The sequence below is a fragment of the Leopardus geoffroyi genome, chromosome A3 (genome assembly GCF_018350155.1).
Source record: "Leopardus geoffroyi isolate Oge1 chromosome A3, O.geoffroyi_Oge1_pat1.0, whole genome shotgun sequence".
Classification (NCBI taxonomy): Eukaryota; Metazoa; Chordata; class Mammalia; order Carnivora; family Felidae; genus Leopardus; species Leopardus geoffroyi.
The window spans coordinates 14998614-15274688 of NC_059336.1; the positions used below are offsets into that span (position 1 = coordinate 14998614).

At 48.0% G+C, this 276075-nt stretch overlaps 20 protein-coding genes and 3 long non-coding RNA genes across 46 annotated transcripts in view; 13 read left to right on the forward strand and 10 right to left on the reverse strand.

The window, feature by feature from the left end:
- The first annotated feature begins 2416 nt into the window (after positions 1-2416).
- On the forward strand, positions 2417-21839 carry ZNF335 (zinc finger protein 335). Of its 5 annotated transcripts, none has more exons than XM_045444406.1 (28): positions 2417-2719; positions 3397-3647; positions 4941-5181; positions 6021-6098; positions 6350-6649; positions 6729-6887; positions 7728-7874; positions 9461-9713; positions 9797-9974; positions 11215-11327; positions 12157-12175; positions 12305-12421; positions 12505-12581; positions 12660-12820; positions 13541-13770; positions 14683-14776; positions 14898-14992; positions 17535-17794; positions 18606-18717; positions 18827-19201; positions 20001-20143; positions 20223-20377; positions 20468-20571; positions 20662-20739; positions 20938-21021; positions 21104-21169; positions 21253-21334; positions 21421-21839. In XM_045444406.1, exons 2-28 carry the CDS (start codon positions 3447-3449, stop codon positions 21546-21548), a joined length of 4050 nt encoding a protein of 1349 aa, XP_045300362.1. In that variant the 5' UTR covers positions 2417-2719; positions 3397-3446; the 3' UTR covers positions 21549-21839. The 5 variants fall into 5 exon arrangements, with proteins under 5 accessions (XP_045300362.1, XP_045300365.1, XP_045300364.1 ...); XM_045444409.1 differs by having other exon boundaries at positions 6747-6887; XM_045444408.1 differs by having other exon boundaries at positions 2418-2719; positions 6350-6648; positions 6743-6887.
- Positions 21840-22567: 728 nt separating this feature from the next.
- On the reverse strand, positions 22568-35550 carry PCIF1 (phosphorylated CTD interacting factor 1). 4 transcript variants are annotated; one of them, XM_045444412.1, is made up of 18 exons: positions 33907-35550; positions 31730-31902; positions 31316-31429; positions 30212-30354; positions 29997-30121; positions 28684-28821; positions 28362-28492; positions 28070-28224; positions 27341-27488; positions 27171-27254; positions 26858-26957; positions 25623-25785; positions 24780-24952; positions 24548-24634; positions 24277-24461; positions 23481-23574; positions 23203-23378; positions 22568-23117 (listed from the first exon to the last, which is right to left on the reverse strand). In XM_045444412.1, exons 3-18 carry the CDS (start codon positions 31336-31338, stop codon positions 22889-22891), a joined length of 2154 nt encoding a protein of 717 aa, XP_045300368.1. In that variant the 5' UTR covers positions 31339-31429; positions 31730-31902; positions 33907-35550; the 3' UTR covers positions 22568-22888. The 4 variants fall into 4 exon arrangements, with proteins under 4 accessions (XP_045300368.1, XP_045300367.1, XP_045300369.1 ...); XM_045444411.1 differs by having other exon boundaries at positions 31628-31902; XM_045444413.1 differs by lacking the exon at positions 31316-31429.
- LOC123579811 (putative uncharacterized protein FLJ40606) lies at positions 33773-34117 on the forward strand. Its single transcript, XM_045443821.1, has one exon. The coding sequence runs from the start codon at positions 33773-33775 to the stop codon at positions 34115-34117; it is 345 nt and encodes a 114-aa protein (XP_045299777.1).
- Positions 35551-47704: 12154 nt separating the features above from the next.
- On the forward strand, positions 47705-58192 carry LOC123580107 (phospholipid transfer protein). Its single transcript, XM_045444423.1, has 16 exons — positions 47705-47922; positions 48541-48651; positions 48739-48838; positions 49510-49638; positions 49918-50073; positions 51746-51809; positions 51889-51952; positions 52658-52749; positions 54124-54300; positions 54391-54450; positions 55690-55854; positions 55952-56019; positions 57014-57056; positions 57161-57224; positions 57309-57385; positions 57799-58192. Exons 2-16 carry the CDS (start codon positions 48552-48554, stop codon positions 57928-57930), a joined length of 1491 nt encoding a protein of 496 aa, XP_045300379.1. The 5' UTR covers positions 47705-47922; positions 48541-48551; the 3' UTR covers positions 57931-58192.
- CTSA (cathepsin A) lies at positions 58035-64108 on the reverse strand. Of its 3 annotated transcripts, none has more exons than XM_045444416.1 (15): positions 63941-64108; positions 63556-63749; positions 63294-63405; positions 62984-63034; positions 62801-62887; positions 62415-62570; positions 62010-62101; positions 61578-61662; positions 60893-60984; positions 60733-60811; positions 60499-60638; positions 59755-59830; positions 59015-59104; positions 58723-58860; positions 58035-58469 (listed from the first exon to the last, which is right to left on the reverse strand). In XM_045444416.1, the coding sequence occupies exons 1-15, from the start codon at positions 63992-63994 to the stop codon at positions 58386-58388; spliced, it is 1530 nt and encodes a 509-aa protein (XP_045300372.1). In that variant the 5' UTR covers positions 63995-64108; the 3' UTR covers positions 58035-58385. The 3 variants fall into 3 exon arrangements, with proteins under 3 accessions (XP_045300372.1, XP_045300373.1, XP_045300374.1); XM_045444417.1 differs by having other exon boundaries at positions 58723-58827; positions 63941-64056; XM_045444418.1 differs by lacking the exons at positions 58035-58469; positions 58723-58860; positions 59015-59104 and adding an exon at positions 59132-59565.
- Positions 64109-64370: 262 nt separating this feature from the next.
- NEURL2 (neuralized E3 ubiquitin protein ligase 2) lies at positions 64371-66112 on the forward strand. The gene is made up of 2 exons (XM_045444425.1): positions 64371-65112; positions 65871-66112. The coding sequence occupies exons 1-2, from the start codon at positions 64371-64373 to the stop codon at positions 65984-65986; spliced, it is 858 nt and encodes a 285-aa protein (XP_045300381.1). The 3' UTR covers positions 65987-66112.
- An 864-nt stretch (positions 66113-66976) lies between these two features.
- On the forward strand, positions 66977-69484 carry SPATA25 (spermatogenesis associated 25). The gene is made up of 2 exons (XM_045444426.1): positions 66977-67565; positions 67939-69484. Exons 1-2 carry the CDS (start codon positions 67445-67447, stop codon positions 68568-68570), a joined length of 753 nt encoding a protein of 250 aa, XP_045300382.1. The 5' UTR covers positions 66977-67444; the 3' UTR covers positions 68571-69484.
- ZSWIM1 (zinc finger SWIM-type containing 1) lies at positions 69215-72305 on the reverse strand. 4 transcript variants are annotated; one of them, XM_045444422.1, is made up of 2 exons: positions 72230-72305; positions 69215-71226 (listed from the first exon to the last, which is right to left on the reverse strand). In XM_045444422.1, exon 2 carries the CDS (start codon positions 71079-71081, stop codon positions 69711-69713), a length of 1371 nt encoding a protein of 456 aa, XP_045300378.1. In that variant the 5' UTR covers positions 71082-71226; positions 72230-72305; the 3' UTR covers positions 69215-69710. The 4 variants fall into 4 exon arrangements, with proteins under 4 accessions (XP_045300378.1, XP_045300377.1, XP_045300376.1 ...); XM_045444421.1 differs by lacking the exon at positions 72230-72305 and adding an exon at positions 72072-72183; XM_045444420.1 differs by lacking the exon at positions 72230-72305 and adding an exon at positions 72026-72139.
- On the forward strand, positions 70779-72604 carry LOC123580112. The gene is made up of 2 exons (XR_006703134.1): positions 70779-70887; positions 72023-72604. It is a non-coding gene; the product is annotated as an uncharacterized LOC123580112 (long non-coding RNA).
- Positions 72605-73591: 987 nt separating this feature from the next.
- On the reverse strand, positions 73592-83821 carry ZSWIM3 (zinc finger SWIM-type containing 3). Its single transcript, XM_045444415.1, has 2 exons — positions 83223-83821; positions 73592-76030 (listed from the first exon to the last, which is right to left on the reverse strand). The coding sequence occupies exons 1-2, from the start codon at positions 83375-83377 to the stop codon at positions 74095-74097; spliced, it is 2091 nt and encodes a 696-aa protein (XP_045300371.1). The 5' UTR covers positions 83378-83821; the 3' UTR covers positions 73592-74094.
- Positions 83822-83880: 59 nt separating this feature from the next.
- ACOT8 (acyl-CoA thioesterase 8) lies at positions 83881-95709 on the forward strand. The gene is made up of 6 exons (XM_045444424.1): positions 83881-83999; positions 85289-85425; positions 91020-91245; positions 93135-93292; positions 93852-94046; positions 95479-95709. The coding sequence occupies exons 1-6, from the start codon at positions 83881-83883 to the stop codon at positions 95595-95597; spliced, it is 954 nt and encodes a 317-aa protein (XP_045300380.1). The 3' UTR covers positions 95598-95709.
- Positions 95706-105027, reverse strand: SNX21 (sorting nexin family member 21). Its single transcript, XM_045443823.1, has 5 exons — positions 105024-105027; positions 101092-101384; positions 100490-100757; positions 99904-100061; positions 95706-96763 (listed from the first exon to the last, which is right to left on the reverse strand). The coding sequence occupies exons 1-5, from the start codon at positions 105025-105027 to the stop codon at positions 96089-96091; spliced, it is 1398 nt and encodes a 465-aa protein (XP_045299779.1). The 3' UTR covers positions 95706-96088.
- A 233-nt stretch (positions 105028-105260) lies between these two features.
- TNNC2 (troponin C2, fast skeletal type) lies at positions 105261-108013 on the forward strand. Its single transcript, XM_045444431.1, has 6 exons — positions 105261-105390; positions 106827-106878; positions 107014-107157; positions 107250-107364; positions 107532-107668; positions 107839-108013. The coding sequence occupies exons 1-6, from the start codon at positions 105388-105390 to the stop codon at positions 107868-107870; spliced, it is 483 nt and encodes a 160-aa protein (XP_045300387.1). The 5' UTR covers positions 105261-105387; the 3' UTR covers positions 107871-108013.
- A 60-nt stretch (positions 108014-108073) lies between these two features.
- Positions 108074-115459, forward strand: LOC123580115. Its single transcript, XR_006703135.1, has 2 exons — positions 108074-108266; positions 115048-115459. It is a non-coding gene; the product is annotated as an uncharacterized LOC123580115 (long non-coding RNA).
- On the reverse strand, positions 112916-117064 carry UBE2C (ubiquitin conjugating enzyme E2 C). 4 transcript variants are annotated; one of them, XM_045444428.1, is made up of 6 exons: positions 116693-116848; positions 116108-116135; positions 115253-115339; positions 113801-114005; positions 113626-113685; positions 112916-113161 (listed from the first exon to the last, which is right to left on the reverse strand). In XM_045444428.1, exons 1-6 carry the CDS (start codon positions 116791-116793, stop codon positions 113103-113105), a joined length of 540 nt encoding a protein of 179 aa, XP_045300384.1. In that variant the 5' UTR covers positions 116794-116848; the 3' UTR covers positions 112916-113102. The 4 variants fall into 4 exon arrangements, with proteins under 4 accessions (XP_045300384.1, XP_045300385.1, XP_045300386.1 ...); XM_045444429.1 differs by lacking the exon at positions 116693-116848 and adding an exon at positions 116493-116635; XM_045444430.1 differs by lacking the exon at positions 116693-116848 and adding an exon at positions 116321-116416.
- Positions 117065-117747: 683 nt separating this feature from the next.
- On the reverse strand, positions 117748-144928 carry DNTTIP1 (deoxynucleotidyltransferase terminal interacting protein 1). 3 transcript variants are annotated; one of them, XM_045444432.1, is made up of 13 exons: positions 144743-144928; positions 144118-144188; positions 141577-141673; positions 134474-134572; positions 127719-127787; positions 127401-127457; positions 127092-127150; positions 126179-126224; positions 123889-123947; positions 123726-123786; positions 120254-120325; positions 118217-118272; positions 117748-118105 (listed from the first exon to the last, which is right to left on the reverse strand). In XM_045444432.1, the coding sequence occupies exons 1-13, from the start codon at positions 144845-144847 to the stop codon at positions 117967-117969; spliced, it is 990 nt and encodes a 329-aa protein (XP_045300388.1). In that variant the 5' UTR covers positions 144848-144928; the 3' UTR covers positions 117748-117966. The 3 variants fall into 3 exon arrangements, with proteins under 3 accessions (XP_045300388.1, XP_045300390.1, XP_045300389.1); XM_045444434.1 differs by lacking the exon at positions 144743-144928 and adding an exon at positions 144564-144584; XM_045444433.1 differs by lacking the exons at positions 117748-118105; positions 118217-118272 and adding an exon at positions 119606-119950 and having other exon boundaries at positions 144743-144918.
- A 1552-nt stretch (positions 144929-146480) lies between these two features.
- Positions 146481-159685, forward strand: WFDC3 (WAP four-disulfide core domain 3). Of its 2 annotated transcripts, XM_045444435.1 has the most exons (6): positions 146484-147037; positions 147499-147630; positions 149207-149353; positions 157194-157325; positions 158663-158848; positions 159472-159685. In XM_045444435.1, exons 1-6 carry the CDS (start codon positions 146959-146961, stop codon positions 159486-159488), a joined length of 693 nt encoding a protein of 230 aa, XP_045300391.1. In that variant the 5' UTR covers positions 146484-146958; the 3' UTR covers positions 159489-159685. The 2 variants fall into 2 exon arrangements, with proteins under 2 accessions (XP_045300392.1, XP_045300391.1); XM_045444436.1 differs by lacking the exon at positions 157194-157325 and having other exon boundaries at positions 146481-147037.
- Positions 159686-161946: 2261 nt separating this feature from the next.
- Positions 161947-240598, forward strand: WFDC11 (WAP four-disulfide core domain 11). 6 transcript variants are annotated; one of them, XM_045444439.1, is made up of 7 exons: positions 225555-225717; positions 226957-227058; positions 230283-230405; positions 235668-235747; positions 238734-238879; positions 239840-239982; positions 240486-240598. In XM_045444439.1, exons 3-7 carry the CDS (start codon positions 230346-230348, stop codon positions 240513-240515), a joined length of 459 nt encoding a protein of 152 aa, XP_045300395.1. In that variant the 5' UTR covers positions 225555-225717; positions 226957-227058; positions 230283-230345; the 3' UTR covers positions 240516-240598. The 6 variants fall into 6 exon arrangements, with proteins under 6 accessions (XP_045300397.1, XP_045300395.1, XP_045300398.1 ...); XM_045444442.1 differs by having other exon boundaries at positions 238737-238879; XM_045444441.1 differs by lacking the exons at positions 225555-225717; positions 226957-227058 and adding an exon at positions 161947-162973.
- LOC123580123 lies at positions 171606-177288 on the reverse strand. Its single transcript, XR_006703136.1, has 4 exons — positions 176633-177288; positions 176037-176045; positions 175055-175223; positions 171606-174579 (listed from the first exon to the last, which is right to left on the reverse strand). It is a non-coding gene; the product is annotated as an uncharacterized LOC123580123 (long non-coding RNA).
- Positions 194803-198872, reverse strand: SPINT4 (serine peptidase inhibitor, Kunitz type 4). The gene is made up of 3 exons (XM_045444444.1): positions 198658-198872; positions 197769-197946; positions 194803-196872 (listed from the first exon to the last, which is right to left on the reverse strand). Exons 1-3 carry the CDS (start codon positions 198770-198772, stop codon positions 196860-196862), a joined length of 306 nt encoding a protein of 101 aa, XP_045300400.1. The 5' UTR covers positions 198773-198872; the 3' UTR covers positions 194803-196859.
- WFDC13 (WAP four-disulfide core domain 13) lies at positions 210897-218684 on the reverse strand. The gene is made up of 4 exons (XM_045444443.1): positions 218041-218684; positions 215120-215270; positions 213603-213667; positions 210897-211560 (listed from the first exon to the last, which is right to left on the reverse strand). Exons 1-3 carry the CDS (start codon positions 218234-218236, stop codon positions 213625-213627), a joined length of 390 nt encoding a protein of 129 aa, XP_045300399.1. The 5' UTR covers positions 218237-218684; the 3' UTR covers positions 210897-211560; positions 213603-213624.
- Positions 223829-225428, forward strand: LOC123580122 (protein WFDC10B-like). The gene is made up of 2 exons (XM_045444445.1): positions 223829-224223; positions 225134-225428. Exons 1-2 carry the CDS (start codon positions 224133-224135, stop codon positions 225265-225267), a joined length of 225 nt encoding a protein of 74 aa, XP_045300401.1. The 5' UTR covers positions 223829-224132; the 3' UTR covers positions 225268-225428.
- Positions 240599-275661: 35063 nt separating the features above from the next.
- Positions 275662-276075, forward strand: part of LOC123579630 (WAP four-disulfide core domain protein 10A-like) — a 2030-nt gene continuing 1616 nt past the window's right edge. The window contains exon 1 of the mRNA XM_045443760.1: positions 275662-276075. This exon is cut by the window's right edge and continues 234 nt beyond it. The gene's annotated coding sequence lies outside the window, so the exon portion shown is untranslated.

A 276075-nucleotide genomic window follows, 5' to 3' on the forward strand; every position in this document is an offset into this window, starting at 1 on the left:
TTTAAATAAAAAATAAAAAATGCATACGAAGCACCTACTGCATCATACGGTATTTGGTAAGTGCTCAGTAAACATTTACTAGTATGATTAATCCTCCTCAATCCTATTAGAAATTCACTGTGTGATCTTGAGCAAGTCTCTTTCTCTGGGCTTCAGTTTCCTCATCTGTAAAATGGGAAAATAGTAACCACCCTAGCTCAGGAAAGAACAGTTAAAGTATCACCTATTACTACTATTACTACATGAGCAAAGGTACAACAATCTAAAAGTGTGGAGTCGGGGCGCCTGGGTGGCGCAGTCGGTTAAGCGTCCGACTTCAGCCAGGTCACGATCTCGCGGTCCGTGAGTTCGAGCCCCGCGTCAGGCTCTGGGCTGATGGCTCAGAGCCTGGAGCCTGTTTCCGATTCTGTGTCTCCCTCTCTCTCTGACCCTCCCCTGTTCATGCTCTGTCTCTCTCTGTCCCAAAAATAAATAAACGTTGAAAAAAAATTAAAAAAAAATAAAATAAAATAAAAGTGTGGAGTCTGGGGCCACATTGCCTGGTTTCCAATCCCAGCTCTACCCCCTACTTAGATTCCTTTACTGCTCTGTGCCTGTTTCCTCATACCTAAAATGGAGACAATGATGGCAACTACCTCACAGGGTGGTTGTGAGGATTAAATAAATTAATGCAGGTAAAGTGCTTAGAACAGTGACTGGCACAGAGTATTTTAAGTGTTGCAATTACTAAGCATACAGCACTTGGCACCTCAAGTGCTTGGGGCTTTGAAATCAGATAGACCTGCGTCTACATCCCACCCTCCCGGTGGTGTGACTTTGGACAAATCACCACCCTTCCCTGAACCTCAGCTTCCTCTTCTCTACAATGTAAGATGAGAACGACCCCTGCTTCCTTAAGGCACCATGATGCAGCAAAGTGCATGTGCAGCCTGGCACATGGTAGGTACTCATTCAAAGTGTTTCCCTCCTCTCTCCCTCTTGGTTCCTCTCAGCACTTCTCTCAATGGTGTGCTCTGTCCTTCTGACCCAGACCCACTTTGCTGCTTCTAAGAAATCCCATCGGGGCTAAGGCCACAACTACAAACTGCATGTTTTGGTGGGAAGAACCGTGGGTTGGCAGTCGGAAAACCAGGGTTGGCTTGCTTCTTTTTCTAACGGAAGGACTCTGACATGCTGTTTCCTACGTGACCTTGGGCCGTGAGCTTTCTGTCTTTGGGCCTTGGGCTCCTCAGTTCTGTTCCATGATGAGGTTGTTGCCTTTTATTTACATCATGACATTCTGCAATCTTGTGATTTGGTGCCAAAGACCAAGGTTAGGGTTGAGCCTTAGTTGGGCTGGGGATGGAATGGTGCTGTGGGACTAGTCCTGAGTACCCACAACATCCTTGGCAGAGGTGACTTGTCAGAGGCAGGATATACCCTAGTGGCAAGTGGTGGGGGTTGGGGGTGGCTCTACAGAGCTGAGAAATCAGGTCCTCATGGGAAACCTGCTCAGGGAGTGCAGAACCAACCTGTCATCATCCATGTCGGCCCAGCTTTCCAGGGCTGCTCTGGGGGCCTGGTCCTGCCGGATGGGAGGTAGGGGGTGACGAGGGGACCTAGGCCATCCAGAGGCCTCATGCTTTATTACCCCTGGCAAAGCCTGCTCCTAGTAAAGGACCAGGGAAACCCCCTCATACTCAAGTACACACAAATTTTAACAACTCAAAGCACCTTTGCCCTTTTAAAGTTTTTTGTTTTTTTTTTAATAGGAGTTTTTTGAGATTCTTCCTCTCCCACCCCATTTGTGTTTTTCAATTGAGGAAAGTAACTAGCGCAACGCAGAATTAGGGACAAAGGAGAGCACCCGGCTTAAACAAAAAGTAGGGCCAAAGGTGGCATTTGCAGTATCAGGAGAAAGGGGCTGTAGACCTTTAAATACACCTACACAGGTCTACACTGAGCAGACGAGGGTTGTGGAGGAGGTCTCGACCTCCATCTCTATTAATGCAACAAATACGTAAACAAAGTTCACTAAGGGCCGCGCTTTGATTCCCTCCATTTTCCCGCATGCAGCCATCCGGGCTTGCCTCCCGAGTGCCTTGTTGTGATCTTGGACCAGCCACTTACAATCTCCCGACCCGTACAGTTTCCCCATCTGGACAAGGATTATATGCTCCCCTCCTCCCAGGACATATCAAACCTAATCGGGAAGGATTCGATTAGGCTCGATAAGAGCGTTAAGTCATCGGTCACGAGCCAAGCGAAATGACTAATGATGTCTACTCCTCTCCCGCCAAGTTAAAACCTCCCGGTGGCCCACACTCTCAGGATTGGTTCCGGGAGGGGCGTGGCCAGGTCACTGAAAGCCACGCCCCCAGACGTGGGGCAGCCTTCGCCGCGCCCAACCCTGCGGCCCAGGGAAGGGACCCAGCAATGACGTCTCATAACCACTCCCAGTGTAACCCTCCGCCAAGCGAGAAAGTAGTCCCCAACCCATAGCGGACTCCGTCACCCATACTTGGCGACATATAAAATCCTAGACTCTCTCCGGACTGGACTATGGTTCTGAGGCCTCAGAGCGACCTTCCGACACACCGGAAAGAGGTCTTTCTCTGGGTCGGCGTAGGAAGTAGTTCCGACCTACGGTGGGCCGATGGGTCCCTCCGCAGCGGGGGAAAGAGGATGGCGACCTCGTCGATGCCGGAGTCGGAAAGAAGCACGGCTACGAAAGCGTCAGGTGAGCGTCTGGTAGAGTCAGGTCGCCCCACTGCACCCTGCCGCGAAGTGGGGCCAGAATACGGGGATAGCCGGCGGCGAGCTCCCGGGCCGGCGGGGCTGTCCGAACAGGGCCCCGGGGTCCCAGGCCCTTTAGTCGCTCTCGCACTTGCCTGAGCGGAAACCCGGCGCCGCCACAAGATGGCGTCGGGCCTGGAGCGCAGGCAGCGCCGGGGACAGCCCCGAGTCGCCAGGCCCCGGGACCGTCGCTGTCAGCCCCCTCCGCATGGGAACCAGGGGAGGGGGGGAGCGAGCCACTGACCCAGGGGGCCTGCGGGCTGTACCACCGACCCTGCACCCGGGGGGACTCGGGGGGCCGAAGGGCTGAACCACTGAGCCCGGACAGGGCTCTTAGAGCGAACCACGCTGCGGGAATCATGGAGGGGAGACGAGGAGGGTCAAGATTACCGGCCACTGACCATCCTCCTGGGGCTGGGGAAAGGCTCTAGACTGGGAGGCCAGGCTTCTCGGTCCTGTTTTCCCAAAGCTCCTGTCTCTGTACACGAGAAAGCCCCTCCCCGTCGGGGACTCCGTCATTGCACCTGCGAAATGGGCACACGGGTGCAGCAGGGTGGGCCGTGGTTGCCGGGGCCGGGAAGGAGGCCCACCTGTTCCAGCCCAGGTCACCTCTTCTGGCAGAGTGAAGGATCCAGACCCTGCGAGTCCCTGTCAGGCGGCCCCCCGAGCCGATGGAGGAGAACGAAGTGGAGAGCAGTAGCGACGCGGCCCCTGGGCCTGGCCGGCCCGAGGAGCCCTCTGAGAGCGGCTTGGGCGTGGGCACCTCTGAAGCCGTGTCGGCCGACAGCAGCGACGCCGCGGCCGCCCCGGGGCCGGCTGAGGCCGACGACTCTGGCGTGGGGCAGAGCTCCGACCGCGGCAGCAGCTCTCTGGTATGGACCGTGCTGGCTGGCGTGGGTGGAGGCAGGGACCGCAGGCAGCATGCCTGGCAGCCAAGGGCAGCAGTCAGAAAGGCTGGCTTGTAACTAATATTTGGTTTTGGTTTACTGTGTGTCAGGCACCATGCCAAGCCCTTAACATGGATTTTCTCATTTAAGCCTCATACCTTGTAAGGCATATCACTGTTTTCCACATCTCACAGGGCACAGAGAGCAAGCCGACAGAGCCAAGGTTCAAATCTAAGCAGTGGCCTTACCCACTCCACTCTCTTCCTTCTTTGAGACGCAGGTGTCCTGGTTCAAGTCTTACCTCTACCTCCGATTCACTGGGAGACCTCTTTGAGCCTCATTCTTCTGTCTGTAAAATGGAGCAGGAATGCCTGCCTCATAGAGAATACTCTTGGAAATGCTTTGTAAAACTGTCTCCTTCTGGCTCTGCCATTCCTGGCTTTGTGATCTTGGACATGCTACCCCACTTATAGCTCTCAGTTTTCTCATCTGTAGAGTGGGAATGATAAATACATATGCCTCAATAGGGCTTTTGTGAGGATTAAATGAATTAGCATATACAGAGCAATAGAAACAGTGCACAGCACATAGTAAGCACTCAGTAAATATTAGCCATTACCATTGTCATTATCTGCAAGATAATGATTTCCAGGACATCACATTGTGGAGCTGCACGATGATGGACCCCATTTTGGGGTCCAGGATTTCATTAATTCAGCAGAGATGGGCCTACCATGTGCCCAGCTTGTGCTGGCCCCGGGGGATACAGGAGGACACAAGACAGATGTGAGCCCGGCCTTAATGGAAAGTACCGTCTGACTTAGGACATATTACTCTAGAGTGAACCATAAAGGAGGGGACACAGACATCTGCGGCACTGAGGACAGAGGGGTCCTACTTTGGCCTTGGGGGTCAGGGTTAACTTCCTAGAAGAGGTACCAAGTAAATGGTGGTGAGAAGGCTGGGCAGGAATTAGCCATGGTGCAACGCTGGGAAGCATTTCAGACAGAGGAAATAGCTAATTCAAAGGCCCAGTGAAAATAGCTCTGCCTGGTTGTTGTGTGGGTGTGGGAATTATGGGGCCTCTTACCTGACTAGAGCCAGGGACCCTGAGACTTGTTCTCGTGTGGCTCTGTGACTGGAGAGCTTCTGCTGGTCCTTTGTGGGGCTGACAGCGTGGATGCCTCTACTCACCGTGGCCAAGGAGCTCTATCCAGTGGGTGGCAACTGGCCCTGCTCCATCCGTGGCTCCTAAAACTCCTGTTTCCAATCACCCAGGAGGAAGTATCTGAGAGCAGCTCCAGCACAGACCCCCTGCCCCACGGCTACCTCCCTGATTCCTCTTCTGTGTCCCGTGGGCCAGCGGAGGGAGTGACAGGCGGCCCCCCAGCACTGGTGCACTCCAGCGCTCTCCCAGACGCCAACATGCTGGTGTCTGACTGCACGGCTTCTTCCTCGGACCTGGGCTCAGCCATTGACAAGATCATCGAGTCCACCATCGGGCCAGACCTAATCCCAAGTGAGTCAGGCAGAGGGCAGTAAGAGCTGACCCACAGGGGTCTTCCTGTGGGGTCCAGCAGAACCAACCATGCAAACTTGGACACATAACCCTGCCACTCTAAGCGTATGATGGGGGAACGGCAGCCTCTGTCTCGTAGTGGTAAGTGAGGTGAGGATTTAATAAGACAGTTCAGTGTAGTGCCTGGCATGGGCATGTGATAAACACTCAATAAATATAGAAATAATAATACCTAATTTGTACTGGAGTTCGTTCCAAGCACTTTACATATGGTAGCTCATTAATCCTCCCAGTGACCCCAAAAAAGTTGGATGCTATTATCATCCTCACAGTCGAGATGAGAATTTGGAGGTACAGAGGACCCACTGCAACCAGCAGGTGTTGGGCCATGGGCTCAGACGGTCTGACTCCAGATTCTGTACTCGTGATTGACCACACTGTACCTTCTGTTGTTAATGGTGTAAAGGCCACAGTCTTCAAATGGTCCTGGGGTGGTGTGGAAAGCCAACCCTGATAAAGTGGTGCAGGGGCTAGGCCTTGACCTTGGAGAAGTTTGGAGACAGGAAGGGAGACTCTCCAGGTTTAGTGGTCAGAGGTGGGGCAGCTGGGGTAGCCATGGCATCTGTGTGACCGTAGGCCAGCTCCTGGGCCAGCGTGTCATGCACACTAGACCTCCCAACAGTCCTGTTCTGGGTGGGGGCGTGGACAGGGGCAGGGCACAGATGAGGCTCAGGGGGGCAATACAGCTGGTTCATAGTTGCATGGGTGAGCCAGAATGAATATGGGCGGTGACAGTTGTCATTGTCAGCTGGGAATCCCCTCCCCCCATCTCTGCCCAGGCTGCATCACCGTAACCAGTGCTGAGGCTGGCGGAACCGAGACTGCCCGGTACCTGATCCTGCAGGGCCCGGACGATGGTGAGACCCCAGGCAGCAGACCCAGGGCGCCCTGCAGTGGGCGAGGGAGTTGGAGAGGGGGGCTCCGCCACAAACTCACTGTGTGATCCTAGCAGGTCGTCCTCTGCTCTGGGCCCTCGTTTCCCCACTGCCACTCTGGTGGGGGGGGTTGGGTTCTAGGATCCCTGGGCCTGCCTGGGAGGGACAGCTGTTGCTCACGGCCAACCTTCCCCTCCACCCCCCTGCCCTCCGACTCCCTCACCCACCCACAGGTGCCCCCATGGCTTCGCCGATGTCCAGTTCCACCTTGGCCCACAGCCTGGCAGCCATCGAGGCCCTGGCTGACGGCCCCACCTCCACATGCCTAGAGCCCCCCGAGGAGGCACGGGGGAGGCCCAGCTCCCCAGCACAGCCGCCCCCAAGCTCTGGTACCGAGGAGCCAGACCTGCAGAGCCTGGAGGCCATGATGGAAGTGGTGGTGGTACAGCAGTTCAAGTGCAAGATGTGCCAGTACCGGAGCAGCACCAAGGCCACGCTGCTTCGCCACATGCGGGAGCGGCACTTCCGACCAGGTGCGTTGACGGCGGCCTGCCTGGCTGGGGCTGTGCGGGTGGCGGGGGGTGGGGGGAGCCGCCAGCCAGACGTGGCAAGCTTCTCTTCTCTTCGCAGCAGCAGCAGCAGCCGCAGCGGGTAAGAAGGGGCGTCTGGTAAGGAAGTGGGGTACCTCTGCCAAGACCCCAGACGAAGAGGGGCCAGAGGAGGAAGATGATGATGACATTGTCGACGCTGGTGCCATTGACGACCTAGAGGGTAGGCCACCTTAGCTCCCAGGAGTGCCATCCCCATCCCCATCTACAAATACCGAATTCCCTCTGGCCCACATGGAGGACTGGGAAAGAGGAATTGGTACACATGCGTGCCTCCGGTATAAAACAGAGGAGTTGGGGCTCTGGGGTCAGGACCTCTGTGTGCGGTTGTGGAGACTGCACACTGAAAAAGAGCACCACCTTTAAGAGGGCCACGTTCACATTTGTCCAACAGAAATAGAATAAGCTGCATATGAACTTCTTACGTAGCTTTGTAGCTATGTTTTAAAAAGTTAAACAAAAAAGATAAAATTAAGCTTTATCAGAATTATCAGCGGGTTGTTTTACTTTGCGTTTTTATACTAGTCTTCTGAAAGCCAGTATGTATTTTACACTTAATTATCTGTTACTGAAAAAAAAAAATACGTGTTAGTGTAGACAAGGCACAAGTTCTCGGTCGTTGCATATGGCCCGTGGCTCCTGCACTGGATAGCATAGTCGTCACAGTTTGTGGACTTCATTGTTTATTTCAATTATCTTCTAACAATGGCTATGAAGTGTCTTGAGAAACGGGCACCTTTTTCTAATTTTCATAGTGGAGCTGCCTGAGTTGGCGGTAGGAGTCAGGAAAGATGCAGAGAAAGGGGCTTGGAGAGAGGCACTCATAGTCAGCTAGTGGGAGGCCAGGAGGGCTTTTTGGAGGGAGGCATCACTGGTTGATAGGCTTGAAGTAGGAGTAGGCAGGGATGGGAAGTGGGCCTCTTCCTAGGGAAGCTGGGCCGGGCATTAGGGCTGAAAGGGCGGGTCCGGCACTGATGCCCACCTTTGCTTGCGGCCCCCACAGAGGACAGTGACTACAATCCGGCTGAGGATGAGCCCCGGGGCCGGCAGCTACGGCCCCAGCGCCCTACTCCCAGTACCCCAAGACCCCGAAGGAGACCTGGCCGGCCTCGGAAGCTGCCTCGCCTGGAGACCGCGGACCTCTCAGATGGTGAGAGTTGGTCATGTGGGGCCGTGTGGGGGACTGAGGGATGGCCTCCTTCCCTGCTTGCTTCTGTGGAGCCCTGGGAACTGAGGGTGCCACTCAGGGCAGCACATACCAAGTCAGGGTGACCTGAAGGCCGCCTCATAAAGGGACGGCCCCCCGAGACCAAGCTTGAGAAACCCCGATAAGCAATATATCAGCTTTGTGACAGGGCCTCTCGGTGGTAAGATGTTGGAGCGCGGGAGAAGTTTGAATCTTTATAATTGAACTAAGAAGATAAGTTATAAGTGTGATTACTGAAATGAGAACAAGTCTGAGGGCTGAAACTGTGTCCAAGAAACACTGGCTTGGAGCATTACAGGCTGGGGACTAGAAAGCACGATGATGGCCATGAATGGCTCCACCACCTACTGGCTGTGTGACTCAGAGTGTGTTATTTTGCCTCTCGAATCCCCTGTTCCCTTGTTCGGAATGGAGGTGATAGCATCTGGCTTTTCGGGATCGCTTTAAGGGGTAAACATACACACACAAAAACACATGATAACTGTTTTTGTGTGTGCTGTATAGGGGAGATTGTTACACATTTTCAGTGTCTTTTTTAAGAATAGCGTTTTTTTTTTTTTTTTTTTTTTTTTTTTTTTTTTTAATTTTTTTTTTCAACGTTTATTTATTTTTGGGACAGAGAGAGACAGAGCATGAACGGGGGAGGGGCAGAGAGAGAGGGAGACACAGAATCGGAAACAGGCTCCAGGCTCTGAGCCATCAGCCCAGAGCCCGACGCGGGGCTCGAACTCACGGACCGCGAGATCGTGACCTGGCTAAAGTCGGACGCCTAACCGACTGCGCCACCCAGGCGCCCCAAGAATAGCGTTTTATTAAGGTCTGTATGGGAAGGCACACACATCCTAAGTGCAAGGCTTAGGGAATTTTCACAAGATGAATGCGCCTGTGTAGCTGAGCATCCCAATCAAGAAGCAGGATGTTGCCGGCATTGTCTATGTCACTTTTAATTTTTAAAACATTGCATTGGAATACAATGGATGTTTTTGAATAGGTAGCACATTCAGACTGTTCAGACTTCAAAAGGTTAGGAGTGCGTGCAGTGATGCTCTGTCTTCTCTCTTCCTCCCATCTGCCCTCCAGCCACCCGGCCTCCCTAAAGAAAGCCAATATTAAAGTACTGCTGTCGTTCCCAGACTCTAGAATGTTCCCATGAGGTCACTAGAGCAGCACTTATCGTCTCCATCTGACAGATGGGAAAATGAGACTCAGAGAGGCGCGAGGAGGCACCGAAGTCTGGTGTCAGAGCTGAGCTGGCACGCGGGTCTCTTGACGGGGAGGTCGCCAGCTCTCTTGCTGCTGCCGCAGACCGTCCTGTTTAAGTTGTGCCATCTAGCAGCATGTCAGTTGCAGGAGGGGCCTGTGTCCACCCTGCCCTCTGACGCGGGCTGCCTGCGTCTGTCCCACAGCCTGACATGCCCATCAGTGGTCTGTGACAGTGGTTGAAGGAAGTATTTTGGCTGGCCTCTGGCACACCTGTCCACGTCTGTCCTGGTGCGTCCGTGGCTGATTTGCCACCATGTGCATGACAGGTGTGGAAGGAGAGCCTCTAGTGAGTTCCCAGAGCGGACAGAGCCCACCAGAGCCTCAGGACCCCGAGGCACCCAGCTCCTCCGGCCCGGGATGCCTGGTGGCCCTGGGCAAGGCCGATAGGGGCTCTGTGGAACCTGGCGTGAGCCAGTCGGATGCAGAGAACGCAGCCCCCTCTTGCCAGGAAGAGCCCGATGCCCCACCCCGCCGCCGGGGCCGACCCTCCAGGCGCTTCCTCGGCAAGAAATACCGCAAGTATGTGGAGCAGAGATGAGGGTAGGGGAAGACAGCCCGGCGGCCCGGCCCAGCCACACCTCTTCCCAACACCCTCCTGGCAGGTATTATTACAAGTCACCCAAACCGCTCCTGAGGCCCTTCCTGTGCCGCATCTGCGGCTCCCGCTTCCTGTCCCATGAGGACCTGCGCTTCCACGTCAACTCCCATGAGGCCGGGGACCCCCAGCTCTTCAAGTGCCTGCAGTGCAGCTATCGCTCCCGCCGCTGGTCCTCGCTCAAGGTGCGCGGCGGGGAAGGGCAGGCGCGGCGCGGGACCAACGTGAAGGTGCCAGGAGGGAGTGGAGTTGACGGGTCATTCGCTGGCACCTTCTGCCCCTTCGCAGGGCACGTGCCTGGGCCGCTGCCGTGCCGAAGGAGCTGAGGGGGGAGCCGCGGGCACTTCCGCAGGCTGCACGCGGCATAGTGGCGTCGCATCTTCAGGGGGGCTGTTCACGCCGCAGCCAGCACAGACGTGCCTGTTCACCACCTGCACTGGCAAATGGCAGGGAAACGGGCTCTCCCTAATTCTGTGTGTTAGAAAGTTTTCCGGTAGGTGGCCGTCAGGTGTCTCCAGAAAGGGGCTCTTTTTTTTTTTTTTTTTTTATAATACTATTGTGACTTTTTTTTTTTTTAATTTTTTTTTTTCAACGTTTATTTATTTTTGGGACAGAGAGAGACAGAGCATGAACGGGGGAGGGCAGAGAGAGAGGGAGACACAGAATCGGAAACAGGCTCCAGGCTCTGAGCCATCAGCCCAGAGCCTGATGCGGGGCTCGAACTCACGGACCGCGAGATCGTGACCTGGCTGAAGTCGGACGCTTAACCGACTGCGCCACCCAGGCGCCCCAAGGGGCTCTTTTTTTATCATTTACCCAAAGGCGCCAGTGGGCTTGCTGTGACCCTGAGCCGTTTTTATCCAGTACCTGGGCCTGGCAGGCAGGCACGCTCGGGTTCCAGGCTTGCGCAGCCTGGAGAGACTGTAGGTGTCGATAGTGCCATTTTACTGACCCAGGAAACCGTGGCTTGGCCAAAGTGAGGCAGAGAATTGGCCGCTGTGGGGAGTGGGGGCCACCTGAAGCACAGCTGGTCAAAGCCCCCGTGCTTTCTGCACGCGGTAGTTCCTCCCCAGACAGGGCCCCGTGACCTGGAAGTTGTTCTCCGGAGCCCTACCGGGGCTGGGTTGTGCCAGAGTATGCTGGGGCCGTGCCACTTGGGTTTGGCTCCAAGCTCTACTGTTCACAGGGTCACTGTGGGACCCCAGCACGTCCCTTCCCTGTGAGCCTCAGTTTCTGCCTCTGTCAGATGGTGAGCTGGCACAGGGCCTGGTGCCAAGTAGGTGCCCGGGTTGGAGAGAGTCCCCAGCCCTCACAGGCTCCGGCCCTTCCTGCACTCGTTCTGGGAGCAGCTCTGAGGCTGTGGGCACAGGTTAGGGGGGAGGGGGAGGCCAGCCCCAGCCCACTGTCCTCTTGCCTCTGTCCTAGGAGCACATGTTCAATCACGTGGGCAGTAAGCCCTACAAGTGTGGCGAATGCAGCTATGCCAGCGTCTACCGGAAGGACGTGGCCCGGCACGCAGCCGTGCACAGCCGAGACCGGTCAGTGTGCGTGGGTGGGGTGGGCCAGGGCAGGAAGCAGAGGCCTGGCGTGACCACATTCCCCCTTTACTGAGCACCTGCTCTGGGCCACACTATTCACAGCACGTCACAGACCTGCGAAAGATAAGGCCGTTCATCCCAGCTCATGTGGCTCAGAGCAGTAGCAGGGCCTGAAGGGTTCTTGTTCCGTCTCTTCCCTGCTATGAGCTTTGTAAGATGGGGACAGTCATTGTTGAGGGGATTAAAGGAGCTCAGTAAATGATCTAAAGATCTTGCAGACTCCCAACTCTCAGCACTGACAGAGCAGACATGGGACAGATGGGTGGAGGAAAATCCTTAGGGGCCCTGTGATTGCTCACTACGTTGTCGTTAGATCTACAGCTTTGGGAAGGAGTTCACTCTGCTTAGGATGGTACGTGAGCAGAGGTCGGATACAGGATTTCAGGAGAAGAGTGACTTTCAAATTGTGCTTTTGGGAAAGGCTGTTCTCCGTGATGCTAACGGGTTTTCTTAAGAAAAGGGGAGAGCGGAAGTAAGATTAGGGACACCAGGTTGAACACCTGCTTCGCCAGCTCTTTTCTACAGGACTTCTCGGGGCCTTTAAAATGCACGTGTATTTTGTGACAGGAAGAAGGCACCATTCTAGAATTTGTTTACAGCGTGCCTCTTAGCATTTCCTAGCAAACTCCACTTGGGGAAGCCCTATTCTGAGAGAAGGGCTTGGCTGGGCAGAAGGGACACTCAGGGCTGAGACGGTCCGGTCGATGTGAGAGAGTTTGTGGTGGGGTTGGGGAAGCAGTGGTCTAACCTCTATGCCTTTCTCCCTCAGGAAGAAGAGGCCAGATCCGGTGAGTCTGGGGCCTGGCCCGGGAAGGGAGCCTGCCTGAGGGCTGCTTATCAGGTGGGGGCAGGAGGTGAGGTCTCCCCCTCTCTCCTCCCCTTCTCTCTTCATCTGGTCCCGTCTTGTCCCTTCCCAGACTCCGAAGCTGAGCTCCTTCCCGTGCCCTGTGTGTGGCCGTGTGTACCCCATGCAGAAGAGACTCACACAGCACATGAAGACACACAGCACTGAGAAGCCCCACATGTGTGACAAGGTGGGTGGGGCCAAGGGCTGGGGGCAGGGGCTCAGGGTCTCCCTGGGCAATCTCCCATCTCTAACTCACCCTACCCCTCACAGTGTGGAAAGTCCTTTAAGAAGCGCTACACCTTTAAGATGCACCTGCTCACACATATCCAGGCTGTCGCCAACCGCAGGTATATCCCTAAGGAGGCCCCTGGGGCTGGAGCACCCCACCCGACCCCACCACTGAGCTTTCCTCCAACCACCTCCAGGTTCAAGTGCGAGTTCTGTGAATTTGTTTGTGAGGACAAGAAGGCACTGCTGAACCACCAGCTGTCCCACGTCAGTGACAAGCCATTCAAATGCAGCTTTTGCCCCTACCGCACCTTCCGAGAAGACTTCCTCCTCTCCCATGTGGCTGTCAAGCACACAGGTCAGGCCAGCCCCACCCTGGCCGGAGGGCAAGTTGGTGAGCCCTCCACTTGCCATGCCCCTAGGCGGCAGGCTCGGCTCTGTCCTCTTCCTCCCCCTCCGCAGCCAGCCGGGCTTCTCAGGTATCAGGACATCCCCTCTGGGGTGTCACCCGCTCTCCTGGGCTAAGCCAGCTCTTCTCTGTGTGGCCAAGGGCTAACTTGCTATGAGAGGGAGTCAGAGCACCTACCATGTGGTGGTTGCAAAAGTGAGTTCTGTTTGTGTCTGGAGCCCTGTCTGTACTGGGCGCTGGGTGCTGGGTGCTGGGGAAGAGGTGTTTCTGGAGGCCCCAGTCTCACACGTGAAGTAGGAGAAGCAGCGTCACATGCTTGGCCCGCAGAAGGTGGACAGAACAGTTGGTTCTTTCTCCTCCTCGGTGCGCAGCCCTCTGATGGGCACACTAGAGATGAGACACCGTAGTGGGCCAGATCCCTGTCTACCCGGGAGGGATGGTTCGTAAGAGAAGTGTGTGGTCACCTGACATGAAAATAAGACGCTCCTGGGAAGGCTGGGAGTGCCGGAGGTGGGCCTGGTTCCTCTCTGTCCTGGCCCACCAGATCGGACAGCGGCATGTGTTGGGAGCGAAGCCCCAGGAGTGAATCCCTCAGAGGGGTCCTTGGGACCACGGAAGGCTTCCGGAGAGGGTAGGGAAGCCTAAGCGTCCCTTCCCGTGTGCCTGCAGGGGCCAAGCCCTTCGCCTGTGAGTACTGCCATTTCAGCACCCGGCACAAGAAGAACCTCCGCCTGCATGTACGGTGTCGGCACGCAAGCAGCTTCGAGGAGTGGGGGCGGCGCCACCCTGAGGAGCCCCCTTCCCGCCGTCGCCCCTTCTTCTCTCTGCAGCAGATTGAGGAGCTGAAGCAGCAGCACAGCGCGGCCCCCGGACCACCCGCCAGCTCAGGGCCTCCTGAGGTAAGCTCCGCCAAGCAGGCAGTAGACAGAAGGGGCTGGGGAGCATGGGCCAGGATGACCGTGTCCTGTCACCCCTCCAGTCCCTGGCATCCTCATTTACACACTGAGGCAACAAAATGGCCCCAGCTTCTCCAGTTGAGCAGATGGGGTCACACACGTCAGCCCTAAGCTCAGAGTGGGCGTGGCTTTCCAGTGCTAGTAATAGAGCATGGAAATATGAGTTTAATTGTGGCAATAGTTCATTTTTCTCTTGCATAAAAGAAGTCCAAAGGTTAGCAGTTTAGAGCTAGTTTGGCAGCTCTGTGGTCAGTCATCAGGGACCGAGTTCTCTCAATATTTTTTCCCAGCCATCCTAGGCATACGACTTTCATCTTTGTGGTTGCCTCATGGTCCAGTATAGCTGCAGGAGCTCCAGCCTTCTAGCCACATCCCAGGCAAGAAGCAGGAGGAAGGGATGGGAGAAGGGCAGAAAGGAAGCCTGCCATCTCTCCCATGTGTCTTCCTCGTGAACTTAACCGGAAGGTCCTGCTTAGCCACAGGGCCACACTTTACCTAGCTGCAAGGCAGGCCGAGAAGTGTAGTCTCATAGCTGCGTGTACCACCTACTCTTTTTGTGCCCCAGAAGATGGACCACTGCGATGTGCTGGTAGAACACAGCCCCTAGTGTCAGTCTTGTGTTCAGACCCCAGTTCTGCTACTTACTCGCTGTGGGATCTTAAGCAGTCGTTTCATTTCTCTGAGCCTCGGTCAGTGCATCTGTGACACCGAGCTGATAAATACCTGGCATTGTAGTTGTGTGAAGATGAGACAAGCCGGCAGATGTGAAGTGCCTGACACACAGGAGGTGCTTGTTAACCAGTGCTCGAATCTGAGCTGCCCCCTCTCAGGTTTGGCCACATCCCCACCCCGCAGATTCCCCCAGAGGCAGCACCTTTCCAGGCACCTGAGACCCCCCCACTGCTCTGTTCCGACACCCTTGGTGGTGCCACCATCATCTACCAGCAAGGTGAGCCCTGGGGGAGCGGGGGAGCCTGGGGAGCGGGACGGGGGTGGGGCACGTGCCCGGGCTAGAGGAGGGAGAGAGGGGGCCCCGGCCCATCCTAAGGCTCAGGTCTCACCCGACCCAGGAGCTGAGGAGTCAACGGCAATGGCCACGCAGACAGCCTTGGATCTGCTGCTGAACATGAGTGCTCAGCGGGAGCTGGGGGGCACAGCCCTGCAGGTGAGCTGCCCGGGGCCGCCACCGCCTCCCCCGTGCCGCCACCTTAGGCGCCCGCTGTGCACTGGACACTGGGAGGGGAGGAGGGTGGTGAGGCAGACATGCCCTGCCCTCGGGGCGCGCCCAGTTAACCGGGAGACAGTCCACTGAAACCCTGTGGGCAAACACAGAGGAGGGGGACCCACTGTGCCAGGGAGGTCAGAGGGGCTTCCGCTCAGCTCCAGTCACCAGCAGCCTCTGCCAGGCTGAGCGGTAAGCGCTGCTCTCGTGGCTTCTGGGGTCCTGCTGGTTCAGGTCTCCTAGCTCTGCGGCCGCCCTGTACTGCAGGTCCTGGCCAGCTTCTAATCCAGCCTAGCACCCTTGTTCCGTGACACCCCCTCCCACAGCCCGGAGGCTCCCAAGGCTCCCTCCCCTCTAGCCTGTCTTAGCCCTGAACCTCATGCCCAGCAGACCCCCTGCCCCCAGCTCATCATCTTCACTTCTGCCGCCTTCTGGCCGCCTGGGGTCACCCTTCCACTACCCCCGCCCTGCCCGCACTGCACAGCCCACAGTCCTCTAAGGTAGGGAGAGGTTTGTTATCGGTCTCCCAGCCTCCCGAAAAGATGTAGAATGTGTGTTGAGATGATAAATTCCAGGAACTGGGAGCAATGATGTGCTTCCAGGGGCTGGAGGGCAGACAGAACCCTGTGGAGGGGGGAGCCTGGTGTTGGGCCTGGGGACCTCCGTAGGGTTTCATTATGCCTTTGGGGGTGTTTGGAAGTTCTACGTTTTTAGTTAGTTAAATCAGTCTTTCATGGTTTTTGCCTTTGATATCATCCCTAGAAAGGCCTGTAATCACCCCAAGATTATATAAACATTTGTATATTCTTCTTAGGGTTTCTTTCTGCTTAGGGTTTCGTTTTTTTACACTTAAATCTTTACTCCACCTGGAATTTATTTTTGGTGTATACAGAAAGGTAGGGGACTCGCTTTTGTTTTCCCCAAAAGTTGTACAGTGTAGTATATCAAATCTTCCCCTGTGGTTGGAAATGTCTGCTTTATCACGTTCTAGATTCCCATATTTATAGGAGCCCATTTCTATACAAGTTGTTTTATTGCTGTCTGTTGTTCTCATGCCAGTTTTTTTTTTTTTTTAATCTGATTACAAAAACATATGTTAAACCAAAATGATCATTAGGAAATGTTCTATACAGAAAGTGAAAGCCCTTAACACCCCCCCCCCCCCCCCCCCCCCCCCGTCACCAGCGGCAAATAGGCATTTCTCCAGTTTTGACCATGTACACGCTAACATGGAGACATTGTTTCTAAAAAAGATGGGATCACACAATTCATGCTCATCAACACCTCCACTTTTGCTTGCTCGGGAGTGTGTGAGGCGTGGCCTGGCCGGCACGCAGAGTCCTCTCTGTTACTGTTCCCATTTCACATCCCCAGGCCACTACACCGTAGAGATGCTGTGAGCACGTGAGCGCGTTCGGTCCTGTATTGCTTGGGTTTCCAACTTTTTGTCAATCAGGGCAGTGCTTTAGTGCACACTTCAGGTGGTCCTAAAACATTCTTTAGTTGTAAAACAAGCCTCCTAGAAGTAGAATTGGTGGGTCTGAAGATGTGAAGCCTCATAAAAAGACAGTTTATGTGACCACCTCTAGAATTGCGCTCCCTTGCACCCTTGCCAACACTTGGGTATCCCGAGCTTTAGAAATGTCTTCCGCGTGGCAGAAGTATGTTTCATGGTTTTGGTTTTTTTTATATATAATTTTATAACTGTAAATGAGTTTGAACTATGTTCGTAGACCATTTTATTTTCTGACTTGTGTCCTGTATCTGTTTTTCTATTGTTGGTGTTTTTAGTGTCACTTTGCAGGAGCTCTTTGCAGATGAGGGAGACTCCCCTTTTCTCGTATTTATTGTTAAATACCCCGTCCCCCCATTTCTTCGTTTTCTAATTGCAGTTTATGGTTTTGTTTTGCTGTAGGCTTTAGCATCTTTTTCTGTCATGATTATAGAAAAATCTTCCCACCCCAGATCATAAAATATCCATCCACATTTTCTTTTCATATACTTAGAGTTTTATTACATTTCGGTCTTTAATCTATTTGAAGCAGGCTCTGGAGCAAGATGTGAGGTCAAGCTTTTTTCTTCTTAAATGGTTTGCTAGCTGTCCCTTTACCAGGATTTCTCAATCTTGGCCTTTTGTGCCAGATAGTTCTTCGTTGTGGGGGCTATCCTGTGCGTTGTGGGGTTGTCAGCTGCATCCCTGCAGATAACTCCTAGGTGCCAGGACCACCCCTCTTCCGATTGTGACCACCAAAGAATGTCTCCAGATGTTGCCCGACACCCAGGGAGGGCAGGGTTGCTCTCCCCGGGTCTTGTTTCTTTGCAGGTGCCAGGCAGGGCTGGGAGAGGCAGGGTGTGTTTTAGATCACACAGTGGGGTTTGTACAAATGAGTGGTGGTAGCACGGGCCCTGGCCAGTGTGGGTGAGCTGTGAGGCCCTGCGTGCCAGCCTCTGTACCTGCTTGTAACACCCTCCGGTTCCCTCACAGGTGGCCGTGGTGAAGTCGGAGGACGTGGAAGCAGAGTTAGCCTCCCCTGGCGAGCAGCCTTCCCCGGCAGGTGCCGCTCCCCAAGTGGTCACCCTCCACGTGGCAGAGCCGGGGAGCAGCCTGGCAGCGGAGAATCAGCTGGGTGCCCCCGACCTGCCCCAGATCACCCTGGCACCCGGTCCATTTGGTGGGACTGGCTACAGTGTCATCACAGCACCCCCTATGGAGGAGGGGACATCGGCTCCTGGCACACCTTACAGGTGAGACCTGCTGCCCGCAAGACCCCCTTCAGCCATTTATAAGGTGTGCTGGGAGGTGCCAGAGAAGGGCTCTGCCTACTCGAGCTTAGTTGGCAGGAGGCAAAAATCCTAATACATATGTGATTAGCCATCGGAGTCTCTCTTGTTAGGAGGTTGGAAGCTACTATTTCTTGGTCTCTTAGGTGTTCCAGGCACTAGACCTAAGCACCTAAACATTTGGCGCACTCACCAAAACCATTCTCGTGAGATCCAGGTGTCCCTCATCTCGCAGGTGAGGAAATAGGCCAGGGACATTGAATAACTTACCTAAGGTCAGATATGTAGTGAGGAGTCGAACTTTGGGTTCCGAAACCATGTGCTCTTTGTTCTGGGTGATTCCAGTTCTGACTCCAGAGCCAGCTCAGGCTCCTTGCCGCCATTGGAGGCCTGACAGCTGCCCTGTGTCCTCCACACCCAGCAAGTTCAGGGCAGAAAGACCGTGTGCTCGCTGCACTCCTGGGCAGCCTAAGAAAGCCCTTAATCCAAGCACCAAAGTACCACAGTGTGTGGCTGGGGTGGAAAGCAGGACCCCTGGGCTGGGGGCAGGCAGCCCAGTCTCCACATCTGCCCTCCACTCTCGGCCCCTGCTTGCCTCCCGCGCTGGCCCGCCCGCTGCCTCACTCGGCCAGCCCCGGGCTGGAGTGCTGGGCTTCACTGCCTCACCGCCATCACCCCTCAGTTGATGACTTTCTCGGGGAAGAGGACTCCTGTGGCCTTCCGTCCCCTCCTAGAACCCCACCTCACTCCTCTCCCCCACCCTCGGTGCCCACAGCGAGGAGCCCCCAGGGGAGGCAGCCCAGGCCGTGGTCGTGAGCGACACCCTGAAAGAAGCTGGCACCCACTACATCATGGCAGCCGATGGCACGCAGCTGCACCACATTGAGGTGAGGCTTGGGGTGGCTGACCCCGCCCCCACTCCCCGTCAGGCCCCCCCCCCCCCCCCCCCCCGCCCCAGTCCTCCCCAGTCCATCACACTCCCCCATCTGTCTACAGCTGACTGCAGATGGTTCCATCTCCTTCCCGAGTCCGGATTCGCTGGCCCCTGGAGCCAAGTGGCCGCTGCTGCAGTGTGGGGGGCTGCCCAGAGATGGCCCTGAGCCCCCATCTCCAGCCAGGACCCACCGGGTGGGAGACCCCCAGGGCTCTGCCTCCCCACCTCCTGCAGCCAGCAAAGCCCCGGGCCTGGTAGTACCCCCCTCGCCGCCACCTGCAGGCACGGCATCATCAAAGAAGTTTTCCTGCAAGATCTGTGCCGAGGCCTTCCCTGGCCGAGCAGAGATGGAGAGTCACAAACGAGCCCACGCCGGGCCTAGTGCCTTCAAGTGCCCCGACTGCCCCTTCAGTGCCCGCCAGTGGCCCGAGGTCCGGGTAGGTGCTGCCCCCTGGTGCTCATTTGGCCACTTGTTTGTGTAACAGACTTTAACTGAACACCGCAAGCCGGGCCCGCTGTCCCTCTCTGGGGTCGGAGAGGACTCTGTGAGGCCTCAGCATTGAGGGAGCTCTGTCTGGTGGGGAAGCAAACCAGATGGTGTGACTAATGCCCCACGGTGTCCCCAGTGTGAACAGAATGCATATGGCGGAGCAGAGACAAACCGGGAACAGGTCGTGTGGACTCGGGGTGCTGGCAACAACCAGGCTGGGCCCGTAGGGGCAAAGGCACAGGCATGGCAGCACCAGGCACGTTTAGGGAAACACGAGGCATCTACAATAGGGAACGCGCACGGTACGAGGAAGGTGGTGGAGACAACATGGAGAATGCGAGGAGGGAGTAGTTCTGGGTAGGAGGCGGGGGTCCCTTTTGAGGACCACCAGTTTTCACTGCCACCATGCACCAGATCCTCACAGCAGCTCAGTGAGGGGAGCAGGGCCTAGAACCCTAGAACATCAGGGCTGGAGGAGACCTCCAGGGAGGGGTTCCTTCATCTGAACCTATACCTTATGTGACATGGCGGTAACCTGAATCTAAGCAGGGACAGGACTTCCTAAGTGACCTAATGGTGGGGCCTGTGGCTTTGCCCTCTCTTGGCACACAGCAGCGCCAGGTCTTGGTCTGGTTTGTACTTGTCACCCAGTTCTTCCATCTGAGGACAGACTCCCCAACAGTTGTCTCAGTGGGAGGCTGCTTGTCCTCACCTGGCCAGTGCCCCTGACTCTGCTCCTGCTCCAGGCCCACATGGCACAGCACTCGAGCCTGCGGCCCCACCAGTGCAGCCAGTGCAGCTTTGCCTCCAAGAACAAGAAGGACCTGCGGCGACACATGCTGACCCACACCAACGAGAAGCCTTTTGCGTGCCATCTCTGCGGGCAGCGGTGAGGCTGGGGACAGGTGGGTAGGGGCTGCTGGGCACGCGTGACGGGACTGCCCTGAGCCTTCTTCCCTCCCCGCCAGTTTCAACCGGAATGGGCATCTCAAGTTCCACATCCAGCGGCTGCACAGTCCTGATGGGAGAAAGGCGGGGACACCTACTGCCCGGACCCCAGGCCGGACCCCCACCCAGACCATCATCCTGAACAGTGATGACGACACGCTGGCCACGCTGCACAGTGAGCCGCCCCTGGGAGACCAGGGTGGGTGCTGGGGCACCTCAGGTTTCCCTGGATCCGCTGTGTGAGCACCCTCTCTTCTCTGCCCAGCTGCACTCCAGTCCGGTCATGGGGTCCTGGGGCCAGAGCGGCTACAGCAGGCACTGGGCCAGGAACACATCATTGTCGCCCAAGAGCAGACAGTGACCAATCAGGTGAGAGCCTGGGTTGGGGCCCTGCTGGCAAGTCACAGGCTGGGGTGGGGGCACACAGAGCTGAGGCTAGAGCTGACTTGGTCCTGGCAGGAAGAAGCCACCTATATCCAAGAGATCACCACAGCTGATGGCCAGACAGTACAGCATCTGGTTACCTCTGACAACCAGGTGAGCACCTGCTCAGCCAGGAGAGCCCGCCCTGCCCCTCCCCCAGACTCCACTCTGGGGAGGACCAGTACTTCCCCAACCACTCCTCCCAGGGTCTGTGCGGCTGCCATCGTTGATGGTGGGTGTCCCTGGCCCCCTGCTCGATCTTCCTGGTTCAGCAGGGCCCCCAGCACCTGCCTCTTCTCCACCCTTCTCCAGGTACAATACATCATCTCCCAGGACGGAGTCCAGCACCTGCTCCCCCAGGAATATGTCGTGGTTCCAGAGGGCCATCACATCCAGGTGGGCCAGGCCTGGGCAGGGATGGGAATGAGGGGAGGGGTGGACAGCCTCCTCAATCACCAGATCGGCTTCCTCTCTCCAGGTACAGGAAGGCCAGATCACACACATCCAGTATGAACAGGGGGCCCCGTTCCTCCAGGAGTCCCAGGTAGGACCTCTGGGGAATCGTGCGGAGTTGGGGCACAGGCAGTACTCCTCCAAGGCCACATCTCACTGGCTTCTCCCCTCTAGATCCAGTATGTGCCCGTGTCCCCAGGCCAGCAGCTTGTCACACAGGCCCAACTGGAGGCGGCAGCACACTCAGCAGTCACAGGTATGGGGTGGGACCCTGAAAACCATGGGGACCCAGGCCCAGCTTCTGGGGCCTCAGGCTCACCGTCCTTTCCCCTCCCCTGGCAGCGGTGGCCGATGCTGCTATGGCCCAAGCCCAGGGCCTGTTTGGCACCGAAGAGGCAGTGCCTGAACACATCCAACAGCTGCAGCACCAGGGCATCGAGTACGACGTCATCACCCTGACCGATGACTGAGCCCCAAGGGCCCAACGCAGACCGTGGATATTGGGGCCAGCCATGTTAGGGGTGGGGGGACCCAGTGGGACTCACCTCCCTGTTCCACCTAGGGTCTCCAGACACTGGGCAGCCAGCATCCTGTCACTCTAACAGAGCCAGACCTGTGCTGCTGGCTTTAGGGGACAGCCATGGGCCCCAGCCAGGACATGCTGGGTGCCCTAGCCTGCAGGCAGGCTTTGGGGAGAAAAATTTATTTTTATTTGGATGGACCCACTGGCCCCTCAGTCTCAATAAAGGGACCAGAGTCCAGTCCTGACCATCTTACTTTGTCCGCAAGGACTTGGGAAACAGAGAGGAAGAGCCTGTCACAGCTCCCAGGAGCTGCCAAGCCCCACAGTGCGGCCTGCCCGGCCTGTCAAAGTGCAGTGGCCCGACAGCAGGGCAGGCCCTTGGGGCAGAGGCCTGATACTGGGACAGATGGCTGAGCTGGTAAGAGCCCCCTCACCCCCCCCACCCCCCAGCAACTTCAGACCCTCTTCCTCCCCTGGGCTCCAGGGGAACATCTGCTCCATGCCTAGAGGTCCTCAGGACAGCTCAGCCGGGTGCCTGTCTGTACAGAGGCCATACCCTGAAGCCCATGGTGGCTCAGAGCTGCTCTTCCTCCTGACCCTTGACTGTGAAGCATACCTGGCTGCTCACTCACTGTGGTGGCTGCAGGTCAAGCAGGAGTCTAGCTCGCTACCTGGGCACAGCCTCCCGTCCTCTGCTCCCTAGAGGTACGAGGGCAGGCCTGGCTGTGGGGAGTCTGGGACTTACAGAGGATGGTGCTGGGCTCTGGACTCTTCAGACCCGATGGACACAGGCAGAGGCCACCAGGGACCCAACTGTGGGGTCAGCAGGGTGAGAAGTTAGACACTGGATCCCGGGGCTGGGGCGTGGAGGCCCAGGGGTCCAGAAGGTGAGCCTGAATGTAGAGGGTGTGGTCCCAGGACTAGCTCCAGACTCTCCGCCTTCTCTGCCCTCAAGACCCTCACGCGTTCTTAGGGAGGCTTCTGTATTTCCTTTTACAAATGAAACGAGGTGGCAATAAGATGGTATGGATGAGGGGGTGGGGGGTGGGTAGGAAGGGAAGGGATGGGGCCTATTTACACGGGAGCTGGAGCAAGTTTGAGGTGAGGAGTCAGGGGATCGGGCAGGGAGGGGGAGCCCTGGCAGAGCCATAATCTTCCTATGTCACTGGCAGCCTGAGCCCTGCTGCCACCTCAGGGGGAGGGTCCTGGGGTCTGCTCAGCCCCAAGAGGCCCAAGTCCCAGCAGTCCGTACCAGCACCCTGGGGCTCCTCCTCCCCGCAGGATGTGTTAAGTGGGGTGAGGCTCGCGGCTGGAGCCCTGCTCGCGGCCGGAGTCCCGGTCCTTGTTCTCAGAGGAAGACGACGAGGAACTGGAGCCGTGGCTGCGGCCTGACTGCCGGTAGGCGGTGCTCAGCTCCTGCAGCCGCTCGGGCGTCGGCCCCCACTTGGCAAAGCCAGGGTCGTTCTGTAGGAAGAGCACGGCCGTGTTGTGGACGGCCTTGTAGTGCATTTCCTCCCTGTGGGCAAAGGAGCAGCTCAGGGTGGGGCTTGGCCCGGCCCAATCGGCCGGCCCTCCTGCCCCTGCCCTCCCCAGGCACCCACTTCTTGCAGACGTGCTGGGAGCCACTGCGGTACTCGTGCTCAAAGGCAGGCAGGACCAGCTGGTGGCGTTTGAAGCGGCTCTGCTCCATGCGGGTGAGCGCCGGTGTGGGGGGTTCTCGCCACTCCGGGATAAACACGATGAAGGACAGGGGCTCCGGGGAGCTCTCGAGCAGTTTCTGTGGGAGGGGGTACGGGGTGGACGTCAGAGGCTGCCCTCCGGGCGGCTGGCGATCCCGCTTGCCAACCTACCCCACCCCCACCGCCAGCAGCACACCCACCTCAAAGTGAGAGACCATGGCATCCATGAGTTCCTCGCAGAACGGAGGGTTGGCCTCAAAGGAGCCACTCAGCGGGGAAAAATCCAGGCAGGGCCTGGGGATGGAGGTGAGCACTCTAAGTCCTGCCAGAATCCCAGCCCTCAACCGGAAACAGGTGCCCCCCCAACCTCGTTGAAAGGACGGCCCTGGTCAGGCCACAGGCCAACATTCACCCTTAATTCATGCTGGGACAAGGTGTGGCCGACTCCACTGGAGTGCTGAGGATGGAGAGGCTCGGGCTGGGCAGCCAAGTCCACCAGGCTGCTTAGTGGAATGGCTGGAGCTCAGATCCAGTTCGAGCCCCGCTGCCACCACAGCACAAGCCACAGCCAGGAGTTCCCCCAGCTGCTGTGCTTTCCCTCTTGCGGGCCCAGGCTGGTCTTCCTACTGGAAGCTGTGTCCCCTTTCACCCATGCTCACCCCCCTCCAACACCCCACATGAGTCTGTAAGGTCCCCAAGGTCTGAATGATCTCTGAGCTCTGAATTACCACTTCCCATGCCTCTCCGTGCCGGGAACCACATGCTCCTATCCCAGCCTGGGCTTATTCACAGAGAAACCCACAAGATGAGTTAGGGACTATCGCAGGCTCCCGAAGTTCAGCGATAAGTCCAAGGTCACACAGCTAGCAAGGGGTGAAGGCAGGGACTACACCCAACACTGCCCAATCCCAAGTAGCTGGCCCAGGTGCAATCTATGCTCTAGAGGACCCCTTCCGGGGCCTGGGCAGAAGGGCCCCAGCAGCCCCTGGCTCTCACCCGCGGGAGCCGAAGTAGCCATCTGTGTCTGGGAAGGCAGAGCAGTACTGGCGGAAGTAGCAGTTGAGGGGCGAGGCGAAGCACTCAAAGCTGACACTGAAGAGCCGGTGGAGGGCCTCAAAGACGTGCACGGGCAGCGATCCCTGCAGGCCTGTCCCCTCGTAGAGGCCCACGCCAAACATCATCTACACAGAGGCCACGGTCAGCCTCCAGGGCTCAGCCTTCCCCCTGCGTCTAGAAGAGCCCACCCCCAGCTGCCCCAGGCCCATACCTGGTACCGTCGGAGAAGACACCAGACTCGGGGCAGGAACCGCTCAAAGGCAGAGTCGTCAATGCAGCTGTAGCGGTAAAGCAGCCACTGTGGGACAGAGAGCAAGGCCCTTACACAGCGGCCCCTCACTCCCTCGTAACTGGCCTCTTGCTGAGGACGCTGGGTCAAGGAGGAGGCAGCCCTCACTTCTTGCACCTGTGGGGACCTGCCTCCCCTTCACCCTAGCTCTTACCAGCTTGCTGAAGTAGTTGCGGCTGACCTTGACCATCTCCCCCTTATACCGGATGCAGACCACGTTATTCTCCATATGCATCTCCACGCTGGGCATGGGGGGCGCAGACACGGCCAGCCGGACCGGGTAACAGTACACCAGGCGGGGCTCCACTTCTGGGGCCTCCACCTCCTCTGTGGGCAGGGAGAGCAATGAGGGGCCTCCCTGCAGCGGCTCTGCTAATCCTCACCCCGGACGGACGGCCTCTGCCCCCCGTGTGCTCACACACGTACCCCAGTAACCAAGGGAGGTAAGTCTAATCCCACGGAGGAGCAGAATGCAGCTCAGATGGTTTGAGAACAAAGTTCTTGGCAGGGGCAAGAACTGGTGGCCTGTGTCGCCATGCTGCATACCGACACAAACTCCCGGTTGGCCACGTGGAAGTAGAACTGTGGCACGTCCGTGACTACGGTACCCTACTCAGGCATCTTTTTGGGTCAAGCGCTTCGAATTACCACTGAGTTCTCGTATGATCCTAAGGCTGGGTATTAGCCTGCAGGGTGGGGGAACCGGGGCTTGCAGAAAGCAGCTGTAAATGCAAGTCGTCCACCTAACTGCTTACCCCCGGCCTGTCGTGTCCACCACCTTCCAGCTCCCCCTTTCCCAACCCTTCTCCAGTTCCTGGAGGAGTGCTGGGAACCCTGCACCAAAAGACAGCAGGGCCTGCCTCAGACACTGCTGGGAGAAACGGGCTTGCCCAAACCAGCCGTGGCCTAGAGGCTCAGCCTTGCTTGTCCCTTCACTCAGGGCCTGGGGTACACCGTTGACGGCATCACAGCTGGCTCCCTGCCACTGGCCCCTCACCTGGGATGTTGTTTTCCTTGAGGATGGCCAGGTGCTTCTCTCGGATCCGTTTGACATACTCCAGGGAGATGTGGTAGATCTTACTGCAGATGCCCTCCACGGAGTCCTTGGCCGCGGCCGAGACATGGGGGCCACACTGCCTCCGCAGATGCTCCAGGCGGTCCTGGAGGAGACACTCTTGATCAGGGCTCTAGGTGGCTGTTGAGGAGGGCTGGTGGATTCTAACAGTCCTCGCTTTGAAATCGGCTGTTTTACTTACTAGCTGTGTCACTTGGACAAGTCCCTTGGCATCTCTGAATCTTAATTCCTCTACTGTTAAGGGAACACACAGTACTCACCTGATAAGGCAGTTTAAGTATTAAATGTGACCATTCCCATTAAGGGCTTACCAAGCCCCTGGCATACAGCAAGTGTCCGATAAATGCCAGCACCTATGGTTGGGGTTACACTGTGCCAGATCCCATGACAATTGCTGGGGAAACACACAAACCAGGCACAGTCCCCGCTTATAAAGCATTTGCCAACTATCAGGGAGAGACACCATTACAAAACGGGGTCCTTGGTCACTGCAGATTTGAAATTTGAGCTTTTAGCAACTTGCAAGGATTTAACTAGGCATTTGTAATTTTGCCGAATCACACGTGTGAAAGTGATGAGTGAAAATGAGTCACTCTGGCTAGTGAGCACACCTACCTTTGTCACTCTACGTGTCAAGTACAGTTACTATCGTGAAGTGCGAAACCTTGTCTCTTGTGAAAAATGGTCCTGAAAAGAAAGCCCATTGCTAGTGCTGGTGGACAGTTAGAGAAGTGACGGGTCTGGGCCAGAAAACAGAACTGTTGTGGACTACACAGTAAAGTAGGGAAATGAGTCTGGTGCCAGCTCGTAACTGTGATGAGCGCACACACCCCAGAAAAGGCAGTCTGTCAATCTGTGTCCAAAAATCTATTCAAGGGAGATGCTGAGCATTAAGTTGAAAAAGCTACTTATGGTGTGTGGCTGAGCACAGGATTCTGTTAAGAACCTTAATGAAGAGAGTCTTTTAGGAGAGAGCCAGGAACCTGGACAAACCTCTACATGCAGGAGTTTAGGGACCAATGAGCATCAAAGGTTTACTGAAGTGCACAGGAACAGGATGCTGTGGGGCTCCGCCCGGCCTGGGCAGGCAGAGTGGGCTTCTTGGAGGAAGCAACCCCAGAGCCTTTCCACGGGTCTCCTTACCCGGGGCCACTCACCATGTAGTCCTCCTTAGAGGCAGAGTGGTCCTTCCGCAGCCAGCTGAAGGTGTCCTCCACGTTCCATTTGACCACCTTCCTGCTGTCGGGGGACGCACTCCTGCCGGTGGAGGGAGCTATCAGGCATCTGTCCACACTCCTTACTCCTCCCACCCCACCTGCACTGACATTCGGGCTCTTGTTCTGCCTTTGGGAGCCAGCCCTCCTCCTGCCACCAAGCGCAATGACTGCACTCCATTAGACGGGCCACATGGCCCAGGACCTCCCCACTCTGATCACACACCCAGCTTGCTGGGGGCAGGAGAGAGCAAACCTGGATTCGATGAGCCGCCTAGCAGCCTCTGCATATTTAAAGAGCAGGCGCTTGGCTTCCTCCCGGAACTTGATTCGGGATAACCTGGGATAGAGAACGGATAGAGTTAGGAGCCTTCGATGCAGATCTGGCTACACAACCCTTAGCTGGCCCCAGCTGCGCAGGTGTACCTGATGGGAATGTCATTCATGATTTCGCGAAACATGGAGGGCGACACGACCGGTTCACAGTTGCTCGGCAACAGGGGGTCAGAGCCTTTGTCCACGACCTTGCGCTCCAGCATCCAGCGGTTGAAGGATTCTCGAGGGGGCTCGATGCCTGCAGGACAGAAGACCTGGTGAAGGTCTGGCTTTAGACAGGAGGCATCGTGTGGGCACTGGAGGTGCAACAGTGAAGGACAGCCTGTTAAGTCAGGAGCTCATGTTCCAGGCAACACCTCCCAAAGTATATTCTAAGAATCGCTAGTTTTATAAAGGGTGTTGTTAGATGATCCTTAGGGTAAAAGGGGAAAAGAGAAACACTATATTCCAGCAAAGTTAAGCAGGCTTATTTACTAATTAATAAAAGCTGCAGTTTACTGAGGACTTTCCATTCCTCTTACTCCTAGTGGTAGCAAGGCCATCAGGACAGATACTTCTGTTTTTGTATCACAGATACATAAAAAGGCTTCAAATGATACCTGGCAAACGAAGCACTCTGGAAGTGTTAACGATTCCTTTTGTAGTTACTGATGCCAGCCACCCTTTCTGGAAGCGGTTAGAGGAGCTGGGGCTCCAAGCAGGCCCGTCCCCATCCACTGCCTATGCTCTGGGCCACTAGGCTCCCCTGCACCATTCCCCAAGCCCGGTTCTTGCTCGCAGCAGGTGGAAACAGGGCTCTGAGGCCCCGGAGGCAGTTACCCTCTCGCTGCTGGCACAGCTCCCGATAGTGCTGCCGAAGCTTGAGGATGAGCTGGGAGCGCAGCAGCTCCACCTCGGGGTGCGGGGGCAGCACCTCTGAAGGCCCCCGGTGCTTGATGACCGCGTTGGTCTGGATGTCCAGATCCCAGTACACCCTTGGGGCACAGAAAAGAGCAACGAGGACAGTAGAGGAAAGGGAAGGAGGGGTGCCCTGGCTGCCACCACACCCCAGTCTCCCAGGCACGCAGGCTGCATCAGTGTGTGCCCCCAAGGGACTATAGCAGGGACTCACTCGGTGGGCCGGAGGAGAGCCGCCTGCTGTTTATCTTCAGGGGATGCCCCCCACATCTTCAGTGTTGGGGTTCCTGGGATACTGGGGGAGCTAGGCACCGATGGGCCCGTGGGTGTCACAGGGATTTCAATCTGGAGCAAAAAAGGAGAAGGCATCAGGGTCAGGAGAGTCAGCCTATGGTTCCAGCACCAAACCCAGTGAGCTGTGCCCAGGCCCCGCTCCTGACCGACCTGCCACTGCCCGGCCTTTGCAGGGAAGCTGCTGGCTGCCCGCCTGGCTTGGCCACTTGCCAGCCAGGTCCTCAGAGCCCGCCAGCACTCACCTTGGGCTTCTTCACACCATTGCCGCTTGGCTGCTCTTCCGAGAGCTGCCGCTTTCGGGGCTTGTTCTCAGCCGGGGGGGTTTCCACCAAACTGGAGTCTTGGGGCAGTGGGGTCGCATTCAGCCCCAAAGGGTCCGACTGGTGGAGGGAGACCAGCAGAATTGCAACCGGGGCCAGTGGGTTAGGAGTCCCGGTAATACGGAATCCTGATGCCCTCCTGACCCCTGCTCCTACTGCTCAGAGACTGGGATGCAGAAAGAACGCTGGGCTCCAGTCCCACTGGCTACTTGCAACCATGTGACCTTAGCGGAGTTCCATCCTGTCCTAATTCCCTCACATTCAAAATGGCCCTCCTGCTAAACAGGCCCAACCTCCCACTGGGAAGACGATTAAATGAGTCAGTGAATATGACCAGCTTAACATGACCTCTGGCATGAGATAAACACACTGTACACATTGATTTCTTAAATACCAGAGAGTCAGGAATAAAGGAAAGAGTCAAGAAATGCTTGTTTTTGAAAAAGCAAGGCCCTGTGGGTAGAATGCCTTTGGCAACACCAAAAAGAAGCATGATAGTAGGCAGGGTGGCCCTGAGATCCTAAGAGGTTTGAGTCCAGCTCTGCCTCTTACTGGCTTGAGGTCTCAGGCCAATCATTTCCCATCTCTGAGCCTCAGTGTCTTCATCTGCAAAATGGGAGTGCCAACTGGCTTGATTATGCCCAGAAAAAAAAGTTCACCCCAACTGACAGGGATCCAAAAGCCCACGTTTCTGGCAGACGGCCCGTGTTGCTACTTCCCTATCACATTGCCCTTTCCACTTCTAGAACGTGCTTCTCCCCTCTTAACAACTTTTCTCTTTGCTAACTCTGTCACCTTAAATGCTAATTCAAAGAGACGCTTTCCTGTCCCGTCCTGTCCACTCCCCTCCCCCAAACTGGACCATGGTCCCTGCTGTACTCTAACACTATTCTTCATACACAAGCCAAATGTAATTGTACTGGCCCCTCAGTAGACTGTGGGCCCCCCGAGAGTACAAGGGAACGACCATGTCTGTCTTGGCTCACAACTGCATTACAGGCACAGTAACAGGTAGTTCAATATCACATGCTATTTACAATCGTCTCTTTACAGGTCAGTCTCCCCTATTTGAGTACAGGTTCCTTGCTAGCAGGGAATATGTCTTCTCTTGTGTATCACTATATCCCCAGGTCCCAACACAGGACTAGGCTCATAATAGCTGCTCAAGATACGTTTGGGGGAAGGCCCAGATGCCAGAAGCTGCTTTGAGACCCCTGCCCTAGGCTGGCACTCACAATCACGTCATGTTGGCCCAGCACAGGCATCTCCCACAGGGACTGGTTGGTAAATCGGTTGAAGTAGTAGGGACGGTTCTCCCTCCTGCTCCAGCACTTCTCCCAGCCCGCGTGCACCAGCTCCTCTGCAAACAAGCATGGAACCCAGCCAGGGTCAGGGCTGCTCCCGGGGCATCTTTCCTACCCCACCACCCTACCCTGCCCCTCGCCAGTACCTGGGAGGTCCTGCACCAGGCGGATGGGCTTTGGAGAACAGGGCTGGCTCTGATTGGAGGTGCCCGGGGAGTGACTCAGCAGGGACGCTTCCTCCCGGGGGCTGCCGTGATTCTCATTGGCCATCTCCGCACCCACACCGGACCTGCCACACAGAGGACCGAAGGGTGTTAGGCCAGCAGGGTGTGGAGGTCAGCTCCACCCCCAGCCCCCACCCACCAATTACAACCCACTGAGGGCCCCCCTGACCACTTGTAGATCTGAAAAAAGTCACTCTGGTCCTGTCCTGGAGGGCCAGTGTGGTACCACGGGAGCCCTGGGACCAAAGTTGCAGTTCTCTCAACTGTAAAATGGGTGCACTCCTGTTGTTCCTTCTGCCTGAAATGCTCTCCCCAGTCCTCTGCCTGGCTTGTCACTATGTTCACATGCTCCAGGAAGCCTTCCTAGACTCTCCCTTCCCAAAGCTAGGTGGTCAGAGCCCATCCGCAGGGCCATGAACACCTCCACTGTAGCACTCAGTCTGGTCTATGAACTGGATTTGTCTCCCCATCAGACTGTCAGAACTCCCAGGGCCAGGAACTGGGTCCAGTTCTCTCCAGCGCTCAGCATGGTACCTGGACCCAACAGGAACTCCATTCATTCTGCAAATATTTACAAAGCACAGAGTGCCACAGAAGACAGAACAGGGTCTGCCCTTGGGAAGCAACTCCCACAAAAAAGAACAGTAAATCCTCCTCTCCCCTGTTCCTATCCAATAAAATCTAACTGGAACAAAGTGCAGCCCAGAGTGGGCCATGGCATCTAACTGGCTGCTTCATTCTACACTTCAGGGCAGGAAACAATCTGTTGCTAAAGAAACCAGTGGGACTGAGAAGAAACATCTAATTCAGTCCTTCCTAATCCCCAGGTGAAAATTTACCAGGAAGCAGGTCAGCTCCTTCAGATTTGTATTCTCCACTACCTTCGCCCAAAGCACACCCAGCACGAGCCTCAATGGCCAAAGTGATTCCCCATCTGGCTGTTAGACTTCTAGGGGCCCAACTGAGATTGAACTGGTGATCCCAAAGTTGTTTTCAATATGCCACAGCACCCAAAGAAACATTTACCCACAAAAAGAGCACGAAGCCATGTTTAACCATCAGTTATCTTTGCTTGCTGACATTTTATCAACTCCTTGTGGTCACACTGATTATCTCATGCTGATCAGAAGCTCTGATTGGCTGTTGACGACATCATAGGAATCACTGGGACATTAATTTTATTGTACACTCAGTCATAGATGTCTTTGTTAATTTGGAAAGAGAAAAGTGAATGGTTACTTTGTCAGTACAGTTTGGCAGATAAAAAATGCACGGAGCAAGAGGACATACATACAACCAAAGGGGGCCATGATAACAAAAAGGTTCGGAACCACTAACCAAGGGGAGAAAAAGCTTGATTCTCTGGGTAGGAGGGATTCCCGATGCCTTGGGGCTGAGCCCACAGGTCTCAAGGCTGGACAAGGTCCCTCTTTTTCTCACCCTCTGGGGTCTGCAATGCTAGCATGAGAGGGTTTTCTTCTCCAACCAGGTGGACCCCCACGTCACAGGGTCCAACAGAGGCAGGGGGAGGCCTGCAGGAAGGCTCAGCGCAGGTGGGTGGCCGGGTCAGCAGTGGAGTGAACGGGGGCCCAGGGACCTCCTCGCATCAGCAACTGCAGAGCAAATAGAAGAGAGAGTCACAGACCTGTGAAATGCTGCACAGCAGGGACAAAATAAGAGGGGCAATGACACAGCAAGTTGGGAGCCCCCAGGACAAGGCAGGAGACACTGTGGGAGATCTGGGGATTCAAGGGATGAAATGGTACTTCTCAAGGTTCCCAAACCAAAACATTTCACGGACTTGCCGCCTGAAGTCACATGGGCTCCGGGATGAGGAGGGCCCTAAGCCTGGTTTAATGCTCCACTGTTACTATCTCTGAAATTTTTAATAAATTTTTAACAGAGGGGACCCACATTTTCATTTTGCACACGGGACCCCACAAATTGTGTAGCTGCTCCTATCAACCAAAATATCCCTAAGATAAAAGTGAACATATAGTTGTCCCTTAACAGCATGGGTCCAAACCACATGGGTCCACTTACACATGGCTTTTTTTCAACATGATACAGCGCTATAAGTGTATTTACTTGTCCTTATGATTTTCTTAACATTTTCTTTCCTCTAGCTCATTTTAAAAATACAGTATATAATTCATATAACATACAAAACATGTGTTCACCGACTGCTTATGTTGCCAGAAAGGCTTCTGGTTAACTGCAGGCTATTAGTGAAGTTTTGGGGAGTCCAAAGTTATACTGGGATTTTCCACTGCACTGGAGATCAGTGCCCCTAACTCTTGTGTTGCTCAAGGGTCAACTGTACCTATCACAGATCAGAGGCCACAAAAAACACGTTTCTTGGAATCAATCTTTTAACACGTTACATGCAAATGCATTACATAACTCGGCATGTTCAACTTTATTGAAAAATATTTTTGCCAATAAATATCGTGTGACGTTGAGACACCACGTAGCTGAACCATGCACAGGCAGCACATGCAGCCCAGCTCGGTGAGGCCAAACAGGGACACTGCAGTGTTTCCAAAACCCGTATCACAGCCATCAGAGGGCCTGTAATAGAAATCCAGATTCCCGCCCGTCCCTCCCCTCACATCGTAGGAGTCAGAAATGGAGAAGGGAGACACACAAGAATTTGTATTTTTTTAAACGCACTCCAGAGGTGGGACTGGGAAACAGGATGACAAATTTTACACCAGTTCAAACCTTTACCAATTTTTTACGATTAAAACTTTTTTCTGAATTTCCCAGGTGATTTGGAAGCAGCGGGTTGGTGGCCAAAGAACCTGCTCTGGGTGTGGACAGACCCGGGGTCCAGATCCTTCTGCCGCGCGTTCCGACTTACAAACAGGAATGACTCGATCTCTATGGTCTCTACACGTATTGTCTAGTATATTGTACACTTTAAGTAAGAATTAACTCTATTATTAAGATAACGTTTTTATTTATCCTGAGGTTTCCCGGCCCCTCGCATACCACAGTTAGTGCCGATCAGCTTAATAAACAACTGTATCTGCGCAACCGGAGGAACCCACCAGAAGGAAAAGAACCCGGTTACGAGATTGGAAGACGGGGCGGGACCATCTCAGTAATGTGCCAATCAGAACCCTCCAAACCAATAGGGCGGAGTCAAAGGACTTGCAAAATGCGCAGGCGCGGGGGCCACAAGCGACGGGGACTACACCCCCCCACCGCCAGCGCGCGCACCCTTTCCCTTCCCCTCCCCCCAAACCCCAGCGGGGGCGGGCTGTTTGGCGCGCGCGCGCCGGCCCATCTCCCGGGCTCCGCCCCCCGCCCCACCGCGCGCTCCCGCCCCCGGGCTGAGGCGACTCAGAGTCGGAGCCCGACACAAAGGCGGTGGCGGCGGCAGCGGCGGAGGGGCCCTAGAGGCCGCTCCGCCCGCGCTCTCCGGGCCCACCTCCCTCACCCAAGCTACCGGCCCGGCCGCCCACCCGCGGGCCTAAGATGGCGGCGGCGGCAGAGACAGGGCAAGCGGTGGCCCCGAGCGGAAAGCGCCGGAGGGGCCACCGCAGCCCGGCTTCGGATCCCCGGAACCCGGAGCGGCTCGCGGCGGGACCATGGCTTCCTGGGGCTCTTACCTGCCCGGAGCGGACTGGAGGGGACGCGGCTACACGTTCTGCTCGACCTCCCGTTTTGCCGCCTCCGCCTCGCCCTCCCCAGCGCCGCTGCCGCCATCTTGTGTCCCGGGCCGGGACTCCGCGCTGCGCATGCGCCGGTACCGCCTCTGAGGGACCTCGCCGCTGCCGCGCCGCCATCTTGAGTGTGGCAGAACCGGCCGACTCCTCATAGCCTGCTTGCTTTCGGCCCCTTCCCTTCCTCCCGTCCTTCCCTGCTATTCCATGCGGGTCTCAGGAGGGCAGGGCAGCTTTGCGGGCCGTGGGGTGTGAACTGAGGAAGGAACGAACTCACAAGCACGCTCCCTGCCTCTGTTTCCCCCGCGAGCACACCCGCTGGGGCTGGAGGACCTAGGTGGGAGGTGCACCAACCGGGCCGGACTGAGTGTGCGCACCGGGGGGCGCGGGGCGGGCTGGGAACCTGCGGGCGCTCGGCAAAGACGCCGGCCCGGGGGCGGGGTTGTGGTGACGCAGCTCTGGGCGTAGCGGGGGCCTGGGTCCTAGTTCCGGCGCGGCTGTGTCATTGATGTCCAGTCGCTTACCCTCTCTGAGCATCTGTCAAGAATGTTTTCCAGCCATTTTCTATGTCGAGGCTGCATGCAAATCGAATCTTCTCCCAGGATGAGGCTTCACAAGTTACAAGTGTTCCTGAGTAGAAGAAACTTAAAACAGCCGTGGGAGCCATCATAAAGGTGGCTTTGGCGAAGTTAGGAATGCAACTAAAATGCATCAGTGGGGCTCTTCCAACACTGACCTATCTATGGCTACTAGTTGCGGTGCAAAGCCTCACTGAGACCTCAGACCAGCCATAAATGCCCAGCAGGAGATACAGTTGCTAGGTTCCCCCACGCGCGGCTCCCTACAGGATTCTTGGGCAGAGGCTGCCAGACGACTCAATAGCCCCACCTCCGTCGGGCCTCCTTAGTAAACTGACCTCAACAGTGGCTTGAGACGAACACAAGGTTGCCATCTGCCGTTCGCCTTGCATTTCCCAAGTGGAGCCAGAGACTGCAGGTACCCGGGCTGGGCTGCGCGCAGCCTCCGGTGTGCATGATGCCTGGCCCCGTGCAGCTGGGTGGGGGTGGGGGAGTGTCAACAAAACGCGAGGCAAATAGTATGAACTAGGGTGTTCATGAGTATGGCTGGTTCAGACCTGTATCCTCCGCCCTGGACGTGTGGCCTTGAAGGAGTTGTTCGACATCTTTAAGCTGTAGTTTCCTGTAATGGAAGAGAAGTCCACCTGGCGAGAACTGAGATGGCGTCTGTAAAGTACTCAGCACATGTGGGACCTGGCATTTAATAAATGTTAGCTGTTACGTCTCACGGGGTTGTGAGGGTTTCTCCAAGTAGATTTGAGCCTTCCCCAAATACACCTGCTCCGGATAGGCCCAGTAAGTGCAGCCAAATCGTGCCCTTACAGAGAGTCCAGTTCACTTGGGAAGCTTGATGGGAAATCAGATGCCTGGTGCCCACCTTAGACCTACATAGGGGGAACCAGATGTCCTGCTCTCCCTGGGACAGTCTTGGTTTATATCTGTTGTCCTGGCATAATTATTAATATTGCATCCTTTCTCAAAAGCGCCCTGGTTTGGACAATAAATTATACGGTCACTCTAGATTTACAGAATACCTAGTTTTTGTTCTTAAGATTTTTTTTTTTTTAAAGTAATCTCCACACCCAATGTGGAGCTTGAAATCACAACCCCGAGATCAAGAGTCTCAAGCTCCGCTGACTGAGCCAGCCAGGCGTCCCCAAAAGGCCTAGTTTTGCAAGCTCCCCAGCTAGTACTTATTAACACAGGAGTGTAAAAACCATGTACTGATTGCTATCTGTTCCTGTTTTTTTGCTTTCAAAGTACGTTAATTTGTTTCTCAGAGTCTCTTAATTGGTAACTAAAGCACTGAGCATCCCAAGTGCCTATCCCTGTTTTACCATGTAACCCTTTCCAAGAACTATGAGAGTAGAAATGATGATCTCAAGTCCACACGTGAGGAAACTGAGGCTGGGGGAAGGGGCAGGGGTCAAGTAATTATATGAAGTATCAACACTTTTTTTTGTTTGTTTTTTTAATGTTTACTTATTGAGAGGGAGAGAGATTCTCAAGCAGGCTCTGCACTATCGGCTCAGGGCCCAATGCGGGGCTCGATCCCACATACTGTGAGATCATGACCTGAGCTGAAATCAAGAGTCCGACACTTAACTAACTGAGCCACTCAGGTGCCTCCAGAACTGCGTTTTTTTTTTTTTTTTTAATTTTTTTTTTCAACGTTTATTTTTGGGACAGAGAGAGAGCATGAACGGGGGAGGGGCAGAGAGAGAGGGAGACACAGAATCGGAAACAGGCTCCAGGCTCTGAGCCATCCGCCCAGAGCCCGACGCGGGGCTCGAACTCACGGACCGCGAGATCGTGACCTGGCTGAAGTCGGACGCTTAACCGACTGCGCCACCCAGGCGCCCCCAGAACTGCGGTTTTAAAGACGAAGGTTCCCAGCGTTAAAACCCAAAGCTGATTCCCTGAAGCCACACTGCTTCCCTCTCTTGTGGAGAAGGGACTCTGAACTTGAGAAAGTGACTTTCCTGAGCTCACACAATGGTCCTGGGCATTTCCACGTCAGTATCTCCCAGGTCTCAAACTCAGTGTTAAACACTGCTCTTTGCTTTCACCTCCCTCCCCAGACTGGTTCCTCCCAAAGGATTCCTCACCTTCCTGTTCTCACTTTCTGCACAACAGTCAAAATCAGCCTCTTCTCTCCAACCTCATTCCTGCTACCTTAGAGCAAGCCCCATTATTTTTGAAACACTTTTTATTGTTAAGAGTAGAACACATACAGAAAAGTGCACAAAACAGAAACGTAAAGGCCACCTGGGTGGCTGAGTCGGTTAAGCGTCTGGCTCAGGTCTTGATCTTAGGGTGGTGAGTTTGGCCCTGCATCAGGCCTGCGTTGGGCTCTGCGCTGCGCGTGAAACTTCCTTAAAAGGAGAGAGAGAGAGAAATGTAAAACTTAGTGATTTGTCACAGAGTGAACACCCAGGTGAACATCACTCAGGTCAAGGTATCATCGAGCCCAGGGGCACCTGGATGGCTCAGTCGGTTGAGTGTCCAACTTCAGCTCAGGTCATGATCTCACAGTTTGTGAGTTCGAGCCCCGTGTCGGGCTCTGTGCTGACAGCTCGGAGCCCGGAGCCTGCTTCACATTCTGTGTCTCCCCGTCTCTTGGCCCCTCTCCTGCTCATGCTCTGTCTCTCTCTCTGTCTCTCAATAATAAATAAATGTTAAAACATTTTTTAAAAAAAGGGTGTCATCAATCACTGTTAACTTTGTGATAATCACTTCTTTCTTTGATAGTTTGACCACTGGGTGTCTCTAAACACTATAGTTTCACTTTGCCTGTTCCTTGAACTTCTTTTAAATGGAATTACGCAGTTCTATATTGTGTTGGCTTTCTTTTGCTCGACATTGCACTTGTGAGACTCATTTATGTTGTTGCATGTAGCTATAGTTCATTCTCATTGCTGTATTCTGTCTTCCAATGTATATTTATCTATTCTACTGTTGGGATATTTGAAACTGCTCCCCCAACCCTGTATCTCCTTTCTGAATTATTACAGATGCTTAATAATAATAACAAAACAATTATATTTAAATAAATAACAAGTTAATAATCCACTGATTCTTTACATGTTTGAGTGAATGAATGAATGAGTGAATGAGTAATAAGACTAGTCTCCATACTGGTCTTTTGGTCCTCTAGCCTTGCTTCTCTCCTACTCCATAATCCACCCTGTAGTCACAGAGATCTCCTTAAGTCTGGTCATATGGCACATCTGATCAAGTCACCCTGGGCTTAAAACCCCTGAATGTCTCCCCACTGACTGCAGGATAAAGTCCCAAACCCTTAGCTTGGTTTCCAACACCATAATGATAATGACAGCTGCCATGGCAGAGTATTTGCTGTGGGCTGTGCCAAGCACTTTAAATACATTCATGTTATTCACGATCCGGATCTTCAAACCACCTCTCCTCATCAGGCCCCAGCCATCTTGAACGACGCATAACTTCCCCCAAAGTGCCAGGTTCTCTCTTGACCCCGGGCCTTTGCATATGCTGTTTGCTCTTCTCTCCCCCCGCCCCCCACCGCCCCCCGCCTTTGACTAATTCAGGCTTCAAGTCTTTATTTTTTTTAATTTTTGTCTTTTTCGAGAGAGACAGCAAGGGAGGGACAGAGAGAGAGGGAGACCCAGAATCCCAAACGAGCTCCAAGCTCCAAGCTGTCAGCACAGAGCCTGACACAGAGCTCCAACTCGCAAACCGTGAGATCATGACCTGAGCTGAAGTCAGATGCTTAACCGACTGAGCCCTGCTCCAAGTCTTACTTTAGATGGCACCTCCACCAGGCAGGCTTCCCTGAACTTGCCTTCACCCAGGCTAGGTCAGGCCCCCTCTTCTGTATTCCTATTCCTGCGCTCAGTGGACTGCTTGAGGGCAGGGCTGGGGCTTGTTCACATCTGGAGACCCCATGCCCAGTGCTGTGCTTAATTAACCCTCTGTAAATATTTGTTGACCACGAACAGACCACATTGGGTTGAAATCTGGGTGACTTTTTCAGGTATCCCTGCTTCTATTCCAGGCTCTGGTTTCTGCGGTGGGCACACCAAGGCTGTGCCCTTTAGGATGCCAAGAAAAGCATGAGCTGCCTGCCGTGGCAGAGTCCCTGCCAGCAGTCTAGAGTCCTCTACTCCGAAGATAGGGATGGGCAGGTCGAGCAAAGATCCTGGGGCTTTCAAGCACTCCATCAAGTTTCCTGAAGTAAGATGCCTGGTGAGTTGGGAGAGATGGTTGAGATAAGCGGGGCTCCTCCAGCTTTAGCCAGCTCTGGCTGGGAGCCTGCTGGCAGGGCTTCTGAGGACCTCAGCCTCAACTCAGGACAAAGCCCAGTCTCCATATTAAAGCAGAAACATAAACATACAGGCTCAGGTTGCCACATACCTTAACCCCCTTGTTCTTTTCCATGACAGCAAGAGGCAGGCTGCGAAGACAGAACCACACATCTCAACCCCTGAGGTCCTGACGGTCGGGGGAGGGAGGCTCCAACATAATCCTGATCCAGGCCGCCCCCACCCGGGTCTGGTCAGAGCTGCCCATAGACTCTGTTCTGCAGTTTAAATAACACTAAGGCAGTTTCCAAGGCCAGTGGGCCTGGCCCCAGGGAAACTGCAGAAGAAATTCTTCCAACCCAAACTGTGGTTTCCACTGGGAGTGGCTCTCCGGCCATTCTGGGGCCAGATGAGAGAAACCATGTAGGCCAAGAATAGATGAGGGGAGTGGGGCGTCTCCTCTGGTCTTCCTGGTCCCGTAAGTGTCTGATGTGGTGTCATGGCCCCCTCCGTTTCTTCATCTGACCGGACCCAACGTGTGTTGGGGCCTGCCCTAGGACCGTGAGCACCAGAGATACATAAGACAGATGTTTTGTCCTCAGGGAGCCCACAGAGGAGGCAGGGGGCAGACACATGAATAAGCCCTCTGCTATGGGGAGATAAGGGTTCTGTTGGGATGGCCAGGAGGGTGGGCCCTGCAAAAGAGAAGGCTTCAGAAGAGCTGGCAATGAGCTGAATCTTGCTGGAAGGGTAGGATTTTGCAGGTGGGCAAGGACACAGCCTGTGCCGAGGCCTGGAGGGGTGGAAAGGGGTGGCATGTTTGGGGAACTAGTCAGCCGGAGCACCACCAGGCACGGGGGACCTGCAGGTCGTGCCGGGGCCCTCGACCCCAAATTCAGTGTCTGTTCTGCGCCCAGCATCTCCAGGTGGCATCTGAGTCATCTCAGGATGGGGGCGGGGGGCACCTCCGCCCTCCCCACCCATTCCTTCTGATGCCCGTTTTTCTACTTTGGGCAGAGTGGCCACGAACCAGGATGTTTATACTCATATAAGCTGAGTCTGCAGAATGAAATTCCAGACTTCTCCAAAAAAGAAGCCAGGGTGACAGCTGGCAGCTTCCTGAACGTCTGCGATCGGAGGAAACTTTGACCTAAAGAAGGGGGTGGGGGAGGACACCAACTGAGCCTGGGTCCCAGCTGAGGGGTTCCTGGGACACTTGGCTTCCAACCCGGATGTCTCAACCCCGGTGGGAAAAACCTGGGGTATAATTTATGTGCCACAAGATTCACCTGTTTCACATGTACAATTTCAGTGATTTTGAGTAAATGTACACAGTTGTGCAAACATCACCACAACTGAGTTTTAAGACCTTTCCATTTCCCCCAAAATGAGCTCCTGTGACTGTTTGCTGTCACCCCTTCTTCCCACGCCCCAGGCCCAGGTGACCACTACTCTGCTTTCTATCCCCTTAGACTTGCCTTCTCTGGGCTTGTCATACAGATGGAATCATACAGAATGCAGTCTTCGCCCTGGTCCCTTCACTTTGCGTCACGTTTTTCTTTTCTTTTTTTTTTTTTTTAACGTGTTTTTTTTTGTTTGTTTGTTTTTTTTGTTTTGTTTTGTTTTGTTTTGTTTTGTTTTGAGACAGAGAGAGACAGAGCATGAACAGGGGAGGGGCAGAGAGAGAGGGAGACACAGAATCTGAAACAGTCTCCAGGCTCCGAGCGGTCAGCACAGAGCCCGACGTGGGGCTCGAACTCACGGACCGTGAGATCATGACCTGAGCCGAAGTCAGATGCTTAACCGACTGAGCCACCCAGGTGCCCCACATCATGTTTTTCTTTAAAAAATTTTTTTTGGTGAGGGGAGGAGTGCCTGGGTGGCTCAGTCAGTTGAGTGTCTGACTTCAGATCAGGTCATGATCTCATGGTTCTTGAGTTCAAGCCCCACACTGGGCTCCCTGCTGACAGCGTGGAGCCTGCTTGAGATTCTCTCTCTATCCCTCTTTTTCTGCCCCTCTCCCACTCATGCTCGCTCTCTCTCTCAAAATAAATAAACTATAAAAAATACTTAAAAATGTTTTAATGTTTATTTTTGAGACAGAGAGAGTGGGAGCAGGAGAGGGACAGAGAGAGAAGGAGACATAGAATCTGAAGCAGGCTCCAGGCCCTGAGCTGTCAGCACAGAGCCTGACTTGGGGCTTGAACCCACAAACCGTAAGATCATGACCTGAGCTGAAGTCAGATGCTTAACCGACTGAGCCACCCAGGTGCCCATGAGAAAGTTTAAAAAAAAAAAAAAAAAAAAAAAAAAAAAAAAACACCCACTGATGCCCAGGCTTCATCCCAGACCAAATAAACCAGAGTCTTGTGGGGCGCCTGGCTGGCTTAGTCCATACAGCATGTGACTCTTGAGCTCAGGGTCATGAGTTCAAACCCCACACTAGGTATGGAGCCTACTTTTTAAAAAATCAGTCTCAGCATTTGGGGCCCAGACATAGGTATTCAAAACATAACAAAACAAAGCAAAACCCTTTCTACTTTAAAAGCTACTGACGTGCAGAAGGGTTGAGAACCAGCGATCTAGCTCTAGGCCTGCAGTTCTGGCCTATGGGTCACCGAGAGGGGCCTCAGGCTGGCCGGCAGCCTCTCCCAGGCCAGGAAACATATGTGCTTGGGGTTAGGAAACAAGCTGCCTGCCAAGAAGTCACATGAAGTCCTGGGACAGATGAGACTTTTGGGAGGCGAGGTGAATGGGGCCTGGTGGTGGGTTGGGTCAGGGAGTCCTGATTTCTGCACGGACAGCTGAGATCCTGAGGGAGTACCCTCCCCCCCGCCCACCGACTTCAAGGACTGTTCAGGCCTCTGAAGAGATTAGGAAAGTATGGCATTCCTGGCTGCAGACCAGCTCCAGAGAACCCCAGAGAGATGGAAGGGGATGCGTGGTGCCAGCGGGGAGCGGAGGGAGCTTAGAGGCTCAGGAGGGAATTAGGCTGGGGCTGCTCAGTCTGTGATAAAATATCCTCCTTTTGAAGGGTCTGCAGATGGTGATAACCACCCACACTCCATGTACCAGACTCTGTGACGGGCCCTGGGGACACAGCCATGAGTAAGTGTCAGGCGTCTACCCCACTGGGGCCTTCAGTCTGCTGGAAGAAACAGACAATGAGGAATTAAACAGAACAACAGGCAGCGATGGGGAGGGGGCCTTCCAGGGCAGGTGACGCTTGAGTAGAGACTCGAGGGCATGAAGGAAGCCAACCAGGCAAGGTCTGTGGAGGGAAGAAGCGTAACTGGCCAAGTTTGAGGCTGAGTGAGTGGGTGTCCCAACAGTGGTAGCAGACAGGTGGAGAGGAAGGTAGGCAGGAGCTAGACCACCTAGAGTCCTTCTGGGCTCATGGCCAGAGTCCAGATCTTATTTTTTGTGTGATGGGGAGTGACCGGAGGCTTTTGGACAGGGTAGTAAGATACTACGGTTTCTACTTTTTAAAGATCACTGTGGTTGGTGCAGGAAGGCTAGACCTTTAGGGGCAATCATGAGGCAGGGAGAGGAGACTAGTGGTCCAGGTAAAAGAAGAAAACAGCCTGGCCCAGTGGTGGTGCAAAGGGAGAGGTGTGCACGGATGCGGGGCACCTTTTAGAGTTAGGGACACCAGGATTTGCCGCAAAGGAAACAAGAGAGTCGAGGACGAGTCCTGTGCTTCTGGTTGGAGCATCTGAGTGAGTGTGGTGCCATGATCTGAGACGGGAAGCCTGGGAGAGCAGGAGAATTTGGCACCCGCGTGGGGACAGTGCTGACACATGGCTCTAGCTGGGTGACAACGAGGAGGGAGGCCGGAGGGCTGTGATGTCCTCATGACTCCCGGCCGTGTGCATGTTGGGCCCTCACAGACCGTGGTGGCAGAGCATCTCGGAAAAAGCCAAGATGCTGGAATGTGCTGGGTGCTTCCTGCAACCTTCGCAAAGGCCGGCAGAGCGGTGAGCGTTGGCTGAAGACGGTGGCCCATCCTCATCGTCAAAAGGAAAAGTCCCTACCGCTTGCTGCCCGCTCCCGTCAGTTACTTTGAAATTGTATTTCTGGCTCGTGAACTCCAGACATCTAGCCGGCACCGTACAGATATTCCGCCCCCTTCCTCAAAGCAGTGAGCAGCTGGGAAGCCCGTGCCCAGTGCTAATGAAAGCGGGGACAGGAGGTTTAGAGGGCCATCAGCAAAGAGGCCCCCTAGAGTCAGAGTCAGCTAGGCTGCAAGAGACATAGAAACTGGAAACGAGGGTGAAGGCACGAAGGAAACAAAGGAGAGAAATCAGAAGGCGAGTAAGTGGCTCAAGGCCACATGGAGCCGGAGAGGTACCAGGACAGGCATTCACAAGACCCGGGATCCAGAAGATCCTTTGGGGGCCAGGTGGCTGGCTCCATCTACAGAAAAAGGAGGAGAAAACTAAAGAAAAGGAGAAACCAAAAGACCAACATCCAGGCTTTAGAAGCCACAGAAAGGCAGTCAGCGGCTCTTCCCTGGCCAAACGCAGAGAGCCCCAGTCCTGTCTTCTCCCCATTTGGTAAATGTCTGGCCCCCACGCGGGGTCATTCCGCCTGCTTGGGGAGATGTAATCGGAGGCTGTCGCTCTGACATCTGTCCCCCCACACATACCTCTCCCCCGTTCCAACACCATCCCCTGTCACACATTCCCAGGCACACCCACGCTGACCAACCCAGGCACGTACAGCCACAGGCTCCAGCGGACTGAGAGGGAGGGGGCTCATTTCCTGAGGGGCAGCTTGGATGGGCGTCGGGGGCGGGAGAATGGTCAGGAGGGGAGATGGGCTGACGCAGCTTCTCCAAGCCATGTGAGGATCCAAAGAAAACACAGCTGGAGACAGGGAGAGGGCGGGGGAAGCCGGGCTACACATGTTGACATCTTGGGCAGAAATCCAACTTGGTATCTTGTGGTCAGTGGAGACTGTGTTTACTCACTCGGACCAGTTACTTCCTCCCGCTGTACCTCAGTTTGCCAGTCTGCAAAACAGGGGCAATAACAGCATGTCTCGGGGCACCTGGGCGGTTCAGGCAGTTAAGCACCCGACTCTTGATTTCGGCTCAGGTCCATGAACTCACAGTTCTTGGTTTTGAGCCCCGCGTTGGGCTTTGTGCTGACAGCTCGGAGTCTGCTTGGGATTCTTTCTCTCCCCCTCTCTCTGCCCCTCCCCTGCTTGTGCTCTCTCTGTCTCTCCAAATAAGTAAATAAACTTAAAAAAAAAAAAAACTATCTCAAGGAATTGTGGTGAGGACTAAATGGGGTCATTTAAAAAGAGACACAGTTGAGTAGGTTGGTTAAGGGCATGGGTTCTGGAGCCAGATTGGCTTGAGCTAGTTATGTAACCTCTCTGGGTCTCAGTTTCCTCATCTGTAAAATGGGATGATGACACCTGTCTTACAGGATGTTATGAATTTTCAAGTGAGTTGATATTTGTTTAAAAGAATTTTTTTTAATGTTTTATTTATTATTGAGAGAGAGAGAGTACGAGCTGGGGAGCGGCAGAGAGAGGGAGACACAGAATCCGAAGCAGGCTCCAGGCTCTGAGCTGTCAGCACAGCCCAATGCGGGGCTCGAACTCGTGAACTGCGAGATCATGACCTGAGCCGAAGTCGGATGCTTACCCTACTGAGCCACCCAGGTGCCCCAGTGAGTTAATATTTTGTAAAGCACTTCTCGTTTGTTAAACAACTAGCTAATGCTAATGACCAGAGACATTTATTGAACCTTTAGCATGCCAAGTACTAGGCTCATCACTTTATATACTTTATTACTTTAAAATCTCACTGCCACCCAGAGAGGTGGGCAGGTACTAGATTGTCTCCATTTGACAGATGTGGAAACTGAGGCTCTTAAAGAGATTTACTTTTTCATTTACTCTTGAACGGGGTTGGCCAACCGTGGCCCACGGGCCACATCCAGGGAGCCTTGTTTATAGCTGCGTCCAGGCTGCAGTGGCAGAGTTTGAACAGCTGTGACAGAGACCACAGGGCCAGCAGAGCCTGAAATATGTACTACCTGACCTTTCACGGGAACACCTCTCTGACCTCTGCTCTGGAAAATGACAGACGCAAGGTTCGAACCAAGTCTGTCTGATTCCAAAGCTCTTAACTGCTTGGCTCCTCTCATGTTTTACAATATCACTGTCCCGGGTGCGTAGCAGGGGCTAGAAAAGCATTGCTTTCCTGTCCCTTCGAGTGCTGGGAAGTCCCTCCTTCCCTCTTCAAAGCCGGGAGTGAAAGTGCAAAGGGATTTGGGTATTCTGATCTCTTCATCCCTCAAGCCAAGTGTTGAGGAGCTTGGCAAAGTCCCTCCTGGGCTTCACATCTGCCAGTATCACTGAAATGTGAGGGTTGCGGGCACAAGCTTTGGGAGAAAGGGGAAACCAGTGTGTTGGAGAGGGCTGGGATGACCGGGCAAGTCCCTGGAATCAAGGCCATTGGGTACATCTTTTCATCCCCCAGCCCAGGGCTGTATTTAGAGTCAGTTGGGCTGAGACAAACAGTGAGGTGCAGAAGTTGCGGAAGAATCCAGGGTGGCATAGGTATCACCTGCTCCCCGGGCACATTTGAAGGCTCCGAACCTGTCCAGTCAGTCCGCAAATGGGCACTGCCTACACTTAGTGCCAGGCACCGTTCTAGGTACTGGGAATGAGTGGTGAGCCCGAGCCCAGCTCTCATGGAGAGAGGCCATGTCTCTGACAACTTGGTAAACCATTAAATAGTCACAAGATCAATAAAAGCAAACAAACCAGGCTGATGTGATTGAGAGTAACTGCTGCGTAGGCAGGAAAGTCCTCTCTGAGCAAGTGCCATCGAAGCTGAGACCGAAATGACAAGGAGCTAGCTGTGAGAAGATCAGGTGGAAAGGCATTTTGAGCAGAGGGAACAGCAAGTGCCAAGGTCAGTGTGGCCAGAGCAGGACGTGAGTTCGACTCAGATGGTGAACTCACGGTTCGTGGGTTTGAGCCCAGCTTCGGATCCTCTGTCCCCCTCTCTCTCTGCCCTGCTCTCCTCTCTCTGGCTCTTTCTCTCTCTCTCTCAGAATAAATACATAAACATTAAAAAAGAAATGCCAGGTGCTTATCAAGCCCTTTAAATGCATTAACTCTTTTAATCCTCAGGAGAGCAATCCAGATGAGGAAACACAGGCCCAGAAGGTTAAACCACTGGCCCAAGATCACGTAGCTGTGTTTAAAGCTCACTGGGGCTGCTGTGGGGACAGGGAAGTTCAGGGGATAAGAATCCCCTTCATCTCCCAGGAGATAACAGTGATAAAAGACGAAGCTTGCATTTCGGTGAGGAAAATGAGAGGAAAGAAAACTAACATCCACCGGGTTTTCTGCTTGAGCCAGGCTCCGGGAAGAGCGGGGTTACTAGAGTTCAAAGGCATTAAGGCACTTCCTCCTCTGGATATCCTTAGCACTCTCTTTGTTCCTGTCCTACATGCTTTCTGTCTCGTGTGCTTGTGGTTTGTGCCCCTAATCTTAACAGCCAGCATTTATTTGGCACCAAATGGTGTACCATGTACCATGTCTAAAACATGCACTATGCTCACTTTTTAATTTTTTAAGTCTATTTATTTTGAGAGAGAGAGAGAGAGAGAGAGAGCACGAGGGAAGGTCAAAAAGAGAATCCCAAGTAGGCTGTGCACTGTCAGTGCAGGACCTGATGGGGGGCTTGAACCCACGAACCATGAAATCATGACCTGAGCCGAATTCAAGAGTCGGACGCTTAACCACCTGAGCCACCCAGGCGCCCCCATTTAATTTACTCTTGCAATAACTTTATTGTTTCTGTTCTAGGAAGAGGAAACTAAGGCTCAGAGCTGCCTCAGCAAGGGGTCCTGAGAACTGACAGCCTAGGATTTGAATCCTGGCTGTGCGATAACTACTAGGCTGTAAACACCACCTCCCACCCTTTCACAAAACAGTTCATGGCTTCTCTGATAGTAACGGCCTGATGGTCTCTTCTCCTGCTAAAGCCGGTCCATACTAGAGCCAGCCTCATAGGTTAAGAAGATTAAATAAGTTAATCTAGATCTAGTATGACTAGCCATCCTGGTTTGCCTGGGGACCCTGGAACCATCCTGGAAGGGAGACGTTCAGTTTCAAAGCCGGGAAAGTCCTAGGCAAATCAGGACACGTTGGTATTCCTACCTGGATGAGTGCTTGGTGCTAAATACACGTTCAGTGGACACTAATCTTTATTGCTTCTCCTTTCCTCTTTCATCCATTTGATAACAAAAAGGTAGCAAGCACTTACTGGGTGCCTGTCCCAAGAGCTGGGAACAGTGTAGGTAGCATATGGAGATACTGTGCAGAGAACCTAGCTTCAGAGGTTCACCAAAAAACCCCACAGAAAACAAACAAGGTTCACAGTCCCTGAGAAACACCAAACCTCCCTCTGGGGTGATTCCAGCAGCCTGGGCACTGTCCTCCTGAGTGGGCAGCACTTGCTTGGATCCCAGTGGGAGACGTCTCTGGGCCTGTTAGGACCCTAGTCAGTGACCCAGAGACATTTAGGAGGGTCCCATAGTGAAGCCTGGCAAGGAGAGGTCTTCAGATGATTGTGGCTGGAAGGGAAGGAAAAAAAAAATGTGCCTCCGGCATTGATTTTGTGGGTGGTTCCAATTACCATGCACATTTTGCTGGATGAGGAAACTGAGGCTCAGTGACCCAAGTGAAGTGACTTGTCCAGGATCATGCAGAAAGACATGGGCGTTTGGCATCTGAACCAAGGTCCCAGAGAAGCAAGGACTGTTGGGACTGGGCGGGTCAACTCCTGCACTTCCCTCCCTCCTTCCCGGCTTGGGTCCCCCACTTGTCTTGACAGCGGCCGGGCCTGTCACGGGGCTCCGTACAGCCCTCTCCACCCTCCCGGCTGCCAGCGTTCCGCCCCATCCCCTCCCAACCCCCGAGGGAGGAGGGGAGAGCGGGAGAGAGGAGGGGGGTCGGAGAGGCTCGGCATTATAAAGGCTGCTGGAACAGCACAGCCCGCCAGACCCCGCCGCCCGGATCCCCTGCGCAGCCCGCCGCACCACGTGACCCGCCGACCACCCAGCTCCGCCGCCGTGAGTCGGGGCGCGTCCCCATCCACCCCCAGACCCTCGCCGAGCCGCCTGGTCTACTGAGCCCGGGGAGGGGAAGAGATCCCATGAAGGAGGGTGCTGATATGGGGGGTACCAGGCCGAATCTCGATGGCAGGAATTTAGGACCCAGCAGAGCCGGGAGACCCGGGAGCCCGAGTTTGGGCAGGCAGCCCCCTTTTCTCCCCCGGCGCGGGGCCTGGGAGACCGCAAGCCACCCCCCAGGAATGCGCGTGCAACCGTTCCCATGGTAACATTCAAGCCGCGCCCGCCCTCTGCTAAAGGAAAGGGGAGGTGGGGGGGGGGGGGCACGCTGGTCACTGGGAGGTCCAAACTCGTCACGCGGCGGGTGCACGGGGGGACTGAGGATGTCCGCTCCCCTTCCCCCCCGTGCCCCAAATCCTCTGGGAGCCAGAGCGCGAGTCGCATCGCCCTTCTGAGCCTCAGTTTCTGCATCTGCCAAATGGAGGCAATGTAATTGGTTCCGAGTTCCCCGAAGAGCTATTTCGAGGGTAACCACCTCGCCAGCCCCTCTTCTGGCTGGACAACCGGGGAGTGGGTTTTAGCGGCCCTGATGACTCCAGCGACCCCACCCCACCCCAGGCCCGCTCGCCATGGCCCTCTTCGGGGCCCTCTTCCTAGCGCTTCTGGCAGGCGCTCAGGCCGAGCTCCCCGGCTGCAAGATCCGCATCACCTCCAAGGCGTTGGAGCTGGGTAAGGCGCGGGGCCGGATGAGGGCGGGTGAGGGAGGGGTCGCTCCAGCAGTGGGCGCAAGACCTAAGGGCCTCGCTGCTACTTCAGTGAAGCAGGAGGGCCTGCGCTTTTTGGAACAAGAGCTGGAGACCATCACCATTCCGGACCTGCGGGGCAAGGAGGGCTACTTCTACTACAACATCTCGGAGTAAGTAGGAGACCCGGAGGGCGGGGCCTCGGACTCCGGGGTGGAGCCTCTGCGTTGGGGGCGGGACCTACGGGCGGGGAAATTGGCTGGGTCTGTGGGGCGGGTGGGGGCGTGGCCAAACCGGGGAGGCGGGACTCAAGAAACTGGATGGGGCATTGAAAATAAAGGTCAAGCCCTCCGACGTAGGCCGGACTAAGCACCGCGAAGCAGAAGGCTTGGGATTGAGGTGTAGCCAAAGAGCACCGAAGAGGCGGAGTCACGAAACTTGCCCAGGGATGAGAGTGGGGTCTAGGGTACCCGGGAGAGGTGGGAGAGGTCAGGGGAACAAGAGATAAGAGCCTTGCTTGGGATGGTGGGGATAGGAGAATTGGGATATGGAGCGGAGCTCAGCCGATGGAGACAAAATCAAAGGACTCTGTTAAAAGACCAGGTCTAGCAACCATGGGGTGTGAGAGGGAAGGGAATGGAAGCAACAGGCTTCTAAGAGAAGGGGGGAAGCTCCTCTCTGAGCTGTCCAAGTCCAGGCTGGGCACTCGAGGGGCAACGGAAGAATTCGTTCCACCCGCCCCGGTTTCCCCAGGCCTGGACTGGAAGGGAAGGGAATGAATTTCCTGTAGTTGGGCGGGGCCCCCTCTTCGCGGTCCTGAATATGACCCCGAGGCCTCCTGCAGGGTGAAGGTCACAGAGCTGCAGCTGACATCCTCTGAGCTCCATTTTCAGCCAGAGCAGGAGCTGATGCTACAAATCAGCAACGCCTCCTTGGGGCTGCGCTTCCGGAGACAGCTTCTCTACTGGTTCTTGTGAGGATCTGGCACCCCTAGGGGAGTGGAGGGGGGATCTGGAGGGCTGGGATGCTGTGGGGCTGTGGGCGGCCCTTTCGCCTGAGTCAGTTTCTTCATCTGTACAATAGGGAAAAGCATACCCACTACATAAGGGTTGATAGGGCTTGGTAAAATGGTAAACTGCTGAAGTGAAGCCTTATTAAGAGGTATCATGATATATATGGGGTGGGTAGCGGGGTAGAGAAGCCGCGGTTAAGCTCCAAACTGGACATTAAATGCCCCGCACCCCCTTGGCAGCTATGATGGGGGCTACATCAATGCCTCTGCCGAAGGTGTGTCCATCCGCACAGCTCTGCAGCTCTCCAGGGACCCCACTGGCCGTATCAAAGTGTCCAACGTCTCCTGCCAGGCCTTGGTCTCCAGAATGCACGCAGCCTTTGGGGGAACCTTCAAGTAAGCCCTGTCTCCAACCCCGGTTGCACCCAGGGCACCTTCTTTGAGCCTTACTGGCCATCTGCCTAGTGCAATGCAAAGTGCACAGGCTTGGGAATCAAGCCAACTGGGTCCAAATCTCAGTACTCTCATTTCCTGGCTGTGTGACCTTGGGTAAGTCATCGAAGCTCTGTGCCTCAGTTTCCCCATTGGTAAGATGGGGATGATAATAGAAGCTATTTTATATGATGTTAGGAGGACTATTTGTTAATATATGTAAAAATATTTAGAACGGGACCTGGCATATTAGTGGCTAGCTTCCTAGATAGAAGTCATTGTGAGGATCGGTAGGCAGTTGGGCGTGAACTTGGTTCTCAATAATTGGTAGCTCTTGGGGCACCTGGGTGGCTCAGTCAGTTAAGCGTCCCAGTTCAGCTCAGGTTTGAGTCCTGTGTCAGGCTCTGTGCTGACAGCCCAGAGCCTGGAGCCTGCTTTGGATTCTGTGTCTCTCTCCCTCTCTGTCCCTCCCCTGCTCACGCTCTGTCTCTCTCAAATGTAAAATAAAACAACAAACATAACTGGCATTTCTTACTACTACTTAACAAAAAAAAAAAAAAAAAAATAGCATACTTCCAGGTTTGGGGCTGAGAAATGGACTTTGTGATAGTTCTCAAAGAGAGTGGGAGATGGGGGCGCCTGGGTGGCGCAGTCGGTTAAGCGTCCGACTTCAGCCAGGTCACGATCTCGCGGTCCGTGAGTTCGAGCCCCGCGTCGGGCTCTGGGCTGATGGCTCAGAGCCTGGAGCCTGTTTCCGATTCTGTGTCTCCCTCTCTCTCTGCCCCTCCTCCGTTCATGCTCTGTCTCTCTCTGTCCCAAAAATAAATAAATGTTAAAAAAAAAAAAAAAAAAATTAAAAAAAAAAAAAAAAGAGAGTGGGAGAGAAAAGATGGTGGATTTATCATCTGGTGTTGGTACAGTGCAAGTTTTTTGTTGTTGTTGTTGTTTATTTTTTTTTGGAGAGAGAGGGTGCGCACAAGTGGGGGAGGGGCAGAAAGAGAGAGAGAATCCCTAGCAGGCTTCACACTGTCAGTGCAGAGCCCGATGCGGGGTTCAAACTCATGAACTGTGAGATTATGACCTGAGCCGAAATCAAGAGTCAGATGCTAAACCGACTGAGCCACCCAGGTCCCCCTCAAGTTTTTATTTATTTAACAAATAAAGTGTATGCCAGTCCCTGAGGATTCATAAAGGAGCTCAGAGCCTAGTTGAAGGGACAAAACATTTGCCATCAGGGCTTTAAGGGAGGAACGAAGAGAGTACTCCAGGGGTTCAGAAGAGGGTAGTCTGGGAAGACTGCCTGGAAGAGGAAGCATCTGGGCCCAGACTGGGGGAAAATACAGGACAGGAACATTGAGGGTGGAAGGGAGGGCATGAGTAAGCCTCTGGAGGTGGGGATGCTCGCAGCGGGGCTGAGGAACTGGGGGTAAATTCAGTTTGGCTGGTGGGAGCAGGGGTCAGGAGAGGTCTTTAGAATCAGGCTGGAGAGGGGATTTGGAAAAGCTTCATTAAAGAGCTGGTGCTTCGGGTCAAAGTTGAGCCACCTCCTCCCCATGTCTCTGGCCACTGATTTCTCCTGGACCTGGGTCGGGGTAGGGCAGTGTCTGGGCTCACACGGTCTCTCCCCTCCTTGCAGGAAGGTGTATGAGTTCCTCTCCACATTCATCACCTCGGGGATGCGCTTCCTCCTCAACCAGCAGGTCCGCAGTGGTGGTGGTGGTGGCGGGGGGGGGGGTGCCCTCCATTTTGAAGGCCCTGACTCTAGACCCCACCCTGCAGATCTGTCCCGTGCTCTACCATGCAGGGACGGTGCTGCTCAATTCCCTCCTGGACACCGTGCCCGGTGAGTTGGCGCTGGCTGGGCGGGGAGCTCTGGGCCACGCCTGGGGCTGGAACGGGGGGGGGGGGGGGGGGTAGGGAGGAGGCTGGGTATACAGCTGCCAGGCCATGGCTCAGAGCAGGCAAGGCCCCTGCCACACCCTGGGTTCCCATATGGCCTCTGCTGCGGACTTGCCCTGTGTGACCCCAGGTCAGTACTCACTTCTCTCTGGGCCTTGCCATCTTCGCCTGGCTGGGGTGCCTCCCCGTGGGGTTGCTGTGAGCATTAGCTGCGTGACGATTGTCAAGGTCCTCTGTCTTTATGTGCTCGCCGATCATTGGGACCCCGTGTGTGTTCATCCCCTGCACTTAATAGGTGCTCAACTAACGTGGATTCCCTTTTCCTAAGCTTTGACCTCTGTCTGCTGTGGGGTAGAGATCACCGTGCCCCCTACACGGGGCACAGGGAGGGAGGGAGGAGGCAGGGAAAACTCATGAGGGCAGGGAATCCCTTGCCATGTTGTTCTGTGATCTGATAAAAGCCCTGTAGTAGTGGTGGTGGTAGGAGGAGGAGTAATAGCAGCTTCTTCCCAACTAAGCTAATTTGATCCCCGCAACAACCCTATGAGGGAAGATTGATGACCATCATTTATGGGTGAGAAACAGGCCCCAAAGGGTGAACACCTCGCCCAGCATGACACAGCGTGAGTGACTGAGCTCCTTCCCACAGTACGCAGCAATGTGGATGAGCTTGTTGGCATCGACTACTCCCTCCTGAAGGATCCTGCAGCTTCTGCCAGCAACCTGGACATGGACTTCCGGGTGAGCTGCCTGGCTGGTGTGGCATCTCTGACCTGTCCCCTGCGTCGCTGCCTTTGTCTTCCTGAACCACAGCTCTGATGAGGCCACTCCGTTGCTGAGCCTGCCATGGCTCCCCATTGCCTACAGAATCAGGGTCAACTCCTGGGGCCGGCCCCACCTTTCTAACTTCACCCTGTTTCTCTGCAGTCATTCTTTCCCAAATATGCACCCTCGTTTCCTACCTCAGGGCCTTTGCTCATGCACTGCCCTTCCCCATCTTCCCTGAAGGAGCTGGACATACGGCTCTATGCACATAATCTCATTTCACTCTCACGACTGTGTGAGTCAGGCACTTCTGTTTTATTTATTTTGGGGATGTGGACACTTGCTCGAAGAGGTGATGCCACTTGCCCAAGGCCACACAGCTACTACGTGGCCATTTCCTTTGCTCCCCACAGTGGATGGAGTGTAGCGGTTTCGGAGCAAGGATTAGAGCTGGCATGTCTGAAGTTCAGGTCCTGGCTCTGCCACTTACTTGCTGCGTGATCTTAAGCAAGTGGCTTAGGGGCACCTGGGTGGCTCAGTCGGCTAAGCATCCGACTTCAGCTCAGGTCACGATCTCACGGTTCGTGAGTTCGAGCCTCACGTCGGGCTCTGTGCTCCCCTCACGTGGGGGAGGGGCAGAGAGAGAGGGAGACGCAGAATCCGAAGCAGGTTCCAGGCTCCGAGCTGTCAGCACAGAGCCCGACGTGGGGCTCGAACTCACAAACCGTAAGATCGTGACCTGAGCTGAAGTTGGACAGTTAACCGACTGAGCTACCCAAGCATGCCCCCCCCCCCAAATTTTTTTAAGCAAGTGGCTTAACCTTTCTGTGCCTATTTCCTACTAATATGTAAATGGCTATAATACAGTAAGAAAACATCTCTCACGGAGGATTATGTGGATTAAAGGAGTTGGTGTATGTCAAGGGCATGGAAGAATGACTATGTAAGATGTAAGCAGCAGCTATTATTGCTGCCATATATCGTTCAAGGCCCACTGAAATGCCACCTCCTCCTGAACCCTTTCCTGAGCTTTCGTTCTCCAGTCTGACGGGAGTGCTCCCTTGAAGCTGCCCTCCTCTGCATGCCTTTTTAAGAATTGTGCTAATGAGGGTGCCTGGCTGGCCCAGGTGGGAGGAACATGCGACTCTTGATCTTGGGGTCGTGAGCCCAAGCCCCACGTTGGGTGTGGAGATTAAATAAATAAAAGTTAAAAATTGTGCTGAGGAGTCCCCTAAGGACAGCAGCTGGGTCTGACCCCCACCATCCCTCACAGTGCCTGCCACAGGGTGTGGGAGCATCTGGGTGCTGGGCCAGTCTGCCTTGGCCTTGACCCTGATCCCCCAACTGCAGGGGGCCTTCTTTCCCCTGGCGGAGGGTAACTGGAGCTTGCCCAACCGGGCGGTTGAGCCCCAGCTGCGGGAGGAGGAGCGGATGGTGTATGTGGCCTTCTCCGAGTTCTTCTTTGACTCCGCCATGGAAAGCTACTTCCGAGCGGGTGCCCTGAAGCTGTCACTGGTGGGGGACAAGGTATGCCAGGGCCTGTTTGTGGGATGGGCAAGAGGGGCCCTGTCACGGAGCTCCTGATGACCCTGCTTCACCCCCAATCTCCCTACCCAGGTGCCCCACGATCTGGACATGCTGCTGAGGGCCACCTACTTTGGGAGCATCGTCCTGCTGGTGAGTGCGGGCAGGAGGTAGGCACCTGGCCAGGGTGGGAGGGCATAGCACCTGCGTACCAGTGAGGGAACGGTGGAGGTGTGCGGGTGGAGTCCCCCCGAGGCCACTGTGGAATAGACAGAAGGCCTGGCCTCCTGCCTGTGACCCGGTCCTCTTATTTGTCAAACTCATTTCCAAGTCCTTGAAGGGCCCTTGTTATTTCCTGCTCTTCATGAAGCTATGAGGACAGGCTGAGACCCAAGCTCTGTAAGTGTAGGGGCGCTTTAACAATGACTGATGTAGTCTTTTTTCTTTTTAAGTTAGTTAATGAGATTGTTAAATAATCTCTATGCCCTTTGTGGGGCTTCAACGCACGACCCCAAGATTAAGAGTCACGTGTTCTACTGACTGAGCTAGCCAGGTACCCTGAGGTGGGTTTTTTTTTTTCCCCCTTGCTTATTTTCCCTTGTTTAATGGAGGAGTTCCCACCTACTCTTTCAAAATGTAAAAAGCATCTTAGTGACCATTAAAGGACTTGCCCTTAATTTCCTTTACACTATACAACCTCACAGAACTGTCATGAGTTATTAGCTGAATCGATTCATGCAAAGGGACTGGAACAGCACCGGGTGCAGAGTAAACGCTCAGGAAACACTCACTGGCTGCTGTTCTTATCATCGCTGTTAGCACCATCGTCTCCATCAACCTGATGGCCAAGCGTCAGTAAGAGTGTGGACTCTCTTGCCAGACTGCCTGGGTCTGAATCCCAGGTTCTGCAACTCGAAGACCACATAACCTTGGACAAGTACTTAACCTCTCTGTGCCTCAATTTTCCCATCTCAAAAATGAGTGGAATACCTGCCTCACATGGTCATTGAGAGGTTTCAATGAGCTAACACAAGTGAAGTAGGAGTGCCTATAGGACAAAGGACACGGCAGGTTAGAGAGAGGAAATACGGCAGACAGAGGGGATATTTGATGCAAACACAGTCTCAGGAGTCTGGTTGAAGATGGATCCCCACGCCCAAGAGCTCAGGAAGGCAGGAAAAGAGGAGACATTTCTAGAATGAGACATTCCCTTGTGTGAGCAAAGGCACGGAGGCTGGACACAATTTTGAAGGGTCTGGGAAGCCACACCAGCCTTCATATTTGTGTGCCTGGGCTCCCAGCGGGCAGAACCTGAGCCAGCCCTCCTCCCCTCCTGGTGCTCATCAGGGAACAGATCTGGGTTTTGACCCACCCTCGCTCCTCTGTCCCCAGAGCCCGGCGGTGATCGACTCCCCGCTGAAGTTGGAGCTAAGGGTCCTGGCCCCACCTCGCTGCACCATCAAGCCCTCGGGTACCACCGTCTCTGTCACCGCAAGTGTCACCATCGCCCTGGTCCCGTCCGACCAGCCTGAGGTCCAACTGTCCAGCATGATTATGGTGCGGGCACCAGATTAGGAGCTACTGAGGGTCAGGGAGATGCGGGCTGTTGATCCTTTGGGTCAGTAACACCCCCCTCCCAACTCCTTGCCTGCAGGACACCCGTCTCAGCGCCAAGGTGGCACTCCGGGGAAAGGCGCTGCGCGTCCAGCTGGACCTGCGCCGGTAAGCAGATGGCCAAGATCTCGGGCAAGCCCTTAACCTCCCTGAGCCTCCGTGTCTTCAGGTTAATTGCACCTGCCCAACAAGTGGGGAGCTGAAATTCACTCACATCTACAGCCACTGGAGACATAAGGTCTTTGCTAATGCATAACAAATGCATCTTATTCAAGGGTAACTTCTCTGCCTTGTCTTACACCCGAGAGAGAGGCAGAACAGATATCATGAGATGTCCAAATTGGCCCAGCAAGGTTAAAGGACGTGCCCTCAGTCACACAGCAAAGAGCCAAACAACATGGGTTCGGGCAGAAACCTCAGCACAAATTTTGTATCTTGAGAAGAGTCACTTTATCTTTCTAAGCTTCATTTTCTTCATGGGCTAAACGTAGGGAAAAGTAGCATCCATTTTGTAAGGTTGTGCTGTTTGTGATGCTAGCCACAGGTGCTAGGGGTTAAAGGAGATACTGCAGGGCAGTAGTTAAGAGCCTAGATTCTAGAGGCAGATTCTGCCATTTACCAGCTGTTGAGACCTCAGACAAATTACTTAACCTCTCTAGGCTTGATCTGCCCCATCTAAAAAGTGCGAGTTGTTTAACAGTGCCTACTTCTTAGGGTTGTTATGAGGATTAAGTCAGCTGGCGTTTTAAAATATCTTAATGATAGTTAACTTTTTGTAACACGCTTAGTATCTGGTAGGGAGGAAGCTCTGTACGTTCTGTTAGATAAACACAAACAACACAGGCAAAGCTGCCAGCACGAGTCTGGCGTAGAGGAAGCGCTCAACAAATTAAAAGTAGTAGCCTTGCAAAAAAAAGGAACCCAAAGAGGGAGAAATGACTCACCCAAGGATGCACACCTGGAAAGCGGCAGAACCCCTGGACAGGTGTGTAGGTGGGAGCATTGCAGGCTGAAAGTCAGGGGCTTCTGTCGGGTAGGCCTGGGTGGCCTGAGGAAGGGGAACTTCCAGGGTTCGTGCCCACTAGACACTTGTCTCCCATAGGTTCCGAATCTACTCGAACCAGTCTGCACTGGAGTCGCTGGCAGTGAGTTGGGAGTGGCGAGGGGGCCAGGGCTGGGTTGGGGCCGGGCAGCTAAGGCAAGTCCGCTTCCTGCTGGCTGCCCTGACTTCCTGCCTCCTCCCTCCCAGCTGATCCCACTGCAGACCCCTCTGAAGACCATGCTGCAGATTGGGGTGATGCCCATGCTCAATGGTAGGGCTGGGGACGGGAGGGAGGAGAGGGAAAGGAGAGGGGAGCTGGGTGGACCCAGGTTGAGCCCGCTGCTCCCACCCACAGAGCGGATGTGGCGGGGGGTGCAGATCCCACTACCCGAGGGCATCAACTTCGTGCGCGAGGTGGTGACCAACCATGCGGTGAGTGGGGGTGGGGAGCGAGTGATGGAGAAAGAGGGCAGAGTCTTCCCCCCACTTCACGACCCTGACCTCCCTCTGCTGTCAGATCCCAGCCCCTCCCTTATCAAGTGTCGCTCCCATTTTAATCTTCCATCAGACCTCAGCCCTCTGCACAGGCTGTGCCCTCACCTTGCAACACTCTTCCTGGATCCCACTTTAACACCTGAGCTAAGAGGCCATCTCAGAAGCCCTCCTTGACCCCCACAGGCCATGCTCCTGCAGCCTCTTTCACACCCTTCACAGGAGTTAGAACTTCTTTGAGGCTCCTCTCCCACTAGATTGAGAGCCCTTCAAGGCCAAGGGCCTGTCTCGGTCTTTAGATTTTGGTCTCTGTAATGGAATGAAGAGGCTCCCCTCTCTGCCCCACTGCACAGGGCTTCCTCACCATCGGGGCCGACCTCCACTTTGCCAAAGGGCTGCGAGAGGTGATTGAGAAGAACCGGCCTGCCAGCACCAGCGACACCTCGGCATCCAGTGCCCCACCACCTGCCACGACGGCTGCCTGAGCCCTCAACCCCACGCTGGCAGGGACATCCAGGACTTCGACCCTCTTGGCCCCTCCCAGCCTATAGCATCCTGTGTAAACCCCAGTGCCACAGAGAAGACAGGGTTTTAAGCTGTACCCGATTTAATTCCATAATCACACTCAATCCATCAATTAGTCCGTCCACCCTCCCCGTGGGCTGTCCTGAGCTCTGCTGTGTTCCAGTGCATTAAGGGAGGGGGCCAGGCTGCACCCCAGTCAGGAATAAAGTGCTAACTCCCCCAGGCCGTCTACGTGAGGCACTGGGGCCCGGTCTGGGAGGCAGAGGGCTGTGGGGGAGGCAGGGGCGGGGGAGCAGTTCTGGAGGCAGGGACCTGCCCCACAGGGGCATTTTGCATACAGGTGGACCTCCCTTCTAGCAGGAGGGGCCAGGAAGAGGGGCTGGATCAGGCAGAAGGGGACCGGTCTCTGTGGTCATCAGTATGGCTGCTTATTCAGGAAGCGAGAGAACATGGTGAGGGCAGCCTGGGGCTTGTCGGTGGGGACCATGTGTCCAGCGCCCTAGGAGCAAAGCTCTGTGAGATTCCCCTTCTTGTGTAACCCCTGCCCCTGGGCGCCCCTCCATCCTACTGGATCCCCTCAGCCAGCGACCTTCCTCTTCTCCCAAGCCCTGCATTCTCCCCACCCTGCCCAGAACGCTTGCCCTTATGGGGCCAGATGGCAAATGGGTGTAAAAGGGAGTCGGAAGGAGAGGACGGGTGGGTTCTGCCCCATCCCCTCCAGCCAGGTAGCCCGTGCCAGGCCCAAGCCCTACCTTGATGGTGAGAAAGGCGATGTGGGAGAACTCCTTCACGAAGCCTGCGATCTGCTCCCCGCTGTCCCCGTAGTCCACTAACCAGGGCCGGCGCTGGACCTCCATCTGCCCCACCAGGGAAGCCTTAGCAGCCTGTGGCTGTCCTCAAATCTCTCTCACATCTGCCAGCAGGACCTCAGGGGCCTGAACTCCCCCCAGGTTTGTCCTCTCTGTCTGCCAGAGCCAAGCTGCCAGGCACAGCTGCCCTATCCCTGCACCCAGCCTCACCCCAGAGCCGGGATCCTTGCCTTACCTTCTGGTTCAGGGAATCCACAAACCACTCGTCCCCCATGAAATTGCAGGCCATGTCCACATCTCCGTTGTAGAGCAGGATCCGGTATTTCTGGAGCAGAGCAGGGGGGAAGTGGGAGGGTCTGGAATGAGCCCAGGCCCCAGCCCTTCCCGGGTTCAAGCCTTACCCCCTCAGGGAATTCGAGGGGCCTTGCTAAATAGCACAAAGCAGGACACACTCAGGTTTTCTGACTGTTTCCTACATGACTGGTGTTTTACTAAATGCTTTACCTATGCAAGTAGATACCATTAACCCCATTTTATAGGTGGAGAAACCAAGTCTCAAGATGGGAAAAACTTGCCCAGGGGCGCATGGCTAATGAAGGGACGTACACACAGACGATCTGACCCCTAGAGGTTATGCTCTAACCACTGGTCCTAGCCTGGCTCTGTCAGGATTTCCTAGATGACCTTGGACAAGGCCCTCTCCCACCCTGAACCTCCATTTGCTCGTTTGTAACACATCCTCGCCAGCTCTTCTCAACCCAAAAGCTCCTTGGCTGATGCAGCCTCCTACGACAGAGCAGCATGGGGTGGGGACAAAGCAAGGTTCAAATCATGACCCTGCCAGTCACTGGACTTCATTTCTTGGAGTTTCAGTTCCCCGTGTCCGGAGTGGCACGCTAAAGGGGGCCCCGCCTTGTCATGCCGCTCCAGGGTCCTGAGGCTGCTGGTGGACCCAGCTGTGCCGCTCCCACTCACCTGTGTGGTGAGCAGCTTAAGGTACTGGGACTGCATGCTTTGGTAGAGACGGCGGTACTGTATATTCACCAGGAAGCTGCGGGAGCACGTGGGCGGGTCCCAGGAAGACCAGGTAGAGGGAGAAAAAGAGATCAGATCTCCTCTCCCGTCCCCTCCTACCTCCAAGCTCCAGCCTGGGAGGCAGAGTTGGGATTCAGTCCCCTCCTCAGGCATATCATCTCTCTAGGACTTACGTGGATGGGGGGCTGGAATTCAGCCCACCCCCGTGCAGAAATGCATATGGGAACATTTAGTGATTGGTTTGCAACTGGCATTTAGTGTGCAGGAGCCCACTGGTGGGAGAACCACAGCCTGTAACAGCAGTAGGGCAGGGGCACTGGCCAATCAGCACAGACCTGAGTGGCCCCTATTCTGCCAGGCGGCATCCTTTTACTCATACGGGTCATAGGAGATCTCTGCAGCTGGGGACTATATTGGAGTGGGGATGGGGGACAGTGTCTATTTACTAAATGCCAGGGGAGTAAATCGCTCTTTTACCAGCCCAGGTGGCCATTTAAGAATGAACTGGCTAAATATCCATCAATTTAGGGGCTAAACACCTGCACGGGACCCTGTGTCACACCCTGGGTGCCTGAAGCGCCCCCACAAGAAACCCTAGCCAAGGGATCCTGGGAAACCTTTCTGACACCCACGAGCCCCAAGTGCCTGCCACCCCTGGGGCCACGGCTGGCCGCAAAGCCTCACTTGCACATGTCCCAGTGGGGCAGCTGCTCGGGGATGTGGAGGGCCTTCCGCACATAGGGGTTGTTGAGGTACGTGGAGGCGGCTGTGGTGTTGGTGCAGGGGGGGTCCATGCGCAGCCTATCCCCAGAACGTAGCAGTGCCTGGGGGGCACAGACGGCAGGTCAGGGTCTTCGTTTCCCTGCCCCCCCCCCCACCCCCCCCCCCCAGGAGAAAGTCCATGCTCTTCCTGCACACCTGATGCCATGTTCGCTTCAGCGGCAGGCGAGTGAAGATGTTGCCCAAGTCATGGAGCACAATGGCGTCCTTCTCGTACCTGCAAGCGAAGCGGGGGACGTGTGCCTCAGCCTCCAGATGGGGGCTGGGACTGGCCCCCAGGGCACACGGCAGGGCCTACCTTAAACGGCCAGGCACGCCCCCAGCACATGGGGCATAGAGGTTGTAAATGTTGAGGCCGGAGTTGCCCACGATGCGGGACACTTCCTGCAGCTGCAATGATACATGGGAGCCACCGTGCTTCACAGAACCCTGGCCTCCCCGTGATCTCACCAACTCGTCCCAAGATTGACGGCTCTCCTACTCCACTTCTTGTCATTACCCTTCCCCCACTTTTTTTCCACAGGCAGGGAAACTGAGGCTCAGTGGAAGGAATCTGCCAGACCTGGGTCCAGAGCCTACTGCCGCTACATCCTAGCACTGTGACTTCAGGCGAGTGACTTTAACGTTCTTGGCCTCGGTTTCCTCTTCTGGAAAACGTGGATAATACGATCTCCCTTAAAGGAATCTTGAAGATTAAATAATCTATGTTGATATAGTTCGGCCCAGTGCCTGGCACAGAGTAGATGCTCGACAAGAGGGAGATCCTTTCCCTCACAGGGGTTATGGGATTTGCCTAGAAAGTCCCAGGAAGTAGTGGTGGGAACACATCCCTAGACGTGTCCCAGAGGACATCAAATTGCTGGAGGAGGCAGGATAGGAAAGCGATAGGGGATGGGGTCAGGGAGGCCCGAAGGAGGAGATGTGGTCCTATTCTGAGGGCCGGGGGTGTCAGGGGTGACACAGGTTGGGCGGCAGAACCTCACATTGGTCACACATTCTGGGTCGGTGTTGTCATAGAAGTTACACTTGTTCTGAGAGCAGCAGTGGGTCTGGAGAGAAGACCAGAGCCTGTAGGAGACGCATGAAAGTGTTCAGGCCCAAGGTGGGCCTCCCACCTTCCACATCCAACCTCCCGCCACCATCTGACCCCAGCCAATGAGGAAACAGATCACAGGGGATGGTATGCAAGTTCCAAACCTAGCTGCTCTGGGGCCACACAGCCAGCCCTCCTGAGTCCATTTAAGTTCTGGTCTCCATTCTTTGGCCTTTCAGCCCCAAACATGTCTAGCAATCCCAGCCCCCACCCCCTGCTCAGAAACTAGGGTAGGGCCTGGGGTATCATGTGCCTGAAGGGCAGACCTGAGACCTCAAGACCTGCCCCACCCTAGAGATTGCCCAACTGCCCCCTCCCATACCTGTTCCCAAGGAGGCCGTGGTAGTAGGCAAAATAGACCAGGGAGTTGTCATTCTGCTCGTAGGAGGAGAGTCCGTTGCCCACAGCCAGCCCCTGTGAAACACCCAGGGCATTCAGGTCATCTGGAGGGAGAGGGGGAGCCTCCCCTGACTACACCCAGACCTTCAGCAATCTGGAAGCTGAAATCCAAGGTGGTTTGTGGGGAGGCCACTTGAAGCTAAGAACAGAGCTGGCTGGCTGACAGGTGAGCTTCCTGTTGTGGGAGGCACGTGAGCAGAGACAGGCCACCCAGTGGCAAGCATGTTATAAAGGGGACCACGTTGGACAGAGAAAATGGCCTCTTTCACGCTGCTAACCACAAGGCCAGGACAAGTTGCCTCTCTTCCCTCCTGCAGCGGCCCTGTACCTGAAGGTTCATGCTGGGATCCTGCATGACCAACACTGCCAGGGTGGGGATGTAAATGCCGGCATAGCTCTCTCCTGTCAGGAAGAGCTCATTGTCCTTGTACTCCGGGAAGAGGCGGAAAAAATCCTTAAGGGCCTCAAAATTACTCTGGGCGACCTAGGGCAAAGAGGAGGAGAGAATCAAAACGCTTTGGTATTTGAGCTGGAAAGAATCTGAGATAACGACATCCACTCGCTCTGAGCAAGAGGAAGTGGCTTGGCCAAGACCACACATAGCATGTGACAGAGCCAAAGTCCAGACTCCAAGGCCACGTTCTTTCCCTCCTGGGTCTCGCTGCCTTTAGAGAACCAGGGAGGCTGGGGCACAAGGGCAGGCACTGGACTCACCTCCGTGTCATTGGTTGCATAAGACTTGTCATCAGAGTAGGAGAAGCCCACCCCAGCTGGGGACTCAAGATACAATACGTTGGCAATCTGGAGGGGAGGAGGAAATGAACTGAAGAGGAACCCCCAACCCATCCAAGTGTTCAGACACCCCCACAGGACCCCCCCCCCCCACTCCGGCTATACCAGGTTCCAGGAATAGGGGTTGTACTCCAGGGTGGCACCATCTGGCTGCACCTGAAGAGGAAAGAGATGGCTAAGTCCCAAGGACTAACTGGATGGAAGGAAAGGGCTACCGTGCTGGGCAGTTCACATTTGGGCAAAACCCTTGAAAGGTACAGACAGTGAAACGAATGGTACAGATGAGGAAACCCAGGCTCAGGAGAAGGGCGCGCTTGGGAAAAACCTCCGAGTCCTGTTCTCCCTCCTCCCGGGCCCTTTCCTTCAGGAATGCTTCCCCTCCTGGTTAGGGGGCAGATAGTGGCTTTCCACTCACCAGGAAGGGGCCGTGCTCCGTGAGGAAGCCATCTAAGGAGCTGCAGCCCGGCCCTCCGTTGAGCCAAAGCACCACAGGGCTGCTCTTGGGATCCTTCTGGGACTCCACAAACCTGGGAGGGGAGGCAGAGCAGGGTGGATGCAGGCAGAGGGGCCCCTTCCAGCGCTCCCTGCTCTTAGGCTCCCTCAGGGGTCTTCAGACCCTCCCCCACCCCGCGCCCCGTCACCTCCCCGCCCGGGACGGGGTGGGGGGTGGCGCAGACCAGTAGTGGAGGTGCTTGGAGCCGGAGCCGCGGAGGTAGCCTGAGTACTGGCGGAAAGCTGGCTGCTTGGCCAGCCCGGGCAGGCACTGGATCTCGTCCAGGTCCGGCGCTGCCCGGCCCGGGGGCGCCCAGGCCAGGAGCAGCAGCAGCAGCAGCAGTAGCAACCACCGCGGCGACAGCGCAGCTCCGACCATCTGCGGGAGGAAGTGGGGCCGACTGTTTCCGCGCTCCCTTGCCCCTCCAACGCTTCGGTGCGATCGCCCCGCGGAGGAGCTGACGGCGCGGCGGCTATAGGAGCCCCCCAACCCGTCCCGGCCCCAGCGTCCGCCCGCCCGCCGCGCCGCCCAGGACTGCGGGTCCCCCCCAGCCTCCAGAGCGACCTCACCTCGGCTCCCCAGCGTCGTTGCTCTCCCGGAGGGGCTCGGCCACGGGAAGTCATGTGGAGTCCGAGTCACGTGGGCGCCGGCGCCACGTGACAGTCTTCCTCCGGCGCCTCTCAGGTCTCCGGGGACCCAGGGGACGCAGGCGGCGGCGGCCGGCGCTGGGTCAGAGTCCGCGGGCTTCTCAGGTTATCTCGCGGGCGCCAGCCATCGGATGACCCAGATGTGGGCGGCCAGGATCCCCCGGCCTCCCGGGGGTCCCGGTCCAGGCAGGATGGCTGAGCGAGCGGCGCTAGGACCCCCGGGCAGAGCCTCGGGGAAGGGGGTGGGGGGTGAAGTGGGAGGGATACCTTACATGGTGCCCCCGCGGTCACCCTCAGAGCACGCCGCCCAAAATAGCCCCCGGCGCCCGCTGGCCTATCTCACGGCTGGGAGATGGCTGCTGTCTCCGAGCCCGTGGACTTGGGTGCGCCTTGGAGAGCCGCGCGCCCCGAGCCCCCTCCCACCCGCTTCCACAGGGTGCATGGTGCCAACATCCGCGTGGACCCCTCCGGGACGCGGGCCACACGCGTGGAGAGTTTCGCTCACGGCCTGTGCTTCAGTCGCGAGCCGCTGGCCCCGGGCCAGGTATTCTTGGTCGAGATCGAGGAGAAAGAGCTGGGCTGGTGCGGGCACCTGCGCCTCGGCCTGACTGCGCTAGACCCTGCCACTCTGGCCGCGGTGCCCGAGTTTTCGCTGCCCGACCTGGTCAGCCTCGGCCACACCTGGGTCTTTGCCATCACGCGCCATCACAACCGCGTGCCCCGGGAGGACGGCCCGGAGGCAGAGGCAGCGGTCCCCAGCCGCCCCCCAGCCCTCCTGGTGGAACCCTATCTGTGCATTGAGCAGTTTCGCATTCCCCGAGACCGCCTGGTGGGCCGCAGCCGGCCCGGGCTCTACAGCCACCTCCTGGATCAGCTGTATGAGCTGAACGTGCTGCCTCCGACCGCGCGCCGCAGCCGCCTGGGCGTTCTTTTCTGCCCGCGCCCTGACGGCACGGCGGACATGCACATCGTCATCAACGGCGAGGACATGGGTCCCAGCGCCCGGGGGCTGCCAGCCGCCCAGCCCCTCTACGCAGTGGTGGACGTCTTTGCCTCCACCAAGAGTGTGCGCCTTGTCCAGCTCGAGTATGGCTGTAGGTATTCCACCCCCTGGGCAGCGACCCCTCCTGGCCCAGTGTGGGACAGGAGCTTGCGAGGACTCCCAAGCCAGCTAGCAAGGCCTTGGTCTGTCCAGCATTTGTTTAGAAGTTGGGGAATCGAATTTCCAATTATGCCTCTGCTTGTGATCTTGGACAAGTGGCTCTCTGGCTCTGGGTCTCAGTTTAGCCGTCTCAGCTGTGATGGATTAGGATGCTGGCTTTGCCAGTATTTTCTGTATTAACCTAGAATCCCTAGGGCGGGGATTCTAGACTGATTTTACATCCAGGCTGCTTTGAAAATCGTGTGCCCTTTTATTCGACAAATGCTCCTAGATTTAGGCATACCAGTTCAAAGGCACTGTAGGCCCCGGATTGAGAGCGTCTTAATCCTGAGGTCTGGTTCTTTATAGCTAAGCTCTTTATTTATTCCTGTGATCATTTTATGGATTCACTGAACTAGAACCCACTCTGTCAGGCCTGTGCCGGAAGCTGGGTGAGCATAGGTGAATCAAGCACTACCTATATCCCCGGAAGCTGCTGAGGAGGGGTTAAAATAGAAATAGGGCTGCAGCAATGTCAAAGTTTGGAAAAGAGGTGCTTATCTTGACCACATGAACAGCCCCATTGACTCAGGCTGGGCCTGGAGAGCAGAAGGAACTTGCCCAAGTTAATGACAAAGGGAGAACCGAGACCTAGATCTTTTGGGTCTCAGCCTCAAGTTCAGTTTGCCTTTGACAGCCTTCTTTCCACAGTGCCGTCCCTGCAGACTCTGTGCCGCCTAGTCATCCAGAGGAGTGTGGTGCACCGGTTGGCCATCGATGGGCTCCACCTGCCGAAAGGACTTAAGGATTTCTGCAAGTATGAGTAAGGGCTTGCGGCCACCCTGGAACAGGGACACCGGAGCGTGTCCTGGCCCTGGAGCTGTGGCTGGTCCGAAGCTGGCCATACTGCTGCCGGCCAGGCCTGGAAATAAACACAGCGATGCTGACACTGATCACTGGAGGGTCTCCTTGCCCTGGAAGCCTGTGAGGGGCACTTTTTAGAATTGTTGTGGGTCAGCAGGTCAGAGCAAGAGAGAGCATTTTATTTTTTTAAGTTTATTTTTGAGAGAGACAGAGAGAGAGAGAGAATGAGTGGGGAAGGGGCAGAGAGAGAGGGAGAGAATCCCGAGCAGGCTCCACACTGTCAGCACGGAGCCCGACGCTGGGCTTGAACTCATGAACCATGAGATCATGACCTGAGCTGAAACCAAGAGTCGGGCGCTAAACAGACTGAGCCACCCAGGCACCCCAAGAGAGAACATTTTAGACATTACCTAGACCAGTGGTACCCAGCCTGTCTACTCGTTAGGGTTATCTGGGATACCTAGAAAGCTGATGCCCCAAACCCCATCTCCAGAGATTCTCATTCCATTTGTCAAAGGATTAGGCCTAGACATCGTTGCTTTGTAAAAACAGCCTGGAGGTTCTAACATAGAGTCAGGATTGAGAAGCACTCCTTTAGAATAGAGGTCTTGACTTTGGCATATATTATAACCACTTAAAGACCTTTGAAAAATACTGACAACTGGGTCTGACCCTGGGATTCTGATTTAATTGGTCTGGGATGAGACTGGACCTCAGTATTTTTTTTTTTAATTTTTTTTTTCAACGTTTATTTATTTTTGGGACAGAGAGAGACAGAGCATGAACGGGGGAGGGGCAGAGAGAGAGGGAGACACAGAATCGGAAACAGGCTCCAGGCTCTGAGCCATCAGCCCAGAGCCTGACGCGGGGCTCGAACTCCCGGACCGCGAGATCGTGACCTGGCTGAAGTCGGACGCTTAACCGACTGCGCCACCCAGGTGCCCCAAGGACCTCAGTATTTTTAAAAAGCTCCCAAGATAACTTAATGTGCACCCCAGTGTGCGACCCAGGTCCCAGACCAACGATTTCATTTTGCAGTCAGGAAACTGAAGCCTAGAGATGGGAACGTATTCCAGAGGCACACAGCAAACTCCCTCTCTCATACTGCAGAGCACAAAGCACTCGCCTCCTTTATTTCTATCTCTGATCATTTGCTTCCATACAAATAATCACATTTAATCCTCACAACGCTGGAGAGGTGGTGGGCGGCCATTACTCCCACTTTAGAGAAGACTGTCCAGGAACAAAACTGTCAAAGTGACTCGCCCAAGGTAGAGGTAAGAACCTAGAATGTCCGGTCCCTGGTCCAATGCTCTTTTAACCCCATCCCATTGTCATAAACGGGTTCTAGAATGAACAGGTCAGTGCTGTGAGGTGGGTTCCAGGTGTACAAGGGAGGGACTATGAAGTGACATTCTAGAATGGTGGAAAGGGTAGGAGAGGAGGCAGGTGACTGTTCCCTCACAAACGGGGGCTTTGGGGCAGACATGTCCTATTTCATGTCTCCACAAGCTCATCAAGGTCTTCTGCCTTCCAGTCAAGGTGAGAGAGGGTCTTCTGGAACTGGAGGGGGCACCACAACTTCCCCTGAGAACTTGTTTCCTGCCTCCTGGGAGGTGGAGGTTCTGCGGGGGATTTGGGGGCTGGCCCTGGAGTCAATTCTCTGAAGAACGCCATTCCAAAAGTCCTTGCCGGTAGCTACCTGCCTGCTCACTCATTCATTCAACAAACACTTCTCCGTTACTTATTTGATGTTGGGGCCTGGGGATGTGGGTATGAGTAAAACACCTAGTTCCTGACCACTAGACAGCCCTGCTGGGGCTCCTGTTTCCAGTGCTCTGCTCCTATGCCCTGCCCCTCAGGGCCTCCTCAAAGAGACCAAGAATAACATTCCATCTCCTTCCTGTCTCTACAGGTGGGGCTGCTTCTCCGGGCGCATCCCTTGGCCTCTATAGTGCTGTAGAGCCAGTAGTGGTGGCCCCTGGTGGACTAGGCCCACTGAGCCAGAAACCTGAGCAGGTGGTGCCTGCTGCCCAGGCCCGGGGCCCGGCCCTGGCAGTGCCGGAAGCCAGGGGCTGCCCTGGGGGGGCTAACTGGGAGACCCTGCGGCGGAAGGAGTACAGCCGATACCACCACAAGTCCCCCCACGCGAGGCAGCCGGAGAGCTTGGGCTGGGAGGACGGCTGCTCCAGAAACAGAGCTCCCCACCTGGGTGGCCCCAGCAGGCCTGGGCCCCTGCTGCTGTGTGGGCTGTCACCAGGGATTTTACCCATGTCCTCTGAGGCAGGGGGGAAGGAGGCCGGCTCCCAGCCTGACATCTGCATCCTTACCCTGGCCATGATGATCGCTGGCATCCCCACCGTGCCTGTCCCCGGCCTGCGGGAAGAGGACCTGATCCGGGCAGCTCAAGCTTTCATGATGGCCCATCCAGAGCCAGAGGGGGCTGTGGAGGGGGCGCGGTGGGAGCAGGCACGCGCCCACGCAGCCTCTGGGCAAATGCCCCTAAAGAGATCCAGGAGAGGCCAGCCTCCTGGCTCCTGCTTGTAGCTGGATGAAATAGCACCAGACACACAGGGTGGCTTCTCCGTATGGTTTTTGGGCAGACAGGATTGGGGGTGCCTGTGGCAAGGATGGGGACAGGGCAGTCGTTGGAGCTGCTCTGACGAACGCAAGTCTTTCATCAGGGTCCAGACCCCAGGAAGTTTCTCCAGATAGCACTAAAAATAGATCTTATCAGAGTAGTTATGATGAAAATTACCTGAGGTAGGGGGCCCGGCTTGGAGTGGAGGTCGCTTTTATATTGTTTTGGGATCCGATCAAGATTTCTTGTACAACGTCCTAGGCAATGAGTTTTCCTCTTGCCTTACATTTCCCGGCCAGCTGAGGGCAGGTGATGGGAGCAGAGGCAAGGAAGGAAAATGAACAGTTATTTGAGCACCCACTGGGCACTGGGCCCATTACATGCAGGCTCTCCTTTAGTCTTGCCAATGCTGTGAGATCTCCATTTTTACAGATGAACAGATTGAGCCTTTTTAAGGGCGGCTTGCCTGAAGTCTCAGAGCTAGTAACAGGCACAACTAGGCCTCAGAAATCAGGCAAGGAACCAGGATTTGCATGTAGTGTCAGACTCCAAAGTCTTTCTGCGATATTTGCTCTGCTGCCTTCTAGAAGACAAAAAACTAGATAAGTGCTGGAATAGGCAACATTTGACTTTAATGACCTCTGGGTGGGGGATAGGGGACAAAGGCTGGGATCCACCTTCTCTGTGGGTCAGGTGAATCATCTAATGACTGGGGAAGCTGTTACCAGGCCCCTGCCCTTGATCTCCACTGTCTTATCCTAGAGCAGGGGGTCACCTGTTTTTGCAAGGCCCTTGAGCTAAGAATGGTTTTTAACCTTCTGAAAAGGCTGTCAACGCAAAACCAAGCCAAGAATATACAACAGAGACTGTGGCCAGCAAAGTCTAGAGTATTCACTGCTAGGCCCTTTACAGAAAAAGTTTGCTGACTCCTGTCTTAGGGAACTAGACGCATTTTAGGTAGCAGTCTGCAGCAGAATAGAAGAGCCTTGTCCTTTCCTGGAGGGAGGGCCCATGGAAGTGCAACAGTGTGAGTGCATGTTGGTGTGTGTGTGTCGGGGTGGATGTGAGTGTGTACGTGTGTGTGAGCCTCTCTGGGCACAGGGTAATCAGAGCTGGACCTGCTCATAAGGGCCGATCCAGCTGTCGGCCAGTTCCCGCAAGGTGCTGTACCTCCGTTCAAACTCCTCCTGGCTGCAGTGCTGCAAAAGCTGACTCACCTCCTCAGTGAGGAGCGCCACGGCCAAGTGCTTGTCCAGTGTCTCACTCCACTTGCTGCCCAGGATGTTGTCTAGACTGGCAGCACAGCCTGCTGTCCACTGGGCTGGCAGCATGTCGGGCTGGAGCACCTGGTGGCGGGCACTGAGCAGGGCTAGGATGTGGCGGCAGGGCAGGTGGAAGGCCTGGTTAAAGTAGCAGCTGCAGCTGGCAGGGGGCCGAGGCTGTACCCTATGGGTGTCCTCCAGGATCTGGATGTTCACCTTTTCTGAGCCGGAGCCAATGAGGTGCACCGATTTCTGGACCACAGCAAGCTCACCCAGGCAGAGCTGGGCCGCTGGCCCCGTGCAGATGGCGTTGAGGGAGTGCTGGATGCGGGCTTCTACTAACTGCTCCACTCTGGGGCTTGCGGGGCTGACGTCTAAGGGGGCGTGATTGTTCTGGGGACTCAGGCCCAGGCTGGAGCTTGCCTTGTCTCCAGAGTTCTGCTGCATGTATCGGAGCAGCAAGGTCATGCCTTGTTCCACGCACGGGGTGGTGCCAAAGAACTGGCTGAGGACGCGGGTGGTGACCTCCAGGCCCTGGAAGTAGCGGCTGCTCTCAGCCCGGCTTCTCCAGCGGTGGGCCAGCCAGATGCGGTCATTGAGCAGCCAGTGTGAGTGGAGCTCGGGCAGCTGGGCCGGAGGGATGCAGCTGCTCAGGAGCGTATACAACTTCCTCAGGTTGCCAGCTGTGGCCGAGCACATCGTGCTCTGCAGGGAAGTGAGGAGCACCCTCTCCACAGGCTGTTCAAGGGACAGCTGATAGAACTTGCCCTGGAGGAACTTACAGATGTGGAAGGCTGAGAGCAGGACCTCAGCTGCGGGGAACTCCATCGTGAGGGTGGGCAGGGGGAGGAAGTGGGGATCCACCAGGATGGTACAGACTCTCTCCCATGCTGGGTTAAACTTCTTAAACACCTGGAACATCTGGGCCAGGCCTTCAGCATCCTCCTTGGCGGGAATGGCAAAGTAGACTGCCCGGGCAAGATGACCCTCCAGTTGCACCCGAGGTCCATCTACCAGGAAGGTATACAGCACCTTGCCCACTGGGTTATAGGTCCGGTGGATAAATAAGATCTCAGGGAAATGGGCAAAGACACGTTGCATAAAGCAGCTCTGGTAGTTGAGGGTATCTAACTCAGCAGTCTTGCTAATCTGATACAGCAGCATAGGTGGGTTTGGGTCCTCAATCAGGAGCTCATTCAGCATTGTCAGGGCCATGGGGAGATGGGAGATGTCTGGATGCCGAGGTCAAAGTACTTTCTCTGCAAGGCTGCTGTCCAGGAGACTCTCAGGATCTCAAGCTCCAACTAAGTTGAAGCCTGAGGCTGGACTGTAGTTCCCAGATCTTGTTCCGAAGATGGGCCTAGAGAGAGGAACACAAGTTTAAGGCAATAGTAGGGGCTCAGCTCTTCAATTATGTATCCAGACAATATGCTTACTATGTAAGTATTGCTTATTACTGTGACAGTATTGCTTACTGTTCTGGGGGAGATATACAATAAACAGGTAAACAGATAAAGATATAACAAATAAGGAAGGTTACAAAGACCACAAAACTGGGTAAGAGGTAGAGAGTAAGGTGGGGGAGGAAGGGATACTTTAGCTAAGGTGGCCAGGGAAGCTCTCTCTGGGTGGGGAGAGAGGATGACATTGGAGCTGAGACCAATTGGTAAGCTGGCCATAGGAAAATTCAGTTCCAAGAGATTGAAATGGGCATGAAGGCTGGAGGTGCATGTGGCCTTTTTTTTTTTTTTTTTTTTCTTAATAGCATTTTAAATATCTGTTTAGTGCTTTATATTTGCAAATTACTGCTGGCATCCATTCTTCCGTTTGTTCCTGGTATATACAAGCGAACTGATTGCCCCCAAAATTGTATGATTCTGGGCAAGTCAGTGACACTCCCTCTGAGCCTCAACCCCTTCAACCACGAACAGGGGCTATCAAATGTGCTTGGCTTCTCCTGCCTCTCCATTAATCCCTCTATTAACTGCAATACTCTGTTCAAATGTTTCCTCTATTTGGCCCCAAATCGGGTTACTGTCCCCATTCTACAGATAAGAAACTGAGGTTCAAAGAGGTTAAGTGACTTGCCCACCATTACTCTGTAAGTAGCCGGAAGCTGAGTCTTTGACTTCGGATCCTGACTGCTTTCCACACAGTACCTGAGGTCCAAACACCAGAGAGGGGCCGCAGCCTCTGACCTCTCACCTCTAACCCGGGTGGGAGGATGTAGATGTCAGACGTTCCCATTCGGAGTCCGGCCGGAGCCGGAAGAGAAGTTAACCTCCCACCCCTTTGGGGGCTGTGTCACGGCTGACCGCGGTCATCAACTGCCTCACACCTCCACGCCTTCAGAAATCACTCACCCACTGCCTGGCTCCGTCGCCATGTCTCCCTATTTGACCCTGCCTGACTCTGACTGACCTCTAGGCTCACCAACCGCGGCGCCAGCTTCGCCGTGACTCGGACCAATGGCCTGAAGAGTGCGCGGTCGATCTTTGGGGCATAGACCAATCGTAGCCTGGCGATTTGTGGGCGGGTGCTGTTCCTAGGGTTACGAGGGGCTCGGCTGGCGGTGACCAATGAAAGCCCGAAGATACTAGCATCCTGGCAAGCCTAAGCTCTGAGGCTGGAACTCCGGAGCCCCGCGTCTGGGGAGAAGACTCTGAAAGAGCCTGTTACTATGGAAACTCCTCAGAGGCCGAAAATGAAAAGGAAAATAAATTGCAGTGCTTTATGGATTTTTTTTTTTTTCTTTTCTGGCCAAATTCCAAAGCCCCGGGGGATAGATAAAGGTGCCTATGCAGTTGTACTGTATCTTCTGCCTAATGGGGAGATGGAGGCTCAGGTCTCAAATTCTGCCCTCTCCACCAGGGGTCAGGGGCCCAACCCTTAGAGTAGAGGAAATCCAGATCTCCTTGAGAGAGCTGAACCTTGGTGTTCGCAGCCCCACCCCTTCCAGTGGTTTACAGAAGAAAGAGATCCAGATCGGCGCTGTGATCCCGGTGCAAGCAAGAAGCAAGACCGACTGCTAACTTTGACCTCGGTTCCCCTGAAGGTGGTATCTTGGACAGCTGGGTAGCTCCTCAGCTTTAGGTGGTTAAGATTACCAACCAGCAACAACAACAAAAGTCCATGCTGGTGCTTAAAACTGAAACGGGGGCGTCCGGGTGGCTCAGTCAGTTAAGCCTCTGACTTTTGATTTCGGCTGGGGTCATAATCTCACGGTTTGTAAAATCAAGACCTGCCTGGGACTCTGCGCTTGACAGCGGGAAGACTGCTGAGGATTCTCTCTCTCCCCCCTCTCTCTGCCCATCCCCTGCTCTCTCTCAAAATAAGTAACTACACTTTAAAAAAAAAAAAAAAAAAAAAGGAAGGAAATGTTCTGTTTGTATAAATCTAGAGGGTAAATTGGGATTCGAACAGGCCAACATTTATTTTTACAGGTGAGAAACCTGGGGTCAAAGAAATTAGAAACTTGCCCACAGTCTGCCAGCAAGTTCAGGCTGTGGAGTCTAGCCCCCACCCCCCTCGTCTATTTGGCCTCCTCCTGCTAGAATTCTAGGCAGCCTGAAATCAGTGTTGATGGCTTGGTTGGTAGCAAGAAGATGAAGTCAGTGGTGGACTCCTAAGTCTTTGAATTTAAGGCATCAGATTCTGTTTGGCTCTACGACCCCCATTAGGTTCCTTCCTTGTTCAAGCAGCACACATTTTCCCTGCTTATTTGATTTTATTAAAAAAAAAAAACAAAAAAAAACCACCAAAACTTTATTTAATATGAATAAAAATAAGTACAAATAACAGATTCTTTGTAAAGAGCAGCAACAGCTAAGGATCACCCTCCATCCCTTTGTCCCTGGAAACAGGTCCTTTTACCAGGTATATTTCATCTCACCCTATCCTGGGGCAGGAATTCATCCCTCTGACAGGAGGAAGATCTCATCTCAGGAGTCAGGGCAGAAAGAGGGGTGGGTGACCTTTCAGCATGGAGATAACTTTGGCCTTGACAATGAACGAGGTTCCCGAGGAATGACAAAGGTAGGGCAGAAACGGGGTGGATTCAGAGGACTGTCACATAGTGGGGTTCCTCTTCTCCCTGTTGTAACAATCTTCCTAGCCCTACCTAGGAAGACATTGGTTAAAATGCTGACCCCTGGCATGGCCTGCCCACTTTGAGTTCTCAGACTTCCAAGGAGAGGGGCCTGTGGTCCAATGCACCAGTGCAAGTGCCTTAATCATGAATCGTGGCTCCAGCAAGAGGGAGTCCCTCTCCTTCCTCTTGCTTTCCCCAGAGGAAAGGGAGGCGGCCCACATCCTTGAAGTCCTGCGGCTGCTGACTGGGCTCAGGCGGCTGGCAGGGGTCAGCCCAGATGTCCACAATCTTGCGCAGGGTGGAACAGCGCTCCTCTAGCTCTGGCCCCTCACTCTGCATGAGCAGGTTTGCCAGCTCCCTGCTGAGGTCCTGAATCACGTCACTCCTTCCTTGCTTCCCAGGCTGGCCTATGTTTGGGACCACAACAGGGTCCCGGAGCTCCCCATTGGGCCCAAGGAGGTGCTGGTACCTCTTCTGCCACCGGCGGCACACCATGGCTTCACCCACAGGCTTCTGGCTGGTGTGCAGCAGGGCCAAAATGTGCCGGCATGGCAGGTGGTACCACTGTTGAAAGGAACAGCTGCAGCTACAGCCATCCTTGCTCACCTGGTGAGAATCCTCTAGTAGCTGAATGTCCACAGAGGAGCCAGCCACGTCCACCAGGTGGGTGGAGTTCTGCACCACCTCCCACTCATTGTGGCACAGCTTATAGGCCAGTTCAGAGCCACTCCCGTGCAAGGTGGCTAGCATGCCCTCCTGGGAGGGCTGCACCTGTGGCTGCTGCTGCAACGGCGCCCGCTGTGGCTCTGGCTTTGTCTTTTCCACAGGGAGCCTGGTGAGGCTCCCCCCACAGACTCCAAACGTCTTCTTGGACTTTGGCGGCATGCTGGCTGGTCGGGCTCTTTTTAACTTGGGAGGAGCTGTGGGCAAGTTTTTCAAGCCTTTGGTATTAAAGAAGTCTATATAATCCACAAAGCGGAGGATGCAGTCCAGCAGAGACTGCTGTTCCCGAAAGAGGCTGGACACCTTGCTGGTGACAACGTCCAGGCTGTCCATGTACGTGTTACACGCGTGCAGGCCTTTCCTCACGTGCATGTACCACAGCAGCTCACAGGAGAACCAGTGGGCCTGCAGGAAGCTGAAGAGCTCCTCATCCAGTAGGGCTCGGGACATCTGACAGAGATTTTGCAGGCTGGCGTCAGAAGTGACGAACACAGCCTCCCGCAGGGCTTCCTTCATGAGCCTTTTAAAGGATGGATTTGCTGAACTACGATGCAACTTCTTCTCCAAGAGCCGGGTGGTGTGGTAGATGGACAGGAGGATGCGGGCAGCAGGGAAGATCTCCTGCAGGATGGCTCGATGGGGGAAGGACGGGTCCACAAAGACCACCTTGACCTTGGGCCAGTCTGTGTTGAACTCTGTGAAGATACTCAGCATCTTGGCCACGGAGGTAGCTGTCTCAGCCTTGAGCACGGCAAAGTGTACCACTCGGCCCTCTCGCTCCTTGTTCTCCACCAAGAAAGCATAGAGGATGTGGCCCTGGGTGTTCTCCACGCGGTGTAGCAGGAGATTCTCTGGGAAGCGGATAAACAGATCGGTCATCTTGCTGCTCTGGAAGCTGAGCCGGTCCAGGTCTTGGCTGTTGCCCACGCTGAGAGAGGCCATGGAACCCTCATCCACCTTAAGAAAGTTTTTCATCACTTTTGCTATCTTGGCCAGGTCAGAAGGAGTGATGCCCTCCTGCTCTGGCTTGGAGGGTGCTTGGACCTTGTCTAAGCAAAATGATGGTTCAACGGGGGACTTCTTGGCTAGGTCAAGGTCTTTCTTGGTTGCAGGCTGCTCAGGCTGGGGTTTCTGCAGGTACATGGTCTTTTGAGGTTTGCCAGTGGTGTCTCCTCTGGGTCCTGCAGTTTTGGAATCAACATGGACATGCTGGGTGTTGAGTTCACTAATAAATAGTCGATCCAGTTTCTCATTGTACCGCAGGAGCAAGTATGCTGGGCACATGTCTGCCTCTGATGTTCTCTTCCTGTTTGACTGGGTCCGAATACAGACAAATTTCACCTGCATGTATCTAGGGAAGGTAGATGTGACAGTGAGAAAGGTACTGCCCACCCCTTTCCCTTATGAGACAAGACCCTGGAGGGATTTACAGTGACTGATGGGTTTTCCAGAGACCACGAGGCAGTGTAGGATGTAGGGAAGGAAGACTGACATTCATACTCCAATCCCAATTCGGTGTCTTTTGTCAGGACCCTGTCCAGCTAACACTGCATCCATTCTCATGTATAGTAGTTTAAAGCCCCACTCCTTCCATTCACTCTCTGTGGCCCAGCTGAAGCTCCCAGGGATTCACTGTGAGACCAGACGGGAGAGAAAACAGACAAGAGGCAGCAGCAGCAGCAGGCCAGCTGATTATGCACTGTTTAAAATGTTGCCTCTGGGGCCCCTGGGTGGCTCAGTCAGTTAAGCATCTGACTCTTGATTTTGGCTCAGGTCATGATCTTGTAGGTTCATGAGTTTGAGCACAGCGTTGGGCTCTGTGTTGACAGTGAGGAGCCTGCTTGGGATTCTCTCTCTCTCTCCCTCTCTCTCTGCCCCTCCCCTGTTCTCACTCTCCCCCACCCCTCTCGCTCACTCTCTCAAAATAAATAAACTTAAAAAATATATATCCCCTTCATTCCTGCCTTTTGGGAACTATTACCTTTGCCTCCTACTCCTCCAGACAGCAAAGATACAAGTGGCCCTCTCTCAGAGGAAAGATCTCTATTCATCTTTCATCTAAGGAAAAATGTCCAAATCCTAGGAGAGTTTGAGAACCCCTGGGCTAGATGATCTTCAGGTCCCTACCAGCTTTGCCATTCTAGGCTGAGAGTGAGGATTCAAAGGAGAAGGGTAAATAAATTGAATCTCTGCTCTTTTCCTCTTCCTATCCCCATTCAACCCAAGCTTCAAGGCCAAATCAGCTCCCACCTTCTCCAGGAAGCCTTTGTGGATGTTTTCAACCCATAGTAACTGCTCCTTTCTCTGAATTCGTAGCATTTACTTAACATAAAAGGCTCAAAATCTTCTCTGGGGGGCAGTATACCTAGTAGTTACATAGTGGAGATGCTGGAGGCTGACTGCCTGGATATTAATCAGGGCTCTAGCACTCAGAAGCTCCTTGACCTTGGGCAAATCACTTTAAAATGAGACTGTTTTATTAAGAAAATCACACATAAAACGAGACTCTTTTATTAAGATTGTTATGAAGGTTAAATAAGCCACAGACACAATATTTAGCCCAGAGCCTGGCTGCTGTTATTATAGTTCCTATGCCTTGTGACACTCTATTGGGTGTTTATAAAGTACCTTTACAATTGGATGGGGCTAGGGGGTGCCTGGGTGGTTCAGTCGGTTAAGCGTCCAACTTTGGCTCAGGTCATGATCTCAAGATTCATGGGTTTGAGTCCCATGTCGGGCTCTGCACTGACAGCTCAGAGCCTGGAGCCTGCTTTGGATTCTTTGTCTCCCTCTCTCCCTGCCCCTCCCCCCTTGTGTGCTCTCTCTTGCTCTCTCTCTCTTTCAAAAATAAATAAACTAAAAAAAGAAAACAAAAAACAATTGGATGGGGCTGTCATGAAGCGGCAGGACTAAGTTATTTCTCAGTGTATTCCAAGCACCTAACAATGTTATTCCTTCAGCAGATGCTTATCAAAGATGTACTAGATGAATGACGCATAGATCATGGGTGGGACAGGTTACAACCCTGCCTCTTCAGGGAGTGTCCCGGCCCAAAGACCAGGAGAGAGGGGGAAAAACTCTCAGCCCCTGGCATGCAATGACACAGCCTGGGCACCTCACTAACTCTTTTCCAAACACTCTAATCCGGCTGGTCCTGTCTGCCCACCCTGTGGGGTAAGCCTAGAAAAACAGGATACGCCAGGCCTGCAATAATAGGGCGGAGTGGGCTGAAAATGCCTGCACCTGTTGTGTGCACAGTGCTGGGGCTACAACACCATCCCTAGCTCAGGGCTGGAGCAGTCCAATAGTATGGCAAGGCCAGTCAGTGGTGGCCGCAGTGTGGCTTCTGCCTACATTTCCAGTCTCCTTTTCCACCCCCTCACCATCTTATTTTTTTGTGCCCTAGAAAGACAAAGTGTCTACAGCTTCCTGCATTCATTATGCTAGGTCTCACTTCTCTGCCTTTGCTCGTGTTTGTCTCTCTCTGGAACACCCTTCCCACCTGCCTTCACCTCAAAGCTTACTCACCCTTCAGGACTACGTGGAACGGTCATCTCTTCTAGAAAGCCTTCCCCAAGCCCGTAGATTGGGCCCTGCCCTTTTGCTGGCTCCACATCTTAGCATGGCCCTAGTTCATCAAATTAGATGGACTCTGCATGCTCTTAGTGCATGTTAGGCTTGTCCAAAAAAAAAAAAAAAAAAAAAAAAAAAAGAAAGATACTGGAGAACGTTAGCCATAAAGCTTTTTCAAACCTTTCCTGGTTCCATTAATGACTGACTATGCCTCCAGGGGGGTAAACCCTGGCCTTGTTCTTAATTCCTCCTTCTCTGTGTCTATATCCAATATGTTAACAAGTGTTTTACATTCTTTCCTACCAGTACTACATGTACTAAGGTATTATATGCCAGGCTATATTAAGCCCCTAACATGCATCACTTTATACTAGGAAAAGGGTTCTATTATCCTCATTTTACAGATGGGGAAACAGGCTTTAAAATGTTCTCAAGGATGGGGATCTGGGATTTGAACTAAGCCTGCTTGGCTACAGTCTGTGTAGTTAACCCTTATGCTGCCTGTCCACTTTCAAAATATTTCTCCTTTTTCAGAATACTCGACCCTCAACACACTGTTCAGGTTCAATAACTTGCTTAAAGATCTGTAAACATAATGTCTTTGTTGGCATCGTATGTTTCAAACATAATGGGTACTAGGCTGAAGTCTGTTATTTTTTTCCCCACTTTGTTCAATCTTTTTTACTGAGATAGAACTTACATACAGTGAAATACACAAATCTCTTGTTAAGAATTCGTTGAGCACTGCGGTTATTTTCATCTGTACTTAGTTGTCTAAGTTAAAGCATTGACTCCCTTCAAGACAGGAACATGGTTTCACACCTTTCTGAATCCCCCTGACTGCTTATACCTAAGGGTGCCCAGCCAGGATCTGGAGGGAGGGAGTCGGCCAGCCTTGCTTCCCATCTACTTTGCAGGTGTCTGTATTCCCTACTGGACAGCGCCACCAGGGTGCTCCCAGTGCCTGCTCCCGCGCGTGGAGCACACCCGGCGCTCTAAGCACGCGTACCGAATGAGAAATGATGGACTATGGCACAGAAGGTTCTCCTTATAAAACATGAAAAGTATACTAGGAAGACCACTGAGAGGGTTCTGTCCAACAACTTGGCTTCTAGTCCCAGCACAACTACTTTTACTAACTAGGGACAAGTCCTTTGTTTAATTTCAAACATTTACCAAGTCCTGCTATGTACCGAACACTATACTAATTGCTACACAGACTAATTAGCCAGTCTCTACTCTCTAAGTCTAGAGAGCAGAGAGAGAATTACATAGGTAGCCAGTAAAGTCAAAATTAAGTGAATGGTTAAAGAGTGGTACAAGCAGTATATTTATAACTGACCGAACAGTGATTCACTCTATAGGGATTGGTACAGATTAACTAAGCCTTTTAATTTTACATAAGATTTGTGTCCTTGTATGTAGATCGCACCTTGAGCAATACTAGGATCTTTATAGGTGCGGTAAAGCCATTTTAGAAAATATAACTTGAGTTAGGAACAAGACTCACAGTCAGAAGATCTGAGTTTAAATTCTAGCTCTACCACTTATTAGCTGTGTGAACTTGGACAAGTCATTTCACTTCCTCTGAGTCTTCAACTCCTAATCTGTAAATTAGAAATAACAAGAAGTGGGGCGCTGGGTGGCGCAGTCGGTTAAGCGTCCGACTTCAGCCAGGTCACGATCTCGCGGTCCGTGAGTTCGAGCCCCGCGTCGGGCTCTGGGCTGATGGCTCGGAGCCTGGAGCCTGTTTCCGATTCTGTGTCTCCCTCTCTCTCTGCCCCTCCCCCGTTCATGCTCTGTCTCTCTCTGTCCCAAAAATAAATAAACGTTGAAAAAAAAAATTAAAAAAAAAAAAAAAGAAATAAGAAGTTAGAAATAGCAAGAGTACTGACTGGTCTGTAAAAGTCGGTACCTGATCCAAAACCAATCAGAACCACTACAAACCTCATTCAAAAGGTTGTGACTGGATCTGTGGGTTGCCCTTAGCCCCCTTCTTCCTTCCCAACAGAAAGCCAACTTAATTTGGGTTGCCATTACTCCCCCACAAAGCTAAGTACTTCAGGGCTAGTCTAAGCCAATTGAGCTCATCTCATTGGGAATGGGCATGGATACTGGCCCAATTCTGGAGAAAGAAACAGGATAGGAAATCTGCAGGAAACTGAGGAAGGCTTTTCCATTTGGATGTGACCCCTGCATCTGTACCAAGCTGAGACCTGAGATGGCAGAGCAGTAAGAAACAAAAAGCCAGGGCCATGGAAACAATCACCTTCACAGACCCACCTCTACGCTTCTAAGAAAGAAGCCATTTTGAGTCAGAGTTTTCAGTTAATTGCAGCCAAAACTATCCCTCAGAAACAACATACGATAGTAAATAGAGGGGGAAAAAGATTTGAGAGGAACTTTTATCTTGCAATAGGAGCCTAAAATTATGAAGTTAATATTATATTTAACAAAACATAGGTTATAATGGCAGCTATATACCAATTCTTAAAATAATCCAAGAATAACTTACGGTGTCAACTGTTGTTTTTTTTTTTTTTTTTTTTTTTTTTTTCCTGATGCATTTCCCCTCAAACACTAAGATATTTTATTTCCTGTCTCACTTTTACAACACGGAAAGGTCAGTTTTTTTTTTTTTTTTTTTAATTTTTTTTTTTTTTCAACGTTTATTTATTTTTTTGGGGACAGAGAGAGACAGAGCATGAACGGGGGAGGGCCAGAGAGAGAGGGAGACACAGAATCAGAAGCAGGCTCCAGGCTCTGAGCCATCAGCCCAGAGCCCGACGCGGGGCTCGAACTCACGGACCGCGAGATCGTGACCTGGCTGAAGTCGGACACTTAACCGACTGCGCCACCCAGGCGCCCCCGGAAAGGTCAGTTTTACTGAAACATTCCTGGGCTTTATCAGGTTTCCCAAAGGCCTAATTTTATTCTTTGCTATGCAAATCCTTCGTTTGTCAAATTCCTATCACATCATCATCTTTGCTCATTTTTCTTCTCCTCCTGTTCACTGGTGTCAGGCTGAGGGTGATGTAAGTAAGGAGTTCTCATTACTTTCAGAGATTTCACGAAGTCTTGCTCTTGGGAGAGGTGTAATTTTTGTTTGCAGTTAGTTTCATTTCCATTGTATTATCCTGATGTTTACCACACTTATTGATTAGCCAGAAACTGACTGCCAAAGATATTAATGGGACTGGTAGGGATAAGCAGGAAATTATTAAGTAGTGACTAATTTTATAAGTGGCTGGCTTATTAGCAAGACTTTTGTAGGACATTGCTTTCCTACTCGGCCTTGTGACTATGGATACATAGAAAATGAAAAATCGGGTAACAAGGGCCTAGTTCACAGGGTGTAATGAGGATTAAATAAAACAATGCCTGTAAAGTTCTTAGCACAATCTCTGGAATGCGGCCCCCCAAAATGTTCCAAAAAAGGTAGCTATTAAACCGAACAGCAATGGAGAGAGACATGAGAATACTTCCTGGACTGTTTGAAGAATTATCAATCCCCCCCCCGCCCCCAAAGACATAACAAAAGCAAAAACCCAACAGCCATATATAAAAATATGAGAGGGAAAACCGGGCATAAAAGCATAGAATCTCCCAGTTGAGTGGGACTTTTGGTGGTCTAGTGATAATTCCCGCAGCACATGTGATTCTCAAAGTACTGAGTCAAAGTACCGCTTTCTACCATGTACTGATTGCAACTGAGCACTGAGAAACTGAGCACTACCCTTCCGCTCCTACACGCGTTCGGTTATTTAATCTTTACCATATCCACTTCAGTTTAGAGGATTAAACCGTCACAGAAATTAAGTCTTGCCCAAACTCAAGCGTAAAGCCTGTCTTTCTGACTCCAGAGCTCTCTTTTAACTCCTTGATGGGGTTTAGGGCAGGCTGCCCCAGAATTTGCTACTTGGACGTGTGGATTATTTTGAGCTGAAAACAATCCAGGTCCAACAGACTCAAGATGAGCTCGTCACCTCTCCCTTAACTGCCTGGAATAATTTAGATAGACACTCTGCCCATACAGCTTTGACTTGGCCCACGTGGACTGTGTTCGAATTGGACCCGATTTTCAATTTTTAAAAAGTGGAGAAACTGACCTAAAGCCTGGATTTCTGACTTCCCTTGCCCCAAAGCCTGGCCACAGGGGATCTTCATTTTCACACGGCGGCCATTAGCTAATGGCAGTTGATTAGATAGGGCCTGCTCTCCATTTTGCCCAAGTCCCACTTCTGTGGTCCCTGCTGCAGAGACCTGGTGTCTGTGGTTATTTCATCATTCTTTCTCTTATGGTGAAATTAAAAGTTAAACTTTCTTACCCGGGGCTGTTTCACCTGAACCCTGAAGACAACTGAGTTGTCAACCCTTTTCTTAGCCTCTCGGCCTCTCCGCTGCCAGATGAGAAAAAATAGCTTTTGTCTATAATTCTCAATTCAGCCCTGCGGGGTAAATAAAGCACGCACACAACGGAGAAGGATGCCTGGGGCATGGGGAACGTTTGGAAAACGGCTGTGAATCGCAGAAGCTCACGGACCATTTACAAAACGAATGAATGAATGAACAAACTAATCCACAACTGACCGCGTTAATTGCCTGGTAAAGAGAACACTGGTGAAGGGAATCACCGCGAAGGCGTTTTTTTTGTTTTTTTGTTTTTTTAATCCATTTGTGAAAACAGTGTACTTTGAACTAGGGATACCGCAGGTGCTCAAAAAATGGGACAAATCACAGTTATTCCGGGAAAGCTGTAATGGAGTGAATGAGTGGAGGGGAAGTGGGTGGTCAAAAAGCGATGCCTGTGAAGCTTTGGCTCTTTTCACCAGGCACAGGGCAGGTGCTCAGCGCCCTGTTGAATGCTAAGACACCAGGGCCCAACTGCACTCCCTCCACGTCCAGGCCTCCCACCAGGGGACAGTCCGGCCTCCTCCCCACCCCCGTGCCCCGCCCCGCCCCGCCCTTACAGGATGTCCTCGCGGATTGACGTGCCGTGGTTGAGGTTGTGGAAGCGGACGGAGACGCAGTCCCTGAGAATGAAGGAGCACCTGTTCTCCTTTTTGTAGGCGCTGAAGCACTCCTTGAAGTCCTCGTAGGTTTTGAAGCAGCTGCCCAGCTCCATGGCCGCCCCGCAGCCCGCACCAGGGGCTGGTCCCAAGACCAACACCAGGGGTCAGAGGTCACACTAGGGGGGCCCGTAGGCTGGCGTGTGTCCGGGATGCCTTAAGAGTGGGCCCCGGCGGAATGGCCTGTTATGGAGCTCAGGAGGATCCCTAGGACCGAGAGGGCTACCAGGGGCCGGGGGCGTCTTTGCTATCTGACAGAGGGGAAATGACACTCAGCCCTTATTATCCAGTCCCGGGTTCCGCCCCCTCACGGCCACGCCCAATCACACACGGGATTCCCGGACTGGCACTCCTTTTCTCCAGTCGCTAGAGGAAAAATCGACGCCCTCCCACGAAGACTGACAGGAACATTGGCCAATCATAACTTGGATCCCGCTTTCTCAGGGCCCGCAGGGGGCTTCCGGTTGCTGGAAGAAGCTGCCGGAAGAAGCTGCTTGTTCAATGCGGATCTCCGCTTGTCTGCCCAGCGCTGCGTCCTGGTCGGCAGCGAGTGAACCCCATGTCGTCCTCGCAGGCTCCAGAGGACCAGCAGGGCGGCGGCGATCCCCCCGGGGACCTCCGCAGCGTCCTGGTTACCAGCGTGCTCAACCTCGAGCCGCTAGACGAGGATCTGTTCAGGTAGCCGGCCGCATCTGGCCTGCACTCCCCCCCCCCCCCCATTGGGACAGAGGCTTCTGATCTCGACTGCCGCCACCACGTTGCCCCCTCCTCATAGTCTCCCGGACGAGGATGGGCTCTGCGCGGGATGCAGGCTCTGCATCCTGCGGTTGGGAGAGAACTTATCCCTGAGAGATCTGCCTTCGCTGCCCTAGCTTCCTCCTTCTCCGCACCAGGTCTGCGCAGCCCCATCCCTAGGAGGTCCTAGCAATCCGGGCAAATAAAGTGGTGGCCTGAGATAGCCTTCTCAGCAGCCTCCCTTGAGGAGTCATGCCCCTGGGGGAGCCAGCCCCCAAAGGGCGGGGACTTGTCCAAGTGCACGCAGCTGATCAGGTTTAAAACTTAGAAGCAGCTGCTTGCGTATTCATTGTCCTTTTCCTCTTACACACCTTATCCCCTCCACCACTAGGTGGAGTCTAGTAGCTCATTACTCATTCTGAGGCCTGAGCCAGTTTCCTTCCCAATGCTATTTAAATTCTCTCTGTAGCTAGGGATTTAATAATTTTGGTCTTCAAGGCTTTTCAGAAGCCATCTTCGGGTGTTAGCTTCCCTTCCCGTTACTGAAGAATTACAAAAAACTTCCTGGAGAGCTACTTAGAATGCGTGATATTAAAAAAAGTCTAACCTTGGGCTGGGCTGGGCTGGGTGATGGGAAACTGGAATTTCACCTCTGGGGCCTCAGTTTCCTCCCCTGTGCATTGAAGGGCTTCGATTTGAAGTCTGAGGGCCCTTTGAGCTCTAGATCTAGTTCTTGGAAGAACTGGGCTGTCCCAAGTTGAGAGATGTAAGTGGCAGGTCTCAGTGCAGTTTACCCCCAGCTCTTGGGGTTCATCTTCGCCCTCACACGACCTTGAGGGGGCTTCTGCCTTACCCTGGAATCAGCAGTGGAAGAAACACTGGACTTGGGGGGAAAAGACGCAGATAGTGCACAGGAATGGTAATGTTTAAGTTGTGTGACCTTGCTCAAGTCACTTTCCCTCTCTGATCCCTGTTCTCTGTGTAAAATAAGGGCATTGGTTCCTTGTCCTTAACCGAAGCCCGGAAGGGTTGAGCAGTCTTGAAGACCCTGAAGTTGTACGCTGTGTGCAGATAAGGGAATTTGCTTGGGAGAAGGGTCCATGGCTCTCACTAGATTCTCAAAAGGATCCCAGACCCCAGTAAGGCTGAGAGATCCTGCCCTATAGGCTCAGTGATGGTCGCAGGATTTGGTCTGGTCCCCAAGTATTTCCTGCTTTCCCCTCTCCCCACAGAGGAAGGCATTACTGGGTACCCACAACCCAGCGGCTGTTTGGGGGTCAGATCGTGGGCCAGGCCTTGGTGGCTGCAGCCAAGTCTGTGAGTGAAGACGTCCATGTGCACTCTTTGCATTGCTACTTTGTACGGACAGGTAAACTACCCCCCTCCTTATCCCCAAGCCAACCCTGATGGTCCATTAGCCACTTCTTCCTGGACTTGGGGGCTGACCTAGGAGAAAGAGGGAAGGAGGGGGAGGGGGAGAGAGAGACTGTTAGTTGATTCCTCTCAGGGGAGCCTAGAGAGGAGCAAAGCAGGGGGCCAAGAAGAATGTTGGACCTCACATCTGCTGAGATCACGGTGTACCTGTTTTCTGGGGCAGAATGACTTTGTTGCTTAACTGCTCCCTACAGGTCTTTTGTTCTTCACTCTTTACACACCTTCTGGTGCCAAGTAGTGTCCTGGATCCCCAGAGGGGTGCTGTCACCTCTGCTAGTTCAGCAGGAGGCAGCTTGGCTTGGAGAAGAGAGCACCAGCCTGCAAATCAGGAGACCTTGGGTCTGGTTTCAGCTTTGCCACTAATGTGCTCATCCATCCTGAGTGAGGTTACCACCGCCACCCTCACACCCCCACTCCCACCCCTCCTCTCTGCCAGGCTTGGTTCTTCCCACCTGAAAAATGGAGAAGGGGAGGGGCCTAGTATGAGATCCCTACAGCCGCTTACCGCTCTGGAATCAAAGGAAGGAGGGAGGGAGTAACCCTTTAAAACCCACGCTTTCTTTTGGGAAGCATAACCATCTCACCTTCCCTCCCTTTCCCTCACTCCTAAGGCAGATGCCTGAAATTTTGAGTCCCTGTCTTCTGCACAGTCTCATCAGCTGTGACGAATTTATGGAACTTTATAATATATGATTTATGTTAAAACAGTAGTGAGGTTTCCCCCTTCATGTTACAGATATAGTTATAACTTTTTAAAAGTTTATTCATTTTTGAGAAAGAGAGTGCCAAGTGGGGTAGGGGCAGGGGGGGGGGAAGAGAGAGAATCCCAAGCAGGCTCCACGCAGTCAGCGCAGAGCCCCATATGGGGCTCGAACTCAAGAACTGTGAGATCATGACCTGAGTCAAAATCAAGAATCGGGCGCTTAACTGCCTGAGCCACCCAAGCACGCCTGCAGATATAGTTATAATAGTAAGTATCCCTTTTTTTCATACTACGTTCCCCTGCTGCCTGTCCCTCCCTGACAGTCATTTCTGTAGAGTATTTGAATACTTACTGTGGGGTCAGCCCTGTTCTCACCTTCACGCCAGCTGGGAGCAGATGTGCTCTTACTTCTTCAGTGTAATCGTAAGCTCCAGAAGTGCTACGCTTACGCTTTCGATCTTGTAACCCTTCTAGCCCAGTGCGACAGTTTTATTTTGTTTTGTGGCAGTGGGAGCATTACCTGATCCCTCTGAATGGGCCTCTTTCTCTTGTTTCTAAAGAATTTTTGGTCTTTGTGAGTAAGTAAAGTATCCAGTGCAGGGCCTGAACTGTTGCTGGTTCTTTTTTGATGAGGAACTCATGGGAATAACTAAAATTTGCATGATACAGTGCATAGCTGTGTCCATTACCTTGTTTAGTCCTTAAAAGTAAACACGAGGGGTGGGCATTCCTGCCACCATTCCACCTGTAAGGAAACGGGGACCAGAAGAGGTTATGTAACCAGCCCCCACAGTGCTCAGGGAGGCAGAGCTGGGATTTAAATCCAAGCTCCACACTCTTTCCTCCTCCTTTGCTTTTCTCTTTCACTCTTGGGAGATCATTCCAAACCATGAGAGAGCTACCAGGTTCTGGGGAAAGGATCCTTTTCCTTGGAAAGTCTCCATCCAGGGAAAGCATGAAATGAGACATGCCCATGCTACTGTTTTAAAATAATCATCAATTTTTTGTGTCCCTACCTGCTTCTTGAGAGGCTGCAAAACAGCTTAAAATAATTGGTAGTGGGGTGCCTGGGTGGCTCAGTCACTTAAGTGACCATCAATGCACAGCCTGCTTGGGATTCTCTTTCCCTCTCTCTCTGCTCCTACCCTGCTCTCTGTCTCTCTCTCTGTCTCTGTCTCTCTCAAATAAATAAATAAACATTTTAAAAGAAAAAAAATGGGGGCGCCTGGGTGGCTCAGTCGGTTAAGTGTCTGACTTCGGCTCAGGTCATGATCTCGCGGTCTGTGAGTTCGAGCCCCACTCGGGCTCTGTGCTGACAACTCGGAGCCTGGAGCCTGCTTCAGATTCTGCGTCTCCCACTCTCTGCCTCTCCCCCATTCGCACTCTGTCTCTCTCTCAAAAAAAATAAACATTAAAAAAAATTAAAAAAAAAAGAAATAATCGGCAGCTATTACAGGACTATTGAAATAGAAGTCAAGGGACAGGAGGCTAGTAACAGGATTTGGAAGAAATGATTGTGTTAAAAAAAACTAAGCTTGGGGCGCCTGGGTGGCGCAGTCGGTTAAGCGTCCGACTTCAGCCAGGTCACGATCTCGCGGTCCGGGAGTTCGAGCCCCGCGTCGGGCTCTGGGCTGATGGCTCAGAGCCTGGAGCCTGTTTCCGATTCTGTGTCTCCCTCTCTCTCTGCCCCTCCCCCGTTCATGCTGTGTCTCTCTCTGTCCCAAAAATAAATAAACGTTGAAAAAAATTAAAAAAAAAAAAAAAAAAAAAAAAACTAAGCTAAGGCATACTGTGGTTCGTTCTGAGCTTCCTGGCAGCAAGGAAAAATGGGAAGCTCTTTTACTAGTTTGTGATGTGACCTCTTACTGGTTCCAGTAATGATGGTTCCATATTTTTAACTTCTTTCTTTTTTTTTTTTTTTTTTAAGTGAGCTTCACGCCCAGCACAGAGCTCAGTGGGGGGCTTGAACTCATGATCCTGAGATCAAGGACTGAGCTGAGATCAAGAGTCAGACACTTAAAACGACTGAGCCACCCAGGTGCCCCTCAATATTTTTAAATAAAAGATGCTGGGGTGGGGGTATTGTCCTTGGCTATTTATCATATCAATTCTTTGTCTGAAAAACCAGGAAAGGGGCACCTGGGTGGCTCTGTTAAGCGGCTGACTCAGGTCACATCTCAGGGCTTCAAGCCTCACATCAGGCTCTGTGCTTGACAACTCAAAACCTGGAGCCTGCCTCAGATTCTGTGTCCCCCCCCATCTCTCTCTCCCTGCCCCTCCCCCGCTCACTCGCTCTCTCAAAAGTAAACATTAAAAATATTTTTTAAAAACCCAGGAAAGAATGACAGTTTAATTTTTTGTTTGATTTATTTTTTTAAGGATGCTCTAGAGAGGTATAAGAATGTAGTATAGGAGTCATCTGACTTGGTATAGGTTTAGAGCTTGGTGAATCTAGAGTCCTCACACAGTAATCTGTAAAGGACCAGATAAAAAATATTTTAGGTTTTGGGGCCCCTGGCTGGCTCAGTCTGCAGAGCATAGAACTCTGGATCTCAGGGTCTTGAGTTCAACAACCCATGTTGGGCGTGGAGCCTACTTGAAAAAAACATTTTAGGTTTTGTGGGCAAAAGCAACAACAGACAATATGTAAACAAATGGGCTTGTCTGTATTCAAACAAATGTTAATGGCATCAGTTTCCTCATCTATTCAGTGGGGATAGAACTTTGCATAGTTATTGTGAGACCCACCTGACAAAACCCGCCTTAATTACTAAGCACCCACCAGTCACTCCTGCAGCCAACAACCTGTTGACTCCCTTCCTTCAACACATTCCAGGGCCTACCTGCTCTGTTCCAGTAAAAATGTCCAAGAACTCATTGACACCGAAAGGTAAATCACTAGTAACTGAAAGTAGTTACTTTTAGTAGTTACTAAAACTGAAAGTTTTAGCTGCAGCCTAAGGATAGGGTTAGGGCTTTTTTTTTTTTTTTTTTTTTTCTTTTTTTAAGTTTGTTGGTAGGGAAACGGGAAAGGAGGGTTCCTTTCCAGCACCTGAAATCAGACTGCACATGTAGCTGTTTCCAGGATCTGGACTCTTGGGAGGCCCTTCCTAAAGGCCTTTGACCTTGAGGAGCCCCCACCCTTTGGCAATGCCCGACAGCAGCCTGCTGAGCAGACCGGCCAGCTTCAGACGGTGGTGTCTACTGCTGTTGGTTGAATGAGCCTCCGGTGCCCCGTTGGCTCCCCGTTTGGATGACGGTGGAGGAAGCGACACTTCCTGAGACCTGCTCCTTTCATCTGAAAATTGAAAATCATCCCCAGGACGTCTCACTGCCAAGGTGTCAGAGTTCTCCAACATCGGCCTGACTCAGGCACTGAAGAACTTCAGGGACACCAAGGAGATGCTCCTAAAAATCCTCCAGACTAGCTTGTTGAGGGCTAATAGGCCTCGGGGCAGGGCCAGTGGCTTCCGTCCTACACTGGGGATGCAGACATCCAGAAGAGAAGGGCCAAGGGACTGCTATTTCCATCTAAGATGAAGTGACTGGCCGACAGTAGGCTTCTGAGGGACGAATAGTCAAACAGACAATGGCCAGACCATCTATAAAAATAGGATTCTGGGGGCGCCTGGGTGGCGCAGTCGGTTAAGCGTCCGACTTCAGCCAGGTCACGATCTCGCGGTCCGTGAGTTCGAGCCCCGCGTCGGGCTCTGAGCTGATGGCTCAGAGCCTGGAGCCTGTTTCCGATTCTGTGTCTCCCTCTCTCTCTGCCCCTCCCCCGTTCATGCTCTGTCTCTCTCTGTCCCAAAAAAAATAAATGTTGAAAAAAAAAATAGGATTCTGATCCCCAGTTGGCAGCAAGCAGCACAGGAAGCCAACCTACTGTCCACACATCAGACCTGTAGGAAGTCAGACCACCATCTCTAGCAACCGGCACAGGAAGCCAGACCATAGCCCCTAGAATGATCAGCCCCAAACAGCCAAGACTTTATTAACAGAGATAACTTCCCTAATTTTTTCCCCACTTCCAACTTAGGACCAACCAGAGAAAGCCAAATATGCCCTGTTTCTAGTTAGCTCCCTACGGACTTCCTGTGCCAACAGCTTCCGGTCGTGGCTTATGGTGTATCTTTTTTCACTATAATGCTTTCCCACTTCTCTGCCTGCCTTTGAGTTTCTGCCACACACAAGTGATGGTGGCTGACTCCCTTGCTATACTAAACTCTCAATAAGTAGCTTCAGCTTGTTCTTAGAAAACAAAAAAGGCGGCAGGCCAGAGTTACTGACCTCTGATCTAGAAGAATAGTATTGGACTCATGACAAGATCCCAGTCACAGATGAAGCAAGACAAAAGCGGAGATTATTTAGTTTCTTTAACAAACACTTCTAGAGCACTTACTCTGTGCTGGATGTTCTAAACACTTTACAACTGTGGCTAATCTAATTATCATTAAAATACTGAGAGGGATAAGCACTGATGATCCCTATGTAGAGAAGGGTAAAATGCTCAGAGAGGTTGAATGATTTTCTCAAGGCCACACACAGTGAGTGGCAGGGCCAGGATTTGAATGCAGGGAATCTGGCCATGCCCCTCTGTTCTGTGCTGTTGAGAGAGGGGAGCTCCACTTGTCCCAGAGCATCTGGATGACAGGGTCTGGTATTGTCCCTGTATCCCCAGTACCTAGGCCGTAGCGGACCTCAGTCAGTTGCTGCAGAACAGAAAAGGAATAAAGAACGAGTAGCAGAGGTGCCTGTCCAGCCACTGTGATGATGACTTGTCCCGTGGGGCTTACTTGGGCTCACTGTATCCCTTGTGCCCACTGCAGGGGACCCAAAGGTGCCGGTACTGTACCAGGTGGAGCGGACGCGAACAGGGACGAGCTTCTCTGTGCGCTCCGTGAAGGCCGTGCAGCATGGCAAGCCCATCTTTATCTGCCAGGCCTCCTTCCAGCAGGCACAGCCCAGCCCCCTGCAGCACCAGTTCTCCATGCCCGCTGTGCCCCCACCGGAAGAGCTGCTTGACCATGAGGCCCTCATTGACCAGTATTTAAGGTGAGAGACCTTGAGGCTCCAGGGCAACTGCTGCTGTCACCTGTCAGTGGGTCGTAGAGTCCATTTTAAAACTCTAGGGGAAAAAAACCCATGTATGTGTATGTATGTGTATATGTGTATATATATATATATGTATATGTATATGTACAACGCATGTATACATACATAGAGAGAGGGAGGGAGAGAGAAGGACCAGGAAAGAAGATATTGGAGCATATCGCATAGGGAGGGTAAGAACCCTTTTGTGAAGCTTTAGTTTCAGTTGTGTGTGTTGTGGAGTGTGCGAGTAGGTGTGCATGGGCAAGTGTGTTGGGTCACGATATAAACACAGAGCTTAGTGATTCAGCCAGTTCAGGTACTGTTGCAGCTTTACTGGTTGCGCAAATACTGAAATACTTTCGTAATTACTTGGTGCGTCCCTTCCTGGTCTCTGAGTGATCCCTCTCCTCCTCTGGGGTCACTCGTGATCCAGCAGCCCAGGAGCTCATGCCGGGCAGGGGCGACGGTCCCTGCTGCGTTTGCCTTCGTGGGTGCTAAATATTTTCAGTATCGCCTGGTAAAATATATTTCTTACTTGGATCGTAGCTAATACAATTGGAAAAGTGCTGGGGCAGGGGAGAGAGCTCTGGGTCCTGACACAGGACAGACACAACGGATTCTGGCCGGGTCTGTGCCTTTGATAGCGCTCGCCTGCTGTGCGACTTTGCGTGACTCCCCAGCCTCTCAGAGCCCTGCTTCTTCATGTGGAAAATGGGAATGGTCATGTTTGTCCTGCCTACTTCACAGCTGTCTCATAAGGAGAGCTCCCGTGTCTTGTGCTGCACGCTGGGGACGTAGCACGGTATTGATGGGATGGGTGTGGGTTTTATCTTTTGGTAAAGGCCTGGGTTCAAATTTAGACTCTTTCTGCTAGCTCTGTGAGTTTGCGCAAGTTGCTTTCCCACGCTGAGCCGGTGCCCACAGTTAGGAAATGTGCTAATCATAATTCCTCCCTCATAAAGCTGCTGTGAGGATTAAGTGAGGTAAGAGACAATAAGGTACTCAGTGAATGCTCCATAAATTGTAGTCACACCACTACCGACAGAGAGGGATAAGCAGAGAGCCTGGTCTGCCGTCAGAGCTCAAAAACGTTTGCTGAAATAAAAGGAGGACGTTGTTCTTAAGGGTCCGTAAATGTAGAGCTGTGCAGTCCAACAAGGAAGCCACCAGCCACATGTGGCTGGCGGCTTCTGTGGCGGAGAGTGCAGGTACAGAACATGCCATCGTCACAGGAGATCTGTGGGAGGGTGCCCTCGAGGGTGGGGTGAAAGTGGAAATACCGGGGAAGAGCACCAGGGCTGGTTGTTACTGTCCCTAGAAATGGGCTCCTCCCCTGTGGGGACACAGTGTTCCCACTTGCTTAGGGTAACTCAGTCCAAGTTGTACAGCCTGTTTCTGAAAGTTGAGAATAGTGAAGTAGTTAAGAGCATGTGCCACACTGCCTGGGTCTGGACCCTGCCTCCTCCACTTGCTGAGCAAGCTACTTGGACCGTCGGGGGCCTAATGCATTTATCGGATCGGGGTGATAATAGCATTGTCTCACGGGGTCGTTGTGAAAAGTGAGCGTGCGCAAAATGCTTGCAACAGTGCCTGTTATGGGGTACACCTTGGTACTCCGGTAGCTACTGTCATTATCTACATTTTGCAGATGGGAAGATAGGCCCAGAGAGGTTACTAACTTGCCAAGGTCACGTGGCTCATAAGTGGCAAAGAAAGGATTCACACACTCTCCTTTTCTGCCTGCCAGAGAGGAGGTGAGCTGTGGGGGAAAAGTCAGGAGTCCCTGTGGAGGACCGAGGGGGGTCACAGAGGCAGCTCAGAGAGGCTCTCCCCTCCCCCTTTACTTTCAGGGACCCCAATCTCCAAGAGATATACCGGGTGGGACTGAACCGAATTGCTGCCAAGGAGGTGCCCATTGAGATCAAGCTGGTAAACCCACCAATCCTGAGCCAGCTGCAGAGCAAGGAGCCCAAACAGATGTTCTGGGTGCGAGCCCGGGGCCATATTGGTAAGAGGACCCCAAGGACTCGAAGAAAACACTCTCCAGGGGTCTCGGCCTTTACCTCATATGCCCTGTGTGGTGCTGGGCATGTTACTTCCCCTCTCTGGACCTGTTTCCTTGTCTGCATGGTGGGGAGTTGGCTTAGCTTCTCACCGGGACCCTCTCGGCCGCTTGTGTGGGGAAAAAGGGGAGGGGACTATAATCATCCTGATGTCCGCCCTTTCTGGGGAAGGCAAGGTACCTTGCTGGTTCTTCTCCAGGACCTCTGCTAACCATACGGTGCCTCTGTGCAGGCTGGAAGAAGATACCCCTTAAAGGACCCAGTGAGGGAGACCTACGGAGTGAAGACTGGATTTCAGTCTTCACTCACCCCTGTCCTCTGCCCATCCCTGCTGCCTTTGTCACCTGCCACACACACACACACATCCCGTAGGCCAGGTGCCCTGATACAGTGAGTAGTCTACACATCTGTGTGTGGCAGCCCCTCTCTGCCCCCCGCCTCCCTGCAGGTCCTGAGCTGTAAAGCCCAGGAGCCCAGGGCTGATGGGGCTGGAACGTGTTGCAGGGGAGGGCGACATGAAGATGCATTGCTGTGTGGCTGCCTACATCTCGGACTATGCCTTCCTGGGCACAGCACTGCTGCCCCACCAGTGGCAGTGTAACGTGAACTTCATGGTCTCTTTGGACCACTCCATGTGGTTCCACAACCCCTTCCGAGCTGACCACTGGATGCTCTATGAATGCGAGAGCCCCTGGGCTGGTGAGTATGGGGCCACCAGGACAAGGGTGCTGACGTTGGGGGGCAGGAAGCCTGCTTTCTGGGGTGATGCTGCCCTCCGCCCCCAGCCTGTGGGGCACTGCACATGTCACTTCCTCTCCTGCCTCCTCTAGACTCTGGCATTCTTCTCTTCAAAAGGACAGGGTGAGGCTTGAAACGGGACACCTGCTCAGCTTAATATCTGTAACAGGCAGAAGGTACTAAAGACCCGGTTCTAGTCCAGAACCACTTCAGATTCTCTGTGTGATCCTGGGCAAGTCCCAGCGCCTCTATGAGCCTCAGTTTCCCCATCTGAACAAATAGGGTCCCACGAGCAGTGGTATCTGAACCTGGTGGCCCATCAGACTGCCACTTGGGGGAGCTTTTTCAAAATAGGTTCTCAGATTTTACCCTCAAGATTCTGACTCAGCACGTCTTGGATAAAATCCAGGAAACTATTTTTGAGAGGCTCCCTGAGCAATAGTGCTGATTAGCCAACCTGGTTGGGGTCAGGGCCTTCGGTCGTCTCTGAGGGCTCCACAACTTGGACACTGTTAGTGTGCAGAGAAGCCCAGACTCGTTCATCAGTGCCTGGTCTCAGAACCCTGGGCTCCTTTCTAGGGAACTACTTTTCAAAGGAAGAAAAGCCTCGCTTTGTAAAACAGGGACAAAACTTAAGGGATTCTATATTCAGGGAAGGGGGTAGTCTCCAGTACCAACAGTATCACAATCCAGGATCAACAGCCTTGCAGTTAGGACGCTTGGGTTCGGGTTTGGCTGGCTCCTTATGGCCGAGTTCCTGAGCCTCCTGGGACTTTGCTGTCTTCATCTGGAAAATGGGTGAGGCCTGTTTCACTTGGCTACTATGAGAACTAAGTGAGCTCTACTCTGTGTAGGGGAGACCAGCAGCTCCCTTCAGAACCTTCCAACTCGGGCCCAGGGTTAGCAGGGGAATCTCTAAGCAGGGAAGGAGGGGTGGCCAGCCCTGATGGCCCCAGGCCCTCCCAACACCCCCTTCTTCCTGCTAGTGGGGTGGGGGCAGTGTGGGAGTCTTTTTCATGAACCACCCTGGAGGACCGGTTTCATTTATTAGAAAGGGAAGTGACAGGTTCGCTACAAGTGGCCAGGGTGGGTGGCTCGACCTGGCCAAGCTACTGACCAAGACTGTCCTTAGAACTCCTCCCCTGTGATCTTTTTGAGGAAGCCAGTGAATATGTGAAAGTGCTTTCAAACTGTCAAGTGGGGTTCCCACAGGAGTTACCCCCAGGGACCATCCATAATAGGCTCATAAAGGGGCACCTAGAGATTGGAAGAGGCCACAACACTCAGTGTGCCCTTGTATGGGGCTGTCAGACCAGTTGCACCCTTTTCAAGCAGCACATTATGCTGGGCTGTGAAGGAGCGAGGTCATTCTCACCCTTCTCCTCACCCGCAGGTGGCTCCCGGGGGCTGGTCCAAGGGCGGCTGTGGCGTCGGGACGGCATCCTGGCTGTGTCCTGTGCTCAAGAGGGCGTGATCCGAGTGAAGTCCCGGGTCTCAGAGAGCAAGCTGTAGCCAGAGGTACCAGCTTGGCCTGGGGCTTCTCCCCCAATTCCTGAGGCAGGAATTACAGTCAAGGGCTGGGCCTTCTGTCCCCAAACCCAATAAAGAGACTAATACCACTGGAGCTGCTGGCCTTTAATTCCCCTGGGCCAGGCTGCAGCTCTGCTCCAGCCCTCAGCTCCAGGACTCCAGAGGCAGAGTCCCTGGCCCTCTGGCCAAGGAAGAGGTGACACTGACCTACCCTGGGGCATCGTCCCCAGACATTCATGAGCTGGAGAGGCTGTATCCGGCTTCCTCCCTGCACCATCCCAGGGCAAGCCCAGCCGGAGCTTGTCCTGAGCCCAGCTCGACAGAAAGAACGTATTTCCTTGGTTTGCTACAAATTCTTTGTAGGACTTACAGGGGTTCCCAGCACCCCCTACCACTTCCCAACTGCTGTGTCCTTACTGCCCATCCCCATCCCCCATCCTGGGGCAGTGCCTCTCCCCACAGCAGCAGTAAGTCTAGTCCAGTACCTCCTTGATGAGCAATTCTTTGAGACTGGGGGGTGGCGTGGGGGTCAGACCTGCTTCCTGCAGGGCCTGGAGGCGGGCCTCTGATTGGCGTTTGTCCAGGCCCAGGCGCCAGGAGAGCCGCACGTGGGCCTCCAGAAAGGGTGCCAGCAGAGGGTGGGGGTTCTTATCCCCCAGAAGTTGCAAGGCTCTCTCACAGCACGCCCGGGCCTCCCCAGGGTCCTCCAGCTCCTGGTGACACACAGCCAGCCCAGCCAGGGTCAGCAGAGGGCGGTCTGGGCCCGAGGGGGTGCCTAGCTGGGTCTGCAGCTGCCAGGCATTGGCCCAGAGTGCCAGAGCCTCACGATAGAGGCCAGTGCAGGTGAGGCTCTGTGCCCGTCGCAGCTCAGGCAGCACGAAGAAGTCCTGCAGGTCCGGGGCATGGCGCAGCTCGGGCACTGCCTGCAGGTGGCTCAAAAACTGCTCGAAGGCCCGGCTGCGGCGGGCGATGGTCTCCGCGGTAAAATTCCGGCGCAGGCGCTTCCGGGGGAAGGAGATGGCAGCCATGGGGCCCCGGAACTGTCGCTGCAGGTTTCGGTGCAACCGTTCAAAGTCCGAGTAGCGGCGAGAGATCTGGGCTGGCTGGCGATCAGGTGGCCCTGGACCCATCACGGCGAGGGTGTAGAGCTGCGGGGAGGGTGGGGTCAGGGCAGGTGTGAATTGTCCACGTACCCCTCCCCTCCTCACACCCGCACTTCAAGCTCTGTTCCCCCACCTCTCCCCTTAGTCCCTGAGACTGGGCCCAGGAGGGTGGGAGCTGCTGGGGCAGCAGCTAGGGAGCCCAGTCCCATCTTACCTGAGGCTCGTCTGAAATGACCCAGGCCCAAGGCAGCACAGGGAGAGAAAGACAGAGATGAGCTTCAGTGCCTAGAGCTGCCACCCCTTTTGTCCCTTCCAGGGAGCACTCCCTTCCCATAGGGTAGTTAGCTCTTCTGATAGCCTCTCTGGAAAACCAGCGGTGAACTGAAACCCAGGCGACTTTCTTAGGCCTCTGAACCAACCTTCAGGACCAGCCTGGGGCTTTGCTCCACTCTGGACACAGAACCCCCACCTCCTTAGCTAGGTTATTCCAAACTGGCGGAGAGGTCTTCAGACAGCCCTGGTAGCGGTCATTGTGAAAAGGCCATTGGGCACTGCACGAACTCCTGGGCAGCTACTCCCCTGGAGGTGTGTATCCTCAGGCAAGGCAGTGCTCCCCCTTGGGTCCGCCCTCCTCTCTAGTGAACAAAGCACTGGCCTAGGTCATGTCTACTCAAGTGGAATGTGTATAAATACATGTTGGTCCTGAGATTTTAGGTGCTATGTGCTGGAGTAAATAACACTGAAATCAGAGACAAGAGGTGACTCCCCCTAATTTGAATCCTGACTACAGATTAAGAGGCTCTCAGTCTGATTTTTAAAGTGCACTTCTCCAACACTTCTCATCTCCACCTTGAGAAAAGTGCTAGAAAGCAAATCTCCGGGCAGAGCCTTCGGGCAATAGCATTCGCACAGGGTTTAATGACACGGTGTCATTTTTCACGGATTTTATTGTATTAATTTTTATGGTTCTCTTTATGGCAAACTAGGCTCTCCCCATACAGTAGACCTTTAAAATCTTTTGAACTTGTTTAAGACGAAAAATGTTAAGCAAGGAGTGGTACAACTAGCATTTAGCCAGGACAAGAATTGTGAAGGTGGTACTGGAAGGACCAGTGTCTGAGAAACACGGGGCAGGATGACCGTGAAGCTGAGAACCTGAACACGGATTAATCTAGCATAATGCTGAGCCACCAGACTTAAAAAGGGGGATTAGTGAGCATCAGGTGTTGAAGGCACACCAACACCAAACCCAGACTTTTCTCGAATCTGCTCTGCGAAACTGCCCACATTACAGCCACCTCTGGTCAATTAGGCTTGCTTATTCTATACTTCTCTGGAAGATTCAGTGTACGGTAATATTTTAAAGGATTAAGAAGTTTAACCTTGGGGTGCCTGGGTGGCTCAGTCAGTTGAGCATCTGACTTTGGCTCAGGTCATAATCTCACAGTTCGTGGGTTCAAGCCCCATGTCAGGCTCTGTGCTGGCAGCTCAGAGCCTGGAGCCGGCCTCAGATTCTGTGTCTCCTCTCTCTATCTGCCCCCCAACCCCCGCCCCGCTTGTGCTCTGTCTCTCGCTCTAAGAAATAAATGAACATTACAAAATAAATAAATAAATAAAAAGTTTAACCTTAAAGAAATTTTATTCTTCGATTCTGCTTTCCCAAAACATATCGACTGCAAATCTTTTTTTTTTTTTTTTAATTTCTTTTCTTTTTCAAAGGAACAATTGTTAACATTCCCGGAAAACAATTTCCTGCAGAATACACTTCAAGAAGCATTGGTCTAAAATGACCCCCTTATATTTATCTAGCTTTTACTTTTAGTTTTTTGGCAAAAAGAAAACATTTTAGAGCCATTATCTCATCTGACTCATCAAACACGTCCCCCCAAGTCTCACAGCTGGCAAATGGCCCCGCTGGGATTGAAACCCAGGCCAACCTAATTCCACAGCCTGTGCTCTTAACCCCAGAAGTTAAGTCAGGATGTAGGGTCCCCACTGGACAGAGAAGGGGATTTGTCTCCCCCAAACACGGGTCAGGACCTATCTGGCCATCCTGCTCTGTCTTATCATTCTCTTTCCAGAGTCCCACCCCCACCATGCTGCCCAGCTGCTCCTCGGGGTCCCTCTCCTGTGCATGACGCCTGGCTGGGACTTTTGCCACTTAAGACTAGATCATCAGAGGCATCCCTGCTCAAATTGGAGCAGGCACCCCATGGGCGTGGCCCCTGTTTACTAACAGCAGCGGAGAGGAATGGAGAGAGGCCCAGATGTGGGACAGTGCTACAGGCCCCTTTCCTGCTGAGTCAGAAATGGAGGAGGGTGGAGAAGATGAGGGATGTCGGAGGCAGGGAGCTGCCACTGCCCAGACTGGCCAGGTCGGGCTGGGGCTCAGGACCTGGCGACCTCATTCTCCATGTCAGTTTCTCCTTTCCACAGCAAGGAAAACAGACTCCAAGGCCTTCCCCCACACTGCTTTTCATCCTAACCCCACCTACCCCCTAAATCCAGCCCTCAGAACAACATCATGGGGTACAGTGTGGGTGCCTGGGAACTGGGTTGTAAGGATGCCACAACAGGCCCTACCGGGATGCCAGACATTTCCAAGCCAAGGTTAAGTCATAATAATAGAGGTGCCATTTTATCAAGCACTTCATAATGCCAGGCACAATGCTAAGGGCTTGCTTTCTGTGCACTGTCTCATTTAACTTCTGCAACCGCTCAGATGAGAAAATAGCATTATCAAGGTTACACAACGCACCGAAGGTCAAACAGCTGGTAGTAAGTGGGATCTGAATCAAGATCTGGATCCAAAACCCTTTTTTTTTTTTTTAACCACTAACCAATGCAACTTGGGTTTCAGGTCTGACCCAGATAATATTTTTTCCTATATATCTTGTATTTTGCTACAGTCTGCAAAACCTAGGGTTGGGGGGCACACACACCAGTTCTCTTTAGTCTCAAAACCAGGATGGGGGGCAGGTCCATAATCCCTCAGAGAAGCTAAATCATTTGCCTGAGGACTTGCTCAAGTTATATCTGCTTTCTGGCCTCAGTTTCCCCATCCCTAAAATGAAGTGATCCTTTAGAACTACACAGCCAGACTGCCCCCCTCAGGAAGTTGGAGTCTCCCCTACTTAGCCAGAGTTCTAAACTCACAGCCCAGGGGTTCCTGGACCCTCACTCACCACGTACTTGGAGGGCGGGTCCTTGACCACGTTGGCGCTGGTCACCTCGAAGAGCAAACGCTGGGGAACCAGGGTGTTCCGGGACTTCTTCCAGAAATCCTGCAACTGCCTTGTGAGGGGCTGACTGCCCCGCTGCCCATCAGGTGGGGGGCTTCGTTCTGCATGAGCACATGACCAGTTACACCAATGGGCCTGGGGCTAAGGTCGACATAAACCACATGCAGTGACCTCACTCATCCTCCCAACAGGTGAGACAGGCTTTATCTCCATTTGACATAAATGTAAACCGAAAGCCAGGGAGAGGTCTGGGGCCAAACACCGCGCCTAGCAGAGCAGACGGCCGACTCTAAATAAATATTTCCACCCCCCAAACATCGCGAGCACATTGTTCGGATTTGTACATCCCGGATCCTGTACATTTAATGCCCGCAGCAACCTCGAGATGGGAGTGACTTCCCCCATTTGACACGAGGGAAAACTTGGCTCAGAGAGGTGTTGTGATTCTCTCAAGGTCACACAGCCAAGAGGTGGCTGGGGTGGAGGCCTAATGGAGCCCCAGGTCCCGCCTCTGTCCTCGGGAACTCGCCTGCATCTTCCCCCGACGCCCCGTCCCCGGCGGGCAGCGGGTCGGGGCCAATCTCTCCGTCGTCCTCGTCGTCCTCCTCCTCTTCGTCCTCGGCGCTGGTGAAGCTGAGGGTGCCGCTGAGGCGGGAGGACAGGCCCTCGGCGTCGTCGTCCTCTAGCTCCGAGCTCTCCGGGAACTGCTCGGCCTCCGGGCCGGCCGCCGCCTCCCCCGGGCTGTCGCCGGCCAGGGCGTGCCGCAGCCGGTGCAGGAGCCGTGAGGCCATGGCACCCTGGGGGGAGCGCGCGACGCTGGGGCTGGGGCCGGGGAGGGAGGGAGACCGCCCCCCCCCCCAGCCGCGCGAGAAGGGGCGGGCCCAGTCAGGGGAGGGAGGGAGGGGCGCCGCGGAGGCCCCGCCCCTGCCCGTTGGGGGTCCTGCGAGCCCCGGGCGTCGCCTGGCGTCGTTTCCCTCCCACCCACGCAGCCTAGGGCCGAGCTCTGCCCGGGAGCGGCTGGGACCCTCCCCTCGTCTCTTTCGCCCCTTGGCGCGTCTCTCCCTCCCGCGCCCGCGGTGCACGGAGCGGCGCGCGGTCCCCCGGGGTCCGAGTGCAGTCCCGGCAGCTTACCGAGGCCGGCCGGGCTTCCCCGGGCTCAGGCCGCTCCGAGCGCCGCTCCGGCCGCTTCCTGCCGCCGCCCCGCCCCCGGCCCCGCCCGCTCCCCGGAGCCTCCCGGGAATCCCGGGCCTTTCGCTCCGGGAGGGACTTGGGAATCCTGGGTAGGCCTGGGCGAACCCGAGCCTCCTGCGGGATCCTACCCAATCTAAGGGGGCTCACGCCCTCAGTGAAACCTCCCGCTCGTCCCGAAGATCCCGTCAGTCCCGGTTGGCCCCAATCTGTCCCACAATCTCCACCCAAGCACTCTTAACTTTCCAAAGTCATTATGCCACCGTTGGAAGCCCATCTCTCTGGTGAAAAATTTGAGGCCAGGAGAAGACACGTGATCTGAGTTGGCATCTGGCCTCGATGAGCCTAGGTTTTCTCCTATGTAAAACAGGAATAATTAAAACTAGTACTAATTTTTCAGCCTTTGAAAGGGCACTGACTGGTTCAGTGCCTGGCACAGAGCAGAGGCTGACAGATTGATCAGCTACATAGTGATTATTGTTTCCATAGTGTTCTCAGGTTCTTACAACTTCATAATTTCATTTGAGCCTCACACATAGGAAGTAGCAAACGGGGAAGTGAGATCCAGAAAGGCAGAGTTACTTGCCCAGAGTCACACAGCTTGCCAGAGGTGTCTGAATGTGGGGCCTTGCAGCCTAGGTCTCCTGAGTTCCTAATTCTGGTTTTGTTTTGTTTTCTCCCCCCACACACGGGAGGCGTGGTAATCTCAGCAGCTCTTCTAAAGGGCTGGCTGTGTTTCATCTTTTACCAGGAGGTCAGCAGGAGGAATAATTTATTGTCACTTCTTGTCAAAAGCCCAAACTATCAGTCCCTAGCAGGGCAGATATTGTTGGTTATACAATTAAACAAATAAAATCTCTCTGACAATCGTTCCTAACCCTTTTTGAATGGCACCAGAGAGAGGTGGAGGGAAATCGCTTTGAATGGAAAACATACTCCCTGCCCCCCTATGTGCAGAAAAGGCAGGGCTTTCATTTGAGGCTCCACTGTGTCCTACATCCTGTTCTAGGCACTTTATATGGGGTCACATGTCACACTCAACCTCTTGGGGGAGGGGCTGTTATTGGACAATAATGGTCCATTTTCAGGATGAAGAGGCAAATTGACTTCCCCAAAATCCAGAGCTAGGAAATAGGGGAGCTGGGATTTAGGGCCAAGTCTGTGTAATTTCAAGGCTCTAACTACTCTTCATTCAGCTTAGCAGTAGGGTGTTGGGGCAAAAAAGGCCCCCTTCATTCATTGATTGATTCAACACTCACTTATTCACCAAACACCAAACAAGAATATTAAGTTGTATTTTGGCATGTTTCACAAGTCTGGGTACAAGGCAGGGGTTCAAAAAAACCATAGGTTGTCAGAAATCTGGTTTGGCACTTCTATTTTACAGATGGGAGGTCTGAAGGTCAGTGAGGGGAAGGGACCTACCTTGGGTCATACAAACAGGACCAGAACTAGATCTCCTGATGTCTTGTATCCTCCCCTATCCTTGGATTCTGTGTAATATCTCCCTATAGCCTCCCTGAGAGATGGTCATTGAATTCCTGATTGCATACATTCAGTAACAGGAAGCTCATTATCTCCTGAGGCTTCCCGTTCCTGTTATTATTCAACCACGACAGTTAGGAAGTTCCTTCTCATAACCAGATGTCACCCAGTTCAGTTAGTCTTATAAAGAACAAGATATTTATTGAGCACTTGCTAAGTGCCACGTGCTGAGGTGCTGGGGAATGCAGTGATGAACAGGTAAGTGTCTCTGGTCCACGGAACTCAGAACAGGTCATGTCATGTGGCACGCTCAGGGATATGATTGAAGAAACTACCAGAAAACCACCCTTGACTGCTTTGGCCCGGGTAGAGGAGGAGGGATCCTGAAGGAAGTGATGTTATTTTTGATTTGTATTTTTTTTTGCAACTAATCTCTACACCGAACATGGGGCTCGAACTCAAGATCCCAAGACCAAGAGTCGCATGCTCCACCGACTGAGCCAGCCAAACACCACAAGGAAATGATGGTAAAGCTGAGAAAGACGGGGATGTCTGGGTGGCTCAGTTGGGTAAGTGTCCGACTTCGGCTTAGGTCATGGTCTCACGGTTTGTGAGCTTGAGCCCCGCATCAGGTTCTCTGTCAGCACAGATCCTCTATCCGCCGCCCCCCCTGCCCCTCCTCTGCTTGTTCTCTCTCTCTCTCTCTCTCTCAAAATCAATAAATAAACTTAAAAAAATTTGAGAAAGATGACAGGGAAGTAGGCAGGTGTAGAGAAAGAAGACAGAATTACTGGCAAGAAAAAAACCCAGCATGTACAAAGACCTGAAGGCTAGAAAAGGTGATGTTTGGAGCCGCATTTTAGTCTGACCAGAGCAGCAGGCAAGATGTGGAGGAAAGGGGATTGGGATTGGAAGGGTCAAGGGGAATAGATAAATTCGGACCTTCTGTATTTCCCTGAATAAATGAAAGAACAAATCAGGGAACAAATGATTGCTGAGGGTTCCACATGCTGTTCCAAAGGAATCCTGCAGTTCCAGGGCTCACATCCAAATTGGAATCCCCTGGTGTTGCTGCCCCTTGGCCCTCTGCCTGGACAGGGGAGGCCTTCTGTAGCCTGGCCTAGCTCCACTGAGCTTTTCTTGGGAATGTCTATAAATAGAGGAAGATGGGCTGGGCTGCCACTGTCCGTCTGCCTTCCTTGGAATCCAGCCTCCTTTCACTGGCCCCGGGCTCTGTGCTTAGTTGTCTTAGTGCTCTTTCTGTTGACTTAGCCACTGTCCACAGCATCACCTACCCCTCCAACATCCACCCTAGGCTCTGTGGATTCTCAGGGTGGACCCCCTCTGGACTGGACTCACTCTGCACATCCCTTTGCTCTCCGGACGGCCAGCTGAGCTGCTCCAGACTTCCTCACCGAGCTCTAGGAATGGGCCAGCTGCCCCTTTACCCACGTGGAGAACCTGCCCCTCGTCCTCTAGTCTCCCTCTCCCTCAAAAAAGTGAATCCCACACATCTTTTCCCTGGAGAAGGTGTATTTGAGAGATGGATCTGCTTTATTTCTTTTCTTTTTTCTTTTTGTTAAATTTTTAGGTTTATTTATTTTGAGAGAGAGCAACAGAGCACGTGAGTGAGGGAGGGGCAGAGAGAGAGGCAGACAGAGAGAATCTCAAGCAGGCTCCTTGATATCAGCACAGAGCCCGATGTGGAGCTCGAACTCACAAACTCTGAGATCATGACCTGAGCTGAAGTCAAGAGCCCCATACTTAACCAACTGAGTCATCCAGGAGCCCCTTGGGAACTGCTTTCAAAGTTTATTTCTCCTCCAACTACATACCCATTTCCCGGACCCCTCCATAGATTTCTTATTTGGATAGGACTTCCCTTGAGGATTAATAAGAATCACCCAACATGACTATAGGCCTTTACGATTTACAAAGGTCCCCCGGGAAAAGGGAGTAATAATAGCTTCTATCTGAGAGGATGAGCACCAGATGAGATCACGTGGTTAAAATGCTTAGCACAGAGTGTGGCACGTCGTAGAGGTTCACAAACCGTGGCTGTCACTTCCTCCTCGCCCCCTCCCCTGCCTTCCACCATGGTTCAAAGACAGGACATTCCACTTGCCAAGCATCAACCCTCTGGAGCTGGCACAAGCTAGGTGCCTGTACCTGGGCCCCCGTTTACCGTGGTCTCTCTGTGAGGGAGGTTATGACCGTCCCCATCTCCGTCTCGCAGAGAAGGAAACTGAAGCTCAGAGTGGCATCGTCACTTGCCTAAGAGTGCATAGCTTGCAGAGACAGGATTTGGATCTTGGGTTTTAGACTTCAAGTTTTGTTCTCTTCCCAGTCTACCTTGTTGCCTCACTTGTCTGCCTTCTGATTGTCCTTACCCATCTTGGAGCAAACATGATTCTTGAGCAGGGGCTTGCTAAGGCGGTGAGCGGGGCGGGTTCTCCTCCCAAGAATCTAGGACATCAAGGCCTGCCACCTGCTCAGAGGCTTAAATTTCTCTGCAAGGGCCCTTGGCTAAATTAGGTAATGGGCTAGGACTCTGGGATGGGGCGGGGGTTGGGGGGGAGGCACTCACTGACCCCAGGATCTGATTGGCTGGGGCAGCCAGTCCTGGGGAGCAGGGAGGTGGGAGGGGAGGGAGCCCCTACAAATCCTAGGGGCTGGAGCAGGCCAGGGCAACTTTGGGTGGTGGAGTGTCTGAGGCGGTGACCTACAGCAGAGGAGGCCCTGTGACTAGCAACCATGGTAAGGACAAGAAAGGACTTCAGCCCTTTGCTTGCTGGAGCACCTCTGGACCTCTTCCAGGCCAGATCTGGGTGCTCTGTAGTCCAGTAATTGGATGTTTGAAGATGGACCGTGAAGGTTCCTGGAGCCTGGGTGTCTAGAAGGAAGCCTGGGGAAGAAGCCCTTGGACTTCTCTAGAAAGGGGAGGGCTGGGATGTTCCGGGTATTGCCAACTCCCTGCAGACCTGAGGCTTTGGCAGTGTTGGTCATGGAAGTGTGAGGGGGTCCTAGCTTGTCTCTCTCATGGTAGAGGTGGGGACTCCGAGGGCCAGAGTGAGTCACCCAGTGAGCCAGTGGCAGGGGTGGGCTAGAAGCCTTGCCAAACCTTCCTACTGCCAGTGAGAGAAGACTCTTCTGGAAGAGGGGAGGTCTGCAGGGTCTCAAGTCCAAGAGCTTCAAGGGTGAGGAGAAGGGGCAGAAGAGGACAGACCCCAGCTTCTCAGAGAGGGGTTCTAATCTGGGGCTGTCATGTCTGCTGAGGTCCCCCACCCCACTTCACTTCAAGGGGTAACTAGACCCTGGAGGACAGCTGCTGTGGCCCACGCCAGACTAAAAATAGCCGACTCTCCTGCATGGACAAGGAGGAGGGAGGAGGGGAGGGGGGGCAAGGAGGAAGGCATCAGCCAGCCGGCCAAAGAACACCTTGGCCACCTCAGCCCCTCCTCCTCACCAGCCTCAGTCCAAAGCCCCATAGCCAGTTGGCTTGGCTTGCATGTGGCCAGATCCCCTCTCTCCAAATCTTACTTTCACCCCCACAAGGCCCCCATTATATTCGGCCCAGCATGAGTGGTATTTACTCCGATGACTGAATGATAAGAAGGAAGCTTAAAATCTCCATCTCCGCAAGTTCTTGGAGGGGAGGGATGCTGTGTCTGAATCTTCTTGGTTTCAGTGCCTAGTCTTTGGCCTGATGGGCATTTAGTAGGCGCTTAGCGACTTTGCGTTGCATTATTGTTTATCTGAGGACATACGTTTATTGAGCACCTATTCCAGTGCCAGGCTCTGTCAGGAGCTAGGGAAAAGTGGGAAATCGTGCTGGAATAGTGCTGCCACTTTACAAAACCCTTTCACACCCCCGATGCTATCTCATCTCTGAGAAGCTGCTGAGAAGAGATAAAGTTACACTAAGTGACTTGCCCAAGGTTAGTGGGTTAGGAATTCCTGACTTGGCATCTGACTGGCAAGTTTGAAGACCTTGGGCGTAATCCGTTTTCTCCCTAGTCCTTCATAACTGGGGCCAGGTGCTGTGAGAACATGCAGAAGGTGTTGCTAGTTTGGCATTGTTCTTCTGGAAGACCAAAGGGCACTGACAGAAGGGGGTTGAAGAGAATGGGGTTGAGACAGGAATGAGCTCGGGGGTCTGCCCCTTCTTCTCTCTGACTCTGCGTCTTCTGCAGACGGACCAGCAGGCAGAGGCCCGGTCCTACCTCAGCGAGGAGATGATCGCTGGTGAGTGCAGGTGGGCGGGCGGGCTGCTGGGGGGATGTGTGCTGGGCAACGGTGTTTGAACAGGGTGGGAGACAAGGTGTGAGGCTGACAGTCCAGGCAGCCCCACTTCGGTCTTCTGCCTCCTTCCTCCGGCAGAGTTCAAGGCCGCCTTCGACATGTTTGACGCTGACGGTGGCGGGGACATCAGCGTCAAGGAGTTGGGCACGGTGATGAGGATGCTGGGCCAGACACCCACCAAAGAGGAGCTGGATGCCATCATCGAGGAGGTGGACGAGGACGGTGAGCTGGTGGCCCTCCAAGGCAGGGCTGGGACGGTGGCGGGAGAGGTGGGCATCCAGGGCTCAGGCTCACTCACCACCTGCTCCCCACAGGCAGCGGCACCATCGACTTCGAGGAGTTCTTGGTCATGATGGTGCGCCAGATGAAAGAGGATGCGAAGGGGAAGAGCGAGGAGGAGCTGGCGGAGTGTTTCCGCATCTTCGACAGGTGCACTGGGGGCCTGAGAGCCGAGAATGCGCTGGGCTGGGCGAGTCTGGCCGGCAGGGCACTTACATTCTCGGCGTGGGGTGGCGGTGAGGGAGGGGAGGCGTCGACGTGGCAGGGCAGCTCGCTCCTGCCTGCCCTGAGCCCTATGCTGTCCCTTCGCTCCAAAGGAACGCAGACGGCTACATCGATGCGGAAGAGCTGGCTGAGATTTTCAGGGCCTCCGGGGAGCACGTGACCGACGAGGAGATCGAATCCCTGATGAAAGACGGTGACAAGAACAACGACGGCCGCATTGACTTCGACGGTGAGGGCCGCGAGAGCTTGGTGGCGGTGGGCCGGGGGCCGGGGGGGGGGGCGCGCCACGCGGGAACGTCCGGGGCGTGGCACCCACATGAACGTCCTTGGCTTCGTGGGCAGGGTGGGGAGCTCCCGGCGGTTTTGTGCAAGATTTCCTCCCCCTCTCCTTCCCCGCAGAGTTCCTGAAGATGATGGAAGGCGTGCAGTAAGAAGTCGGCTTCTCCTCTGCCCCGACCGCGCGTCCCTCGGGCCAGGGCGGTGCCACCCCGCCCCGTCCCACTCTCCGCCCCGGGAGGGAGGCGCGGCCCCTGCTGGCTCTGTGTCCAGAAAGAATAAAAACAGACGCTGAGAAGCACGTAGCCTGAGTGAGGGGAGGAGCAGGGGAGTGGGTGTCATGGCCCGCCGGGCTGGGCCGTGGTCCAGGGCGCCACCCGAGCGCCCTTGGGATCCGAGGAGGGGCGACCCGAGTTGCCTGACGCGCCGACGCGCTGGTCAGGTTCCCGGCCGGCTCCTGGTAGCTGGCGCTGGGCGTGGGCAGCTCGGCCGACGGACTGCGGTGGCGCCTGGCGCTGGAGGAGGGTGGCCGGGGCCTTGGGGCTGTCGGGGTGAGTGAGGGTGCCTGGGATGGGGGTAGGGTGAGGTCGCCGCAGGCGACCGAAGCCCCTTTCCTTCCCTACCGTCCCTCCTTTCTGGAGCTTTTTTGGGTCTTCGGTGCAGACTGCCGGGCTGGGGAGGGAAAGGGGAGTATCCGTCCGTTCCAGGCAGCATTGTTCCTGCTTGACTTTTTCTACTTCGTCTGTTCTGACGTCTTCGTCTCCACCCTGGACCCCTGCCTCCAGCCCCGGCCAATGCGCTCAACACACGGCCGTCAGCACGATGGAGCCAAAAGAAATCTGACCTGGCTCCTCCCCCGTTGAAAGACCTTCAAGGCTCCCCATTGCGTCTAGAATCCAGTCCAAATTCCTTTCCCCTCCTTCCCTCCCTTCTGGGCTCCAGTCACGCTGGGCGATTTGTCACTCCTGCCCTGGACAGTGGGGGTGCACTTTCAAGCCTTCTGGCTTTTGCTCCCGCCTTCTCCCTCCTTGGAATGCCCTTCCTCCTCTAAAAAGCCTGGCAAGTTTCTCAGCCCAGCTCAGATACCACGTCAAAGATACCAGGACCCAGCTCAGATACCACCTTCTCCCTTGATCCCTTCTCCCACTGGCTGTGCTCTGGCTTCTGTAACTCTTTGTGCACGACTCAATCACAGCAGGCAGCAGGTCAAAGCTAATGCCGTGCAGTGGTGCCTTAGCTTTAGAGGCAGGGTGCCTCTGAATGAGTTCGAATCCTCACTGCCATGACAAACCACTCTGTAATTCAGTTTCCTACTCTGTAAAATGGGGATAATGAGAATTCTCACAACCTTGCAGGGTTGTGAGAACAAGTTAGTTTGTTAGTGCAGAGCGCTTAGAACAGAGTGTGACACGTACTAATGCTATTATTATTCTTCAATGTTTATTTTAACAAATAAGTACATCCGAGAGCCCAACGTGGGGCTTGAACTCTCGAACAGTGGTGAGATCCTGACCTGAGCCGGAGTCAGACGCTTAACCCGACCGAGCCACCCAGGAGCCCCACTAATGCTGTTATTAATATCACTACTACCACGTTGAAACCCTGACTTGTGTGGTTATTCATCGCTACAGTCCTCCCTTTCCAGTTCCTTTGTGTTCTTGGCTCCCCTTTCTGAGGCATTCATGTTTCCCAGTTTCTATTTCCAGCCGGGGTCAGCACTCATCACCAGGACCGCTTGCTGTGTGCTGTGTCTTGCGGGCCTGTCTGATTGATGCACACAACCCTAGAGGCAGGCAGAGGCTGTTCTCTCCGTTTTACAGCGGAGGAAGGCGGTGACGTACCCCGGGCACACACATGTGGAAACAGGAGCAAGGCTCTTAACTGTGGCACCACCTACCTGTGGACAGTTCTCCCTAGCTGCCCTTAGAACTTCACACCCGTCCTGCTCGAATCTCATAAATTCCCCATCTCAGAGATGGCACCCTGGAGTTCTGGAGCCACCTTCCCACCTGCAGTTTGCTCTGGCCTGCTGCTTTCCTTCTGTCTCCTTACTCTTTTATCCGTCCTCTCCGAGCCCGCTCAGTGTTGTGACTCAGAACAGTAGTTAACCTCCTGGCCGTTCCCTCCCCTCAAGGCTGCCAGAAGCAGCTTTCTGACATCAAATCCTACTCAAGGCTTTATTAGGTGCCTCAAGGTAAAGCCCCTGTATTTTATTATTTTTACTTTTTTAAAGTTTATTTATTTTGAAAGCGAGAGAGAGAGAGAGAGAGAGAGAGAGGGAGGACTGAGAGCAGGAGGGGCAGAGAGAGAGAGAATCCCAAGCAGGCTCCATGCTATCAGCAGAGTCTGGCGTGGGGCTCGAACTCATGAACCATAAGATAATGACCTGAGCTGAAACCAAGAGCCAGTCGCTTAACTGACTGAGCTGCCCGGGTGCCCCAGAACCTTCTCGGTAAAGGCCTTTAATTTAAAGGCCTTACAAGCCCTTTGCGACCTGACGTCCATGCCACTATGCCACTATTCCATACTGCTGAACTTCTTGCTATCCAAGGAGTGTGCTCCCTTCCTTATCCCTCCCTCATGGCCCAGTCCATTCTCCAGAAAGCCCTCCTTGACTCTCCTGGTCTTTGTTAGGTGCCCCACCTCTGAGCTTTCATAGTACCCAACATCTAAGGAGGGCTTACCACATGCCAGGCACTACTCTAAGGTCTGTCTATCCGATGAGGTAGCTACTAATATTTCCATTTTACAGAGTGGTTTAGTCTAAATGTATGCAAGTAACAGGGAGGGGTGTGGGGATTCTAACAATTGTTCTGCCTGTGAGGTCTGAGCTCTTAACCACCACTCTTATGGCATTTATTCTACCCCCGCTGACCTGCCTGTCTGCCCCCTGAACTTCAGCCTCTGAGGACAGGACTGTGTTTTTTCCCCTGCTTGATCCCCAGCCCCAAGCATAGGGCTTGTACTGCAGGCACTCAGTAATGGTATGGGGCGAATGGGAACAATACCTTCTCCGTCTTGTTGCAAGTGCCAGAAACCTAAATCAAATGGACTTAAACTAAAAAGGGATTTGCTGGCTCACGAAACTGGGATGCTAAGGCGTCAGCTGGAGGCCAGTCTCAATGTCACCTCCATCTCCCAGCTACTGGTCTCTGCTTGGCTTTCTCCCATCTGCAATTGTCTGCACCAGCTGCCCAGACTCCCTCCTCTTTTAAGCAACCCTATTAGTAAAATCATTTTACTTTCTCCCAGGGATTAATTCTAAGGAACACTCTGATTGGTTCTGAGCTATAGTCCACCCCTGTGACTGACACAAGGCAGGCCATGTGGCCATCTGCGTGGCCCAACAATTGGATCAAGGACCACGTGGAGAAGCCTCCTAATGCAGACAAAAAAATATACCCGCCTTGGCCAGCATTTAGTAAGAACCATCTTAGTGCTACTTTCTGAGCTGTCTTCTTAGACATCCTCTAGTCACGTATTTTCAAAGTTGAGAGAGCCTCAGAATCCCGGAGAGCTTGTTGGGGCCAAGAATTTGCATTTCTAACAAGTTCCAGGTGGAAGGGCCACGCCTTGAGAACACCGCTCATCTTCAACTTCTTCAACTTCGGGAGGAATGCAGATCCTCAGGCCCCACACAGACCCACTGAATCCACATTTGCATTGGAGGTAGACCCCAGGCAGACTTCTCTGCACATCCGATTGGGCAGCACTGCCGGGAGAGCTAGCCACACACAGTGTCATCCAAATCCCATCCCAGATCCACAGGCCACTTCTCACCTGCCTGCTCCGTGGGGGCACAGAGCAGGGAAGGAGCCTGGGCTGGCAGGAATAAGAGAAAAGTGAGAACCTTCCTGATGCCTTCCGCTGCGGTCTCCTCCCCCCCCTCCCCCCCCCCCTCCCCGCCCCCAGGCCTGCACAGTCAGCTGCTGGCAGAGCTGGGTGAGGCCAAGACCCAGGCAGTGTTGGAGGGCATCTTGCTGCTGTGTTAGTCCACGTTGGAGATTTTCCTGCAGTACCTGGGCTGGGGCCATCACCCTACTCCACCCTTCCCCCTGCCCAGACCCCAACTGGTCAGCACAGGAGTTTCCTCTCAGGGCCCCAAAGGCTGGGGCCTGTGGCAGGCCAGTGGAGAGGGCCTAGGGGCTGGGGGCCTGGGCCAGTGGGTGCAGGAGCGGGAGGAATCGCTGGTGATGAGTGGGTGAATGTGAGTGGGGGCATGGGGGCCCTGGGGCAAGGGGGGAGTCGGGAGCCGTCCTGAGGTCTCTGCCCGGGGAAGAGGCATTCCCGGGCTGTCTCCCAGACCCCAGGCCTGCTTAGGGTGAGCTGAGTGCTTTCTTTTTCCTTTTTCAGGACCAGAACATCCCGTCATAAAAGGTGGCTGGTCCTCACCTCCCAACCCCCTCCTGTGCACACGTGTGCACGTACACGCTTTCTTTTTAAAAAAAATTTTTTTAACATTTATTTTTATTTTTTATTTTATTTTTTTAACGTTTATTTTGGGACAGAGAGAGACAGAGCATGAACAGGGGAGGGGCAGAGAGAGAGGGAGACACAGAATCGGAAGTAGGCTCCAGGCTCTGAGCCATCAGCTCAGAGCCCGACGTGGGGCTCGAACTCACGAATCGCGAGATCATGACCTGAGCTGAAGTCGGACGCTTAACCGACTGAGCCACCGAGGCGCCCCCTTAACATTTATTTTTGAGACAGAGAGACAGAGCATGAACAGGGGAGGGTCAGAGAGAGGGAGACACAGAATCTGAAACAGGCTCCAGGCTGTCAGCACAGAGCCCGACGCGGGGCTCAAATTCACGGACCACGAGATCATGACCTGAGCTGAAGTCAGACGCTTAACCGACTGAGCCACGCAGGCGCCCCCGTACACGCTTTCTGATTCAGCCTCATCTGTAACTCAGCTGGGCAGCTCCAGTATCCACTGACATCCCTGGTTCATGTCACAACTCTACAGAGGCATTTTGTGAGACCTATCTTACAGGTGAGGAATCAGATGCAGTCATGAAATGACTAAGCTCATAGAGGAACGAGTCCTCGTCACCCCTGCGCAGCCACACAGCCTCTCAGCTGCTTCTAGTCCCTGGAGAGGAGCAGGGCAAGGGCCTGGACCCTACTCCACCCATGCTGAACACTCCCAACCCTGGGGAAATTACAAGGCAATTTGTACAAAAAAAACCAAAAAAAAAAACCAACCAATGTATTTATTTAATATATTCATCACAAGGGCTCGACCAGACACTTAATTTAAAAAACAGAAACAAAACAAAAATAACACCACAGTTTAAGATACAGAGTCCTAGGCAGAAATGAAGGAAAGGACAGACCGTCTAAGGAGAAAATAAAAAGACAACACAAGGAAAGAGGCTAGACAGTCAGGGTTCTTGGCTGGAGACCTGCTTTGAGTAGGTTTCTTGCAGATACTTCTTGAATGCTGGAAGAGAACAGGCAGGTATCAGGGAGTGGTGGGGACGGGGGTTAAGATGCACATGAGGGCAATCAAGGATACAAAATCTGGGGAGCTGGAGAGGATTTCTTAGTACAACAGAGTCCCTTTTGCTGCCCACCCAGTCAGGTCTTGGGGAGCGGTTCTGCTTCCAGTGAGGCTGGGGAGGTGACTGGGGGGCCTCAGTGAGCAAATCGTTTGCACAAAGCTTTGCCTTCTACTTAAAAAGCCCCTCAACCTACATTAACGTGGAAAGAGTTTCCTGATTTTTATAGCAAACAGGCAAATCAGAAAACACCAAGGCAGAGGCAGAAGTGGATTCCCTAGGTTGACATCCACTCCCAACCCAGTCCTCAGGACACAATCCCAAGTCACCAAGATCCTTCTGTGTGAGGGAGCCTTTGAAGGCTGGGGAGGGATCACCTGGTGCCGGGAAAGGGTGGAGGACCCACCTGTGGGGTTTTTCCAGAGCTCAGCAGCATGTGTGTTCAAAGGGCTATCGATGTTAGGTTCTGTGGACGGACAGAAAGAGAATGATCAGTAGGGGTGGAAGAGGCTGGCCTGGGGGAATCCCGGGAGGCCTGACAGGTTCCCGGGTTCAGGGGACGGGCTGGTCTCAGAAGTCACCTCCTAGCAGGCTCTGGATGGACAGCAGGATGGTCCTGACATCATACAAGGCAGACCACTTGTCCTTCAGGATGTCCAAGCAGATGTTACCCTGGGTGTCCACGTTGGGGTGGTAGCAGGGCGTGAGGAACTTGACCGTGGGCGCATTGTAAGGGTAGCCACTGGGGAACTCCAGGGAGAGTTTATACCTCAGGTCCTCGTATACCTGGCATCGGAGAAACAGGTGGGGAGTATACCTCCCACCCTGAGCCTCACAGCCCAACCCAAGCCCCAGAAAGGGGCTTGCTAGGACCTTTGAGTTTATCTGGGACTTGACAAAAGACAAAGTGTTGCAATGGCTCTGGTTCTTTCTTGCATATCTGGCAGGGACATCAGTGATCCTTGTCCTACAGATAAGGGGTGTAAACTGGCATCCTGAGGGCTACCACAGCTGTGCTTTAGTCAGTTATAACATCAGATACTAACATGTAAAAACCAGGATGTTTTAGACATATATCCAGATTTTTTTTATTAAAAAAAAAAATTTTTTTTTTCTTCCAACGTTTATTTATTTTTGGGACAGAGAGAGACAGAGCATGAACGGGGGAGGGGCAGAGAGAGAGGGAGACACAGAATCGGAAACAGGCTCCAGGCTCTGAGCCATCAGCCCAGAGCCTGACGCGGGGCTCGAACTCACGGACCGCGAGATCGTGACCTGGCTGAAGTCGGACGCTTAACCGACTGCGCCACCCAGGCGCCCCAGATTTTTTTATTTTTTAAAAGATTTTATTTTTATGTAATCGCTATACCCAACGTGGGTATAGACACAACCCCAAGATCGAGAGTCACACGTTACACTGACTGAGCCAGCCAGGCACTCGTGGATTTCTGACTAATCGTAAGCCAGATGTGGAGCAGGGCGCCTGGGTGGCTCAGTCGGTTAAGCGTCTGACTTTGGCTCAGGTCATGAACTTGCGGTTTGTGAGTTTGAGCCCTGCACTGGGCTCTGTGCTGACAGCTCAGGGCCTGGAGCCTGCTTCCGATTCTGTGTCTCCCTCTCTCTCTGCCCCTAACCCATTCGCATTCTGTCTCTGTCTCTCTCAAAAGTAAATAAACATTAAAAAAAAAAAAAAAATACCCCAAAACCCACCAACCAAAACCCAGACGTGCAGCAATGGCAAGCTGCCATCTTGGGACTCACGTGAGCCCTTTCATCGGCCAAAGTCCTCGTGTACCCTCCATTCTCCTTTTTGTCTGGCCCCCTGTAGGCACTTAAGATGGAAAGCCCTGCTTTAAACCCAACCTCTTACTGTACAGAGGGAGAGACGAGGCCACAGGCTCAGAGCACAAGAACACAACAGGGGAACGTCCTGCCAGGCTGAAGACTTGAAGCTGACCTGCGCTTGGATTTCTCCTCCTACCTCTCCCCAGACCCAGCCAAGTCACACTCACCGACCTCAACCCTACACTTACTGTGCCAGCTGCTCCATGGATGGTCCCCACCCATTTGAAAAGGTTGTCGGATTCAGGGAAGGCAGAAATTCCTTTGTCACCAGACATCTGGGGGAAGAAACAACACCTGCTGGGCTGCAGACTACACTTTTAGGGGTCAGTGGGTGAACTCCTTCCTCTGAAGCGCATCACATTTTGATCCAAAACAAAGCAACCAGACCAAATTGACAGGCTTTTCTGGGGAAGCGATTCAGTTCTTGGGGGCTGAACCTTCTCCTTTGGGGAGGGGTACTGGGTATGTTAAGGAGAGAGGGGTTATGCAGAGAAGCCGAAGGGAGCTCTGTACCTCCAATCTTGTTGGATGCTGGGAATTCAACTGAGCATGCCAGTGAGTGCTGGTTACACACAAAGCCTCCAGATCATTCACAGACTAGGTAGATCTACATAGGGGCACTGAAGGATTTGAGTTGATATTCAGGGTTAATGCAGACAAGGTCATCTGGGAAGAAGCATTTCAAAGTATGACACGATTAAGAATATTAAGGGTGGAGAGCAGGGTATGGGTAAACCTCCAGGCAAGGAAGTAGGACCAGGCAGGCTAGAGGGAAAGCCTTGTATGGTTTCAGGGAACTGTATTTTAGAGAGAACTTCATGGTGGGGGTGGGGGGTGGGATCTGGAGTAGACACTGCTGGAAGGAAAGGTGTAGGTGGGGTATATTAACTTCTTCCCAGAAGGGCGCAAACTGGACTCGTGTTTTAATCCCCTGCACTATGTCTAGCAAAGAACCTGATGTAGGAAAGTCGCTGATTAGCGGAGGTGAGTGGGAGGTGGAGGGTGGAAGAACTGGTTGGGGGTCTGGGCAGGTAGTCACTCACCATAAGGGTCATCAGCTCCTGCTGTAGCCTGCAAAATGAGTGCTGGGAGTCATCTGGGAGTCTGGATGAGCCAGGGCTCCAGGCGGTGCTTCTCCCCCCACCCCAATCTCTCTGGAGGAGCTGTCATGGAGGGTTCCCCTACCCCGAGGTCAGACTTCAGCGGGGGCACACACTCATTTCCACTTCCGTAGGAGGGTCCCAGTGAGTCCTCACCCTTCCTAATTCCAGGCTCCCGCAGGGCGGTCTGGCTTGTTCTTCACTCCCTCAGCTTCTCTGACGTCTCTCCCCGCGCCAGGTCCCAATTTCTACCCACTTCCGTCCCCACTCTCCCCCCGCCCCCCGCCAAGTCCCCGAAGGTCCCAGTCACACTTTCATCTTGGCTTACCCGCGGAGGATCCTGGCAGCCTGCCTCCCCCTTCCGTCCTCCTTCGGGAGGCCCTCCCAGGGCGGCCCGAGCTCCCGGCGTGCCCTCCTGTCCCCGTATCTGCCCGCTCAAGGAGGAGGTGGGGGCCCGGAAGTCCGAGGTCTCGACCTCAAGGCCCAGGGCGTGCTGGGCACGGCCAGTGTTACCTCCACACCGCTCACCTCTTGCCCACGGGGCCCCGGGCAGCGCCCCCGCTGGGCTCGGCTCCTTTGCGGGCGGCGGCGACGCTGGCGGCGGCTGGGTCGCGGTTCTGGGAAGCCATCCGGGCGGCGCGGGTAGGGAGACAGAAACTCGGAGAACACAACTGCAACTGATGGGCTGGGGGCCCGCCCGCCCGCGTTTGAATTGTAACCCTCCGGCGGCACCAGCCAATCAGCGGCTCGCTTGGGTTTGATCCAGCCAATGAGGAGCACCAGAGCACTCTGTAACTGCGCAACTGCTAGACCCACCCTCCAGCGTACCACTATTGGGCGGCAGGAACAGACTTCTGATCGACGATTGGTAGAAGAGGCCGCCATTAACTAACGGATCTGCAGCGGATTGGTGGCCTTTGGAAAACGCCGACCATTAAAGGGCCAAGAAAAAGTCCACGTGGGATGATGAACCCTTCCAGGACAAACGCCGGGATGCAGTGGGGAATGTCCGCCGCGCTCAGCCAGGATCCCTACGCCCAGGGGAAGGGAACGTCCGGGTCTCGTCGACATTGGTACTTCTTCCCTCAACCCGGAAACCCCTGCTCCTCCATCTATTATAATGTCCCGGGCACCACTGTAGGGACCTCTGAAAACTCAGGCGAGGGGAATGATGGCCAGAACAGGAGACTCTTAGAAACGGGCTCATAACGCTGCCTCTCCAACCGTCCTCTGGGACCTCGGACACAACATTTCGTATCTTAACCTGTAAAACGGGGGGCGGGTAATGAAAGCCTCTCCTCATTTTCTGGTCTCTCATCAACCCCTATGGTGCCAGCCATCACATTCCGGCACTTCGTCTATACCTTAGGGGATGAAGAAATAAGAGAGACAGGGAAGGTTAACAAAGCACATGATGTCCCCAGCCTCGTCTCATAAAGCAGATAATGCTTGGGGCAGACTTCACTGGGTCTGACCTGGAATGGGGGAGGGTAGCTGGTCATCTTTTCCTGTGCCCCCTTCTTCTAGAGCCCTTGGTAATTCCGTCCATCCCTACAATGCAGACCACACAGCAAACTCACTAGGTTTATTACAAACTGTTTAATTGCTTCTTAACCCGATAACTTTACAAATATAGAACCACGTGCCATTCTGGGGGTGCTCTGTAATGAGTCACTACAGACTAGCCCAGGCACAGTTTAATGCCGCTGAGATCCATCCAGGAGCAGTCCCGGCAGTGGCCTCAGCCATGTGGGGGAGGGCCTTGGGAGGAGGGCTGCCAAGTGTGGCCAGGGGACCCGGCTTCAGGTCTGAGGAGGTGCTTCCACAGCACGATGCTCATTCTCTGTCCGTAGTGTCTCCATGTACTTTCGCATCTTCTCAACCATCCAGGAGGGTAGCACAAAGGATTTCAGCTCCTCCAATTTCAGGTCCAGGCATCCTCTGGAACAGACATTGAGGAGAGTTGAAGCAAGGGAGGGTATGGGCCCAGGCTCACCCCAAGGGGCTACTGTGATGGGAGGGGAGAGGCAGGGGACAGATGACTGGTTTTACCTGTAGTCATCACTGGCAGCGAGGTCCCGGATGTCCTCCTCAATGAGGAGGTAGGCCTGAGGCAGGAGCAAAGGAGAGTGGTCACTGCCTTTGATTCAATTCAACTCAACAACACTTGATTAAACATGTGCTTAATGTCAGGGCTGGAAGGGAGAGGGGCATGATTTACAATTTAGGAGGGGAGAGTGAGTAGGGAGAGACGGGAACAGCGCCCTGAGACCACCTTTCACACATATAGAAACTTTACGGGTTAGGGAGTGGGACTGGTGACTTATTTATGGCCCTTTCCTCTTAAAAAAGGCCTCTGAGGTAGCTTAAAATGAAATGGCAAGAGAGCTAGCAAAACACATATGGAAACAGGAAATCAGGAGGAGGAAGCCATATGTTAACTCTAAGAACGAAGATAATCTGGTTTTGAACTTCATGGCAAAAGGGAAAACACGAGAAGCTGCACACACTGCTGTGGTCCTGGGGCCTACGGAACAGCTTTGGCACAATGCCACGGTCTGCAGTGGGAGAGAGCCCTCTCATGAGCTTACCATACAGGGGATGTCATCCATCACATGAGAAAGTCTTCTGTGAGAGACAGTTCTTTCTGCTCTTATGGTCAGGATTGTGTGTCCCCTGAGGAATCTGTTTTCACCTTATGAGCACTGTGAACTGTCTAACAGATGAGGTGTCCTTGAGAAGGGCCTAGAGCTAAATTTGTGAAAACCCATGGAAGTGTGCTGGTTTATCAAGTCAGCAATTAAAAAGAATTAAAAAAAAGTCAGCTGCTAGTCTTGCAGCGCCTGGGTGGCTCAGTTGGTTGAACATCCGACTCCGGCTCAGGTCATGATCTCATGGTTCGTGAGCTCGAGCTCAGCATCAGGCTTACTTCTCAGTGCAGAGCCTGCTTTGGATCCTCTGTCCCCCTCTCTCTGCCCCTCTCCTGCTCATGCTTTCTCTCTCAAAAATAAAAATTAAAAAAGAAATAAAGCTAGTCTTGCTTATCGCTTAACTTTAGATCCTGTCTTTCCTTTTTCCCATCTATTTCTTATTTATGTTATGTTGCATTTTATGTATCAGTGCTAAGCTCCCTGGCATCTTCTTTTTTTTTTTTTTTTTTTTTAAATTTTTTTTTTCAACGTTTATTTATTTTTGGGACAGAGAGAGACAGAGCATGAACGGGGGAGGGGCAGAGAGAGAGGGAGACACAGAATCGGAAACAGGCTCCAGGCTCTGAGCCATCAGCCCAGAGCCTGATGCGGGGCTCGAACTCACGGACCGCGAGATCGTGACCTGGCTGAAGTCGGACGCCCAACCGACTGCGCCACCCAGGCGCCCCACCCTGGCATCTTCTTAAACAGGGGTAGGAATGAGAAGAGTACTAAAAAGAAGATGGTTTTCCCTTGCCAGAAAGGAGATGGCATACTGGCTTGCAAGGCCACTGAGTTCTAACAGGTGCAGTCACAGTGGTGCGACTGAGGCCTCAGGTGGGGGACACTGCATGTGATGAACAAAACCCTGCTACTTTTAGAACACACACAGCGATGATTTTCCCCAAGATTGTTGCTTGATATAAGCTAAGTACTCTTTAAGCAGAGGTGATTCTGGAAAGGGCTGCTAGGTGTGGCAAACAAGTTTTACTGCATGTGCTAACTCCTACTGACAAGAGGTGCTGCCTGGATCACTGTGTTGGGAAGATTCTATAGCTGTGTCTGGTAGAAGAGTGTTGTGATCCACGAGTGCAATCTGTCAATGGGCACATGAGGGGAAAGTAGCGTTAAGTGTGTCTGGTGCTTGACATTTTTAGGCACAGCTAATACAATCTAAATACAAGGGATGATGTGGGAGGCTGAGGGAGTGGTGTGTGGGAAGGGAATCCAGGGATTAAGTCCGACCTTCAGCATGAAGGAACGGGCCCTCTCCACCCTGACAAGTCTCCCTTTCCACATTCGTCAGGCTTTGAGTCTCACGCGGAGGTCGGAGGTCGGCCGGAACCTTGGTCCCCGGGCTGGGTGGGTCTCTGACATGGCACGTGTGAACAGTGCTTACCATCTTCCCTCCTGTTGCCCGCATGTGATGCTGCTCGGCCAGCCAGTGCTTGTCCTGGGGGTCAGCTGCGTACTGTGAGGGACGAAATCACAGACATTAGCCTAGTGAGAGGAACTTTTCTCATTTGGTCCCAGAGCCATCTCTCGGTCCCTGAGCAGCTCTTACTAAGAAGACCTCGTCTCAGCCTGGTGGATGTCAGAGGGCTCGCCAACTTCTTCACAGCAAGTAGAGCTGAGCCCAGGAGGCCAGGGGTCGGGACCCCCATACTAGATCTTTAGCACTTCTAATCCCTACCCCTTCCTTTCTCAGAACACAGAACTTTGGCAACTGGTCAGACTGATGACTACTATTCTAGAGCGTAATTCCTCTTTAAAAAATGACCTGAGGTAGTTTATAACACATGTGAATGGTTATGGTGACCATTATTTTCTAAGACAAAAATCAGGACAGGTCAAGCTCTGGGGGAGGCAGAATAGTACTGCGGTGAAGAACCTGGTTTTGGAATTAGGTTTAAATTCTGGTTCCTGCCCCTTAGTAGATGGTGTCAGCCTGGGCAGTAATTTCCTTGAGACTCGGTTTCTTCATCCGTGAAATGGTGTTCACACTTACCTCATCGGGTGCTCGGTAAGGATAAATGATATAGTGAATAAAAAGTAGGAAAGATAGTACCTGACACAGTAAGTGCTCAATAAAGGTAGGTTTTATAAGACAGGCACAACATTTGAGATAGAGACAAAGCAGAGAAATCTGCATCGTCACCACGATGAGTTTAAATACTTATTTCATTTCCCAAGTAACATAAATATTAATCAGAAAATTTAAAAGTATGCACTTTCTGACCCAGCAATCTCACTTCCAGGGATGTATCCTGCAGAATCACTCACACATGTACACAGGCATATTTGGGAAAGCATTGTGTGTAATAGCAGAACTACTGGGAAAAAATGTAAATATCCGTTAATAGCAGAGTAATGAAGTAAGTTATGGAATATCTAGTCTATAAATTCTACACAGCTGTTAGAAATAAAATGAAGGAGACTTAATTTAATAACATGGACAAATCTCTCAGATATTATCCATAGATTCATAGTGGTCAGCATACTTTTTCTTTCTTTTTTTTTTTTAAAGGGCCAGCTAGTATTTTAAACTTTGCTGGCCACATACATTTTTGTCACGTATCCTTCATTTTTATTTTTTTAAATTACTCTTTAAAAATATAAAAAACCAGAGTTGGACAAAAATAGGCTACAGGTTGGATTTGGCCCCCAAGCCATAGCTGCTGGTCCTGAATGTTAGTTCTGTGGGACACCTGGGAGGCTCAGTCAGTTAAGCATCTGACTCTTCATCTTGGCTCAGGTCATAATCTCACGGTTCGTGGGTTCGAGCTCCAGGTTGGGTTCTGTGCTCATAGCACAGAATTCCTGCTTGGAATTCTCTCTCTCCCTCTCTCTCTGCACCTCTCCTGCACATGTGCTTGTGCATATGCGCACTCTCTCTCTCCCTCAAGAATTAAAAAAGAAAGAAAGAAAGAAAGAAAAGAATGTTAGCTCTGTGAAGGCAAGGAGTTTTTTGTGTCTGTTTTGTTCACTGCTATGTATCTAGCACCTTGAGAGTGTTTAGCACTCAATAAATATTTGTTCAATGAATGAATTTTGGGGTAAAAAAATACAATCAGAGAACACTATGTACTTATTTTTTTTTTTTTAATTTTTTTTTAACCTTTATTTTTGAGACAGAGAGAGACAGAGCATGAAAGGGGGAGGGTCAGAGAGAGAGGGAGACAACACTATGTACTTATATACATATTATGGCTACTGACATATGTATTGTCAAATCACTAAAGGACACACACACACACACACACACACACACTCCCATGTGTGTGCACAGGGCGGGAACTGAAGGATGCTACCATGTTGGTGGTGGTGGTGGCCTCTAGGGGAGGAGACTCCAAATCAAGGGTGAAGGGAAACTTTGTGTTTTGTTCCCTATTAGCTTCTGTATATTGAGTCTTGCGTCAGAAGGACAGAAGAATGGGCAAAAAATTCAATAAGCAGTTTACAGAAGAAATACAAAGGGATGCATCGAAATGACGCTCGTTGTCACTAACAGAATATAAAGTAAAACAACAAAAACATTTTCCCTCCACTTCTTAGATTGGAAAGATTACAGTGAGACATCACACCCACCAGTCATGAGTGTGGATCGGCAGTTTACTGCAAATGGCGAATCTAAGAATCGGGAATGTCTGCTGGTTACAATGAACATTTGCTGAGCCCTTGCTATGTGCCAGGCATTGCTCCGGGAGTTCACTGCACTCTCTCTTAATTCTGCTCATCCTAAAAGGTTGGTTTGTATCATTTTCTTTTTGTAGATGACAAAACAGACTGGGAAATGTGAAGCCACTTGCTCAAGGTCACCTGGCTACTAAGCGGTGGAACCTGGACTGAAACTCTACTCTTAACCACTGTGCTACTGGAGTTCCAAGTAGGTCCCGGAGCACAGACATGGGAGATAATGCTAGAGGGGTTTTAGAAGAGGTGGAGGTTACAGAAGAGTCAGGCAGAGATAAGCCTGGGGGAGGAAGGTCATCAAGCGCAACAGCAGGAGTGAAGGCACTGAAAGGGAAACGAGGTAGCAAGCAGGCATACTGTCCAGGTGCTGAGGAGCCCAGGACGTAAGACTGAAAGACTAGAAGCAAGTCTGCCCTTCAGAGAACTTGAACTTGCACAGAATGTAGCACACAGGGCCGTAATTCTGGGACCCCAAAGGAGCCGTGTGGTTCTGGCAAGGGGCACCAAGCCTTATGCACAGGTGCAAAATCACCTGTCTTCAACACACACGCACTACTATCTTTGTAATATATTTGGATGCTTTTGTGACTGAAAAAACATAAATTCATTTAAGGGGGTGAGGGAATTTGTGCCCCTCCCCCATTATTTTCTTAAATGGTAGAGACCAAAGTACCTTTGTTTGAAAAGCATTAGAACTGCTGCCCTGGTTCAATCTCTTTATTTTATAGACAACTGAATAAGGTAGTGGTAAAGAGCTCAAACTTTACCAAAGACAGGCCCGGCCTGGAATCCTGACTCACCACTTATTGGCTGAATAACTTGGGGCAAGTCACTTAGCCATTCTTTACCTCTGGGTTGTTTTTTGTTTTTTTGTTTTTTTCCTTTTGTAAAACAATATAGCAATCCCTATCTTAAAGGATAGTTCCATGAGATAATGTAAGTGCAGCACAAGACACTGGTACACAATAAGCACACAAAGAAAGTTGCTGTTATTATTGAGATACAGAGTTGTTGAGTAAATTACAAAAGGTAAAGGTTAAGGGCAGAGGGGTGACTAGAACCCAGAAGTCCTGACTCCCAGATCAGTATTTGTTCCAAACTTCTCTGTGCCATCCAGAGCTCCCAACAACCATCTACACACACAGCAACGGCCTGCCTAACTCCTAGCACTCACCTACCTTAAAGAGGTGCGGGTGCTTGATGTAGATTCTCCCTCTGGTGCCCCCCATCCCCAGGGCCCTGAAAAGGAACAGACGAGTGGTAAGGATTCCAGCAGCTGCAGTCCTAGGAGCAGGCCCCAGAGTTGCCCCCCTCCCTCCGCGCCAAAGCTCTTAAACTTACTTGTTGGCTCGAGATCCCAACACAAAGGTGGTAGATTCATTCAGCCGGGCTGGGTCCCACTATGCAAAAGACAGAGGCGGGTGAGGGGGAGGTGTACCTGCTGGACAGGATGGAAATACTCTTCCTACCATTATCCTTGTCCACTATTCCAAACAGCTGATTCAAGTAACCAAGTACTGACGATATGCTAGACTAAATATTGGGGATAAAGAGACGAGTAAGATACAGTCTGCTCTCCGGGGACCACAGACGTATGTGTAGTAATTATACCACCACGAGACAGGCAGGGGTACAGATGAGGGCCGGGCATGAGGGATGCCAAGGGGGAGAGCAACAGGAAGGCTCCCTTGCAGAGGTAATTCCCAAGTTAATTCTGAAAGGGCGGAGGAGAGGAAGAAAGGGACCAGGATGAATGCAGGAGGGGACAGTGGGCTTGGCATGCTAGAGAAACCATGAGCAATTCTGTTACACCTAAAGGAGAGGGAGCACAGATTAGCAAGTGGCAACTGATGAGACTGGAGAGAGAGGCAGAGAGGGCTTGAGGCCCTGGTATGCTTCTTTTTGTGGGTCTGTACTTTATTCTGTAGGCCACGGGGAGTTACTGAGGCCTCTAAATAGGGAGAGCCAGATTTGCTTTAAAGACAGCTCACTTGCCCACAATGTGGCTAATGGATTGGAAGTGGCAAGACTGTAGGCAGGGAGCAGTTTAGAGGGTGCTGTCCTAACGTACTTCTGAAAGATGAGGGTCTGAGCTCAGATGGCAGTATGGATGACGAGAAGGGAAGAGGAACGGTGATATATTTGGGAGGTACAATTGTCCAGGACTTGAGGGGATGTAGATGGGAAGGAGGGGGAGAGGGAAAGATGACTCAAGTAGAGAATGTCAAAGAAGGTCTGTGAAGAAAGATTCCGCTTGCAATGTGGGATATTTGAAATGCTATGGAAATTCCAGGCAGGGCGTTCTAGCAGGCAGGGTATATAAATTTTACACCAGAAAGAGAAGTGTGGGACAAACAAGGGGGTATGGCAACTGCAGGACACACTGAGCCCTGAGTACATCATTCCCAGAAACTTCGGGTGCAGGAGTGGGCCAGGGAGAGAATTCTGAGGAACGCCCATGTATATGGGTCATTGCTGAAGAAGAACTCACGAGAGACAGAGGGGATGTCTGGGGAGGAACAGAAAGATCAGGCAAATGCAGGAGCATTTCAATCAAGGGAGCAGAGTTTAAGACGAAAGGCATGGTCACCAGTGTGAGAGCAGAGAAGGCCAGTAATACAGGAGGTGGAACCTTTCTTTTCTTTTCTTTCTTTCCTCTTTCTTTCTAATGTTCGTTTATTTTTGAGAGAGAGACAGAGCACGAGAGGGGCAGAGAGAGAGGGAGACACAGAATCCAAAGCAGGCTCCAGCTGTCAGCTTAGAGCCCGACATGGAGCTCGAACCCATAAACTGTGAGATCATGACCTGAGCCGAAGTGGGATGCTAAACTGACTGGGCCACCCAGGCGCCCCGGAGGTGAAACATTTCTACATTTGATCTTAGCCAAAAGGCCGAGAAGCGATGGGAGGTGAAACATGTCTACTGGACACAGCCTCAACCAGGACAGAGGAGTTTTCAGGTACCTTACTGGGCTTCCACACATGATTTTATTTGAAGAAAGGATTCTATTGCTAAAAGAGCTTGCAAACAACCGTTCTGGAGGCAACAGAGGCTAATGGTTAAGAGCATAGCCTCTGGTGGCAATGAACCTTGGCTTTGAGACTTGGGTTGACCACTCAGCAGGTATGTGACTCTGAGCATGTCTCTAAGCCTTCACATACGTTCAAGGGTATTAAGTGTATAAGATAACTAGATAAAATAGTTCCTTCCCACAAGGTTGTTCACAGGAAAGGAAGCTCAACTACAGAAGCATAACAGAATCTACCTCATAAGATTGTTATAAAGATTAAATGATACTCCTGAAACCAGTATTACACTATATGTTAACTAACTAGAATTTAAATAAAAACTTGAAAAAAAAAAGATTAAATGCAACCACATAATCCGTACTAAAAAGATTTAGTACAGTGCCTGTCACATGTTAAGTATCCCTAGCTCCAATCCCTATTTAAGACCCTTCTGGGAGGCCAGCGGGGGCGTGGGTGCAGGGCAGGGGTCGGGGAATAGGGGGATGGCTCTGGAATGGCATTCACAAATACCTCACACACTCGCCCCTTCCCTCATGGTGGGCCCAGAGCCTTGACCGAGTCTCCCTGGCATCGTGGTCACTGCCATGCTCACATAATCATACCTTGGGGCCTTCTCGGCGAATTGGTTCACAGGATTTTGGTTTCCATCTGATTGGAAGGAAAGAAGAAAGGTGACTTCTCCGAGGTGAGGCCCAGGACTGGAGCAGAGCCTGCTGGCGGTGGTGGGAGTTCCTCACATACTCTCACTTTGGCCCTGGCTGTCTTTCCTCCCGGTAACCCACAGGAGGAGGTACGAAGGCAGAAAGCCATTCTAGGACTGGCACTGATATTACCTAGCGACGCGGACAAGTCCGGGAACCTCTCTGAGCTGCAGTTTTCTCATCTGCGAAAAGGAGAGAACAGCAGCAACTGCCCTCCCTCTCCTGTTTGTGAGCAGCGGGGCTGCTTCGGGAGACCACGCTACGGTACGATGACTTTACTGCTCCGTCTCCTAGACCAGTGGTTTCAAGCTGTCCCCGTTGTTCCCAACCCCACCCGTGCGGCTCTATCAGGCTTCCACATAAAGTTTTGTTTGAAAGAAAGATTCTGCTGCTTCAAAAACCGTAGCGCAATTTTGTTCATTATTAACTGTAGGACCTTGGACAAAAATTCTCTGAGTCTGTCTCCTTACTTGCAAAAGTAACTATACCTTCACTACAGGGTGGCTGTAAGGATGAAAAGGTCAAGTACATAAGGTGTTTAGACCAGTTGTGGCACGTTAGGAGCATTTAATATATACTAACAATAAAAACAGCTCTGGTATTTAATCAAGCTGGGCTGAACAGTTCTGGGGCAAAAGCAGGATAAAACAGTGTCCCCCCTTTTGCTGCCTTCTGTCCCCAGCCCTCAAACCAGACTAACCCTCCTCCCTGGTGACTCAAATGCTGGATCTGATTTTGGCAGGCAGAACTCTGGCCTGTCCCCCTCCAGGCCCACTCCCTCCCCGTTCTCACCACACCGCTGGCCCCTACTCACACCATGCCGGCAGCCGCCCGGTCATTTGACAGCATGTGTCCAGGAGGCCGTCCCTTCCTCTGCCGTAAAGAACAGCTGTCAGAGGCCTGACCCTGTGGGAAGCCCTACCCCATGCCACTGGCAGGTCCAGGGTCACTTGGTGGAGATGGTTTTCCAAAGAGACCAAATGAGAGTGAACAGGGAGAGTAACAGTCTCCAGGGGCCCTGCCTCTTATGCTAGATAGGCTCCATGGTGCACGGAGGAAGCCCCCTACCTTCTTCTGGACTTGTAGGGCCTTTTCCCAGCCAGAAAATGGGGAGATGGTTTACCTTTTTGGGAATGGGGCTTCCTCGATGGGCACATTCTTCTTCTGTCTGTCGGCCACGCTGGATGAAAATGGAAGGGAGGAGTCAGTGAAAGGCCAGAGCCTGGGAGCTGAAGGTCCCCTGGGGCTGCAGAAGCCAGAGCCTGGGACTACACCCTCCAGCCCCTCCCTGGACCAGGCTTCAGAAGCTCTCCCAATAATGCTATTTGGACCTGGTCCTACAAACAGGTAACACGTGGAACCTCCCTGGGCCCACAGAGTTCACCTGCCTCCCAGCCTCATCGGTCTCCCCATGCAACACCCCAGACACAGTGAGTCTGACCTTTATCCCTGGAAGTTCATGGGTCAATCTGGGTATTACTTTTTCTCCATCTGAAAACAGTAGTTTAGCCTGAAGGGAAAAGACCAAGGTGTTAACAGTTATTATTTTGGTGGATAACAGCTAGGTTAAAACTCCAAACTGGGTTGAAAATTTTTCATGATCAGTACAAAGGCACCCCAAGATATACATATAAACAGAGACCTATTTTTTAAAATACTTAAGTACGGTTGACCCTTTGAATTGTGTAGGTCTACTTACACACAGATTTTTCCCAATAAAAACAGTACAATACTGTAAATGTATTTTCCTTATGATTTTCTCAATAACATTTCCTTTTCTTTAGCTTATTTTATTGTTAACAATACAGTATATAAAACATACAACATACAAAATGTGTTCATCAACTGCTGATGTTATTGGTAAGGTTTCAGTCAACATAAAGGTGTTAGTAGTTAAGTTTTTGGAGTCAAAGTTTATAATATGTGGGGGCGTCTGACTGGCTCAGTTGGTAGAGTGTGGGACTCTTGATCTCAGGGTAGTGAGTTCGAGCTCATGTTGGGTGCAGAGATTACTTAAAAAATTTTTAAAAAAATGTTTTATCTATTTTTGCAAAGAGAGAGAGAGAGGGACAGAGAATAGGAGTGGGGGAGGGGCAGAGAGAGGGGAACACAGAAGATCTGAAGCTGGATCCACGTTGACAGCAGAGAGCCCATGTGGGGCTCGAACTCACAAGCTGTGAGATCAAGACCTGAGCCGAAGTCGGATGTTTAATCGACTGAGCCACTCAGGTGCCCTGAGATTACTTCTAGAAACAAGTTTATATGTGCATTTTCTACCACAGGAAATTGGCGCCTCTCATCCCTGCCTGTTCAAGGGTCAACTGTAATTAATGATCATTGATGAAAAATTAGAAAGCTATGTAAAAAAAAAAAATCAAACTTGAAATTTCCCATATGCACAGGCTACTGTTAATATTTCAATGTAAATTCCTCATTACTCTTTTCCTTGAAAATATATACTATATATTTTTCCTAACTAAATGCATTAATACAATACATATTACTTCATAAGCCACTGCTTTTCATTTAATAAATATTTGGCACCAAGTATAGATGTGCTGGGGACATAGTAGTAAACAGCACCTGCAAAGTCCCTGCTCTTGTGGAGCTCACACTGTGGGCAATTTGGAAATAAGGAAATCAACAAACATACAAACAAGGTAATTTCAGATCATGATAAATGCTCTGGAGAAAAAAAAGTCCAGGCAGATGTGACAGACAATTAGTAGAGGGGAGGCTGTTCGGAGAAGGCGGCCTTCTGGGCTGGGCAGGAGGAGGAGGAGGAGGGAGAGGGGGAGGAGGAAGAGGAAGCAGCAGTTAGAAGAAACGCTAAGGGGAAGCATGTCAGCAGCAGGGAGGAGTGCAAGAGCACCAAGGTGGGAAGAGACTTGGCCTGTGTGAAGAAAAAGATGGCCTGGCAAATAATGGGCAGAGGAGAGAGGGGTGAGTGAGGAGCCCTATAGTCACGTGAACACCTGTGTCATGTGAGCGGCATTTGACAGGCCTGGGCACTCCCCTCTTCTGGAAACTCTTTCCTACAGGCTCCTGTGGCCACACTTCCCTGGTTTTCCTCCTACTTGTGTGGCCACTCTCTCTCAGCCTTTTCTGCTGGCTCATCTTCCGCAGTCTGGTTCATTCTATCTTCTTCCATTTGGTATTCTGTCTACTCTCATCATGTTCACAGCTCCACTTAACATCTATAAAGTGACGACACCATAATTAAAAAAATTTTTTTTGAGTAGAGTTGACACACAATGTTGACTATGATTTTTTCTCTTCAGCTGTGGCTTCTCCTTTGAGCTACAGATTTATACAACAGTCTGTCTGATGTCTATGTGCTGAGGTCCCCAAATCTGCTAAGTCTGAACTCATGACCTTCTCCTCCAAACGCTGCAGTGTAGGGTGCATAAGTCTCCGTGTGAAATTATGTGCATATTTTGTGGTAATTTAATTCATACCTGTCTGCCCTAACCAGGCTATCAGTTTTATGAGAGCAGGAACCCTGCCTGTTCATTTGCCATTTGTTCCTTTGTTTCTTCATTCATTCATTCACTCACTCACTCGCTCACTCACGCAATCACTCAACACTTTGTGTACACATATTACGAGTCATAGTCTCAGGCTGGGAATACTGCAGCGGACAAGATCAGGCCTCAACTCTTGCAAAGCTCAAGCTTTTAGCAGAGGTGGGGGTGGAAAGGGAGACAGGAAGTAGGTGCACGAACTATTAATAATTTCATATTGAAATAAATGGTAGAAATAAACAAGTAAGGTGACAGAGATTAACTGGAGGTGAGGAAAGGAGTGAGATGGGGTGCTACTTTAGATGGAGTGGCCAGGAAAGGCCTCTCTGATGAGGCAATATTTGAGCCAAAGCTGAAGAAAAGGAGGCACCTATATAAAGAGTTAAGGATAGAACAAGCTGGGCAGTGAGAACAGCAGGTGCCAAGGTGCTCAGCTTGGTGTACTGGAGAAGCAGAAAGGACTCCAGTACAGCTAGAAGACAGTCAGCGAGGGAGTGGTGGGATGAGATGAAGTTAATGGAGCTAGTCCAGGTAGGGAGGGCTCTGTGGATCATGTTAAGGCATCAGGGTTTTACTCTGCCTGCGGTGGGAAGTCACTGGGCTTTAAAGAGGAGAGCAACGCAATCTGGTTCATCTTTAAAGAGAAAGGTCTGGCTGCCGTGAGAGTGGACCGGAAGAAGGCAAGGGGGGAGGCAGCTCCGGGCTCAGATACACATTTGAGAATCATCAGCAGTTAAACTGCTTCAAAGCCACAGGACTGGAGGGAATCACCTAGAATGAGAGTGAGCCGCAGAAGAAAAGGGGTCTGAGGACTGAACTCACGAACGCACCAATGGTTAAGAGGGCAGGTAGAGAAGGTGAGCTGGTCCAGGAAGCCGAGGAGGAGCGGACGCAAAGTCAAGGCACTGGAGAGGAGTGTTTGAAGAAACATGAAATGACCCCCTGGCACAAACGCTACCAAGAAGTAAACTGAGGACACTTCGGGTCCAGAGGATCTGACAACATGGAGGTTACTGGGGACCCTGACATGGGAGGGGTTTTGGTGAAGTGGTGAGGAATGGCACTGAAACAAAGTGAGTGAAAGAATGAACAGCAGGTGCAAAGTGGAGCCAGTGACAGCCTCCTTTCCCAAAGTCTAGCTGTAAGAGGGAACAGCGTGGCAGCCGAAGGAGACCGTGGGTTCAAGGGTGGTCTGTTTTTGTTCCTCACTGCATTCCCCGTGCCCCCATGAGTGAACACACATAGGTGAAAACATACATAGGGAGAAGAAGAAAATGCACCAAAATGTTAATATGAGTTACTGCTGGTAAGGAGATCAGGAGGAATTTTAATTTTCTTCCTCATAATTTATTCTGTCTAATTTTAACATAAACCAGCAGCAGGTAACATTTACTGAGTCTTTGTTGCTGAATAAATGTTTTAAGAGTACCACCACATTTAAACCTCACAACAATCCTATGAGGTAGCACCTCTCTACTCACTTTGCAGATGAGAAAATGGAGATTCAGTGAGGTGAGGTAACTTGCCTAAAGTCACACAGTGAGTCCAGCCAGCACTCATATCTGGATGGTGCAAATCAAGAAAAAGCCTGCCTTCTTAACTACTATGCCAAATTGTTTTTTTTTTTTTTCATTTTTTTTTTTTTTCAACGTTTATTCATTTTTGGGACAGAGAGAGACAGAGCATGAATGGGGGAGGGGCAGAGAGAGAGGGAGACACAGAATCGGAAACAGGCTCCAGGCTCTGAGCCATCAGCCCAGAGCCTGATGCGGGGCTCGAACTCACGGACTGCGAGATCGTGACCTGGCTGAAGTCGGACGCTTAACCGACTGCGCCACCCAGGCGCCCCCTTTTTTTTTTTTTTTTAATTTTTTTTTTTTATGCCAAATTGTTAATGGATGTATATTACTTGCATAAATAGAATGAACAAATAAAGACAACTGCTGTGCAAAACAAAATGAAGGACACAAAAAATGCAAGGCAATGGGCTATAGCTAAGATCAGCCATTTCTCCCTAAGAAATCGCCATAAAGGGATAGCTAAGGAGATTAGGGAACATGACTGAGATGGTAAATGTCGGTAACAGAAGTGCAAACAGGCAAATCAAGTCTTAACACAAAGAAACTAAAAACCTTACTCTAATTGTATCATGTCCAATGTGAAGAATCTTTGCATGTAATGAAGTTCTGTGTGCAGTTTAGACAAGGGGACCCCAAAGAACTCCCGAGTACCTGGCCACCAAAAATTAGGTTCTGTTGTAAGGCAGTTGTGTATTACATTTACTATTTTTTAAAAAATGTTTTTAATGTTTACTCAGTTTTTGAGACACAGAGAGAGAGCCATGAGCAGGGGAGGGGCAGAGAGAGAGGGAGACAGAATCTGAAGCAGGCTCCATGCTCTGAGGTGTCAGCACAGAGACCAAGGCGGGCTCGAACTCACAAACCGTGAGATCATGAGCTGAGCTGAAGTCGGATGCTTAACCGAGCCACCCAGGCGCCCCTTACATTTATTATTTTTATTTTTTTAAGATTTTATTATTTTTTAAAGTAATCTCTACACCCAACGCGGGGCTTGAACCCATAACCCCAAGATCAAGACTCGCACACTCTACTGACTGAGCCAGCCAGGGGTCCCTAAGGCAGGCGAGTGTTATAATTATGAATAGAACTCCCATGTATTTAATATCTAGTAGTATGTTCTGCGTCAGTAGTGTATGTATATTTTCTCATTTAATCCTTACAGCAAACCTTGGGGGTAGGGGGGTGGGATTCTTACTCCTAATTTTAGGAATAAGGAAACTGAGGAACAGAAAGGTCAAAAGACTTGTTCAAAGTTTCCTGATTCGTCTCGTTTCAAGATGGACTTTGGGCTTTCTACCTTCCTGTGCTCTAATTCCTGTGCTCTGGTCATATACCTTCTGTTCCACATGCTAGCTTCCCAGTTCCATCAATCCCAGCAAGGGGGGAGTCCACAAGGTGGACATGGGGATTCAGGAGACTGGAAAGGTGAAACCATCCGTGGAGTACAGACTATGCCCAGTTCACTTTAATCTCATCTTTCATGGGGACTTGGGCATAGTTTCACACATTTCCCTTCCAATCTCCTCATGGCAGCCAGAGTGGTCTTTCAAAATGCAAATCTCATTAGGCGGCTCTTTTGCTTAAAACACCATAGTACAATTCAGTTTGCAGTGCTCTGCTTGATTTGGCCTCTGCTTACCCTTCCGACCTCATCAAGTATTTTCTCCACCCTCTGAAAATCAGCAACCCTGCCCGCTTTCCGTCCCTTAGATGTACTCCGCTCCCTTACCTTGTAGTGTACTCTCTCATTGCCTCCCACACTCACAGCACTTAGAACAGTTTGTAATCCTAGGTCTATTGTATGATTACTGGAGTAACATCAGGGATCTGGGGGTAAGGACTATGTCCATCTGGCACAGTGCTGTCGGGGCATGGCACAGAAATGGCACACAGTGGGCTCTCAATACATATTACCTGAAGCGAGAAATAAACTCAAAAAAAAGCATTCTAGGGGGCAGCTGGGTGGCTTACTTGGTTAAATGTCCGACTTCGGCTTAGGTCATGAACTCATGGTTTGAGAGTTCAAGCCCCACATCAGGCTCTGAGCCTGCTTGGGATTCTCCCTCTCTCTCTGCCCCTTCCCCCTCCCCCCCCCCCCCCAAATAAATCAACTTAAAAAGAAAAAAGCATGCTGGGATGCAACTGAGACTGAAGGTTTATTAATTTAATCTTGATTCAGTTCAAACTTATAGTAATGTTAGCAAACTGCCAGGTTTTATTACCAGCAGACGTTACAACTGATTATAATATACTACAGACCCAGAGTGAATTAATGAATTGGCCTCCTGGGAGTTTGGCTAGCTTAAATGTGACAGACCATGAGAAGCAGATCAGCTTTCACTGCACTGGTGGATGGAATCTTGTCCTCTCGAGGCTGAGGCTCCGGCCCTGGTCTCGCTCTTTTCTGAGGCTGTGCCTGAGCAGCTGGCCAGCCAAGCACCCAGAAGACATCACTCTCTCATGTCTGAGAATCGTCCTCACACGACTAAGCTCAAACTAGCCTCTGTGCCTCTGAGTATGAAAAAATTTCCATCTCTGATACCTAGTGGTTTCACAGTCGAGCACAAAATCCGGGTGATGCTGACAATTCCTATTAGTAAGAACAGCTGACACATGCAAACAGGTTCACTTCTATCTTGGGAACACAGCCATATTTATAGACCTGATGTCATGCCTCCTGACCACACCCTGAGAGGCAGAAAGGGTGACAGTCTCCATGATGCCAAAAGGGGCTATAACTACTTGAAGAGTTAAGTCACCAAGTATTTGCAGAGGTGAGACCGTCCCTAGCTATTCTAACTCTTGCTTATTCTGAACCACAGTTTCTTCTTCTGTAAACTAGGGATTAAAATATGCCTTCTGGGATGTCAATGAACTAATACACGTGAAAGTATCTATCACAGAGCCTGGCACATGGGAGCCACTTCCCTCCTCTCTGCCAGCAGCAGCTCTAAGCCCTAGATGGATATTAGTGGCTCGTCAGGCACCACACCCCCCGCTCCCCCAAATACCATGAACAAAGTGATCACATTTCTTAATAGAGCCCCGAGGACTAACCTTGTGCCTACATCTCTTGCCCCCTTTGGTCTCACCTGCTCCAGGCAGCTCCGACAGGCCTCCTGGATCAGCTGCTCTGCGTCCACTTCTTCCCCCACATTGTCTCTCACATTCAGTGCTGCCTTCTGGAAGAACTAGGGGGAAGCAGAACAGAGGACAAGGTCAGAAGACCTGCTAATTTGCATCAACTTGAAGGAAATGGAATATAAAAGAGAAGCTTTTGTCTTACCCTCATACAGAAGGGAAAGGGATTATGAATGTGGCTTTGAGATCAGACAGATTTATTAAAAAAATTTTTTTTAAATGTTTATTTTTGAGACAGAGGGAGATAGAGCGCGAGTGGGGGAGGGGCAGACAGAGCGGGAGACACAGAATCCGAAACAGGTTCCAGGTTCTGAGCTGTCAGCACAGAGCCCGATGTGGGGTTCGAACTTACGAACCACGAGATCATGACCTGAGCCAAAGTTGGACGCTTAACCGACTGAGCCACCCAGGAGCCCCGAGATCAGACAGATTTAGAGTCAAATCCTAGGTTCCTCACTTTATTCTCTCTTAAGGAGGGAAATAATCATGGAGATGCCCAAAGGATGGTCATTACAGCATTAATGTGTAAGCAGTACAAAACCAAAGAATAACTTAAATGTCCAATTACTGCTCAAATAAATCGTGGTATATCCATACCAGGAAGTAGTGTGCAAATATTAAAAACCACAGTGAGAAAAGGGGCGCCTGAGTGGCTCAGTCAGTTAAGCGTGTGGACTCTTGGTTTCAGCTCAGGTCATGATCTCATGCTGGTGAGTTCGAGCCCCGCATCGGGCTCTGTACTGACAATGTGGAGCCTGCTTGGGATTCTCTCTCAGGGACCCTCTCTCTGCCTCTCCCCTGCTCATGCTGTCTCTTTTCTCTCAAAATAAATAAATAAACTTAGAAAAGAAAAAAAAGATTCTCTCTCTCCCCCCCTCTGTTCCCCTCTACTGCTCACTGTTTCTAAAATTAAAAAAACAATCCCTTTCCTTTCCTTTTGAGAAAGAGAGCAAACAGGGGAGGGGCAGAGAGAAAGAGGGAAACAGAACCGGAAGCAGGCCCCAGGCTCTGAGCTGTCAACACAGAGCCTGATGTGGGGCTCAAACTCACGAAACATGAGATCATGACCTGAGCCGAAGTGAGACGCTTAACCAACTGAGCCACCCAGGCGCCCCGAGAATATATTTTTGACATGACAAGGCATTCAAGACATATTGCTAAGTGAAGGAAGCAAGGCATCAAACAGTTTCGTACAGAGTGAGCCTATTTATGTAAAACAGCATAAAGCAAACACAGACAAAAGAACTGTAAAAATTTTATTAAAGTAACAGTGGTGATATTATGGATGACTGTTGTCTTTCTTTTTTTTTTTTTTTTTTTGCTTATCTATAGTCTCTCAATTTTTACAATGTACCTGTATTACTTTGTATAGGAAAAGAGGAACAGCCCAGGCCAGGAAAGATCCCGAGCATAGAAGGTCCTCACTGAATTTTTTGCCCTATCTGAAAGAAATGTGTGGGATGGACAGCATGAGACCTGGCCAGGGCCCCAGGACACCAGAAGTCCCAGTCAGCTGGGGAAAGGGAAGGCAGAAGGTTCCTCTATGGGGGAAGAGGGAGAGCTGGAGCCTGAAAACACTGAGGGACAGGTGATGAGCGGCCTCAGATGGAGTCACTGAGAACACATTCACAGTAAGAGTCCAAGCTGTGTCCTAAAAGAGTGTTACAGAAAAATGCTGGCATCTATAATCACTGCTCCTACTGTGGAAACGTACTTTCTTTCTCTTCTTCTTTTTTTTTATTTTAAGTAGGCTTGGGGCACCTGGGTGGCTCAGTCAGTTGAGCGTCCGACTTCAGGTCACGATCTCGCAATTCAAGAGTTCGAGCCCTGCGTTGGGCTCTTTGCTGACAGCTCAGAGCCTGGAGCCTGCTTCGGATTCTGTGATTCCCTCTCTCTCTGCCCCTCCCCCACTTGCACTCTGTCTCTGTCTCTCAAAAATGAATGTTAAAAAAAATTTTTTTTTAATTTTAAGTAGGCTCCGTGCCCCCCAACTTGGGGGCCTTGAGATTAAGAGTCATGTGCTCTACTGAGTCAGCCAGGCACCCTCAAGGAGATATACTTTCATTTTATTTTATTTAAAATAATTCTTGAAAAATGAATCCATCAGTATCTGTATTCAGCTATTTTTTTTTTTTTTTAATGTTGGTTTATTTTTGAGAGACAGAAAATGAGCAGGGGAGGGGCAGAGAGAGAGGGAGACACAGAATTCGAAGAAGGCTCCAGCCTCTGAGCTGTCAGCACAGAGCCTGATGCTGGGCTCGAACCCATGAACCATGAGATCATGACCTGAGCCAAAGTTGGGTGCTTAACCGACTGAATCACCCAGATGCCCCCCCCACCCCCTGCTTTTTAAGTTTATTTTATTTATTTTGAGAGACAGAGAACAGGAGGGAGAGAAAATCCTAAGCAGTCTCCACACTGTCAGCATGGAGTCTATGTGGGGCTCAAAATCATCAATGGTGAGATCATGACCTGAGCTGAAATCAAGAGTCAGATGCTTAACCAACTGAGTCACCCAGGCACCCACATTTTATATTTGGCAAGGCCAAATGCCTGATATTATTAATGTCCAGCCAAGGAAAAGAGTGAGAAAGTGTGGATTAGAAATCTCACGGGATGAAGAGGAAAATTCTTCAGGCCAAATTAAATGAATGGTCACAGTTTCACTTTAGAACAAAACCCTAAGAACTAGAGATTAATGCTGGTATTCAGTGTTGAGCATTGGCTAAGTGAAAGCTAGTTAAAACAGTCTGGATTCTTTACAGCCAGCAGGGGAGATGGCAGTGTGATGAATATACAGGGGTGACTGTAAGTGATCTCTGGACCTGAGAATGAAATTTGGTCCTGAATAAGGTGTTCGCAAATGCTGCTGGGAGAAATACAAAATTGTACAACCTTCTGGAGAGAAATTTTCTCGGGGCAAAAAATGTTTTCCTTTCTAGCCACCAATTCCATTGCTAGAAATTTATCCTCCAGAAAAACTCTCACAAGCGAATAAAGATGTACACTCAAAGTGTTCAGTGTAGCACTGTTTGTAATAGATAAAAATTTGAAATAATCTGAATGTTCTTGAGACTATCTAGTTGTGGTACATCCATACAATATGCTATTCTGCAACTATTATAAAAGAATCAGGGTGGGGCACCTGGGTGGCTCAGTCAGGTCAGGCAGCCGCCGACTTGATTTCGGCTCAGGTCATGATCACATGGTTCGTGGGATTTCACCTCGCTGACAGTGAGGAGCCTGCCTGGGATTCTCTCTCTCCCTCTCAAAATAAATAAATAAACTTAAAAAAAAAAAAAAAGTATCAGGGCGACGGGGTGCCTGGCTGACTCAGGCAGTAGAGCACGTGACTCTTGACCTCAGGGTCGTGAGTTCAAGACCCAAGGTAGGCACTGGGATTACTTAAAAAAAAGAAAAAAAGAAAAAGAATCAGGGTGAGCTATTATGTACTGACCTAAAAACAGGACCAAATTATATTGTTAAATGAAAATACTGAGTTGCAGAACAGTGTGTGTAAAATGATGCCACGTAGTTTTTGAACATGGGTGTGCGCACACACACACACAAATAAGTATGGGAGACTACGTAGTCCCTGTTAACAGTTTGGTATCTCTGGGAGGTTTAAGTGACTTTAGGTTTTTACTTTTCAAAATATTTGTATTATTTTTTCCCCAATATTTTCTTATGAAAAACTTCAAACGTAAGATTGAAACAATTATTCGATCAGTGACTAGCTAACATCTACCACGTCGAGTCTATAATTAACATTTTGTTACATTTGCTATAACATATCTATTTATTCATCCCTTTGTCCATCCATCAATCTATTTTATGAACTATATTATTAGGATATTTCTTTTAAAAAGAGGGATGCATTTAGTCATCACACAAATCAATAACGATGAACAGATGAACAATGTCTCAGATAAGATCAGTCATGGCTAGAAGTTACTACCCTAAACATTTTTAAAACAATGGATAGACAGAAGAGGTCAATCAACAGTGTGAACTTATCTGAAGCAGTGATATAATCAAGTCTCTTATCTGAAAACAAGGGTGATAAGGAGATATACATTTTTTAAGTTTATTAATTTATTTTGTGAGACAGAGAGCACGAGGTGGGGGAGGAGCAGAGAGAGAGAGGGAGAGAGAGAATGGGGGAGGAGGGGGAGGCAGGGGGTAGAGCAGAAAGAGAGGAAGAGAAAGAATTCCAAGCAGGCTCTGTGCTGTTAACCCAGAGCTGGATGTGGGGCTCGATAACACAAACCATGAGATCATGACCCGAGCTGAAATCAAGAGTCGGACGCTTAACCGACTAAACCACCCAAGCGCCCCAATAAGGAGGTATCTCGACAGACTACGTAAGAAGGGAGCACAGAGCCACAAATTGTGTTCATCCAGCATTTGTCCAGGAGAGAAAGTTCTTGAATCACGGTATCCACTATTGGGAAATGATAAGGAAAGGGCTTTGGAGACCGGCAATCCTAGACTGACTCCTGGCCTAGCCTTTTCCTAGTGGATTAACCTCTTTACTTCCGCATATGTAAACGTGTGCAGGCATGAGAATACGTGGTGCATTCTGGAACATGCAATATTTAGGGGTAGTAATAACCGGGTATATGGGGAGGTGTGGCTGGGGTCTGATCACAGTGGGCCATATGTGCCATGTTAAGGAATCTCGATTTCACCCAGAAGGCAATGGAAAGTCACCGAGGGATTTTAAATAGGGAAGTGACACCCTTAGATTTACACCTTAGATGTCACTGGCAGCTGTATGGAAGGTGAGTTGAAAGAGCGGCAGTTACAGCCAGAGCCTGGGTGAGAGAAGAGGAAAGCCTGAACCAAGGCAGAGGCAAGGAAGAAGACGGGTGATGAAGTGGAAGGTACAGGACTCTGTGACTGGACGGGGAAGGTGAAGGAAAGGCAGAGTTCTTGGTTTCCAGTTTCTAACTGAATGGTAGTCCCACTCAAACTTCACACTGAGCTCCAAAACTGAGCTCCCGATTCCCTCGCTCGTTCCTGCTTTCCTCATAGCGAGTCAGTGGCAATGCTATTTTTATAGCTGCCCAGGGCAGATAACTCAGAAATTGTTTACTTCTGCTCTTTTACCACGCACATCTGAATTGCCAGCAAATCTTGTTGGCACCTTTAAAATACACACTAGAACAGAAGAGAACAGAATAAAATAAAATAATAAAATAAAATAAAATAAAATAAAAAATAAAATAAAATAAAATAAAATAAAATAAAATACACACAGAATCTGAGGTGCCTGGGTGGCTCAGTCAGTTAAGCATCTGACTTGATTTCGGCTCAGGTCACAGTCTCGTGGTTTGTGGGATTAAGCCCCACGTTGGGCTCTGTGCTGACACAGCTAAGCCTGCTTGGGATTCTCTCTCCCTCTCTGCCCCACCTTCCTCACCCCCCACTCATGCACAAGCATCTGCATGCGCTCGTGGGCTCTCTCTCAAAATAAATAAAAACTTTAAAAAAATGCACATGGAATCCGACTCCCAACACCTTTACTGTTAACACTCAAGCCACTATCATCTCAAGCCTCCTAACTGGTCCTCCTGCAGCTGCTTCTTTTCACATCAGAGTGACCCTTTAAAAATATTCAGATCAGGGGTGCCTGGGTGGTTCAGTCGGTTAAGCATCTGACTTCAGCTCAGGTCATGATCTCATCGTTTGTGAGTTCGAGCCCTGCGTCGGGCTCTGTGCTGACAGCTCAGAGCCTGGAACTTGCTTCAGATTCTGTGTCTCCCTCTCTCTCTGCCCCTCCCTTGGCTCATGCTCTGTGTCTCCCTGTCTCTCAATAATGAATAAACATTAAAAAAATAAAAAAAAAAATTCAGATAAGTACTCTGCTCAAAACTCTCCAAGAACTTCTATTTTACTCAGAGTAAACCCCAAAGTCCTTACTGTGGCCTCAAAGATTCTGCACGAACTGGGCCCCTATTTCCTCTCTTACTACCTCTCATTACCCTTCTACTGGCTCAGTTGGTTCTAGCCACACAGGCAACTTTGTTGCTCTTTTTTTTTTTTTTCCCAAAGTTTTATTTAAGTAATGTCTACACCTTCTCTTCTGAGCCAGCCAGGGGCCCTGACTTTGTTGCTTTGAATGTGCCAAGCACACTCGTGCCTCAGGGATTTTGCCCTTGTTCCCTCTACCTGGACTGCATTTCCCTGATGTGTCCACATAGCTTGTATTTTCCTCACTTTATTCAAGTCTCTGCTCACGTGTGGCTTTCCTAGATACACTCTATGAACTAGAACTGCTCCCCACTGGTCACTCTCCCCCTTCTCTCTGGTGTTCCTAATGCAGTACATATCAGTTTAAAGAGAACAAGGACAGTCATTTTGGTCATTGCTACATCCTCAGTGCCTTGAACAGTGCCTGCTATTATGGTGGGTTCTCAGTAAATACTTCTTGAATGATTAAACAAATACAAGAAGAGGAAAAGGTTTAGGAAGAAAAACAGTTCAGTTCTGAAGATGCTGAGTTTGAAATATCTATGGGACAATCAGGTAGAGTCATGTAGACGTTTATTTATAGGTCTAGAAAGGAATTTTTAAAATTTTAATTAATTTAGAGATGGAGGGGGGGGGAGGAGCAGAGAAACAGGGAGACAGAGAATCCCAAGCAGGCTCTGCACCATCAGTGCGGAGCCTGACGTGAGGCTTGAACTCATGAACCATGAGATCATGACCTAAGCCAAAACCAAGAGTTGCATGCTTAACCAAATGAACCACCCAGGTGCCCCAAAAGGAATTTTAAATAATAATAATGGTGATACTACTAAACAAATAAAAACACTTGTTCGAAGCACAGTGCTGAGCACGTTACACTTAAATCATTTTATGCTCACAATGACTTGACAAAGAGGTATTCAAATTACCCCCCAAAGAGGGGAGAAAAGTTCTCAGGGATTCAGAATAGGAAACCTTTACACATCTGTGCACTAGAGAGAGCCAGGGGGATTGTGATGCAGGAAAGACCTGTCCGTGAATCTTTGTCCTTCTTAATTTTTTACTGCTGTGTCCCTCTCACCTTCATGTACTTGTTGAAGACAGTCTGGATCTCCTCATTGATGCTAGGCTGGAGAACAGCTCGGAGGAGGTCCATGGAGATAGCAGGATCTGTGAAACTGCATTCAGGAGGGAGACATAGTTAGGGATCATGTCCCAAACATACCTTTCCTGGTCTGCCCAGCCAATTATTGACACAAACTCCTTTATTTATTAAAAAAAATTTTTTTTAATGTTTATTTATTTCTGAGACAGAGCATGAGTGAGGGAGGGGCAGAGAGAGAGGGAGACACAGAATCAGAAGCAGGCTCCAGGCTCTGAGCTGTCAGTGCAGAGCCTGACGTGGGGCTCGAACCCACGAACCATGAGATCATGACCTGAGCTGAAGTTGGACACTCAACCGACTGAGCCACCCAGGTGCCCCTATGTTTATTTATTTTTGAGACAGAGACAGAGCATGAACAGGGGAGGGGCAGAGAGAGAGGGAGACACAGAATCCGAAATAGGCTCCAGGCTCTGAGCTGTCAGCACAGAGCCTGACGTGGGGCTCGAACCCACAGACTATGAGATCACGACCTGAGCTGAAGTCGAACGCTCAACCAACTGAGCCACCCAGGCGCCCCTGACACAAACTCCTTTAATGAGAATAATAGATAGCTTCTACTGAAAACAAGCTATGTGCCCAGATGTAGTATACACTACACAGATGTATGGCTTTATTCCATTTTCATAATAACCTGTGAAATGAGCATTACTTTTCTAAAAAATTATTTTAATTTACACCCAAGTTAGTTAGCATATAGTGCAACAATGATTTCAGGAGTAGGTTCCTTAATGCCCCTTACCCATTTAGCCCATCCCCCTTCCCACAACCCCTCCAGCAACCCTGTTTGCTCTCTATATTTAAGAATCTCTTATGTTTTGTCCCCCTTCCTGTTTTTATATTATTTTTGCTTCCCTTCCCTTACTTTCATCTGTTTTGTATCTTAAATTCCTCATATGATATTTGTCTTTCTCTGACTAATTTCACTTAGCATAATACCCTCTAGTTCCATCCACGTAGTTGCAAAAGATTTCATTCTTTTTTACTGCTGAGTAATACTCCATTGTGTCTGTGTGTATGTGTATGCATATATATATATATATATATATATATATATATATATATACTGCATCTTCTTTATCCATTTATCCATCGATGGATATTTGAGCTCTTTCCATACTTTGGCTATTGTTGATAGTGCTGCTATAAACATTGGGGTGCATGTGCCCCTTTGAAACAGCACACCTGTATCCCTTGGATAAATGCCTAGTAGTGCAATGGCTGGGTCATAGGGTAGTTCTATTTTTAATTTTTTGAGGAAGCTCCATACTGTTTTCCAGAGTGGCTGCACCAGTTTGCATTCCCACCAGTAGTACAAAAGAGATCCTCTTTCTCTGCATCCTTGCCAACATCTGTTGTTGCCTGAGTTGTTAATGTTAGTCATTCTGACAAGTGTGAAGTGGTATCTCATTGTGGTTTTGATTTGTATTTCCCTGATGATGAGTGATGTGGTGCATTTTTTCATGTGTCGATTGGCCATCTGGATGTCTTCTTTGGAGAAGACATTCATGTCTTTTGCCCATGAGATGAGCATTCTTCTTCTTTTTTTTAAATGTTTTATTTATTTTTGACAGAGAGAGACAGAGCACGAGCGGGGGAGGGGCAGAGAGAGAGGGAGACACAGAATCCGAAGCAGGCTCCAGGCTCTGAGCTGTCAGCACAGAGCCTGACGCAGGGCTCGAACTCACAGACCGCAAGATCATGATCTGAGCCCAAGTCAGACGCTCAACCTACTGAGCCACCCAGGCGCCCCGAAATGAGCATTATTCTTAAAGTGTTTTACGAAATGCAAAATCTATATGCTTTAACAAATAGTTTTAGTGAACATCCATTTAATCACTACCCAAGTCAAGAAATATAATCCACATCCTATAGGCCTATCTTGGACTCTCTCCCTTCACGGAGATAAATACTACTAGCCCCACTTTTTTCTGAACCTCCATGCTATTCTTTCTTTTTAGCAGTATATTTATTAAATTTTTTTAATGTTTATTTATTTTTGAGAGAGAGAGAGAGAGAGAGAGTAAGTAGAGGACGGGCAGAGAGAGAGGCACAGAATCCAAAGCAAGCTCTACGCTCCGAGCTGTCAGCACAGAGCCCAATGAGGGGCTGGAACCCATGAACTATGAGATCATGACCTGAGCCGAAGTTGGACGCTTAACCGACTGGGCCACCCAGGCGTCCCTCTGGATCTCTTTATAGCCCTCAACCACAGAGCCAGTGAGTGTTAGGGATCTTAGGCACGGTTGAATCCATGACTACCCCTCATTTGGTACATCAGTTCAGAGGAGACAATGATTCAACCAAGGTCACACAGAGTTACAGAATCTTAGTCTCCTCTTTCTTAGTCCAGTGCTCTTTCCAATGGCTCATTATCTCTTCTCAGCTCGGTGCAGTGGGGACCCCAAAGGTGCCATCCAAGCCAATGCCTGGGAGGTAAATACGCAAGACCAGCCTTACCTTGTCGTCATCTGTGAGCGGCGGCCCCTTCGCTGCACCTGCCGGTGCTTTATCATTATGTTCCAAGGGTTCTGTGGGGACCAAGGGAACGGGTGTCACTGAGGTCCATGACACCGGGGTGGAGGGTGGAGATGAACTTAAACGTAAACATCCCCGCTTCTCTGGGACGGGGTTGGCGGGAGGGCAGCGGTTGAAAGGCCCTGCCCGGGAGGAGGAACTGAAGAAAAGTTTCCTGCCTCGAAAGGTCCCAACCCCACCTTTTCTGGAACGGCAGGAGGAAGGTAACCAGTGTTTACCGAGGGGCTACTCTGGGGCAGGTGGTATGCTGGGCGCTTTCCTCGTACTTACACCCCATCCCCACAACTTTATGAGGCAGGCACTAATCATCTCCATTTTACAGAAGAGGAAACTGGAGCTCAGGGGTTGGCAGGACTTGCTCACGTCACCTAGCTAGGAAGGCGGCACCAGAATTTGAATCCAGGTCGTTGGACTGCGAAAACGCCAACTCCCTGGGCAGCAGCACCAGCCGCCGCGTTCTCTCACCCGCGGGCCAGGGTCCCGGGAGCCCGAGGCCCAGCCGGCCCGAGCCCAGGCCCAGCCCCGGCCTCCCCGGGGGCGCCCTCACCGTGAGAACCAGCTGCCCCGCTGCGCCCGCATCGCCCAGGTCGGGGCCGCCCCGCTCTGCCCCGCTGGGTCCCCGCGGCTGCTCGGCGTCGCCAGTGGCCCCCATGGCTCCCCCGGCCCCCACAACTTCAGACCGACTCTACCACTGGCCGGAAAGCGGCCCCGTGACGTCATTGCAGCGCGCCGTTCGCCGGCCCGGAAGCGCGCCGCGGGGAGCTGCGGCGTTTCCATGGGAACCAAACGGCCGCGTCTCGCCAGGGTCTGAGACGCCTACAGGCGCTGAGTGCGCGGTCGCCGGGGCTGCGTCCGGGGCGGGGCCGCGCCTCCCGTGTAGGCTGTGGGTGTTTGGTCCCGGAACGCTCCCCGTTGGGTCAAGGCCGATGGAGAAGTGTGGGGCAGGAGGAGGGCAGCAGGCTCCCTGGGCTGGGGTTGGGGAGCGGAGGGGAGCACAGCGGCGCCCACAGTCCAGTCTTTGAAAGCCGTAGAATTTAATATGCCTTGTACTCATCCCCCGGAATGGAGGGAGTGGGCCTACTACGGGGACCCGATAACCCAACAAGAGGGGGTCTGGCCCATGCCGTCCCAAACGCTTACCCACCGGGGCCCTCCAGGCCTAGACGCCAGGGGCTGCTTCTAGCATCTGAAGGCATCATAATGAAGGTTGGGTCTTGGGCCGTGGACTCCCCAAGCCCCAGGGAGCTGGGCTTCTATCCCCAGAGGGGTGATTCTGGGATGGGCAGGGGATGCAAGGGGTTAACAGCTATGGAGCTCCTCTTAGCTCTGGCTTAGAGGTAAGAGGTCCGTGAAGAGAACCGGATCGATTTATGGGTGGTAGAGAAAGTTCCTTTTACCAGGTCACAATATGGGGGAGTAAAAAGTACACGAGTTTTACATGTAGAAAGATCTGAGTTCCAATTCAATATGATATGGTGATTAACAACATTGACTATGCAATTGGGCTGCCTACCTTTGGTCTACTACTAACTGACCCACGTTTCTTTCTGTGCCTCAGTTTTTCCATCTGTAGAGTGGGGATAATAGTACCTAACCTATAAGATTGCAGTGAGGATTAACTACATGCAGTTAATTCATGTAGAGCACTTAGAACTGTGGCGCAAGTAAACCCTCAGGCAATGTCATCTATCGTTACTATTAGTAAATTCTGGTAGCCACTACTTACTAGCTTAATGACCTTGGGCACTCTTTCTCAACCCCTCTGAATCGCCTTTCTTACCTCTGCAAGATTATTGTGAGGATTAAAATAAATAATACAAATAAAGCAGATGTTAGGTCGTCAACAAATGTTAATTATCTCCATGCTCCCACATCAGCCTTAAAACGATGAGGCAACTGTATGGCACCAAACTCTGTGTCTCTATTAAGGAGATTTTTACTTTGGGCCTTGAATTTCCTCTGCCCTTTAACCTTACTGGGCTAAGCAGCGTCGGTGGATACCATTAAATATCATGCCTGCCTAAAGTCGCAAATAGTACAGACAGATAAAGTAAAAACAAGCAGAGGAAGAGGAGATAAAGAAAGGAGGGTATATATTGTCTAGACTACTTGAGTCATAGCAACTTCTTTTGGATTCTGTCAGCTTGCTTTCACACAATCCAAAAATGGCCTGTATGGCTACAGGGACCAAGATGTAGGTTTTTGGTGCATTTGTATTAGTTGTGAACAAACTCAAACATGGCTTTACTGTAGGTTTTTTTTTTTTTTTTTTTTTTTGGCTGGTTTCTAAGTAGTCTGTTCCATTCTCTGTTTTCTGGGTCGCTAGGATGAACAGGAGCCACAGTACATTTTATTAGCTTTGGTTATTATTAAGTCGTGTCTCTGGTCCTTCCCTCTGTCACTTCGGCTGCGGCTGGGTCCTTCCAGAGGCTCCTTTATCTAGTGGCCCTCCCTACATTTCCCCAGCTACTGAACAGGTTCCTCATCATTGTCCAGGGATGTTGTGTGTATTGCATTACAGAGTCTGATCACCATCATCACATGGGCCTTTTGGGAGTGCCAGGAATTTTCCCACACACCAGCGACCAGTCACTTTTCTTTTTGTCAGGAGAAGACATCCTGGGGGATATTGCACAAGGGGAGACTTTGGGGCTGGGTTTGGGCCAGTCTCCTAGTCCTGCCCTTCCTGTGGTTGATGCTCTGGGCAAGGTGTATACCTCCGGCCTGGACTAAGTGCTCATCTCACTCCTCAGCACCATCGTCATGTTGAGCTGCCTTTTCCTCCTGAAGGCACTTCTTGCTCTTGGGTCCCTGATATCCTGGGTGGCTTCTGGAGAGCATGGTGAGCTATTACTTGGATTCCTTGGCTGACAGTAATAGAAAGTGACTAAGGAGAAATTATCCCCTGCCTCTTTCTGAAGTGAGAGTCCTTATTTGTGGAAATGGTGATCCCTGTAGGACAGGACTGGACGTGTAGATTCTCAGGACAGCCAGGGTAGGTCTTCCTGGCTTGGAGGTAGGACTTCCAGTCTGGCTTACTAGAGGTTCTAGGTTTTCCCTAGGGCTCCTTAAATGGGAACAAGATCACCCCAACCTTTCCCTCTCTTTATCCACAAAGTGGCTGGTTGTGTAGTCGTGGTGGGCGCGCGTCGCTGGTTGTGTGGGGGGAGGAGAAAGTGGTTGCAGAGATATTGGATAGGAATGTTTGCAGAGCCTGAAAAATCCTTGAAGTGCACTTGGCTTTCATTCCCTGTTTCTTGAGGCCCAGCCAGTTCCCCCAATCTCGCGTGCTATCTTTTGCAGTGAAAGAAGGAGAATGCCCTCCTAATAAGAACCTGTGCAAAGAGCTGTGCCGGGGGGACGAATCATGTCCGGCTGGGCAGAAGTGCTGCAGCAACGGCTGTGGTCGGGTCTGCCGAGGAGGCATTCCGAAGGGTATGTTGGCTGGACGGGCAAAATCCAGGTGTGCTTTCTGACCTTGCCTCTGGGCTAGAAAGACCTGGAGAGCGTCCTACCTCCTACATTGCTCTCTCTGTCTTTTTTTTTAATGTTTATTTTTGAGAGAGAGCGTATGTGTGTGCAAGCTGGGGAGGGGCAAAGAGAGAGGGAGACACTCTGAAGCAGGCAGAGCAAAGCCAGATATGGGGCTTGAACCCACGAACTGAGAGATCATGACCTGAGCGAAAGTCAGACGTTCAGCCAACTGAGCCACTCAGGTGCCCCTGGATTGGTTCTTGAGATCTAGCTTGCTTGCAGACCCTCCTCCTCCTTTTGGGGTCTCTAATCACTCAGTTCCCAGTTCTTTGTCTTTTATCAGGAAAGAACACATAACAGATGATCTCTGTCTTTTATTGTTATTTTATTTATTTATTTTTACTTTTTTAATGTTTATTTATTTTTGAGAAAGAGAGATGCAGAGCATGAGCAGGGGAGGGGCAGAGAGAGAGACACAGAAACTGAAGCAGGCTCCAGACTCTGAGCTGTCAGCACAGAGCCCAATATGGGGTTTGAACCCACGAACCGTGAGATCGTGCCCTGAGCCAAAGTCAGGCACTTAACTGACTGAGCCACCCAGGCACCCCTATTGTTATTATTTTAATGTTTATTTATTTATTGAGAGAGAGAGAGAGAATGAGTGCAGGAAGGGCAGAGAGAGAGAATCCTAAGCAGGCTCTGTGTGGTCAGTGCAGAGCCCAACGCGGGGCTCGAACCCACAAACTGTGAGATCATAACCTGAGCCAAAATCAAGAGTCAGATGCTTAGCTGACTGAGCCACCCAGGTGCCCCTCTGTCTTTTATTTGAACTTGGGGTTCCTGTGAAGACTGGAGGGCAAAGTTGTGCAGGGAAAACTGTTAAAGGTAGATGATCAAAAGGGGCACCTGGGTAGCTCAGTTGGTTGAGTGTCTGACTTTGGCTCAGGCCATGATCTCACGGTCCATGGGTTCGAGCCCCATGTCAGGCTCTGTGCTGACAGCTCGGAGCCTGGAGCCTGCTTCGGATTCCGTGTCTCCCTCCCTCTCTCTGCACCTCCCCTGCTCACATTCTGTCTCCCTCTCTCTCTCTTAAAAAATAAAATGAACATTAAAAAAAAAAAAAAAAGGTAGTGATCAAAAGAGTAGACCCCAGAGCCAAGCAGGCTTTCCATGCCTCAGGTAAGCTTTACACTTGATCTTAGCCAAAAGGCCGAGAAGTGATTGCCTTAGGTAAGCTTTAAACAGCTCTTTGTAAGTGTTAAGCTTTTAAGCCTCAATTTTCTCATGTGTAAAATGGGGATAATTGTTGTGAGGATTAAATGAGAGGTTCCTGGCACAGGTAAACTCAGTAAACCTTATAGTAAATGTGAGCTGTTATCACTGTCTCTGCTCTAGCACCAGAGCTGAGAGTCCTAAAGAAGCTCAGGGCTTCCTTGCTTTGATTTTCCCTTTTGCTACACCCGTGGGTGCCACCGGGCACCATTATCTCTCTCTCTCTCTTTTTTGAGTGTGTGGCTGTCTCCCTTTTTTGCTACAGGGAGGAAAGGAGATTGTCCCAGGGCTGTTCGGAAACAATCCTGTTTCCAAAGGTGCGTCACTGATGAGACTTGTCCAGGTAGAAAGAAATGCTGCGCGTTTGGCTGCAACAAGAGCTGTGTGGTCCCAGCCTCTCAACCAAAGCTGGGTAAGAAGCACTACCTCGGGCCCCATGGGCTCTTTGGGGGCCTGCTTGTTCCTTTCTCAAATAAGCCCATACCATCTTATTGCTGGTTTTACTTTACTCTGAAAAACAATAATTAAGTGCCTGCCATGTTCTGAGAACTTTTCTAAAAAAAGATAGACGAAGGGTTACCAGCCATGATGATCTGTGGTATGTGGTCCAGGCAGGCAGAGGAGGCTGCCAGAATGGAAATCTTGGCGTGTCCTTATTGGCAGGCAGATTTGAAAGCTGTTGGCTAATTCTCAATTCCCCTTGTCAGTTGCAGTCTTCTCTATTAATTCTTAGCTCGCGAATCTGCAGGGAGACAGCAAGATAGAATCTTGGTACCTCAGATTTGAAAGCTGTTGGCTAATTCTCAATTCCCCTTGTCATTTGCAGTCTTCTCTATTAATTCTTAGCTCGCGAATCTGCAGGGAGACAGCAAGATAGAATCTTGGTACCTATGCAAGGCAGCAAGCGTTTCCCTGCTCACTTGCTTCTGAGGCCTTATGTCCCCTCTGTCCGCACCTAGGATGGCCATCTCCTACTGGAAATGTGCCCTGTTTTATTCTGGTTCTGGTAGAGAGGTGTTTGAAAGAGATTTCTCCTGCCTTTTGCAGGATTCTCATGCCCCAAATTCTCCGTTTACACATTATGTCTTCACCAATTATTTGTTGAATGTTTATTGTTTCCTAGATCTAGCATGGGCTCCGGGTATATTGTGGTTAACAAAGGGGCTCCCATCCCGGCCTTCTCGGAGCTTGTGGTCTGTTGCGGGAGAAAGAGGTTTCCCAGATGAGCAGGTGAACATACACTTTCCAACTGTGAGAAGGATATGGAGGAAAACTAATGGGTGCTGAGAGATAGAAAGAGGGGGTGCTGGATTTGGACTGGGTGGTCAAGGAAGGCCTGTCTGGGGCAGTGACATTTCACCTGGAGTTGAGGTTAGCCAGGCGAAGGGTGTGATGAGCATCCCAGGAAGAGGAAGAAGCAAGTGCAAAGGTCTCCAGATGAGGAGGAGCTTTGCCACGTTAGAGAAATGGAAAGAAGGCTGGTACGGTTGGAGTAGAGACAGGGAGGGACCGGATGCTTCTTGCTGAGGATGGAGTCCAGTCAGATCAGGGGGTTGGCAGGAAAGGTGACACAGTGGAGAGAATTTGGAGGTCAGGAGGTGGAAGTGACAGAACTTTCTGCTCGATTGCTTGCCTCCTCCTTCGTTCCCTGAGAGGCCCTCCCCCTCCCTCTGCCTCCGCCAAAGGTATTAGGAATTGATGATGTGTCTGTCTCCTGTGTCTAGCCCCTTCTCATTTCTCTCTTGTTTCCAGATTTTTATGGTTAATTTTGCTTGTTTGTGCTTCCAAATATATTTTATTATCATACTGTCTATCACTCCCCCCCCCCCCCCCCAATACAGAGGCTATTTTTATTGGAGAGGTGTTAGATGTATACATTAATTTAGGGACAGCTGATATTTTTATGTTGAATCTTTGTCTTCCCACTGTCCAAGTGTATTTGGTGTGTTTCAGGGTATTTTATAGTTTTAAAATACCGTTTGATAGGGTAATGCCCAAGATACTTTATTATCTTCTTTGTTGTCTTAAATGGGGTCTTACATCATTCCTCCCATTATGTTTTCTGAAGAAACGAACCATTCTCTCCTCTGAGTGCATGTGGCAGAATATTACAGTCGAAAAGAGTAGGCTTTGGTTGTCAGAGAGCCGGGTTCAAACCTGAAGGCTCACCAGTTACTGGCCAGCGTGTCCCTGGTCAAGTGTCTTCTGCTTCCCCGAGCCTCAGTTCCCTTCTCTATAAAATGGAAAGAATAAGCCTCGGAGGTTGTTGCAATGATTCAAAGTATGTAAGGTGTTTAGTAATACATTACACATTAGCTTCCTTCCTCTCGCCTACTAAGGCGGGCTTCATCAGGAGTACAGTTTCTAACCAACTCCTTTTGTCGCGAATCAGGATTGCTTTCTCCTCCCCTGATCACTCCCTCTCTGAGACCCTGAAACTCCACAACATGTGACAATCTCTTTCCTTCTGGCCAAACCTCCCCAGGCGGTGGGCCCCTTCCCTGTAACCCAGTGGGGCTGTGTCTGGCTTAGGCAGATCTTTTGGGCGCCCTGCCCATAAAAGAGAATAGAGGGTTGTACTCCTTGCCAGGACTCTTGAGGCCCAGCTCTGGAAACAGAGCCTGGGAATCTGTGTTAGGCGGGTCACTCCCTGCCAGCCGGTAGGGCCCAGCACAATCTTCCCAGTGTGTGAAGCTGATGGCTGAATTACGGGGGCCGAGGGTGAGGCTGGCACCCAGGCAAGGCACTTTGTGAGCTGCTCTGGGGCCTGGCCAGCCCTGATGGGGATTCCTCTTCCCTTCGAGCCAGGCAGGCTGCAGTAGTGATTCCCCTGAAGATCTCCCAGAGTGCACTGGCCGAGTGGGGTTCCTAGACTGGCCGGAAGCGATCCCGGTTGCTGTGTCCATAGTTCATGACTTTTCTATAGCTTCCGTCCTGCACTGGCCCACTCACCCAATGGGACTGGTTGCTATACTCAAGGTCACAGGAAGCCGTCTGTCTTGGGCTCTGGGTGGTTCCTGCTTTCCCTCAGTTCTGACATTGCCAGAGGTTTACCATCGTCAGTGCTGGTCTGTTTGGTACAGTGGAGGGACAGTCAAGCCTCCAGAGGGCTCAGGGCAGACTCTGGGACCTGCTCCCCTCAGGCAGTTCTCGTCTGCACCTGCATCTGAGTCTTGGCTTCTCTGCTTGCTGTGTGGCCTCGGGCAAGTCCTTTCATCTCTCTGAACCTCACCTTTTTCATCTGTAAAAGTGGAGATGAGGAAGTTTACCTCAAAGTGTGGTAATGTAGTGTCTTAGTCCTTTGGGCTGCGCTAACAGAGTGTCATGGGCTGAGTAGCTTATAAATAACAGCAATTAATTTCTTATGATTCTGGGGGCTGAGAAGTCCAAGATTAAGGTGCCAGCGTAGTCAGGGTCTGGTGTGGGCCGGCTTCCCGGTTCACACACTGCTGTGTTTTCACCGTGACCTCACATGGCGGAAGGGCAATACGGGCATCATCCCATTCATGGGGGCTCCCCTCTCCTGACCTCATCACCTCCCGGAGGCCCCATCTCCTAAAACCATCACATTGGGGGTTAGATTTCAAGATACGAATTTTAGGGGAACACGAACATTCAGTCCGTATCATACAGTTTGGAAGAAATGTATTTAAAAAGCCGGAACAAAACCTACCAATAATGCTTAACAGCTCAGACTGTGATGCCAGTGCCTCCCTGTTCAGCTTTCCACCTGTCTGAAGTCTGGCCTGTCTGTTTGCTCACTCACTTATTTGCTCATTGGAAGTACAGAAGTGTGGAAGGAGAGTCCTGGTCCAGTTTTCATTTAAAAAAATTATTTTATTTTATTTTTTAGACAAAGCATGCACATGGGCAGGGGAGGGGCAGAGGGAGGGAGGGGAGAGAGAGAGAGAGAGAAAGAGAGAGAGAGAGAGAGAGAGAGAGAGAGAGAGAGAGAGAATCCTAAGCAGGTTCCATGCTCAGAGCACAGCCTGATGGGGAACTCCATCCTACGACCCTGGGATCATGCCCTGAGCTAAAATTGAGTCGGATGCTCAACCAACTGAGCCACTCAGATGTCCCCGGTTTTCATTTTAAAATCCCCACCCTGCTGGTGTGTGAAGAATGGATGGATGGGGGCAAATGTAGCAGACGGCAGGCCAGTTAAGAGGCCGTTGTGGCAGGCTGGGGGAGAGGTGAGCACCGTTTAGACCAGGGTGGTGACGGTGTGGACGTGGGAAACTGGCAGACTTGGAGTACTTTTCAAGGTTGAGTTGACAGGTGAAGAAGTAAGTGGATGTGGGTGCTGAGGGAGAGGAAGTGTCAAGAACAGTGCTTAGGTGTGTGGCTTGAATAAGTTGAGTGATGGGAGCACTTGGGGAGGAAGAGGTATTGGAACAAAGACTCAGATTATGGTCTAAGAGTTGTCTCCTTTAGATCCCTCATGGTCCCCTCTCTCACACCATGAAACGTGATCACTCTCCATGACCTGTGACCACTGTTTTGCTTATTACAACGTGGGTATTATATCCTTTGGACAGATGGGTGGCATGGGCTCCCTGTGTGCTTGGATGACCTTTTCCTGAAACTTCACTGCTGGTTGTTGAGAAAAGAGTTAATGTAGCAGGCCTGAGATTGATGTTCTTAGAAAGGCCTGCCTGTAACATTGGCCCTGGCTGGCTTCTGGGAAGTTAGATTTTTGAGAGTGTTCCTACCACCGTAACTGGTAAGAGTCGTATCTGCTAGGCAGAGAGTGCCCCGTAAAAACCCTGAGTCTCTCGTGAGCATTCCTGGTAGACAACACTTCACATGTGTTTTCATGTGTCATGTGATTCCACCGGAAGAAGACTGTTGGTGCCTGGTTTCTTCTGGGCTTTGCCTCATGCACCTTTTCCCTTAGATGATTTTGCTTTGTATCCTTCTGCTGTAATAAATCATGGCCATGAGTCCAACTGTACTCTGAGTCTTGTGAATCTTAGCAAATCACCCAGCCTAGGAGTTGTCTTTGAGACTCCCAACACACTGGTTTATTGATACATTTTCCTAATCCCTAAAACTTTCTACTACTAGGTCTTCTCTTTTGTCAGAATTGAGCTAAGCAAGTCCTAGCTCTTATTGATTCATTTTTGGGTAATCCTCGTGGAATGTAGGGAGTCATAATGATGTGGTTTAAAGGGCACCGGATCTAGTGTCAGGGCTGGGAATTTGGGACCCAATTCTGCCACCATTGACCTCAGGCCAATCCTGCCCCCTCTTCCTGGATGTCTGTCTGTCTGTTTGCAAGAGAAGTAGGTTTGATAGCTCTGAGGGCCTGTCTTGGCTTAAGAAGTTTTGAGGTTTTACTTTTCTGCCAGCACCTGGAGTCCTTCCCTTGGATATAGTGGAAGGTTGGAGCTGGGGCAGCAGTAAAGCCTATGTCCGAGTATTTCCTGGGTTTCATATTTTTATTCCACTCTTTTTTGGTGATAGCTTGGGGTCTTGGGATAGAGACATATTTGCAGGGTGGGGATGACCATTCCCATCCTGACTCTCTTCCCTATTTCTCATCCTGGTTCCTGGTAAGATAACTGTGAGGTGCCTAGAAACCATGCGGTATGAGGAACTGAGCTTATCTAGTCTGGGAAAGCTGAGATGGTGAAGGGCAGAGGATCCTATCTAAGGGGATGGCACAAGCCATGTTTTCCTCAGGTCTCTGGGGATAGGACAAGGGCCAATGGATAGAACTTCTAGAAAGCCAGATTTTAGTTGAGTATAAAGTACAAGGATGGGATAGTCTGGCTTGGAGGTCGTGACACCCCTTTCCAGTGTTTGAGCTGAGAGTAGGGAATTATTGGTAGGGATTTAGGCATCAGATATGGGGGCCCATGCTGGGCCCTGGTCAAAGGGCATATGTTCTGACCCTCAGGGCTTTAGCCTGTTCCCCAAGAGTCCATTCAATGCTTCTGGTATTTGACAAAACCCCAGGGACCTCAAGGAAGCCTGTCGTGGAAGAGAGTAGAGGTTTGGTCTCAATGCCTGGTCCTGAAGATGAGGGCAGAAAGTGCAGAGTGCTCCTGGCATTGGTCACTTTGGGGCCAAGCTCAGCAAAGTGGTGAAATCTGGGAAGGGTGCTGCTCAGTATAATTCCGTGAGGAGTTATGTTGCTAGGTTTTTCTCACCAGGAAGATTGTTTTTATGCCCAGCCTTCTTAACTGTGGATGAAAGGCTTTGTTCTTTGTTAAATAGATTTTTAGTGTTTGTCAAACAGGAGGGGAGGTGTGGAGGGGTACATCGGCAGTTACAGTGGCCATATTTTCTGGATAAAAAAATCAGGTTTGAAGGGCGCCTGGATGGCTCAGTTGGTTAAGTGTCTGACTTCGGCTCAGGTCATGATCTCACAGTTTGTGGGTTCGAGTCCCCACATCAGGCTCTGTGTTGACAGCTTGGAAACTGGAGCCTGCTTTGGAGTCTGTGTCTCCCTCTCTCTCTGTCCCCTCCCCGCTTGTGCTCTCTCTTTCTCTCTCTCTCTCTCTCAAAAATGAATAAATTTTTTTAAAAATCAGGTTTGATGTGATGTGCCATTGGCCTAGAATCTTTGAAAGGGGGGCTGTTCAGGAAAATCCTGGGATGCAGGGTTATTAGACCTTGATTGTTCAGCTGCAACGTGTTCTTGGAGTCCAGCACTTGCTTTTTCCATCACGGCAGACTTCCCGGCAGCCATATGCATTTGTACTCACATGTTCTTATTCAAAGGTCCTGGGCCAGTCCTGCTTTGGTTTTCTACAATGCTTTTAATTGCCTGCCACTTCTTTTCTCCATTTCAAAAACTTGAAACAAACACTGGGATGAATGAATCATGGTGAATCAGTTTGTTTTGGGTGTGACTTCTTAGGGAGTGCCTGCTCCAGAGGACCTGGCCTGGTGCCTGTGTGTTTTAAGGATGGTGTAGTAGAAAGGGTGCTTCCTTGCAAACCAAGAGGCTGAGTTGTGTCCTGCTTTGCCGCTGACTCACTCTGTAGTTCTGGGCAAACCCCTTCACTTCTCTGAGCGTCATTATCTTCATAGGGGTGGTGAAGGGGCGCATCAGGGATGTTTGGCTGTGTGCAACAGAAAATTAACGGAGTCGGTATAACATTTTTCTCATATAGCGAAAGGTCCTGAAGTAGGTACCAGGGCTGGTGTGGTGGCTCCATGATGCTAACAAGGATGAGGTTATTTTTTTCTTTCTCCTTTGCATTCCCTGACTTTGTCCTCATAGTAGTTGCCTCATGGTTGAGAAAAGACGGCTCTACCTCCCTGTGTTATGTCTGTCTTTGCACTGGAAGAAAGAGAAGCCAGGGGGCATTTTGAAAGGAGCATTACCTGGGTCGGGAATGCAGAATTTTCCCAGCTTATGTCTTCATTTCTGGTCCCTCTAGTTACAAGGTAATATGGGGAAGCAACTCACTGTAGCTGGCTGGGCTCATTGACTCTGCACGAACCTGTGGCTTTATTAGCAAGTGTTTCTGTTGTCCATGGCTGCATAACAAACACTTCCTGAACTTAGTGGCTTAAAATCCCAGCAATTGACTCTTTCTCACAGCTGTGTGGGTTGGCTGAGCTTAGTTCTCATAACTTACATGGTGCAACCATGTCACTCATGAAGCTGGCTGCAGCTGGGAGCTCAGCGGGGAACTTGACGGTGGCTGGAATGTTCAGGATGCCTCTCTTCATGCGTCTCTTCGGGGCATGTCATCATTCTGCAGTGGAGCCCAAGCTGCTTCACAGCATAGTGGCTGGTTTCCAAGGAGGCGGTGGTGGTGGGGGGATTGTTTTAAGAGGATGAGCCCCAGTATGCAAGTGCTTACATTGCATCTCTGCCTGCATCACACTTGCTGGTGTCCAGTTGGTCAAAGCAAGTCCCTTACAGCCCAGCCCAGAGACAGTATGGGAGGTGTGGCTCACTGGGGGCCACCACCTACCACAGGAAGGAGGGACGGAGAGTGACTGTGGGGCTGGCAATAGGTACGTTTGCCACAGTGGGTTAGACCTCAGCAATGTTTCCCAGACTGCAAATCTTGAGATCAGTTTAGTAGTTGACGGCCAGCATTAAAAAAAAAGAAGAAATAGACTATAGAGTATATACATGTGTGTACATAAATATATACGTTTGAGGCATGCATACGGATTAACATACACAATGAAAGATGTATTTTGCACTCAAGAGTCACAGTGAAAATAACCAGAAACACTGGGCTTGAACACCTCCGGGCCCCAATGCTATGATTCTATGGCAGAGCCTGGAGGTGAATGTCCGGCTGACCCCCTTCCGTGTAAGGAGCTGTGTGATGGGGACGTGTCCTGCCCCCAGGGGCTTAAATGCTGTAGCACCGGCTGTGGCCACTCCTGCCGTGGAGACATTAAGGGAGGTATGTTGGCTCCTTGGGGAAGAAGTCCTGAGTTCCAGGGTGGGATGGGGAGGGAGCCATCTCTGGCCTTCCTGTCTTTCCCTTTCTGGAGGGGGGGTGGTGGTAAGAGTTCTCATGCTTCCTGTCCTCCTAGCCCCCCAGCCCCCCAGTCTAAAGCCCCCCCAGTCCCTTTCTAGGGCCCAGGGGCCCATGTTGGCATTGAAAGAACTAGGGGAAGGCAGTGTGGGTTAGTAGGAAGGGTCCTGAGGCCGGAAGATGGGCAGTGTGGCCTCTGGGCTTCATTCTGCTGCCGACTGGCTCTGTGACCTCAGGGAAGCAAACTCTGTGACCTCAGGGAAGCAAACTCCTCTCATTGAGCCAGCTTCTTCGTTTGTAAAGTGAGGGAGTTGCCCAAGATCAGGATTTTCTGACTGATTTCTTAGCAACACGTATGCAACAGATAAAAGCATTGCTGCTCTGATTTCTTTGTTTCTTCAATATATTTTAAAAAACAAAGACATCTTTTTGAATGCTCCTTTTGTACCAGACTGTAGAACTCCATTAAAAATTTCTTCCTTAAGTTTATTTATTTTGAGAGAGAGAGAGAGAGAGAGAGAGCGAGCGAGAGAGCACGTGCACGAGTGCACAAGCTGGGGAGGAGCAGAGAGAGAGGGAGAGAGAGAGAATTCCAAGCAGGCTCTGTCCTGACAGTGCAGAGCCTGAAGTGAGCTTGATCTCACGACCACGAGATCATGACCTGAGCTGACATCAAGAGTCAGACGCTTAACTGACTGAAGCACCCACGTGGCCCTGTAGAACTCCATTTCAGAATCACTGGCTCAGATGTTGTTTTTAGACAACACGTGGATTCCCAGGCAGGGTTCAAGGTTCTGAAGACAGATTCTCTTCCTTACGTAGCTTAGAGTTTATCAGGGAAGGTAGACGGATCAGGCATCGTAATAAATTCTGATGAAAGGCACACAAAGCAGGGCACCAAACCTTGTCTGGCAGACAAGGCCTCCCTGAAGAAGTAACACTATAAGGCCCAGGTGTGGGGGAGGGAGTGGTGGTCTTGACAGACTCCAAGCAGCCCCGCCCACAGAGCCGTCAAGCCCCGAGGCACCACCAGAGGGAAATCTGAGATGCCATTTGAAAACTATTGGTCCAGGCGCTCTCTTGGGGACCTACCTATTCTCAGAGGCTGTAGCTTCCTGGTTTCTCAGCCAGATGTTTGGTTAAGATCTAGTTACGGTCAGGGATGGATTCATCTGGAGCCTCTGAGTCTCAGTGCCAGTCGGAACGTGGAGTCCATGGAGTCGACTGTCCTGTCTCTTTACCTGTGCCTGTTTATCTCGCAGGGCGGAGTGGTGATTGTCCAAATATTTTGGTGGGCTTGTGCATTGTCAGTTGCATGACGGATGAGAACTGCCAGGCCGGGGAAAAGTGCTGCAAGTCAGGCTGCGGCCGCTTCTGTGTCCCACCAATTCTGCGAGCCGAACTGGCCACAAACCCCAGCTGGACCCTCAGGTCTGATTCTGAATTAGGTGAGTACAGCCTGTCATCGCTGAAAACAGCCAGCTTAACTGCTAGGTGCCGAGCACTGGCTTAGGTGCCGGGCAGGGGGCTTCAGAAGGTCGAGACAAAGTTCTTGCCCTGCAGAGGCTAGTTGGGAGAAAAAGGTCATGTGTCACAGATGAGAATCCTTGAATAGACGAGCTGGGGCTTCTAGGCTCTCTGTGTGGGAGTGGCTCCTTAGGAAGGTCTTTCTGCCAGAAGTGGGATCTGATCTGGGTCCTAAAGGCTGGGTGGGCAGTGACAGAGGGAGAATAGCACAGAGTACACGCTGGACAGTGAGTCTGGTGGTTAGCAGGCGCAGAGGGTGGAATGTGTGTGACATGTTTGGGGAACTGGGTGGGGGTGGGGCAAGTGTGGGCGAAGGAACAGCTGGGCTGCTTTCATGCCAGGAGATATGAGGTTGGTATCTGAAGGAGTAGAGTCTTCACCACCAGTTTGGACTGGATTATCTGGGAAGCAGGGCACCATTCGAGGCTTTGGGGAGCAACGTATGTCATGCTTCTCTAGGGTGTAGAAGGGAAACCTCTCTAGGGTAGAGGGGAGCTGGAGCCAGGAGGGCACAGTTGTGACCTGATGTTTCTTCTTTTTGCAGAGACCCGGGTGTCCTAGCTGTCCTGAGCTGCTACAGGGGGCTTGTTCTGGCTGCCAGGAGAGGGAGATATCCTGGGGCTGTGACCCTCCGGGGGGCTCTCACTGCCCTCCCTGCTCTGCTTCTGTTCCTGCTGCTGCCCTGAGCGTGGGGATATAGCCGTGGATTTGGGCAATGGTGTTCGGTGCTGCTTGTCCCCAGTAAAGGCTCATGCTGACCTTCTTGTCTGTGCTGTTTGAGGGCTAGGATGAGGAGAGAGAGCTAGGGGGTCTGAGCATGGCTGCAGGATTATGGCACCTTAGGCAATCCATCCTTTCTGAGAACACTGAAATGTTGCTGCTCAGGTGGCGAGGGCAGAGGAGGGTGGGAGCTCAACCGACTTGCCCCAGAAGTCTCTCTCAAGCCTCAGGAGTGGGACCCTCAGGCCTCTTCTTGGGCCTGCTGACCTTTCTTTTATCAGAATGTGAGTTGGGCTTGGAACTGGTTTACTGCAGTCGTTTGGATGTTCCTACCTTGGACCTCCTTCCTTAGGGGCTGGCCCGTGGCTCCAAGACAGGCAGTAAGTCCCCTCCAGGTCACTTTGCTGTAGGGAGGAATTATCTTCAGGTTCTTGGAATCAAGATCAGTTTTTAAAAATTATATTTGTTAGAGGGCATCTGGGTGTCTCAGTCAGTTAAGCTTTGGACTTTGGCTCAGGTCATGATCTCGCTATTCCTGAGTTTGAGCCCTGTGTCGGGCTCTGTGTTGGGCTCAGAGCCTGGAGCCTGCTATGGATTCTCTCTCTCTCAAAAATAAACATTAAAAAAATTATATTTGTTAGGTATACAAAATGGATCACATTCTATATCTTTGAGAAATTTATGTCCTCACATACACTCTTGTAATGGGACTCCATGAAAATAGCTAATTTAGCTAGTCAGCTCTTGTTGGACCTTAATCCGTGTACGTTTAATGTTGGCCTACTTTTGCAGGTAAATCTGGGGACAATTCTCAATAGTAGAATCCTAGGTTCTCAAATAGAGTCTGACAAAAAAGACACACACACACAAAAAGCCCCTCAATCAATGTTCATTGAATGAATGGAAGAATTTTTTGAGCTGCAAGTAATAGAAAACCCAACTAACAGTGGCTTAGCCAATAAAGACATTTAATTTTCTCACATCAGAGTCTGGAGAGAGGCAGTGAGGCTAGTTCGGCAACTTACCCTCAACACCAATGTGCAGACTCATTCCTTCCTTCCCCACCAACCTCAGCATGCTGGCTTTTGTCCTCGAGAGGGTCACCTCACAGGTGTGGGATGGCTGCCGTAGCTCCAGACATCACAGCAGGAAGATGTAGTGGTGAAAAGACCTTCACCTCAGATGGTGCTCTCCTTTTAATGATGGAGACCATCTTCCCCAGAAGCCATCCCCTCCCCGGATTTCCCTTGTCCTCTCATCGGTCAGAACTGTTGCCACAAGGGAGGCCGGAAAAGCAAACGGGAATGGGAAAATGTGACTGTCTTTGATTAAACATGCTTCATCCTTGAGGCTGAGGGATGGCCCCATCTGTATATAAAAGCTGAGATTCTATTAGCAAGGAAGAAGGAGAGAATGACTTTGGGGTTAGGTGGGTAATGAACCGCACATGTCATATTGGGTCAAAGGACACATGCATTCAAAATTTAGAAATTGCTAACGTAGGCAGGGCTTTTATAACAAGAAAAAAAGAGTATTAGTGCTCACCTTGAATATTGCAAAGATGTTTTTGTAATTCCCAAGTCTAGTGGAAAAAGGCAAGTTACGACTTAAGAAGAAAATTCCCATCACTGCTGTCTTTTTTGTTCCTCCCTTCCCTCTGTTTTCACACTGGCCTATGAAATTCCGGTTTCTGCTATGATCCAAGCACTCTTCTCTCTGAGCAGACGTGTCCGTTGTTGCCTGATCTGAACAAGAATAGATGGTGTGAGCCTGTCCATGGCCATCCCAGGGCTCCGGGCTCACAGCGCAGGAGGACCCCCAGGTGTCAGTGTGACAGGCTGCTGGACATTTTGGCAGGTTCCTCTTCCATTGTTTTGCTTGTCGTGTTATTGCTTATTAAAAAAATCAAAATAACACATGCACACTTAAAAAAAAAACCAATATGGAGCAACTTTCAATGAAAAACAGCAGTCCTAGAACCTTAAAATACTGTAAAGTAGGGTGATTTTTCTGCCGGGATGGGGGTGGGACTGGAAAGGAAGTTGTGAGCCCCAGCACAGCACAGGCTGAGCACCAGGAGAGAGGTCCCTTCCAGGTCTTCCCTCCTCATCTGGGGCTACCCACCTTGTCCACTTGGGAGCAATGACATGGGGTGGGGGGGAAGGGGAGGGGAGAGAGGTGGGATGGGGGAGAGGGAGAGAGAGAAAGAGAAAGTATGAACTGAAGGGCTGAATTTTTTTTTTTTTAGTTAAACATTTTTTAAAATTTAAATATAATTTATTGTCAAATTCATTTCCATACAACACCCTGTGCTCATCCCAACAGGTCTGAAGGGCATTTGACCTCGGGGTTGTGTTGGAGTTGGAGGTCAAAAGCCAGATTCTACGCCTCCCCCGCCCCCCTAGGCCTTTCTAGGCCTCTTTTCCTACTGTTGTACCCTAAACCAAAGCCATCAGAACCTTTCCTTCCTCAGAGTTTAAGGCCATTTCCACCTCAGGCCTGGGGGAGCAGGTCTCAGTGGACCCTGCTCCTATGGATGCCCCAAACTTGCACCCTGAAATTAGCTTCTGACCAGATGGAAAGGCCACACACACGCCCCTCCCCATCCTCAGCTTCCGGGTGGTTCACCTTGGGAGGGGTGAAATCTGAAACCGGCCCCCAGACACAGAGGGCAGGGTAAGACAGAGGAAAGAGAAAAGAGGCCACTCTGATCTCCGCAGGTGGCAGGTGTAACAAGCAAGGGAATTTACACACTGGCAGGTGTAACAAGCAAGGGGATTTACACACGATGCTGGTCTTGGGCTCTGGAAGACAGAGGATCTCAGCGCCTGCCCACCAGAACCTTAACAGTTTACGGAGGGACCTTAACCAGGCTCGGTCACAGGTACCGGCCAGAGGGTCTCAGCAACACTTTGCTCCCTCAAGGCTACATCCGTGAGAATGGCTCCCGCTGTGGGAATGGTGGGCGGAGCCTATGCTCCAAGGACGGGGGAGGGGGAGGAGACTCCAACTGCCCAGGGTCAGCTTGCAGGTCAACTGGCGGCCACCATGTCCTCTCTGTGACCTCCTCCAACACTTCCTTGAAGTGGGCAGGGATTTCTGGGGCTCTGATACTTGCCAGTCCTCAAGTGTGAGTCGTCTGAGACCTGTTCTCTGACCACTCCGTGGGTCTTGCAGCTCCCAGCTTCTCCATCCCTTTCCTTGACCATCAGGTGGGGGAAACCCCTGGCTGCACACCCATGTGCCACCTCAGTGACACCACCGGCCCTGCATCCTCTCCCTGCTGCTCTTCTGGATCTTACTCTCTGGGAGGCATAATGTCATTGGTAAGTGGGATATGTGGGGTGAGAGGGGCAGGCGGCTGAACCTGTGCCCCCTGTGAGGGGGTGCTCTTGAGGGCTACCTTCCTTTTCCTACCCAAGTGAACGCCTCTTGTCAAGGAGGCCAGCTTCATATAGATTCATAAGCATCGGAAAAGAATGAAGAACCCCCCCCCCCCCCCCCCCCCGGAATTAACAGCTAATCCTTACCGAGCACTGACTATATCCCAGGTGCTGGGCTTGACATGCACACTCGTATTGAATCCTCACAGTAGGCCTGGGAAGTCCTGAGAAAACTGGGAAAGTTTAAATAACTTGCCCAAGGCCTCAGAGTGAGTGGCAGGGCTGGTTTGAACCTTGGTCTGTAGGAGTGCAATAATTTTGGTATTCTACCTTCTCTCACTATAAAATGGTGGTAGGCAAGTGGTTTGGGATCAACTGTGATGGTTTGGGAAGTAAGGAAAAGAGAGACAGGTAGGGGTAACTCTGAGTTCCAATCCAGACTGGCTGCATGAGCTGGGGCAGGGTGCTTCTCCCTCTAGGTCAGAGAGGGAGAGAGATGCAGGGAGGGAGAGACAGGGAGAAATGGGGAGGGAGGGAGGGAGAGAGTGAGAGTGAGAGAGAGAGAGAGAGAGGACAGGGAGGGAGAGAGGGAGAGACAGGGGGAGAGAGGGAGAGGGAGGCAGGGAGAGAAAGAGAAAGAGAAGGGGACAGAGAGAGACATCGGGTTCCATGAGATTTACAGTCCCTTCCAGGCCTGAGATTCTGTCCAGCTGAGCAGGTCCCAGGTGGGAAGAGCTTGGCCCTGGGTATCTGTGACCTATTCATACTCTCCCTTTCATGCTTTCTCATTCATATTCTAGTCACTCTGCCATCCTGGTCTTTCATACTGATAGCAACTCTTGAATTGTTGTCTTCCAACAACAATCTGGGTCCCAGCACCAGCCTGAATCAGGACACCAGTGCACCCAGGGGAGGGAAATGAAGTGCAGTTTGTGAGGGCTGGGGCAGAGCCCAGACCCTGAAGATGGGGTGTGTGTGTTCAGAGAGGGCTCAAGGCCTGTGTGGAGTTGGGGGGAGCTCAGATGCTCCTGTCCTCAGACCCTGGGCTCCGCTGCTTTGCGGGCCTGTGAGAACAACAACGGTTGGGCAGTTTTGAGTGGAAAGAATTCTTGGCTGGGTGCCTTTATTCTCAGAGACACCAGAGGGCAGCAGAGGTCTAAATCATAGGCCATTCCTAGGCAAGAGAAATATGCTCCGAAATTCTAGAAGCCTAGTGAAGGGAAAAAGTTCAGTATTGTCTGAGTTCCTCCCAACTGTTTCCTGTCGCTTTGAGAAAAACGTTACATAGCAGGGTCTATAATCCAGATCCGTACCGAATTGCACTTAATCAATTAAGACATAACATTAAGCCCTGCCTTTTCATACCAAGTGGAATGATCCTGCAGTTTGGGTACCACTTATCTTGGGGACATGATCACGTTGTATCAGTGTTTCTTGGACAGAGTCACAGAGCAAGTTCTTTGTGGAGCTCAAGGTCAGGAGAAAGTTTCCCTCTGGCCATGAGCCATTCTGAGAATGGGCAGGGAAGTAACTTTACTGGCATCACCTCTGTTACTGGCCCCTGTGAAAAGGTGCTTTCTAGAGCCGATGTTTCATTTTTGCCTTGGCTACCAGGAAGCCACGAGCTTGGGTTTTGCAATGAGGCCTGGGTTCAAATCTGGACTCCGCTGCTGCTCATGGGCTCTGTGCAAAATGAACGAGGACAATCATGTTATCACATTACCCACCTCACAGGATTGCCGAGTGAATATATAAAGAAAGCACTTGGCACAGAACCGACACAAAAAGGGCACATTCAACAAATGTCAGCGATGGTTATTCAGTTTCTCTGAAAAAAGATGAATCTCTTCGTGATACCCTCTTTTATTATTCTCTTTGCTTTCTTTTACTCTTGGTATGATTTTCAGCTTCCTGTAATCTATGCCTGTTTGGAAGATGGTGTGGTATGTATACATGAGAGGTTAGCATCAGTGAAATTTTGGGGCAGAAAGAAACATCCAGAGCAGCGCTCTCCAATAGAACATAATGCAAGCCACGCATATAATTGCAAATTTTCTAGTAGCCTCTTAATGTAGTAAAAAGTGTGGTGGTGGCTCAAAAAGTTAAGCATGGGATTACCATATGGCTCAGTGAATCCACTCTCAGCTGTGTAACCAAATGAGTAGAAGACAGGTGTTCCAAGGAAAACTTGTTCAACAGTGTTCATAGACATGAGATTTGAAATAGCCGGAAGGGGGCGCCTGGGTGGCGCAGTCGGTTAAGCGTCCGACTTCAGCCAGGTCACGATCTCGCGGTCCGTGAGTTCGAGCCCCGCGTCGGGCTCTGGGCTGATGGCTCAGAGCCTGGAGCCTGTTTCCGATTCTGTGTCTCCCTCTCTCTCTGCCCCTCCCCCGTTCATGCTCTGTCTCTCTCTGTCCCCAAAATAAATAAACGTTGAAAAAAAAAATTGAAATAGCTGGAAGGTGGAAGCAAACCAGATACCCATGAGAGGATAAATGGATAAAAAAAAATGTCTCCTATCCCTCCAGTGGAGTATTATTCAGCCGCAAAAAGGGATGAAGTACTGATCCATGCTACAATATGGATGGACATTGGAAACACTGTGCTAAGTGAAAGAAGCCAGACACAGAAGGCCACCGACGGTGGGTGATTCCATTTATACGAAAAATCTAGAAGAGGCAGATCCATACAGACAGAAAGCAGGCGAGAGGTTGCCAGAGGCTGGTTTTAGAACACAGTTACTTGAGTGGGCTTGTCAATGTGCAGATTCCCAAGTTTCATCCCAGATATTTTGATTCAGTAGGTCAAAGGTGGGGGCCGGCCAAAAGAAACTGCTTGTTTGTCTACCAGGAGCTACATTTCAAAAAAGCTAATCAGGGGATTCTAACGTGTGGTGCGGTTTGGTAATCTCTGAATTAGAAGTTTGTGAAAGTCCTTCCGGGCTCTGAGGATATGGGAGCCTAACTCAGTAGGATTATGGGATTATGCATCTTTTTTTTTTTTCTTCCTTCCTTCCTTCTGCCTCCTCCTCCTTTTCCAGTTTTTTTTTTTTTTTTTTTGAGAAAGGAGGTGTAATCACTGTTGAGATATTCAAACAACACAGAAAAGTCCAAAGAAGAGGATCCCTCGTCCATAGATAATGATTGCTAACTGGTGAACATTCATCCAGCCTTGTCTTAGATATTCATGTTGATATGGTAGCAAGTGTGGGAAGGAAGTTCTTGCTGTTCTGTAATAGCTTTCGTCACTCAACGGTATGTCATAGACATGATTTTTGAAAAAAAAAATTTTTAACGTTGATTTATTTTTGAGAGACAGAGCGTGAGCAGGGGAGGGGCAGAGAGAGAGGGAGACACAGAATCTGAAGCAGGCTCCAGGCTCCAAGCTGTCGGCACAGAGCCCGACGAGGGGCTCGACTCACAGACCGAGAGATCATGACCTGAGCCAAAGTCAGACGCCCAACCGACTGAGCCACCCAGGTGCCTCTAGACATGATTTTTAATTGTTAAAGTGTTCGGTTTCTTTAAATATATAAGAATTTTTTTTTATATATTTAACCACACCCTGGAACTCTGTAGCTGCTGCTTGCTGTGTTTCCCATGTTCTTTGCTAAATGGCCTCAGAGGCTTTTACTCTCAATCTCACTGCAATTAGACCAATAAGTGTATTTAGATGCAAAGCCTGTATTTTCTGCACACTTCTTGGGCTTGCAGATAGATTGCTACGGATGTTTCCTGATATATAGGGATACTGGTTTCAATTTTTAGGTTCTCCTGTCCTGTGGTGCTCCATTTTATAGGTTACATCTTTCCATTTTTAATATTTTTCCAGTTTTAACTTTTTTTTTGGTCTTTTGAACATAGGCTTCTTTTTATACCATTCTCTCCCCTGAGCCCAGATGGAAACAATCTAGTCTCTTTCCTCTCCCTTGTTTTCTTCTGCCTTCTTAGCACTGAAACTCAAAGTTAAAGCAAGCTTGCCTCAATACCCAACCAGTGGCCCAGACCACCGGGCTCCTAAGAATGAACAGTTTAAGGTACTTGATGAAGAGCTTACATTTAGACTGAAATTAAAATAGTTTCTTTCTGGTTTTCTGATTACAAGTTCTAGTGAAGTTCCTTAAAGCCACACTTTTCGTTACTTCGCTGATGCTTTATGTGCATGCTTAGCCTAGCAGCTGGGTGAGGCTACCCTTCCCTGGAGTGGAGCCCTCATCTGACTAGGTAGTTGTGGGTCAGGGTTCTTTGTTACCAGCAACGGAAAGATACTGGCTAACTCAGTGTTAGAAATAAGACCAATGACCCTATCAAAGGAGGGATGCCGAGATTTGGAGCACAGTGAAGCGAGGCTTTAATCAACGTTCTTGCAAGAGCGGGTGTCTGATGGACAGGCACACTTGGGGCAGCTACAGCAGACAATTTATCTCCCAGCATGCAAGTCCCTCCCCTGATTCCTCATTGGCTGAGTACTACAGAGGTTACAGCCTTACTGGGATGTTGCCTATGCCCATGTAAGGCAAAAAGTAGTCTGATTGCAAAAAGTGTACATTCCCTGGGGTGATGCAGAGACTTTTAGTCCCTCCTCCCTTTGTTTCTTTGGTGCATGCTCATTGCAAAGCCCGTGAAAATAAGCCCGTGAAATGGAGACGGGGAGAAGAACCAGGAAGTGAAGTGTCTAAGGGTTTGGGACTCCATTGTGTGGGGGAGTCCATACATATTTCCAAAAATTCTAAACCTATTATTAATTAGACAGCATACCCTTTATTTAGTATTTCTGAAATGAATCATCTCCCTTACATCTCACATCAAGCAAACCCAGGAATGTGTTGGGACGATACTGGTGCTCACATGATTCATGGAAAGCTGGGGCTCCACGGTTGGGAACTGATGGCACTGGAGAGGGTCAACGAGGAAGAAGTACATTGTCTAAGCAGGAAGGTCACCTCGATTGGATTGTGGTGGCACTGCTGTGACAGCGATGTTCACTTTCTCTTTAGCTTTTCTGAGAGAGGAAGAATATGATTCCTAATTGAAGGTTTCTCAACCTTGGATCTACTATCATTTTAGACTGGGTAATTCTGTGTTGTGGTGGAGGGACTGTCCTGTGTATTATGTGATGTTTAGCAGCATCCATGGCTTCGTCCCACTGGAGGCCAGCAGACTTCACTCTCATTTGTGACAACCCAAAGTGTCTCTGGATATTGCCAAATGTCCTCTGGGAGCAAAATGGCCTAGCTGAGAATTTTGATCTTAACTAATGTGCTGCCCCTACACACCCCATGTGTGGAGAAATGGTCTGGTTCCCTGACTTCAGTTGGTCAGTAGGCTCCTGGAATTGACCCTCACAAGACATCACAGAATGGGGGGAGAGAATTCCCTGAAAGAGAAATAAGCCACTACTAGGAACAGGAAAGGGATGGAGGCGGCTCACTGTAAATCCTCAGGGCCATATAGACTCTGTGAAGAGTTTCACATTTTATGGGTAGAAGGCAGCTGATGCAGGAGAAACTTTCGTTGTAAGAAGCTACTCAGGTAGATTTTCTTTCCTGATGCTTCCTGATTTTCCATAGGCTCGTACTTGCAAAATGAGCATACAAATCACCAACGGGTCTTGTTAAAAGGCAAATTCTTTTCTTTTCTTTTCTTTTCTTTTTTTTTTTTTTTACAAACCGGGGAAAGGCCTTGAGTTGACATTCTCGCAAGAAGACACACCAATGGCCAATAAGCACGTGAGAAGATGCCCAATATCAGTCATGAAGAAAATGTAAGTCAAAATCACAATGAAACATTAAACAGGTTCATCCTCACTAGGATAGGATAGCTGTAATTTTTTTTCTTTAATGAGGAATAACAAGCGTTGGTAAGGATATAGAGAAATTGGAACCCCCAAACATTACTGGAAGGAACATAAAATGGTGCAGCCGCTTTGGAAAGCAGTTTGGTAGTTTATCAAAAATGTATGGGGTACATGGGTGGCTCAGATGGTTAGGCGTCCAACTTCGGCTCAGATCATGATCTCGTACTCCGTGGGTTCGAGCCCTGCATTGGGCTCTGTGCTGACAGCTCAGAGCCTGGAGCCTGCTTTGGATTCTGTGTTTCCCTCTCTCTGACCCTCCCCCACTCATGCTCTGTCTCTCTCAAAAAATAAATAAACATTAAAAAAATGTAAACATAGCATTATCACATGACCCAGAAATTGTACTCCTAGATATTTACCCTAAATAAATGAAAACACGTGTCCATATTAAAACTGATACATAAAACTGATTCTCAGGTCCAAATTAGAATTGCATTTTAAAACTATTAGTCTGCCGCGGTGCCTGGGTGGCTCAGTCAGTTAAGTATCCGACTTTGGCTGGGGTCATGATCTCACGGTTCATGAGTTTGAGCCCCACGTCCGGCCCTGTGCTGACAGCTCAGAGCCTGGAGCCTGGAGCCTGCTTCAGATTCTGTATCTCCCTCTCTCTGCCCCTCCCCCACTCGCACTCTGTTTCTCTCTCAAAAATAAATAATAAAAATAAAATTTAAAAAATTAGAAAAGGGGCACCTGGGTGGCTCAGTCGGTTAAGGGTCCGACTTCGGCTCAGGTCATGATCTCACGGTCCGTGAGTTCGAGCCCCGCGTCCGGCTCTGTGCTGACGGCTCAGAGCCTGGAGCCTGTTTCAGATTCTGTGTCTCCCTCTCTCTCTGCCCCTCCCCTGCTCACGTTCTGTCTCTCTCTGTCTCAAAAATAAATAAAACATTAAAAAAAATTAGAAAAAACTTATAAATGGATGCTCACAGTAGCACCGCTTATAACAACGACCTAAATATTCATCAACCGATGAATGGACAAAGTATGGTATACCCACACAACGGGACATTATTCGGCAACAAAAGAGTGGAGTACTGACACGTACCACGACCTGGACAACCCCTGAAAGCACCATGCCAAGTGAAAGAAGTCAGGCACAAAAGAACACATGGTATAATTCCACTCACATGAACGTCCAGAGCAGACAAACCCACAGAGACAGAAAGCAGACTAATAGTTTTAATGTTTATTTATTTTTGAGAGTGAGACAGAGAGGCAGAGCATGAGCTGGGAAGGGGTAGAGAGAGGGAGACACAGAATCCAAAGCAGGCTCCAGCCTCTGAGCTGTGAGCACAGAGCCTGAGCCCAACGCGGGTCTTGAACCCTGAGCCGTGAGATCATGACCTGAGCTGAAGTTGGACGCTTAACCGACTGAGCCACCCAGGCGCCCCAGCAGACTGATAGTTTTAAAACACAATTCTAATTTGGCAATTCTCTGGTGGGCCTGAGATTCCACATTTCTAACAAGCTCCCAAATGGTGCTGATGCTGCTGGGTTTTTTGTTTGTTGTTTGTTTATTTTGTTTTTTAGATTATCATCCTTGGGTTATTTCATATTTTGAAAAAAATCCAACAATTTCTTAAAAGTCACAAAAGTAATATTTGCTTATTTTGAAAAAAATTATAAGAAGGTGATATATACATATATATCATATACGTATATAACATATACATATATTGTTCTCAGCAATCAAGAACAAAATCTTGCCATTTGCAACAATGTGGATTGAACTTAGAGTGTATTATGTGAAGCAAAATAAATCAGTCAGAGAAAGACAAATATATGATTTCACTCATATGTGGGGTTTAAGAAACAAAACAGATGAACATGGGGGAAGGGAAGGAAAAATAAGATAAAAACAGAGAGGGAGGCAAACCGTAAGAGAATCTTAAATACAGAGAATAAACTGAGGGTTTCTGGAAGGGAGTTAGGTGGGGAGATGGGCTAAATGGGTGAAGGGCATTAAGGAGGGTGCTTGTTGGGATGAGCACTGGGTGTTAGATGTAAGTGATGAATCACTGAATTCTACTCCTGAAACCAATACTACATTATATGTTAGCAAACTAGGATTTGAATAAAAAAATCAAAGCTATGAAACCTATCTGATAATTTGGCACCTCTGTCCTGGCTGGATTCTTGGAATATCACCTGCATGTAAGAGACTGGGGAGGCAAGCAGGGATTTGAGAGGAGGTTGTATAAAGATGTTGGAGATTCCCTCTTGTGGTTGTCTCCTCTTTGGATTTCCTCCCTTGATACATAGTTGCTTTGGGAGTCCATCCTGAGTACTGTCTTCTGACTTCTTGAGCTTTATCTGCCTCGCTCAGGCTGGATTGGGGGTCTTCCTCTGAGAAAAGCCATGTGTGGATCTCTTCCACCGTGGCTCTTTTCTTTCAAGGATTAAATCCTATCCAGCTTCTGCTTAATTTTGGTCACTCTCCAGTGACTTAAAACCGTTGTTTTTTACATTTTGTCAAGATAATATAATCGTCATCCGTAGAATAGTTTGATATAAGCTGTTCTGCCGTGATCAGAACCAGAATTCCCCGACTGGTCTCTTAGAAACGTTATTCTTCTTTTTTGAAACCCTCCATTAAAGAAAAATTATGTATTTAATTTGGGGGCAGAGTGGGAAGGGCAGAGAGAGAGGAAGAGAGAGAATCCCAAGAAGGCTATGCACTGTCAGTTGTGAGCCCGATGTGGGGCTCAAACTCACAGACTGTGAGATCATGACCTGCGTGGAAATCAAGAGTCAGATGCTCAACTGATTGAGCCACCCAGGTGCCCCTGAAAACCTCCATTTTTATTCCTCACAGTTGAAATAAATCTAAACTTCTTTCCCTGACATATAAAGTCATACAGATGACCTGGGCCTGCTAACCTCCATATCCTCACTGTGCCCCCAGCTCTATGGGAGCACATTCAATTCTTAGAATATGTTACGCTTTATCCTGCCTCAAGGTATTCACGTTATCATTCTCTCTGGTGGGAATGCCTGTCCCCCTTGTGCCTTGTTATGCTTCAGATGTCAGCTTAAATATCGTCTATTCTGGAAAGTATTTGCTGAATCTATTGATAGTTTAAGTTCCTCTACTGCACCTGCTAATAACACCCTATGCCTTTCTTGTAGATCGTGTATTAACATTTATCATCAGGTACCTGGGTGGTTATTGGATAAATGTCTGTCTCCTCTTTAGATGGTCAATTCCATGAGAACAGGGTATGGCCCTCTCTGCTCACTACTTTATCCCATGCCTCATATGGTATCTGGCTTACAGTAGGTGCTCAATGAACGTGCTGAATGAATGAAGAAGGAGAGAATGCATCGTGCGTGGAAGAAAGTTCCCAACTGAGAGTCGAGGTATAAAACATAAACGAAACTATGAGATAACAGGGGCATTTTTCAAGTCACCTCACATTTCAGACCTTTCGTTCTAGTAAGTACAATAGGTCAGAATTGGATTAGGTCACTCTCCTCTCTCAAAGTCCATGCTACTCATAAAAAGACTCATGAAGTTGAGACAAAAGTATAGGAAACAGTAATAATATGGGGCAGACATGGGAGACCTGGATATTTGGTTAAAATCTTAACCACAGGCAGTGTGTGTCTTGAATCAAGGGCCTGAGAAACAGAAATGGTGCTTGAGGATAATTATTCTGGCAACAGCAGATAGAACTAATGAGGTTTTGAAGTGGCCAGATCAAGGATGGATCTGATAAAGAGAGCTTGGCAGGATGGAACTGGTGTCAGGCTGCTGGATATGGAATTTCCTGTGGGGAGAATGATCTACCAGACCCAGTGAAGGCTAGCCTGAGGAAGGGTTGGAGCTTTTCTCCTACTCTATTTATTCCCTTACAGGGGATGGAATGGGATGGTTAGATGGGGGAAGAGATCAGTGTCTTCATGATGATCATTAGATCTCCCTTCTTTCCATCTTCTCCCAGGTTCTGCTCTGCACCCAGATGTGAGGGTGGAAGGCACTGAGTATCTCTCGAATGACAGGCAAACTTGTGCCACATTCCAAGGTCTGCTGCACAAATTCCTTCTTTCTGGGGCCTCTTGGAATCAGAAACGAAACCTTCGAGTTTCTCTAGTGATCAGATATGACCTTGGGAAGAGACCAGACTCAGGACTGTAATCTTTTCGTTCTGCCCTTGGTGTACCCCAAGACCTTGCTTTATGTTGTCATCTGTGGCCCCCCTTTTATCAGTGATCACCCCCTCAAAATATCTCACTTGAATTTAATGTGAAATTCATTTGGGTTTCTCATTAATTGATGTCCTGTATTACTCCTTGGGTATGTAGTTCTGTAGGAAGGCCTGCGAATGTTGTATGGCTTTGTGCCTTTTTACTGATCTTTGTTGGCACTTGTGAATATCATCCTTCAGCACCACAGACAACACACACAGAAACCATCCTACAGGCAAATTTAGGATTGAGTCAGAAGGAAACTTGGACAATCACTTGAGTGCCCAGGAGAAATCTGAAAACCTGAGGCTAAAATGGACTTTGGATACTAATTGTCTTCAGAGAGTACTTTACTTACAGTAATTCTTCGGAATACTAGACTATAGTTCTGAAAGAGTTTTCAAGGAAATTACACTCGTTTATACTTGTTTATGTGACACTGTGTTTCACAACAGTCAGAGGGTGGGAAGTCTTCAGAATCCATGAATGTGCACCAGATAGGTCATACCCGTGATGCCAGGCCTAGGAAGAAGTTTTCTATGGATTCAGAATGGTCTGGGTTACTAGACTTTGGTTCAATACCCAGAAACTACCTTTTTCATTTGTCCCTTTTTACACAGGAACAGTTCCTGGGTGAAGGGCCAGGGTGACTGACGTCTTTAACCTATGCTTCCTGCCAATTCCTGAGATGTCTCCAAGGCTGTGCCCAAAGTCCAGAGGCAGGGGTTGCCATTGTTGGGATTGACTTAGCATGCCCATATATGGACTTACCCTGGGCTACAGTGCCCCCCCAGTGTTTATGGTCCTTAGAATGCTCGTATCACTGGACTCCTTTGTGAAGCTGGGTCCTTGATGAGAATGTGAATAGGGAAGTCAGGGCAAAGGGGAATGACTCTCCATACTCTGATTATAGAAGTTCAGCTTCATTCAAGATTTGCAGCTTCCAGGTGTAAAGTCATAATTTCTATATTCCTGGTCCCTGGGGCACTGGAGATATTTCCCTAGAATATGAGCATTGTTGAGGGTTGAATGCTCATTGATTTGGGGCAGATGAAACAACTTAATGAGGATTATTTTAGTGCCACTTATATGGAAATCCACTGGGGTCAGTGACAAAATACAGGAGCAAACTCAGTTTTGGCGGGTCATGCCAAGGAGGTGCCAACAATGATTGCCTTTATGCAGATGAATTCATTACATGGGTAGGTTGGTATCTTCAGAGAGGTCATCAGTGGTTTACATTGGAAGAATCTAGGATGGGAGAGATGAATGAATTTAGACCGGGGCTGACATGCAGGAAGTTTTCAGTTAAATTTTTATACATATAATCAGCATGAAAGGCAAATCTGAGCAAGGAAATTAGCAGGAATTCTGAATTCAAAATCTTCCAGTAATAGTCCCATTTATATTCAGAATTATTTTGGCATACTTTTGCATAAGGAATATTCCTTTTTCTTCATTTCTTCCTTATGTCATGTTGGGTTTCCTTTCTTCCACTGCCTCTGTCTCTGTTAATAAATAAATGTAGCACCTTTGGTAGAATCCATGGGTCTCTGCTCTTGAGTCTAAGGCTATTGTGTCGCCATTCACTATAGATACTGAACTACTCTGCCCATTCTCACTACTTTGCTTTTTAACTGTGCAAAAATAGGGGTTGAATAGGATCTTAAAGACCTGAGGTGATCATGGTAGTGGTGAGTTGTTGGGTGGAGAGCTTGGGCGTCTGGACCCACGTCCTTCTTCTGAATGAGCCTCTCGTTGTTAGCCTCTCTGGGCTCTGATTTTCACAATTTCAAAAGAGTTTTGTTGGACTAAATGACCTGAGACCTTGAAATTTGTGCCTGGGACTGATCGTCCCCAACCCAGGTACAATCTTGTCCCATTGCTCAATTTCCCCTGGCCTCTTTCTCGCTTTTTACTGAAAAACCAGGGTTTCTAGTATTTGGTGTCATTGGGGGTTGGGTGAGGAGCTGAGAGACTTACTTTTCAGGAATACAAAATTTTTCGCAGAGAAATTTATGTTTAAAGTTGTTTCTGTTGCCTCCACAGCCAGAGAAGACGAAGGGCTCACACAAAAATGTCAAGGTGTTGTAGTAGAATCTCGTGTAAACTGACTTACAGGTGCCAAATACCGGAGGATAGTTGCAGATTTCTGGGCATGAGAATCCCAGAGTCAGGTTTTCTTTTCTTTTCTTTTTTTAAACAATTTTTAATGTTTACTTATCTTAGAGAGAGAGAGAGAGAGAGAGAGAGAGAGCACAAGAGCAAGTGGGGGGAGGGGCAGAGAGAGAGGGAGACACAGAATCCGAAGCAGCCTCCAGCTCCAAGCTGTCAGCACAGAGCCCTACACGAGGCTCAAACTTGTGACCCACGAGATCATGACCTGAGCCGAAGTCCATCGCTTAACCGACTGAGTAATCCAGGCACCCCAGGTTTTCTTTTCTACTGCCAAGCAGACATTCTTTTCCTCATGGACTCAGATGACTGATGGCCATCAGCCCATGTGAATCTACCTGTTACTTTTTCATTGGGAGAGTTCCTTCAGCAAAAATATCACTGTGTATGTGATATGGGGCAATGATTCTAGACTACGGCCTGGGTCAGTGACTCAGATAATTGGAGAAGGACGGTAAGGTAGAGTGGAAAGCAAGAAAGACCTGAGGCTTCTGCGCTCTATCACAGAATTTCATATTAAAAATATCCCATTTCCTGACTCTCCACGGGCTTTCCCATGGCACTGGAAGTAAACATGTCATCTGCTTCCCCAAGGCCATAGGTCAGAGCCCTTACTTTACTTTTACAGAGTCTCTGCAAACACAAGCTAAAAAGGCTTTTGTCTGTCTACATCTACTCCTGAAAGATAGGCTCAAAATGCTTAATTTGCAAAAGATCTTCCTTCCACCAGTGTCTGTGTCCTCTCCCATCTAGCTACGCCCCTCCCCTTTTACCTACCATGCAGACTCACCTGGCCTCACTGAGACCATGGAGGTGGGTGGTCAGAGCAGGAACAATGACGGCCATGTTGGAGACAAAGAATGAGTTAATGTCAGTCTTCCTGAAGTCCAACTCCAGCCCTCACCCACAACCGGGACTTTGCCACATTTACTCATGGATACATGAGTATTCCACATGTGTCCATCATGATAAGTAGATGTGAGTGCCCCAAGTGTGTGAATGATGGCCTTTGCTTCTCCATATCTGTGGAATGCAGAGTGGTCCTGTATATATGCGTTAAGTAGAATTAAAGTTCATCTAATACACACACACCCACACCCACACACAACAATAAAGAGGTTTTCTGGACACTGCTTACATTAATCCAATTTTCACAATCCCCCTCCTCTTCTACTGAAATCCCTTGGAAAAAACTTGATTCTATTTTCTGTCTTCCTCCTTCTCCAATCCATAGACAGAAATGAATGAGTCTTCTGGAATTAGATGCTCTAGGGCTGTGTGGTGTAAGATAAAAGCAGGACTTCATTACCGCCTATCACCCAGGCTGCCTAGATCACCTTCACCTTCACAGTGTTCTCCTGGGCTGCCCTTCCTATTTTGCCTTACCTCCAAGATGTCCACTTTCACACAATTGTTTTCTGAGAGGTAAAGGAAACAGGATGCCTGAAAGTGTCTGGAGGGGCATAGACAAGATGAGGAGACATAGAGAAAAGAGGATCCATTCAGTCTTCATGGTGTTGCAGGCAGGAGATAGGAGAGTCTAGGACTGGGCTGACATTTTATATTTGGGATGGAGCTCCTTCTCTTGGGAGGAGTTGAACCCATCTTTTTGATTTCATCTCCCCAGGGCCCAAGCCTGGGCAGGGTTCTGGTGCATACAAAATCAGCCTAGTGAGCAGAACACTAAGTGCTTGGGTACCCAACCATGTAGCATCCAAGGTCATGGTTTGTCACAGCTAGACTGGTGAGCCTCAGTGCCCCCACTCTCTTCTTCATATCTAAGGCTCAGGGCATCAGCATTTCTATAATGAACATTTAACATATAAATGTAAAAATTTGAAAGTAAGTTAATGTAGGCTTGAACCTAAGAAAATGGAACAAAAACAGCAAAATAAATGTAAAGAAAGTAGACAGGATATTGATGAAGATATTGATGCAGATATTGATGAAGATAGTTGAAATTAATAGTAGAAAAAAGACAATACAATTATCAAATAATATTAAAAATTTGTACTTTTTTATTCTTATTTTTAAAATTATTTAATTATTTTTTATTTTTAAAATTTACATCCAAGTTAATTAGCATATAGCGCAACAATGATTTCAGAAGTAGATTCCTCAATGCCCCTTGTCCATTTAGCCCACCCCCCCCACAACCCCTCCAGTAACCCTCTGTTTTTTATCCATATTTAAGAGTCCGTTATGTTTGTCCCCCTCACTGTTTTTATATTATTTTTACTTCTCTTCCTTTGTGTTCATCTGTTCTGTGTCTTAACGTCCTCATATGAGTGAAGTAATATTATACTTGTCTTTCTCTGACTAATTTCACTTAGCATAATACCCTCTAGTTCCATCCATGTAGTTGCAAATGGCAAGATTTCATTCTTTTTGATTGGCGAGTAATACTCCATCGTATACATATACCACACCTTCTTTATCCATTCATCAATTGATGGACATTTTGGCTCTTTCCATACTTTGGCTATTGTTGATAGCGCTGCTATAAACATTGGGGTGCATGCGCCCCTTCGAAACAGCACACCTGTATCCCTTGGATAAATACCTAGTAGTGCTATTGCTGGGTTGTAGGGTAGTTATATTTTTAATTTTTTTGAGGAACCTCCATACTATTTTCCAGAGTGGCTGCACCAGCTTGCATTCCCACCAACAATGCAAAAGAGATCCTCTTTCTCTGCATCCTCACCAACATCTGTTGTTGCCTGGGTTGTTAATGTTGGCCATCCTGACAGGTGTGAGGTGGTATCTCATTGTGGTTTTGATTTGTATTTCCCTGATGATGAGTGATGTTGAGCATTTTTTCATGTGTCGGTTGGCCATCTGGATGTCTTCTTTGGAGAAGTGTCTATTCATGTCTTTTGCCCATTTCTTCACTGGATTATTTGTTTTTGGGGTGTTGAGTTTGAGAAGTTCTTTAAAGATTTTGAATACTAACCCTTTATCTGATATGTCGTTTGCAAATATTTTTTCCCATTCTGTCAGTTGCCTTCTAGTTTTACTGCTTGTTTCTTTTGCTGTGCAGAAGTTTTTTATTTTGATGAGGTCTCAGTAGTTCATTTTTGCTTTTGTTTCCCTTGCCTCTGGAGATGTGTTGAGTAAGATGTTGCTGCAGCCAAGATCAAAGAGGTTTTTGCCTGCTTTCTCCTCGAGGATTTTGATGGATTCCTGTCTTACATTTAGGTCTTTCATCCATTTTGAGTTTATTTTTGTGTATGGTGTATAAAAGTGGTCCAGGTTCATTTTTCTGCATGTTGCCGCCCAGTTTTCCCAGCACCACTTGCTGAAGAGACTGTCTTTATTCCATTGGATATTCTTTCCTGCTTTGTCAAAGATGAGTTGGCCATATGTTTGTGGGTCCATTTCTGGGTTCTGTATTCTGCTCCATTGATCTGAGTGTCTGTTTTTGTGCCAGTACCATGCTGTCTTGATGATTACAGCTTTGTGATACAGCTTAAAGTCCAGGATTGTGATGCTTCCTGCTTTGGTTTTCTTTTTCAAGATTGCTTTGGCTATTTGGAGTCTTTTCTGGTTCCATACAGATTTTAGGATTGTTTGTTCCAGCTCTGTGAAGAATGCTGGTGTTATTTTGAAAGGTATTGCATTGAATATGTAGATTACTTTGGTTAGTATTGACATTTTAACAATATTTGTTCTTCCTATCCAGGAGCATGGAATATTTTGCCATATTTTTGTGTCTTCTTCAATTTCTTTCATAAGCTTTCTATAGTTTTCAGTGTATAGATTTTTCACCTCATTGGTTAGATTTATTCCTAGGTATTTTATGGTTTTTGGTGCAACTGTAAATGGGATCGATTCTTTGATTTCTCTGTTGCTTCATTGTTGGTGTATAGGAATGCAACCGATTTCTGTGCATTGATGTTGTATCCTGCCACTTTGCTGTATTCATGGATCAGTTCTAGCAGTTTTTTGGTGGAATCTTTTGGGTTTTCCATATAGAGTATCCTGTCATCTGCGAAGAGTGTGAGTTTGACCTCCTCCTGGATGATTTGGATGCCTTTTATTTCTTTGTGTTGTCTGATTGCAGAGGCTAAGACTTCCAATAGTATGTTGAATAATAGTGGCGAGATTGGACATCCCTGTCTTGTTCCTGACCTTAGGGGGAAAGCTCTCAGTTTTTCCCCATTGAGGATGATATTAGCATTGGGTCTCTCATATATGGCTTTTATGATATTGAGGTATGATCTTTCTATCCCTGCTTTCTTGAGGGTTTTTATCAAAAAAGGATACTGTATTTTGTCAAATGGTTTCTCTGCATCTGTTGAGAGGATCATATGGTTCTTGTCCTTTCTTTTATTGATGTGATGAATCACATTGATTGTTTTGTAGATATTGAACCAGCCCTGCATCCCAGGTATAAATCCCACTTGGTCATGGTGAATAATTTTTTTAATGTATTGTTGGATCTAGTTGGCTAATATCTTATTGAGGATTTTTGCTTGTATGTTCATCAGGGAAATTGGTCTATAGTTCTCCTTTTTAGCGGGGTCTTTGTCTGGTTTTGGAATCAAGGTAATGCTGGCTTCATAGAAAGAGTTTGGGGGCGCCTGGGTGGCGCAGTTGGTTAAGCGTCCGACTTCAGCCAGGTCACGATCTCGCGGTCCGTGAGTTCGAGCCCCGCGTCAGGCTCTGGGCTGATGGCTCAGAGCCTGGAGCCTGCTTCCGATTCTGTGTCTCCCTCTCTCTCTGCCCCTCCCCCGTTCATGCTCTGTCTCTCTCTGTCCCCAAAAGAATAAATAAACGTTGAAAAAAAAATTAAAAAAAAAAAAAAAAAAAGAAAGAGTTTGGAAAATTTCCCTCCATTCGTATTTTTTTTGGAACAGCTTCAAGAGAATAGGTGTTAATTCTTCCTTAAATGTTTGGTAGAATTCCCCTGGAAAGCCATCTGTCCCTGGACTTTTGTTTTTTGGGAGATTTTTGATTAGTAATTTGATTTCTTTACTGGTTATGGGTCTGTTCAAATTTCCTATTTCTTCCCGTTTCAGTTTTGGTAGTGTATATGTTTCTAGGAATTTGTCCATTTCTTCCAGATTACCCATTTTATTGGTGTACAATTGCAAATAATATTCTCTTATTATTGTTTTTATTTCTGCTGTGTTGGTTGTGATCTCTCCTCTTTCATTCTTGATTTTATTTATTTGGATCCTTTCCTTTTTCTTTTTGATTAAACTGGCTAGGGGTTTATCAATTTTGTTAATTCTCTCAAAGAACCAGCTGCTGGTTTCATTGATCTGTTCTACTGTTTTTTGGGTTTCGATAGCATTAATTTCTGCTCTAATCTTTATTATTTCCTGCCTTCTGCTGGTTTTGGGTTTATTTGTTGTTCTTTTCCCAGATCTTTTTTTTTTTTTTTTTCTTCAACGTTTATTTATTTTTGGGACAGAGAGAGACAGAGCATGAACGGGGGAGGGGCAGCGAGAGAGGGAGACACAGAATCGGAAACAGGCTCCAGGCTCTGAGCCATCAGCCCAGAGCCCGACGCGGGGCTCGAACTCACGGACCGCGAGATCGTGACCTGGCTGAAGTCGGACGCTTAACCAACTGCGCCACCCAGGCGCCCCTCTTTTCCCAGATCTTTAAGGTGTAAGCTTAGGTTGTGTATCTGAGACCTTTCCTACTTCTTTAGGAAGTCCTGGATTGCTATACACTTCCCTCTTATGACCACCTTTCCTGCATCCCAGAGGTTTTGGGTTGTGGTATTATCATTTTCACTGGCTTCCATGTACTTTTTAATTTCCCCTTTAAATTCTTGATTAGCCCATTCATTCTTTAGTAGGATGTTCTTTAGTCTCCAAGTATTTGTTCCCTTTCCAATTTTTTTTCTTGTGGTTGGTTTTGAGTTTCATAGTGTTGTGGTCTGCAAATATACACGGTATGATCTTGATCTTTTTGTACTTGTTGAGGGCTGATTTGTGTCCCAGTATGTGGTCTATTCTGGAGAATGTTCCATGTGCACTGGAGAAGAATGTGAATTTTGCTGCTTTAGGATGACATGTTCTGAATGTATCTATTAAGTCCATCTGATCCAGTGTGTCATTCAAAGCCATTGTTTCTTTGTTGGTTTTCTCATTAGAGGATCTGTCCATTGTTGTAAGTGGGGTGTTGAAGTCCCCTACTATTATGGTATTATTATCAATGAGTTTCTTTAAGTTTGTGGTTAATTGATTTATATGTATGGGTGCTCTCACATTTGAAGCATCAATGTTTACAATTGTTAGGTCTTCTTGGTGGATAGACCCCTTAATTATGATATAATGCCCTTCTTCATCTCTTGTTACAGTCTTTATTTTAAAGCCTAGATTGTCTGATATAAGTATGGCTACTCTGGCTTTCTTTTGTTGACCATTAGCATGACAGATGGTTCTCCATCCCCTCATTTTCAATATGAAGGTGGTTTAGGTCTAAAATGGGTCTCTTGTAAACAGCATATAGATGGATCTTTTTTTCTTATCCATTCTGTTACCCTATGTCTTTTGATTGCAGCATTTAGTCCATTGACATTTAGAGTGAGTACTGAAAGATATGTATTTATTACCATTATGTTGCTTGTAGAGTTGGAGTTTCTGGTGGGGTTCTCTGGTCCTTTCTAGTCTTTGTTGCTTTTGGTCTTTATTTGTTTGTTTGTTTGTTTGTTTGTTTTAGTCTTTTCTCCCCTCAGAGAGTCCCCCTTAAAATTTCTTGCAGGACTGGTTTAGTGGTCATGAAGTCTCTTAATTTTTGTTTGTCTGGGAAACTTTTAATCTCTCCTTCTATTTTGAATGACAGCCTTGCTGGATAAAGAATTCTAGGCTGCATGTTTTTCTTATGCAGCACATTGAATATATCCTGCCACTCCTTTCTGGCCTGCCAAGTTTCTGTGGATAGGTCTGCTGCAAACCTGATCTGTCTTTCCTTGTAAGCTAAGGAGTTTCTTCCTTTGCTGTTTTCATGATTCTTTCCTTGCCTGAGTATTTTGTGAATTTGACTATGATATGCCTTATTGATAGTCAGTTTTTGTTGAATCTAACGGGAGTCCTCTGCTTCCTGGATTTTGATGTCTGTGTCTTTCCCCAGGTTAGGAAAGTTTTCTGCTATTATTTGCTCACATAACCCTTCTACCCCTATTTCTTTCTCTTCCTCTTCTGGGACCCCTGTGATTCTGATGTTGTTCCTTTTTTAATGAGTCACTGATTTCTCTAATTCTTCAATTGTGCTCTTTTGCCCTAATATCCCTCTTTTTTTCTGCTTTAGTCTTCCTCTTTTTTTCTGCTTCATTATTCTCCATGAGTTTGTCACTGATTCTCTGCTCTGCCTCATCCATCCTTGCCGCTGTGGCATCCATTAGAGATTGCCTCAGTTACAACATTTTTTATTTCATCCTGACTAGCTTTTACTTCTTTTATCTCCACAGAGAGGGATTCTAATCTATTTTCGACTGCAGCTAGTTTTCTTATTATTGTGATTCTAAATTCTGGTTCAGACATTTTGCTTGTATTTGTGTTGGTTAAGTCTCTGGCTGTTGTTTCTTCCTGTTCTTTCTTTTGGGGTGAATTCCTTCATTTCATCATTTTGAAGGGAGACAAGGAATTAATGAGGTAAAAAAATTAAAATAATTAAATTAAAAAAGGAAGATTGAAATAAAAAATTAAGAACAACACACACACACACAAATCAAATAAATGATGTCAGATCCTAGGTGTGTTTTTAAAAAAAAATTTTTAAACATTTATTCATTTTTGAGAGTGATAGAGGCAGAGCATGAGCAGGGGAGGGGCAGAGAGAGAGGGAGACACAGAATCAGAACCAGGCTCAAGGCTCTGAACTGTCAGCACAGGGCCTGATGCGGGGCTCGAACTCATGGACTGCGAGATCATGACCTGAGCTGAAGTCGGATGCTCAATCCACTGAGCCACCCAGGCGCCCCAGATCCTAAGTGTGTTTTTGTCTGGTTGTTGGAAGGGTCTTGATAGAGAAATGGAGAAAGAAAAAAAAAAAGGAAATCATTTGAAAATTTGAAAAAACGAATACACTGAAATAGAATAAAATGAAATTATGTAAGTAAAATAGAAGTTGAAAAAATTTACACAAAAGTAAAAAAATAATAGAAAAAAATTAAAACTATTTTTAATAGAAATTGAAAATAAAAATAAATTTTTTCTCTTTCTGCATTTAAGAAAAAGAAAGGAAATGCAAAAGAGAAAATAATCGAATAGTTGGACCAGTGAACAGACTGAGAGACGATTGAAATGACTTCATTTTCACCTAGAAGTCGAACTTTGAAGCACTTTATAGTCCGTAAACTAAGCAGCTAGAGAGATTTGTGTTCCTGAAGAGGAAGGTTGGCCCAGTTGGATGGGGCTTAGGGTAGTGGCTCTGCTCTCCACTAGATGGCACTGCTTAGCTACTGGGGTGGGTTGGTGTGGCGCTTGTAGGTGTGTATGTGCATGCGCGGTAGCAGTGAAAATGGTGTCACCCAGCTACTCAGTCTCTAGTATCGGGACTCAGTTCTCCCCGATCAGCAATCGTGCACCTGTTCTTCGTCTCCGGCTTTTGTCCACTCCATGCTTTTACACTGTCAGTGACCAAGCCCCAGGCAACACATCCCTCTTTAGTTTTATCTCAGATGCGGCCGTGTTTCCCGACCCCTTACTTCTGAAGAGTTGCGGCTTTGACCCATTCTGCCCTTCTGCAGGAGAGTCTCACTGAGCAGTGGCCGGGTGCCGGCCACACCCAGGAATGTTCGCGGGATCGTGCTGCTGCTGAAGCCCAGAGACCGCGGCCGGGTGCCAGCCCGCCCTAGAAAGAGTTCACGCGATTGTGTAGCAGCAGCGCTTCAGGGATTATGGAAAACCACAACACGCATCTGGCACCAGACTTCACCCCCAGCGACCTTGTTCCAGCACCAATGAATGTGGTTGTTCTCCTGGGTCAGCTGGGGCACACGGCCTCTACCAGATGTCCTCCAGAGAGGGAAACCACCTCTCCCCTGTGGCCCAAAGACCCCCGGACTTTGCTCTGCTCCTGGGGATTCACCCTTCTCACCAGAGCAACACCAGGTAGTGAGCTGCAGAGTTTCAGACTCTGCATTCCCCGTTTATAGTCTTAATGGAATTTAAACCCTCTCCTTTCTCCCTTTTTGGTTCAGTCCCTGCAACTGTTTCCACTTTTCCACTTTCTCTCCAGCTGCTTTTGGGGGGATGCTTTCCCATATTCTCCCCCGATCTCCATCCTCTCTCCGCAAGCAAAAAACAGCTCCCTGCCCCCAGCAGCTTCTCTCTCCCCCAGTTCACCTCTCTGAGCCGTGTACCTGCTGAATTCTGTGGTTCAGGTTGTGCAGATTGTTGTGTTAATTAATCCTCAAATCAGTTTTCTAGGTGTGCAGAATGGTTTAGTGTTGATCTGGCTGTATCTCTTGGACAAGAGATGCAAAAAAAGCTTCCATGCTGTTCTGCCATCTTGGTCCCCCACACCCCTCTTTTTTTAAATTTTAAAGAGAAAGACAGCGCACTAGCTGGGGAGAGGGGCAGAGGGAGAGAGAGAGAGAGAAGGAGAGAGAGAGAGAGAGAGGATCTTAAGCAGGCTCCACATGTGGAGCCCGATGCAGTGCTTGATCCCATGACTCTGGGATCATGATCTGAGCCAACATCAAGAGTCAGACGCTCAACTGACTGAGCCAGCCAGGCGCCCCATGCAACTGTGTGCTTAACGTTTTGAAGACCTGCCAAGCTGTTCTGCAAAACAGCCTCTCCATTTCCCACTCATACCAGCAACGCATGAAGGCTCCAATTTCTTTATATTCTTGCCAACACTTTTTACTAAGTTAAAAAAATTATTATTATTTTAATTCTAGCGTAGTTAACATACAATGTTATATTAGTTTCAGGGGTACAATATAGTAACTGAGTCCTCATCATGGTAAGTGTACTATTTTTTTTTTAAGTTTACTTGTTTTGAGAGAGTGTGAGAGAGAGCGCAAGTGGAGGAAAGGCACAGGGAGAGGGAGAGAGAGAACCTTAATAGGTTCTGTGCTGACAGCGTGGGGCTCAGTGTCACAAACTGTGAGATCATGACCTGAGCTGAAACCAAGAGTTGGACAATAAGTGTGCTCTTAATCCCCATCATCTATTTTACTCATCCTTCCACCTACCTCCCCTCTGTAACCCTCTGTTCTCTATGGTTAAGAGGTTAACCCTCTGTTTTTTGGTTTGTCTCTTTTTTCCCCCTCTTTTGTTAATTTTGCTACTTAAATTCTACATATGAGTGAAATCATATGGTACTCGTCTTTCTCTGACTTATTTTGCTTAGCATAATACACTCTAGCTTGTGAATGTATATGTTCCCAACCACAGAGGTCTAAGATATGTAACAGGGAGTGACTTAGCATGTCTGACTCCATATTGCTTTTATTTCTCTTGCTACTGTGAAACTGTATAGCTAGGAAACCTTTGCTTAGCTCTGCACATAAGCTTGTTACAGCTGAGTGGTAAAAACTGCTCTTTTTCCAAAACCTACCTCACCCAAGGAGATAAAGAAGGACATACAGAAATGACTATACTGTGTTTATTTGCTAGAACGACAAGATCAGATTTCTGTACACAAAGGTCAACTGACCAAGGACAAAGAATTTACATGACCTTCCTCTGGTGTTATAGATGTCTGTCACCTTTTGACTCCAAGCCCTTCCCACTTCCCCCTTCGGCTAACATAAAAGAAGCTCAAATTTCATGCTGAAGGGAGATGAGTCTTTAGGACAGCTGTCCACCATCTCCTTGGTTTGCTGGTTTTCTGAATAAGTCATTTTCTTGCTCCCCTGCCTCCTGGTATCTTGCCTGTTGACATTTGAGCCTATCCCGTTGAGAGCAGTAAGAGTTTAGATTTGATTACAGAGAAACAAACAGAATATTGACAGAATTGGACCAATTGGCAATCTGAATCATAATGTAAGATTTTTTAAAGGTTTTTTTTTAACATTTATTTATTTTTGAGAGACAGAGAGAGACAGAGCGTGAGCAGGGGAGGGGCAGAGAGAGAGAGAGAGAGAGAGAGAGAGAGGAAGACACAGAATCTGAAGCAGGCCTACTGAGCCACCCAGGTGCCCCATAATGTAAGATTTTTAATATAACTTTATGAGAAACTAAGAGATCAAAAAGACAAAAACTCTAAATATATACATACATACATGTATCCATGTATATGGATATTTTATTTTACATATATACATGTATCCAAAAATAGATATGTTGGTTATTCTAAAGCCACTTGGATTGGAAGGTAATACAACCTCTCATCTGAGCGCCATGCCCACATGTTGAACTATCTATTGAACATACCCACTCACATGTTTTGGACAAGCCAGGTCTTTCCTTCTCATTCTTACATGTATTAGTGAATGACACATCCACCTACTTAACCAAGCTCACCTGGGAGGCATCCATACCTCCTTCTAATGCATATCGCCGTCGTCCTGTCTATTTACAGATCCTTTTAATTTTATCTCAAAAGATGTCCCTACTGTGTTCACTTCTCTCTTTTCTACCACCCCTCTCCAGCCCATGCTATGGTCATTCTGCACTTGGGTGCCTACCAGAGCTCTCAACTGGTCTCCCTCACTCTACCTATGGTCTGATTTAGTTTACTCTCTATAGAAATCAGAGTGAGTATTTTTTAAAAATTTTTTATTTGTTTTTGAGAGAGAGAGAGAGAGAGAGAGAGAGAGTAGGGAAGGGACAGAGAGAGAGGGGAGAACAGAGGATCCCAAATGGGTTCTGAGATGACAGCAGAGAGTCCGATATGGGGCTCAAACTCAAGAACTGTGAGATCATGACCTGAGCCGAAGTCGGATGCTTCACTGACTGAGCCACCCAGGTGCCCCAGAAATCAGAGTGAGTTAAAAAAAAGAAAATATTTTAAAATAGGTTCATACTCAGGACGCCTGAGTGGCTCAGTTGGTTGAGCCTCTGATTTCGGCTCAGATCATGATCTCACGGTTCATGGATTTGAGCCCTGTATTGGGCTCTGTGCTGATGGCTCAGAGTCTGGAGCCTGCTTCGGATTCTGTGTCTCTCTCTCTCTGATCCTCCCATGTGCACTTTCTGTCTGTCTGTCTGTCTGTCTGTCTCTCTCAAAAATAAACAGCAGCAGCAACAACAAAATAAAATAGGTTCATACAGCATCGTAAGAATAGTATGGAGAAGTGTCTTACACTCTTTGTTTAGATATCCTACTCAAATTCTGCCAATTGTTCCAGTATCCTCCTTCTTAATAGAGAGGATCACTCTAGGAGCATGTGTTACATCTAATTGTCATGCCACTCTGGTCTTCTCCAGTCTGAAACAGTTTCTTGGCATTTCTTGACTTTTGTGAAGTTTTGTATAGGCCAGGCATCTTGTATAATGTCCCTCAATTTGAATTATACCAATGTTTCCTCATGATTAGGTGTAGGTCATGAATTTTGACCAGAATATTCCAGATACTGTGTTTTTGCCATTGCATCGTATTGAGTGGTTCACAATGTCTATCTGTCCCATTATTGGCAGTGGTGATTGTAGTCACTTGACTAAGATGGTGTCTGCCCCGTTTCTTTATTGTAAAACTGTTCTTTTGCCTTTGTTATTAAATATTTTGTGAGGGGATCTTTAGAGATCATGCAAAAATTAAATTGCTCATTGCATTTGTGACGGTGATTCCCTCATCTGTCATCTTTTGGCCCGTATTCAGATGTGGGGTGTGGATGTCATGACCGTAACTCTTAACAACTAGATTTTATGCAGCATTCCATGATCCTGGCCCTATCAAATCCTTTCCTTTAGGAGCTCTTGACACTATTTTTCTTTCTTTCTTTCTTTCTTTCTTTCTTTCTTTCTTTCTTTCTTTCTTTCTTTCATTGAGATATAATTGACATTTAACACTGTATGAGTTTAAGGCATACAACATGATGATGATCTGATACGTTCACATATTGCAATATGGTTATTGTTGACTATAATCACTACGCTGTGCATTAGATCTCCAAGACTTACTTATCTATTATTTGAGTGTTTGTATCATTAAATAAAAATCTCCCTAATTTCCCCAGCCCCCAGCCCTGGAAACCACCATTATACTCTTTGTATTTAAGAGTTTGGCTTTTTGGGGCGCCTGGGTGGCTCAGTCAGTTGGGTGTCCGACTTCGGCTCAGGTCATGATCTCGCAGTTCGTGGGTTCAAGCCCCGCATCGGGCTCTGTGCTGACAGCTCAGAGCCTGGAGCCTGTTTCAGATTCTGTGTTTCCCTCTCTCTCTGACCCTCCCCTGTTCATGCTCTGTCTCTCTCTGTCTCAAAAATAAATAAACGTTAAAAAAAAAAAAAAGTTTGGCTTTTTAAGATTCTACATATAGGTGATATTATATAGCATTTGTTTTCCTCTGTCTGTCTGATTTATTTCACTTAGCATAATGCCCTCAAAGTCCATCCATGTTATTGCAAGTGGGGAGATTTCCTTCTTTTTCATGGCTGAATGATAGTCCATTATGTATGTGTATAATGGAGTATTTTATTTTATTTATTTTTTCAAATTTTTACTTAAATTCTAGTTAGTTAATATAATAGTGTAATATTGGTTTCAAGAGTAGAATTTAGTGATTAAGAGTCTCTTGATAAAGAAGATATGGTGTATATATACAATGGAATATTACTCAGCTATCAAAAAGAATGAAATCTTGCCATTTGCAATGACATGGATGGAGCTAGAGTGTATTATGCTAAGAGAAATAAGTTAGTCAGGAAAGACAAATACCATATGATTTCACTCATATGTGGAATTTAAACAACAAATCAGATGAACATAGAGGAAAGAAAAAAAAGAGAGGGAAGCAAACCGTAAGAGAACAAACTGAGGGTTGATGGAGGGGAGGTGGGCAGGGGATGGGTTGAATGGTTGATGGGTACTAAGGAGGGCACTTGTTGTGTTGAGCATGGGGTGTTATATGTAAGTGATGAATCACTAAATTATACTTCCAAAACCAATGCTACACTATATGTTAGTAAACTAGGATTTAAATAAAACATTGAAAAAAAATTGAAAAAAAGTCTCTTTTGGTTTACTTCCAAAATTTTTTTCTTGTGGTTGACTTCAAGTTTCATAGTGTTATGGTCTGAAAATACGCATGTTTTGATCTCAACCTTTCATAAATGTTGAGGCTTGATTTGTGACCCAGTATGTGCTGTATTCTGGAGAATGTTCCATGTACATTGAAAAACAGTGTGTTTTCTGCTGTTTTAGGATGAAATGTTCTGAATATGTCTCTTAAGTCCATCTGGTCCAGTGTGTCATTCAAAGCCATTGTTTCCTTGTTTATTTTCTGCTTAGATGATCTGTCCATTGTTGTTAGTGAGATGTTAAAGTTCCCTACTATTAATTTATCATTATCAATAAATTTCTTTATGTTTGTGGTTAATTGATTTATCTATTTGGGTGTTCCAAGTTGGGGGCATAAATATTTACAATTGTTACATTTTTCTTGTTGGATAGACCCCTTAGTTATGATATATTACCCTTCTTCATTTCATATTACAGTATTTGGTTTAAAATCTAGTTTGCCTGATATAAGTATGACTACTCTGGCCTTCTTTTGAAGTCAATTAGCATGATAGATGGTTCTCTATTCCCTCACTTTCAATCTGGGATGTCTTTAGGTCTGAAATGAGTCTTTTGTAGGCAGCATATGGATGGGTCTTTTTTTTTTATTATTATTAATCCATTCTGATACCCTGTGTCTTTTGATTGGAGCATTTAGTCCATTTACATTCAGTGATTATCGATAGATATGAATTTAGTGCCACTGTATTACCTGTAAAGTTGTTGTTTCCAGAGATTTTCTCTATTCCTTTCTTTGTTTTTTAATGTTTATTTACTTATTTTTGAGATAGAATGCACAGAGGAGGGGTAGAGAGAGAGAGGGAGACGGAAAATCCAAAGCAGGCTCCACATTTTGGGGAGCTGGTATCAAAACTCCAAATTTTGGGGACCTGGCACAACATGAACTTGGTGCTGATCTTCAGGGGAGGGTCTTGCCATGCTCATACACCCATTAACTGCTTCTTTTGCTGTTTGCTATAATCTTGTAGGTCTTGTTGATGCAAATCTCACTGTCTTTCAGAATTAGTGTTCTGGGGGCCCATTCCTTAGGTGGGGCACTAAATTTGGGCTTGAAACACTTTGCTCCTCAAAAGGCTGGGAGTTGGGAGTTCCTTCCTGATTGTATGGCACCGTGCTAGGGGTGGGATTTATTTATGTATTTATTTATTTATTTATTTATTTATTTATTTATTTATTTATTATTTTAGCGGTGGCATTTATGATGAGTGGTGGCATTTATGTCTCAAGCTTTTCTACCTGTTTCAATATGAGTATGTTCTCATTTGCCCAGTGTATAGGAATCACTCAGCTAGTTTCTGGATTTTTTTTTTCAGAAGTAATTGTTCCATGTGTAGCTGTACATTCAGTGTTCAAGGTGGGAGGGGAGTTCAGGAGAATCCTATATTGCCATCTTGGTTGATCCCCTATCTCCTCCTCTTTAAAAGGACACTATTGCTGGATATAGGATTCTTGGTTGATGGTTTTTTTCTTCTGGCATTTTTACTGTATTAGCCCACTGCCTACTGGCTTCTAAAGTTTCTGATGAGAAATCTGTTGTTATCTTAATGAAGATCCCTTGTATGTGATGTGTCACTTTTCTCTTGCTGCTTTAAAGATTCTCTCTTTGTCTTTAGCTTTTGAAAGTTTGATTATAATGTGTCTCAGTGTGCATTTCTTTGAGTTAATCTTACTTGTAGTTTGTTGAACTTCTTGGATATTTATAATCCTATCTTTCATCAAATTTGGGAAGTTTTCAGTCATTATTTCTTCAAACAGTATCTCTGGCCTTCTCCCTTCTTCTTTTTCTTCTTCTTCTCCTCCTCCTCCTCCCCCTCCTCCCCCTCCTCCTCCTCCTCCTCCCCCTCCTCCTCCTCCTCCTCCTCCTCCTTCTTCCTCCCTCTCCTCCTCCTCTTTTCCTCCTCCTCCTTCTCCTCCTCCTCCTTCTTCTTCTTCTTCTCCCACGATGCATATCTTGGTTTGTTTAATGGTGTCCAAACATCTCTAAGGTTTTTTTTTTTTTTAAATTTTTTTTTCAACGTTTATTTATTTTTGGGACAGAGAGAGACAGAGCATGAACGGGGGAGGGGCAGAGAGAGAGGGAGACACAGAATCGGAAACAGGCTCCAGGCTCTGAGCCATCAGCCCAGAGCCCGACGCGGGGCTCGAACTCACGGACCGCGAGATCGTGACCTGGCTGAAGTCGGACGCTTAACCGACTGCGCCACCCAGGCGCCCCTAAACATCTCTAAGGTTTTGTTCGCTTTTGTCAACCTTTTTTCTTTCTCCTCTTTAGACTTGATAATTTCCATGGTTCTATCTTCATGTTTATTTCTTTTTTTCTTCTGTCTTCTTCAATCTGCCTTTGAATCCCTCTACTGAAAATTTCATTTCAGTTATTGTACTTTTCAGCTTAAGCATTTCTTTTAAGTTTTTTTTTTTAAGATTTAAAAAAATATAGGGACGCCTGGGTGGCTCAGTTGGTTGAGCGTCCAACTTTGGCTCAGGTCATGATCTCACAGTTCATGGGTTCAAGCCCCGCATTGCACTCTGTGCTGACAGCTCGAGTCTGGAGACTGCTTTAGATTCTGTGTCTCCCTTTCTCTCTGCCCCTCCCCTGCTTGTGCTCTCTTTCTCTCAAAAATAAACAGTTTAAAAAAAGATTTAAAAAATATCTCTTATTAATATTTATGTTTTGTTCATACATTATTTTCTTGATTTTCTCCATGTTATTTCTTTGAGCATCTTTAAGACAGTTGTTTTAAAATCTTTGTCTAGCAGATCTGCCATCAGATCTTTCGGGGGGGGGGCAGTTTCTGTTTGTTTGTTTGTTTATTTATTTACTTAAAGTTTACTTATTTTGAGAGGGGGAAGGGGCAGAGAGAGAGGGAGAGAGAGAGTCCCAGTCAGTGCAGAGCCCGGCGTGGGACTCAGTCTCAGGAAGTGTGAGGTTATGACTCGAGCTGAAATCTAGAGTTGGACGATTAACTGACTGAGCCAACCAGGTGCCCCTGATTTATTTATTTTGACTTGAATGGGCCATACTTTTGTGTTTCTTTGCATGCTTTGTGATTTCTTTTTGGTGGAAACTGGACATTTGAACCTAATAATGTGGTTAATTCTGGAAATCAGATTCTCTTGCTTTCCCAGGGTATGTTGTTTTATTTTGCTCTTGTTTTTGTGAGGTTTTATTTGCTTTTTGGATTGCTTAGGTTGTCTCTGTGTTGAGGAACAGTCTTAAATATACACTTAAGGTGTTCTCATATCTTTTCCTAGGTGTGTATGGTCACTTTCTAATTTTCCCTATACATACAGTTGTTTTGAATGTCCTAGTCTTAAAAAAAAAAAATTTTTTTTTAACATTTATTTATTTTTGAGACAGAGAGAGACAGACCATGAACGGGGGGAGGGCCAGAGAGAGAGGGAGACACAGAATCTGAAGCAGGCTCCAGGCTCTGAGCTGTCAGCACAGAGCCCGATGCGGGGCTCGAACTCACGGACCGTGAGATCGTGACCTGAGCGAAGTCGGACGCTCAACCGACTGAGCCACCCAGGCGCCCCGAATGTCCTAGTCTTTAATGTCTGGCTCCCAAAAGGAAAAAAAGGAAAATAAAGGGAGGGAAAAAAGGCACTGGCCCTTTAAACACCTGGAAGTCACTTTAGCATGAGAGGGAGGGGCTTGCAACAATGAGGGGAGGTGCTTCTTTGTGTGCACTCTGATCAGAGGCAGCAATCAGTGATCAGACCATGGATCCCTGACATTTGGAAGAGGGGATCCTTTTTGCCTACCCTGGCTGCTGTAAGCTGTGTTTAAGTTGCTCCAGGAACATGTGCACAGCTGCCTGCCATAAGGCAGGATGAGGGTGGAGAATGTGTAGCTACTATTATGCTAAGAACTGAAATTGATTAAAATTAATTGCAATTACCGTCTAAGCCTTCCTGTGGAAGTTGCAAACCTCAGTAGACTCCAGTTCTGAATATAGTTCCATCAGACATATTTTGTAAGTGCCATTGTTGTCTAGGCAGGGAGACAGATTCCTGGTGTTTCCTGCTTGGCCATATCGCCTTACCTTAATTTTCATATTTTAAAATTTCTTTATTCTTTTCTGGTATTTCAGAAGGCTCCTTGACCTAATCTTCTACCATCACTAATTCGTACTTTGGCTGTATCCTTTATTTTTATCTCGAGTTACTGTGTCATTTAGGTCACCTTTTCTATTTTCCAAATCCTATTATTTTTTATTGGTTCTTCTTTGATAATATATGTTCCTGCTTTATTTTTTTTTTTTTAATTTTTTTTTCAATGTTTATTCATTTCTGGGACAGAGAGAGACAGAGCATGAACGGGGGAGGGGCAGAGAGAGAGGGAGACACAGAATCAGAAACAGGCTCCAGGCTCTGCAGAGCCTGATGCGGGGCTCGAACTCACGGACCGCGAGATCGTGACCTGGCTGAAGTCGGACGCCTAACCGACTGCGCCACCCAGGCGCCCCTATATGTTCCTGCTTTAACCTACCCATATCCATTCTTACCTAGTTGAGAATATTAATTATGTGTATTTCATTTATCCCTTCAATTAATTCTGGGTTATTTAATATTGGTTATTTAGCTTGTTTCTCTTTGTTTACATATTTGTGACAAATTTTGTTTGTGATCATTTGTGGAAATATGAGCCGGTTTTGCTTTTATTGGGTGTGTTAACCTTAAAACTAAAAACTACCAATTATTTTACCAGCAAAATATGGGTTTATTGGGGGAACAAAAGAGAATTGTAATCTGGACAAACAAGCTGTGGCCAAACTGTAAGCAAGTTTGAGGAACAAAGGAGAGGTACACTTTTTTAATGAGAAAAGGAGTAGGTTCCGAGGGCTGTTATAAACTAAAAGTCCATTGGAGTATAGTGGGAGTTCAAAGTATGGTGGCTTCTCATTGGCTGAGCTCTTGCCCAAAGGGATGAGGGAAGTATTTCTTCCTGAGGCAGGAATAGTAGAGTAGTATCCACATGCAAGGTCAAGTCTGTCTCTTCCTGCTTGGTCTACAATTGACTAGGAGAGGTAGAGCTCCCCCTGCTGACACCTCCCAACTCCATTTTAGTGAGGCTTCCTGTTATAATTTTCATATGTATGTGGTGGATGGGTGGTTGGTGGGGTAACTTGCACTTCTCTTGGTTGATTCAAAGTAGGTGGTGGTGGGGCGCCTGGGTGGCGCAGTCGGTTAAGCGTCCGACTTCAGCCAGGTCACGATCTCGCGGTCCGTGAGTTCGAGCCCCGCGTCGGGCTCTGGGCTGATGGCTCAGAGCCTGGAGCCTGTTTCCGATTCTGTGTCTCCCTCTCTCTCTGCCCCTCCCCCGTTCATGCTCTGTCTCTCTCTGTCCCAAAAATAAAATAAAACGTTGAAAAAAAAAAAAAAGTAGGTGGTGGAGAATTCCAGTCAAAACGCCACAATAATACAATCTGGTCTTACTTACACTCATTTGCTACTTCCTAAATAACACTTTCCCTCTGTCTCCCTCCCTGCTTAGGGAACATTTCTACGTTTCTGCCCCAGATGTGTTTTCTATGGCAATTTTTTTTTCTCTTTGGTTTAGCCATTATCCCTCAGTGTGTATAGGAAGAAGGATAAACAATAAACTCTGTGTCTGCCTAGTCCACTTGCACGTGTTTTTATATACCTCTTACTATAGCTGTGCTCTGGAACCGCCACTTTGTTATATCAGTTGCACTTGTAGTATCTTGTGGATGTGGATGGTGATAGATCCAGATTTTTGTGGTGGGGAGAATAGTATAACTCAAAAGCTTTCATCCAACTCCTTTTACCATTGGTGCCCAGCAATCTGTCTTGGGCATCTATTTCTTTTCTCACCAAGATAACACTGCCCTCTTTCCTCAAAAAATTCTTAGTCTTGGGGCACCTGGGTGGCTCAGTTACTTAAGCAACCAACTCTTGATTTAGGCTCAGGTCATGAACATGCAGTTTGTAGATCTGGGCCCCATGCCAGGCTCCACACTGACAATGCGGGGTTTGCTTGGGATTCTCTCTCTCTTGGTCTATCTCTCTGTCTCTCTCTCAAAACAAATAAATAAACTTAAAAAATTCTTAGTCTTGACTTTAGTTATTCATATCCATATGCCTTCTTTTTACTTGTCCAGCATTTCCAGGATTTGGTTAGCAGAAGAAGCAAACAGGCTGGGGGAATATGTTATTTTGTCTGAAAGACTGTCTATCTGGGACACCCAGCTTCGTGACTTGCAAAAGGAAAATCTCAAAACTTCCACTTATGTGAACCAGTCAGGTTAGCCTAGTTCCTATTATTTCAGAGTGCACAGCATGTCTCCAACAGCTTATTTGGCTTAAGAATAATTTGTAATTCCCAGGTCTTCACCAAAATTGAAACATGCCAGAATTTGGGCTTCACCTGTTCAGAGTAAACTCTCTTTGGATGAAGGCCTAATTTTGAAGTAATCAGAGCTCTTGCAGAAAATGGTCTCAATTTTGGGGATTAATTTTATTATTTTTAAGACTGAGAAAAGACCAGGCTTGCATGTCTGGTTACAGGATCTCACTGGTTTATAATGTCTCTGATGTTGGCCCTAGCTACTAATAGTCCAGGATGCATTCTCAGGTAAGGGATTGGACTTGGTCAATAAGAGGGACAGGGAAGGTATGCAGGACAGGGATGTTTGGATAAATTCAGAGATAAGATGGTCAAGCTGAGTGTCCTACAGCTGGGAAGATCATGCCCATGTCGAACCTTGTGGCATTATATTCAGACACTTGGCAGCTAGTGTCTGGGTGATTATTTTCTTGGTAGTAAAACACAGTCATTGATTGAAATTGAGTTATTTTGCCAGAATGACTAAGAACAGCCAAGTCAAATTTCAATGACTGAGATACAAAACAGTGTCTAAATAACTACTTATTAATAGGGATCAAGTCAGGAGGCTAGTTAAGCTAACTGGGGCTCCTGACTTGGTGTACATGAATCAGGAAGTGTCACAAAGAAACATTTGTCATGAGTGCAAGGACACGTATTTCATGTGAATGTGAGGCTCAGGGCTCATTCTGCTCATTTTGGTTTCATGGGCAAAAAGGAGCACAAGTTAGGTACTTTGGTTCTACTAACTAGTTCAACCTGAGAAGGGAGGTGATATAAACCTCTACAGATCTGGTTTGTCACACCTGAAACATTGTGTGCATGTATAAGAAATGGTTCAATGGGGAGAGGGCAGCTAAGGATGGAACCAGCTGACATTCAACTCTGGATAAGGTGGGGGAGAGACATTTCAGAGAGCAGGGAAAACTGACACAAAGTTGCTTTCATTTTAATGGTCATACAGTTATTTCTCAAGAAAGATAAAACTAAAGTCAGGAAAATAGCAAACAGATGGAAGTTTCCAGGATTATGGAAATATTACAAAGATCTTAAAATTGGTTTGAATTTTCTTACAGCTGTGTTTCAGAATGATGTATCAACTCTTGACTTTTTTTACTTGGTTTCCCTGTTTAAGCAAAAACAAACAAACAAACGAACAAACAACAAAAACAATAAAAATCTGTGTTATAGGTTTTGAAAAGTCTCCCTCGATTAATTTAAGTCATTTTTATCCCAGGGGAAGTCCTGAGGATGCCATATCTTTCAATGTCCCCCCTGTTCCATTGATTGATCTCTTACGCTTTCATTCCCTTAAAACTTAGTCATTGTCTACTATGTGCCAGGCATTGCAAAAATTCAGTAGGAATATTAAATAAATAAAACAAAATTTCCGTTTTTGAGTTACACCCAAGGTTACTTTCCAACTCACTCTCCCAGAAATCAGCCATACCATAGCCTTGTTAACCTCCATAGACCTTCTTCTAGTTCCAATGACTGGGGAATGGTCGAATTTGGGCTGAGAGCTTAGTTGTATAAAACAAGATATTGTTATGGAGAGATCACAGGTCTAGGATCACAAGGATTGGGTTTGGGTGAACCTGTGCATGTAAAATGGTCAAGCTGTAGGTGACCATCAAATCTGGTTAGAAACCTTCGTATGTCATTTAATGTGAACTTGGGCCAGTTAGTTACCTCTACTGGAGTTGGTTTCTTAATCTGCCACTTTAATGATACAAATCTACCTTAGGGTGATTTTAATTTTAAATTGTATCAATACATGTAAATTGCTTAGGGCAGCGCCTGGCACACGGTAATTATCTGATAACTGGTGACTACTGTTTTTCCTCTGGACTTTTGATTCCCTAACTGAAAAATGACAAATGATCCTGAGATCCAACCCAACTATTAAGCTTTTTGGTTAGGACAATCCTCCCTCTTCCCATCCCAACCAGGGATCCTAGGATCTCAGAGCCTCTCCTTTTCCTCTCCCCCCAGGACCAAGGGCAAGATGGGACTCCTTACTTTATTCTGTATTCTTCAACACAGGCTATGTCACATTCTAATTTAAGCTTGTAGTTGTTAAGGTTGCCATTACAGCCAGTGAAGATAAAACTTTCACATCTTTTGGAGGTTTGGTTGTAGAAAAATCTAAAGTGAATTTCAAAACAGCTGCCAGGATTCATATCCATTTTGCAGGGATCTGCATGAGAGGTTCCCATTGAGTTAGGGGGAATTAGTTAGGACTCAGCAGGAGATCTTGCCTTCCAGGGCCCTTAAAAATTCCTCATGTTAGTTTGGAAATGGGTGGTAAGTGATTGAGTGACTTGACCAAGAGCCCACATTTGCTAAGTGGCTGGGCCAGAGTTTGGGGTGTCTGACTTGCAGGATAGACTCGGCCCCCTTCCCATGCTCCAGAAGCACAAAGCCTGTACTCATTATCTGTGGAAGAAAGCTTCATTATCTTTCACATCTACATTGTGAGCTTATTAAAACAGGGGCCATGTGTTCAAGTGTTCTCTATGCACTGGGAGCCAAGATATTGAAAATGCCTGTTTTCTCAGTATCCAACCCCCCTTTATTCTCATCTCAATATGTACCCTTGAATGGTCTGAGATCTTTGAAATTTGTCATAAAACCCCTAATTCAAAATACTTCTGGTCCTTTGGACACCCTACAAAAGACAGCCCTATCTGGAAGGGTGTTATTTGCATCATAGTTTTTCTTTTTCTCACCAGACATCCATAAGACCCCTAGATTAAGCAATTCCCAGAGTCAAAGGACTAAGAATCTATGGGTAATAACACAAAAGGAGAACCTTCATGGACCAGCTGTATATCACATTTTCTTTTTTACCACTTTGTCCCTCATTCATAATTGGTCTTTGGATTTATTTTCTGCTTCAGGCTCATGCCTTTGAGGTCTCCACATATCATTTCAGCAAGTCTAGCAACACCACCCATTAATGGGGTAGTCAGCAAGAAGAAGATGAAGAGACCTAGAAGAAATCCCAACTCAGCAGGCTTCATGATGCAGCAGGCAGAAAGCAGGAGAGTCTTAGTGTCAACTGATGTTATATTTTGGCCTTGATACTTGAGAGGGCTGAACCCGCTTACCCCAAGGGCCAGGACTGGGCATTACTAGGTGTTGAGTTGAACAGTGAATGCTTGGGTACCCAGCCATGAAGCTGAAGGCCCCAAGCTGATTAGACCCCTGATAGTGAGTCCCATGTTCATCTAGAAACTATAGAAACTAAAGCTTCAGAGCTGCTAACATAAGTTTAATCATGGAGAATAGAATAATTAGGGCAAAAATTAAAAAAGGCTTGCTTCCTTTCTTCTCTTCAGCCTTCCACAATAAGGAAGAGACTGATCCCGGTGAAACAGGAAGAATGTAATAAAAACAATAATAGTAATGATAGTAACTAACCCCTATGGTACTTCCTATATGCTAGGCTCGCTCTATCTATCTATCTATCTACCTACACAAAATCATTAAATTTCAAAAAAATCACAGGCACCCTGTGAGTTTCATGCAATTATTACCATCATAGATGAAGAAATTGAGGCCGAGGTTAAGTTATATGTGTAAGGTCACCCATCGATTATGTAAGTGGAATCAAAATTTGAACTCACTATACCTAGGAATATGGGACAAATTTATTTTTTCTTAGTTTTGTTTTCTTGTAAGACTTTTGAAATTTTGACTTTCACATTTATACTCTTCTTTATCCATTTCAAATTAATTTTCATGAGTGGTGTAAGATAGGGGTCCAATTTCATTGTTTTGTACGTGAACATGTAGTTTTTCCAGCATCATTTATTAAAGTGACTATCCTTTTCCCATTGTGTATTCTTGGTTCCCTCGTGAAATACTGGCTAACCATATATGCATGGGTTTATTTTTGGGCTTTTGGTTCTGTTTCATTGGTCTATGGGTCTGTTTCTTTTTAAATGTTTATTTTATTTTTGAGAGAGATAGAGAGCAAGCAGGGGAGGAGCAGAGAGAGAGGGAGACAGAGGATCCGAAGTGGGTTCTGCGCTGACAGCAGAGAGCCTGATGTAGGGCTTGAACTCATGAACTGGGAGATCATGACCTGAGCTTAAGTCAAACGCTTAACTGACTGAGCCAGGCACCCTGTGGGTCTGTTTTTATGCAAATACAATAATGTTTTGATTACTGTAGCTTAAAATTTTTTTTTTAATGTTTATTTATTTTTAAATAAAGAGAGAGAGACAGAGTGTGAGCAGGGGAGGGGCAGAGAGACCGGGAGACACAGAATCCGAAGCAGGCTACAGGCTCTGAGCTCTCAGCACAGAGCCCTACAGGGGACTGAAACCCATGAACCCGAGATCATGACCTGAGACAAAGCTGGACACTTAACTGACTGAGCCACTCAGGGACCCCTGATTACTATAGCTTTTTAAAAAAGTTAATTTATTTATTTTGAGAGAGAGAGAGAGAGAGAGAGAGAGCGAGTGAGCAAGCAGTGGAGAAGCAGAGATAGAATTCCAAGCAGGTTCTGTGCTGTCAGTGCACAGAGCCCAACATGGGGCTTGATCTCACGGACTATGAGATCATGACCTGAGCTGAAATCAACAGCCAGACACTTAACCAACTGAGCCACCCAGGCACCCTGGATTATTGTAGCTTTTAAATGTAGTTTGAAATGTAGTTTGAAAGCCTCGAGCTTTGTTTATCTTTCTCAAGTTACTTTGGCTATTTGGGGTCTTTTGTGGTCCATACAAATTTTAGGATTGTTTTTTCTATTATGCCTTTGGAATTTTGATAGGGATTGCATGGAATCTATAAATCCCTTTGGTTAGTATAAGGGAAAAATACACTCCTCCTGTGTGTCCTTTACTCTCCTGACTGTACAATAACACTGCCTCACTTCTGAGACCAGGTGTGAGTGTGTGTGTGTGTGTGTGTGTGTGTGTGTGTGTGTGTTTCCACACATCAAGCAATTCTGTAACACCAGCTGGGTGCCCTACAATTTAACTAAATTCTCACACTATTTACCTGGAAATATCATCAGATCCCACAGATAAGGGGTCAGTCTGACAAGACCGCACTCCTCTACTCACATCAGATACCAAGGGCAAGTCCAGGTTATTAAGGGTACTTCTGATACTTCTGACCAACCAGTTATAAATTGGACGTTCCCATGATCCCTTCCTTGGGTTTGAGCAATTTGCTAGAGCAGTTCTCAAAATTCAGGGAAAACAGTTTACTTACTATGCTACTGATTTATTATAAAAGGCTACAACAGGTTTTGTGGAGCGTGAAACCTGTATAATTTTGGGACCTTATTTTAGAAAAAGAATGCAATGGGGGCGCCTGGGTGGCTCAGTCAGTTGAGCTTCCAACTTTGGCTCAGGTCATGATCTCGCGATTCGTGAGTTCGAGCCCTGTGTTGGCTCTGTGCTGGCAGCTCAGAGCTTGGAGCCTGCTTCTGATTCTGTGTCTTCCTCTCTCTGTCTGCCCCTCCCCTGCTTGTGCTCTGTCTCTCTCTGTCTCTCAAAAAATAAAATAAAATGTTAAAAAAATTAAAAAAAAGAAAGATAATGCAATGGAACAATGCAAAACTACAGATAAAAAATTAGGTAGGTAAGTGAATATGTATTTGGAATGAAAAAAGAAATTACAAAAAAATCACATGTTTCCAAAAGCTTATAAATATATCAAACATCATGAATCCTAGAAAAATAACATTTCATTACCATTATTTAAAATATCTTTATAATATCCTTTTCCTATATTTTGTGGCTGATTATTCTTTGATCACCTTTTATTATGACAGTGATTTTGTAATATCTTATTTCTACAGGGAGAACAGAAAGATAATTCAGTCTTTTCTCTAGCATGGTTGATCAAAAATTTAAAGTTATAGTCCTGGAGAGCTAATACACAGCATAGTGGTTATAGTCAACAATACTGTATTATAATCTTCAAAGTTGCTAAGAGACTAGATTGTAATCATTCTCACCACAAAAAAGAAATAACAATTATGTGACTTGATAGAGGTGTTAGCTAATGCTACAGTGGTAATTATATTGTAATATATAAATTTATCAAATCAACAGGTTGTATACCTTAAATGTACACAATGTCACATCTCAATTATATCTCAATAAAAAAATAAGTTACCGATTATTTGGGAAAAATCCTTTCCAGATTGATAACACTGGCAAAGCCACATCTGTAACTTTCTTCATAGTTTCTGGTTCAGGTGGTGCTACGTGCCTGGGGCAAGCCCTTGGAGAATTCTAGCTCTTTGATCTGGATCTAATGGACTCTCATTGCAGCCTAATAGCCACTGATCCAGCTCCACCAAGTCCTCACCACCCTCACTGTGCCTGTCTTGGGTTCATGATATGGCCATGAAACCTTGAACTCTGGCTCCAAGCACGTTGTAGTGCAACATCTTATTGCTACTTCTCCCTGAGGTCAAACATGGGAGCATTTTGACCGATGGGTGCAACCAGGGGCAGATTGTCATTGAGGGTTGTCCAGACATGAACACAGAAGTAACTTAAGATCGCTATTAGGATACACCCCCCCAGCCCACCACCCTTCCATCCCCCATCTTGGGTTGGGACAGTGATGGCTGTCTCTGGGCTTGGACGGTGTTGTTCTTTCCTCTCCTCATCCTGAGAGAAGCAAGTGATGGATCTGGAGCTTAAACTACATGAGTTTCATGATAAATTAGTCTTTTCTGCCAAACTCAAAATCTGTTTGCAAGTCAGATTTTGTTGGGGAGAATGACCTCAAATTTATTGCTTCTCAATGCCTTCCTAAAAGTGGACTAAGAAAAACAATATTGTGGAGGCCGGTGGGGGAAAAAGAGGATAATTAGTGCCTTTTTTCTTCTGAGTTCTTGAAACACATCCATGGATTATACCATGTAGGGCCTCCAAAGAGCTGTTGTCACTGAATTGTGTGTTGTTGGCTTATGCTTAAAAACCCTTAGAGAAATAGCCCCAGAAAACTTCCTGGAATCTAACTTGAGGTCATCATGGAGAGTGTTGTCCATCTTACTGCACAGTCTTTCCTCTTTGAGAACATGTGGAAGAGCTTGTCTCTTTTGCTGTTTACTACCATGATTATTTCCACTGTTCCTGAGTATCTTTTTGGGCTAAACTTATGCTTACTCTAAAAGTTGTAACTGACTGTGCTGCCCTTGTTGTGTTGTTATTACGAAAGCTTAGAGCTAATTTTATAATATTTATTTTATTTATTTTTTATTTGAGAGAGAGAGAGAGAGAGAGCGAGGATGGGTTAAGGAGAGGAGCAAAGGTAGAGAATCTTAAGCAGGCTTTATTCTCAGTGTAGAGCCCAACACAGGGCTCCATCCCACGACCCTGGGATCATGACCTGAGCTGAAATCAAGAGTTGGACGCTCAACCAACTGAACTACCTAGTTAGGTAGTTCATAACTACTAGGTGCCCTAGTTATGATATTTCACAGCAAGTGTCTGTGATCCTTGTAGCATGTATTTGCTGTGCTAATCTTCTGCATAGTTTTACCATACTTTATTATTTTTATATCTTCTTTCCTCTGTCTTACTTAGATAGGCTAAATTTATTTATTTATTTGAATGCTATGTATTATGAATCCTGGTAAGCTGCCTTAAATCCTTCAAAACAAGGTTGAATGTCAATAAATAAAACCGTAAATTGATTTGAACCCAGGTCTTCACATTAACTTAAATTATTTTTTCTAGGACATCATGCTGCTTTGAAGGTGGATAGGAGGGGATGGGACTCTGGGGACATAAGATTCCCCTTTGTTCATTAGCTACATCCTGTCCTGCCCCAAGGGCTGAGAGGTAGTGAAGTGGGGAAGATGGGAACTAAATGCAAGAGGAACCACCAAAAATCTACGTCCCAACCTAAAAGGATAGTCTTATCTCAGATGAAATTTCTTCCGTGTTGTCCTGATAAAATCAAGTAGGAGGTTCGTCTGAACCCTTCTGGGTGCTTTACTCACTGCTCCAGATGGTTAGACTGAATGGCATAGTAGAGCAGGACTGAGACCCCTGGAGGGGCTACATTCTTGCCCTAGCCTTTACCATGAAGGAGTGTTAGAATATTGCGAGGCTAGACTCTAGGTCAGGAATTCCTAATGCACTAGGGAGGTATTCTTTCCTGTAATCAGAACCCACAGTTTCGCTCTCAGTTTAGGAAGGAATGCCTAATGACAAAAGGCTGATGGAATGTAGCATCTATCTCTGACTTCTCTGAGTGGATGGTTTTCTGGAAAGCGGCCCAAGGGAGTAAGTAACTAGGTACTTTGTGTATGAAAAGCTTAATAAAACTGACTCCAGTTGATGGTGAGAGTGGACATACCAATAGTGCAGACAAATCCCCCTGAGTCAGGAAGTGTGTGCCTGGCAGGGGGACCACCATGAAGCTAATGCTATCAGAGCTTCATGGAATCCTAACTGCTTCCCGGGCCACTGCTCCCGATACTTCAGAGTTCCCGGGTTAAGTCTTGAAAGCTTGGCTATGAGAGAAGAGGTGGGACTCTAAAACTTGGTTGCATGAGTACATGCTGCAGGTGAAGGAGTTCTGCATACTTGAGTATGGACACTAGGTTACAAGGGGTCTGAAAGCAAGAGAAGTGTACCGCATGCTTCTGCATCAGTACAGCCCATTAAACCCATGGGGACAAAGCAAGACCCAAGATACTGCGCTTTGACTCTACCAATGCCACTTTCTTTTTATGTGGCCTCGAACATATCCTCCCTTTCTCTATCAGTTATTCTAACTTTAATTTTTTTTAATGTTTGCTTATTTTTGAGAGAGAGGGAGACAGAGCATGAATAGGGGAGGGGCAGAGAGAGTGGGAGATACAGAATCTGAAGCAGGCTCCAGGCTCTGAGCAGTTAGCACAGAGCCCAATGTGGGGCTCAAACCCACGAACCCTGAGATCATGACCTGAGCCGAAGTCGGACGCTTAACCGACTGAGCCACCCAGGTGCCCCTAACTTTAAAATGCAGAGATTAGACCAAATAATTGCACAGATCCTTCTGGTTCTAAGGTTGTGGGAAGAAGGAATGTGAATTGTGTCTGTCCAACCAGGAGTTTGAGGGTAAAAAAGGGAAACAGATCTGAGGTGGTAGGTAATAAAAGCAACATATGGTTAAACAACAGTGGGCAACTGGGTGAAGAGAAGTATTTCAGCTGCTTGGCACCGCCATGATGGAGCTGTGGGCCCAGACATGGTAGAACCTGGCCATGAAAAGCTTGATGCCTGTTTGTTGGTTCCATGGACAAAAATGGGGGTGTAAATTTGATATTAGGTGGAATATCAATATCCTTGCAGTCAAGGAGTCTGGGGCCAGCCTCTGGGGTTGGGTTATTATGGCCCTGATTTCCTTCCCAGACCCTGGTACATGCCTCTCCTTTTCTTTTTTTTTTTCAACGTTTATTTATTTTTGGGACAGAGAGAGACAGAGCATGAACGGGGGAGGGGCAGAGAGAGAGGGAGACACAGAATCGGAAACAGGCTCTAGGCTCTGAGCCATCAGCCCAGAGCCTGACGCGGGGCTCGAACTCACGGACCGCGAGATCGTGACCTGGCTGAAGTCGGACGCTTAACCGACTGCGCCACCCAGGCGCCCCTTTGCCTCTCCTTTTCTTTGACAAATCCCAGGGCCCAGGAGTCATGGAGTTGGCTGATAGCAAGTATACAGTGTCTGACCCAAAGTTAGCAATTTAATAAGTCCTAGTTGTTGGGATCTTACTTGTTTTGTTGTGTACTTTTTCTCCTTGAGTCTTTTAGAGCAGGGACCTTTGGGGCTCCAAGTACTCCTCCATCAAAAGAACACCCTCACTCTTTCCTTTCCTTCCTTCCTTGTGCTGAGCCCAAGGCAATTAGACATTTTTCTGAAGTATTTCAGATCATACTTGGAGCTTGACACCCAAGTTGCCAGAAGTTCACAGGGAGACTGTAGTGGCTATAACTATAGCTTTCCTACCGAAAAGGCACGTGAGAGAACTTGTGCGTTCTCAAAGTAGGAACCTCACAAAGCACATGAGTTCAGAGGTCGTGCTGTTAGATTTTAAGAGCCATAGATGAATAAGCCAAAAGGTAAGAGTTTGGTGGGGGATTTACATGAGTGATGGCTTAGAAATAAGGATTTTCTTTGATTTCCAAGTGAACAGAGGTAGCTAGTGTCAATTGTTTGCAAAATTTGGGACAAATGATGACTACAATTCCAAGTCTCTCTTCATATCTCTTCCTATTAAGGCTGCTTGAGTTGTTGTGTTGCTGTCCTTGTAACTCTTGGGACTTCCAAACCTAGGAGCTCATCCTCATATCCTCCATTTACTGTTTGTCCCACCATCTCACCCCTTGTGCCCACCACATGTTATGTGCCTATGGTAAATGAGGGAATTACAAGCAGATACCCCTGGACTCAGGGAGTTTTTAGCATCCGAACTCCAGAAAAACAAACTTGATCTGTTGGGAACAAATCTAGCTCTCAGGAGCATTCGTAGATATGTTCCAAGGATCTTACTGTATCTTGCCACTGTACCCATATTGTATACACTCTGTATGTACACTCAGTATGCATTTCTACCTTAGGGCTGTGCCCCTGGGCTTCTAACCTTTTTCTGTTGTATTCATATGGAAACTGTTATGCCAAGTCACTAGGAGCAGAGCACTCAAGGCTAACTGGGAAAAGATCTAAAGTCATAGCTCCACAGAAATAATTTTGTCCCAATGTCACTGTGACTTCTTTCCGTTCTCTTGGTCAATGCCGATGCAAGATATTTTATTTACTAGCCTAATACTACTTGCTTAAACAGCCCTTCCCACCACTGCTCCAAAAGATTCCCTGGATTTGTCTAATGGAAAGTTTCTGCCCTGAACTCCCTTCTTGGGTGTCCAACTTCCAGGACCAGCTTCTCCGATTGATTGCTGCATTAAAGTTTTCTTTTTTTTTTTTTTTAATAATTTTATTTATTTTTGAGACAGAGAGAGACAGAGCATGAGCAGGGGAGGGGCAGAGAGAGAGGGAGACACAGAATCCGAAGCAGGCTCCAGGCTCTGAGCTATCAGCACAGAGCCCGACGCGGGGCTCGAACTCACAGACTGTGAGATCATGACCTGAGCTGAAGTCGGACGCTCAACGGAATGAGCCACCCAGGCGCCCTCTGCATTAAAGTTTTCTTAAGCAACTCAGCCATACGCATACACTACTATATTTATCATTTGTATCTTGAATCAATGCACAGTTTTCCTAAGGCCTTCAAGTTCCTTTATACCTCTATCATGTAGCATTCTTGTGCTGCAGTCAAACTCCCATTTAAGATCCTTCACTGAAATAATTCCTTGTACTTATCCAGACACTCACTTAGTTCTGGTTGAATTGAAAAAGTTTGTTCCAATAAGGATGTGTAGATGGGACACAAAAGGACTTAGTAAAAGTTCCCATCAGGAGAGTCCCAGATTCCAACAAAGGCGAAATCTCTGATCCCGATTTTTGGCTTCACCACCTTCCCTTTACTCTTCCTTTTGCTCTTTTGGGCTACAATTTTTTTTTTCACTTATTCACCATCTCTACAGAGAATACCTCATTAGGGCTTTGCTTCTTTCACATGACTTAAATGGTGAAATATAAGAGGTACAGACAGTCTTATTCCTTATCCTCCTGCTTCTATCTTCCTAGCTCCCCTCCATCCTGTCCATTGCTTCCAGTATAATGTTCACACTCTTTATACTATCATAGTTTTCTAAAAATTTCAGAGTCATTCAGAAGGGGCTTTTCTCTATTTTGAAATGCAAAGTGCGAATACACTGGATGCGTATGCATTTATAGTAATTAAGTTAACCTCTTTCTTGTTAACCTTATCAAATCCATTATTATTATTATTATTTTAAAAATTTTAATGTTTATTTATTTTTGAGAAAGAGAGACACAGAGCACAAGCAGGGGAGGGGCGGAGAGAGAGACACAGAATCCGAAGCAGACCCCAGGCTCTGAGCTGTCAGCACAGAGCCCAATGTGGGGCTCAAATCCACAAACCATGGGATCATGACCTGAGCCGAAGTCAGGCACTTAACCGACTGAGCCACCCAGGTGCCCCTCAAATCCATTATTATAGATCTACCCTCTTCCAATGGCCTCCCGGTGGACAGACTGTACTCCCTCTGTATTTTCTAGGTCTTTGACTTTGGACTTGATCCTTTTGTTTGCTTTAGTCAAAGAATAATATCAGGCTTGAAATATGCTTGCAGGTTGGATTTCCTCTTTTGAGCTCTGCATTTTGCCACAAGAAGAGTGTTTCTTGAGAAACAATTGGTCCAAGAAGAATGAGAGACACAAGGATCAAAAGTTGACTCTACCCTTGGCCCGGATCTAAGCTCAGTCAAATCCAGTTTAGACTAGTTAGACATCTGTTTTCCTGCTTATGTGTGAGAGAGAAATAAACTTTTGTTGTTGCTGTCACTGAGATTTACTGGTGGGGGATTGTTATGGAACAATGCTGACTAAAACACCCATGCAAAAAATTCTGATGTAAATATTACCTGCTCACATAATATAAAATAGTAGAAGAACATGGGAGATGGAAAATAACTAAAATAAACACACGCATACAATATTAATGACGTTTATATTTATAAACATCCATAGTATAGCAAGGAAGAGAAAATTATGGTCCTCTTTTCTGATCAGAAAGTCATGGCTGATATTTTTGACTTCTTCCTCACACTGTTCATCCACATTCCCTTGCTTTCAGCCAGCAATGCATCAGCTGATTAATGTTGTTGTTTTTCTCACCTGGTAGAATGTTCCAAATCCTCATTTCTTTAAAAAAATTTTTTTTGATGTTTTTATTTATTTTTGAGACAATGCAACAGACAGAGTGCAAGCAGCAGAGGGGCAGACAGAGGGAGACACAGACAGAATCCAAAGCGGGTTCCAGGCTCCAAGCTGTCAGCCCAGAGCCCGATGCGGGTCTCTAACTCACCAACCGTGAGATCATGACCTGAGCCAAAGTCAGACACTTAACCAACTGAGCCCCTTAGGCACCCCCCAAATCCTCATTTCTGAAGCTTGTGAGCTCTTCATGGCTCTGTCTGTATTGGTTGCTGTTATCTTCTACTATGCCAGACCTAGAAAGTTCCTGTGTTCTAGCTCTAATTCCTGCCCCACTGTTGAGTAGCAGTCTTATTTCTCCTTTGTAATGGTGACTGATCACTACAGCCAACAGGGCAACTTCTTTTGATTTGTTCAGTGAAATAAGAAGCACAAAGTGGCCACTTGGCAGTCTTATTCCATAAACTAGGTACGGTTTTTTGACATTTGGTAGAGGAATTCTGCCCTGGGATACTAAAAACCAAAAAAACCACACAAAAACAAACAAAAAAAACCCCAAACTGGTAGAACACAATTGCCATTGTTGGGGACATTCTTGGAGCCTTAGAAGAAAGATCTGTGGTAAGACAGAAGGGGAACTGGGAATCTTGGGTTGATGAGTCTTTGGAGGATTTCTAATCTAGCCTTTCTTAAGGCATGTCCATACCCATCCCCCTCAGTCCGAGGGCCATTTTCAGTTCCAGACTGCAGCATTCCCTGATGAGGTGAAGCACTTTATGCTAACTTCTTCTATAACTGCCCCTGGCAACACACACTCAAGGTATCCACAGCTCGTAGCCTTCTTGCTGAAGTTTTTCCAAGATGTCCCAAGCCTGGATACTTCTGTTATTTCCTTGGCTCACAAAAAGCCTCAGGTCCTATCTTTTTCAGACTCTGGATGGGAAGACATCTCCCATCACCTCTCATCATCTAGACGATAGTCTCTATGCCTTTCAACCTCAGAGGACACACCTCAATCTCTTCTAAGCACTCTTATATGTTCTGCTTGGACAGCAGCAGGGTAGGGGATCTCCTCTTCCTGAAGTTCATCTGCACCCAGCTTGGGGCTGGAATGTCAATGTCTCTTCGGGCAGAAGATTCAACTCACCTGTGAATGGTTGATTCCTCTAAAGCCTCTCATTAGGCAGGGTGGAGGGGAGCACAGCATTCCTTAGTTCTATGACACCTCTTCCAAAAGCATGTTCACGAACCCTCTGTACATTAAAGATCTAACCTTCTCTTGGATGGCTAGAGGTTAAGGGGGCCATTGGACCCACTGTGGCCACTTGTAAATACTTTCATCTTCAGGTATTTCACACTTCTCTTTAGAATGGGTGGGCACTGGTCGATAATTGTCTGTAGTTACAAAGTCTCAGCTAAAATCTATGAGACAAAGGACGAAGTTCCATTTCACAGCCTGTCATAAGTACATTTGTTTCACACCAGGGATCTATCATAATCTACATAACTAGTCTCCTATTGTTGAAAATTAAAGTTGATTCAAATATTTTACATTTATAGGTAATATTGATGACTATCTATCCACACCACTTTTAGTAACAGTTTTCACTTGGTTTGATGGCTGTGGGCCTTCCAGTCCAACACTCATCTAATCCTCCAAAAACATGGGCCCATTCCTGTATCACTCCCAATTCCTTCAGTTGGAAAATCCGCAGTGTGGGTGGCTATGAGATAGAAGACCTTCATTTTCCCAATGTCTTCACTGCCGGTCCCTACCTCAGGTTCTTTTCATATTACACTGTTATACTATAGCAGAGTAAAAAGTTCAAATACATGCTTCGACAATTAGCACATATCCTCAAATTTTATTTCCTTACAAGTAATTGGAACTAAACGCTAATACATTAAATGTAAAATAAAAACTTCTATAATAGTAAACCCTTGTAAAATTCTCTGACATCATGATCTTTATTTTCCCCTTTATTATTTAGACATTAGCTCCATATAACTCAAAGCAATGTTTCCAATAGAACTTTCCGCCGTGTTGGAAATGTTCTGTTTGCATTGTTCAATACAGTAGCTACAAGCGAAGGATGGTTATTGAGCACTTGAAATGTGATTAGTGAGACTAGGGAGCTGATAGAATATTTCATTTTACTGAGTTGTAATTAATATAAATTTATATATATATATTAAAATTTTAAATTCATTTTTGAGAGAGAGAGAGAGAGGGAGGGAGAGAGGCAGAGAGACAGGAAAACATAGAATCTAACGCAGGTTCGAGGCTCTGAGCTGTCAGCACAAAGCCCAATGTGGGGCTTGAACTCGTGAACTTCAAGATCATGACCTGAGCCGAAGTTGGATGCTCAACCGACTGAGCCACCGAGGCGCCCCAATATAAATTCACCTTTAAATCGCCTCCTGTGATCAGTGTTCTTGTAAGGGACAGAACAAACTCAGGTCATTCAAACAGTGGTAGCTATAGTTTGAACCAGCCACTCTTAGTGTGAGAAGTCACCTTGAACCACATCAGGTCAGCTGATGGCAGTGAAGGAGCCTGTAGAGTTTTTGAACAATGTTTCCAGCTCAGGGTCAGGGGTCACCAGGGATCAGCTGGATTAGAAAGGGGGAAACAGAAGAGAAGAGTGCAACATGGAATTGTGATAAATTTATCTTGGAATAAGTTCATTTGGATGGGATGTGGTTGCAGGAGTGGTATCGTGGGACTAGGTGACCACAAATTTCCAAGTTGGCACATTCCCATGGGATTTGCAGGGGAAGAAACATCTTCCCTAGTTGCTGGAGGCTTAGGAGAGGAATCAAGATCATCGTTGAATTATCTGGTTCTTCATCACGTGGTTTAATTATATTATCTCTCAGGGATGGAGTACTTTCCGCAACTATGGTTGACTCCGTCTTAGATGTTTCCAAGGTCAGACACATGCCGCTTATCTTCTCTGGGAGCTAATTTATTTGGAACCTAGACAAATTTTTTAAAAACATAGAGTTTCAGATGGAAGATACACTTTGATTCTTTTCTAAAACAAGAATTTTGGATAAAAGAAGGATTGAGAAGACGTGAACAATGATGGTAACCTTCTCCTCAGACTCTCTATCAGGTGCTGTGGTACGTGCTTTACCTCCATCATCTCATTTGGTCTCATGACACTCCTGAAGGTAGGTGTTATTTATAAATGAAGAGACTGAGGCCCCAAGGAGTTGGAAATGCCCAGCTCCCCCAGGCCAGCAGGGACAAAGCTGGACTGAGTCCCAGAGCAGCTAGGACCTAAAGCACTTATATTGCTATATACTAGCTCCACCACTGACCCGTTGGTTAATGCTGTGCGTGTGACTTTATGATCCTCAGTTTCCTTGCCTGTAAACTGGGTATAATGGCTGCTATGGGGACCAAATGAAGTGAAGCATGGCTAAAACATTAGCTCACATTTAAAAAGTTGGAAGCCCTTGGCAACACCCACCAGAGCCCAGATTGTATGGAAGACACTGGCGAGGTATGCCGGGGCTGTTCTGCCCATTTTACCACCATAGGCAGCTGAACACAGCACCTTCTGGGAATAAGGTGAGCATTTTTCTCAGGTCCTCACTGGCACTGCTATCTCCTTCCTCACTTGAGCTTCCCAGCCAACACCAGCTCCTCCAGAGCAGTAGTGGCCAGTCGAGGGGAACGGTTCTCCAGAGGACAGGCTGCAGGATTGGGGAGAGCAAACATTCTGACATGGGGATCTAACAGATACCACAGTTAATGCAATACATCAAAGGGCACAGTCTTAGCTGAGCCTACCAGAAGATAACAGGATGGGGATGTCTATTTCTATAGAAGACACATTCAGGTCTATGGCAGTGTTTTTCTGCTTGTCGAAGGCGAAGTCTTGTCTCTCTGGGCAATGCTTAAGATGAGGCTTGCTACGGCTCATATACCTGTAGCCACACAACCCTGAAACTGCAATAAAAATACTCTATATAGTTGCACCAGCCACCTTCTGTTACCTCTCACCTGGATAGAACCCCTGGGTTCTTATTACAGGCTCAGTATCTTCCCACTGTGCAGGCCGTGGATTATGTGACAATGCGGATGCCCTGAAGGAGAGCCAGGGTGTGGTCAGAGTGCCTAATCATCTACAAGATGCAGAGGAGTTAGCATGGCTGACTCACCAGGGTCTGAACAAGGTGGTATTCATGCACGTAAATTCCTCCACTGGACTCCACTTCTCACCATTTATCAAACTCCTTTGTACAGGGTTAATGAAAGGACCGTATAAGCTGAAATAACCCTTGGAAACTCTGGGGATTTCCGAAGGACTGTTAGAAGACCCTAAGGTCCTCCTCTTTTTCCAGTCTAAAGCAAAATCCACCAAATTATAAATTGTAGCTTTGTTTTGGTGGTGGAGCTACAGAGGGCTCTATTTTGCTCAGCTTTCTTGTAACATTGTAAAATAATAAAGATGATCCCCCCTTTTTTTAAGAGGCAAAATCTGAAACCCATAAAGAGTGGGTTGCTGGCAGCTTCTAACCTTTGCAGACCCTTTGCAACGATCAAGTTCTTCCATTCCACGTGGCTTCATGTAATCCTCGTAAAACCTGACACATGGATGGTCTCTTCATCTCTCACACGAGGAAGCTGATGGTCTCAGAGGTGTGAGGAAACTAAGGCCACACAGAGTGTGAAGGGCTCAGCTTGACATCCTGCCTGGGACATCATTAACCCTCAGGCTGGCAGAACCTGATCCTTGGCAATGGCTCAGATGTGAGGGCCCTGTGTTCCCCTGGGGCCATGACTCTGCCTCCTTCTGTTGCTCTGTGAGGTAGAACTCACCCTGGACCACATCCCGCTCCAGGGAATGAGAGCATAAACGGTGGTGGTGTGTGTGCGGGGAGTAATGGAGAAGGGTGAAACTGGGATGACAAAAGGCTATTCTGACATTGCAGGAATATTGGAGAGGCTAGAGGAGGAAAACTGGAAAAGGCTATGCTGGGAATCTCAGGCCAAACCCCCATACTTACAAAATGCTCTGAGAAACATGCCTCAGTTACCAGCCATGATGTTTCTTATGTTCCTGTGTTTGGTTCTGTAGAAGAAAAATATTTTCAAATATTCTCTGGTTAAGTTTTGTTCTTAGAAATGTAGGTATTTAGGGGTGCCTCGGTGGCTCAGCCAGTTACATGTCTGACTCTTGGTTTTAGCTCAGGTCGTGATCTCCTGGTTCGTGAGTTCGAACACTGGGTTGGGCTCCATGCTGGCAGTGGACTCAGCTTGGGATTCTCTCTCTCCTTTTCTCTCTGCTTCTCTCTCTCTCTCTCTTAAAATAAATAAATGAACTTTAAAAAAATTAAAAAAAGAAATATAGTTATTTAATTTTTCCATTACTTCCACCATTAAAACTAGACCATAAAGCTAAATTTTCCTGCCATAGAGAAAGCAGAACCTCAAAGAACCAAGGGACAACAAAAAGTCTTACTTATGCTTCTGCATTCCACTTTAGAGCCTGGAAACATGTGAAGTTTCACTGCAAAGGCCCACCTCTTAAGAAAGAAGTGGTTGCCTAATTGCAAAATTTACTGAGTAATTAATCTGTCATGAGTAACGTTTTCAGAGCTTGCATGGGTTATCTAATTTAATCTCGGTCTTGTTCCAGTCTTAAAGATGAGGAAGCTGATGCCCGGAGAGAGGTTGATTAAGTTGTCTGAGATCACTCAGCTAAGAGGTGATAGAGCCAGGATTTGGGTCTGGGTATCTGGCTCTGGGCCCCTACTTCATCACTCTGTTCCTTGTGTCCTATGTTGGGTATTGTGCTCAGGGCAGGGAATACAGCAGTAAACAAGACAGCTTAGAAGGTCACTGGTTGAGTCTCTTGCCTTGTGGGTCTTTATAGCAATCTCGTAAGGCTGAATTAAAGAGTCCTTATCTCATGCATGAGAAAAACAAAGACAAACATAGGAAAGGCAAACATGTCTTGCTCAAGGTCATAGAAAGACATAGTTGGAAGATAGAATTAGAAAACCAGATGTCTCATAGCTCTTTAATGCCCTTTCTCTGCTCTGGAAGCACTTCCATTCAGCAGACTTGGGGCCAGTGTTAATGCCTCAGCAAATAACCAAAGTTTTGCTCAGGCTGGAGGATGTGCAGTGCCCAGGAACACTGGGAGCCAAAGGTTGGTGTTGGATGAAAGAGGGAAAGCAAAACCAGAAAAAACAGATTGACTTTGAGATTTGGGTGAGACTTGCAGATATAATGTCCCAGGCTTCTGGATAAAAGTGGATTATGGGACAAGGCAGGGTCTGTGGATGGGTTTTTGGGTGAGTTCAGAGAGGCATATTCAGAGATTCACAGATGTGGTGATGCGGAGACAAGTTTGGGAGTGGAGGAAGCCTCTTTTTGTCAGGACATTTAAGGAAATTATTGTTGGTAAAGAGAAAGTGAATGTTCAAAAAATAGTTCCACTGTAGGGGCTGGTAAGAGACTCTTCTGTTGAATTCCCAAATGGCAGCTGGATCAGAACTGGGAATGAGAATCCCCTTACCTGTCATGGTTTATATTTATGTTTAGAGTACAGACTATCCCACAGAAGGCAGAACAGCACTGAAATCCTTTATGGCAATCTTCCTGCAATGTACAGAAATGAGTGCAGTTTTCAGGGTCTGATTTGCAGGGTGGCGGTTCCAAGATACTCCCTGGAACACAGAACAGGAAAGAGAAGGGCTTAAAGTAGGCTGGAGTAACATTCAGAACTCCAAAAGCCTAAGGAACTTCCAGGCAATCAGCCACCCTGATCTTTCTCCTGTGGTTATAGGGAAGTGGAATCAGATTTTGTCTGTAGCTCCTGCCTTTCTCTGAGTTCTCAGCAGGGAAAACCAAGAACTCTGGGTATCTGATAGAAGACAGAGGTAGGCAGAACCCTACACCCACTGGTGATTCACCTCCTTGCAGATCAGATATCTTATAGACCCTGGCTGGGTCCGGTTCAAGGGAATGAACAGTGTGTGGTGAGCAAGAGAGGGGTGTGTAGGTGCATTTGCACTGACTCATTGCATAGTCCCAAACAAGTTGTACGAACTTTCATTAACAACATAGTTTATCTCAGGGTTGACCTAACATGTATTATTTGTGTGTAGGAAGAATGAGTGGGAAGGAAGATTTTGGGAAAGGGCAAAGACCACACAGTAAACTGATGATACTGGCATCAGAATGCTAGAACCCAAATCACAAATGAGTTCTGAGGGCGACTTATTTCATGGAGTTGAGGGTGGGCATTTCAGAATGGGGTGCAAAGATTGGCTTTTCTTTCCTCCCAGGTCTCTTCTGATAAGGAAGCCAGAGAACCAGGATGCCCCCACTTTGTACTATTAGAAAAGAATAAGAATCTTCATGCTAACGTCCCATTTCTCCCATCTCTTAGTTCTTGGGTCAAAGTCCAGACCACCTGCACCAGGAGATCCTACTGCAGGGCTCCAATTCACAATCTTCTTTCTGTTCTTGAACTCCATGGCATTAAGAATAGGCACCATAAACCCCTTTATTGAAGCCAGGCCAGGCGTTAATTTTTGTACCTTGTGACTTGCCCTTTCTCGGGGCAAATGTCATAGGTGGAGCATTCTATAAACCCCTGTTGACTTATTCCTTTGCAAGTATTTGCAATTAGAAGGGGATCCATAGGATATCATACCGTCCTGGAAGGAACAAATGATGATGAAGTTGGGGGCTATAATTGTAACAGCAAATGGCACCAGAGAAAAAAGCCAAGGCCCAAGCTATTGACAACTTGGCAGAGACCAGTATGAAGCTCACCCTGGGTCTCCAAGTTATCCCATGGCTCATTAGTTCAGTGCAAGAAATTGGAACTGGCCCCCACTTTGGGCGAGCTTGGGGAATCAATGGAACAGTGTGGGGAAGGAGTCTGTGAGCCAGGGATCTCAGAGAGGCGGATCTTCTCAAGTTTTGCCTCCTTTTCTGGGTATCTGGTCCCAATTTTACTCACAAAGACTTACTAGTCTTTCAGGACCTCTCTTTGTATTTCCTTTCCAATTTTAGTCCTCGAGGGGCCCCTGGGTGTCTCAGTCTGTTAAGCGTCCAACTTTAGCTCAGGTCATGATCTTGTGGCCTGTGAGTTCAAGCCCTGCGTGGGGCTCTGTGCTGACAGCCCAGAGCCTGGAATCTACTTCGCATTCTGTGTCTCCCTCTCTCTCTGCCCCTCCCCAGCTCGTGCTCTGTCTCTCTCACTCTCACAAATAAATAAACATAAGAAAATTAAAAAAAAATTTAGTCCTTTATTCTCCAATTAACTCTACCCTGGATTCCCCCATTCTCTTGCATCTAGTTTAGCCTCCCTCAGTCTTACAAATCTGCGTGCCTGCTCTGAGACCCCTAAAACAGGATCTTCCCTCCCTGTACACCTGAGATAGTACTCACATCCCTCTTCTGAGCCTCAGTATTCTGAGGATGCTCTCTGCATAGAAGGGTGCAGGTATGATGGATAATAGTTCATTTCCCATTTGGCATTGGTCAAAGTCAACATAACATGGTCAGCACTCTTGTCAGGTTGAGCTGGGCAATGGTGGCTGCTGAGATGGACTCTGTACTTTGCCATTGATGACAGTCAGTGGCAATTGTGCAGGTCCCTCTGAATATTTAAAATGTGGAATAGGGGTACCTGGGTGGCTCAGTTGTTGAGTGTCTGACTCTTGATTTTGGCTCAGGTCATGATTTCACCGTTCATGAGTTTAAGCCCTGTGTTGGGCTCTGTGCTGTCAGAGCAGAGCCTGCTTGGGATTCTCTGTCTCTCTCTGTCTCTCTCTGTCTCTGTCTCTCTCTCTCTGTCTCTGTCTCTCTCTCTCTCTCTGTCTCTCTGTCTCTCTCTCTCCCTCTCTCTCTCTGCCCTTCTCCCACCTGTGCTCTGTCTCTCTCTCAAAACAAAGAAATAAACTTAAAAAAATGTGGAATAAAATGTAAGGCTTTCTCTCCTTCCCTCCCAAAACATTCTCCAAGGCAGAGATTATGTAGGTGACAGCTCGAGTTCTACCAATGTAATTTTCCTCTCTGTTTTAATGCTTGAAAAGTTGGCGCATGCATCCGTGAAGGAACTTAGGCAGCAAGAATAACCTGGATGATGAGGCTGATAACATTTGCGGTAGTTAATTCTTATTGAGCATTTACCATGGTCCAGTAAGAGTGCACTCTGTGTGCATGCATTATCTCAGTTTCTCCTCCCAACTGTCCCAAGATCATTGTATCAATTGCAAAGATAAAATCTGAGTCCCAGATACTTTTGTTCAAGACCACTCAGTAAGCACACAGTAGGGATTCAAACCTGGATCTTACTGACAATAACTCTTGCACCTTTGAACATGATACTATATTTTTTTCACAATGCGTATCCTCAGCCCTCAGATCCTCTCATCTCTACAAATGCTGCTTCCCTCCCTGGAGCCCAGACCCAACACGTACTCATAAAATGTTGCTTGGGACTCCCAGACACCCGCTGAGGTGCTACGTGAATCAACAGCAGAAGTTGAAGAAACAGCACAGGCTTCATGCTGCTGGCAGGATGGGTTGGTAAGTCCTGGCTGAGGACTGCTGGGTTTGACCAGGCACAGCTCAAACGAGAAGAGAGAAAGAGAGGGCAACTTAGAGGCATGGTCATTCATTGTGTATTCCAGTGACACATCCAAGTGCCTCCCAACCACACCCACCCCAGGGACAGGTAGTGTTTTCAAATTCACACCCATTTTATCCCCTAATCTTGGACTTGTTATGTCTCTCATCCATCTTGTTGCTGTCCTTTCGCAAAATTTTAACAATTCTTCCCATGTAGAGTTCTGGCATGTCTTTGTTATATTTATTCCTAGAGACTTGGACTTTTAAAATAAAATTGTAAGCAGTATGGCAACTTTTTGGTTATTTCTTTCTGTTTGTTGCTAATGTAGAGAAATGACTTTCGTGTATTGACCTGTTACTAGCTATCTTGCTAAATTCTCCCCCTGTTCATCTTAATTTCTTGGTGTGTTCCTTGCAGTGTTCTGGGTGGTCATCATCTGCAAATGATGACAATTGTATTTTTCTCTTTAAACTTATGCCATTCTTGGGGCGCCTGTGCGGCTCAGTCGGTTAGGCCACCGACTTCAGCTCAGGTCATGATCTCGCAGCTCGTGAGTTCGAGCCCCGCGTCGGGCTCTGTGCTGACAGCTCGGAGCCTGGAGCCTGCTCCGGATTCTGTGTCTCCCTCTCTCTCTGCCCCTAACCCACTCACATTCTGTCTCTGTCTCTCTCAAAAATAAATAAACGTTAAAAAAAATTTTTTTTAAATAAACTTTATGCCATTCTTAATGCCTTCTTGTGCAGACTAGGGCCTCTATACATTATTGTATAGAAGTGAGGATGTGCATGTTCTTGTCTGACACCTGATTTAAAACGAAAGCTTTTTGGGGCATCTGGGTGGCTCTGTCAGTTGAGTGTCCAACTCTTGATTTTGGCTAAGGTCATGATCCCAGGGTTGTGGGGTCGAGCCCTGTGTGGGGCTCCATGCTGCGCATGGAGCCTGCTTAAGATTCTCTCTCTCTCTCTCTCTCTCTCTCTCTGCCCCACTCCCCCACTCCCCCACTTATGCACTTTCTCTCTCTCTCTCTAAAATAAGTAAGTAAGTAAAAATAAAAGCTTCTTGAATTTCCCCTTTTAGGGTAGTATCTGTTTTAGGTTTCTCATAAACATCTTTTATCAGGTCCAGAAAGTTCTCTTTCATTCCTGACAAGAAAATTTTCCTTAATTTATGTGAAGTTATATTTTTGCTTTTTTTTCTGTTAATGTGTTGAATTACATTTCAGATTTTCTAACATTAAACCATTCTTGCATTTCTCCAGTCATCCAATGTGATCATTTTATATTATCATTTTTCATATCATTTGGTTCAGTTTCCAATTTTTACGGGATTTTATATCTATATTCATAAGAGAACTGTGCCTGTAACTTTCCTTTCTCATACTGTCCTTGCTTGGTTTTGTAGTAAGTTTGCACTAACCTCATAGAATGTGCTGAAGAGCAGACTTTATCAAATATGTGGGAAATTTTGTGTAAGATAAAGATAATTAGTTACCTGAATCTTTAATTTCCTTTTTTTTTCTTGCACAAATATACTCACTTGCACTTTGTTGTTTTCATTTAACAATATATCCTGAAAATTACCCTAAGGCAGCTCGTAGCAATTTCTCCCTTTTTACAGCTGTGTTCTACACTACCGTGTACACACAAACTTAGTCATTTGGCCAATATCCTTTCAATGGGCATTTATGTATTTTCCAAGATTTTGCTATTACAAATATGCTTCAGTGAACAACCATATGCATATTTTCTGTATTGTTGAAGGTGTAACATCAGGGTAAATGTTTGTAGGTATTTTTGTTGCCTAAAAGGGTAAATTTAGGGGCGCCTGGGTGGCGCAGTCGGTTAAGCATCCGACTTCAGCCAGGTCACGATCTCGCGGTCCGTGAGTTCGAGCCCCGCGTCAGGCTCTGGGCTGATGGCTCAGAGCCTGGAGCCTGTTTCCGATTCTGTGTCTCCCTCTCTCTCTGCCCCTCCCCCGTTCATGCTCTGTCTCTCTCTGTCCCAAAAATAAATAAACGTTGAAAAAAAAATAAATAAAAGGGTAAATTTATACATACTTTTGTTAGATATCACTAAATTCTACTCCATAAAGTTTATCCTATTTTGTACTGCCACCAACCATGTGAGCATGGGTGTTTCCCATAACAGACTGTATGGTCGTGTTTTTGAATTTTTGCCAAAATAAGTGAGGAGTGTTATCTCTGTGGTTGTTGTGGTTCATTCACACTGTAGTATGTATTAGTACTTTATTCATTTTATATCTGAATAATATTCCATTTCATGTATATGCCACAACTTGCTTATCCATTCATCTGTTGATGGACATTTGGGTTGTTTCCATCCTTTGGTGATTGCAAATAGTGCACTACAAATGTTTGTGTATGAGTAATTTTTTTAGCACCTATTTTCACTTCTTTTTAGTATATATAGATATACATATATATGTATATATGTATATATACATATTCTTTTGGGTATAATAGCTAGCAGTGGAATTGATGGGTTATATGTTTGACTTTTGAGGAAATTTCAGGCTGCTTCTACAGTTGTTGAACTATTTAACATACATTTTTTATCACTAATGCATAGGAGTTCCAATTTCTCCACATCCTTGCCAACTCTTATTCTCTTCCCTTTCTTCTTCTTCTTCTTCTTCTTCTTCTTCTTCTTCTTCTTCTTCCTCTCCTCCTCCTCCTCCTCCTCCTCCACCTCCTCCTCCTCCTCCTTTGTTTATAGTCATCCCTGAGAGTGTGAAGTGGTATTTACTTGTGGTTTTGACTTGCATTCCCCTAATAACTAATGATGTTGAGCATCTTTTCATGTGCTTGCTGGCCATTTCTGTTTCTTCCTTGGAGAAATGTCTATTCAAGTCCTTTGCAACTTTGTCACTGGGTTGTTTATCTTTGAATTGGAAGAGTTATTTTTATATTCCAGATATTAGACTTTTATCAAACATATATTTTTCAAATATATTTTACTGCTTTATGTGTTGTCTTTTCACCTTTTTGATAGTCATTTGGTGCACAAGTGTTCTTAACTTTGATGAAGTCCAACTCATCTATTTTGTTGATGTTGTTGCTATGCTTTTGATGCCATTTCTTGCCTAATACGAGGTCATGATGATTTACCTCTACACTTTCATCTTAGAATTTTGTACCTCTTATATTTAAATCATTGATCAACCTTGAATTAATTTTTGTATATGGTGTGATATAGGGGTCCAGTTTCATTCTTTTGCATTTAGATATCTTTTGCAAATGGTCTCAATACCATTAGTTGATGTGACTATTCTTGGTCTTGATGCCCTTGTTAAAAATCATTGGCCATAGATGTGTGGGTTTATTTCTGGACTCTCGATTCTATTTGTTTTTGTTTTTAATGTTTTTTATTTTTGAGAGAGAGACAGAGTGTGAGCAAGGGAGGGGCAGAGAGAAAGGGAGACACAGAATCTGAAGCAAGTTCCTGGTTCTGAGCTGTCAACACAGAGCCTGATGTGGGGCTCGGACTCACGGACCATAAGATCATGACCTGAGCCGAAGTTGGACGCTCAACCACCGAGCCACCCAGGCACCCCTCAATTTTATTTGTTAATCTATATGTCTGTCCTCATGCAAGTACCACACTCTTGATTATTGTAGCTTTGTAGTAAGTTTTGAAATTGAGAAATGTGAGTTCTCCAATTTGTAGTACTTTATCAATATGTTTTTGTGTATATGGCATGCCCCTTGAAATTCCATGTGAATTTGAGGTTTGGCTTCCTCATTTCTGCAAAAAAAAAAAAAAAAAAGCCATTGGAATTTTATGTGGGATTCCATTGCATCACCATTTTAACACCTTAGATCTTCCAATCCACACATATGGGATGTCTTTTAATTTATTTAGGTCTTCCTTAATCTCTTTCAGCAATGTTTTGTATTTTTTGGTGCACAAGTTTTTCACCTTCATGGTTACATTTATTCCTAGATATTTTATCATTTTGTATCTTATTATAAATTGAATTGTTTTCTTAATTTTGCTTTTGGATTGCTAACTGTTGATGTATAGAAACACAGTTGATTTTTGTGTGTTATTTTTATACTTTGCAACTTTGGTGAATTTGTTTATTAGCTCTACTAATTTTTTGTGTGGATTCTTGGGGAATTTCTCTACATGGGATCATGTCATTTGCAAAAAGACAGAATTTTATTTCTTTCTTTCCAATTTAGATGGCTTTTTCTTGCTTAAATGCTTTGGCTAAAACTTCCAGTGCAATGTCGACCAGCAATAATGACAGTTGCATTTTTGTCTTATTCCTGATCTTGGGCGGAAAGCTTTCACTCTTTCACCACTGAATATGATGATAGTGGTGTATTTTTCATGGATACCTTTAATCATGTTGAGGAAGTTCTTTCTGTTGCTAGTTTCATGAATGTGGTGCGTTTGTAAAATGTCTCTTCTGTTTCAGTTGAGAGTATCATGTAATTTCCCCCCCTTCTTTATATTAATGCGTTTGATTACATATCACTGAAATAGATAAAAGTTTCATAGTTTTTAAAAATAAGCTATATCTGTGTACTGAAGGAGACTGTATTTGGAGTTTAGAATATCAAAACAAGGTTCAAATCTTCACTGCTATCCAGCTTCTTCCCAGCTTCCCAGCCTATTGGGAGCCCAGTGTCCACAGGTTTCCCCTTTTTCTCCTCTTAGGGGGAAGTCAACTTCTTCATTTCTGAGAGCATATAATATTTCTCCACAATGTTTACACTCAATAACCACCTTCTCCTGGAGAACCTGCCCTGGGCTCTTGGCTGACAGATCTCCTCTTCTGTCTGAGCTCTAAGATACTTACTGTGTGCTCCTATTCTTCCCATGTCCTCTTCTAGTCTCTCTGTATATAACATTTTGTATTATATTAATTACTTAGAATTAATATATATTAATAAATCTGGAAAATGTGTGTTAATATATATTTTAAGCTTTATTAAGATATAATTGATCTATTTCAAAATTTTTTCAAGCAGGAAAAAATACATGTGTGTAATATATGAAATTATATATGTAATATATTGTTTTCCAGCCTTATTAAGATATAATTGATATAACATTGTATACGTTTAAGGTGTACGATGTGTGGATTTGATATGCTTATATATTGTAAAATGATCTACCACTCCATCACATCACTTACTTATCATTTCTTATTTGTAGTGAGAACACATAAGATCTACTCTCTTAGCAACTTTCAACTAGGTAATATGGTCTTGTTATCTATAATCACTATGCTGTATGTTAGAGCCCCAGATCTATTCATCTTATAACTAGAAGTTTATACCCTTTGCCAACATTTACCCATTCTCCAGTCTCCAGCCAATCATTCTACTCTCTGTTTCTAACAGTTCAGCATTTTTAGGTTCCATATAGAGGTGTTATCATACAATATTTATCTTTTTCTGTCTGACATTTTACTTAACACAATGCCTCAAGTTTTATCCACGTTGTCAAAAATGGCAGGATTTCCTTCCTTCTCAGGGCTAAATAATGTATATATATTATATATAACATATTGTATATTATATAAATATATAATATATAATAATATATTTATATATAATATATATATACCACATCTTCTTCATCTATTCAACCATTGATGGACTGAGGTTGTTTTTATATCTTCCTGCAAAAATAATGTTTTCTTCTTTTCTGTAAATTATTTTATAATTAGAACATAGAAATATTATTTCTTTCAGGGAAAAAATTTTGTGTGCAAAAGAGGGGTTTAGACGTGTGAAAGGAGAGTGGTCTGCAGAAGCCCTAGTGCCACAGAGAAAAGGCCATGGTAAAGGCAGGCAAAGGAGAGGAAATGTTTTTGGCCAGTGGAAGCAGGGAGGAGCCTGGGATAACCACCCAGCTCTCCAGGGAAGCCTATGCCAGACTGAGAGCTCTCCTCTCTGGCCAGAGTCATGCCAACCCAGGCTCTCCTGCCCATGCTTCTCCTCTCTGTGCTGCTGCTACAGGCCCAGGGAGGGCACCGTAAACTGAACAGGATGCAGGGTAGGTGATGGACTAAGGGGGTGGGGAGGGAAGGGGGCAAGAGGTGCTGTGTCGCTTCTGGGGAGGACCTGGAAACTGGAACCTTTCAGCACATCCTGCTCTGACTACAGCACTATGAAGACTCTGGGTCGTCCAAAGTCATGACCCTCTGGCCCCTTTACCCCGCACCGGGAACAATAATGGGGGTAGGGGGGGAACCTATGTCTTTTGACTCTCCATTCCAAATACTAGGACACAAATGGTACATAGTGTAGTGAAAGGTACATCAGGGCTGAAAATCACTTGGGGACACCCAACCACTATTCTTGGATTTCTGCACGTATGTGATCTCTAAAGATCCGGAGATATTGATGGGAGTGGGTACAGAATGAAAGGGCCCTGGGAAAATAAGCTTTGGGGTGTCCAGGGTCAAGTCGAAGTTCTCATCAGAGGACCAGGATGGTGGCAGCAGAAGGGAAATAGTGCAAGTGGTATTTTCTGGGAAGGGGCAGGGGTCCTGGACACAGTGACAGGTCATCTTCCTCTCTGGACCCTGCAAATCCTGGGGAGTGAGAGGGTCTGCGGATGTCTCAGACTTTGCTGAATTCTCAGAGTGTAGATTCTATGGGGGTGACTTCACCAAGACCATGACTAACATGGGAGACAGGTTCCTGTCTGCAGAGAAAGGAGAGGGCCCAGAGAGGCCAGGCATTGAGATCTGTTGGGGCAGAAGGTGTGTGGGTGGGGGGATAGAGGATTTAAGATACTACAATCATCAGGTTTGGGTAAAGGGAAGAAATTGCGTTCCCTGAAAAGTTCAAGAGAATCATGAGTAGGACTCGGGTTTTAGGGTTTTGGGGAGAGGATTTAAGCTTGAGAGGAATGCTCTTGAGGGATCTGGTTCCACTGACTCTGATTCTGCTCTTTTTAGGTCTAAAGGCCTGTGAGAAGAAGCCCAGCGTGTATCTTTGCAGCAATCACTGTTCATATTTTCTAAAGTGTCCAAAAGCAAATACTGTATGTTGTTCAACCTTCTGTGGGAACGTTTGCATGAGCCTCCAGTGAGGGGGTGAGGGCGCTGGACTTTGCATTCTGCTCCCCCAAACTTCTATTCAGATCAAAGCACAAGGACCTCAGATCGTGGGCACCAGGATGTCAATGGGAGTACACCTTTACCCTGTCTGAACTGTTTGTTCCTGTCAAATAAACCAGAACAAATGTCCACAGACCTGCCTCTCTTACTCCCAGGGCTTATAGTCATTGAGGACCCAGTGCAGACCCCAGAGCGCTCCCTTCTCTGGGTCCAGGGCTCTGATCTCTCCCCCCTTGTGCTGTTTCTTTATTTTCTCTCCCATTGGCTCCTGCTCCCCCACCAGGGCCCCGAGGCCCAGCCTCATTGTTGATCTGCTCATTGAACCAGTGACGCCAGGGAAGAAACTGCTCATGTGTGGTACCTCCCAATGCTAACCAGAACACTCCTCAGCCTGGAGTCAGAAGGGCCAAGTTAAACATGAGGTGGGGTGGGGCTACACTCTGGGGCACAAAGTAGGAGGTCCCCAAGGAGGCTTCTTCTTAAATTTAATCCACCCTCCATCCTGTTCTACCCATTCTCCTTGTGAGGTTCAGATTACCATATGTTTACAATATAGAAAACCAATCGCAGGGAGTTAAGTGACATGCTTGAGGCCAAAAGACAGCGAGAGGTCATGTTGTGGCTAGAGGAGGATGTTCGTCTGGACTCCCTGTTTGCTCACTGCTCCTCCATTATTGTGAGAACATGGGTGTGGAAGTGAGTGCCTACACTATCGTCTCCCACCCCATCCTCCATCAATATGGCCTCTTTTGTGATGGGGCACGGAATGGGGTCCCAGGACCTGAGACTCCAGTGTCTTCCATCAAATGAATGGTCCCCACCTTTCCCCAATCCTCCTCCTTATGGTCTCATTCTCTCTCTCTTTTAACCCAGAAAGAAGCCAGGTGGTGGGGAACAGGTGGTTCATGGTGATGCTACTAAGGATTAATTGGCCACTAAGGAGTCAGTATGAGTGTTGCCCATGGTCTCATGGTGAATCAGTGGAATTCTGTGCAAGCAGAGCTCCTCTGAGGTTGTTCTGGGACTAAATCCAGGGACTAGGTCACATGTGCCCAAAGGGGACTTGGAGTCAAGTGTGAAGAACTCAGGCAGGTAGGCAGGGCTTGCTGGAGGCAGGTGTGCGGTGTTAAACTCCAGGGCAGTGCTTCCTGTGGGCATCAGTGAGGATTTCCCACAGAAGAAACCAGCATCCCTCAGGCCAGAGTCTATGGCCCACCTCAGAAGCATCCCAGGGCTCCTGGTATTGGAGGAGCTTCTCCACCTACCCTGGGAGCTGGGACTAGGAGACTGTAGGAAAGAGATCATGATCCATTAGCAGCACAGACATCATCAGATGTAGGTGGATGGTAAGGGCATGCCCTGCGGGAGATCTTAGCCGGTGCTTCCTCAGACAACCTGACTCTGCAAGCATCTTCCCAGTGCTTGGCCATGCCCCCGAACACCCTGGGAGAGACTATTAAGAGAGGCAAAGCTACCTGCCAGGGCCCACATAGGGAATGACCTCCCGTGTCCATGACCAGTGTTCCCCACTATGTGGGTTCACCATGCTGCCAGCTGACCTATTCCTTGCCACCAGTGTGAGCACCCCAGACCATGAATTCTACTGGAAGGATCTGTTTTTCTCCATTGTGATAACTCGTGTCTTGGCCTGTGTTCCCCAGAGCTCTCTGGACACTCCACATTGCCTCACTGGACCGAGAGGACACACCTAGACTGCTTTGGCTGGGAGGAGTGCTTGCCTGGCCAGCACTGCAAGTTCTGTGGTATGGGACAACTGTGTGCTCCTGTGGTAGATCAAGCGGAGGAGTGGGGACCCCTGCAAGACCCTGAATCTCATGGAGGCAGAGGAGGAAGCAAATGTAAATTGTGCCATGGCTTGGGTCTCCAGAAAGCCAGGTCCCAACTGAGGAGAATCGTTGATCAGGCTGGTCTGTCTGTGAGAAACAATGGCCTTGCAGTTGCCCTGGCTTCTGCACCGTTCTCTTCTCATGCCCCAGACATGCTTTAGCAAATTTTTTCTTCACAAGTTCTCATCATGGTAATAAGAAGTAGCTTTCTCATATGCAGGGACTCAGCCACATGCCTTCACTATCTTAGTCAGGACTAACTCATCTCCTTGGCCCTGTGACATGATAGAGGTTGAAGAGACTTTGATTACTTGATATCCCACAGGACATCATGCTGGTCTCTCAGGTCATTTACATTGTGCTAACTGACCATGGGGAAATAGTAGGTATCCTACATGCTTCATCACGTGCATGCCAGAGGATAAGACTTTCTATCTGGTGTATTTTCAGAGATCCACTGGTCTAGGTCATATGGAGACATTCTCTTGAGACAGGAGACAACTTCCTGCACCTTGTATTGTTCACCATGAAGCAAGAGAAAATGCATGGTGGGCCTCTGGATTTTGGAGATGACAAATGTCACTTTTGGGCATTCTCTATTTCCTTGGGAAATATAAGGCTGCTAGTTTTTTTAATTTTTTATTTTTTTCAGAGTTTTTTTTTTCTTATTTATTTATTTATTTATTTATTTATTTATTTATTTTTAACGTTTTATTTATTTTTGAGACAGGGAGAGACAGAGCATGCACAGGGGAGGGTCAGAGAGAGGGAGACACAGAATCTGAAACAGGCTCCAGGCTCTGAGCTGTCAGCACAGAGCCCGACGCGGGGCTCGAACTCACGGACCGCGAGATCATGGCCTGAGCCCAAGTCGGCCGCTTAACCAACTGAGCCACCCAGGCGCCCCCAGAGTTTTTTTCTTTTTTAAGTCCAAGTTAGTCAACATATAGTATAATAATAATTTCAAGAATAGAACTTAGTGATTCATCACTTACATATAACACCCAGTGCTCATCCCAACCAATGCCTCCTTAATGCCCATTGCCCGTTTAGCCCATCCCCCCACCCAACACCCGGCCAACAACCGTCAGTTTGTTCTCTGTATTTAAAAGTCTCTTATGGTTTGTCTCCCTCTCTGTTTTTATCTTATTTTTGCTTCCCTTCCCCTGTGTTCATCTGTTGTTTCTTAAATTCCACATATGAGTGAAATCATATGATACTGGTCTTTCTCTGACTGACTTATTTTGCTTAGCATAATACACTCTAGTTCTATCCACATTGTTGCAAATGGCAAGATTTCATTCTTTTTGATGGGCGAGCAATATTCCATTTATATGTACGTTACATCTTCTTTATCCATTCACCAGTAGGTGGACATTTGGGCTCTTTCCATACTTTGCCTGTTGTCGATAGTGCTGCTATAAACATTGGGGTGCAGGTGCCCCTTCGAAACAGCATTTTTGTATCCTTTGGATAAATACCTAGTAGTTCAATTGCTGGGTCATGGGGTAATTCTATTTTTAATTTTTTGAGGAACCTCCATACTGTTTTCCAGAGTGGCCACACCAGTTTGCATTCCCACCAACAGTGCAAGAGGATTCCCCTTTCTCCACATCCTTGCCAACATCTGTTGCTGCTGAGTTGTTAATGTTTGCCATTCTGACTGGTGTGAGGTGGTATCTCATTGTGGTTTTGATTTGTATTTCCCTGATGAAGAGTGATGTTGAGCATCTTTTTGTGTGTCCATTAGCCATCTGGATGTCTTCTTTGGAAAAGTGTCTATTCATGCCTTTTAAGGCTGCTAGTTTTGAACAAGACCCAGATTAAGAAAAGATTCTGCAGCATGACCAGGGTATGTTGAAAGTTGCCTGCCAGTTGGGTCTTAGCACCTAGCCTATGCATTTTACTAAATGTGTCTCTGGTGGATTAAGATGCTGGATAGAACATTTGCATACTCAAGTAGGAGAATCACAGAACACACACTTGGAGTATTGAGGTCAAGCCTTGTCCTCTTCTGTTGACAAGTGCTTTCCATTTGAGAAGCATCTCTTTACTTGCTAGTGGACCCCAGTAAAAAAACTGAATGCCTGACCATGGGACATTGGGTCACTTTGAAACTGGAATTATCCATCACAAATTGGGAGCTATCTGACCTATGAAGTCTTAAAATGGGATGTGTATAGAGGCAGTCCATTGTCAAATAGAAATGGTATAAATGAGACTGGGCTTGATCAGATTAATTTCTTCTGGAAATGAGTAACCTATGTAATCAGGTATTTGGGCTCCAAAGACCCACTGATATCTCCACTTGCTTCATTCTTGCCTGCTGCCACTAAGTCTCCAACAGGGGCTCCCCTTTCCACACATGCATTCCCTAAGAAGTGGTGTCTTTTAATATCTGCCTATTTGGGTCCCTTGGGTCCCTTCCTTATGGTTTCTTAGGAACCAGAGAGACCTGATCTACCAGGTATCAGCCTTGTGTTCTAGGCTAAGCCCCCTGCTCATATCTCATTTCCATACAATCTGTGTATGTCTTTGCCGTTAACCTAAAATATAAAACTGTCAGGTATTTTTACCAGCAAGAATAGGTTAACTTGGGAATAGCAGAGAATTGCAAATCAGGGCTAACAAGCTTCAACAGAAGAACAGGCAAGTCCAGAGAAGAAAGGAGAGGAAGGTTCTTTTATAGAGGAAAGTGGGAATTAACAGGGAGTTCCAACTAGAATGGCTTTTCACTGGTTGTGACAGTCTCTTATTGGGTGGGCTATTGCCAGGGGAGGAGGAACAACTTTCGTCTTGCTGTGACAACAAAGCTAAGGTACTATCCACTTTCTGGGAACATTTCCTGTTGGGTCAGCAATTGATAACAAGTATTGTGGCAGGAGCACTCCCCCTGGTGGCCTCCCAACTCCATTTCAGTGAGGTTTCCCTTTATTAATTTTCACATTGCATCTATGTGGATGCCAACACTACTAATCCAAATCTGCTGGATATGAGTGTTTTATTTCTCTGCTCACAGATTGTTTGAAATTTGTAGCATTCTCTATTTCCTCCTTAGGCTGTGGCTATGGGTTATAGATTGATTTATTTGCTTTCCTTGTTGAGCTGTATTTTTTTGTTTTGTTTTGTTTTGTTTTTAGGAAAAAGATCTTATAACACCTGATGGGATGAACTCTATTCTTCCCATTCTTACATGTGAGTAAATGAAGTTTCAGAGAAATGAGACGACTTACCTAAAGCCTTTCAGTCAGCAAGTGATGGAGGTGAGTTTCAAATCTGTCTGATGAACCTAAGGTCTGTGAGTATGACACTATACAACTGTGCACTTCCAATCAATAATACATTGGCTCCTCTGAATGACATTCTGGATCATCTATGGTTCAGGGTCAGGATGAGGGAAAATGGGTTGACCAATATTCTGTTGGTGTAAGTATAACCCAAACATTATGAAGGGAGAATTGGCAACATTTATGCACAGATTAAATTGTGTGTATTTTCATTTCTTCTCACATTGGCTTTCCCAAGGAATAAAGAAATGCTCAAGGATTTAGTTATAAGAACGTAACTAATAATAGTGAAATGATTGCTTACAATAGGGAAAAACTGGAACAACCAAGATGTCAATAACTGGTGATTAATTGGCAGACCAATCTCTTAATCAATGAAGTTGTAGAAAATATTTAAGACTATGGGAAAATATTCATTATAAATGTTAAATTTTAAAATAGTCACAGGATTTTCCACTATAATTTTTCTACCTTTATTGTGATAAAATACACATAAATCTAACCATTTTTCTTTTTTTAATTTTCTTTTTTATTTTTTTTAAATTTACATCCAAATTAGCATATAGGGCAACAATGATTTCAGGAGTAGATTCCTTAGTGCCCCTTACCCATTTAGCCCATCCCCCTCCCACAACCCATCCAGTAACCCTCTGTTCGTTCTCCATATTTAAGAGTCTGTTATGTTTGTCCCCCTCACTGTTTTTATATTATTTTTACTTCCCTTCCCTTGTGTTCATCTGTTCTGTGTCTTAACGTCCTCATATGAGTGAAGTCATATGATACTTGTCTTTCTCTGACTAATTTCACTTAGCATAATACCCTCCAGTTCCATCTACGTAGTTGCAAATGGCAGGATTTCATTCTTTTTGATTGGCGAGTAATACTCCATCGTATACATATACCACATCTTCTTTATCCATTCATCAGTTGATGGACATTTTGGCTCTTTCCATACTTTGGCTATTGTTGATAGCGCTGCTATAAACATTGGGGTGCATGCGCCCCTTTGAAACAGCACACCTGTATCCCTTGGATAAATACCTAGTAGTGCTATTGCTGGGTTGTAGGGTAGTTCTATTTTTAACTTTTTGAGGAACCTCCATACTATTTTCCAGAGTGGCTGCACCAGCTTGCATTCCCACCAACAGTGCAAAAGAGATCCTCTTTCTCTGCATCCTCGCCAACATCTGTTATTGCCTGAGTTGTTAATGTTAGCCATTCTGACAGGTGTAAGGTAGTATCTCATTGTGGTTTTGATTTGTATTTCCCTGGTGAGGAGTGAAGTTGAGCATTTTTTCATGTGTCGGTTGGCCATCTGGATGTCTTCTTGGAGAAGTGTCTATTCATGTCTTTTGCCCATTTCTTCACTGGATTATTTGTTTTTTGGGTGTTGACTTTGAGGAGTTCTTTAAAGATTTTGAATACTAACCCTTTATCTGATATGTCGTTTGCAAATATTTTTTCCCATTCCATTGGTTGCCTTTTAGTTATGCTGCTTGTTTCCTTTGCTGTGCAGAAGTTTTTTATTTTGATGAGGTCTCAGTAGTTCATTTTTGCTTTTGTTTCCCTTGCCTCTGGAGATGTGTTGAGTAAGATGTTGCTGCAGCCAAGATCAAAGAGGTTTTTGCCTGCTTTCTCTTCAAGGATTTTGATGGATTCCTGTCTTACATTTAGGTCTTTCATCCATTTTGAATTTATTTTTGTGTATGCTGTAAGAAAAGTGGTCCAGGTTCATTTTTCTGCATGTTGCTGCCCAGTTTTCCCAGCACCACTTGCTGAAGAGACTGTCTTTATTCCATTGGATATTCTTTCCTGCTTTGTCAAAGATTAGTTGGCCATATGTTTGTGGGTCCATTTCTGGGTTCTCTATTCTGTTCCATTGATCTATGTGTCTGTTTTTGTGCCAGTACCATACTGTCTTGATGATTACAGCTTTGTAATACAGCTTGAAATCTGGGATTGTGATGCCTCCTGCTTTGGTTTTCTTTTTCAAGATTGCTTTGGCTATTCGGGGTCTTTTCTGGTTCCATACAAATTTTAGGATCGTTTGTTCCAGCCCTGTGAAGAATGCTGGTGTTATTTTGAAAGGTATTGCATTGAATATGTAGATTGCTTTGGTTAGTATTGACATTTTAACAATATTTGTTCTTCCTATCCAGGAGCATGGAATCTTTTCCTATATTTTTGTGTCTTCTTCGATTTCTTTCATAAGCTTTCTATAGTTTTCAGTGTAGAAAAAATTAAAGAAAAATATTTTTAATAGAAATTGAAAATAAAAATAAATTTTTTTCCCTTTCTGTATTCAAGAAAAAGAAATGAAATGACAAAGGGGAAAAAAAAGAAAAGTGAATAGATGGACCTGCGAGCAGACTGAAATACGATTGAAATTACTTCGTTTTCCCCTAGAAGTCAAACTATGAAGCGCTTTTTTGTCTGTAAACTAAGCAGGTGGAGAGATTTGTGTTCCTGAAGAGCGAGGTTGGCCCAGTGGGTGGGGCTTAGTGTAATGGCTCCGTTCTCCACTAGATGGCGCTGCTCAGCTTACTGGTGTGAATTGTTGGGCGCCTGTAGGTGTGTACACGCATGCGCGGGAGCAGTGAAAATGGCGTCACCCAGCTACCCAGTCACTAGTGTTGTAACTCTGTTCTGCCGGACCCCCAATTGCGCACCGGTCCTTTGTCTCCAGCTTCCATCCACTCCCCGCTTTTACACAGTCCTGACCAAGTCCCAGGCAGCACCTCTCTCCTGAGTTTTCTCTCAGATGTGGCCGTGTTTCCCGACCCCTTACTTCTGAAGGGCTGCGGCTTTGACCCATCCTGCCCCTCTGCCAAAAGGGTCTCACCGAGCAGTGGCCGGTGCCGGCTGCCGGTGGCATCCAGGAACGTTGGCGGGACCGTGCTGCTGCCGAAGCCCAGAGACCGCGGCCGGGTGCCAGCCTGCCCCAGAAAGAGTTCACGCAATCGTGTAGCAGCAGCGCTTCAGGGATTGTGGAAAATCACAACACGCATCTGGCACCAGGCTTCACCCCCAGCGAACTTGTTCCGGCACCAGCGAATGTGGTTGTTCACCCGGGGCCACTGGGGCACACAGCCTCTACCAGATGTCCTCCAGAGAGGGAAACCGCCTCTCCCCTGTGGCCCGAAGACCCCCGGACTTCGCTCTGCTCCTGGGGATTCACCCTTCTCACCAGAGCACCACCAGGTATCGAGCTGCAGAGTTTCAGACTCTGCGCCCCCCGTTTATAGTCTTAATGGAATTTAAACCTTCTCCTTTCTCTTTTCTTCCTTTTTAGTTCAGTCCCGCAGCTGTTTCCACTTTTCCACTTTCTCTCCAGCTGCTTTTGGGGGTGCTTTCCCACATTCTCCGCCCCCCCATCTCCGTCCTTTCTCCACAAGCAAAAAACAGCTCCCTGCCCTCAGCGGCTTCTCTCTCCCCCAGTTCATCTCTCTGCGCCGCGTACCTGCTGAGTTCTGTGGTTCAGGTCGTGCAGATTGTTGTGTTAATCCTCAGTTCAGTTTTCTAGGTGTGCAGAATGGTTTAGTGTTGATCTGGTTGTATTTCATGGATGCGAGACACACAAAAAACCTTCCATGGTGTTCCCAGGTTTTTTATATATGGCTTTAATTATGTTGAGGTGGTGTTCTACTCCTAGTTTGTTTTTATTATGAAAGGCTGTTGAGATTTGTTGAGTGATTTTTCTGCATCAATTGAGTTGATCATGTGTTTTTTTTCCCCTTCCATTCTTTTAATGTGGTATATTATGTCAATCATTTTTCATATATTAAAGTATTCTTGCATTTCAGGAATAAATTTAACTCGATCGTGAGTGATGTATAATCCTTTTAGTACACTGCTTAATTCAGTTTGATATTATTTTGTTGAGGTCCAGAACTTCTCTTTGGTGGAGGTTTTTGCTGAGATTTTTGATTCAGTTTTTCAAATTAGTTATAGGTAAGGGACCTGCGTGGCTCAGTCGGTTGAGCATCTGACTTCGGCTCAGGTCATGATCTTGAGGTTCGTGAATTTGAGCCCTGTGTTGGGCTCCATGCTGACGGCTCAGAGCCTGGAGCCTGCTTTGGATTCTGTGTCTCCCTCTCTCTCTGCCCCTCCCTCACTCGTGCTGTCTCTCTCTCTCTCTCTCTCTCAAGAGAAACTGGGGACTTGACCATCTGGCATACATGGCTCTAGACTCACTTCCTTTTAAATCCTGTACCTGGCACTTACTCACTGTGTGGCCTTGGGCAAGTTGCTTAACTCTTCTGTGCCTCAGTTTCTGTATCTGTAAAATAAGAATAATAGTAGTACTAAACTCATAGTGTCATTGGAAGTATGTATTAATTAATACATATTACATATCTGACACATAGTAAATTCGCTCTTAAACTGAATGATTCTCAACACTTCATTGGCTGAGTGTTTCATTTGTTTATTTAACAAACAAGCATAGACTCTATGCCAGACTTTGGCTCTAAGTGCTTAACACATAATCACTCCTGGAGCCTTCACAACAACCTTATTGGTTGGAAAGTGCTATTATTATCCCCATTAGCAAATGAGGAAATTAGGGTGCAGAGAAGATTAGTGACTTGCCCAAGTAAGTGGAAGCTAGGATTTGGATCCAGATAAAGTCTGTGTGTGTGTGTGTGTGTGTGTGTGTGTGTGTGTGTACAAATGTATGTATTTATGAGAGTGGGCGCAAGTGAGCGAGAGAGAGAGAGAGAGAGAGGGAAGCGGAGCTCACCCAAAGAGGGGCTCAAGTCTGTGTTTTAAATTTCTATGTTATGTGGACTTTTGCAAGCTCTCTTGGCAGACCTCTCTCTTCTCATCAGCACAAAAGTCACAAGACATTGGTGATAAAGTAGTGTAGGCTGATCCTAGCAATGGAGAAATTAATATCAAAGATGGATGGGGCTTTACAAAAATCTTCACATAGATGCTACAGAAAATTAGATACATAGATCCTCTCCCACCTCCACAATCACCCAGCCTTCCAGAAATGTGTGTGTTGGTGGAGTGCAGGAGGCTCCTGCAATTCCACAGTGATCTGCTTCTGTCTATGCTACCTGCAGCAAAAAGAAAGGGAAAAAGAAAGTACCACTTGAATAGGAATTCAGTCATAATGTTCTAAATGTACCCAACTTATGGCTTGGGGCAGAACTCCCAGATCTGTCACAGCCAGAACGATAATTACATTCTGAGTGTTTGAAATCTATTCTGCTCATCGTCTGCCCTGTGCAGGGGCTCTGGCATTTCCAGAGACCAGGAGGAAGAGCCACCAGTCAAATAGCTACCAGCTTCCAACTCGAACATCTTCAGAGGTAGGTAGAGGTCAGAGTCTTGGGGCTAGAATTGGGAACTTGCAAACACTTTTGTTTGTGGTTTGGTTGGATGAGTTCCCTGTCTAAATTATGCCTCCAGATCACGCCAACCCTATGCCTATATGGAAGAAATTATTGTCCTTTTTGTTCAAATGGAGAAACTAAGAGAGAGAAAGATGACGTGGATAGACACTGTGTCCCTTCATGCATGATACCCTGACAAGGATACTATGTATTGATTATGTAATATTCCCACTGAGCATGTATAACCTGAGTCTAATCATAAGAAATTTCAGACAAAGCCCAAAATGAGGAATGTTCAACTAAAAGAAAAGTTTGGCTCTGCTATTCAAAAATTTCAATGTTGTATAAGACAAAGGACATTACTGGGTGAATTTGTAAAATGGAATACTGATAGTAGCTTAGATAAGTGTATAAAAGTATATTTAATTTAATGAAATTGATAATTGTACTATGATCACTCACCAGAACTAATTCCAAATAGGTCAAATAGTTAAAAAAAAAAAAAAGACCACAATAAAGTCAACGAGATCAATGTTTACTCTTCTGGAGAAGAAAAGAGAGTCTGAGCTTAATAATCAAAATAGCGGCCATTTATTTTGTGCATTCCATGTGCCAGACCCTATGCATGGTACTTTCTATACTCAACATTTGCAATGTGGATTATGATATCACCTCCATGTTACAGGTAGGGAAACTGAGGCTCTGAGAAGTTAGGTGGTAGGCCAATTTCAAAATTTCAATTAAGCTCAATGCGTTGGGGTCAGGTTTCAAGCCCAGGTCTCTCTGATTCCAATGCGCATGTTTTGTTCTCTGTCTTATATGATATTGACAGTCTTCAGTGTGGTAACAAGTGGGAGGGAATTTCCCTTTTATGGTGAGACAAGATGAGCATCCTATTTGCAGAATAAACCAATTTTAATGGAGAAGAAAACTGGCAACAACTATGTAGGGTTCGTAATAGGCAGTACCCTTTACTCAGGACTTCTGGAGCTAGACATTTGTGCTCTGAAGCTAATACTGGATTTAACTGAATTTCAGTTGCAATATTCCTACCGACACTTTTTCCTAATGAAGAGAAATTTTCAGATATTACAAATTTTCTGATACCTTATGATCAATGGGGAAGTATGAATGCTATATGTAACTAGAATATTGGGAAAATATTCACAGAGAGTGTTATTGATAGTATGGTGAAAAGCTTGTCCTTTGTCTCATTTAAATTTATTTATAAAAGCTACTTTTTTTCCTTACCTCCCTGTGAGACCTTGGGTGTAGAACTTGACTTTTCTAGACTTTAGAATATATAAAAAGAGTCTGAGCCCATGCAATAGTCAAAATACTAAAATTGAATTGAAATTGTGGCTTCCCCCACACCAAGAAACCTGCAACTGAGGAAGAGAGTGGACAATTTCCTCTTCTCCTGCAGCTGGCTAAGTGCCATTTTGGAGGTGGGAGCAGGGAGAGGAGGAGAGGGGGTCAGGATGGTTCTTTCTGGCAGGGAGGATTGTACCTTTGTGCTTTGTGCTTTCTGGGCTTAGTATTGCTTAAAGTTTGCTCTATTGTGGGTGGTTTCAAGGATTCTTTGAGTTTTCCCCCCACCCCAACTGATGCAAGTTTCTCACCTGTGGTTCTCTTGATATGGCAGAATCTACCTCCTTTCTGATACCTTTCCCAGGCCCTAGGCATCTGGCTACTCACTTTCTACTTCTTTATGCTGAGGTCCCCTGGCCTTCCCAGGCAGCCCGCCTGACATGAAGCTAGTGCAAACCTACACTGGCTTTCTTCCGTATGTTGCCTTATCAAATGCCATAGCACAAGCTGTAGTCTCTTGCTTGTGGCCATAGGTCATTTCAGCCAGTGTCCTACCCTTTGTTTCTCTGGTGTGACTCAGATACCTGCTACTATGTCTCCACAAAACCTTGGGGGTGCATAAAAAGCTCTATGGGAGGTATTCTTAAAGCCTTTCTGGTGACTTGGAATTAAAAGAGCACAGCAGTTGGGGCACCTGGGTGACTCCCTCAGTTAAGTGTCTGACTCTTGATTTCAGATCAGGTCATGATCTCACGGTTCTTGATTTTGAGCCCTGCATTGGGCTCTGTGCTGACAGTGCGAAGCCTGCTTAAGATTCTCTCTCTTTCCCTTTCTCTCTCTACCCCCTCATCTCTCTCTCTCTTTCTCTCAAGGTAAATAAACTTTAAAAAAGAAAATAAAAGAGCACAGCATTCTTTAAAAATGAGAGAGAAAAATGGCCAAAAAGTGGTTGGTGACTCTTAAAACTCTGACTTTTTTAAAGGTAGAAAATGACTAGGAATTTGACATATTTTTTTGCAGGTGATTTTTGAGCACATCTTCTTGAAAGTACAAGTTGATTGGTCTCACACGCTCACTTTAGGGTCTCTCTGAAGGTCTTGGCCAAAACTTTAATTTTAATACCAAGTTACACATTTTTAAATAAAAAGTCAAGATATATAAATAAATAATATATACATATATCATATATATATGATATATATATATATGATATATATATATATGATATATATATATATATCATATATATATAAAAAGTCAAGCCAGATAGCCTGATTTCAGCTTTATGTGCACATATAAAAGATAGAATAACATACACCAATATAGTGGGGTTACTAGAAATATTTCATTGCCTTCTTTGTATTTTTTTATGTTTTAAGAATTTTGTAAGCTGGATCTAAATTATCTTCTAATCAAGGGAAGGCAGCACATTTTTAAAAACACATTTTCAAAATAAGTTTTTTTTTTCTGCAAAAGGAAGGCATGAAGTGTGAGATGGAGAGAAACCTTTTAGCAAAGCCAATGTTCAGCTTAGGTGTGTGCCTTTTGCCGAGTGGGTAGAGGCAAGGAGGAATGAGTAGACAAAGAGTAAAGAAATTCTATGAGCACGTCTTCTTGCTTCACAACTCTGTTTATACTTCTTGGTCTCCAGCAGCAACTGGAAAGGGGAAAACATCCTGACAGCATATATTCAGACACATACGGTCAGCATCATGAAGCTCTGGACGCCTCAACTCATGACATTCCTCTGTATGGTGCTACTGTCTGTGCTGGGAGTGATAAAAGAAAAACACAGCTGTAGGTGACTAGGCTGGGCTGGGGAGTCAAAGGGGTGGGGGGTACTGTGCTTGTTCCTGGATAAGTGAAGGGGTATTGTGTCTGGCACATCTGACTCAGGACTCAGGACCTTCCCTGGAACACCTAGTGGAGATTCAGAGACTTTCTTATGCACAGAGTCCAAGAAGTGTCCAAGTTGAGGTCCTTTGATGCTTCCTCTCCAACCTTGAAAGTGGCAATGGGTACCTGTCACCTTTTATGTACATTTCACATGTTATAAGGATATAATATTTTCCCATGTCAGGCTACCATAACTTTTTGTACTTCCAGAAGCTCTGTGTCTTAGCTTGTGTGTACTTTAATGAGTCCCATATGGGGATTTCTTAATATATACACTTAGTTTCAGTGGTAGGATCTTTCTGAATATGAAAAGATAGAGAAGAGACATGAGATGGGGCCCTAGTGGGGCAGAGTTGGGGGCCATGTGATGAGAAAATGGAATCAGTCGAGGGTACCAAGAAAATTGAGTGAGAGAGAGAATTTGGTGAGAAGCTGTTCTTAAAGGTGGAGTCAGCAAGGAAGAGAAGAAAAAGAGAAAGAATATGTTCCTTACTCTCCCTGGTCTGGCTTCCCACACTACGAATTAAGTATGGCGATAAGGGTAGAGGCTACCTTGGGCCCCTCCTCTTACAGAAATGTAGATTTTATAGGATGACACACGAACATGGGGAGTATGAGGAGTCCTGTCTCCAGGATGCTTGATGAGGGCCCAGAGGTCTGTGGGAGCAGAGAAGGCAGAGATCTGTGAAGACACAATGAGGAAGCTCAGCAGGGGGATTTTCTCATAAGGCAGATGGATAGTCAGGTGGGGCTTGGTGGGGCTTTGATTCTAGGAGGGGCTGTTAAGCTCATGAAGGACTTCTCTTCCCGCCTTGGCTATGGAGCCCCTGTGAGCCTCTTCCCATCTCATGTCAATTACAGGGGCTGAAATGTTACTTGAGGAGTGCTGGGGACAGCCAAATGTCCTTGAATGCACCAAGAAGTGTTCTGGAACCTTTAAATGTATAAACAAAAATCACATATGCTGCTGGACCTATTGTGGAAACATCTGCTGGAAAAATAAAGTGAGTTGGGAGGTGTGTTTGGGCATGGATCTTCACTGATTCTCAGATGCTGTTATTCATAAACAGAAGACCGAAGCACCCTAAATCCTAGGCACAAAAATAGTGGAAGACAATGTACCCTAAACCTGGACAGCAGTTCACTGGCAAATAAACCAAGATACCAGGTTGGGGCATATTGTTCATTATATAATCAATGCCTATGTTGTTCTCATTATATTGCTCAATTGTTTGCTCTTTTCCTGAATTTTGTCCAAATTTCTAACCATTGCCTCTATAGTCAGACCTTTCTATGAGCGCTTTTGGCTCAGCCAGGCCCCAAATCTCTATGTTTCTCTGTTCAATGAACCAAACCCACCTCCCCATCTCAGAAGTGGACTTTTTCTTGTTACAAAAAGTACTCCTGTCCCAGGGTCTGCCATAGATGGGTAATATTAAGCTTGGGAATGAATGCTTGTTCCTCAGAGTTCCCTAACCTCTGAGTATATAACCTTTCTGTCTTACAGGAAATCTTTGAAAGACATCTAAAACCCTAATCTCCCAGCTGGACACCAGTCTGTTCTCACTGAGGGCTGGGCAGGAGCAAATCCTTGACAAATAAACTCATTTATCAACAGTGGCTTTTAGCTTTTTCAACTCCATTTCACTACTTTTTTTTTTAACTTTATTTTTTATTTTTTAAAATTTACATCCAAATTAGTTAGCATATAGTGAAGCAATGATTTCAGGAGTAGATTCCTTAATGCCCCTGACTCATTTAGCCCACCACCCCAACAGATCTCAATGCCTGGCCTTCCTGGGCCCTCTCCATTGTCTGCAGCCAGGAACCTGTATCCCTTGTAAGTCATGGCTTGGGTGAAGCTACCCCCCATAGAATCTACACTCTGAGAACTCAGCAAAGTCTGAGACATCCCGCAGACCCTCTCACTCCCCAGGATTTGCAGGGTCCAGAGAAGAAGATGACCTGTCACTTTCCCCCCTCTCTCCTGTGCCTGTCACTGTGTCCAGGACCCCTGCCCCTTCCCAGAAAATACCACTTGCGCTATTTCCCTTCCGCTGCCACCATCCCGGTCCCTCTGATGAGAACTTCGACTTGACTGTGTACACCCCAAAACTTACTTTCCCAGGGCCCTTTCTTTCTGTACCCATTCCCATCAATATTATTGGATGTTTACAGGTCACAGAAGTACAGAAATCCAAGAATAGTTGTTTGGTTTCCCCAAGTGATTCTCAGCCCTGATGTATCTTTCACTACTGAGTGTACTGTTTAGTGTCTGGGTGCTTGGGATGGAGAGTCAAAAGGCAGTTTCCCCCTCCACTCCCATCAGCGTTCCTGGTGCTGTATAAAGGGGACAGAGGGCTATCGTTTGGGAAGACCCAGTATCTTCATAGTGCTGTGGTCAGAGCGATGAGGGACCATAAGGCAGGCTGAGGGCCAAGCACAAGCTAGCATTACCCCCCACCCCCAGGTGGGATATGAGATATTCCTCAGACACTCCTAACTGCACAAGTACAAAGGAAAGGACAGAAAACAAATGACTAACTGATAGAGATCACAGTCATACAGGACATGGGTCTCCATCAGTTTACAAATATCTTAGTAAATTAAAATTTAAATAAATTTTTTAAAAAAAAAAATTTTTTTTTTTTCAACGTTTATTTATTTTTGGGACAGAGAGAGACAGAGCATGAACAGGGGAGGGGCAGAGAGAGAGGGAGACACAGAATCGGAAACAGGCTCCAGGCTCTGAGCCATCAGCCCAGAGCCCGACGCGGGGCTCGAACTCACGGACCGCGAGATCGTGACCTGGCTGAAGTCGGACGCTTAACCGACTGCGCCACCCAGGCGCCCCAAAATTTAAATAAATTTTAAAAATTTAGCAAATTTATCAATAGCCTAGTCTCTAGAAACCTATAGACTCAGTTTCCTGGAGTCCCTAATATCACCCTCCCCTCCATAGTGATGTGGGGAAGGATTAAAGGCAAGAAGGAAATGGCAGGTAAAATTAAACTTCTTTATAACCTGCAGCCCATCGACAAGTACTTGAGGCAAATATAGAGTAGTACATTTCTCCAGGAACGTTTGTCCTAGAAGGCCCTACCACCTTAATGCTTTGCTAGAAGGAAAAACAACCTTAGCTTGACAATAGCTAGGCCTCCAGTAATCTGTGAGTCTTTAGTTTATGAAAGTCTCTTTGGAAACTTCCCTTTTGACTTTACCTCCCCCAAGTCCATGGTTCTACACAACCCCAGTGAAGCTCTTCCTGCCCACTGGTCCTGTTCCCATGCTTTAATAAAATCACCTTTTTGCACCAAAGACATCTTCAAGAATTCTTTCTTGGCTGTCGGCTCCAGACCCCACGAACCCCACCATCACCCCAAAACCTCATCAGGAGCAGAATGTGCTGAAAGGCTCCAATTCCCAGGTCTCCCTCCGAAGGGACACAGCCCCTCCTGGCTCCCTTCCCTCCCCACCCCCTTAGTCCATCACCTACCCTGCATCCTGTTCAGTTTACGGTGCCCTCCCTGGGCCTGTAGCAGCAGCACAGAGAGGAGAAGGATGGGCAGCAGAGCCTGGGTTGGCATGACTCTGGCCAGAAAGGAGAGCTCTCAGTCTGCCACAGGCTTCTCTGGAGAGCTGGGTGGTTATCCTGGGCCCTTCCTGCTTCCACTGGCCAAGCAAGGGGCCTTTTCCCCCATCCCCTATGCCTGTACCTGACCATGGCCTGTTCTCTGGGACTTGGGCTTCTGCAGACAAGTCCTCCTCTCACGTGACTAAACCCCTCCCTTGCAAACAATGATTTTCTACTTTAATTATAGTGCCTTAGAGCTCAGAGTTATCCAAAGCACAAAGACTCAGGGGCTCAGGGCTGGGCTTTGATTTGACCCTTAGGGACAAGAAGGACTTGGAACTGGAACTGGATTGAGTGAGGGTGGTTATTCCTTCATGACAAAAGAGGTAGAGAAGAACAAAAGGTTAGGGACCCTCAAAGGAAGGATCAGGGAAGGAAAGCATTTTCCTCTTGGATATCCAGGATATTACAGGGAGGAAAGCAATTTTTCCTCTACCCTTCTGGGTTCTTGTTTGAAACCCCCCTGCAGTAAAAGATTAGCAGGAGAAAAACAAACTGAATTTTCCTAACATGTATACTTCCAATATACATGGGAGAGACCAGGAAAACTGAGTAACTTCCCCAAGTGGCCCAAATGATCTCCTCAAAACCTGCTTCAGCTGAAGACAAAAGATGTGGAAAGGAAGGGGAAGACCAGTTATGGGAAGTCACCAGGAAAGGCACTATGAACAAAGGTATGGTTGTTATGCAGATTTCTGCTACAGGCTCCATTGATAAAGAGTTTCTAGGGGTTGAAAGTCACCCTTCTTTTCCACTTAACAGAGAGGAAGACACGTTTACAAATGGAGACTTTCCTCATACGTGTAAATGTTTCTTATGAGGGGGAGCAAACTTTGCCAACCCAAGATCTGCCTCTATGGCATATTGATTATTTTACGCTGGTTATTTTTAAGAAATAGCAGACACAGGTGAAACTCTGAAAACTGAATAGAAGTTACCATTTTGTAAGAGGTTGTTTAATGTAATCCCGGGTCATTGAGAGATGGAAGGGAGAGAAGATGTGTTGCTCCAGGTGAAGTGTTGCTTCAATTTGGAGTTTTGACTTTCTTATTTCCAGGCACCTTCTATTTCCCTCCCTTTGAACATCTGAAGGAATTTTGTTCAGTTCATCTAGAGTATTCCAAAAAAGGAAATAACTTTAAGGGAGACAGTTCCTTGACAGTCCGACTATCAGAACTGTATGCTTTTTGTCTCCTCCTTCTCTTTCTACTTGAGTGCCCATGTAGTAGGGGAGTAGAGCCAAAGAATGCATGCCCAGCTGTAGATAGTACATCCTGATCATCCTGTAAGTAGTTGCTTTTCCTCTGAGGGGGCTCCAGAATTCCTCAGCCTCTGCACCAGCTTGTCTGGTCTCCAGGGCCATACACAGCAGCACCGGGGACTTCACTTCACTATCATGGAGGCACTTCAATTCCTCCCGGATTAGGAGCCCATTTCCTAGATCCCTCCTCTCCCTTTTTCTTGAGAACCTCGTTTTGGTAACATACACTCCACAGGAGCTTCCTGAGAGAGCATGTGAGAAAGAAGTGAAATAGAGACTTTTAAGCCTCCGTTCTACATTACCATACACTTCGGCTGGTATTTCAGTTCAGATTAGTTTTGAGCACATGATGACTACAACAACAGAGAAAATAGGGGCTTAAATAAGATAGGTCAATATTTGTTCACATGGAATATTCAGGATTTAGGTGTCCCAAACAAGTGTGGAGACACCACAAAACGATGGAAGATCCAGGCTGCTTTGCCTCTTTGCTCCATTGTCCTTGGCATGAAGTTTCCATTTCCAAGCTCACCTCATGACCTACCAGGACTAAACAAGATATGAAATATCACCCTCACCCAAGAATAAAATTCAGACAGTCAATTCAAAAGTTAAATCAAAGTGAGAAAATTCAAACCATAGCCAAACTAGATGGAAATGGGATATAGTGTTACTCAAAACTGGATGAGGAAAGACTCTGTGGACTTAATAATAAATATGGTGTTGTGGTGCAGCATTTAAAATTTTTTTAACGTTTATTTATCTTTGAGAAAGAGAGAGAGAAACAGAGTGCAAGCAGGGGTGGGGTAGAGAAGGGGGGAGACACAGAATCCGAAGCAGGCTCTAGGCTCTGAGCTGTCAGCACAGAGCCTGACACGGGGCTCAAATCCACAAATCATGAGATCATGACCTGAGCTGAAGTTGGAGGCTTAACTGACGAGCCACCCAAGCACCCCCATGGCGCACCATTTAAAAAAAATATCAATCTAGATACTGTTTTTTCTACTTTGCAATTCCTTATTTTTCCATCAAGGCCTTTGACCATGAAACTAGGACATGAAGCTGAGGTTTATTTCCCCAGGGAAAAGGGATCACAAAATAAACCAGTGAGGATAGTCATGTTCATGGATCTGAGGTCACAAATAGTTTTGAAAGCCACTACTGGTCATTGAGAGAGAAAAGTTGTTTCTCTATGTTTGTCTTGTGTTTGAAATAACAAAGGCTCAGCTTTGGCTATCACGAGTGTGGAGTCATTCCATAACCTCAGAATTCGGGAAAAAGCTAAATAATGTAAGAATAGATCTTGTCCACTGGGAAGGTATAAGCACTTGGAGAGAAAGGTGGACACCAGAAGACTGGGTTAGGATAGAAACAGAAACATCCAGATAGATTGGAAATCCCAACACAAAAACAGGTCCACCAGGTAAACAGGGTATTTGAATATGAATATTTGTTTCCTATGGCTGCTGTAACAAGTCACCACAAATTTAGGAGCTTAAACCACGCAAATTATTACCTTACAGCTCTGTAGGTCGCAAGTGCCACACAGGTCTCTTCTGATTGCACTCAACGTGTCAGCAGGGCTGCGCTCCTTTTGCATTTCCTCTCTAGATGGAAGGACCCATGTCTGTGTTCATTTACTTATTTAATTTTTTAAAATGTTTATTTATTTTTGAGACAGAGAGAGACAGAGCATGAGCGGGGGAGGGGCAGAGAGAGAGGGAGACACAGAATCCGAGGCAGGCTCCAGGCTCGGAGCCGTCAGCACAGAGCCCCACAAGGGGCTCGAACTCGTTAACCGTGAGATCATGACCTGAGCTGAAGTCGGACGCTCAACCGACTGAGCCACCGAGGCACAGGCAACCCCTGTGTTCATTTAGATCGTGGGCAGAATTCAGGTCCTTGATGTTATGAGACTGAGGTCTCCATTCCCTTGTCTGCAGTCAGCTGAGGGCTGTTTTCAGCTTCTAGAGGCCACTCACATTCCTTGGCATGGGCTGTGTTCCTCTATCTGCAGAGCCAACAAAGGCCAACTGGGTCCTCATGCTTCAGGTCTCACCTTCTTCTGCAGGCCTCTGACTCACTGCAGTCAGGAAACATGCCTGCTTTCAAGGACTCATGGTTATACCCGTCCCATCTGCCTCCCATCTCAAGGTCCCTGCTCTTCACCATGCCAGGTCAGGTAGTCCCAGTTTCCAGGGACTAAGACATGAGCATCTTTAGATGGGCCTTTATCCTGTTTACCTCTGCTTGCACTTAAAACCTCACTAAAATGATGAAGAAGAAAAAAAAAAACCCACCTTAAGAGGTGAGGAAATGGTAAATGAGCATTTTCAAGGAATTAAAAGCTGGAAAGCAATGGCTAACTAGTGAGTATCTTACTTCATTAGAAAACATAAACCGTCCCTCCCCATATGTTCATCTGTTTTGTTTCTTCAATTTCACATATAAGAGAAATCATATGGTATTTGTCCTTCTCTGATTGACATATTTTGGTTAGCATAATACTTTCTAGTTTCATCTACATTGTTGCAAGATTTTATTCTTTTTGGTGGCTGAGTAATTATCTATCTATCTATCATCTGTCCCCCACATCTGCTTTATCCATTCATCAGGAGAGCACTGGTTGTGATGAGCACTGGGTGTTTTATATAAGTGATGAATCACTAAAATCTACGCCTGAAACCAAAACCAAAACCAAAACCAAAACCAAAAACCAAACCCAGATTCCCTGGGGGATATGTCCAGATTCATAGGAGTTTAGGGCAGGGGCTGGGTGAGGAATGCAAACCCAGCTGATTTAGCCAAAGAATCACAAAATGTCTGAGAACTGAAGCCATCAAGTGTCTGAAGGTGGGGATGTGGATGTGGTTGAAAAAAAGGTTGTTGGAAAACCAGAACAGTCAAAACTTGCCTTTATACATTGTCTTTATCTTCTGTACGTAAATTAAGCAGTCTTTCATTCTTCTCAAATCTCTTGAAACTCTTCTCGACTCTTTGAAATTCACCTTCTTCACAGAACTACCTCCTTTGTCCACTGCCTTCTTCTTGAGATATTTGAGGCTATCCATCACAATTTGCTGTATCAACCCGGTGCTTGACTCCCCCCGCATAGTGATTGTGCTTAGCAATCTACGTATGTATTTTACTAGCATTAAAAAATATCATGCCATGCTCTGGTGACTCACCCCAGCTTTCTAGAGCCTACAAAACTTTCATAATTCATTTTCCTGTGCACAGAGGAATCATGTGGTCCTTTATGTGTTCACCATCCTCAAGTGCTGAACACTTAGCAACTTTTTTCCTAATATGGTGGGCTTTTCCAGTCCCCCTTGGCTCATGCCAACCTCATTCATAAGGTTTAATTTGTGTAGAAGATGTCTTCACTTAGTAATGTGCGGAAGATGAATCGATAATGCGCAATATGTGTAAATAATGTGAGCGTGGAACAAGCAGAAGTGTGCCGCAGGGACTATATATACTTCCTCTTGCCTGGGTTCACGGAGGACATGTCAATATTCTTGCAGGCACAATTCCTTAGAGGATTTTTTTTAAAAATCTGGATGGATGTGATACAGGTAAAGTCAAACTGTGAGTTTTAACCTCTCCAATGTGTCCACACTTGGATTGTTTTTTTTTCCCAACAGTGTGATGGAACATCTCTGTTACACGTCCAGGCTTCCACAAAGCTTCTCATGTGTGGGTGATTGTCTAAATAAGGGTTCTCCCCTGGCTCCTGGACTGTGGCCAAGAGGGGAGAGTGCCAGTTCACAGGCCACTTCAGGGTCTCATGCCAAGACCGAGGTCTCTATGCCTATGACCCAACCTATGGGTGAGACTCCTTCACCTCCCTTCACGTACAGAGCTTGATCCCACAGCTTCCACAGAGGTACTTCTGTCTGTGGGTGGATGCCAAATTGTTGTAGGGGGATGATTCAAGCAGGGGTGTCTTATTAAGCCATCTTGCTGATGTTACTCCCTAAAAATACCTTAATGGAATTGAGTGATACAAAGTTAGTGTATCTCCAAAAGTTGTAAATTAAGTATGCTTTAAAAATGAAATGTGCTGTTATCATTTAGGAGCTAATTCTTGAGAAACACAGAAAAAGTAGGGGAAATTCAGGCTTAGAAAAAATTGTTCCACTTCAAAGTTTGTGATCAATTTTTAAAAGTCTCTGGTGATCTTTGGGGCGCCTGGGTGGCTCAGTCGGTTGGGTGTTCGACTTCGGCTTAGGTCATGATCTCACAGCTTGTGGGTTTGGGCCCTGCCTTGGGCTCTGTGCTGACAGCTCCGAGCCTGGAGCCTGCTTCAGATTCTGTGTCTTCCTCTCTCTCTCTGCCCCTCCCCATCTCTCACTGTCTTTCAAAAATAAGCATTAAAAAAAATTGTTTTTAAAAGTCACTAGTGATTTTTAAATTTTACTTTCCTTACATTTGATATTCTTTAATGGCTCTTAAAATACAGCAAAATACTTTTACAATAAATACCTATTTTTTTTAATTGACACATCAAGTCTAAAGTTACCTTTCATGAAAGGCAAATGACCCTATTATCTGACTAGCTAATGGATAGCTTATCGTATCTTATTATTTTTGTTGTACTTTTCTGTGTTTTTCAAATTTCTAAAATAAGAAATGATAAACCTATGAAGAATTCATTTCTGCAATGAGAGGAGTAGAAAGCATAAGGAGAAGGCAAGTAGCTCAGGAGACACCCGTGCCCAGCCAAGGAGTGGTGCATGGAGGAGAGGAGGCAGAACCAGATGGGGCAGTGAGAGACCAGTCACGTGTTTTCCACACCCCAAAGCCCTTCGCTACCCCCAGCAGGACCTGGTGAAATCCTGGGTCTCCTGCCAGGCTCACACTCAGACATCCCGAGTTCACATCATGAAGGGGTTGTTTCTCCAGCTGCTGATACTCTACGGCCTGGTGATCTCGCCAGTGGCAGGAAGTCTTAAAGACAAAACTAAGACTACAACTAAGTCTCCAAAATACAGTAGGTATTCTGGTTGAGCTTCAAAATGAAGAAGGGGTTGAAAGCAGAAGAAATAGGGACTGACTGACATATATGAAGGCATTAGTTCCTTTTATAAGCCAGGATACTGAGGAAAGTTGAATGTGCACTTCTTAAGTTTGAGGGTCTCCTGATGTTTCATGTAATGATGTTTTTATGTGTGTTGTGGGGACTGTGGTGGCTACATGGCATTTAAAAAAAAAAGGAGCTTAGCAGTGGAAACCTCCACAGGGTTCAAAACCCACGTGGAAGGTGCTTAGACTGAGTCACCAGGAGTTTGTGTCCTCCAGTTAGGAGTTCCAAGGGTGACTACCACATTGGGAAAAGGGTACTAAGTATTTCTTGAAATATGCCCTTTGCTTAGGGAATTGAGTATTTTAGAACATTGGGCGTGGGGTGCAGAAATAAAACACATGCTTATTGAAGAGAAATTTGGAATTCTTGGGGTAAAGAATTCAAATCAGCAATAAAGTGGAAAATTGTATATCCATAACTGATGGCAAAGGTTTCTGGGGAACAGCTAGGTTTGGAGGGCTGTCTCACCCAGACACAAAAAGTACAAGACTGTTCTTTTTTCTCTGTAATCCATTCTCCCAACCCTGTAAAATGAGAGCAGGTGGCAAGAGGATCTCTTGGGTCTCTTTGTTCTGAGAATTGGGTTTCAGGACTCTGTTCCTGTGATGTTAAGTTCCATGGAGGTGACTTCATGGTTGCTGGATTCATTAGGGGATAGGAGCTGGATTTTGACTCGAGGAATGGAAAAGGCCACCAGATGCCTGGACAGGGAGAAGAGGAACCAATGGAATGGGTCCTGGGGCCTTAAAGGGGCTGATAGTAATGGGAAAATGTCTTCTTCTTGGAGTCATTGCTCATGTGTTCCTTCTCAGTTATGGTAAAGACAAATCTGAGAAAATGCCACTTGGATTCCTAATGCCTACAAATGCTGAAGAAAATGCCAGCTTAACTCAAATTGTGATACAGGCTATGAATGCTGCATTTCTATCTGTGGAAATACCTGCATGAAAAACCCAGAACCTGGTAGGATCTTAAAAGCACCACTCTTTTGCCATTCAGTTTTCAAAGACTATGGACCCCCTAATTGTGAGGGGACAGACAGAAGGAGACTATGCCTCCCTAGTCCCAGTGCCCAAACCAACATTGAGACCCCCATTTCTTCATCCCAGCCCAAACCCCCATTCTCTACTTGCACGCCTACCTGATTTATCCAAACTTCAGGAGGTCTGTCATTTATGTGTCTTTGCTCACTGGACTTAAAACATCAGAGAAAAGCCTTGTGTGGGCATCTTCTAAGCCACAGAAAATATTCCTGCCTCCTGGGTTTGGGAGGGTGTTGCACTTAGAGAAATGTATTTCACTACACCATGTGGCCACTGACTACCTACCCCTTCTCTCTTCCAGAGACTGGCACTGAGAACTATACACCCAGCCCTAGGGAAGTGCTTACATGACATCCCATAACCACCACTAAGAGCTGTGGGACAGACACCAGAGGGGCATCAGAATAATACTAGCTGAAGTCCAGTGGGACCATTGTCTTGTCCCAGCTGGAAAATGAGAGGAGAAAAGAGAAGGGGCCCCAGGACAATGTCTTTCCTACTTGACAACCCTCTTCCCTGAACCACTGTATCCTCAATTCCTTGACAAATAAACTGTGGCAGTAACCCAGAACCTCTGTCTCTTCTATAATCCCAGGACCATTCACTGCCCTCACATTTTCCCTAAGCCCCAAACCCCTGCCTCCCAGTGGATTTCCCTGCCTTCTCAACATCCAGAAGCTTATTCTCCTTAGCCAAGAGTCTTGGACTCTCTTGGTTCATTGACCAACATCCCTGAAGAAGGCTGCTATGTGTGGGAGGTTCTTATGGCTACCGGAAACATCATCCCTCTGGGTTCCCCATACCTTGGTGCAGCCTTTCTTTCCTTTTTTGTTTTTTTTTAAATGTTTATTTATTTTTGAGAGAGACAGAGACAGAATGCGAGTGGGTTAGGGGCAGAGAGAGAGGGAAACACAGAATCTGAAGCAGGCTCCAGGCTCCAAGCTGTCAGCACCAGCTCCCGACGTGGGGTTCGAACTCATGAGCTGTGAGATCATGACCTGGGCTGAAGTTGAACACTCAACTGACTGAGCCACCTAGGGCCCCATTTCTTTCCTTATTTCAGGCCTGTGATTCTAGCAGGTTCCCACAAGTGGCCTCCCTTTTAACAATCTTCCTTAAAAGTGGCAGCACCCATGGTCTACAATTGGAAAGAAATGCCTTTGGCCTCTCCAAACTGTCCTCTCAGATGATGCCTCATTTATTACCATTATTTACTCAGTCACTTGGAATCTGGAAAATTTTTTTCAAATGTAAATACTCCTAGAAAGAATAGGCAACCTTTAGAGGTTATAGAGAGCTTACAATGTGTTCAGGTTTGTGGCAAGGGCTACTCCTCATGAGTGCAGGTGTGACCAACTCTCTATTGGCATATAGCCCATGGAAGGGTTAAGTCTTATGATCCAAACAAGCAGAAACCAGGTGGGGTATGCAAGAAGGAGGGGCATATAGTCAGTGCCTTAAGGTATAATAAATACAGAGGAGTTTTTACATGTCTGGGTCATGATATCAGGTTTCCTGGAAGAAGAGATGCTTGATCCTACCTTGAGGGATAGAGAGGAATTGGGGTAACTCAGAAGGAAAGTTAGTTTTCCTCCATGACAGGGTTAAATATGGACTTGGGAGGAAAGGAAGGGAACTTGAGGGAAATGAAAGGTTGAAACCCTATCCTCCTCCTGCCCCCAAAACCAATAGGTGAAGTTGCAGACAAGGTTGGATTATGGATTTGGTAGTAAACTCTATGACCCTCGCATATTCAAACTGCCAGCTTTTCCTTTTGGGTCCCTGTTGTTATACCCATAAAACCTGCAGAGCACAAGTATTGTTTGATAAATTTAACAGAGGAAAACAAACAGACACAGACAGGTGGCTGAAACTACTCAGTCTGCTCTGAAGGTTGATGACAAACAGATACGTAGACTTCAGTGTCCCAATGCCCCTGTACTCAAGTTTCCTGAAATATATACAAGTTAAGGGCCAGAGATGTGCTTAAACAGGGGTTCTAGTGGGAAATAGGGATGGGAGGGATGCTTTGCAGAAAGAGTATTAGCTGAGATGGGTTAAGGAGGACAGGTCTGTAGTGTTGGACTAGCAGGGGGTGATTGTCTTAGGACAAAACAAATGAACTGTTTCATGCTAAGCAATTAGCAAAAAAAGGCAATTGAAAGAAACTCTGGGGACACCAGGTGGAGAGGACACTCTAAGCCACAGGTGCTTAAGGAACACACTGAGCTTTTATACTTGGGTGTCTCACTTCAAAGGCCACAGTTAATCCACATTGAAAGCAGAAGTGGGAGATTATTTGTATCCAGCCATGGGGCTGGGTAGCCCACAAGGGATTTCTTTTGCTCTCCTGGAAGGATTGGTCCCGAGTAAACTAGACTGGCATTGCCAGAAGAATTATGGACCAACAGGCAATTTGAACATACTTCCTAGGAACTTATATAATAGGAAGAAAAAAACAAAACAAAATAAAACAAACCCAGTAATTACCTAAATTATGTTGTTTGATTTGAACAACACAAATAATAAGGGACTAACTTCTCTCAAAAAGAATTCAGAATATACAAGAGCAAATGGAACATTTTTTAAAAAGTCTCAACAAATGTCAGGAAATTGAAATCAAACTGATCATGGTAGAAGTAAATAAAAATAAGTAATGTAAAATGGCTAGAAAAAATTTCCATATGATTAAAAATTAAGCAAAGCGATTAAAAGGAGTCAAGAGCCAAAATGAAATCATGATAGAAATAGAAAATATTTCAAACCAAAAATGAAAATATGACATCTCCAAACATATGCATACAGAGGGATGTCCACCAAATGACAACATATGAGACGCCAGCCTCTGTCCTCCAACAAAGATCAACAATTACACAAGTATCCAGGAACAAAAATAGTTCTGGGAAAGCTCTGGAGTCCACGTAGAAACTTCAGCAAAACAGGGAACATACACCTGAGAGTAATTGCGTACGAAGAGACGGAAGGGCAGCTACATTCGCCTATGTCATCCCATCCCCCAGCTGGCCTTGCTCCATACCAAGGGGAAGTCTCCCATTAAAGCTCCCCTCACCACAGAAGGAGAAAGCAGAGTGAGTCACTGCCCCCACCCCTAGCCTTCTGGGGTATCACACAAACGTTGGGCTTCAGTTTCACCCCACACAGACCAGCAAAGCTGAGACATTTAGAGACAGCTAGGAACAGGGATGAAAAGCAGTAGCAGCCACACAGTGGCAGTGATTGTGGTAAATAGTGACCTGCCCTGCAAACAAACCCAGCAGATTTTCCACTGAAGAAACCAATGGCCAGCATGGCCACCATAGACTCCTGCGGATTTCACTAGCTTTTGCCACACGATTATTTGCATCCACTGTCATCAACCACCTGAGTCTCTCCCAACTCCTTACTGCCTGCCCACCTGGAATCCAGTAACTGCACTGGTAGCTGATCCAGACCTCTGCAGCTGTGCAATTGCAAGATGCCAGTCTAGACCCCCATGGCTGACTCCCACCAAAGGGTGCATACTTGGGCTGGCCTTTCCAGCTGTCACAGGCCACCACATAATGCACATGGCTGGGGGAAACTGTGAAGTCCAGGAGGGCATGCTCACCCCCACGGCCCCTGCAGCTGCTTGTGGTCCTGGATCAGGCCCTGTCTTCAGTCACTGGCCTGTACCACAGCACTCATCTACAGATGGCCCTCTAGCTGTGCAGCTGCACATTCCTGGTCCCACCCCCACCACAGGTCTTCACTGACAGGTGCTGGGGACCTATGTACAGCATGTTGACTATAGATAATAATAGTGTAGTGCATACTTGCAAGTTGCTGAGAGAGTCAATCTTACATGTTCATCACAAGCTTTTTGAGTCTATAGGATTGTGTCTTCCAACATACTTGGAAATTTTCAGTCATTATTTCCTCAAATGTTTTTTCAGCCTTGTACTGTTCTCTTCTCCTTTCATGACTGTGACAGATGTCAGGACTTTGGTTATTGTCCCTGAGGCTCTGTGTATCTTTTTTTAGTATATTTTTTTGTTATTAAAATTGGATAGTTTCCATGAGTCAGTCTTCAAGGTCACTGCTCCTCTCTGTCATGTGCATTCTGATATTAAGCCCATCCAGTGAGTGTTTAATCTTAATTATTAAGTTTTTATTAAGTTTCCTTTTCCTTCTTCTTTATGTTTTCTGTTTCCTTCCCAAGACATTCTATTTTTCCATCAGTTTAATGGATAGAAACCATGATTACTTGATTCAGAATTGTTATAATAGCTGCTTTAACATCTTTGAAAGATAATTCCAACATTTATTTCACCTCAAAACTAGAGTCTGTTGGTAGTTGTTGTTTTTTTTTTTTTTTTTGCCACAGGAGTTGATATTTTCATTTTCCTTCATAGGCTACATAATTTTGGATTATATCTTGGACATTCTGAAAATTAAAAGACTGAGTCTTACTTACACCGAATGGAGAAGGTTGATATTGTGTTTTGAAAAGTAGTTGAAATGATTAGGTTCAGGCTGAAGAGCTTAACCTGTCTTGAGTGGGTTGTATTCCAAAATCAGTTCAGCTTTTCAAAGCTTTGTTTGTAGTTCATTTATTGCCTCCCTGGATATGCACCACCAAGTGGTTAGTCTGGGACCTAGGTGGTGGTGTATCTGTGAATTCATTTCTCAAAGTATGTCAGTATGCACAGCTTAGAGGTGAACCCAGGAATACATAAACAACTGTATGTGTTTGCTTTCTCAAGTTTTTCCCTTGGTGATCTCCCCAGTGCCTTCTGTTTCTCCAAGGTTCCAAACAGCTTAGGCTTTGTTTACCCTGAATTGCCAGGCCCTTCCGCAACTATATCCATATCCAGAGCCAAGTGGCAGAGAACAAAGAGAGAAAAGAGAAACAGGGGCAACCCACCAGGGGTTCACCCACTCTCTTAGAATTACAGCTGACCCAACAGAGAAAGAGTTCCCCTCTCTGAGTTTTCTCTCCTTCCAATTCTATTCCACCTGCTGCCCATCACTACTATAGATTTTGTTAGGGACTAGGAAGCAGAACAAGAATTAAGGGACACCTGGCTGGCTCAATTGGTAGACAGTGTGACTCTTGATCTTGGGGTTGTGAGTTCAACCCCCATGTTGGGGGCTAGAGATTACTTAAAAATAAAATCTTTAAAAAAATCACCAGAGTATTGAAAAAGTACTAAGTAGAATATCTAGAAATAAAATATATAACTGAAATAAAAAGCAAAAAGAAAGAAATTGTTTGAATCATTGAGGATTACTCAAGAGCAGCAAAAAAAGCATAAAGATAGTAGAAATAAATTTTCAACATGCTGGCTTAAAACAATTAAACAGTTCTGAATACCCAGTGGAAACTTCTTTTTATTTTTATTTTTTTTTTAAGGTTTTTTTTGTATTTATTTTTGAGAGACAGAGAGAGACAGAGCGTGAGCAGGGGAGGGAGATACAGAATCCGAAGCAGGCTCCAGGCTCTGAGCTATCAGCACAGAGCCCGATGTGGGGCTTGAACCCATGAACCGTGAGATCATAACCTGAGCTGAAGTCAGACGCTTAACTGACTGAGCCACTCAGACACCCCCCTTCTTTTTATTTTTAAAAAATTCTGTCAGGGGGACCTGGGTGGCTCAATCAGTTAAGCATCGGACTCTTGATACGAGCTCAGGTCATGATCTCAGGGTTATGAGAGGGAGCCCCACGTTGACTCTGCACCGGGTATGGAGTCTGCTTAAGATTCTCTCTCTCCCTCTCTCTCTGCTCCTCTCCCACTTGCTCTCTCTCAAAATAAATAAATAAACTTAAAAAAATTCTGTCCAGGTTTTTGAGGTAGATTGACCAATAAAAATTGGGTATATTAAAGGTAGGTATCATAAATTTTGATATAGGTACATATTGTGAAATGATCACCAAAATCAAGCTAGTTTGCATATTCATCACTTCAAATAATCACCTTTTTTTTTTTTATGTGTGGTGAGAACACTTAAGGTCTACTCTCCTAAATACAGTATTATTAATTAGTCACGATGCTATCCTTTGGATCCCCAGAGCTTACCCATCTTTTAACTGAAGGCTTGTCTCCTGTGACCAGCATCTTCCCTTTCATACACCCCCTGAGGCCTGGAAACCACTATTCTACTCTCTTGTTTCTACGAGTTCAACTTTTTGAGATTCCACATGTAAGTGAGATCGTGTAGTATTTGCCTTTCTGTGCCTGGTTTCTTTCACTTAGCATAATATCCTCCAGATTCATCCATGCTGTTGCAAATGGCAGGATTTTTTTTTTAAGGCTGAATCATATTCATGTATATCATATTTTCTTTATCCATTCATCCATCCATGGATACTTAGACAGTTTCCGTGTGTTGGCTTTTGTGAATAATGCTACAATGAATATGAGGGTGCAGATATCTCAAGATCGTGCTTTCATTTCCTTTGGATATGATATCCCCAGAAGTGGGATTGCTGGATCATATGGTAGTTCTGCTTCTGATTTTTGAGGAACCTCCAGACTGTTTTCCACAGTGGATGCATCAGTTTAAATTCTCACCAAACATGCACTAGAATCCTCTTTTCTCCACATCCTTGCCAATACTTGTTTTCTTATGAATGTTGGATGATAGGCATTCTAAGAAGATATGAGGTGATATCTCATTGTAGTTTTCATTTCCCTGATGATTAGTGTTGTTGAGCATCTTTTCATATACCAATTGGCCATTTGTATGGTTTTTTTTTTGAGAAATGTCCTTTCAAGTCCTTTGTCCATTTATTGATCGGGTTATTCTTTTTCTTGTTATTGAGTTGTTTGACAACCACACAAAATGAATTTGCAAATACTACAAATATCTGCAAAAAATAAGAATAGATTATAGATAACTCAAAATAAGATTGTAGAAATGAACCCACATATGTAATTAGGCCATAAATGTCAATTAATAGATAAAGACTGGCAGACCTGATTTTTTTTTTTTTTTGTAGATTTACACGGTTTGAAAAATGAAACACAAGTGCATGGAAAGGTTGAAGCAAACTGAGGGGGAAAAGTCGAGGCAAATGCAAACAAAAAAAGAGATGGTATAGTTAGATATCAGGAAATACAGAACTGTAAGAGGAGTTTATTCTCAGGATAGAGGAGGAGTCACTGTATAATGATAAAAGATTCCATTCACCAGGAATGTTTGTATTTACCTAAATCAGTAGAATCAAGATCTATTAAACAAACACCGATGCAATTACAGACATAAATTGAGAAATCTTTGTAGTGAGAGCCCTCCACACACCGTTCCGAATTATTGACAGTCAAAGAGACAAAAAATTACAAAGATTTAAGATATTTAAACAACACACTGTGGAGACAGGCAGTGCTCTGCATGCCACACTTAGCGAGATTCAGTATCAGAATGTAGATCACTGGATAGGAGTTATGTAGAAGATCACATCTTTGGAGGAAGCATCCGCTTACTCTGCCCAAGCGTGGGACAAGGTGTATGAAGGAGATCCATGGAGCTAATTGTCCTCCTCAAGGTCTGCCAAGTGACTGAGGCAAAAGGCACATTGTCGGTTGAGTAGCCAAGCAGGAGACATGCCGTGCCATTGAGAGGAGGAAGATGTGAGGAAGGAGCTCTCAGCCATGGAAGTGGGACCTGAGGCTGGGTGTACTCCCGGCATGGGTTGGGAGTAGGGGGAGCAGTAGGGGGTTATGGGATGTAATAGAATCATAGTGAGGCCTTACCTGTAGTTTCTGAAAATGGTAACCTGGAAATTCAACTGTTCCCCTAGCTCCTGACCACCTGTAGACCTTTCAGTTGCAAAACGCTCCTCCATTCACTGCAAAGAGCAACCTCTGCCATGTGGGGAAGCTGGGCAAAGAGGTAGGTTCAATGATGGGGTTCTGGGGAAGCTTCTGACTACCCAGGCTCAAGAAATGAGGAGCCCACTGGGTTTGGAACATTGTCAAAGGGACAGCTGGGAAATAGGAAAAATATCCCCACCATCTTTTTAAGTGACTTAGAATCTTATGGTCCCAGAAATTCAAGCAAATTACTTTAATCTCTTAAAATTTCTCACAATTGTACCACTACGCATGTATTAGAATGACTAGAATAAAACATTTACAATCTTAAATGCTAGCAAGTAAGTGAGGCAAGTGGAGCTCTCCTGTACTACCAGTGGAAATGCAAGATGGCACAGCCACTTTGGAAAACATTTTGGTGGTTTCTTGAACCATATACTTATCACATAACCTAACAATCCTACTCCCTGGTACTTACCCAAGAGAAATGGCAATTTATGTTCATACAAAAACCTGTATGAAACTGTTTGTAGGGAGTTAATTCATAATCACCACAAACTGGAAACAACCCAAGTGTGTGTTAACTAGTGAATGGATAAACAACCCGTGGTACCTCCATATGAGGAAACATAACTCAGCAATAAAAAGGTCCAGACAACACACAACAACATGAGGGAATCTCAAATGCATTATGAAAACATATTGTGAGTGTTAATATTTTAAACACTGCAACATAACTTTTAAAACAAATCCTTTGGAGCCAAAATACCATCCTAATTTGATACCCACAATCATCCACTTAAAAAATATATGGGGGAGGGGAAGGGAAAAAAAAAGCTAGAGAGAGAGGGAGCCAAACTATAAGAGACTCTCAAAAACTGAGAATAAACTAAGGGTTGATGGGGGGTGGGAGGGAGGGGAAGGTGGGTGATGGGCATTGAGGAGGGCACCTGTTGGGATGAGCACTGGGTGTTGTATGGAAACCAATTTGACAATAAATTTCATATATTGAAAAAAAAATATTTAAAAAAAAGAAAAAGTAAAATAAAATAAAATTAAAAAAAACAAAGAGGAAAAAATATATGGAAAGCATTTCTTGAAAAGTTAGACATTTTAAAACTCTTCTCCTTCTCGTAGAACTCATATTTCCATTCTTATTACCCCACAGACTCACAATCTAATGCAATATAATCTTATGCTCAAAAGCCTTTTAATCACGACCTTTTCATACTGCTATGCCATAAACACATGTATATATATTAAAATGTAAAGTTTTCAATTCCTGGGACCATAAGACTCTAGGAATAAAATGTTTTCTTATGGACTGATTTTTCATTCCATTTGTTACTTTAATAACATTATAATAGTGACCATATAAGTAAATACATTGAACTTATCGATTGGCAAAATTTTATTGATAAACAAAATTCTATAGGTAATGCATCTCTTGGTGATATGTAAGTGCATGGGAACAAAAGGAGTTTTGTTATAGGTATGTCACGTGGTTCTTGTAACTTCCAGATCATTGCCCCCCAATGATGTAATATTCTATAATAAAAACCTATTTTTATACTTGATCTTAGCCAAAAGGCCGAGAAGCGATCATATAAAAAACTATTTTTAATGATCTAATCTAAATATTCATAAAAGCTTACTTAAATCCCCTTTCTATTTTTACAAGGCATAGAACTGGAACCTTATACTTCAAAGGAATTTGTTTCCTAGGAATTAGGATACTGATCACAAATCACACATGACTTTCTCAATTTCTGGAAAGTACCAAAAAGGCTTTACCAGTATTTACCAAATGATCAATAATGTTATTAATTAGACTTGTTACTCTTTTATGTAGAGACGTTGTTTAATCTGATACACTGTAAGTGTTGGAAAGTTTGAATACTACTAACTTTGATAGACCTTCCATAATATATATTTTATAAAATGCTTTTATCTTATTGCATGCTTTAAATACATTTTAAAATTTGGGGGGCGCACCTAGATGACTCAGTTAAGCATCCCACTCTTACTTCTGGCTCAGGTCATGGTCTCGTGGGATTGAGCCCCACGTCAGGCTCCAAGCTGTAAGTGCAGAGCCTGTCTGGGATTCTCTCTGTCTCCTCTCTCTGCACCCCACCCCTGGCTCTCTCTCTCTCTCTCTCTCTCTCTGTCTCTTAAAATAAACAAATAAGCATTAAAAAATTTATGCCACAGATTTAACTCACTTTATTTATGGAAAATGTTAAACAAATCAACTAATTGGCAAAGTCAGTCCTCAATCGGCCAAATCAGGCCACTTTCTCCCACAATACAGCTGACTTCATTTTTCAATTGAAATTAATGTTTTCATACACATCCCTGTGGATATGTGCCATCACTCTTGGGATTTCTAACTCTAGAAGAGGGAGCTAAAGGCACAGTGACATACTATGACTTTGTCACCTGAGTGAAACAGGGTACTGACCAACCTCTTAGTATTTCCTACCCACACATTTTTGCTTTGCTCTTTGGGAAGCGTCCTCAGGAAAATGCACTCTCAAAGTGTTCCTTTGTTTGCAACTCAGTTTTTACACTTTGGACACATGCAAGAGATAGGTAAGAAGTGTGGTCCCTACCCCTCCTTTTTTGGAAGCAGCACGGGGCTTTGTGCGAGACAGAAAAGGAGAAAGGCAGACTGCGGGCTCTTTCTCAGGCAGACCAACTTCAGGAAGAAGCAAATGCGGAATTTGAGAAGCAGGACATCATGTCCTTAAATCTGTCCGTGCCTGTGTACCCTCTGGAAAACCTTCCTGTGCCCTCAGGGGTACGTGTGCGCCAGCATGACCAGGACTGACTGAGTTGAATCTCGTCATTTTCACATGGGTAGACTGACATAAGAGTAGCCCCAAATGGCATGGCTTCAAAGTCTCTTCATTCCTGGTTCATTGCTGTTCCTACAGCACCCTAGTGCCCATGCCTCCGACATCTGTCCTCTTGCCTAGGGCCACTGGACAAGTCCCCCACACGCATTTGCTCATTCCCCATAGGACCCATGTTTTGTAGTCTCTTGCCCAAACAGATCCTCCTCAAATCAAAATGAATCCACTGTTTTAAAGTTGTTTAAAGATTTAGCAAATAACAATATAAGCTGACCAACTAAAGTTGAATGATAAACACCAAATAATTTTTAGTATAACGATGGTCCTTGTATTTCATGGGATATACTTCAATGAAAAATTCTAACCGGACGTGCTGTATTATATTTGGCAACCTTTGGTCTGCATCTCGCCCTGCACCCCCACCCTGGGAGCTCTGATTCCTACTAACTGACTACAGGCTAATCTAACCAATGAATTCCGAAGACTGGGTTAATAGGTGTAAAACTTCACACCAAAAGGGTGATTTGATTATAAGAATTTAAGGCACCCTAGGGCCTTGGCTAATCTTTTGGGGGAACAAAAGTAATGATATACAAAGTCTTATACAGGAAACTCAAAAGCTAAAATATATTTTTAAATATTTTAAAAATATTTTTCTGCATTCAGTAAATTATTTGTTTAGTGACTAAAATATATTAAGTACTAATATGCTAGTCACCATGCTTTCCACAATAGTTCAGTTAATCTCATGTCTATGAAGTAGATGTGTTATATTTCTTTTAAGGAAAACTGAAGCTTGGGGCTTGTGGCTAGATCAGTCAGTAGAGCATGCGATTCTTGATTTCTGGCTTGTGAATTCAAGCCCCACATAGAATGTGGAGATTACATAAAAATAAAATCTTAAGGGCGCCTGGGTGGCTCAGTCGGTTAAATGGCTCTTGGTTTCTGATGAGGTCATGATTTCACAAATCATTGAGTTAGATTTGGGCTCCACACTGAGAGTGTGGAGGCTACTTGGGATTCTTTCTCTCCCTCTCTGCCCCTCCCCCATTCTCTCTTTCTCTCTAAATAAACTTACAAAAAAAAGTTAATAAAATCTTAAAAAAAAAAAAAAGAAAGGAAAACTGAGGCTCAGTGAGGTTCAGTGGCTGAGCCAAGGCCACATAGCTGGCAAGCGGGGGATCCACAATGTGAACTCAGGTCCAACCTCAAGCACTGCTTTTGACCATTCCATACCACTCAGGAGTAATCTCACACAATCTCATCTAATTCTCACAGTGACAACAAAGCTGCCAGGTAGGTGTATCATTCCATTTCCTAGATGAGGAAACTGAGGATCCGCATACAGCTACACCTGTAAGTTACCAAGCCAGGACCAAAAACCAGTTGTCACTGAGTTTGGGGCCATAATTGCCATTCCGAACAGTCCAGGCATTGCTGTAACATTCAGAGAGGATACAGGATTAGAATTCTGGGGGCGGGGGTGGGAAACGATGAATTGCTACAAGTCTTTCCCCTTAGGCAGCCACGTAATATGGTTCAGGAGATCTGGAAAGGACTCCTGGCAAGGTCTGAAGTTCCACCAATAATATAGGTGCATTCTGGGCATAATGACGTTCTCTGTCTCTCTCTTTCTCTCTTCCTGTCTGCCTCCCTCCTCTCTTGCTGTTTTCAAATTGAATTTATGTATTTATTAATTTAATTTCTTTAAGTTTATTTATTTATTTTCAGAGAGACAGAGAGAGAGAAAGAGTGAGCACCCACGAGTGGGGGAGGGGCAGAGAGGCGGGGAGAGAGAGAATCCCAAGCAGGATACTCTCTGCAGACAGCGGGGGACCAATCTCACAAACAGTGAAATCAGGACCTGAGCCAAAATCAAGAGTCAGATGCTCAACCAACTGAGCCAGACAAGTGCCCCTCAAAACGCATTTTAGTTTGAGAGGTAACACTGTATGGCCTTATCAGTTCTTCACATCACAAAATGAAACAGTACATAAGGACCAGGAAGAGACATATGGAAATGGGATTGAGTGAGTGGGGGAGGGTCGTCTATTTATGAGGTGCTCTAGGAATATCAGAAGCTAGGCTTGGATAACAACAGAAAGGAAATGAGGGATCCTTTGGTTAACCCTCGGTCATCTGGGACTTTCTTGCTCCTGGACCCTATGGAACATGTCAAGGCCCTCCTGAAAGTCTCCTACCATCAGTTTCTTGGCATCAGTGGAGCAAGAAAAAGGTGTTCTCTCATGTCTGGGGTTGCCCTGGGAATGACAGTGGGCAGACCAGCCCTGCAACTGTTCCAGACAAATCCCTGTGATCACTGATATGTGACCTCTCATGTAGGAGTAACACAATGGGCGAGGGTCCCGGTGGGACATGGACCAGTGCCGGGACAGAGTGTGGGGCCAACAGGAGGGTCCTGGGCTTGAAGGGCCTGCCGTACTCTCCACGTGACCTCAGACAACCCCCTTCCCCACCGTGTATCTTGATTTCCTCATCTGTGAACTGAGGGAAGTGTGGACCATCTGCATGGTTCTCAGCACACCCTCTGTATCTCTGTCTGGCTTGTGCCTAATCCCCACGCCTCTTCACCCCACACAGGCACCTTCCTGTCCACAGTTCAGTCTTCTCCCCAAGGAATGTAGTGTTCCTGCTGCTTCTCTCTCTCTCTTTGGAGGAGACATCTTCATCGCCAATGAAAAGAGTCAAAGGTGGGTTGAGGGAAGCTACGGCTGCCCCTTCTTCAGGAGGCCTTCCTGGGACTGAGGGTCAGACAGCAGGCAAGGACTCATGTCGGATGAAGGAACTTCTACTGTGGCTTCAGAGGACTAGCCCCGCTCACCCACCCTCCCCTGCTCCCCTAAATTACTCCTAGAGCACCTAATAAACTGACAGCCCTCTCCCATTCACTCAATCCCATTTCCATATGTCTCTTCCTGGTCCTTATATACTTTTTCATTTTGTGATGTGAAGAACTGATAAGGCCATACAGTGTTACCTCTCAAACTAAAATGCGTTTTGAGGGGCACTTGTCTGGCTCAGTTGGTTGAGCATCTGACTCTTGATTTTGGCTCAGGTCCTGATTTCACTGTTTGAGAGATTGGTCCCCCGCTGTCTGCAGAGAGTATCCTGCTTGGGATTCTCTCTCTCCCCGCCTCTCTGCCCCTCTCCCACTCGTGGGTGCTCACTCTTTCTCTCTCTCTGTCTCTCTGAAAATAAATAAATAAACTTAAAGAAATTAAATTAATAAATACATAAATTCAATTTGAAAACAGCAAGAGAGGAGGGAGGCAGACAGGAAGAGAGAAAGAGAGAGACAGAGAACGTCATTATGCCCAGAATGCACCTATATTATTGGTGGAACTTCAGACCTTGCCAGGAGTCCTTTCCAGATCTCCTGAACCATATTACGTGGCTGCCTAAGGGGAAAGACTTGTAGCAATTCATCGTTTCCCACCCCCGCCCCCAGAATTCTAATCCTGTATCCTCTCTGAATGTTACAGCAATGCCTGGACTGTTCGGAATGGCAATTATGGCCCCAAACTCAGTGACAACTGGTTTTTGGTCCTGGCTTGGTAACTTACAGGTGTAGCTGTATGCGGATCCTCAGTTTCCTCATCTAGGAAATGGAATGATACACCTACCTGGCAGCTTTGTTGTCACTGTGAGAATTAGATGAGATTGTGTGAGATTACTCCTGAGTGGTATGGAATGGTCAAAAGCAGTGCTTGAGGTCGGACCTGAGTTCACATTGTGGATCCCCCGCTTGCCAGCTATGTGGCCTTGGCTCAGCCACTGAACCTCACTGAGCCTCAGTTTTCCTTTCTTTTTTTTTTTTTTAAAGATTTTATTTTTAAGTAATCTCTACACCCAACATGGGGTTTGAACTCAGTTGCCCGAAATAAGGAGTTGCAGGCTCTACCGACTGAGCCAGCCATGTGCCCCAAGCCTCAGTTTTCCTTTTTTTAATGTTTCATTTGCTCTTGTAAAGAATGTATGTTCCACAGTATTTCTGAATTCTTTTCAATATACTTCTTACTTGCGTTGCTCAAACTTGTGTTACTGGGTTTGTTGTACCTTGGTTTATAGTATCTTCCTATCAGTTACTGGGAAGCATGTTCAAATTGTCTTTTGGTCCATAATGCTTCTGGAAATGGCAGGCCCATTACCTTGGGAACAGTTCTTCCAGGAAATCAAAATGAGATCCCTTGGGTGTCTCCTCACCAAACATTTAGATACTAATCACCTCCCACTTCTGCTTTCAGTATGAGTTAACTCTGGCCTTTGAATTGAGCCACCAGAGTGTAAAGGCTCAGTGTGTTCTGTAATGCACCTGATGGTTAAGAGTGTCCTCTTTGCCTGGAGGCCCCAGAGTTTTTTCAAATGCTCCCTTTTGCTAATTGCTTAGCATGAAAGAGTTCATTGGTTTTGTCTTAAGGCAATCATCCCTTGCTAATCCAGGAGAACACTACAGACCTGTCCTCCTTAACCCATCTCAGCTAACAGTCTTTCTGCAAAGTACCCCTCCAAACCCTATTCCCCACTAAAACTCCTATTTAAGCACATCTCTGGCCCTTAACTTGTATATATTTCAGGAAACTTGGGTACAGGGGCACTGGGACACTGAAGTCTACGTATCTGTTTGTCATCAACCTTCAGAGCAGACTGAGTAGTTTCAGCCACCTGTCTGTGTCTGTTTGTTTTCCTCTGTTAATTTTAGCAAACAATACTTGTGCTCTGCAGGTTTTATGGGTATGACAACAGGGACCCAAAAGGAAAAGCTGGCAGTTTGAATATGCGAGGGTCATAGAGCTTAATACCAAATCCATAATCCAACCTTGTCTGCAACTTCACCTGTTGGTTTTGGGAGCAGGAGGAGGATAGGGTATCACCCTTTCATTTCCTTCAAGTTCCCTTCCTTTCTCCCCAAGTCCATATTTAACCCTGTCATGGAGGAAAACTAACTTTCATTCTGAGCTACCCCAATTCTTTTCTATCTCTCAAGGTAGGACCAAGCATCTCCTCTTCCAGGAAACCTGATACCATGACCTGGACATGTAACAACCTCAGGGTATTTATACCTTAAGGCACTGACAATATGCCCCACTCATCCCTTCTTGCCTGCCCCACCTGGTTTCTGCTTCCTTCGTCCTAAGACTTAACCCTTCCTTGGGCTATATGCCAACAGATAGAGTTGGTCACACCTGCACTCATGAGGAGTGGCCCTTGCCACAGTTTGAGCACAGTGTAGGCTCTCTAGGAGTATTTACATTTGAAAAAATTCCTCTACGTTCCAAGTGATTGAGTAAATAATGGTAACAAATGAGGTCAGAGAGAACAGCTTGGAGAGGCCGATGGCATTTCCTTTCAACTGTAAACCATGGGCATGGTCACCTTTAAGGAAGATTATACTTCCCTGGATTAGTTAAAAGGGAGGCCACTTGTAGGACCCTTCTAGAAGCACTGGTCTGAAATAAGGAAAGAAAGGCTGCACCAAGGTATGGGGAACCCAGAGAGACAGTGTTTCCTGTAGCCAAAAGAACATCCCACACATAAGCAGTTTTCCGCAGGGATGTTAGTCAATGAACCAAGAGAGTTCAGTCGTCTTGGCTAAGGAGAACAAACTTCTGAAAGTTGTGAAGGTGGGAAATGCACTGGGAGGCAGGGATTGGGGACTTAGGTTAAAGGTGGAGGTAGTGAATTGTCCTTGGACGAAAGAGCAAGAGACAGAGGTTCTGGGTTACTGCCATAGTTTATTTGTCAAGGAATTGAGGCTGATGATATAATGGTTCAGGGAAGAGTGCTGTCAAGTAGGAGAGACATTGTCCTGGGACCCACCCTCCTCCACCCTCTCCCTGCTTTCCAGTTGCAACAAGAAGAAGGTCCCACTGGACATCAGGCAGTATTATTTTGATGGCCCTCTGGTGTCTGTTCCTGGCTTTCAGGGATGGTTATGGGATATATAGTAACTTCCGGCCAAAGGTTGGGTGCATAGTTCTCAGTGCTGATCTCTGGAAGAGAGAAGGGGAGGGTAGTCAGTGGTCACACAGTCTGGCGAAATACATTCTCTAAGTGTAACATCTTCCCAAACCCTGGGGGCAAGAATATTTTCTGTGACTTAGGAGATGCCCACACAAGGCTTCTCTCCAATGTTTTAAGTCCAGTGAGCAAAGACATATAAATGTCAGACCTTCTGGGGTTTGGCTAAATTAGGTAAGTCTGCAAGTAAAGAACTGGGCCTTGGGGTGTGATAAAAAAAGTGGGGGTCCCCAGGTGGACTGGTTAACAGGACGAGGGAGGCATATTCTCCTTCTGTCCATCCCTTCAGTTAGGGGGTGCATAGTTTTTGACAACTGAATGGCGAGAGAGGGGTGCTTGTTAGATCCTATCAGTGTTTGGAATTTTCATGTAGATTTTTCCATAACCGGAATAGCAGCATTCATAGCGGAAACCACACTCTGAGTAATATTCACAATTTCTTTGGCAACCAGAGTAGGTGGGAACTTCCATGCATATTGATAGTTTCAGTGTTGGTTTAACTGAGAAGGAACACATTAGCAATGACTCCAAGAAGAAGACTTTTTCTCACTATTATCAGCCCCTGTAAGGCCCCAGGACCCATTCCATTGGTTTCTCTTCCTCTTCTACCTGTACAGAGATCTGGTGGCCTTTTCCATTCCTAGAGTCAAAATCCATCTCCCACCCCCTAACAAACCCAGCAATTGTGAACTCACCTCCGTGGAACTTAACATCACAGGACCTGAGTCCTGAAACCCAATTCTCAGAACAAAGAGACCCAAGAGATCCTCTTGCCACCTGCTCTCATTTTACAGGGTTGGGAGAATGGATTACAGAGAAAAAAAGAACTGTCTCGTACTTTTTGTGTCTGGGTGAGACAGCCCTCCAAACCCAGCTGTTCCTCAGAAACTTTTGCTACCAGATATGAAACCACAACTCTCTCCTCAATTGTGCTGATTTCAATTCTTTTACCCAAGGATTCCAAACTTCTCTTAATCCAGCACACATTTTATTTCTCCTCCCCATGCCCAATGTTCCAAAATATCCAATTCCTCAAGCAAAGGGCATATTTCAAGAAATACTTAGTACCCTTTTCCCAATGTGGTACTCACCCTTGGAACGCCCAACTGGAGGACACAAACTCGTGGTGGCTCAATCTTGGCACCCTCCATACATGCTTTGTACCCTGTGGAGCTTTCCACCGCTAAGGTCCTCCTCAACAAAACACCATGTAGCCACCACAGTCCCCGCAACACACATAAAAACATCATTACATGAAACAGTAGAGACCCTCAAACTTGAGAAGTGCACATTCAGCTTTCCTCAGCATCCTGGCTTATAAAAGGAACTAATGCCTTCATATATGTCAGTCAGTCCCTATTTCTTCTGCTTTCAACCCCTTCTTCATTTTGAAGCTCAACCAGAATACCTACTGTATTTTGGAGGCTTAGTTGTAGTCTTAGTTTTGTCTTTAAGACTTCCTGCCACTGGCGAGATCACCAGGCCGTAGAGTATCAGCAGCTGGAGAAACAACCCCTTCATGATGTGAACTCGGGATGTCTGAGTGTGAGCCTGGCAGGAGACCCAGGATTTCACCAGGTCCTGCTGGGGGTAGCGAAGGGCTTTGGGGTGTGGAGTGGAAAACACGTGACTGGTCTCTCACTGCCCCCTCTGGTTCTGCCTCCTCTCCTCCATGCACCACTCCTTGGCTGGGCACTGGTGCCTCCTGAGCTACTTGCCTTCTCCTTATGCTTTCTACTCCTCTCATTGCAGAAATGAATTCTTCATAAGTTTATCATTTCTTATTTTAGAAATTTGAAAAACACAGAAAACTACAAAGAAAAATAATAAGATATGATTAGATATCCATTAGCTAGATAGGTAATAGTGTCATTTGCTGTTCATGAAAGATAGCTTTAGAAATGATGTCCAATAAGAAATATATATATATATATTTATTGTAAAAGTATTTTGCTACATTTTAAGAGCCATTAAAGAATATCAAAATGTAAGTAAAGTAAAATTTAAAAATCGCCAAAGACTATTTATTTATTTAATATAATTTACAGTCAAATTGGCTTCCATACAACAAAGACTTTTAAAAATTGATCACAAAATTTGAAGTGGAACAACTTTTAGTAAGCCTGAATTTCCCCTACTTTTCCTGTGTTTCTCAAGAATTAACTCCTAAATGATACCAGCCCATTTCATTTTTAAAGCATACTTAACTTACGATTTTTGGAGACACACTAACTTTCTATCCCTCAATTCCATTAAGGTATTTTTAGGGGGTAGCATCAGGAAGATGGCTGAATAAGACACCCCTGCTTGAATCGTCCCCCTACAACAATTTGGCATCCACCCACAGACAGAAGTACCTCTGTGGAAGCTGCGGGATCCAACTCCGTACACCAACGAACCCAGAAGGAGTCTCCCCTATGTGTGGGTCATAGACCTAGAGATCTCAGTCTCTGAGATCAGAGACTCTGAAGTGGCCTGTGAACTGGCTGTTTTCTCCCTCAGCCACAATCCAGCAGCCACCGGAGAACCCTCATAGACAATCACCGCAGATGACAGAGTTTTGTGGAAGTCCAGGCATGTAACAGAGATGGAACAGAGGGAATTACAGATAGATTCATGCAGGGAGCTTGAATCACGCATGGCATGGGTTGTTCACCTACGACATTCAGAGAAATTTATTGTGAATGAGAATAAACCTTTACTGTGTTTACCGATATTTTTAAAAATCTCTGCATTGTGCTAGAGTCATGAGTCTACTTACATATGTTAGTACCCATGGTGGGAGGGGACAACTGTTGATCGTTGTAAAGAGAGAAATTGAACCACAGGAGTGGAGTATAAACAAGGCAGAGTCCTCAGGTTGGTTATCAGTTTATTTGTCAAGGACTCGAGCCTTCTCAGGGTGGGGAGGTCAAGGGGACAACATGAGTCCTCAGTCAGGGCAAGTGAAACCCCAACAGAGAGCCAGGCAGCACTCTTCTTAGACTATATAGGCATCTTCTCAAGCTTAACAAACCCAAAATCTGGAACCTGAGCTCAAAGTCACAAACAAAATATTTCTATGTATTTTAAGAAAATCCTTTTCTTGAATTCTGTGTCTTTTCACAGGAAGCCATTCTGGCATCACATGACTTCCCTCTTTCTCCATGTCCCTATAGCCCTGCAGGCTTTCAGGCCCTCCTTAAGGTCCCTAAGGTTAAGACCCAGGACAACCTCACCATTATAGGCACCAGAAAGAGTATCTCATAGGATGTTGGATTTCAGGGCCTACAATATTCTGAAACTCCAATTTCCATACCCATGTGCAGACTGGAAAGCTGAGCTGGAGGAGAAGAGGTACTGATCTTTCCCCTTGTGTGTTTTCTTCTGTGCTGATCCCACCTAAGCAATCAGCCTCTCCCCAGATTCATATCTGTCACAAAATTTGGGGGACTTACCTAAGCTTTCCTGCGGAAGCAAGGAAACAACTAGCCGTTCTGAATGAATAATACACACAAGGGAGACAAAATAATATGATCACATCACACAAGTCATGCCAACAAGCCAACTATAAATATCATGATCAATCCCCGAGAGATGGTTAAGGAAATTGTTAAGGAAAAAAGAGTGAAGCAGAAGATGAAACAGCCTGCTGACAACTGGCAGCTGAGGGGTGGGGGGAAGATAATTACCAGTCAATTTTCCCAGTGCTCTACTGTCTGCCCCCTTTAACCTTTACCTTCTGCTTTGCCGTCCTGAAACCAGAAAGGAAGGAAAACAAAAGAGCCCAAGGAAAGATCAAAATTCTAATGTTATGATGGCATCGTCACAGGTAATGATGGTCCTTGTTCCTGAAAGTCTTTACATTTGCTCAGAAGTTTTCAACCAAGCAGAAGAGACTCCTCTGCACTGTCCAGTATGGTGGCCCTTCCCATATGTGACTATTTTAAGTCAGCTTAAAATTCAGCTTCCAGTCCTTTCAAGCATTCCATAGCCACACGTAGCTAGTGGCTATTACATTGGGCAGCTCAAACATCAAACATTTCTATCATCACATAAAATGCTACTGAAAGACGCTGCTCTAGACGAATCAACCAAAATGCCTCTGCTCAAAAGCAAGTGTAAGTCATACAGATCATTTAAAAGGTGCAAAATGTTTCCAAGGGGCCTTTGAAAACTTACTCTCCTTTCAGAATAAGTGAAATTTAGAAGCTGGAAAAATGCAAGATTTAGGCATGTGAATCTTTGGCACGCTGACTTTGAGCAGGTTGGATTTAGGAGACCTGAAGGGAAGAGGAGAGAAGGAGATTGTGGGGAGAAACAAAGGAGAGCAGCTTTAAACGTAAAAGATCAGATGCTGGGGGGACTTCCACTCGTAGGTGCTTACATCTGCGCTCCCACATTCTCCATTCAGAAACCGTGTCCCTGCCAGCCTGCCTCAGCACGGCTTGATGAAGGAAAACTGCCAAGTGAAGGCATTGGGGCTCATTTACCATGGGGCAGTGTTTACCAGAGGATACAACCTGACTGGTGAAGCTCCAGGGCAAAGGCAAACTATCTTCGAGCACGGCAGGTTTCCAGAAATCCTATAAATCACTCACGTTGTTTGCACAAGCAAGCCAGCTCAAGGTGGCAGGGTGTCCGATTTTGAGCCTGGCTCGGGCTGTTTCTGTGGTCCTCTGAGGGCATCGGCACACAGCAAGAGAGACACGCAATGCCGACGCTCCGTCCTCCACTTACAGGTGGGATCTGAGGTAGGAGGTAGCTGGGTGAAGGTGAGCACGCACTGGGGCAGACCTGGGGTCCTGGAAACTGCCTTTTGCGCAAAGAAGGAGGAAGACTGGTGCACAGTAAATCCAAAGCCAGGGGTTCCGTGCAGCTATTTGTTTGCATCTAAAAATAGCACTCTCCACCTAAGTTTTCCAGAACTTTGAGATCTGTTCATTGACAAGGCCTTGCTCTTAGTCCGGTTTTCTGCGTTCCTTGCTTGCCCTTAAAGGGTGTTGAGGATCCTGGGGATGTCCTATCCCCTTCTTCGCACACCTCAGGTGCCCTCACTGAGCCAGAGAAGAGAAATATAATCACGCCCAGGCTGGGCGCTACTCACATAGGGAATTCTGGGCGACCCTTTGGGCATCTTTTGAGACAGAGTGTAGGGTGATGACAAGGCCCCTGGGCATCACAAAGACCCAGAACTACTGCTCCCCTCAGAATTCAGGGTCCTCGGCTTTCCAGATAATGTTTAAGAGGAGAAAGTGTTAGATTTAGTTAGAGTCAGCGATACGGGCGTCTTGTTTCACGTCTGCCCCTTTTATTTGTGTGACCTCGGACAGGTATGTCACCTCTCTCCCAATTTTCTTATTTGAACACCGGAGACAACAATCCCCATCTCACAGAAATGGTGTCGACACCACCTGGGCCGGGAACTCCTCCAAGAAGCCACAAATACAATGTCATGCCTCAAGACCCTTACCCCCACCTACCTCTGAAGGTGTCTGGCGTGAGTGTCTGCAGTAACTGGCTGAAAGCTCTTTTATGTGGCCACTTCCACCCGGGGAGCGGGAGGAGAGGTAGTGGCTTGGAATGGGGGGCAGAGGAGCAGAAAAACAAAGTTCAAAGGCCTGGAACTTAATGGGGATTGGGTTGTGGCAGATCTGTAAGTTCTACCCAGGAACTACACGGTGGCCGTATCACAGACTCTTTCCTCTGATATTCTCCCATTCCAAAGTATCGGATTTTCTCTGATGTGAGCAGCACCTCCTGTAAGCTGGGAGGAACGCTGTGTACCCGAGTCAGCTCTGGCCACCTAAGCAGACCCAAGTCTAGACTCTTTCTGTGGCGCATCTGATTCTACCCAAAGGCGGGGAGTGAAGGGCAGTTTGTACAGCTATTTGCCTTGGACTTGCTTTGTGCTAATAAGGTCCCACCCTCCTCTGTATTGATTCTCTTTTGCTATTTCAGGCATCACACTGTCTCCCACCAAATGCCCTGGGGGTCGTAGGTGGATACAAAGAGACTGTGTAGGAAGGACTTTAGGAAAGACAGATGACCACCCAGCAAATGAGGGAAGGGAAGTGATGGAATCTATCATGAATCTTGGCAGTTTGTGAGGTGAAGGGTGGGGGGATCTGCTCACCAAATATCAGAGAGGAGCAGTATATTGGGCACTCGTACCCATGACTTGGAGCTGATTAGACAAAAGAGAAGAGTCAGGTGGGCAGGGGCCAGGGCTCCCGAGGAGCAGACCTCCTTCTTGCAAACTCTGTCTCCAGGAATATTTCCTACACTGTCTGGAGACACCCATATGCAAGTGATGTGCCCCAGGATGTGTCGGGTGCATCGAGCAGTGGGATTCCAGGGACTTGGCTGAGGAGGGTGGACTGTATAGAGACAAAAGGCAGAATTTGGGGACCTGGGTACAAATGTGTGGGAGCAAACTGAAGGGAACTTTGAGGGGGGCTGCAAATGGTGCCAAACCTAAAGCTACTGAATTATGGATTCCCAAGTCCTTGCTTTCTATGGTAGGAAAACGATGTTCTGTACAGGGCAATCACAGCCCTGCCCTGGGTCTGGCCCAGATGTTAGGGGCCCTTCGGGGTCCGTTTGAGGAGCACCGTCGCTGAGAGTGCCAAGGAGCTTCCTCCCAGGATTCTTGACACTCTTGGTTCCGGATCATGCAGATGGGTATGCAAAAAAGCTGTGTAGAATTTAGGAAAACAGCAGGCTCTGGCTGTCACTATCCGTATATTGTACACACACAGGCACGCACATGCACACGCACACACACACACGGTGTATATGCACACACATATATAAACACACACATTTTTACACACATATATAAACACCCCTCATATACATACACACACGCACACACAGACGTACAAACACACATATGTTTACACACACCCATATGGACACAGATGTATGTACAGGTACATACACGTTATCATGTATGTATACATATTATTATACGATTATATATACACATATACACACATATATTACACCTGTATATAATACTTGCTCATGTATTTCTGACCCATAGTGTGCCTATGTTTTCTTCTACAGCTGCAAGGTTGTGTTGTTGGTGCCTGCTCTCATAGTCTCCGTTCCCGAGCTCTCCATATATCCTAGAAATCGATTACTCCACAGGCATTTGCGTTTTCAAATGGATATATAATTGACATATAACATTACGTTGGTTTCAGGTATACAGAATAATGATTCAAAATTGGTGTAGTGAGATGATCATCACAATAAATCTAGCGAACAGTCATCACCACACTATTACACATTTGTTTTCCTTGTGATGAGAGCTTTTAAGATCTAGTCTCTTAGGAACTTTTCAATACTGCTACACAGTATTGTTAACCACGGTCACCATGCTGCACAGTACATCCCCAGGACTTACTCATTTCATAACTGGAAGTTTGTGCCTTTTGAACACATTTTGTTCACACCCTACCTTCCTCCTCTGACAACCACCGAATTGTTCTTCGCACGCGTGAGTTTGGGCTGTCTTTGTTTTCTACTCACATATAAGTGAGATCATACAGCATTTGCATTTTTAAAGGGATCCAATCTCCAGAGAAAAAAATGGCTGCTCGTGGAAATGTAAGCATCACTTAGGAATCCTTTTTGGATAGTTGGCCTCAGGGTAAAGGGTGAGGGTTGAGTGTCTTGGGCTAAAACTATCCCACCCAGGAAATGTTGAAAGAGGACACAGTTTGTGGAGATCTTCCCACAGCCACTAGGATGAACAAGTAGAGAAGAGGAGGCAGGTGAGAAAGGAAAGGCCGAGGGGCTCCCCCTAAGGGAGTAGGTCGTGGAGCCTATCGACAGGAAGAAATAAGTTGAAGGACAAGGTAGAGTAATTGACCCTCAACCTCATAGGATGAGAAAAGGTCCCTGAAGCAGACTTCACCTCCTCCCTCCAGAAAACCAGAACAAATTCCCCCACACTGTCTGTTCTTTAAGAGAGTAGACATAGTTCATTTGAAATGGCTGTTTTGGGGTTCCTGTACGTCTACTCCTGGCTATGCCTCCAATCCACGTGGAGTCAGCGGATCTGCTTGCATAAGCATGAGAATCCCACTGACTCCTGGACCAAAAGGTTTTTCTTCTAAGAGTCCAATTCCAGGGCTGGGTCTTATAACCCAGTATAAACTAAGAGGTAAGAGACTTCTTTTGGTCCTTGTTTGTGCGGGGCTTGCTATGTGTGGTTGGGAAGGGAGAATGGAGAGAAGACAAATGTTACATTGAGCACTTGCTTTGTGCCAGGTAGTATGAAGGTGCTTATAGATGCCATTTTATTTCATCCTCACAGTGGAGGTGCCAAGAAATAATGAGTAAACGCAGTCTATAAAGGTCATAGGATAGTCCCAGTATTACAAAGCTGGCAAATATTGGAATCAGGATTCCACTCCTCATCTGCTTTAGCACAAGCACAAAACCTAAGGACATTCCTCTGCTACTCAATTTTTTATAGCCAATAGAGGGCTGATTCCCCACAACATCTCCTGATTTATGCTGTGGTGCCTTTCAAAGTTTGAGGAAATTGACAGTCATCCTCTGTTCAGTTCAACATGATGCAAGCATGTTTAATTACAAATCTCATTCTCCTTCTCTCTGTGTCTCCAAGTATGTGTGTGTCTATACAGGTAAACGTATATATGTGTGCATTTATTTATTTATACTTGAAATAACTTAACTCTTATACCCATAAATTCTACCTCTCTTATATTAGTCTAAAAACTAAAAGGTTTATGGTTGACAATGCCCAACATAATATTGTCTAGATAATCAGTAATTAGAACAAGGCAAATGCTTGACAATAGATAAGTTTTTAAAATTTTTCAATGTTTATTTATTTTTGAGAGAAAGACACAGAGCAGGAACAAGGAAGGGGCAGAGAGAGGGAGACACAGAATCCAAAGCAGGATCCAGGCTTTGAGCTGTCAGCGCAGAGCCCGACCTGGGGCTCGAACCCACAAAACTGTAAGTTCATGACCTACGCTGAAGTCGGACACTTAACCAACTGAGACACCCAGGCACCCTGACAATAGATATTTATCTTCAGTTAGACATGTGTAATTATGGAAAACCACACTGGGGAATACTTTCCTGATTAGATGAGGGTGGGACCAGATGGGTAACAAAAGGTCAGTTGTTCTAAATGTGAGAAAACAATAGATACTTTATGTTAAATATGCAAAAAATAGAATGGTAATGCAAACAGGCACAGGTTAATTCTCTGCAGTTAGATTATGACAATTCTTAAAAATTATACCTTCTTCCCTCTTTCTGTGAATCATCTTATCATTAGAAAGTAGGAAATATTGTTTGCAAAGGAGAGAGTAAATCATGTGAGAGGAGGAGTCATCTGAAGAGTCTAAGTCC

Coding starts and splice junctions, on each gene's coding strand:
- ZSWIM3 (XM_045444415.1), bottom strand. CDS start 83,377: ATGGAGCTGGGCAGCTGCTTCAAAACCTACGAGGACTTCAAGGAGTGC. Junction 76,031..83,222: donor TCAATCCGCGAGGACATCCT/GTAAGGGCGGGG, acceptor TACCTTCCCTAG/ATACATGCAGGTGAAATTTG.
- WFDC13 (XM_045444443.1), bottom strand. CDS start 218,236: ATGACCATGCCTCTAAGTTGCCCTCTCTTTCTCTCTTCTCGTTTGAGC. Junction 215,271..218,040: donor TCCCAAGCAACATTTTATGA/GTACGTGTTGGG, acceptor TCTGTGTTCCAG/GGAGTATCTTGGAACCGCCA. Junction 213,668..215,119: donor ATAAATATAAACCATGACAG/GTAAGGGGATTC, acceptor TTTCTTCTACAG/AACCAAACACAGGAACATAA.
- DNTTIP1 (XM_045444432.1), bottom strand. CDS start 144,847: ATGGGGGCCACTGGCGACGCCGAGCAGCCGCGGGGACCCAGCGGGGCA. Junction 127,788..134,473: donor GTCGGAGCTGCCTGGAGCAG/GTGAGACCAAAG, acceptor TTTTCCCTTCAG/GCTAAACTACTGTTTTCAGA. Junction 123,948..126,178: donor TTCGCCGAGAAGGCCCCAAG/GTATGATTATGT, acceptor TCTTTTGCATAG/TGGGACCCAGCCCGGCTGAA.
- SPATA25 (XM_045444426.1), top strand. CDS start 67,445: ATGGTGGAAAGGGTAGGAGAGGAGGCAGGTGACTGTTCCCTCACAAAC. Junction 67,566..67,938: donor TCTTCTGCCTTCCAGTCAAG/GTGAGAGAGGGT, acceptor CTGTCTCTACAG/GTGGGGCTGCTTCTCCGGGC.
- LOC123579811 (XM_045443821.1), top strand. CDS start 33,773: ATGGCGGCGGCGGCAGAGACAGGGCAAGCGGTGGCCCCGAGCGGAAAG.
- SNX21 (XM_045443823.1), bottom strand. Junction 100,758..101,091: donor GGGAAGCCCGGCCGGCCTCG/GTAAGCTGCCGG, acceptor CGCTCCCCCCAG/GGTGCCATGGCCTCACGGCT. Junction 96,764..99,903: donor ACCCGCCCTCCAAGTACGTG/GTGAGTGAGGGT, acceptor CCCTCCCCGCAG/CTCTACACCCTCGCCGTGAT.
- NEURL2 (XM_045444425.1), top strand. CDS start 64,371: ATGGCTGCTGTCTCCGAGCCCGTGGACTTGGGTGCGCCTTGGAGAGCC. Junction 65,113..65,870: donor TGTCCAGCTCGAGTATGGCT/GTAGGTATTCCA, acceptor TTCTTTCCACAG/TGCCGTCCCTGCAGACTCTG.
- PCIF1 (XM_045444412.1), bottom strand. CDS start 31,338: ATGGCTTCGTGCTCTTTTTGTGG. Junction 28,493..28,683: donor ATGGTGTGAAGAAGCCCAAG/GTGAGTGCTGGC, acceptor TTTTTGCTCCAG/ATTGAAATCCCTGTGACACC. Junction 24,635..24,779: donor GCAACTACTTCAGCAAGCTG/GTAAGAGCTAGG, acceptor TCTGTCCCACAG/TGGCTGCTTTACCGCTACAG.
- UBE2C (XM_045444427.1), bottom strand. CDS start 117,049: ATGGCGGCCTCTTCTACCAATCGTCGATCAGAAGTCTGTTCCTGCCGC. Junction 114,006..115,252: donor TCCATGGAGCAGCTGGCACA/GTAAGTGTAGGG, acceptor CTCCGATGCCAG/GTATACGAGGACCTGAGGTA. Junction 113,162..113,625: donor GCTCTGGAAAAACCCCACAG/GTGGGTCCTCCA, acceptor GTTCTCTTCCAG/CATTCAAGAAGTATCTGCAA.
- LOC123580107 (XM_045444423.1), top strand. CDS start 48,552: ATGGCCCTCTTCGGGGCCCTCTTCCTAGCGCTTCTGGCAGGCGCTCAG. Junction 48,839..49,509: donor TTCTACTACAACATCTCGGA/GTAAGTAGGAGA, acceptor GGCCTCCTGCAG/GGTGAAGGTCACAGAGCTGC. Junction 57,225..57,308: donor GGTGATGCCCATGCTCAATG/GTAGGGCTGGGG, acceptor TCCCACCCACAG/AGCGGATGTGGCGGGGGGTG.
- LOC123580122 (XM_045444445.1), top strand. CDS start 224,133: ATGCCAACCCAGGCTCTCCTGCCCATGCTTCTCCTCTCTGTGCTGCTG. Junction 224,224..225,133: donor TAAACTGAACAGGATGCAGG/GTAGGTGATGGA, acceptor TGCTCTTTTTAG/GTCTAAAGGCCTGTGAGAAG.
- TNNC2 (XM_045444431.1), top strand. Junction 106,879..107,013: donor CAGCGAGGAGATGATCGCTG/GTGAGTGCAGGT, acceptor TTCCTCCGGCAG/AGTTCAAGGCCGCCTTCGAC. Junction 107,365..107,531: donor TGTTTCCGCATCTTCGACAG/GTGCACTGGGGG, acceptor TTCGCTCCAAAG/GAACGCAGACGGCTACATCG.
- WFDC11 (XM_045444437.1), top strand. CDS start 233,484: ATGTGGTTGTTCACCCGGGGCCACTGGGGCACACAGCCTCTACCAGAT. Junction 238,880..239,839: donor GATAAAAGAAAAACACAGCT/GTAGGTGACTAG, acceptor TGTCAATTACAG/GGGCTGAAATGTTACTTGAG. Junction 239,983..240,485: donor ACATCTGCTGGAAAAATAAA/GTGAGTTGGGAG, acceptor TCTGTCTTACAG/GAAATCTTTGAAAGACATCT.
- ACOT8 (XM_045444424.1), top strand. CDS start 83,881: ATGTCGTCCTCGCAGGCTCCAGAGGACCAGCAGGGCGGCGGCGATCCC. Junction 91,246..93,134: donor CTCATTGACCAGTATTTAAG/GTGAGAGACCTT, acceptor CTTTACTTTCAG/GGACCCCAATCTCCAAGAGA. Junction 93,293..93,851: donor GCGAGCCCGGGGCCATATTG/GTAAGAGGACCC, acceptor AACGTGTTGCAG/GGGAGGGCGACATGAAGATG.
- CTSA (XM_045444416.1), bottom strand. CDS start 63,994: ATGACTTCCCGTGGCCGAGCCCCTCCGGGAGAGCAACGACGCTGGGGA. Junction 63,035..63,293: donor CGGAGCACGGCCCCTTCCTG/GTGAGTGGAAAG, acceptor TTTCCTCTTCAG/GTGCAGCCAGATGGTGCCAC. Junction 62,102..62,414: donor ATCCCAGCATGAACCTTCAG/GTACAGGGCCGC, acceptor GGTGTTTCACAG/GGGCTGGCTGTGGGCAACGG.
- SPINT4 (XM_045444444.1), bottom strand. CDS start 198,772: ATGAAGCCTGCTGAGTTGGGATTTCTTCTAGGTCTCTTCATCTTCTTC. Junction 197,947..198,657: donor GATATGTGGAGACCTCAAAG/GCATGAGCCTGA, acceptor CCTCTCATGCAG/ATCCCTGCAAAATGGATATG.
- ZNF335 (XM_045444406.1), top strand. CDS start 3,447: ATGGAGGAGAACGAAGTGGAGAGCAGTAGCGACGCGGCCCCTGGGCCT. Junction 12,422..12,504: donor AGCCCCACATGTGTGACAAG/GTGGGTGGGGCC, acceptor TACCCCTCACAG/TGTGGAAAGTCCTTTAAGAA. Junction 14,993..17,534: donor TGGGGGGCACAGCCCTGCAG/GTGAGCTGCCCG, acceptor GTTCCCTCACAG/GTGGCCGTGGTGAAGTCGGA.
- ZSWIM1 (XM_045444422.1), bottom strand. CDS start 71,081: ATGGCCCTGACAATGCTGAATGAGCTCCTGATTGAGGACCCAAACCCA.
- WFDC3 (XM_045444435.1), top strand. CDS start 146,959: ATGTTGAGCTGCCTTTTCCTCCTGAAGGCACTTCTTGCTCTTGGGTCC. Junction 147,038..147,498: donor GGTGGCTTCTGGAGAGCATG/GTGAGCTATTAC, acceptor TATCTTTTGCAG/TGAAAGAAGGAGAATGCCCT. Junction 149,354..157,193: donor AGCCTCTCAACCAAAGCTGG/GTAAGAAGCACT, acceptor ATTCTATGGCAG/AGCCTGGAGGTGAATGTCCG.